Below are 288,358 nucleotides of genomic sequence, written 5' to 3'. Positions count from 1 at the left end.
TGAACCTGTACTGTTTTTGTAATGAGAACTAAAGATGTTTTAATTTTTAAAAAGTTTACCGTTGCAATAGAGAGTATCCTTGTGGAGCATATCATAAATTAGACACACAACTTAACACTAATCATGTTCGAATAGTGTCTAAAACAAGTAAGAAAATTCTCAAGTGTTTATGCTTCTTTTTCAACTTTAAGTTGAGAATTGGGAGCCCCAGGATGAAGGGGTAGACTGTTGAAGGGCATATAGGTAGGTACATATAAGAAGTAAGAATATCTCTAAGAAAGTGAAAGGATGTCAGCAAAAATAATTAGTTTATAAATCAAGTCGTAAGACATGCAGAAAATACAGTTAAAATTGCATGACAACATTTCTCACTTGCTTGGTTTGGGAACACCTTGTAGAAAGTTGAAGTCAACACTTGTAATCTAACTAACCTTGATCCATTTCGCTTCCACCCTTGTTTTCTCATAGAAGTGAAATTTCCTGCTTCTACCAAAGGGACTGATAGTGGGTCATGCTTGGCTTACCTGGAACTCTGGGACTACTCTTCCCTCTTGTCCAAGGTCTGGAGAGCAGAGACTGTATTCTACTTAATCTTTATATCCAAAGGGCCTAACTTAGTATCTTTACATAGTCAATGCCAAATAAACATTTGATGGATAAATAGGTGGATGGATTAATGGATGGATGGATGGATGGACAGATGGGGGTGATATAATTTGGGGATAAGTAAAAGAGTTAAGGTTACTAAGAGAATGCTTCCTCTATTATTTGAAATAGAGAGTATAGGAAAAGGAAGAAGTTTGCTGTACGATTTTTGGCTCTGTGAAACATCTGTGGGTCTTAGGCAGTTGTAAACTTTTGGCTTCAGTATCCTCATGGATAAAACTGAGGGTTTGGAAGAGCTGATCTCTAGGTTACCTTCAAGTCTTAAGGTAACTAAGTATGATACTAAGTATAATGCTTAAGGATAAAGAAAAGTAGAATTTACCAAGGTTTAACAATGCCTTAAAAAGGTGAGAATGCTCTGTCATCAGCAAGAGGGCAACTGGGTGATGGGTTTTTCTAAAATGTTTCATTTTCTGATACATTCTTCCACTCTTTAAAGTGATACGTACCATTTCTGTTTAAAAGTAAAGTGAATTCAGATTGATTGATTTTTAGCAGATAATTCTTGAGATACGTGTCCAGCATGTTGCAAAAATTAGGCTGGCAGTTATTCTTCTAATGTTTGGAGCTGAATTCTAAGAGAGGTTGGAAATGGCTTCTGAGAAATCATTCAGCTAGGGCAGGGCACAAGGGTGGCTTGATTAATTAGCAACTACCTCTTTTACTGAATTGAACTTGGATCTGCTTACCTGATGCTCAGCAAAGCCAATCTGTTGACATCCAGTTGTGGTGAAGGAAAGTGTAGAATTTATTGCAGGGTGCCAAGCAAGGAGAATGGGCAGCTTCATGCTCAAAAGACATGACCGCTTTCAGGGAAGGGGTTTTAAGGGCAAGTTTAGGGGTGTGGGTTGCAGGGTACCTGATCAGCTTGTGTGCAATTCTTTGATTGGCTGATGGTGAGGTAACAGGGTGATGTGCTGGGAATCTCAATCATCCACCTTCTGGGTCCAACCTGTCTGGGGTCTACATGCCAGTGGTCTGCATGCAGTTAACTTCTTCCACCTGGTGTGGGCTTTAGTATCTGCAAAATAATGCAAGGATATGGCTCAGGATATTATCGATAGCCCTTGAGGAGGAACTAAAAGTCCTTGACCTTGTTTTATAGCTAAACTATTATTATTTTGTCTTGCTTGACTGCTTTCCTTTTTTTCTACATTTTCTCACTTCTCTGATTAAACTTGCTCTTTGGAACTCAGGGAAGACCTAGGTGGTACAGTTTATTTCCATAGCCTCTTTTCCCAATCAACAATAAGCGGGGGACATCAAGGCATCTGTCATTGGGAAAGCTCGGCAGAGTCCTGCTCAGTTTCATTCTAATAAACAAGGCCTCTCAAATCTCGTTCGACACTTGGATTTTTTGGTTTTATGGTCTCCACCTTCTACCACTGAGCCAATGTTTTCATTGTCCAGGCCCACTATTTTGCAAACTCTACAGCTCTTTCTGACAGAACCAAATGCTATCTCTTTTCTTCTCCCAACATGATTAACTCACACAACCTTGGACAAAAACATACATCCACATGCCAGCAGTCAATGTTTTAGCTTCTCTTCTATCAACATTGTCCCTCTGTCCAGGGTCAAAAAAGTCAGAAAGATGAGTGCCAAACAGAAATGTGCTTTTCTTTTTTAAAATTTTTTAATTTTAATTAAAAGAAAATTTTAATTTTCTAAAAAATTTTTATTTATTTATTTTTGGCTGTGTTGGGTCTTTGTTGTTGCACACAGGCTTTCTCTAGTTGCAGCAAGTGGGTGCTATTCTTCCTTGTGGTGCGCAGGCTTCTCATGTGACTTCAGGCTTCTCAGTGACTTCTCTTGTTTCAGAGCACAGGCTCTAGGCATGTGGGCTTCAGTGGTTGTAGCACGCAGGCTCAGTAGTTGTGGCTCACGGGCTCTAGAGCGCAGCCTCAGTAGTTGTGGCACATGGGCTTAGTTGCTTCACAGCATGTGGGATCTTCCTGGACCAGGGCTTGAACCTGTGTTCCCTGTGTTGGCAGGTGGGTTCTTAACTATTGTGCCACCAGGGAAACCCCAAAATGTGCTTTTCATATTGAATCTCCTGCTTAAAATTAATTTCTTTATAGACTTTTGAATATTTTATTTATATTAATTATTTTCTATTTTTTCCTCTTGAGTTCTCTCTCTAGCTGCTTTTTATTTTTTTCAAATACTTTAAAGACAATGGGGTTGGATTTAAAATATGTTCTGCTATGTTCCATTTATTTGTCTAGGCCCTGGTAATTTCTGACTTTCAAAAGGTCAGTGTGTACGTTTACAATACTAATAACCAAAATAGAAATGCCACAGTATTTAATTTTTATTCACTTTCCAAGACAACTCTCTAAACGTAGCCATTTTTAATATCTAAGTCCTCTATGTATATCCACACAAAATCTGCCCCAATTTGCTCCTGGTCCAATACAAGAGACTCCCAATGTACTGTAATTTATCTTTTTCCATAGCTATAATTATAACACCTGTTGTCACAGACTCCTATTCAAAAAGTGCGTAAAAAGTAGACAGAAAGCCGTAAAGTGAAAATAATCAGGCTTTTATTTACTGTATGTATAAATGATGTTTAAATGGACAACCTGAGGCACTGTAAGATCTTGAGCTAAGGTTTGAATCTACAGAGATTCAGATACATCTATGATTCCCAGTCTATGATTATGTTCAGAGCAGTTTCAGATGAAGTATATTTTATTAAAATATTGTAGTTATTAGGGAATGTGTAAGCTGTCTTTGGTACTTATTGTAATATCAGTGAATCAGAATATTCAAATTACAAGAAAATTCAATTTATTAGAGAACAAACATATGGACACCAAGGGGGGAAAGTGGCGGGGGGAGGGTGGTGGTGGTGTGATGAATTGGGAGATTGGGATTGACATGTATACACTAATATGTATAAAATGGATAACTAATAAGAACCTACTGTATAAAAAAATAAATAAAATAAAATTCAAAAAACCACAAAAAACACAAAACAATTTCTAACTCTCCTTGATATAAAGGAGAAAAGGGGAGGAGCAAGGTAGGGTGGGGCTGTCCCCCCAAGAAACCAAACTAGCGAATCTAGCTTCAAACACACTCTCTGGTCTGTTATTCCAGTTTTAGCCATTTGTTTCTGCTAACTCTGTCCTAAACTTAGTTTTTTCTGTGCTGCTGTAAGAGTATGCTCTCATCTTCTAAATACAGCACATTTTAAAATTGCACATTGTTTTCTATTTTTTATTTAAAATGTTGTCCCCTAACTTTAGTTCTCTGGGGCAGAGCCTGGATTTTTAATCCTAGCCACAGGTGTGTCAGGAATTATCTCAAAACAACTCTTAAAATTGTCCCCACTGTTTAGTTTCGATTACTGAAGTTGGTAGAGGTGAAATAATTTGGACAAAGTCAAGACCTACAGATAGCAAGTGAGTAAATTAGAATTTTTACCAAGATTTGCCATGTCCCAAGGGCCATGTTCATTTCCTTAGTAGTACAGAATATAGGTACTCTGTGATTTTCATTATATAGAGAATCTCCATTAACAAGAATCCAAATACCTGTGATCCTCATTTTTTAAATTGAATTTCTTTTTTAAGAGAAAGAGAAAAATTACAAGAAGGGTAACGCCATTAATAGCAATTAAAATATAAGTGTATATATATATATATATATATATATATATATATATATATACATATACACACAATTCCAGAGAGTATTCTATACTTCTCCTAAAACATATGAGGTGTCTAGGGACTTCCCTGGTGGTCCAGTGGGTAAGACTCCATGCTCCCAATGCAGGGGACCTGGGTTCGATCCCTGGTTGGGGAACTAGATCCCGCATGCATGCTGCAACTAAGGGTCTGCATGCTGCAACTAAGAAGTCTGCATGCCGCAACTAAGACGTGTGCATGCTGCAACTAAAAAAAAAAACTCATGCCGCAGCAAAGATCCCACGTGCTGCAGCTAAGACCTGATGCAGCCAAAATAAAAAAAGTATATTAAAAAACAAAACAAAAAAACATATGAGGTCTAATATTCTACTCTTTAATATTATAAATATTATAGAATGATTAATGTTTTCAGAGATAACTCCAAGGCTTTTAAATAACTCAAATCAATGCCAAAATATTAATTGCTAATTAAACAATACTAACACAGGGAAGTAGACTTATACATTTTATTCCATTTAAAGAAAGTTCAAATCTTATACTTTAATTTCTTGATTTACAGCAGCTTAACTGTTCTCTTAGATATGTTTTTTTGGGGATTGACATATACACACTGCTATATTTAAAATAGATAACAAGGACCTACTGTATATTGAATGCTGCTGTTCTGTAATAACCTAAATGGGAAAAGAACTTGAAAATGAATAGATACATGTGTATGTGTAACTGAATCACTTTGCTGTACACCTGAAACTAACACAACATTGTAAATCAACTATACTCCAATATAAAATAAAAATTGTTTAAAAGTGACACATATTTCTAAGTGCTTATTGTAGAATATTTAGAAAACACAGAAAAACATAAAGAAGTTCAACATATGCATTCTTTATTCTGCTGTGAGCATTTTACCATGTCATTTGTAATCTTTACTTGCATAAATATACATAACCTAAAATATTCTCCTGAGTATATCCTATATTACTTTATAGTTTCTCTGTTGAATATTTGAATTGTTATTTATGATGAGGTAATTAATATATTTGTGTTAGATTCCTAGAAATACAATTATTGGGTCAAAGGGTAGAAACATGTTTGAAGCTCTTGAGAAGTATTGTTAGATTACTCTACAGTAACTTCACACCATTTTTCACTCCAGGATCCACCTATCACACCAGTACCGGCAGTGGGTACTACTGTAGCCCGTAAAGATTCATAATATGGCTTCATTCTAATTATTTGCTTTATCAGGTTTGAAAAATGACCCTCTTTTGATTCATGGAACACATTTCCCTAAAGGTTCTGTTGTCTATATAATAACAGTAAAAATGTAGCAGGTATTGTGCTAAGAGATAAAATTATCTCTTAATTCTAATCACACTTCATATAATAATATATATTTATATTAAATATAAATTATATATAAATATAGACTATATAATGTAATATATAATATATAATGACTATCTATTTATACATAAATACATTATATATATAACTATAATGATTTTCTAGATGAAGAAATTGTCTTAGAAAAGTTTAGCCCCTTGGGACTTCCCTGGCCGTCTAGGGGTTAAGACTCTGCGCTTCCACTGCAGGGGGCGTGGGTTCGATCCCTGGTTGGGGAACTAAGATCCCACATGCCAAGTGGGCAGCCAGGAGGAAAAGAAAAGAAAAGAAAAGTTTAGCCCTTGCCTAAGATAACCCGGCTAGAAGTAGTTGGTACAGCTTCAATCAGGTCTGACTCTGAAGTGTATATAAAATTTTCTTTATTTATTTTTCATCACACACTTTAAGATCAGGCACCCAAGATCCAGCCCACCAACATTTCTCTACATTATTAAAATGTTCTGATCGCTTCCTTTCCATTTATTTTTCAGATGAACTATATACAATCATTTTATCAGTTCCCTCATAATTGGCAGTTTGATGTTGCATTAAGGGTATACAGTAAATTCAAGAAAAATAGCATCTTAAGAATACTGGATCTACCAGCAGCATCATGTCCTTAGGTGTCTTATTTAATTTTGTGGTTCCCTCCAATGTAGCTTCTTCACCTCTCTTGTTAAGGTGTTTTTATTTGCTTTTTTTTTTCCAAAATGAACAGGAGCTTTTCTTTGCTATATTTTAATTGAGTGTAGTTAGCATTGATTTGTGTACATTTATTTGTGTTCCTTTTTAGTTATAATAGTTTTCTATTTGATTTTCTAAGGTTTTCCAAATAAACAATTGTGTATCTGCAATATTTTCCTCTCTTAATTTCTTAATTTCTATTTCTTATCTCTATCTTTTCCTTGTTTCAATGAATTAGGCAAAACTTCTAGAACAGTGCTAAATATTGATGACATGATAATTATAAGGAACATCACTTTTGTCCTTTACGATACTGAAATTATTTCTAGTATTTTGCCTTTAAGTTAATGTAGATGTGTGTGTGAGGGTGTGTGTGTATGTTTTAAACGATAGTAAAATATAGGAATAATGCAGTTAGTAGAAATCCTACCTTGACTTTGGCATTTTGTCAATTTTTAGTTTTCAGTATTTTCATGGGCTCTTTAATGGGGACTTGGAAACAGGTACATGGACTCCAAAACTTGCTGCTACTTTAACTCTGAAATTAAACACATACTTTTTAGGAGGATTTTCAACAAATGATGCAATATATTAATGCCTAATTAACTTATTTTTTAAAATAAATTTATTTATTTATATTTTTGGCTGCGTTGGGTCTTCATTGCTGAGCGTGGGCTTTCTCTAATTGCGGCAAGCGGGGGCTACTCTTCGTTGTGGTACTCAGGCTTCTCATTGTGGTGGCTTCTCTTGTTGCAGAGCACGGGCTCTAGGCACGTGGGCTTCAGTAGTTGTGGTACACAGGCTCAGTAGTTGTGGCTTGCGGGCTCTAGAGTGCAGGCTCAGTAGTTGTGGCACATGGGCTTAGTTGCTCTGCAGCATGTGGAATCTTCCCGGACCACCAGGGCTTGAACCCGCGTCCTCTGTATTGGCAAGTGGATTCTTAACAACTGCGCCACTACGGAAGCCCCCCTAATTAACTTTAAAATTCGATTCATTTCCTTAAGCATCTCAGTCTTCTGAGGTAAGATTATAATCAGCTTTTCCTAATAAGATTTATCTCACACGCCATTATTTTCCATTACACATGTTCTTTTCACCTCCCACTAGAATGTATAGTTTTCCAGACTAGGACTAGAGAAAGTCAAACTTGGAGCCAATAAGGAAAAATCCCTTGAGATGAAAGTCTACCATCCATCCCACTTCAGTGCCCTAGAACCCAGTGATTTCTGCTGAGGACCAAAAGCACTTGGTTCTGGCTGTTCTTATATCCTGAACTCAGAATCAGGTAGGAAGAACTCAGCTTTCAGAAGTACAGGACCATCTGGCGTACACTGTGGATAATAACTTCACCCCCCTTTTTTCCTAATTTTTCTACTTTGTATTCTGTTTTCCCTTATTTCCTAGTCAATTTTGTGGTACAATTTTCCAAGGTATAGAAAGGAGAGAAAAATACTTTTAATGACAGTTCAGTTCTCAGTATGAGTGTTTCTGGCTTTGCAAATTTTTGTTGGCCGGTTTAATCACATAACTGCCTTCTCTCTGCCATTTGGTACACACTTGAATCACGTAAGCTCACGGAATGCAGCATCAATGTGAATGTTAGCTTAATTCAAACATAATAAGCAATCAGAATTTTCAGAAAAGCACCTCATGCAATGAATTCCCAAAGTAAGTGAAAATGACTTTAGTATTTACTGTATTGCTATTACTAACACTGCTTTTATCTGTGCTATTTTTTTCTTTTTTTGGCAGGTACACTGTACCTATTTAAAAAAAAAAATTAACCAAAATTTGGTTTGGAAGAAAACTTTCCCCTTCATAACACAATACACGAATCAGTCAGAATTGTTGCTACATTACTCTCTTTTTATTGTTCTTGTTGTAATGTGACCATGGAAACATGGACAGTAGCTAATAAACCCTTGATGATACTCAGGCTGCTTTTGATTTTACTGTCCTCCTGAATCTATCCTTAATGTTGGGTTAATTGCAGCACGTAATTTACCAGATGGTAGCAGTAGGTTTGTGCCATATAATTTTTTTATTCAGAGCCGTAACGGTGTCCTGTATATAAAAGATGCTTCGTGTTTGCTGAATGAATGACAGTGAGAATAAAGGAATGAACGAATGGTGAATAAAACCAATCAGGCTAAAGCTTAAACATGAGCCCTGGCAAGGCTGTTGAATGGAAAGGAATTCCACTGTGGGCAACTGAGAATCCTTGTTAGAAAACACCTGTTCAAAAGAGAACTCAATTTTCCCTTAATAGTGAAGGTGCCAGGACACAACTGTAGGCTTCTGGAATTCCTGGGAACAGACATTCTTTAAACTGAATCCCTGATGAGGGTCTCTGATGAGATGGCCTAAAGGATTCCAGGCACCTAAATTTTATCCCATGTGCCAAATGTTTTTCCTCAGTCTTAAAGATTATAGGAGAGGAGGTTGAAAAAAACCTGTTACAAGGGAAGGGAAACCAAGAACTCAACATCCAAGCGCCATCTCTTATGTGCAGGACTGGCTATATATTTTGAGAGGAGTCCAGTGCCTAAATGTGAAGTCCCTCGGTCAAAGTTATTAAAATTATTAATTTCAAGATTGTGAGAACAGAGCATTAAGCCATACATGGGGTCCTCCTTAAGTGCAAGGCCGTTTATGACGACACAGTTTGCACACCCATAAACTAGCTTTGCATATGTTTTAAGTCTCTTGTTTCTGAGCAAAGAAAATTGAATAGATCTGATGCAAGCAATTTTTATTCTAATGTAGTGCTGTTGAATAGAAATGTCTGTGATGATTGAAATGCTCTATATCTATGCTAATACACAGCCACTAACTACCTAAGGCTATGAGCACTTAAAATGTGGCTAGTGGGACTTGAAATACTAGCAATACCACTGAAGAATTATATTTCCATTTTATTGAATATTTAATTGTATCTAACATAAATTTAAATAGCTACATGTGAATGTGGCTAGTGGCTGCCATTTTGGACATACAAGTTTAATGAATCAACCAACCTACAGACAATAAAGAAAATAGTTCCATATAGAATTTATAGCAATGTTTGCAGCAATGAAATTGGTAACAATGAAAAGCAAACAATGCCTTTTAAGTTAACTGCTCTGAGCAACTGACAATAGATAAGTTTGCCTTTTATCCTAATGGAAAGTTGCAGAATATCTTCTAAACTCATAAATAGAACGAGAAATTTCTCTAAGATACAGAACTGTGAAATTTGGAGGAGATCCCTGCCTCTCAAATTTCCTAAGCATAGAGAGTTTCCATGGCAACAAAAGATCCATCCAAATGTAATTAAAAGTGAATGACTAGGGTATCTGTATCATTCAGTTCTAGTACATGTTACCTTTAATTATATTTTTCTAAGCTACTGATGTGCTAATATGTCAGACGATATTTGTTCAGAACTGAGGTTGACAAAGCTTTGTAGGAAGAAAAAAAGAAGACGCAGTCATACTGCAGGAACTCCGCAGATAGAATAAAACAAAAAGAAAAGATGTGTTCCTTTGCTCCTCTTTGGAATTCCTTCAAGTAAGAATGAGAGGGCCAGCCATTATTTTAGGGTTTTCCACTTCTTACTATCATATTTCTCCCTCTCGGACTCCCGCCAGGACTTACCCTTGAAAAGACTCTCCCTTGAGTCCCAAGAAGCATCTGTCCTTGTTCCCCAGCTGGTTCCAGTATCCCAGCCAATCCTGCCCCTGGCCCTGGGGCTTCTTTCCTGTCCTTCCCACCTGGCCCCAAGCCATGGCCATAGGTGGCTTTGGGAGGTCCTAGAGGTCACAATCACTATTGTCCTGCTTTCAAGTAAACGCTGAGAAATCAGTTATGTATGATTGAGGGGGAAAAAAAGTTTGTAATTAAAAAAAATTATACAATGAATACGAGAGGTATGAGTGAATGAGAAGAGTTTCTTGTATCTTTGTTTTGTTTTAGTTACAAAGCACAGCTCCCTGATTGGGGAATGAAAACACCGGAAATTGCTGAAGTGAGATAATTTATTGCTAGAAAAAAACAACAAGAGCCACCACCAGACCAAAATCATTCTCAAAAGGAAATAATGTGAATGCTTTAAATAGCAACTGTGCTTAGGATGTGGAGAAAATCCAGCCACACAGGGCATGGAAGGTATGGTGACAAATGAGGCCAAAGGGAAGAATGACGGAAGGAAGGAAGCATGTGATGAAGCTCTGAGCTGGTGTAAAGGGGACAACTGACGTCTATCCTAAATCCTCCACTCAGGTTGCACAGGTAAACTCCAAGATTACTTACATGCTCTCGTTTGGCCACAGGGCAATAGTACCCTGGGTTTTCTTTAGTTTGTACTGTTCAGCCATAAAGGTGGGGAAAAAAACCCCCCAAATCCCCAGAAGTCCAGCTCTTTGGGCAACAAGTATTAAGAGTATCACTTATGTTAATGGAAAAGCCTTAGCTAATTCACTGATTCTCAGCAGGAAAGGAGTGGAGTACAGTCCCCAGTGGAAGGAGGTTCCTGAATTTCCAGATCAGGGGAAAGACTGGCTTTTTCTACAGAGCCCCAAACATCGATTTTGATGGACTCCCTTAGGGGTGGGACCTCATTTTCCTTCTTTGGAGGCGTTCCATATGCGATACAATATTGTCTGTGGAACCACATTGCACATGGGAAAGACGAGGAGGCTTTCCTACATGCAAAGAGTGGAAAAAATGTTTCCACTCTTAAAAATGTCTCTTTCGTTTCCTTAAATCTAGAAAACCCCCCTCTCCCCATTTCTGTCTTTTGAGACAAACCTTTTTGCAGCATCCAAAGTTATTTTTGTGGAATGCCTGTGATGTGGATTTGTCTGATTTCTTTCCCATGATTAGAGGCAGGGGAGATGTTTTTGGCAAGGATACCGCACAGGTGAAGCACATGGGGTGCTTCTCATGTGTCACAGCAGAGACCCATTATGGACTTGAGTCTCATTGTGGGTGCTACTAAGTTTGATCACCTGGTTCAGTTGGTGTCAGCCAGATCTTTCCACTGAAAAGCTACAGCTGTCACTTTGCAATTAAGAAGTAATTTGTGGGGGCCTCCTTGGTGGCGCAGTGGTTGGGGGTCCGCCTGCCGGTGCAGGGGACGCGGGTTCGAGCCCCGGTCCGGAAAGATCCCACATGCCGCGGAGGGGCTGGGCCCGTGAGCTGTGGCCGCTGAGCCTGCGCGTCCGGAGCCTGTGCTCTGCGGCGGGAGAGGCCGCGGCAGTGAGGGACCCGCGTACTGCAAAAAAAAAAAAAAAAAGTAATTTGTGGAATGCTGTATTGAGACCATGAGAATGTTTCATTTCCCCATAACCTTTTTACCCAATGGTCTTAGCATTTATTGATGATCTTTGCCTGAATCTACTTTTACACGGGGGATTGCAAAATGATGATTTCCTGATTCTATGTCTTTCTACATTCATTAACTAGTATCCTTCTATTAAAAATGCCTAGTCCCTTCCCCCATGATTTTTAGAGGTATTTTTAAAAAATATCACTATGGACTCCTGGATTCAGATTTTTCTGACTTCTTTTTTGTTGGACATCATACCTTTTGTCCTGAGAGATATTTACTAAACCAGTCACCTATGGAACACCATTCCTATGAAATGCTCTAGGGATAAAGCATTCTATGGTCAAATAATGTGGGGATAGAAAGTATCCGCCATGTCTCTTGAAGTTATCTAATGGATATTAGGATACTGAAAACCACAGGAGTTCTGCAGTAAAGAACCTGCTTAACTTTAACCAGGAGTTTCTCAAACTTATTTGATCACGGAATCCGTTTTTATTTCTTCAACACAGACCTAGTGCTTGGTGACATACATTTAGGGAAACACTGGCCAAGAGCCTCACTTGTCAATTAAATGTTTCAGTAATAATGTGAAACAAAGACTAACTAATAGCTGTAGCTGTATTTCGCTTGGCTCAACCATTCCTGTATGCTTAAAGTAACTATTCTATGTTAAGGTCAAATCAGCATACCATTGAGGGCCTGGTGGTCAAGAACAACCCTGAAGTAAGGAAAGATTCCTTTAAAAGAATACAAAAAAAACTAATCATAAAAGAGAAGATTGGTACATTGACTTCATTAAAATTAGAGCCTTCTGTTTATCGAAAGACTCCAAAGAGTGTGAAAAGGCCAACTTTGTACTGGGATAGTATATTTACAAATACACATCCAGAAAATATAAAGCACTAATATTTATATACAAGAGAAAGACAAACAACCCATTTAAACAATGGGCAAAAGACATGAACAGGTACATCACAGAAGAGGATAACCAATGGCCAATAAGCATATGAATGTTATTGACCTTAGAGAAATGCAAAGTAAAATCCACAATGGCATACCACTACACACCCACCAGAATGACTAAAATGAAAAACACTGACAGCACTAGGTATGCATGTGGGTGTGTGGAGTAGGTAGACGCTGTGAGGCGCTGCCTAGATCTCCTTTCAATGAGATGATTCCTGCCCCGGATGCTTAAGAGTGCTGACAGCCTCCATCTCCAATCCTGCGATTGCCTCAACTGCCTCTCATTCAAAGTCACTGTGACTGATGGAGGGCACAAAGGGCTAGCCCACTTGCCCAACTCAGGATAATTCTGAGGGGCCATTTCTAACACCCCCGACCCCAGGTTGTTACTGGCCCTGCACTGCAGCTCGATTTCACTCTCCCTTTGTCCAATCTTACTTCCTACCGCTCCTTCCACAGGAGTTGATCCCAAGGGCACCCTGTAATAAACATCCTGCACACTAAGCTCTGTTGCAGAGTCTGCTGACCAAGTAGCCCGTTCCGCGACCTGTGCAACTTGCTTGTCCTGGTGTGAACTGGTACAACCACTTGAGAAAACTGTCTGCTGTGACCTCGCAATCCTACTTCTAGATATTTACCTGGGAGAAATGAGCCTTGTGTCTGTCCACCACAAAAAGCCATCGACGGGAATGTCCATAGCAGCTTTTTTTCATAATAGATTCGAAGTGGGAACCATGCAAATGTCCATCAACTGTAGATTGTATAAATAATTGAAGTATGTTCATACACAGGAATGCTGTATAGTGATAAGAAAGAACAAGCTACTGTTATACGTAACAGCATGGCTGAATCTCACAGACATAACGTTGAGACACAAAAGAGCGCACACTGTATGATTTAATTTATGTGAAGCTCAGGAACTGACCAAACTAACCCCTGGCGACCGATGTGAGAACGGTGGTTCCTTGTGGGGTTCCTTGTGGGGTGTGGGTGTTGAGAAGGAGTATGAAGCAGCCTCTGGAGCGACAGAAAAGGTCTGTATCTTGATGTGGTTGGTGGCTACATATGTAAAAGTTCCCTGAGGTATAAAACACTTAGTTTTGGGCATTTTACTATATGTGTGTTATAGGTCAGTTAAAAAAAAAAAAGTCACCTCAAACTAATAAATTCCTTATTAATCCAATGTAGGTTAACTGGTTTGTAGACTAAATCTGGTTAAGGTGTTACAGTCACCTGTGATATTGTCACTTTCTAGGGAAGGTTGGCTGCAGTGGGTTTAGTAATAAGGTCGTCCTGATTAGTGCATTGACTCTTCTGCAGCAGGAAGAAGCAAGCTTTAGGGCTTGGTGATCTGATGGGGGAGGAGAGGAATGCTCCAGGTTTCATGCTCCTGATTTAATCAAGACAGCTCCTCCCACTGAGATATCTACCACCAGATCTTATCAGCTGTCTCTCAATCACTGAGGCTCTCTGGGAGAAAATCTCTCTAGGGAGGAAAATAATCTTTTCATGCGCTGTTAGGATAGTCTGCAAACCAAACCAGTTAACCTGCAGCCAGGTAAATCCAGTAATTGAGAAAAAATCAACCATCACTGGGCATTTAAACTGCTTTGTTATTGAACCAATTTTACAAAGAAGAAAAAATCAGATATTTGCTATTTTAAATTAATTTCATTAATATGTCTTCATTAGCCTTGACCAAGAGAAGTTAAATAGGTAACTTAAAGGACTTCCCTGGTGGTGCCGTGGTTAACAGTCCGCCTGCCAATGCAGGGGACACAGGTTCGAGCCCTGGTCCAGGAAGATCCCACATGCGTGACGCAACTAAGAGTTCGTGTGCCGCAACTAAGGAGCCCATGAGTCGCAACTAGGGAGCCCGCTGGCTGCAACTAAGGAGCACACATACCGCAACTAAGGAGGCAGCAAGCTGCAACAAAGGAGAATGCTGGCTGCAACTAAGGAGCACATGTGCCACAACTAAGGAGCCAGCGAGCCACAACAAAGGGGTGCATGAGCCGCAACTAAGGAGCCCACCTGCCGCAACTAAGACCCAGTGCCACCAAATTAATTAATTAATTAAAAAAAAAAAAGAAAGAAAGGTCCTGTGGACTCTGGTGGAGGAAAGGCTGTCCTCCCACCTGTATTTGTCCTCACTTCCATCTCCATTCCTCTCCCAGGACGAGGCCAGCTGCTGGAGGATGGGCGGATTAAGCTCACTTTGGCCACAATAGCCGGCTTCCCAGATGGCCCCCTGCAGGAGAAAGGCCAGGGTCTCCCTGCCCTTGTGAAATGAGATGAGACTGGAGGCAGCTCCCCCAGGAGGGTCCTCTGCCTGTGAGCCTTCTCCCATTCTGCTATCAGGACTGGGGAGATGGCCTAGGGGAGCACCTGGCCAGACTCCAGATCAAACTTGCTTCTTCTCTTTTGGTTCCTCACACCAGCTGAGGTGCTCTGGCCTTTCTTGGTGTTGTAGAGGCGAGACTCAGGATCTGGATTCAGGCTCCGAGACAGAAGTAGACAGAGGTCTTTGGATTGCTTCCCATGCTAGGCTCCTCTGGCAGCCTGAGTCTGGGGGGGGCCAGTCGGTACACTAGTGTGTTGCACTGCAGCTTTAAAATGAAAGCTCCAGGAGGCGATTGCCATTCTCTCACTCTGGTATTTTAGGGTGTGTGTGTGTGTGTGTGTGTGAGAGACCGTGTGAGGGTGGGTACACACGAGCTTATACCTCCCACAGGGATGATGGATTCAGGGATTCCTGGATGTTTGGGCCAATGCTTTCTTAATGGTACCCCAACTCATCATTTTCTGATATGGACCCAAGTCAAGGAGACTGTGCATCACAATGCAATGGGGTGGGTACTGTGATGTGGGGAGCAGGGTCCAGCCTGCTGTGAGTCAGCCTAGGAATAGACATATACACCGGCCAGCAGAGGCTTTAAGGAGAAAACTGTCACTAGACTTTTTTCTTTGGTTTTATCTTTCTGCCTTCTTCTTAGCTCTCTCAAAAAGGTAAGCTTTGAGAGCCAAGGTTAACTATGGGTCTAAGCAAAATACACAGAGACCACAGTGCCTCTTCTCTCTCTCAAGACTAGACTTGCCAGCTTCACAACTGATCCAGGCCCCTCACCTGGACGGAGTCCCCACAGCAGGATTTGTAAGGCACATATCTAATAGTATTTTCCAAATTTCGCTCCAGATATTATATGAAGAAAGTATCCTGCAGTCAGGTTAGATTTAGAAACACCAGCAGAATTTTTCTGAGCCTTTTCCAAGAAGTGAGATCGATTATGCAGAGTTTTCCAAACTTACTTGATTCTAGAATCATTTCCTACAAAATATCTCATGGTATAAGACTGCCTCAGAACTCTTGGGTAAAAAGTACCTGAAGAAATAAGTGATGCCCACTGTGCCATAACATCTCGTTGGCAGATCTCCCCCTGGAACCTGGACTCAGAGTCTAGGCTATGACTTTCTCACTTTCTCACCACACAGACGTGACGAAGGACTAAATAAATGAAGCCCCTGGTTGCTTTCACACTTTTTTATTTTCTAACTCAGATTTTGTGACTATCTTCACAGAAACGCTATTGCCTTTTCACTAATAGTACAGCGTTTCTTGGTGTTAGTAGTTTCCCACTGAACAATGATTTCTTTCAATCGCTCTAAGTATAAGTGAATCACTCATTTTGCTGAAGCGTCTTAGAAAATAACTTTCTAATCCTGACGTTTTTAATCATAAATGTCACTAAAACCTAAAAATGTCTAATATTTAACTGTAGCCATAGACCTAGCATTGACTCTTCTGTGTAGTGTCTGATCTATACATCCCTCTGCCCCCCTTAGTTTTGCAATGGCCCTCAATTAGCTCAGTGCCCCACTTCCCACCCTCCAGGGGCATGGCTCTTGCAGACCCTGTAGTCAGCCTGAACGCTTCCTTGGGAAGTAGACACTTGCTCTAATAGCAGAGTCCCAGAGCCCTGCTGTACTGCCATCCATCCCCACCCACCACAGAGACTCCTCAAATTCCCAGGATGAAACAGCTAAGGTCTGTTGCACTGGCTTTAGAAAAAAAGAATGGCGCCAACTGCGGTCTCTATGGGCTGTGTGCCCAGGACTTTGACTCCTCTTGGCTTACTGAGCATGGGCATGTAAGAGTAGGAAAGGTACAGATTACTTAATTCTTGCCAGTAGGCTAATTCTTATCTGCCTTGAGGTAAATGGAAAGGCAAGGAAGGAGAGGACTATTGCTAGAGGCTGAATGTTCGTGTCCCCTCAAAGTTCATTATGTTGAAACCTAATCCTCAACGTGATGGAATTAGGTGGGGAGGCCTTTGGGAGGTGATTAGGCCATGAGCGTGGGCTGCTCATGAACAGGGCTAGTGCCCTGATGAACGAGACCTCAGAGGGCTGCCTTCTCCCTTCTGCCACGTGAGTACACAGGGAGAAGTCAGCCGTCTGCAACCCGAAAGAGGGCCTGCTCCAGACACGAAATCTGCCAGAGCCTTGGTCTTGGACTCTGAGGTCTCCAGAAGTGTGAGAAATAGTTGTTTGTTGTATAAACCACCCAGTCGATGGTATTTTGTCATAGCAGCTTGAAGGAAGCAAGACAATTAAATTGTCTTTTTTATCAGGGATTATGTGTATGTGCCTATCTGTATGGCTGCACCATGCCAGATGTGAGTAATCCTCAAGGAGTAACAGGTGAATGAGCCTGGAACGAGTGGATACCATATATAAAAAGACATAACAGTGGGGAAAAGGTGATTTAAAGTTAGAAGAGTCTGCATCTCAACTCTGCCACTTTTATTAGTTGAGTGACCATGGGTGATTCATTTTTAGTACTTAGAGCCAGTTTTCTTATAAGCAACATAGAATTATTTATCTTTCTCACTACGTGTGTATGTGTACCTGTATATGCAGAGAAATATGTTTAGAATGGTTTACATCAAATGTTAACATGGTTGTTTAGGGAATTTGGGAATTGGGTGGCTTTTCCCTTTATATTTTGTGCTTTTCACTAATATTTGATCTTTTTTAAGGTAAAAGTGTAAACCATACCCCAAATACTGTCAATGTAAAATTGTAATCATATGATAAAATGAAATCTTTCATATTTTTAAGTTTTTGAAATGGGAGAGTCTTATAAAAATTCCCATAAATCCAACCAAGTATCATTCCTTCAGTTTCTTTTTTCCTAACTTGTGTCTATAAATAGGTCTTCATATTTAATCTTTCCAGCAGACAGTTTTCTACCTTTTTCTCCATTAATCTTGGAAGAATCTTTAGAAGGTAATATGAAGACTACTGTTTTAAGAAAATATTGAAAGAAATAACAAACCACCTTACCTGGAAGAGCAGCAGATCTTTTAAAGCCTAATACTTCAAAGGGAAAAACAAAAACAAAAAGCAGGGGAAAAAAGTTAATATGGAAAAATGTAAAACCAGTTTATATGATCTGTTTAACAAATGAAGTGACACTATGTTTCATTCGTAGTTACGTGGAAACATAGATATTTTGAATTAAAAAACAAATAAGAGGTTAGCAGCTTTTTTAGGGAGTTTGTGACAATTTTCTCTGCTTCACGGGTCCCAGAGGTCAGATGGGGTCCCAACTGGTGGCAGTTTATTCCTTCAGCTTTTTATATTTTTATTCATGAACCTCTAACAATCAATAAATGGTACAACTTGTGAGAATTTCAAAATACTATTTTCCAGCTGCAAAGAAATTCTCCCAACTGAAATTAGAATTTGATAGGCTTAAATACTTTACAGATGCTTCAAATGCGATTATGAAGCCAACCAGTAGATATTTATTTATTTTACTAAAATATAGGCATGTTTTCCTTTAAATATTTGAGATTCTGTCTACAGTGCCTCTGTTATATTCATTCAAATTATTCTTATATTCCAAAACAATGAGCCTTCTAAACTGGTGGAATGTTGCCAGGAAATTTCAACAGAGTTTGAAGGCAACATGACCAAAAGGCACAGTTTAAATTGGCTTAGGGGATGAATGGGCTCCTTATCAGAGCAGCTGAAGGCTGTATATAATTAACAGCATCTGTCAACATTAAAAGGGCTGTATATAGAACAAGCAGGCCCTACAGCCCCACTGAACAGCAACCTCCAGCTTCTGGTACCTTAAAATCCACAAGACCTAAACAAAAAGACAGCCCCAAGCCATGACTAGAAGGACACGGATACATTTTAGTGATACTAGCAGGGCTACAAAGCAACAGCTAATTAATGTTAATTATCTAGAGCAATTCTGTGAACAAGAGCATTGAGATTTCAATTTAGCCAGCTATCATCAAAAATATAAAATACCATTTATGAAGATAACTTTATATTTGAAATTACTGATTTAAAAATCTTTCTCATGTCATTTTAATTTTTAAATGGTGTGAAAATGATCTACTAACCTCCCTTTTTACATGATGAATTTAATTCAATTTAATTCAGCTTGACTATTTCTGTAAGAAGAGTATTAAATTCACTCTAGGGCAATTTTTAGGTTTTTTTTGAAAAAATACATTAAATACGTTTCACCCATGAACAGGTACAAAACAACTAGAACCAAAAGAGACCCAAACCCAGAGGAAATTTCATTAAATAAATTTATTTGTTAAAATAATTTAACTCCAAATACAACTGTTGAATTTGCATTGAGTTATAACTACAATTCATGTTTTAATTGAAATGTCAAGGTTTAACAACTGACATTGTTACAAAACAATAAACTGTTGTTCAATTTTAAATGGTCAGTTGTATTAGAGCTCAACAATTAACTGTGAACTATATTTATCTCTGGGAAATCCCAAATCAATAAGGATAAGTCTGTTTCCAAAACCCACTGCAGTCATTCTTGAAACCCTGATCAAGATTTAAGAGATGCACAATGACACGTTAAAAAAAAAAAAAAAAAAAGACCCCCATAGTCTTTAACATTTGATTGGCTAAGGAGACAATTAAAGCTTACCCAAGTGCTAACACAAGACTACTGAGAAGAACAAGAAACTACAAAACAAACAAAAAACCAATGGCAACAAGCAAAATAAGCACTTTCATATTCATACATATAGACAATACCCCCAGTGGGCAACTTCTGAAAACAAACAGCAGACACCCTTAGGCAACATTTCTTTATACAGAAGAGCAAATATCAGTAGTTTTACCACAGAAAAGTGATGGCAACTGTAGCGATCAGAGTCAAAATTTCAGTCCTAATTCTACAAACCAAAGGAGAAAATCATCAAAGCACCTTTCAATAGTTTAAGGAAGATTTTATGTAATACTTTTGATCAGATGCTGGCTTGTTTTGTATAAGTTGAACAAAATGAAAGGCATCAGTTACCATCACTATCACAGCTTAAAAGAACGAAAAAAAAAAAGTTGCAATATAGAACGAAAAAAACTTAAAAAATGCTGCCTTTGTATAAAAGTAAAACGAGATGAAACAGAAAAAAAAGAAAACCTTATCATAGTAGCTAAAGAAAAAGTGGGTCTTTGGATCAAACCATAACATTTTTAAGGCATGTTAGAAAAACTTTCACTTATCTAGTTGCTAGTCTGATCAGGGCATAAAATAAATAGTGACCCAAGGTCACCAACTTTTAGCCACTATTATTTCATGTGCCAACAAATTTCATCTTCCTGTTCTTAAGCTTTGTATTAACGTCTCAACAAACACATTCATTCAAGCTGAGTTATATCCATACCAGATGAAATACCAACAGTAAGAGCACACAAGCAGTTTCCACATTTCTGCGTATCTTTGATGCTTTGTCACTAAATATTCAGGGCTGCGTGGAAACACTGATCAGGCAGCCAAATCAGTTATTAACATCTTTACAGTAAAAAACCACCTTATTGTCTGACAAACACGTCTAACTAAAACCCAAATTTTTAGATAACCTTTTCCACCTTATATCTTGCCATACCTTTCATATTATTTAACTTTTCTTGTCTGCATAGCAATCCACAATGTAAAACTGTAGAATCTTTATAGATGTTTTTAATATGTAATCTGTTGCCATAAATTGCTACCAAATATGGAATTCTAAAAAACAGAATCATTCTTAGAAGTTACAGGATTCAAAAGTCAAACAGTGCACTAACAAGTATTTCTAATTCAGTTGATAAAATCATACTTCTTGAATCTTTGATTTCTCCACGTGATCGAGTCAAATCACCTTTTACGTGATGAAATTTATTTCAATAAAACTGGTCAGAACTTTCTGTCCTATAAACAAGGTGCTTCATAATTGGGGATCATAAAAAAAAAAACGATACTGAAGAATGCAAATATTCACGGTTCAAAGACTTCTGACAACCACGGCCTGGTTTTACCCACAGATCTCTGTTTTCTCATCTATGAAAAGGACTATCCACCTTTTTTCTCTCCTCTAACCTTAATGTCAGGTTACTAAACACTTGGGGGGCTACCAATGATTTCAGTAATGTATAAAAACAAATAATTTGAAAGAAAAAAATGGTTTTGATACACTATATTCTGCAGTACAGATTCTCATTATAGGCAATTATCTCTGACTTGTGCCAAATTCGTAGGAACAATGAACACACATGCACACGCAAACATACACTCTTCGCTCAGTTACACACATAAGACCCGAGCTTACTTGCACAAGCGCGTGAAACCAACAACATGTGGGGCGGTATGTAGATCACAGGCTCAGTGATACTGCAGTTCTGAAGGCCAAATTTATCTCCAGAGGATCAGCTCAAGATACGCTCTTCAGCATTTGTAACTCTGAAGTTAGTTGAAAACCCTTCTGCACTTGATTGTAAAACTTATGAATAGGTTTTTCGTGTGCCTTTAGTCATGCAAATGATAAATACTTTACGGCTATGAAAACCAAAAATGTCAGAACTTGAGCACCTTTTCAAAACAAAATATTCACTCTAGCTTTATTTGCCACTTCAGTAATCAGGGCAAAATTGTTGTAAGAAAATCTTTATATAATTCTCCAGGAAAATTAAAGGGTTTTTTTTTTTTGTCTTTTAACTTTCACTCTATAATTTATGTTCTACTTTTAAGCCCAAATTATTTCTCATGGTTATTCAATTTTTTAAATGCCTGCGATAAAGCTCTGCTATAGAAAACTTGATTTCGAAAGCAGGTTAGCCGAGAATCACACCACAACCATAGCCCTTAAAGGCAAGAAGGAATTTGCTGCTTTAACGAACGTAAAAATGCAAGATATCTGTACTGTCTTGTGAGGTTTCTGCAAACGGGAACATGTGGATGCAACATGGCTTCGTTTTCCTTACATGATGGTACTAGTTAATCTACTAGAACACTTCTCGTTAGTAAGGCTACACAATCTCTTTCCGTCACAGTTGCTTCCTTCTTGTTCAGTAAAGTAATAAAGACCATCCCTGCTTAGTTAACAGAGGGTGGGTTTGGGGTTTTAATTCGGCTCAAACCCTTGTAAGAGTCTCCACTTTCTGGGCAAAGCAGGTGATGACACATTCTAACACTAGGCTGTATTTTTACACAACCTGTTGTGACTTTTGCTCTATCAAGGACTGATGTGTGAGTTAGTTCCGTGTCACAAATTAGGATAACATCTACAATTAAGCATCGATTTTGAAAAACAAATATGTCAGCTGAGCAAAGAATCTCTCCCTGTAATGCTGTTGGCAGGTCAGCTGTTGTTATCTTACTTGACGTGATACATTGGTTAGAAGCACTATCTCAGTTCCTGAAATTCAGTACTCTTGTAGGAAAATATTTCTCCTTAATTTTTTTTTTTAACAGAAGACAAAATATTTTAATTGTAAGTGGTCACAGGAATTCTTCTGGTTTCTTGCCCGTGATTATTTTTAACATATACCATAGTTGCTTCTGTCAACTCAGTGACAATGCAATGATAGCTTTCAAAGGAAAACACTCTGTAGATCGACTTGGCTATGCCTGAAGCTGCAGGTGCCTAGAGAAGACTGAGGACCACGGTGAAGACTGGAGTTACTGAACCCATATGTTACTCAGAGACATCAACTGACCATCACTGCTCCACTCTGAACAAGGACGGCTATTTCACTGGAGATTCGCACCACACATCCTGCAAGCTCCACTGTTGAGCAGACGAGGTTGGTATCGCCTGCGATTCAGGGCAGCTCCTGACCAGGACAGCCACGTGTGAATGCTACTGGATGTTACATGCAGAACAGCACGGGTCATCCTTGTCGGGCTGCGCGGCATAGTTCATTTGCCTCACAATTTCTGCAAAGAGTTCGTCCACCATTGTTTTACTCTTGGCAGACGTCTCCATGAAGGGGCAGCCCCACTCTTCTGCAAGGGCTCTGCCTTCACTGGAGGACACTTCTCTCTCACTTTCCAGATCTACTTTGTTCCCGACCAAGATGACTGGCACCTTCTCATACCTACGAGAGAATAAACAAAACACACAGATGTTGGAGAAGTTAGCATGAAGTTAAACAGGTAAAGTGTATTTTCTCTTTTTTCTCTATATTCTACTACAAATATACTTTTTAGGTACATGAAAAATTATTTGCTCCAGTTGGTTTGACGTTTGCCAGAAGGCATTTAGAAGCAGCTCTCATAGTAGGTCATAAATGGGTTTTTCAAAATGATGTTTTAAATTAATCAGTTATACATCTTTTAAAATCAATTTACCTTTCCAGATATACTTGGAAAATTATTCTCAGAATCTCAGAATAAATCCCTTTTTATGGATTAATTTAAACTTTTTTCATTATAAGAGATGCTTACAAAAATTCAGATGATGAGGTACTAGCTCTTGTGACTAAATGAATAATTTATAATTTTATATAATTTCAGCATTTTACTATGTTCTAGAAGTATACAAAACTGATCTTGTTCTGATAGTTCCTAAATAAGAGAAAAGCTAGTAGAACTCATTAGGATGAAACCCACCAAACACAACTACACTCTATCCCTTTACACAAACTGATATAGATTAGCCTGTTGAAAGACAATCACGGTTCTTTTCAGCCTGACAAGGACTTAAACATTGCAATCATTAGCTTTATTTGATGTTACCACTTCTTTTCCTTCCTAACTAGAATCAGTGTGCTACAGACTTAAATGTGTGTCCAACCAAAATTCATATGTTGAACCCTAACCCCCAACGTGATGGCGATGGTATTCAGGTTGGGCCTTTGGGAAGTGATGAGATCAGGAATGGCATCTGTGCCCTTATAAAAGAGACCCCCGAGAGCTCCTTTGCCCCTACAGCCAAGTAAAGACATAGTGAAACGATGACAGTGTATGAACTAGGGAAGTGGGCCCACAGCCCACACTGAATCTTCCAGAGCCTCGACCTTGGACTCCCCAGCCTCTAGAACTGGGAGGAATAAATTTCTGTTGTTTAAGTCATGCAGTCTATTGTATTTTTGTTATAGGAGTCAGATGGACTCAGGTAAGGTTTCTATAAGTAAAGATGTTTGGAAAAAACTAATCTAATAGACAAAAGATAATATGAAAAGAACAAAGAGGTCCTGAGTCATTTTGGTACTAAAGATGATTCTCTCTGCAATGATTACTCATGGTGTAAAACTACATGGTGCTACTGTGTCTCTTTATTTACTATTTGTGTTTATGTTTGTTCTAAGCAATGTTGCTAATACATTTGTACTTTATACATCATTTTAAAAGCTTTTTGTGATTTTAGGATAAATCAATACCTGTGTCTGTACTTACCCTAAGCAGAATGCATCTCTAATTTATAAAGGAAGCAAACTGCAAACCTGCACACAAGTGATAACAAATGTGACTAGATACAGCTAATCCGTTAGAAGAGAAAGCTACCCATAGTCAGGATTTACTAAGGCAGGATTTGTAGGGCGTTTTTATCATTCAGGAAACTGAGTAACAGGCTGGCAGCTAATGCTAGTGACAGTACTTCCACAACTTCATCATCCTCGCAAGATGGTTCATCTCTACTCACCCTAATTTATAAAGCAAACTATATTCCCAACAGAGTCTCTCTGTTTTCCTTTGGCACAAGATCAAACTGAGAATGGTCTCAACAACAGGGCGCACTCCAGGCAGTGTGCCCCTTAGAAATCTGAAATACACAAGCAACTTAAAAATGAGTGGGGACAGTGGGGATAACAATATCAAAGGTAAATCTAAGATTTGGATATTATCATTTTGCTAGAAATGGATCTGGACAATTCCAATTTTTATCAAAGGACTTTCCATGCATTTACTGTATTTCAGTGGTGCCTAGGCTTTCTGATCTCAGATCATACTGAGAGCTCTGAACATATGACACAGGAGTTTTTCACAGCTTCTAGGACCCTCACATACAAACAATTACGTGTACTCCTTGGCCTCTGGGAGGACAACGGCAGTGAGAATGAAGCTGCATTACGAACACTATAAATCAGTGCTTTGCATACAAGCCCTCTTGGCCTGCTGTACAGAGAAGCTTGGCAAGGAGCTGACACGGCCAGTCCTGTCGGGACAAGGTCAGTTCCTAATCTGTTTCACTTGCAAAGGTATAACTGCATTTTGTTTTCCTTATAAGAGGCGTGTTTAAAACACTTTGTCTAGAAGTAAAGTAACATAACGTTAATAAAATTAAGTAAAATTTATCGATTAAATTTAAGTTAAAATTAATTTCAATCTCTGTTTACAATACTTAACAAAAGGAAAGTGATAAGGCATCCCTTTCTATTACTAATCAAGTGATAACTGTTTTAAGGAATACTTTTTAGTTTAAATATACAGTATAATATGCTTTATACATAAAGAAATATTTCTTACTTTTAATTAAAAACTACAAATATGTGGATTTTCAAAACGTGTAAAAAAACCAAATCATTAACCATTGTATGATACACTGAATCAAGAATCTGAATAAATCTAACAGATTCTCAAAAGGGTAATAACTAGAACACTGCAAACATAGGTCCACTTGCAACAGTATTTAATGATTGTTAAACCGAAATGTCCACTTAGTCGTATCAGAGACCTTGTCCATTATATCACACACTGAATTCAGTGGTCTTTCCTAAAACCAAGATGCTAAAGATGCTAGAGAAATCCAGATTAATATTCTCAGAAGGCTTTAAAAGACTGAATAAGATGTTTAAGAAAAGACTGAATAAGATGTACATTTCAGAACACCCGACGGTGATCAATTTCGTGGCTCCTTCGGTTAACATAAATATATGCGACAGGATCTGGAGGCTCAGCTTCCAGTCGGGCCACTGAGAGGCTGCAAGCCTGGGCAAATCAGTTACTCTACTCGCCCGTATTTCATTTCCTCAGCAGTAAAGCAGGAGTAAGAACATCTGTTCCCACTTAACACACAAGGTTGCTCTAACGGTCACGTGAGAGAACCTAGGAAAAACCAAGTGCCGGATAAACGAAGGGTGGCGTTCTTTCCCCTCCTGCCCGCTGATATGAGACCACGGCCTCAGGAAGTGTGAAGCAGGAGGGGGAACTGGTGGGCGGGGGTGAGGAGTGCGACGGAGGGCGCACCAACCTGGGCGGTGAGGACGAGGGCCAGAGGCAGGCCTGGAGTCACAGGGATAAAGCAGCGCCCTGACAACAGCCTCTTCTACTCTACCCCGCCCAGGCTGAGCATCGTAACCACAGGGAACAGGAAAAGCGGAAGAGCCTTCTCCTAATGTGGGTACCTGTGGGGAAGGGGATCGGAAAAGGCGCTGGCTTGGGATGACAGAATTGGTCCTCCGTGTGGAGGAAAGATCTGGAGAAACCTGGATCCTCCTTCGGGAAGATGAGTGAGAAAGAAATGGGACAGCAGCAAAGGATGAGCTTGACAGAGTAGAGCGAGGCTGTGAGGAAACTGGCTCTGCTCTGCACTGTGGTTATACGGTATGTTAAGAAACAAACAAACCGATAACGCCCAGACCAGGACTCCAGTTCCAGAACTGCCTCTCGCCAGTGCTGTGAATTTAGAAAATTAACGTAATCTCTACGTTCCGTGGTTTCTTGGACCATAAAATGAGCTGGACTAGCTAATTTCGAAGGGGTTCTTAAGCCCTGAAGTTGAAAGTCAGCACAGACACAGCAGGTCACTCCCAAGACAACACGTATCACTTACTGAGTGACTGCTGAGAGCCCAGCACTGCTCTAAGAACAGCACCCAACGGGCTGAGCTTCACAAGAGATGCGGATGGACGCCTCAGGAGTAAGCCCAACATGCAGGGGTAACCGCGTCAGATTCAGTGGGGCGAAGTCCCCAGGCAGCAGAGCTTTGCGACTTGGCGAGTGGAGCGGGTGCTCAGTGCATTCCGCCTCCCAGGAAGGTGGAGATGCACTTGGGGCCCCGGCAGCTCCATCGCACTGACACCACTGTTCAAACACAGAAACGTGGGATGCTTTTAGCTGTGCGAGCACTGAAGGCTCTACGGAAAACTGCCTGCCGCTGCGTAAGTAACTAGTGATAAACAGTCAATGTGTTGTATATTTATTCATCCATTTAACACGTTTATTTAAGGGCCTACTATGTGCTAGATACTATTCTAGGCACTTACGATACATCAGTGAGTAAAACAAAGAGCTCTGCCCTAGAGTCTAGCAGAGGAGACGGTCATCGATAATACACCCAAGTAAATACGTAAATTATTGGCTTACTAAATGGTGTTAGGTGCAATGGAAAAAACCTGCAGACCAGGGAGGGGGCTGGGAGCACAGGTGCTACTTTAAACCAGATGAGCAGAGTAGGCCTTGTTGGGATGGTGGCATGTGAGCAAAGGTGTGAGGGAGTTTGCCAAGCAGGTATCTGGGGAAGAACATGCCAGGTAGGACTCAGGCCAGGCAGTGTGAAAGCTGGTGGGAGTGTGTGTGATGGCTGGGGGCCCATCTGTATAGCCTCCTGCCACTCCTGCAGCCAGAAACCCTGCAGCACAGGAAACCTGTTCACTTCAGGCTAAACAGAACTTTGGAACCTGGGTGGCAAAAGTGGCCTCAGAAGACAAACGTGACGCCTGTGACAGGGCCAACCAGATTATCTAGGAAGACTAGGTACTTGGTTGGCAGGTGACGGCAGCACTTTCATTTCATGCTCTATATTTATAATAGTTTCGTGAGTTGTCTTCATTTTTTCTCTTTTCTAAACACATCACTTGGGAACAAAGGTGAAGCTGCAAAATTCCGAAAATATTTAATTTATGTATTATTGTTAACGTTATTAAGAGCAGAGTAGCACGCTGTCCACATCTTAAACATCAGCTGGTTTCTCATCAACTTCAGCATAACTTCCTTGCTTTGAGAGTGGGATCATGCAGTGGCTTCTGCATCTCACTTTTATTTTTGTTTATATTCTGAGAACTCTTGTTTTATTAACATGAATGTTCGTGTTGTTTACCGTATCATGAGCATGACATATTAATATATATTAATATATAATATATTATATATTAATTATTAATAATTATTAATATATTAATAAATAAAATTAGTTCTTTTGAGCAGCTCTGCTTAATGCATTGAATGAAACATCAGAAATACTGGCGTGAGTATCACTTAGCTGTAGAATGTTGATGGCTTCTCAGTGAAGGCAGCTTCGTAAATATGAATAGCTCAAAGCATTTGATGTTTGTCAACAGTCTTTATGTAACTGTCTTGATATGGGTATATGTGTACGTATATTTTATTCTGGTTGTGTCAAACTCAGCTGATCACCAAAATAGCTTAAGAACTAAAAATACTGATTCCCAGGCCCGACTCCAGAGCTACTGAATCTGAATTTGTGGGATCAGGACTCAAGACCGTATTAAAAAATACCTATCTAGGGCTTCCCTGGTGGCGCAGTCGTTGAGAGTCCGCCTGCTGATGCAGGGGACACGGGTTCGTGTCCCGGTCTGGGAAGATCCCACATGCCGCGGAGCGGCTGGGCCTCTGAGCCATGGCCGCTGAGCCTGCGTGTCCGGAGCCTGTGCTCCGCAACGGGAGAGGCCACAACAGTGAGAGGCCCGCGTACGCAAAAACAAAATTAAAAAAACCTATCTGGATCTATAAGTTCTGAAGACTAATTGTGAGGTTCAGCAGGGCTTAGGAATCACTGACCTGATCTACTACGTTGTGACCCCAAACAATACTGTATGTGTATAGTTATGGTTTTGTACTGTGGCAAGTCCAGGATCAGTTCCTTCTTCCCTGCATTTATTCACCAATGGTAAGTTGTAGACAGATAGCACTATACTCAGTTCCTTTAACTTCCTTTTGAGGGTGTCGCATTGTAGCATATTAAAAGAAGGCTATGCTTCACATGAATTTTACCAGGCTGCTGTCTTCTCAGTCACTTTTTCAAGAGCAGGTTGAAATATAATTCTCTTTAAATTCAGAAATGAGAATCGGAAAGATTTTTACTTACAAGGTCCCCTTGTTCAACCTTCCACCCGTTGTTAAAAATCTCACCTACCAAGAGGGTCTCAAGGCAAAATGTCAGAACACCTGATGCTTTAATCATTTCCATGACAACCTTACCAAATGGTTATATTTCAACATCTTTAGTGATGTGGAAATCATATCTCAGGCAACCCATTTTGTCCTTCCTGTCAGTTCTGTTAAATGTTAGTGTAAAAAAGTCAGTGCTAAAAAGTTTATCCCTATCTAATGAGCTGTGATCTGTAACACCTTGTCCCTCCTTTTACGCTTGAGAACATAGAAATCTTTTCTCCAAAATGAAAATAGCGTTTCTTCTCCATCTCCCTGGTCAAATAAGTAACACGTAATGATTTTAAAAAACCCATGGCAATATTTAAATAGGTAAAGAGGAAACTGAAAAACATTCTTAATCTCACCTCTATGAGAATAATTGCTATAACTATTTTCATGAATATCATTTCACTATTTTCCTATACATATCTATATAAATGTAAATTTTTATGAAAGATTATATCAGCTTCGATTTTCACTTATCATGGACTTTGTATATCAATAAGTGATATACATCATATTAATGGCTAAACAGTATTCCATTTTATAGAGTCTCTACGATAAACATACCGTAATTTAATGACTCCTTCTCCATTAGTGCATGGAGAGTTCCCCTCTACTCATTTTTTTCACTAACAAACAGCAATCTGATGAACTACACCTAGAGGTATAACTTCTTTCTCAAAGGTGTGCATAATGTGTGCGTGTGTGTGTGTATGGCATACCATTTAAACCAGAAAAATCACATTTCTAGATTAGATAACCAGGTTGCCATGCACACATACATGCAGTCTCAACTGACATCCAGAAATTTATACCACAACCAACAGTGCTTAAGAGTGCCTGTTTCCCCACCCTTGGGATTGATATTTTTAATCTTTCAATAAAGTATTATGGCAGTTCTGGAGAAAGAGGACGGTTTTTGGCTAGGAGTTGAAGGCTCCTACCACAGCCTGCCAGCATAGAACATCAATACTTCTCGTAAGGATGGAAAACATAAGCTAAATAAGGCTTCCGTCTTCCTCTAAACTGATTTGTTTTGAGGTGACTAAATATTTCATCTTAAAAGAGCACTTCTGGTAATTTAGCTTGAGTAATGGAAGGAAACCACAATTCTGTGCTGCAACTTTCTCTTGGTTTCAGACTGCATACTGAAGAACAGAGAGAAATCTGTAAATGTAATGTAAAAATTAAGTTAGGAGCATAATAACACTAAAAAGATACTCAAAGCTATCACGGATACTCCAAATCGATGTAGATAAAAATAATTTGTTTTAATAGAAATTAAGAGCTGACACTGTATCAGAAGAACAGTTTGATGGTGAGGGACCAAACTGATCATGACAATCAACTCAGGCATTTTTTTTTTTTTTGGCGGTACGCGGGCCTCTCACTGTTGTGGCCTCTCCCGTTGCGGAGCACAGGCTCCGGACGCGCAGGCTCAGCGGCCATGGCTCACGGGCCCAGCCACTCCGTGGCATGTGGGATCTTCCCTGACGGGGGCATGAACCCGTGTCCCCTGCATTGGCAGGCGGATTCTCAACCACTGCACCACCAGGGAAGCCCCTCAACTCAGGCATTTTGAATGTTGTATTAAAAAACCATTTGAGGGAGAAAATATTTGCAGAAGACATCTGATAAAGGATTGTTATCCAAAATATACAAAGAAGTCTTAAAACTCAACAAGAAACAACCCAATTAAAAAACCGAGCGAGGGCTTCCCTGGTGGCGCAGTGGTTGAGAGTCCACCTGCCAATGCAGGGGACGTGAGTTCGTGCCCTGGTCCGGGAAGATCCCACATGCCATGGAGCGGCTGGGCCCGTGAGCCATGGCCGCTGAGCCTGCGCGTCCGGAGCCTGTGCTCTGCAACGGGAGAGGCCACAACAGTGAGAGGCCTGTGTACTGCAAAAAAAAAAAAAAAACGCCGAAAGACCTTAATAGACATCTCAATGAAGAAGATATACAGATGGCAAGTAAGCATGTGAAAAGATGCTGCACATCATATTTTGTCAGAGAAATTCAAATTAAAACAGAGACACCACTATACACCTACTAGAATGGACAAAATCTAGAACAGTGACAACACCAAATGATAGATAGGAGCAACAGGAACTCTCATTCATTCCTGGTGGGAATGCAAAATGGTACAGCCACTTGGAGGACAGTTCAGTGGTTTCGTAGAAAACTACACATACTCTTATCATACAATCCAGCAATCCTTGGTATTTACCCCCAAAAGTGAATAATTATGAATATATAAAACCTGCATATGGATGTACATAGCAGCTTTATTCATAATTGCCAAAACTTGGAAGCAACCAAGATATCCTTCAGTAGGTGAATGGATAAACTGTGGTACATCCAGACAATGAAATATCATTCAGTGTTAACAAGAAATGACCTATCAAGCCATGAAAAGACAGGTAGGAAACTTAAAGGCGCATTAAGTAAAGGAAACCAGTCTGAAATGGCTACATACTGTACGGTTTGAATTATATGACATTTTGGAAAAGGCAAAACATGGAGACAGTTAAAAGATCAGTGGTTGCCAGGAGTTGGTGGGGGTGGGCAGGAAGGGGTGAAGAGGTGGAGCACAGAGGATCTTCAGGGCAGTGAAAATACTCTTTATGATACCACCACGATGAATACATGCTATTAAACATTTGCCCAAATCCACATAACGTACAGCACCAAGAGTGTACTAAGGTAAACTGCTGACTTTGGGCGATTATGATGTGTCAATGTAGGTTCATCAGTTTAACCAACGTACCAGTCTGGTGGGGGATATTGCTTATGGGAAAGGCTATGCATGGGTAGGCTCAGGAGCTATACAGGAAATCTCCACATCACCTCGAATTTGCTGTGAACCTTAAACTACTCTGAAGAAATAGTTTTTTTTTTTTTAATTCTGTTATTTTATTTTATTTTTATTTATTTTTTTGGCTGCGTTGGGTCTTCGTTGTGGCGTGTGGGCTTTTCTCTGGTTGCGGTGCGTGGGCTTCTTATTGCGGTGGCTTCTCTTGTTGCGGAGCGTGGGCTCTAGGCTTGCGGGCTTCAGTAGTTGCAGCACGCGGGCTCAGTAGTTGCGGCATGCGGGCTCTAGAGCGTAGGCTCAGTAGTTGCAGTGCACAGGCTTAGTTGCTCCACGGCATGTGGGAATCTTCCCGGAGCAGGGATCGAACCCGTGTCGCCTGCATTGGCAGGCGGATTCTTAACCACTGCGTTACCAGGAAAGTCCAAGAAATAAAGTCTTTTAAAAAGAGCTACTTGAGGACTAGGGTAGCCAAGTTGGCTTAAGTCCACTAAAGTCTTTATATCCCACTAATCACAGGTAAAAACTCAGGACAAAATACAAACAGCAACTACCAAACAACTCTGAAAAGTAAAGAAAAGCAGGCAGATTGGGGAGGAGAGCCAATTCTTAGAGAGAAGACCCATACGGAGGTTGAATTTCCTAGTTTTTCCTCTTTTCTCTTGTGGCCTTGAGCTGAGGGTGGGCACTCAGTGGTATGCACACAGCCAGAACTCTGGGGGAAATTCTGTCTTTCTACCCAGAAGATCAGGGTAAAGGGATCTCTGTGAGCTGGAGTATGTGTGTGGGTGGGGAAACCTCCCTTTTTTCTTTTCTTTTTATGTTTTAAGGGTTTTTTTAAAAAAATAAATTTATTTTATTTTTGGCTGCGTTGGGTCTTCATTGTTGCATGCGGGCTTTCTCTAGCTGCGGCGAGTGGGGGCTACTCTTCATTGCAGTGTGCATGCTTCTCATTGCGGTGGCTTCTCTTTGTTGCGGAGCACGGGCTCTAGGTGTGTGTGCTTCAGTCGTTGTGGCACATGGGCTCAGTAGTTGTGGCTCACAGGCTCAGTAGTTGTGGCTTGCGGGCTCTAGAGCGCAGGCTCAGTAGTGGTGCTCAGGCTTAGTTGCTCTGTGGCATGTGGGATCTTCCTGGACCAGGGCTCAAACCCGTGTCCCCTGCATTGGCAGGCGGATTCTTAACCACTGAGCCACCACGGAAGCCAAAACCTCCCTGTTTTCTTGTTTTTCCTTTCACAACTCACCTACAGTGGGCCCCTAGCAGAGCTGGGGTAGTGGGCAATGCCAACAGCTAAGACTTCATGAGAAATTTCTGGTTAGAGGACCTGAAAAAAGGGCTCCTTAAGGTCCAAAGAGAATGAGAGAAATCTTTAGTTTTTTTCCTTATTTTTTCTCTGCCCACTATGCTAGGAAGATGACCTGAACTGTGAGAACTGTGTAGCAATGCAGAAGGATATCAACCAACTTTATCTAATTAATATTTATAGAACACTCTACACCATAAAAGCAGAATACATATTCTTGTCAAGTGCCCCTGTAATATTCACTAAGACACACCATATTTTTGGCTATAAAAACTGTAACAAATGTAAAAGAGCTGAAATGATACGAAATATATTCTCGGACCATCGTGGAATTAAACTAGAAATCAGTAACAAAAAGATATCAAGAAAAATCTCCAGATATTTAGAAACTGAACCATATACTTCAAAATAATCCATGGGTCAAAGAAGGCATCATTAAAAAATAAGAAAACACTTATTTGAATGAAAATGAAAATATCAAAATCTGTGGGATGTAGTTAAAGCACTGCACAGAGAGAAATTATAGCATTAAATGTTTATATTTGAAAAGAAGAAAGGTCTTAAATCAATGATCTGTGCTACTACCTTAAGAAACGAGCAAAAGCACAAAATAAATCCAAATTAAGCAGAAGGATGAAATAATAAAGAACAAAAATAAAAGAAATTGAAAACAGAAAAACAATATAGAAAATCAACAAAATTAAAAATCTGGTTCTCTGAAAAGACCAATAAAACTGATAAACTTTTAGCCAGATTGATCAAGAAAAAAAGATGACACAAATTAACAATACCAGAAAGAGGAAACTTAACTACACACCCTACAGACATGAAAGAGAATATGCTCCTGAAATAAACTTAGATGAAATGCATCAATTCCTTGAAAAAATTTACTTATATGATGTCATTCATGCTGCTCTTCTCAGGGGGTGACAGCAGCTCTCCACTACTGATCATATTATACCTAAACCCCTCTGTTTAGCTTCTTCAGGTTTCCAAACTCTAGTCCTTCATATCTAATTCAACTTTATCCCCTACAACTTTCCAAAGAGAATCTTCTGTTCTAAATTCTGTTTTCTTGTTCATGATGGTCCTCTAACGACAGAAGTCCCTACCAATCAAAATTCTAACTACCATTCGAAATTGAGGTCAAATTTCATCTCTTTTTAAAATCTTCCTTTTATAAATAGCTCATTTGGCTGAACTCTTATTTACATTTTATATCATTAAGAATTTGGGGTTCATAGGTTTTCATTAATTTATTTCTTGAGTATCTACTAGGCATTGTGTGAAGGACTGGAGATATAAGACAAATAAAATCCTTGGAGTTTACACTCAAGTTGAAGGTAACACTATGAACAAACAACCAATGTAACTAAAGACTGTGACAGCTGTTTCAAAGAAAAACAATATTGATTAATGTACAGTAACTTGGGCAGGCCAATATTACATGAGGTGATCAAAGGCGGCATCTCTGGGAGATGAATTCTAAGCAGAAACTTGAAGACTTGAGAGTTGAGTCAGCCATGGGAGTAAACCAGGAATCAAACATTTTAGCCAGAAGAAAATATAAAGGATAGGTTGTAGAAGAGTGCTAGGCTTATTCAGGGAACAAAAAGGAGATTGGAACGATTACAGCGTAAAGAGCAAGGGGGAAGAAAAGCATGAGGGATGATTGAAGAAGGACCTATGGCCACTATTGTAAGAATAGGAGAAAGTCACTGAAGGTCTTTTAACAAAAAAAAATTAGGTGGTTCTATGTGTTAAGAGATCAGTGTGGTTAATGTACAGATAATGTTCTTTAGGGGCACAATAGTAGCAGGAAGACAGGAGATGATTGTACTGTTCCAGGCAAAAGTCAATGATGACTTGGGATGATGGCAATGACAGTATTAAGAAATAAAATATATTTCGGAGGCAGCACCAACGAAGACATGATGATGGACTGGTTGAAGAAGACAGCAGGTAGTGGCCTGACAAAAAAGAGAAATCTAATCTAATTTTTTCTTATTTTTTCAAAAAAGAAAAAAGATTCATAGGTAAACTATTGCTTTTACAAGTATAATTTTTTTTCTTCTTCTTCGGTATGCGGGCCTCTCACTGTTGTGGCCTCTCCCGTTGTGGAGCACAGGCTCCGGACGCGCAGGCTCAGCGGCCATGGCTCACGGGCCCAGCCGCTCCGCGGCCTGTGGGATTTTCCCGGACCGGGGCACGAACCCGTGTCCCCTGCCTTGGCAGGCGGACTCTCAACCACTGCGCCACCAGGGAAGCCCTACAAGTATAGTTTTTATCTCATGACTAAGAACCTAAGACCCCAAGGGGAACTACCATATGCCTCCTATTACCCTGTTTCTAATACACTTGTACTGTGATCATGTTTAAAATTGTCTTGGTTATCAAATCACTACTTCTTACAAAGAAACTTTTAGTATACCATGGAGTTCTTAATAAACATTAAAAACAATCCCCTCTTAGCTTAAAATTCGATGATTTTCCTGTAGAAGTGGCTACTTCCTTTTCCTATATACGTTTAATTTTCTAAATATCCTACTCATTTCATGTTTACCTTAATATTATTCCTGGATTTCTACCTATCCTTTACTGATTACCTGGGAGTCTTGTGAAAGATGTATGCTGTTTCTAGATACGAACTTTTCTTTTACTATGTAAGATAAAAATCATTTGCCACTCAAATTTCACCTTGTTGAAGGTCTTTCTACATACTCTCAAATTCCTACCAATAGACAAAGAGTAATGTTTCTGCCTTCTGCTTCTACCATACACTTGGATATTCTGATTATTTCTAAAAGTTTGTGAATGATAATTACCCAACACTATAGATGTATTTTTAGCTCTTTCCGAATTATTACTTTAATTAAGTCTTTAAAAATCTTAGGAAAATATTACATCAATCAACAAGAAGCTTCAAATACTTTTTTGATTGGAGGGACAGTATAAATAAATAAAAACTCCAACACTGTCCCCTCTTCTTAGGCCCTCCTAAGAAAGAAAAAGTTATACTTCTCCATATGGCCTTTTCAGCATTATGCTCTCCTCAGACCATTAAAAAAATTGTCTGGCAAATTCTACTGTTTCACGGGGTGAGGCAAAAGCGAAGAGGAGGGCGAACTGGTAAAAGCAGTCATTGCTCTGGCCTCAACTAGGGAAAAGGTGAATGGTACCCAATTTGTCCAAAGGCAATTGAAGGTGACTCAGCCAATTCCTTGAAAAGTACAAACTATCACAACTCATCTCATATGAAATAGATCATTTAAATATCAATTTATCAATTATTATCCTATGCAATATGGTTTTAGTGTCAAGTGAAGAACTCTGTTTAGCCCTAGATCATGAAGATTTTCTCTAAAAGTTTTATAGTTTTGCATTTTACGTTTAAGTCAGATCAGTTTTAAGTTAGTTTGTGTTAAGATGTGAGGTTTAGGTTATACATGCCTAACTGCTCCAGCTTTTTGTTGAAAAATTATCAAATACCAGAAATAAATCTAATCAAAGATTTAAAAGGCTTTTACAATGAAAATTACAAAACAGTGCTTAGAGAAATTAAAGAAGACCTAAATAAATGGAGGAATGTACTATTCACTGATTGGAAGACCCAACATTGACACGTCAATTCTCCACAAATTGATTTATGGATTCCACGTAATCCCAATCAAAATGACACAGATTTTTGATAATTCTGTGCGTATGGGGTAACTGACAGATGATTTTTGGAAATGCAAAGAATTCTATGGAAAAGCAAAATAACTAGAATAGCCAAAGCAAATCTGAAGAATTAAAACAAAGCTTGAGTATTAGATACCAGATATCAAGACTTATAAAGCTATAATAATTAAGATGGTGTGGTTTACACATAAGAAGAAATAGAAAAATGGAACAGAATAGAGGGTCTAGAAACAGACCTACACATACAGATTTGCCTGATTTATGACAAAGGTGCATCTACAATTCATTGGGGAAACGGTCTTTTAAATAAATAGCACTAGGTCAGCTGGATAGCCATGTGGTAAAAACCAAAAACCAAAACCCAAAGAAACCTTGAACCCCCCCCATCTTACACCACTAACACAAATTACAGATGAATCACAGAACGAAAGTCAATATACCTTCTAGAAAGAAATATGGAGGATGAATCTTCATAACCTTAGAGTGGACAAAGATATATTAATTAGGACACAGAAAAGAACCATAAAAGATTAATAAAGTAGACTTCATTAAAATTAAGAATTTATGCTCATTAAAAGAAACTATTAAGCAAGTCAAAAGGTAAGGCAAGATTGGGAAAAGGTATCTGCAATACATATATCTGACAAAGGACTTCTATCCAAAATGTACAAAGAATTTCTACAAAATGTAAGAAGACAATACAATTTTTAAGTGGACAAAACACTTGAGCAGGTATTTTTTAAAAGATATGCAAATAGTCATTAAGCATACAAAAAGGTATTCATCATTATACACCAGGGAAATAAAAACTAAAATCAAAATGAGGTACCGCTAAAATCTTATCAGCTAAGCTAAAATTTTAAAAGACTGACTATATCAAATGTTGACCAGGATGTGGAACAACTGAAACTCTTATTGGGGGAAGAGCAAATCGGTACAACTACTTTGGAAAATCATTTGGCAGTACAGTTGACCCTTTAACTTGGGGGTTAATCTGCTTATAGCTTATAGTTGGCCCTCCGTATCCATGGTTCCTCCACAACTAACTAGGGCTTCAACAAACCATGGACTGTGTAGCACTGCAGTATTTACTTTTGAAAAATATCTGCATATAAGTGAACCTGCACAGTTCAAATCCATGTTGTTCAAGGGTCAACTGTATTTACTAATGCTGAGCCTATGCATTTATGACCCAATAATTCTACTCCGAGGTATACACCAAGGGACAGTGTACATATATGCACCAGAAGATATGTACTAGAATGTTCATAGTAGTGTTAATAATGATAGCCGTGATCTAGAAACTACCCAAATACTTATCAACAGAATAAATAATGAAATCATACAAGAGGACTACATACAAGGGGACTACTGTACCTCAGTGAAGAATCACCTACTGCTACAAGCAACATGGATGAATCTGACAAAGAGGATGTTGAATGATAAAGGCCAGAAGCTTAATAACAGACCAAACTGATCTGTGCTGGTCTTTGAGCATGGAAGTGACAGGGATGAAACATGAGGGAACCTGCTGTGCTGCTTGAAATGTTTGTCCCACATCTTCATCCAGGACTTGGCTACCTGGAGTACGCATCTAGCTGTCTAATCTTAATTTGTGTACTTCACTACATAAAAGTTATACATCAATAAAAAAAAAATTGAAACAGAAAAAAATCAATAAATGAGATAATTATCTAAATGATTTCCTCATTGAAATAGGAATGGTAAAATAAACTTCAAGACAAACGGAGTGAGCATGCATGTTGGTTATGGGGTGCAAGTCACACAAAGTGCATGATAAAGTCGATCAGTTAGTATATTATTCAGCTGAATACTGCTAATCCATTTTAAATTTCTGTCCACGTCCTACGCTGTTTATTTTATATTCAAGACTGGCTAAAGACTGAAAGCATAAGGAGTACTATACTAAAGTATATGTTTTTGGAAATAAAAACGATAATAACTCTGAACATTTTCTTCACCATCAGTTCTATAAATTGCATCCATCTGACCACAATTCTTTTCAGGCATATCAAGATGCCACAGTATGGCAGGGAACTTCGAATATCCATGTTAGAAACAGAAAATATAATCATGACCACATTCAATCTGGCTTTTTATTTATTAGAAATGAAGCTAATCTGCCCCAGTAATGTGTCATAGGTGAGGAAGTGTTTGCAACTGGAAGCCTTAAACCTTGTTATTTAGAAACTAATTGCAAAAATATCTGAATAAACCAGTTGATTCCCTTTTTTTTTTTTTAAAAGAAGCACAATATCCAAGATAACCAAAATAAGGCAGAGGAAAGCAGTTGTTGGTCCACATTTGATACTTTAACGTGTAGTTAAATTTCAATCTGCATTTTAATGTATATTCAATCATCAAATAATTTGTCAACAAAGTATGCATCTTCTTACATAATTTAAATAGCAGGGAAAATTCAAGTTTGGACACCTATTCGAAAAACACACAGCTGTCATCCATCTAAGGAACAAAGGTCTTCAGACATAAAACATGCTTTTTATCTTCAGTGAGAGTCGAAATCTAAAAACCTCTGCATTAAAAAACAGGTCCAACTATTGTACTTGAAAAGACTAAATTGAGTCAGTTGCTCGGGAAAACGCAAGTTATTTGAACTGTTATCTAAATTTATATCAAATTATAGGATATACCTTCTCAGCATCCCCTCATTTCAAATTCTTGGCAAAAATGCTGATGAATGAAAATTCATATATATCTGATACACAGTTAAAGTTCAGTTACAAGTACTTCTTAAAAGTTACCTCTGACTGAAAAAGATTTAAAGATGCGTCAAAGCTAGAAAGAGCTAAGACTTTTTAGAAACTTTTAAATTATGACCAGAAGAGTATTTTTCCTGGGGTATTTTCCTACTGTTGTAGTAAGATCTTAAAATATTTATTTCCAAATCACTAAATACAAACGGCACCAAACAAAACTAAAAACACGCTGAATCTCTAGAAAATGCAGGTTATCAGACCAGCAGAATTAGCTCTCCTTCTCTCCAGCAATAAGCAGCTCAGGGGATGAGCGTATCAATTATGCATGACAGGTTGTAACTGGTTGGTTCAACTGGCATAAGTTTGACTGGGGATGTCTATTAAAAAGTTGTTTTTTCATTTGAAGCGGGAGAAGTAACAGGTGACAGATGGCAAAGGCAAAACAAAACAAATGCACAATGAAGAAAGGAGCTGGAAACTACCATTATTGGCAGAGATTACGGTGCCCAACAGCAGCCAGTGGAGAATGATGAGCTAACGACATTTTGACAGGATTCAAGTCAACAGCGAATTAAAAGAAGTTAGAAACAGTTATAAGAAGTCACTGTGAGAGTGAGGGAGAAAGGGTGGTAAGCAAAAGTCTTCACTAGTCTCTAAAGTAATCAGGTTTGGGATGAGAGACTGTAACAATAGGTCTGGAACAGTAGTGATTACAGGGGACAGGCAGGGTGAGAATTATTGGATGTGAGAAAATCTGTCCCTTCATTTTCATTCCCGCTACAAAACCCCTTTCATTTCCAAAACAAGTCATACCTGAGCTATGCAATAGTCTCCTAACTGGTCCCACCTCCAATTTCTCACCCCTCTCTTCTATCCTATATGCCACTTCCACAGTAGTTATTTTAAAGCCCTGCACACGGTTCTCTCCCCATCCCCTCAAACCACGACCTAAGAAAAATATGTGATGGCTCTACAAGCACTTGATAAAGGCTATCTCTACGTTAACAGTCAAGGTCAACCACCATGTGGTCACTGGCTAAAATCATGATGGACTGCACCGCAAAGGGGGGAGAACTGGATGTCGATTTAGTGGACCTAGAAAGTCTGGCTGTGCTCCCTCAGATATGTCATGTGACCTCTCTGAGCCTCATGTTCCTTATCTGTGAAACAAACATCACTGATCCTTAGGTATTATGTTATGGAAGATGACGGTGATGACTTTACTAATAATAGCTAGCATCTGTAGAGGGCTTAGGAGGTACCAGACACTGCATTAAGCAGTTTACATGAATTATCCATTGAAGTATTATGGATACTGTAAAATACTATTGTTACATGGTAACAAAAACTGTTACATAGTTATCTTATTTCCTATCTCCAGCTTCCATTCCCTGGCAGGATGGCCAAACCTAACTTTCTACTCTAAAGACCATTAGTTCTTATGGGAACAATGTAAGAAAAACAGGATAGATACTATTGCCTCTGATATCAGAAGCTGACAATTTACCATCTTCTCTGAACAGAAGTATCTTTCCTTACTCTGTTCGTCTTCTTGCTCCAAGCACTGCTAAGTCAAGTTACTAGATATGCACCATGGCTCTGACGTCCTATAAAACAATGTGGGATAATAAAAAAGAAAATGGAAACCAAACAAAACTGAAGAGAATTAGGTGTTCTGAGATAAGGTCTTGCTTCTGCTTTACAACAGCTGTGTCACCTTTAAAGTTAGATCTGGGACCTCAGGAAGGCAAGGGCATGAATGTTTTTTTTTTTTTTTTCTTGCGGTACGCGGGCCTCTCACTACTGTGGCCTCTCCTATTGCAGAGCACAGGCTCCGGACGTGCAGGCTCAGCGGCCATGGCTCACGGGCCCAGCCGCTCCGCGGCACGTGGGATCTTCCTGGACCAGGGCACGAACCCGTGTCCCCTGCATCGGCAGGCGGACTCTCAACCACTGCGCCACCAGGGAAGCCCCATGAATGCTTTTTTATGTAGCTGTATCTCCGGTGCTGGAATCAATTCTTGACGCTTATAGCCATACAAAATAGAATGAGTCAATGAAGTGATTATCTTCAAATATGGCAGTTTTTGTATGTAGCCCACAGTGAAAATGTCACAGAAACAATGCAAACATATCCATGGTCACCAGGCTAAAAAAGCATTTTGGATGTACACCATCTAGAATGCTTTATTTTTTATTCTTTATCATGCTTTTCATTAGATGCTGAAATGCTTAAATTGATTTGCAATATAAGGGTTCTCCAGATATTCGGAAAGAAAATGGTCAAAATCCATAAGGTAATGAACTGAAGGGACCTTTATTCCTAATTCAATAATTTACTGGATGCTTTCTTTGTGCCAGGAGCTGGATATCAAAACTGAAGCAGACTACCACCAAATACATACATGAAAGAAGCTTTCTTTGTTAACATAAATTAGATGGTATATGTCAACTACTTTTAGAAAGAATATACACTGTGGGTAGAGTGAATGGGGATGGGCAGTACAGACTATTACAAGCAGTTCCAAAGTGTATACATATACGCAGATTTTTCTGCTGAAACTAGACTTTAATATGTTATATTCTAATAAAATTAAATATGATCTTCAAAGTGCAGTTAATCACATGTGGGTGTGAACGGTAAAATGACACGGGATAGATACAGTGTGAAGTCAGTTGGTAGATGCCTGCGTCAATCTGCCACCTTTTAAGAGCTAAAATACATCCTTTCACTCACTTGTCACTCATCCTCATTACACATTCCTTAAAGATCTTAACAGAGAAATCCGAAGGATCAATAGTACTCTTATCAAAATAATTTCTAAAATATCAACATGTTCACATAAAAATGTTGATAACTATTACTGCACAAAAAACTAGCCCCAAACTAATGGCTTAACGTAACCATTTCATTCTGTTTTGTGGTGGTGTGAGTCAGGAACTTGGGCAGAGCTCAGGTGGCCGATTCTTCTGCTCCACGTGGCACTGGCTGGGCTCACTCAGTGGTGTTCAGCTAGGGCTGGCCTGGGAGGAGTCTCAAAGCTGGCTTCACCTCAGGCCTGGCCCACTGGTGGCCACAGCTAGAAGGGTACCTCCGTCTCTCTCTCCACACAGTCTCAGGGCTTTTTCATGTGTTTTCCAGGAGGGTAGCTGGACTTCTCACATGGCAGCTCAGGGCTCTAAAAGACCACGGTGGAAGATGCTTTGTCCTCTTAGAGACTAGGCCCCAAACTTGCTTAGCATCACTTCCACCATACTTTCTTGGTCAAAGCAGTTACAGGTCGGCCCAGATTCAAGGGAAGGGGAAACAGATCCCACCTCTCTCTGGGAGTCATGTCAAACAATCCACAGCCACCTTTAGTCTAGCATACTTAGTAAAAAAGATGTCACCTTTTTAAAAAAAATTAATTAATTTTTGGCTGCGTTGGGTCTTCCTTGCGGTGTGCAGGCTTTCTCAAGTTGCAGTGCGTGGGCTTCTCATTGTGGTCGCTTCTCTTGTTGTGGAGCACGGGCTCTAGGCACGTGGGCTTCAGTAGCTGTGGCGCAAATGCTTAGTTGCTTCGAGGCATGTGGGATCTTCCTGGACCACGGCTCGAACCCATGTCCCCTGCAATGGCAGGCAGATTCTTAACCAATGTGCCACCAGGGAAGTCCAAAAGATGTCATCTTTTAAACTGAATAAAATTTCCAGTTCATGAGGATCTGCTGCCCCAAATCCAGAAATGTAATACAGGAGGATGTTGGCCAAGTCAAAGGAAGAGACTGTTTATACAGACTGGATATCACAAAAATACAAGTAAAAATGGGATTGAAATTGACATAATTCTAAAACCAGGGAACTTAAGGTAAGCGCCTAGAGGGACCATATAATTTTTGCCAAGAGACACTTTTGAGATGGAAAGGGGCACTGTAAATAAATGTACCAAGGCAACAGGTGTAAACCTGAACTGTCCCAGGTAAAGAGACATACGGCCACCTTTGGAGAAAAGGGAACAGATCAAAGCAGTGGTACTTATTCAAAGGAAATATTTATGGGATTGTTAGAAGCTAGTCAGTACGATCTAGAAAAGCTTCAGCACTTACGATTTTAACAGGATGCGCTGATAAGAGCAACACAACAAATCTTCTTCCCCCAAATAGTCCCTTCCTCCATAAGTGTCCAAGTATTTCTTTCAGTAAAACCAGATGATGTACTCAGGGTAGCCTGAGGAATGAACAACGTCATCAAGAGTGGCCTTTTCAGGGTTTCCCTGGTGGCGCAGTGGTTGAGAGTCCGCCTGCCAATGCAGGGGACACGGGTTCGTGCCCCGGTCTGGGAAGATCCCACATGGCGCGGAGCGGCTGGGCCCGTGAGCCATGGCCGCTGAGCCTGCGCGTCCGGAGCCTGTGCTCCACAACGGGAGAGGCCACAACAGTGAGAGGCCCGCGTACCGCAAAAAAAAAAAAGAGTGGCCTTTTCAAATGGCTGTACCTCTGGGAGGCCTCCAACCACCCAACACTCTGTTTATATCCTTCCTCCCTGAAGGGGGCAGTATGCCGACACTGGTTGATGGCCATTTGAGAGCAAGAACAAGTAGAGTTTATGCAAACATTAAGCTCTTTAATGCAAGACCACTGAGAAAAGTTTCATGCCATCAGTATTATGTGTAAACTGATTAATCATTGAAAAGTTATGTTCTCATCTCCAGCTCTTCTAAAATAAACTTAAAAATTGTCCTGTCTAGTTAGTGTTCATATATGTACGCACTTGTCTTACAACGAGCACCCAGCTCCTCACTATGCCAACGTGACTATGACTGACGGACAAAGTTTGTTTGGAGTGTTGGTTCACGAAGCAGAAAACAGTCCAAGTGTATGTGGGCCATCTGGGTGGGTGGGTGGAGGATTATATTTTCGATGGCATAGTTTTTGTTTTTTTTAATTAATTCATTTTTGGCTGCGTTGGGTCGAACCCATTTCCCCTGCATTGGCAGGCAGATTCTTAACCACTGCGCCACCAGGGAAGTCCTGGATAGTATAGTTTTATATGTACCATATTTGGATATTTCAGCTTCACTAAGTGCAAAGACAAAAAAACTGATATTAAGATAAAGCTTATTCTTTGTTTCTTAATCTATATTAAACTATCCCTGATAACGAACTTTTATCTTTAGATAATCTCCCAGCTATCTTCCCTGGGTACTAGCTAATCTATGCTGTTTTCTCTCAATTATCCATAAATCAGTTTATTTTTTTAATGCTTTCTAAGATAACAATTCTGCTCAAACCATTCAACAACCAAATACAAAGTAAGATTTCATTTCCAGGGAGGATCAAAATGTACTAAATATAACGAAGCAATATATGATTGTTGGCATTAGTCTTACAGACAAATTTTGACCTTCTATAATGAGTTAGAATGCATCAAAAAACCTTTAGAAAAGGTAAGAGAAACAGGTGAGGGGGATTAAGATGTACAAACTGGAAGTACTGGAAGTTACAAAATAAATGATTCAGAGGTATGAAATATACAGTATACATTTGTACAGGGGAATATAGGCAATAATAATGCAATATCTTTGTATGATGACAGATGGTAACTAGACTTATCATGGTGATCATTCTGTAACGTATTGGGTTGGCCAAAAGTTTCGTTCAGATTTTTCCGTAAGGTGGGTCCAGTAGCATTTAGTTGTCTTTAACTTCATTCGAAACAACTTTGTTAGACTGTATGTGACAGCTATCGTATCAACGTGCATTTTAAAAAAGACATCAAAATTGGTGAATTTTTGTGTAGCCATTTCAACGTTGAAGATGGAGGAAGAAAAGCAACATTTTCGGCATATTATGCTTTATTATTTTAAGAAAGGTAAAGACGCAACCGAAACGCAAAAAAAGATTTGTGCAGTATGTGGAGAAGGTGCTGTGACTGATCAAACGTGTCAAAAGTGGTTTGCGAAGTTTCGTGCTGGAGATTTCTCGATGGACGATGCTCCACGATTGGGCAGACCAGTTGAAGTTGACAGCGATCAAATTGAGACATTAATTGAGAACAATCAGGATATTTTGAGTATGTCAGCAGGAGATAGCTGACATACTCAAAATATCCAAATCAAGCACTGAAAATCATTTGCACCGGCTTGGTTATGTTCATCGCTTTGATGTTTGGGTTCCACAGAAGTTAAGTGAAAAGAACCTTCTTGACCACATTTTCACATGCGATTCTCTACTTAAATGTAATGAAAACGTTGTTTTTAAAACAAATTGTGATGGGCGATGAAAAATGGATACTGTACAGTAATGTGGAAAGGAAGAGATTGTGGGGCAAGTGACGTGCACCACCACCAACCACACCAAAGGCCAGTCTTCATCCAAAGAAGGTGATGCTGTGTATATGGTGGGATTGGAAGGGAGGCCTCTATCATGAGCTCCTTCTGGAAAACCAAATGACTAATTCCAACAAGTACTGCTCCCAATTAGACCAACTGAAAGCAGCACTCGATGAAAAGGGTCCAGAATTAGTCAACAGAAAACGCATAATCTTCCGTCAGGATAACACAAGACCGCATGTCTCTTTGATGACCAGGCAAAAACTGTTACAGCTCGGCTGGGAAGTTCTGATTCATCCACCGTACTCACCAGACATTGCACCTTCAGATTTCCATTTATTTCGGTCTTTACAAAATTCTCTTAATGGAAAAAATTTCAATTCCCTGGAAGACAGTAAAAGGCACCTGGAACAGTTCTTTGCTCGAGAAGACAAAAGGTTTTGGGAAGATGGAATTATGGAGTTGCCTGAGAAATGGCAGAAGGTAGTGGCACAAAAGGGTGAATACGTTGTTCAATAAAGTTCTTGGTGAAAATGAAAAATGTGTCTTTTATTTTTACTTAAAAACTGAAGGCACTCTTTGGCCAACCTAATACAGAAATACCGAATCACTATGTCGTGCACCAGGAACTCACATAGTGTCGTAGGCCAATTATGCTTCAAAAACAAAGTAACTCATAGCAAAACAGAACGATTTGTGGCTACCAAAGGCAGGGGTGTCTGGGGGTTGGGGGAGGAATTGGATGAAGGTAGTCAAAATGTACAAACTTCCAGTTATAAGTACATGATAAATACAATGAACACTGCTGTATGTTATACAAGAAAGTTAAGAGAGTAAATCCTAAGAGTCCTATTGCAAGGAAAAAAAATTATTTTTCCTATTCTTTAATGTTCTATCTGTATGAGATGATGGATGGTCACTAAACTTCCTGTGGTCATCATTTCATGATGTATGTAAGTCAAATCATTATGCTGTATACCTTAAACTTACGTAGTGCTGTATGTGAATTATATCTGAATAAAATAGGAAGAGAAAAAAAAAGTTGTGCCCAAAAAAAAAATTCCTTAAAAAAAGTGGCCTAGCAAAAGCAATGTTTTTGGTGGAATAATACTTTAAAACTTAGAAATCAAACTGTTTCAAAAAATGTATTCTGTCTCTCTCTCCATATATAATAAACTCAACACTGTCAAATATATATTCATTTGTAGTACATTTTGGCATGCCAGATGGACAAAGATAGTATCTTGTACTTATTCTGCATAATGCTCAGGGCAGTGTTATGCAAATAAACTGGTTTAAACCATAGTATTTGATGTTGACAGTGATGACTTTTATACAAAGACAAAACTTCTAGAATCAATTTATCAAAAGCTCTGTCAACACATTTCCCTCCATTGCCCCCCATATACATATATACACATATATATGTAATTAGCCATAAACACTATTAAAATTTTCTTCACCCCATGTATAGTTTTGGTATTCATAAAAGGTCTATTATCATTATGAACTGTTTAAAAAAGAAAAGTGTTACTTAACAAATACTTCTTATATGCCTGATCACTTTCTATATTTTTTATATTTTAAATACGTGTACTAAAAAAAAAATCACAATTCTTTGTGAGTCACAAAATCATATTGTCACCATTTATAGGCAAGAGAGCCTCAAGACACAAAGTGCTCAGGGTCTGTGCTGTAAGTTCTGTAATACACACACTGTACGAGCACTTCAGACACGGGCAAGAAAGCAATGGAAAAATGGAAATGCAATACTAGATTAGCTAATATATAATTTTTCTAGATATGGGAAGGCAAGCGAGTCTAATTCCTAAGAAATCATGTGGCAGTATACTGATTATAAAGTCAGAAAATGCTTGGGTCTCATTTCTATTTCTGTGATTTTTGGTGAAACTTTATTGTTGATATTTTAGAGTTACTATGTAAAGAAACTTCACATTCATTACCTCATTAGTTATTATATTATACCCATATTCCAGATGAGGAAGGTGAGATGCAGAGAATGCTAACTTGCTCCTAAATCATATGACTAGTAAGTACTGAAGCTCAGCTTTAACCAGATTAACAATTAATGGTCTTCATAGATAAGATCAGTATGCCCAATAAAATTAAATACTGACTGAGAGCAATTATAATATATACAGTATTTGTTATGTTCATTGTAAACCTCAGGATGCATGTAGTTAGAATTAAGAACAAAACAAAATTTTCCATCCAAAACCAGAGAAAAACCCTCTAAGATTTCATTTGCAGAAAGATGTAAAGACATCTGGTAAGATGAAAACATTAAGATGTACTGAATTATCTATATGGTGTAGGACTTCCACATTCGAATTACTAGTTTTTAAGGGCTGCTCCTAGAAAAGCATGAAACACAACACTCCTAAATGTTTTAAGTAAAGGTTTATAATGTTTCTCTGGGGTAATTTTACTAAGTAATTTTAAGATAGCTGTAATTATGGTCGTCTTCATCTATTTTTACTGTCTTAAAGGCAGAGCTGAATCAACATCATCCTAGACAGATGCAGCAAACCTCTCATAAAGATCAGTCTCCCAAGTCCCCACAGCAACCTGCTATAGTAATGAACACATTCTGGTTGGGATCCTACTGCAACATCCCTTTCTTGTTCTAAATTTCACAAGGCAGGAGCTATCCTGCCTTACCAGAACAAACAAAATTACAAGAGAAATATGTCCTCATATTTGTAATTTGCCCAACAAACAGTAATAAATGCTTCCTCAAAAGATACACTTTATGTATCTCTTTGTTCCTTGACTAAATGTTATCTTTCTCGGTGACAGAGGTAACATTTTACTAACTCATGTTGGGAAATTCATTTCACTTTCTGAGCATTTACATAGCATTGTTGGAAAATGGAAAAGCAGGAAGAGAAGATAAAAATTGTTTCAAACTATGAAAGAGATAGGTCCATTTAGTTTTCTTAGAGTAAAATGTTCCAGGATAGCAGTTTTCAGATTGTGTGTGATGAGATCAATTTAGTGGATCAAGAGGAACACTTAAAAACAATGAAATAAAACAGAATAGAATAAAACAGAAAATATAATACCAGCAACATACCAAGTGTAACTGTTGTTTCACGAAATTTTGGTTTCAGTTATACATATTTATGCCTGTATGTACACTGCAAAATGTATTCCTGAGAGCCAGATTAAGAAAATGTAAAAGCCACTGCTAAGTGAATACAAAGTAGTAGAGTTATTGTTTTTAATATTTTGTTTTTTGACAGATAATAACAATTTTAAAAAATGATAAGACAGGGCTTCCCTGGTGGCGCAGTGGTTGAGAGTCTGCCTGCCGATGCAGGGGACACAGGTTCGTGCCTCGGTCTGGGAAGATCCCACATGCCACGGAGTGGCTAGGCCCATGAGCCATGGCCACTGAGCCTGCGCTCTGCAACGGGAGAGGCCACAACAGTGAGAGACCGGCGTACCAAAAAAAAAAAAAAAAAAGATAAGACATTGATGAAAGAAACTGAAGAAGACACAAATTAATCTAAGGCTCTTCCGTACTCATGGGCTAGAAGAATATTGTTAAAATGTCCATACTACCCATAGCAATCTACAGATTCAATGCAATCCCCATCAAAATTCCAATGGCATTTTTCACATAAATGTAACAAACAATCCTAATATTGTATGGAATCACAAAAGACCTAATAGGCAAAGGGATCTTAAGAAAGAAGAACCAAGCTGGAGGCATCACACTTCCTGATTTCAAACTATATTACAAATCTATACCAATCAAAACAGTATGGTATTAACATAAAAACAGACACATAGATCAATGGAACAGACTAGAGAACCCAGAAATAAGCCCATACATATATGGTCAACTAATTTACAACAAAGGAGCCAAGCATATGCAATGGGGAAAGGATAGTTTCTTCACTAACTGGTGCTGGGAAAACTGAATAGCCATATGTAGAAGAATGGAACTGGAATATTACCTTATACCACACAGAAAAATCAACTCAGAATGGATCTAAAGCTTTGAACATAAGACCTGAAACCATAAAACTCCTAGAAGAAAACATAGGGAGTAAGCTCCTTGACACTGGTCTTGGTAATAAGTTTTTGGATTTGACACAAAGAGCAAAGGCAACAAAAGCAAATAAAAACAAATGGGACTACATCAAACTAAAAAGCTCCTGTACAACAAAGGAAACCATCAACCAAATGAAAAGGCAATCTACAGAATGGAAGAAAATATTTGCAAGTCATATATCTTATAAGGGATTAATACCTGAAATATAAAAAGGACTCATACAACTCAATAGAAAAAAAATCCAGTTAAAAAATGGGCAGAGGATCTGAACAGACATTTTTCCAAAGGAGACATACAGGTGGCCAAAAGGTACATTATCAGCGCTCAACACTGATAATCAGAGAAATGCATATCAAAATCACAATGAGATATCACCTGTTAGAATGACTATCACCAAAAAGACAAAAAATAAACAAGGGTTGGTGAGAAGGTGGAGAAAAGAAAACCCCTGTGCACAGTGGGTAGGGATGTAAATTGGTGCAGCCACCATGGAAAACAGTATGGAGGTTCCTCAAAATATTAAAAATAGAACATCTAGCAATGTCACTTCTGTATTTACCCAAAGAAAACAAAATGACTATCTCGAAGAGATATCTGCACCCTCAAGTTCACTGCGGCTTTATTTGCAATAGTCAGGACATGGAAACAACCTAAATGTCCGCTGATGGATGAACTGATAAAGAAAATATATATATATATATTTATATATATTTATATATATAAATATATATATAAAAATATATATTTATATATATTTATATATATAAAATATATATATATATATATATAGAGAGAGAGATATCAAAATATTATTAAACCATTAAAAAAAAAAGAAATTCTGTCATTTGAGACAATTTGGATGGACCTTAAGGGCATTATGCTAAGTGAAATAAGTCTGACAGAAAAAAGACAAATACTGTATAATTTCACTTATATACAGAATCTTAAAACAAACAAACCACAAAACTGAACTCACAGATACAGAGAACAGATGGGGTGGGGGGTGAAATGGGTGAAGGCAGTACAAAGGTACAAACTGCAAGTTATAAAATAAATGATAAGTAAGTCCTGGGGCTGGTGTACAGCACAGCGCCTACAGGTAATACGGTATTGGATGCCTGAAACCTGCCAAGGGAGTAAATCAAAAAAGCTGACATCACACACACACACAACTGTAACTGTGTGTGGTGACAGACGTTAACTAAACTTACTGTGGTGACCATTTTGCAATATATGCATATATCAAATCATTATGTTTTATGGGAAATAACTCCTAAATGTTTTAGGTAAAGGTTTACAATGTTTGTCTTGTGTAATTTTACTGAGTGAAAAAACCGTAAAACTATTACAATGTTATATGTCAATTATATCTCAATAAAAATGAACTTTAAAAACCCACAAAATAATTAATCACATTTCTCCATAAAATATCAATTTGGTTTGTTTTCAAAACAAAAGAAAACCAACAATCTATCCAATTCCACCAGTGAATATATTTCAGGAGTTTGATTTGAAAGAATGTATAATTTACAAGTATACTTTATTCACATGCTGTAATCTATTTTAAATAGCTTATTCAGATAGAGCTTTTAGCAATGTGTGATAAGTACATTTCCAACATTAAGTAATAAAATGCATCAAACTCCAAAGAATTCCAATGCTGCTTTATTATTGGATTTCCCAAACCATGCCTTCGATATAATATGCTGCTGACATTTGATTCGGATACCCAATAACCTTATTCTGACTCACATGCTGGAAAAAAAATCTTATTTCATAGCAGTGACCTTTAATTTAAACTGAAATTTATTAAAAATCAGGCTAATGTGATGTGTTTTTTAGTAGAATTTTCCTACAAGAATAAAAGGTGAATAGTTCAAATATTAGGTCCGACATTTCCAAAGAGGTTCCAATCTTTTAGAAGTACATAAACAGTATTTAGTATATACCATGTCAAAATCCTAGCAACTAGAAATATGCTCTTTTAATATATTTTGATAAACTTTAACTTTATCAATATACTTATATTTTACTTATATACTTTACTGAAATGCAGATGTCTAAAATCACAGATTGTGTATGGTATACATAGTTTTATGTAAAGATCACTGCTTAGAAATGTGTAAATATATAATCTATGCATTTTAATATGCCATATATAATTTCTGAAAAGATAGCATACAGAATTAAATCACTCAAGTGTACTGTTACTGGAAAATTTTAACAAATAAAAAGATTCCAACTTCGTTGGCTCTTCCTGTTGGTTGTGTCATCCAGAGATATTTTAGTGTTTATCTGTTAATTATCTTAGTGTTTATCTGTTAATTATCTGACTTTTTTCTACCTAAAGGAGAGTTAGAAAGTCAATGTCATCCACCTGCCTGGGGCCTGAATACTTCTCATTCAGTGGCCAGTCAAATCACCTTTCAAATCATCCATCTGTTCCATTTGTCAGAGGATTTATCAATATTCAGGGATAGCTGATATCTTTTGTCTGTGTGCAGTGGAGTTGTTGGCTGGCTATTTAAATCCTTTCTGCCCCTCCACCTTTTTTAAAAAAAAACATTGTAATGATTCCTCTGATTAGAGATTTTATTGATACAATTATCACAAACCCCTAAATAGATAAGATTTGCAGGTCACAGGCTGCTGATTCCTTAAGATTCATACTAAAATACTTTTTCCCTTATTGTGCCAATGAGATAGAAGTATTCTCAGAATGTAGGGCTGGTGGGAGATCATCTACTCCATCTACAAAGTGAACTTAAAAAATTCTAATCCTGGGATGGTAAAAAGGAAATGACTCTACTGTAATATTCTAATTTTACAATGCAGCAAAACCAAGTTTCCTTTTCAGGAAAAAACTCTGGGCTATAAAAAGTGACTCACAGCTATTAGGCTCTGTACCTTGGAGGAGCTTTCAATTACAATTATGGTCTCTGGAGGTATCAAACTGGGGAAGGAGGTGTTTGGGGAAGAAGGAATTGGTGGCAGACTCCAGAAATCACTTATTGGGACAAACATCATTGGATGTATTTCCTGGTTTCAGCTCCACAGTACCAATCTGTTGTGGGTCATGATCTATGTGTTAGCAACTGGCAATCTACCTCTACCTTAGATTGGGCTTTTAGGGCAACTTACTGTGAGGAGAAAATGTGCAAACGATCAGCTGGGTCTCTTAAAAGTGATCACTTAAATGATACAGAAATATGAAATAATAATAGTAAAAAAAAATAGTAACTTATTCGCTTTGGGTAGTACAAATAACCACACTTCCCCATTTTTCTTCTCAGTCTTAAAATGCACCACGCCACATAAAAATACGTAATGAAATGGCTATCCCGAAATGAAAAGGCCATCTAGTGCAATATTTCTGTACATTGAGGGGAAAGAAATGCCTGATCAGAAAGGACCCAAAGGTAGGCTAATGAGGTAGATATGGTGCAGGTTCTGTGAAGCCAAAATATTTGTTGTTGTATAACTCTTAAAACGTCCAATAAAGGACTATTCAGGAGTCTGTTGTCCATTAAAGGACACTGGCTCCTAAAGCCTGGATAATGAAGGTGCTTTTAAATGATTAAGGTACTAAAGTTTTCAATGCTTTATCTGATGTAGAACTTCTTCATAGATAATTAGTAAGTCAAAAGTGTTTAAGAGTATTTTAGAAGTAGTTTTGTAAATAGTTTTTTCTGCTGTTGCTGCTTGTTTGCCTTTTATTGCTCTGTGATTAATAATAAAAGGTGGCTTTGAAATAATGAAAAAATTAAAAAAAAATAAAATGCACCATGCCTTCTAGCCTAATGCAATGTATAAAGTCTCCTCTAGGTACCTTACAAATGTCAAGTTCTATCCTTGGCCATATTCATTTCTAATTTCTATTCCTGGCCATTCACTTCTACCTCTCTATACACTACCCAGCAGGGTTCATCTACTCTCCAAATGTGAATTATATAGATGATTTCGAGTCTTTACACTCATACATAAACTGAACTTTCAGGCTTTAGTCCAGTATTCGAATTGCTTATTAGGTGCATCTATCTGGATGATTACCATCTCCAAAGCCAAAATAATCTCCCCCAGCTATTCCTCTCTAATTCTATTCGCTCATGTTCAAAATGTCAAGGTTACTTTTGACCTTTTCCTCTCCTTCTTCCACGAAGTTTGATTGATTCATTCTTTACAACATTATTTGCATCCATTCTTTCCATGCTAATTCAGAATCTTTATACTTCATGTAGAAATGAGATTATGACAATACAACTCTTTCTTCTGACTCTGGTCTATTACCACTAAGCCATCTATCATATCACCACCATATTTCTATTTTTGTAACAATTCTGATCATGGTCCTTGACTGCAAGAGCAAGTCCAAAGTCTTTAACCTTCAGTGATTTAGCTTTATGTATTTTACCTCTTCTCACACTTCTATATAAATTCCTGGTTTGGCCAACCTGGTCTATTCAACAGCCAATGAACCTACCCTATGCATTTCCCATGCCATGTCCTCCATCTGGAAGACACCATGCTTCTGATTCTTAAAGTTTGTTATTAAATTTTACATCTTCCCTGGTCGCCCCTAGTAGATAGAAGTGCTCTCACAGAATGTTACAGTGGAAGGGAGATCGTCTACTCCAGTTGCAAAATGGGCTTTAAAGAGTCACCTCCTCCATCTATAAAATTCAAGTGCTTGGGGAAACTGAGGCCACTAAAAGAATTTTCTCTTTGAACACTAATTTTTTTCAACACATCTTTCTTGATTGGTTGCTATGTGCCAGGAGCCATTCTAGCCACGTGGGATTACAGTTTAATAAGAAAGACGGACTGTACTTAAACTCTGATGAGCACTACCAGAGGAGGGGAAGCACAGGGTGCCACTGATGTCTGAAACATGAGTGGTTGAGGGAAGGGGTGAGGCAAGAGGTTAATACACTGTGGGAAGACAGGATGGAATAAAGTCAGTTTGGGAAGATGAGGAAGGCTTCCCTGAGGAGGAAATCTTCTAAGCAGGGGCCAAAAAGTAGGAATTAACTCTGCAAAAGGTGGGTGATTTCTGCATGTAGAAGGAAAGCCCAGAGACAGGCACTTTCATGGAACTAAAAGAAGGTCGGGGTGCTGGAATCCAAGGGGCGAGGAAGGTTGCCAGAGGTGAAGGTGGAAAGGCAGGGAGGGATAAGAGCATTGCTGGGCCTGAAGGTCATGTTGAAGATTTCTGGGCTTTATCCTAAGAATAGGCATTGGGTTGCATGTTCCAAGGTACTTCAAGTCAGGACCACGGCTTACCCTGGGAGGAATGGGAGAAGCAACTATGAAATTAGAAAGAACTTGAGTTTTATTTCAATTGAAACATTTTCTGTATCCTTGTCACTCTTCCCTATGTGTCCGATCTCATCCAAAGTCAATTTAAAAAAAGAAGGCATGTGAATTTATAAAAACCACCATTTTAGCTAGCCTGCTTGGCTTGGACAAGAGCTTGTGTATGTACAGCTATTCTGTGCTTTTCAAAAGTTGCTTCGTGACACTTCAATTTTAGGAAAGACCTACGTTAGTACCTGTTTTTGATAACCAAAAGAAATAAGATGATTTTTGCTTTTATGAAAAAAGGCAAAAAGTGAAAATAGGGTCCAGCACTTGGTGTGCTGTGAGCAGTTGAGAGGTAGCACGTACCCCATCAGGGAGAGAGGCACCTCCAAGTTCCTTCCCCAGGAACCACACTCAGCACCTCAGCATCAATCTGCCATAGCTTTGAACTGTGTCTGTGAGCGCTTTACCTAGATTTTTTTTTTTTGCGCATCTGTAAGCAAGATGTGTCCTAAGGTAATTGCTTCTTCACTTTATGCCATTTTGGCTTAGGAAAGGTTTCATAGGAACTCTCTACTTTCAGATAGCAGGGGGGAACCTGTATATGGATGTCCGTGAACCTACAGACACTTAAGGGAGTAGGGACCTGTTTTATACTTTTTATAAGCAAAACATTCCGTACAAGAACAATCCGGGGAAAAGCTCCATTTCACTCTCAGCTGTGCATTGGTGCTACAGTTAAAGTGAAATGTTCATTCTCTTGCCCTTTCCCGTAAGATCTTTAATAAGAGAAAATATTTTAAGAGAATACCAACAAAATTTTTCCAAGGATTGTTTTAGTCACCACTGCTTTTTTAGTATCATCTTGTCTATACTAGGTAATGACTTTCAAAATGCAATCAAATTTATTTCCTCTCAAATTACATTTATATCAAGGATAAAATTTTAAGCAGACAGGGTGACAAAGTTAAAGAACAGCTGGAATTTTGAAGGAAGTTTTGTGTTCAAGGTATTGTGTTGGACACCTTAAAATATATTATCTCATTTTATCCTAACAAAGACTCTTGAGAGGTGCATGCTATACTCTAATTCACAGACAAGGAAGATGGAGCTCAGAGAAGCAAGCATTTCCCCAAAATATATACCCCTTAGACCTACACTGTCCAATATGGTAGCCTGGAGCCACATGTGGCTGTTGAGCAACTGAAATACAGCTAGTCTGAACTGGGATGTGCAGTAAATGTAAACTGAACACCAGATTTTGAAAATTTAGTATGAAAACTATTAAAGTATCTCAATTTTTGAATACTGATTACACGTTGAAATGACAATATTTTAGATAGAGTAGGTTAAATAAAATATATTATTAAAATTAATTTTACCTGCTTCCCACTTTTTACAAAAAATCAGCTAGTAGACATTTCAAAATTACACACATGGCCCACAACTATATTTGAATTGAAGAGCGTGACCCTAGACCAAAGCCTGGATTGCTGAATTTGCCAATAAACATCAAGGTCAAAGGCAGCGTGGTATAGAAGAATACGTGGATTCATGCAGATCTTGGTTTAAATCTTCTCTCCACCAATGACTAGTTTTGGGCGAAATATCAACTCTCTCTGCACTTCACTTATGTCATCTGCATTATGGTGATATTAAATATCCCCAAACAACTGTTGTATAGAATATGTAAAGCAGTAACTGGCAGAGGGGAGGGAACAACTACGAATACCTCCTACAGCAACTGATTAATTTAAAAACTGATTCCCAAAAAGAGAAGAAAATTCATTTATTTGAAAATCCCATTTTATTCTCTTTAAGTGGGAAAAGTTAAAGAACCAACACATTGAATGCCTGCTTTACCATAATATGTGCATGATATATACTGTATTGTAAAATACATAGTATACACAGATTCCTTCTTTCTTTCAACGTTGTTTATAATATGCTATAGGCCGGGAGGCCAGATGATGAGATTAGGGTGAAGTAAAAAATACCAGGACACAGAAGGGCCCAAGCGGTTCTTAAGGACACAATGGATGAATTCCAGTGAAAGAGTTTATGAGCTACATACACTTCAGCTGGTCTTTTCAACTTTTACATCAGGAACTGAGACTAGTGAGTAAATGACATCTGGGCAAATAGAATTTTACTCTTTTTTTTTCTTCCTGGGTCACAGTGCAAACAAATAAATTGTTCCAATACACTACGTTTAGACTAACTCATTATTAGTAATCTCTACTAAATCATAAGAAACTACAAAATCACATGGACTACACTATCCAATGACATTTTACCATATTCTGTCCGCTAGGCTTGTGTCAAGAAGTTCGCCCTGGGCATGTGACTTTTATCAATGCACGTATTATCTGTATATGTTTAAATATAAAGGGTGGAGGAGTTGGGGCATTTACTTTGTTATTTGATGTATGTATATGGCCTAAGATTGACATGCGACAATGTGGTTTTTTTTTTATGTTTTTTTTTTAAGTAGTATGAAAGGGGAATTAAAGATTTGAGCCACTTGAATGTAGCCTCTTAAATATCAGATACATAGTAAATTTAACACCGAAAGTGTTCCTATGTTAACTATAACAATTAACTTTCAAGAAAATGAGACTGAAGAAGTAAGAAGCTATCAGATTCACAGATCTCAGAACACCATGAGAGGCTATAAAAATATCCACTTTATTCTAGTTTGAAATTTAATGGAAGAAGTAACATACCAAATTTTAGGTTAGCTATTAGAGTGCATATTCAGTGAATTAAGTGGGGAGAGCTTCAGGAGAGGGCCTCCCCTTTGATCTCATACGTGGCATTAAAAATCTGCTTCTTCTAGTGAATTTTTGAGCAACCCCTGAATATATGTGACTTGGTATTTGCTCTTTCAAAGTGAGTAGACTCAAACTGACTAAAAATGAGACTACGTCTACAGTACACTTACAACTAGTTTTCAGCAAATGTCTACAAATTTAGGGTTATAGGTAGAATTGGGTAAGAAAAACAAAATTACACTAAATCAAAATTATTAGCAATTATTAACTAATAATAAGAATCAGACAAAGCAGTAACATGTAAACAGTAATTAGAAAAATTTGCTAAAACTTTGAACTGAGATATTACACTTCTGATGCTTGAAATTATAGGAAAAAATATACTCAATCAACTTAAGAGAAAACAAATATCATAAGCCATTTATGCTACCAGCCATATTTCCAAAATGCACACTTTAGAAAAAAGAGTTCATATCAGGAAAGAGCTTATTTGCATTAACTTTAAATTAGCTAATATCTGAGTCACACCTTTGAAGAAACTTGCATTATTTCCAGGAATGCCTTTTTCCCTCCCTTTTCTTTCTTTCTTTTTTTGTTTTTGAGGGGAATAAGGCAGCTAGACTAAAAAGAAAAAAAAAGTTAAGTCGCATTCTTTAATGTGAATGGTGTACTTGTGCTTCTATATACTATCTCAATCCAACTGAGCCATGTCTTCAAATAATTTGATAATCTGTCTTTAAAGTTTCATCTTAATTGGAGAGTTCATTTTTGTAAAACGCCTTGGCACCATTCAATCTTTTATGAAACGAGAAAGGTCTCTTTCCTTTGGACTTGACATTTTTAACCACGTACGTGTGAGCAATTTTTGCTGTCAAATACTGCAAAGGTAGGTTTTCTGTTGTTGTTCAATCTGAAAATGTCTCCACTATACTTGCACAGCTGCCCTCTTCCCAGCAGAAACCTACCCGCCCCCTCCCCCCTGCAAGTTTTAAACTTTGTTTCCTTTGGGGTTCTGCACAAGCGCTACTAGTAATATCCAAGAGACAAAGAGCTGTGCTGTGGGTTCACGGGATGCCAAATTTGAGTTGTGAAACAAAGCACTCAAATTTGAGATTCAAGATGAGGAGGAAGATGCTGGTAAAAAAAAAAAAAAAAATTATCATAAAGCGTAAGATCGCAGAGCCATCTCCCTAGACATCTCCTCCTGCCCACGGCCACCCCAGAGCGCGCGGGAGGGAGTTCTGGCCCCGGGACAGGGGCTGCCGGCCGCACCGCGAAGCCCCCTGCCGCGCCCCCGGCCCTCTCACCGCTTCACTCGGATGATCTGGTCCCGCATGGGCTTGATGTCCTGGAAGCTCTGCTGGTTGACGAGGCTGTAGACGAGGATGAAGCCCTGGCCGTTCTTGATGTACAGGTCCCGCATGGACGCGAACTGCTCGGTGCCCGCCGTGTCCAGGATCTCCAGCACCGACGGCGACGAGTCCACCTCGATCTCCTTGCGGTAGAAGTCCTCGATGGTGGGGTCGTATTTCTCGATGAAAGTGCCGGTCACGAACTGCACAGTCAGGGCGGATTTGCCGACCCCGCCCGAGCCCAGCACCACCACTTTGTACTCGCGCATCGTCCCTCCGCGGCCGCCGCCGCCGCCGCTGCCCGCGACATAGACCTACGCCCGCCGCGCTGCGCGCCCGGACCCTGCGCCGGCGGCCGGCTCCGCCGCCTCCCGCGGCCGCCCCCACCTCACGGCCGCCGCGGCCCCCCGGGCGCCGGCGGAGGGAGCAGCAGCCCTGGGCATGGGCCGAGCCGGGCGGCAATGCGGCACCGCGGGCGCCGGCAGGCACTAAGGGCGAGCAGGGAGTGTGAGTCAAGGAGCCGACGGAGCCGCCCGAACCGCGGGCCCGCAGTGCCGGCGGCCCCGCCCCTCGCACCTCCACGCCCAGCTCCCCGCCCGCCGCCGCCGCCGCTCTTCCCGGCGCCGAAGCGCGCGCCCGAGCCCGAGCCGCAGCGCTGCTGGGGGCGGGGCCCGGCGGCCCGGGGCGGAGCCCGGCGGCGCAGCCCCGCCCCTGCTCCCCCCGTCGCCTAGGCGACCGGCCGCGCGCGCGCTCCCAGGAAGCTCGGCGCGGCGCGGAAGCCTCCGCCCGCGTTTAGATAAACAGCCACCTGGGTTACCGAACAACACCCCACCCCGTCTGCCCCGTTGAACCCCGGGGCCTGCGTGCTGAGCATGCGCAGTTCTTCCTCCTGCGACGGGAGCCGCTTCTACTTGAGAACGCCACGGTCAGAATTTGGCGGAGACAAGATGTTGGAGGGGCCAGAGCAATCTCCGGGCTTTAACATGAGGCGGGGAGAAGATACTGGCAAGGTCCAGACGGAGGCCTTCGCATGAGGGCCTTGCTGGGCACCACCCAGTCTGTCAGCATTCCTGAGAGCTTTGGTTTTATCTTGTATAAACATAAGAAGCTTTAAGGGAGGAGCATAAGTACAACGAAATGCAGCTTTGTTTTAAGCGTCAGGACACTGAGGGAGAAGTGACAGACCCCCATCCAGCCCACTGCCCGAGGCGGCGAAGGCCAGAAACCGCGGAAGCCGGGCCCACGCTCTCTGACGTCGCCGGGGGTCCCTCCCACCTTCCCCAGCCCCGCCCTTCTTCAGCCTGATAAAAGTCGAGCTCTTCCCACGCCCTGTCAGCTACGGGCGCTTGGAAAACCGGGAGAGCGGATCCCCCAGCAGCAGCCAGAAGGCCCGGGGACACCTCATAGCAACAGCCAGCCGGGGCATCTAGTAGGAAGCTGGGATTCATTTCAGCCAACCAGCCCGCGTTTTTGGACCCCGTGGTATCATTCTCGACCAATAGAGAGCCGCTTCATGCCACGTGACACTGACCCATCAGCCAATGGAGGAAAAGTCTAGTCGCAGGCTCAGCCATCCCATCTGCCACTGTTGGCCAGGCTGGGCGTTTGCCCCTGCGCACACTCTGCCAACCAATCATAGGTGAGCTGAAGAAAGACGGAGACTTGCGCTGAGCCAACCAGAATTCGCGGTTTCCTTGCCACTAAGGGCCGATAGTATGGAGAAGGGGAAGAGCTGGTGGGGTCTGGGAGGGGTCAGTGATTGAGGGGTGGGTCGCGGTACCCTATTCGGGCAAAGAAATAGGATGTGTTCCGGGCGAGAGTGATGGATTTCACTTTTAACGTCGTCTCCGTGGCATTCTGCCTAAATGATAGACACGGAAATAGTGCTGAGGGATGTGGGCTGAAAAGTGGGGTGAACTGACAAAACAGGGACTCTTTAGGGTGAGAAAATGTCGGGTCCTTAGACATACAGCAGCAGTTGCGTGGGTCCTCCATGCGTGCCTCCTAAAACGTTTTTAACAACTCAGTTTTGAAACTTACTGTTCTCTCTGTGGCATTAGATCTTAATTACACACTCTCTCCGACCCATAACGTCAAACTTAGGAGAAGTTATGTCCCTAAATATTCCTGGATTATATTTTGCAATAACTGGTAATTGGATTTACCTTCCATAAACTATGTCCTTCTCGAACTAGTCTACACCCATCCATTACCGTCTCACATTTCTTGGGAATAATGTTTCTATAGTTCTAACTAAGGTTTGATCATGGCATACCTCTTCAGCCTTCCTCTTCCGCACAAGGTCATCATGTAGAGAGAATTTTGGTCTGAGTTCATCAATAAAACAGATGTTCTTTTGGTCAATTATCGAACTACTACACAGATGTACTCAGCTTTAGCAGTGTCCTACAGCCCTATCACTCCATTATCTTAAAATGAATAACTTACCCTTGCATTATCTTGCTATAGTGTAACACACCAAGTTTTTGCTTAAAATAATTGCGGGCAAGTGTCCTGTCAAAATATGTGGTAAAATATAAGTCAATCATTATTTCTTGATTACTTATCAAAATATGAGTGTTATATTTGAGCCACCAGAATCAACAGTGAAGGCAGATTGCAAAAGAACTAAGAATCAAGAGGAAAGTTTTAGGAGAATTGAAACCAAAGAGCATCTGATACCTCATTTTAAACTAGTAATGTGAGTAAGTGAATTAAAATTAAGAGCTCACATGGATTTGAAGTGAAGCTTCATATCTGAGCTTTTTTGGCAGGCATGTTTCAAGAGGATTTTGTTGGTGAATACAGTGTTGAACTAGCATTTTAGAAGTCTCATATACTGTGTAAAACTTACATGCTTTTTGTGGTTTCTTTAGTAACAGCTACACTTCTTTCACGGAAAAGACATACTGTCTCTTTTAAGATCCAACTTTTGTATTGTAGTCGTAAGAAATCCCTAGGTTTGTCAGGGGTTGAATAGAGCCAAGAAGCATCAAACTTCCTCTCTTTGTATGGATCATTACAACCTGTGTATTACCTTGTATTACAGTGGAACTGAAAAACCATTCACTTTGCAAGAAGTAAAGGCCCAGTGACTTTTTTTTTTTTTTTAAGAAATTTGCATTGGGATTGTGGGTCCAGAATGTATCTTTAAACAACTGCTTTCATTTCTTAGGTCCCCAAAAGTTGAGAAGCTCTGGACTGGAGTGCATCTGATAGAAGTTGTCACAAAAAAATAGTGAGTCGGTGCCCAGTTACTCCACTTAGCATAATAGAGAGAGGACAGGTTTTTTAAGACATTTCTCAGTTTATTTCCCCTGACCTTTCATCAGTGCCAACTTTCTTGATAAGGAGAAGTGTAGAGACTGCAGCTCTTGGAGTAGTGTAGCTCGTTTATGTTTCTCCTAATGACAGGCCTCAATTTTCATTCTCAGTGCTACCATAAAGGTAGATTTTTAATCAATAAGACTCAAAAAAAAACATGTTAAGTAGGAGCGTATTTTCCTACCTATTCTGTCTTGGTAGTGACCTGATTTGAGGCTCTATGTGAAAGAGAAGAATTAGCTGCTAAAAGAAAGGATGTTGGGATGTGCAGAGAATTTTGAAGATTTGGGTGGGAATTGGGTGTGTATCTCCTGAACTCTTAATTGTGTTCATTGCTATGCTAGCATGAACTATCTATTCTGAGAGTGATTTTAGAAATAAAATGTCTCCATTCATTTGTTTGTGGGAAAGACAAAATAAAAATGAGATAAAATAAAATTGAATTTTCCCCAAGAGCTGTAAATCTGTATGATAGTGAAAGCTTAACAGTGTACACTGACACTTCAGGGTCTCTTTAGCTTCAGAAGTACATTGCTGGGAGAAAAAAAAAAAAAAGAAAAGAGAAAGACTACATTTCTCCTCTCCCCTCTGAATCTGAGAATTATCTCACCTATGCCCATATATCCTCAACTGTCACACTTGTGTTACCATGGAAACCCAGCTCCTTTCTTTGATTCAGTGAAAGATGTTGGAAAAGGTGGGATGAAGTGGGAAATACACTGAATTCTGGGACTTTCTGACAATAGCAAGAAGCAAGTATGCAAGGAATTTAATGTAAACAAGTTAGTAGAGGGCATTCGTAGTATGACCAGTGCTTTTCTTGGCTATAAGACCCTGATTCCTTTTGCTTCCTGTAAAAGCCTACATATCTCTGATTAACCATAAAGGGGAAGGACAAGTCAAATACATTTAGCACCTATGAAATGCTACTGGTAATTACAAAGAGAGCATAAAATATTTTCTTGGCCTCTCAGGCTCCTAATACAGTTGAGAAACAGAAGTATATGTGAAGAGTGGAAAGGAAGGGGCAAAATAATTGTGTGTCTCTTTTGAAAATGTGATATGTCTCAGCACTTTAGAAAAGAAAAAGAATTAGAATGCAGAAATTGAGTATGTAAACAAATCAATGAAAGAAACCTTTTGATAGAGAAAAGAAATTTTTCTTTTTTTAAAAAATTAATTTATTTTTGGCTGCATTGGGTCTTTGTTGCTGCGTATGGGCTTTCTCTAGTTGTGGCGAGTGGGGGCTACACTTCATTCTGGTGTGTGGGCTTCTCATGGTGGTGGCTTCTCTTGTTGCTGAGCATGGGCTCTAGGAGCATGGACTTCAGTAGTTGCAGCACATGGGCTCAGTAGTTGTGGCTCATGGGCTCTAGAGTGCAGGCTCAGTAGTTGTGGCGCATGGGCTTAATTGCTCTGTGGCATGTGGGATCTTCCTGGACCGGGGCTTGAACCCGTGTCCCCTGCATTGGCAGGTGGATTCTTAACCACTGTGCCACTAGGGAACTCCCAAGAACAGAAATTTTTCAATAGGCAATTTTCAGCAGAAAAAAAAAATCCATGAAGGAAAGGCTTAATGATTAAAATATAGGGGAGGAAAAAAAAAAAAAAAGAAAAACCCTGAAGAATCTTAAGAGCTTAAAGGTCCTGAGGAAAATAGCTCTAGTGTAATTTTTTGAATATAGAAGACCAGTCACAATGTTGGTTGCATACCCTGCAGTTTCCCTTTACTTTTGGGAAAAAAAAAAGAAAGGGATGAATCAGGATTGATCATTGATGGTAGCGCTTTCCGTTCTGTACATAGTTCAGAAGTAGGCACGTGACTCAGTTCTTGCCATTGGTCTGGGAAGAAGGCTGCTAGGCTGGGGGATTTCTGGGATTCTGACAAGAATGAGTTAATATCCCCACTTTTGACATCATTTGCTTCCTGCTTTGCTCATTGAAATATGAGTATGTGGCCACCACCTTTGGGCTGTGATGCCTTATGGGTGAGTTTGAAAACCAACAAGCTTTGGATGGTTAAGAAGGAAGGGAAGAACCTAGTCCTGGATGACAACATTGAATGTCAAACCTATGTTGGAAATGCCCACCTTTGGACCATGGTTAAGTAAACAGCTAGTGTCCTTTGTTTTATGTTTGTTAGTTTAAGTCTGCTAGGTTTTCTGCATCTTGCAGGCAAATACATCTCAACTGTTACACAGAGTGTTAGGGATTTGAGACAAAATGGTGTTTTAAAAGATCAGCAATCATTTATGAGCACTTTCATTCTACTAATGAACTGCATGGTATTTCCAAGACATTATAATATTTATTGAGCACTTACTATGTTTATTATTCTAGGCCCCGAGGATACAACAATAGACAGATAGCCAAAAGAGCTTGAATTCTAGGAGGAGGTACAGACGTTATAAACAGAAGAGGCAGGCATTAAGCAACTGATTACACATTTACATTATGTAATAACAGCTATAACTAATGCTAATAAGGAGGGAAAAAATCAGGGATTACAAGGGTGTGTAATAAAATAAAATATAAATAATAGAATATTACAAAATATATAACTAAATAACTGAATAACATTACAGAAACACTTTTCCAAGTACATGGTAATAGTACGTATCATTTATACATGAATTCCTAGAGGTCAAGAGAAACATAATAACCTGGAGTGGGTCTGGTCAGGGAAAGCTGTCTGAGAAAATTAATATGGAGCCATGTTTTGAAGGAAGTGGCCAAAGAATAGACTAGGTGGGGCAGAAGATGAGAGAGCAAAAGAAGAAAGCAGGAATGAGGCAGAGTGAAATAAGGGGAATACAGAATCACTTGATTCCTTAATTCCCTATAGCAACGCCATTCTAGGGACAACTATCAGGGAAAAAATCAGAAGCCAGAAGTCTCAAAGCAAGATTATAAAAAGTATGAAAATAATATAGGAAAAAACAATACAGAAGAAGAAGTAGAAGAGTACAAAGGTACATTTGAACTTAAGGCATTATTCAAAATAATGAATAATTTATAATGTGGGTGTCATGAAAAAATTGTCATAAGGGGTAATTATGGACTTGAGGACATCATGAAAGAGGGATTCACACTTTCACAAATAGAAGCAGGAAGAAAAATGAAGAGTAGCAAAAAATGAAAATAAACAGGAAAACAATTTTTGCTTGTAGTTATTTTTTTCATGGTAGCTGTTATTGACATGCATTATGTAAAAATGAATGGGATTTGATTGAAAAGAAAAATTTCAACAGACCAGTAATATATAAAGATAGTCTTTTGGTAAATAATGTAACTTAAAATGTTTTTTGTAGAGTGCCTTTTTGTACCTTGCCATAGAAAAATCTTTTCAATAAAGTAGCTGCAAGGAATAATAAATTATAGCTTAGTGATGCATTTTGGAAGTAAAGAAACACATAGATGTACCAAATGTAATAGTATAGCAGCAATAAATAACCTGTAATAAAAATAAGAAGTTTGTCAAACATTACGTGGTTTTTGGTCAAATATAATTGTAGTAATTTTTCTAATGCTATTTTCTGTACAAATATAAGAACATTTTAAAATTAAGCCACAGTAGGCATATGAATATCTTGATAGTCATAATAATGTAACTAATTTTTTACATTAGTTACATTATTATGAATAATAAAAATGTTTTGCCATTTCCAAATCTCTTTCCCACATATCCAAGAAACTTTTTGTTTTTAATAAAAAATTTAAAAATAATTAGGAGCAACTCTACTAATATGTGATATGAAGATGCTGAACTAGCCTTACTGCTCCTTCCTCCTAGATGGCTGGAGTAATATGGAGGGTGAAACACCCTGCAATGAAGAAGACTATGGGAAAACCCAGGAATGAGGGTTTTTTGTTGTTTTGAAATTGTCTGGGACTAGAATAGGGTAGTGGGGATGTGGGCCTGGGGCAATAAGCAGCCAGCCACGCTGTGGGAGAATAAAACAGGGAAAGAACTGTTGAAAATCTGCTAGTACTTCTCCTTTCCGCTGCCTTGGGAAAATCAGTGCCTGCCCCTGCATGCATTGTGACTCTGAGCTCTGGGCCATGTAGACTCCATAAAGAAATCAGGGCCGCACAGAAGCCCTGTGCTTGTGAGGAGCCAGGAAACTCCTTGGCTCCCAACCAACTTAGGGCAGTTGCCCACCAACACCTCCTTCTCTAACTTCCCTGGCAGCTGGCGAATCACAACCTAAGGACTGCTCCTCCTGAGGTTGCTTCTCTCTGGGGAAACAGAAGGTGAATTCTTGATCTAAGAAGTGATTGGCTGTGATTTTCTTGGGTTTAGGGTTCTTCACTGCAGAGCTCATTTACTCTCACCCCTGAGCAACTTGGCGTGTCTCAGACTGGGGTCTAGTAAAATGATGAACCATCCTTGTTTACCTAGGACTGCCCTGGGTTTAGTCTAGCATCCCAGAAAACCCCTAAGTGCCAGTGGGTCATCCTCGACCTATCCTCAACACATTTCCAGAGGAAAATGAATGCATGTGCAAATTAGATTATTTTGAGAAGTACAGTTATTTTAAAAGACACACACACACAAATAGTAGATTATGGTTTCCATCAGAAGCATAAACATTAGAATGGACCACAATTTATAAATTAGCCTGATAAACATACTAAAAAAAGATAAGGGATAATGTTAGCTGTATGAAAACAAACAAACAAAAAGGAACCAAATGGCCATATTACAAATGAAATATATCGTAGCTGAAATAAAGAACAAGAGAGATAGGATAAGATAGCAGAAGAGACACAGTAAGGAGCACGTGAGAACATTGGAAGACCAGAGTTCATCTCCCAAAAGGAAGAAGGGAAGTGCAGAGAAGTAGAAAAGGGATAATGGAGAGCAGACGTAGAAGTGGCAGTATACAGATAATCCCGAAAAGAAAGAGAAGGAAAAATAAATGGATGACTTTTTAGAGAAATGAAAGTGTTAAATTTCCAATAAATGAATGGATGGATGAATGAACAAATAAAAGACTTCAGATGGAAGGGCCCATGCAGTATCAAAGGAGAATGATATGGAAAACCCACACTAACAGGTTATAGGGAAATTTGGGAGATCCAAGACAGAAAATTCTAAAAGTTTACAGTATGAAAAATTAATATCAAATTAACATTGAACGTTTCAATAATAGCATAAGAAGCAAGAAGAACAATAACATAAGATTTTCAAAATATTGAAGGGAAAGGACTTAGAAACTGAAGTTTTATATTCAGCCAAAGTGCCATTCAGGTATGAGAATAAGAGATAATCTCAGGTGTAGAAAACCTCAGAAATGTCGCAGCACAGAGATCCACACTGAAAACAGTGCATGAGTTCTTGAGGAAAAGGTGGTAAAAATCTAGATGATATTACACTAGAAAAGATGAGCAAATATTTTAGTAAAATCAGTTGTCTTTAAAAATATCTAAGATGAAAGAAATGTCTAAGAGAAAATACATCCATAAATTTTCAGAATTAAAAGTCTAGATAATATCAGCCTGATGGGGGTACACCAAGAAGTTTGAGAACATGACAAAGGTGTTCTTGTCTTATTAAGGGGGATGTGTTATATATACATATATATATATAAATGTAATTATACATATATAATGTGTAATATGTATATGTGTATGTATTCACAAGAAGAAAAAAGGCAGAATAATATTAAAAAGTATTAAAAATAATAGAATTTTTAAATATTGAAAAAATAAGATATTCAAAATAGATCCTGAGATATCAATAATTATTAAAAAGCCAAACTCACCAGTTAAAAGGGAAAAAAAGGTCCATTTACATGCGGTTTACAGAAGGTACACCTAAAGGATAAGGACATACAAAAATTGAAGGAAAAGTATGCTAGAAGTCCTATCAGGCAAATTATTAAAACAGGCAAAGGAAAGCCAGTATAGTGATATTAGTATCAGATTTAAACTCATTTTAAGTCAAAAGTATTCTTAGGCATGGGAAGAATTACTATATGATGATAATAGATTCAATACACCAAGAATTTTTACCATTATTTTACTAATAAAATAGCATCAGATTATATAAAGCAAAAACTAATATAACCGTAGGGAAAAGTGGAAAACTCCACTGTCATATTCCCTATAACCTAGCAATTCTAACTCGAGTCATATATCCAAATTAACTCTTGCGTGTGTTTAACCATAGCCATGTTCAAGAATTTTTAGCAGTTTTGTTCATAATAACAAAAACAAAAAACAAAATAAAATCCTGGAAACAACTTAGATGCCAATCAATTGGAGAGTAAATTGATGTATCATGGTATGTTCACAGTAGAGAATTTTATATGATGGTCAAAACATGAATGATAGTAATATGCAACAATATAGATGACATTGTTCTTTTTTTTTTTTTTTTTTTTTTTTTTTGCTGTACGCGGGCCTCTCACTGCTGTGGCCTCTCCTGTTGCGGAGCACAGGCTCCGGACGCGCATGCTCAGCGGCCATGGCTCACTGGCCCAGCCGCTCCGCGGCATGTGGGATCTTCCTGGACTGGGGCACGAACCCGCGTCCCCTGCATCGGCAGGCGGACTGCCAACCACTGCGCCACCAGGGAAGCCCGACATTGTACTATTTACTAAAAATAAAGTAAGCCCCAAAGGTTGCCCATAGCATGATGCCCTTTTAACAATGTTAAACGACTAAAATTTTTAAAAATATACTTTTTAGAAATGCAGTTAGACTATGTAAAAAAAGGAAAAAGGGAAATGATGAACACATGGAAAATGATGAATGTATTGAGTAGAGGGAGGCAAGGGGTTGAGATAATGGGGAAAATCTGGTAGTTTTTCCAACATTTAGGGCTTTTATTTTGGGGGGTAAGTTCACAGGTACTTAATTCATTATTTAAAATGACTAAAGAAATAATAAAAGTAGATCATGCATGAGTCAATAATAAGAATGTGTCATGGATCAAAGATTATTAATCCATATTATATGCCAGAGTTAAAAACAAACTGTATATAATGACTCAAATTCTAGAGATTCTAATACTTTAAGGTTGGAGTGTTGGGAGCAGAACAATAAAAGACGTAGAACAATATCCTTGCCTTTAAAGAGGTGAGGTACACTTTTCTGTCTCTCACTGTGATTATTAAACCTGCCACTCCCCAAACTTGGCATTCTCAAAGCGTCTGTTCCAATGTGAATGAAAGTGGAGGGAGTGGGCAAAGGAAGAGGCGCTGGGAGGAGGAGATGAGGAGATGATATATAATTTATCCAAATATCTCTAGTAACTTTTCTAAAAACAAAGTATTATATGTCCCGCTCTCTCCAGTGAATTCCTTTCTTATCTTCTCGGAGCTTCTGACTCTGACTCTTGACCTATCTCATGCCATCTTACCTTCTAGCACATACACATTCATTTCATTTCATACTCTTATACTTTGGAATGCAACTTAGAGGAATGCAAAAAAAACCCTGGCCTTTGACTTCATACAGACCTGGTTTCACATGCTGAGCTCCTCCACTTCACAGGGTGGGTTACTCAACCTCTGCGAGACTCAACTTATCTGTAAACTATAAGAATTGTGTTTATTAGTTGGTGTGGCATGTGATGTAGTAATCCCTAGGCATAAAAAAAGTGAAGTTTTTGTCAAATCTATACATGCCTAAATGAGGAACCATATGATTTCCATTCCAAAGTGTCATAATTAGTGATTTCTAGGCAATAGTGTCAGGAGACTTTCCATAATATCACATGTAAAGAGGAACATTAAACAGGGCCCTAAAAATGAGCTTTAGAACTGACATCTTCAGCACCACACTCAAGCGCCAGGGTGAAGAAGTTCCATAAGGCAGTATTCATTCAACAGATCTCTATCAAGTGCAAACTATAAAATAGGCACTGTTCTAAATGCTGGAGATACAGCAGTGAATAAAGTTGATTCAATGTCTTTCTCCCATGGAGTGCAACAGTCCAATGGGGGAAGACAATGAAGAAGTAGAAGAGTCAAAATAACGAGGTAAAATTAATGTTTACAATGTATTTTACTTAACCCAATCTATTTAAAATATTATAATTTAAATATATAATTAAGATAAAAATTATTAATAAGGTGTTTTGCTTTTTTTTCATACAAAGCCTTTGAAATCCAGTGTGTATTTTACACTTACAGCATTCAGACTAGACACATTTCAAATGATCAATAGCCATATGTGGCTAGCGGCTACCATATTGGACAGAACAGTTCCAGGTGATAGACGATGGTTCAGGGGAGCAATGGAGAGATTTGAGACATTGTTTTGTGGGTGATGCTGACAAGCCTAGATGATGGTTTGGATGATGGCGTGATAGAAGAAATCAAGGAGAACTTTTAGATTCTTGGCCTGAACATACTGGTCTGTGTGGTTGGGTCCGATTTTCAGAATGACTTTGCTTTGGATCCTTCAGATTTTTACTTGGCTGATTCCTTCTCATTTCCCAGGTTTCTTCTCATATGTCACTTCTTTAGAAAGATCTTTCTTAACCACACAACCTGGAGTTATCTCCAACCCTACAACATGCTTTTAGATTACTGATTTCTTTTTTTTTGCGGTACACGGGCCTCTCACTGTTGTGGCCTCTCCCGTTGTGGAGCACAGGCTTCGGACGCACAGGCTCAGCGGCCATGGCTCATGGGCCCAGCTGCTTCGCGGCATGCGGGATCCTCCCGGACCGGGGCACGAACCCGTGTCCCCTGCATCGGCAGGCGGACTCTCAACCACTGCGCCACTAGGGAAGCCCTACTGTTTTCATTTTTGTACACTCATCATTACTACCTGAAACTGCCATTTTGATTATTTGTTTATTGTCTGTTTACTCCACCAGACTCTAAGCTCTTCTCTCTTGTTCATTGTAATCCTCGGTACCTAGATCAGTGCCTAGTACAAAGCTTAATACATGTCTCTTGAATAACTGAAAGGAATTTAGATAAACAAATTTTACTTTTTTACCACAAACTTATAAAGATCAAAATAGAATTTAAAAAATTCCAGAAGTCAAAAGAGAGTTAAGAAGATACCTGTGTTATAGAAAAAGCAAATTCTTATGACTTGACTTGCATTATGCTGTCTGGTTTCCAAGATTAGCATTCAAGACCACCTACTGTGTGCAAGGTGCTGTGCTGGGAATTAAAGGTGACTTCTTCCTTGTCATATGTATATATAAACTAGCCATAATGTTAAAGATTAGGCTTTGCTTTGAAAAGGGACTTATAAAAATGTAGGTACAGGATTATTTAGAATACATTTCCATGTATGCTCTGTTCTCTGACATCTTTTTTTTTTTTCTGATTTATGTTTAGTTTGTGAGTTTCACAGTTCTCGTCACACATGTGACAGATGTGTGGTTAACCTGATGGCTTTGAGTTAGGACATAATTTTCCAAAATAACTTTCTCCATTTGAAGTAAGGGCAACTGCTAGTTTCTTTCTGGGGGTTACAATATTCTATCTTTTTACACAGTAGGTGAAATATTCTTTTGTCGGAGATTAGTCAGTTCATATAGACATGGATACTGGAGATAGAATTTCCCACTCACCGCTTGTGACCCCGAGTGTAACCCTGAGCAGACTTCTGTCTTAACATCAATAGTACATTATTGCAGTGTCTCCTCTGCTGACTGAGACAGGGACAGTGTTTTGTTCATTTGAATGTTAGTAGCATTCAGCACATTGCATAAAACATCTCGGGAACTCATACAACATTTGCAAATACCTGTAACTGCACAACTGAACTCTAATTTTGCTTCTGAAAATCCTGTATTTAACATACAGAGAAGATGAAAACAGGGGAAAAAAATGGAGAAAAAAATGGAAAAAAATATCAAGGAGAGGGAGATATAAATATTTCTCTAAAGCTCACCTTATCCCCCAAAGAAACTTCCAGCTTAAAAAGAGAAAGTCCACAACAGGCGAGGTAGGCATCGATCTGTGGGTTTGAATGTAGAAGTGCCAGGAAGAATTTGAAAAATCACCTCTTGTATCAGCTGACTGCTGCCTGAAATTCTGCGCTTAGGGTTTTGGTCTTTTGATGTAAAAGCTTTTTTTTTTTTTTTCCAATTATAATGTAAGTGGCAGATACGCAGTTAAATTGCACCATTATCCTATAAACTTTAGGATATTCAGCTATGCTTATCTGGCAGGAAGAGAAAACAGGGAGAATAAAGTAGAAGAAAATAAGTTAAGTCAGTGCATAAGTCATGGCATGAATGTGTGCCCAGAGTGAGCATGAGGAGGCCACGGGAATCCACTGTATTGATATTTTGCATCATATGCTATTTTTTTTTTTAATGAGAAGATTAATCTCTTCACATGGTATGACATGAACAGTGCCAGGCTTAACAATTACTAGATTCTTAAATTTGATTCAAATGCTCTCTTTTTTTCAAGCGGATGTGAGAATTTTCCAAACTTTGGAGCTGTATCTTTCATCTGATTCCATCAATTTCTCTTCTGCTTCTCACTCTATTGTGTTAAACAATGGTTTGGGGCACCTTGGGGAAGACAGATCAGAGCCACAGTGGAAGGTCCATCCAATTGTTCCTCTCAGCAGCCAGCCAGTTATCTTGTCAAGGAGAGTTATTCATCCTGCTTTCCAGGGTTATCGCCTCAAAACTCAGCTTCCTGCTTTTGCAGAACAATATATCCTCTTTTTATTATTACCCTAATTAATGCTTCTCACACAGCTTCACAAAATATTAGCACTCAGTGAAAATTAACCACATCAACTGGCTGCACTAGTTGAGGAAGAAATATTGCTGCCTCTGTGCAATGGCACTGCTGGCAAAATTGACTCCAGTCTACATTTGAGTGAGAGAATCTCAGGAAGACATTTCAGGGGTATTAAACCTTTTCATTTTCCTTGGCATACTGGGTAGTTGAACAAAGTTAAGCCATCCTATAATGCAGGTTGCTTTGATTCTATTCTGTTGGGGACCGGTCTCTGGCATTTATAGGGTTTTTTTTTTTTTTAAATAAAAAATTTGACTATTTCTCATACAAACTAATGTTGTTTCCAGTGAAAATATTTATATATGTAAATTATCTAAGAAATATTAATCTGTTGGCATACTTAGATTATATGAACAACAATTAGCTCCAGGAATGAAACTAAGTCAGTTCTGCACTACATACTGACAAACTGAAAGGAGCTACAGTGGGCAATTTATGGTGTTGTCAGGTTATGATTATGGTACTCCAAAGAAAGAAATCCATGTAAAATAATTGCGAAAGGAGACCTAGCAATAGCATGTGTTACTAAGGTTTTTATGCTAAAGGCGCAAAGTTTCAAAGGGCTCAATGCTGTCTGGATATCAGGAAGCCTGGGGATTTTCTATCTGGATCTGTGACTTATGGGCTAGGGGTGGGGCTGAAGCTCAGTAAGACATTTAACCATGACTTGGTGAGTCACGTGTGTATGGGAGCTGGTCTTTATATAGTAATACTCCTCAAACCCTGGCTCTCCAAAAGTAGAAATAGAGAACACTAAGCCATTCGGGTCATCTACCTATTTCGTTTTTCCACTTCACTTGGTTTCAGAAAGCACTGAAGTACATTTCATAAATTCGTATAAGATAACCTTAAACAAAAATTAACTATAGTGATACATCTTCTAATTCCAAGAGTCAATGAGATCTTTCCGAGAAACCTTAACCTTATTTGTCCAAAAAAGTATTTATAGAAACCGTATTTCACATTGGAATACATCTATGTAATAACTTTCATCATGGCAGTCATACTTTGTCTTGCTTCCCGTGTGAGTGTCTGTGGGCGAGGTGTGCCCGGGTCCCACCCAGGTCTCCCCAACTAAGAATCTGGGGGACAGAGGGGCAGGCATGTGCTTACTGGAAATACTATATATGTTGAACAAAATCCTCTAGATGATTCTGTCATGCCCTCATGGTGAAAATCAATGTAACAATATTAGTTCTGCATTTTTGAAAGGAAAAATCACACTTTTAAGAGGTGATCCTGCAAATTGCTACTGAGGATATCAAATAAGAAGATTACCTACCCCAAATCCAGAGCCTAGTTCAAATTCCACGTCCCCATGTGTCCCTCAAACTAGAATTAATCTCTCTTTCTGTATTCCCCAAACACTCCATACTTTTCTTTTGATACGTACTGTAATTTTTCTTGTATTATATTTATTTTATCTCCATCTGTTCTCTCAGCTAGTACGTGGACTGATGCATGTTTGCAGCAGGGGAGATAAAGGTGGAGAAGCTATAATTTTTTTCCTTATCTTTCTAATCTTTATATTGCTTTGGCTGGTCAATAGTATATATTCAATAAATGTGATTGGATTGGATTAAATATGAAATATTAAGTGGTATTAAAATTATGATCAAATTCAAAATTATTGAATTGTTATATTATCCTCTCTATTAAAAGGTGTCATAGCACTTAAGATCAATGGTGTTTTAAAATTTTGAACTTAAACTCTGAACCAGCTAAAATCATAACAGGAAGGATTTTTAAACAATATAATTCTTCAAAAAGCAGTAAAATAGGCTTAATTCACAAGACTCATCATAACTGAGTCACATCCTTTAGGTAATCATTTGCTAATTTTCTAACCAAATCCTAGTACTGAAACACTAACAAACTCTGGATCTGACAGAATAGTGGAAAATACAGAAAAGCTCCCATTTTTTATCTCATTGCATGTAAAGTCATTCTTAAAAGGAATCACATCAAATTCTGTTTTAATTAAAAATAGCCAATAAGAAAATTCTAATTAGGTAAAAAAATAAACAAGCAATTATAAAACAAATCAGCAAGGCAAATGAGTTTTAAAGATGTGAGTCATCAAGGTTAAAATAATATTAGGACAATTTATAAAAACTTGAACAGCCTTTGATATAGTTTTGTCTGTGTCCCTTAAAGTTTCAGGATCTTTTATTGTTGTTTAGAGATCAAGGACGTCTGAATAGTAGGACTTGGACAAGCTGCCTAAGGAAATATTTATTATGATTTTAATTCCTTTATTAAAGACCCCCTCTTTCCTTCCAGCCTGAGGTCTGGCGTAGACAGGATACGAAAGCTTAGCGGTGGTGGTGGGCACAGAAACTCCACGGGGACTCAGACTAGAATAGCCAGATGGAGAGTTCCCTGGCAGTCCATCGTTGGGACTCCACGCTTTCACTGCCGAGGGCGAGGGTTCAGTCCCTGGTCGGGGAAGTGAGATCCCCCCAAAATAGAATAGCCAGATGACAGCAGACAGGGTAGAGAAAAATGAATGCCAGTTTCCTCTTGTGAGTGCACAGTGGGTGCCTTGGTTGGGGCCCTTGGCCCCATAACTCTCATGAATTACACAATCTGATCTTCTGCACAGAAGTTTTCAGAGGCACAGTTGAGTGTGCTAAAATGGCATCCCAGGATGTTTCTGTGCACCCACAAGCCCAGCTTATTTCCAGATGTATTTGGGAAAAATCAAAAACAGGCTTCCTTGGTACTAGAGAGATATAGTAAAAATGCAAATGACCATTTTGTATCCATTTATATATTTCTTTGGGAATATTCATTCAAGTCAGGCTCCTGAGGACCCATGTTTACAGCGTATGAGTTCTCTACTCATAGCTCGTGGGCACCCCATGTCTAGCTCAGAGGCAGTCAGATTTGTTTCCTCCTGGGACTTTAGAATTGGAGTCTGCAGCTGGGCACTTGAACTAAGAAGTGATGGAAAGCTACACTGAGGAGGCCTTTTTTTGGGGCTCTATATACAAATAAATCAGAGAATGCCAGTCTACAGAGAAAAGCCAAAGAATGAAGCAGATTCATAAAAAGAGGTAGAGAAAAAGCAGTGATGACCTGCTTAGTTCCAGAGGTGACAGCTCACTCAGTTTCTGAGAGGTGTCCTGCTTATGAGGAAATCCAGTCACATTTCCTGCCATTGCCATGTGAGATGCCTCTCCCACTCCAACGTTATACTAAATTTTCCTTTTCCTTAAGTTAATATCAGTGGGTTTCTATTGCTTATAACCCGAAGACTCCTGACAAAGACAAGATTATTCCATTAGGATGTGTTCCCTTAAGCCTCAATTAGGTTTACATTGGAAATGAACAGCATTCTGCTGTCAATTTGTCAGCATTAATTATACGTTATGGCCCAAGCACTGTTCAGAGCCTAATTGCATATAGCTTGTGACAGCGACTCTTGGAGCTGCTGCATGTTGGTTAGTTAGAAGTTCCAGCTATATTCCCTGGAGAATATAGCGTGTCCTTTCTGTAATGGAAATATTGTCTCTCATGCATGTCATTTTTTGCATTAATAACAAAATGCAACACAAAAGCTCCAGGCAATAGCCAGGTCATGCAACTTGAGGCCTGGGATGCAGCTTATCTCACAGACCCAGGCATAGAGGCGGGGTGCCAGCTCTCCAAACATGGATAGGCGATGCAGATTTGAGTATTTCCTGCAGCTATTCATATAGAGGAGGTGTTTTGCTTCAACTTACCATTTGTTCATTTACTTGTCTTCTGGAGAAACTAAAAAATAATATGAAATTATCTAGTTCCGCTGTAAGACAGCATCTGGCTTACCCAGAAAACAGTTGTAGTTTCTCTTGTGAATACAGGGAATTCCTCATTGTCCAACCTGAGGTGAAGGGCATGTAGGGTTATAGCCTAAGTCATATTTGTAAACTTACCATCATCTCTAAAATAGCTTCATATTTAACTTTTAAATCAATTTGTAGGTGAAACTCTCAGACTATACCATTCATCATCTAAATTTGAATACTTTTGAGAGTAAAATGGGATGCTGTTAATAATAAAGCTAGGACACCAAGCATAAATTGGGGCTGCCACAGGCAAACTGTATGATACAGTCACCCTACACTTGGCCTTCGTATTCAAGTTTCTGAGTGACTTAATTTTAACATAGTCATGTTGGTAGCAATGATAAAAATCATCTAGCTAACATTATTACATTAGACATAGTGCTGTTTGTTTTATTTATCTTTATTTTCACAGTGGTATGTTTGTTTTTGTTTTGTTTTGTTTTGTGGCATGGGTTTTGAACACATCGAATTTTAGCTGCCATTTTGGAGACTTGCCCGCACTCCCACCACTGGTCACTATCTGTATAAACGGAGGCATCTCTGGGGCATCCGTCGCTTCACCTTTAAGATTAAGTGGATTATATTCCAGAAACCTAAAGTTCCTTTCAGCTCTTAACAGTCTATAATACACTTTTTTTCTTTGTTTTTAAATTTTTGGCCGCACCATGCAACTTGTGGAATCTTAGTTCCCCGACCAGGGATCGAACCTGGGCCCTCGGCAATGAAATCGCGGAGCCCTGACCACTGGACTGCCAGGGAATTCACACTTAACAGTCTATAATCAGTGATATATACATCTAAGAATTCTACTTTTTTTGGAGACATTTTGATTATTTTGATTCAGGTCACTCCTTAATACAAAATAGAAACTATGTATGTCCATGGATAATATTATAAATATGTTTTATACACATATAGTTAATATGAAAGTAATTTTTTTTTTTTTTGGCTGCATCGGGTCCTAGTTGTGGGATCTCTGTTGAGGCATGTGGGATCTTCCGTTGCAGCGTGTGGGCTCTTCGTTGCGGCGTGCCAGCTCCAGGGTGCATGGGCTCTGTAGTTGGGGCCCCCGGGCTTAGTTGCCCTGAGGCATGTGGGATCTGAGTTCCCCGACCAGGAATCAACCCCGTGGCCCCTGCATTGGAAGGTGGATTCTTTACCACTGGAGCACCAGGGAAGTCCCTGAAAGTAACCTTAATGATGCATTTATGAAGTTGCACTGACAGCATGGTGTAGCATCAAGCCCCTGGGCTAGAATCTAACCACTTATTTCCTCTGTGAAAGGTACTTAGCCATCTGGATCCTGAATACCTTCAACTATAAAATGGGAAGAAGAATAGCTACTCTTTAGTGATACTATGAGGATCAAATGATGTGTAGTACGTTAAAGTATCCTCTGTATACCAGGTAAATAGATGTATACAATCCGTAAATGCAGTCCTTGTTCCTATTAGAATGTTAGTGTTATTATTGAATATCTGTATCATTAATGTGGACTGCTAATGGACCTTTCTACTCTCAATATTGGCTTTTACTGTTAGAGGCATATTTACATTAGGTAAAAGTACATCCATAATTATATACTTTATTAGAGTCAAACATTCCTGGGCCAAAATACCTTCTCTCACCTTCTGAATATATGACCTTGGAAAGGTTACTTAGGCTCACAGAGTCTCTATATTCTATCTGCAAATGATGAATGAGTAATGTATATAAGTCACATGGCACAAGGCCTAGTTTATGTGAACTATCATTACTATTATTATAGTTAAGATAGTATTGGAGAATAGAAGTCAAGGTCTCCATTTAAGGTGGGGAACAGAGATGTTTCCATAAGAGGAACTTTATATAGTGCGTGTAGACTACGGAAGTGTTTAAAAGTGAAGAATGGCAGTTGAGACAACAAACCCACAGACACTTCGTCAGCACTGTTGTTCCCACTAGGCAGATCTCATTCATGGTCATCGTTGAGCCATCTATCATGGACTGGCCACAATGCTGTGACTCCTAAGAATTCAGATTTACAGTAGGGTTGCAGATATGTTTTCCTATACAGGGCTTCTGCCAGTGAAATCAAAGGCTTGGATTGATGAACTCTGCAAACAGTGTTAAGTTGCTCTTAATCATTTTATTGATGAGGCAGAACAGTCTGATGAGTAATAAACCAATTTTGCCTGAGCCCTACCTGCTCCTCTTGTAAACACTATTTGGAGGAACCCACTCCTATAATTTGTTGATAAGAAATCAAGTATGGAGTGTTGACGATCGCATTTAGAGAATTATATCTGTGATATTAATGAGGACAGGCAACATGGATGATGATGATGATTTACCTAACATGCATCAGAAACAGACTTGACAACTTGATTTTACCCTCATTGTCTCAATTAATTCTAATTAAATAAATGCATGACTTAGACAAGGGTCAAAAGTTATCATTGCTTAGTAAAGATTCTGAATTTTCTGGTGCCAAGAAACATTTGCCTCAGGTTATTTTCAGCTGAGTCTAAAGCTTGCTGTACAATTATTTTTGAGGAGAAGGATCTAGATTTAGGAGATTTTTGGCCAACTTCTGGTTCTCGATTTATGGATTTGGACGTTTCTTAAGGTCCTTGGGTCTATCCCAGCTCTCCTCCTGCCTGAGGTGGAAACTATGGGAACCACGTGGATGTGAAAACCCCAACCTGCCTTCATTCCCCAGGACCTGGAGCTCTGTCAGGATCTGATTGCCCTGTGGACAGCCCAAACCTCAATTCCTACTCTCCACTCTGGGTTTCAATTTCTTTTCTGTTCCTGTATACAGTGATTTCCAATTCCATCTTCCAATTTTAGCTTTGGTGTAATTATATTTGATATATTTTATCCAACATTTATAAGTGTTTGGAATAAGACCAAGGACCCATCTGCTTAGTTTCCAGATTTTGGTATAAAGAGGATTTGACTTCTCCTGATTTTCAGATCTCCCAGAATGCCATGTCTAATGTTTGTCATGAACAGAATTGGCGTGAGGAAACTAGAGCCAGGATCTAAAATCTCAGAGTCCATCACAGTATGGCAGGTTATTTGAGAAAACAAAAGAAAACAGTCTCCTAAAATATCTAATATCTGGAATAAAAGGCACAAACCTTAAACTCTGATGGCAGTGAGACTGCAAATTTTAAACTTTGAGGAGTAACTGGGATTATTTGTTTTACCAGGAATAAGCACAATAGGTCAGGTAGTATTTGAGGAAAGTTCAAGGCGAAACTTGTAGAGTGTTGACTTTTGAGTAGGACTGTGGTCACCCCAAGAAGTCATACCGACATCAGCGCAACCTTCCTGGACCCTGGAGCACAGTCAAGGTGGAGATGTATGTTCCCCCTTGCCATGTCAGGTTTCCTATCAGTAAGTCACACTGTTCTTAACTTCTTAGGTTCTACAGACTTTAAGCAAGCTTTTTATCTGATTACCTTAATTATAGTGCTTGGTACCTTAATTGTGTCTTCCAACAAAACATAAATTGGTGTAAAAGCATTTTGTGTCCTTAAACACAAACACTCACATTCGTACAGGGTTTTCCCATTCCCGTTTTCCTGCAGGTTCCGGTTGGCTGGTTCTCTGAGGCTTGGTGACAGTGCTGGGCAGTCTGAGTAGGGCTGTGCTCTGGCAGGGACTGATGGGGTCCTGGAGCAGCAAGATACACACAGAGTAGCAATATTCTTTTCTTTTTGGTGTTCAAAAAGCGTCAGATTGCATTGTGAATAAACACATATTGGAAGGTTATTAAAGGAGGTGAGCACCGCTTTGCCCCAACCACGTAAGTTCACAGGCTCCCCAGAGGAAAGCTGGCTGAAGATTGTTTCCGGATGCTGAGACTTCCGGCCTCATAGTCAGGCCTTTCTCTGTCCTGCTGCCTCTAACAGCACTGAGAGAAGGGACTGGGGTAGACCAAGGTGAGATTTTCATACACTTCCACTGTCCCCTACCCACTAGTTCTCAGCACTACCTTATCAAAAAGGCAAGTTAGGAGACAACCCAAGTGTTCATTGACAGATGAATGGTTAAACAGAATACGGTAAATCCATGCAATGGAATATAACTCAGTCACGAAAAAGAATAAATTGTGACACATGCTAAAAAAGGGATGAACCTTAAAACATTATGTTACGTGAAATAAGCCAGACACAAAAGGACAAATATTGTACAGTTTCACTAACATGAAATTCCTAGAGTAGGCAAATACATAGACATGGAAAGTAGACTAGAGGTTACCAGGGTTTAGGGGAAGAAGAGAATAAGGAGTTGTTGTTCAGCGGGTACAGAGGTTCTGTTTGGAGTATGAAGAACTTTTGGAGATGGCTGGTGGTGATAATCGCACAATATCATGCAAGTAATTAGTGTCCCTGATCTGTACACATAAAAATGGTTAACACAGGGGCTTCCCTGGTGGCACAGTGGTTGAGAGTCCGCCTGCCGATGCAGGGGACACGGGTTCGTGCCCTGGTCCGGGAAGATCCCACATGCCGCGGAGCGGCTAGGCCCGTGAGCCATGGCCGCTGAGCCTGCGCTTCCGGAGCCTGTGCTCCACAACGGGAGAGGCCACAACAGTGAGAGGCCCGCGTACCGCAAAAAAAAAAAACCAACAAAACAAGGTTAACACAGCAAATGTTATATACATTTTAACACATATACAGACAGAGGTAAGTTAAGGGGACCATCACTTCGGGGAAGATGTAGAAGGCATATTTTTCTCCATTTCTCTAAGTACAGCTGTATGTAGTTATATAAGCTATAAGGACAAGATATATAAACCATAAGCCTCTGAATGGTAGAGAGAAAAAGGCAACCTCCTAGGGGTCTTGAGATCCAAGGAATGATACTGTTGTGAGTTCTGTGGGTTTTCTTTTTGCCTCATGTATCCCAGACTGGGTGCGGGAGAACTCAGCAGCTTGGGAACACCAACAGTTGCTGCCAAAAAAAAAAAAAAAAAAAAATCCCAAAGAAAAGCCAACTTGTTATTGAAGATGCTAGTGCCAAATTTAACGTGGGGGTAGGGTGGGGTTGGAGCTGACAAAGGGGTGACTCTGCGCCTGCACCTAAAGATACCGTACGCTTACACATATAGATGGAATCTAAAGCAAAGGTCATGAAGAACCTAGGGGCAGGATGGGGATAAAGACGCAGACGTACTAGAGAATGGACTTGGGGACACGGGGAGGGGGAAGGGTAAGCTGGGACGAAGTGAGAGAGTGGCATGGACGTATATACACTACCAAATGCAAAATAGATAGCTAGTGGGAAGCAGCCACGTAGCACAGGGAGGTCAGCTCCGTGCTTTGTGACCACCTAGAGGGGTGGCATAGGGAGGGTGGGAGGGAGACGCAAGAGGGAGGGGATATGGGGATGTATGTATACGTATAGCTGATTCACTTTGCTATAAAGCAGAAACTAACACACCATTGTAAAGCCATTATACTCCAATAAAGATGTTAAAATAATAATAATAATAAAAGAATAGTGCCTGGGATTGTTATGGCTACAAAACCTGCTGGAAGTTTGTCAAAGACAACATCAACTCCCCTAAACTCCTCCCTCGCTGAGACGGTACAAAGCCTCTGCTTTAATCTGAATGTATTCAAAATGTTACCTCTTCACTCACTTCTAATTTTCCCAGAAAATTTTCAAAGACTGGTTTGTTACCATATGCAGTGAGGGACTCCTTGATTATTGCAGCTCAATTCAATGCCTGTAGAGACCTAGCAACCCATGTAATTATATCCAAAGTAAAAATGGTTACTGGGGAGAATTTATACCCAGAACTATCAGTAGGCCAGTACTTTTAAACAAAGCCTCAGGAATTTCTAAAATTCAAACTATCATCCTTGATGAAGTTTTGCCAACTTTGGATCCTGTGAGAACAAAGTTCAACACAAAAGGGGACTCCAGATCCCACCTCTGCTTCTCTGTGAACAGTAGGGTACAGAGTGAGCTCAAGTTGAACCTCATTTGTCTCCCTCATTGTCTTTGTTGCACTGGACAGATCACTGAACTCTGTGCTTTCGTTTTCTCATCTGTAAAATGGGAATGTTAATAAAGATTCTTTTAAAGAGTAAAAGTCAAGTTAGTTGCTTATAGCTCCCATTATAAAAAAAAAAACCTTGTAAACTCTTAGAAAGCAGGAACTGTCTTCATCTTTAGAATATTCCAGAAAAACCTTCTCTGCTGCCTTGTAGACACTCAAGGAAGACTTCACGGACCAAAGCAGTGTTCTGTATGAACACTTAAGCACCAGCACTAAGTACTCTCTGAGCTATTGAGTACCTGGAACTCCTCATCTTCTCATCCCTGGGAGCTGGAGATCCACACTGCCTAGTCACAGGTCCTATTTTTGACAGCAGTCTAGCCACTCTCTCATCCTAGGCTGGAATATCCCAGTGGCAGGGCCAGTGGGCACAGTTCTTCATTAAAGGCTCTGAAAAGCAATTACATCATTCCTTATTTTTATATCTCCCTGGGAGGATATGAGGATTATCTTGGCTTCCTCAAATCTAATTAAACCATGAAACCACCTTATAGAATGGACTGTTTATCCTTACCTTGCAAATTATGAAACCTTAGGGGTTAAGTGATTATGTTAAGCTTACTAATTTAAGCATGGGGAAGTATAAACAGAATTCAACACTTACTCCACGTTTTATCCACTGGGTTCTACTCTCCTGGTGCTGAAGAAGAAGAATCTAGCGCTCACATCCTTTATGCTTGTTTTTTCCTTCCCATAGTTATCTGAGGGACTTTAATTCCCTAAATCACAAGGTGGTAGGTAGAATTTAGAGTAGTGTAAGAAACCTGTAAGCTAAGAGATCACTTTTTGAGGGGGGTCTAGATATTTAATTAAGGAAGTCTCTAGATAAGGACAGATAACAGAATTTCCTTAATCTATACACCAGTTTCAATTAGGCAGTGGTTAGTTAAAATGCATTTATAGGACAACCTAAGTCAAGAGTTAATGAAATTTGTCATTTATTTTGCCTGCTATAAAAGGAGAACCATACAACTTCATTCTTGGGTATCTTCTCTTGGTTATTTACATGAATTATTTATCTTATGTCTGGAAATTTAATACATGTCATAGTGCTGCAAATTACACAATCCATCTCAGGTTTTGTAGTTTGCTGTCTAAATGGGTAATCAGTCTGAGCTATTAGTTTTATTTATTCAACCCGGTTCAGGAAGTAGAAATTTGACCCCATTTTACACTGTGCTGAAAACATAGATATGGTTAGTCCAAGATGTTAGATGTGGTGAAGGTAAAAAGAAAACCAGTTGAAGTGAAAGGTGAATTGATAAATGCTGTGCTGATTCTGCATGGCAGGATCGTGGGAGGAGATTAATCTACTGCCCCTGCTAAGGCAGAGACCAGAACACACTGGCTAGTAGGTAAAGCACTGAATTAAAATACGGCTTCATTCGTCATTCTGAATCAGTGAAACAAACTTTGGCAATTTTAAGAAACGAACTCTCAGAGGTACAAAACCGATCCGCTTCCTCTTATCTGATAATTAAAAAAAAATAATGTTGGTTTCTATCCCAGGATCCTTGAACAAAGTGTATTGGAATGTTATACTAGCTTAGTTACTACATCCAGTGACAGACTGCCATGAAAAACAGATAGTGAAATCCTTTCTGAGTTGGTTTTTGTATGACTGCCTTTCATTTGAAGGGAAAAATGCAGAATAAAGGATGGGAAGGTTTAGACCCCGTGACTATGCATCCGAGCTCAGGGAGGAAGAGGAAGGAGAATGGGTCACACACACAAAAAAACAATTTAAAAACTTCAGGACACACTCAGGTGTTCACATCTCCCCGCAGCCCCTCACCCCTGCCACTGCCTCATATGAGGACATGCTTTTTACTCAACTTTTGAAAACAGTCTGCAATTTTAAGCTTTCCAAACTGCTAAATAATTAACTTTTATTAAACAGAACATTATGTAGAATCCCATGAACTTGACCACAAGGTAGTATTGCAGACAGAGAGAGGATGGAGGACCACGTTAGCTTTAAGGCTGTTTTGTTTTTTTTTTTTTGGGCCCAGCCACTCCGGGGCATGTGGGATCCTCCCGGACCGGGGCGCGAACCCGTGTCCCCTGCATCGGCAGGCGGACTCTCAACCACTGTGCCACCAGGGAAGCCCTTAAGGCTGTTTTTATCTCAGTGTTCATAAATGTCCTTTGTCAGGCAACAAGGCCTTTGTGTGCTCTGCTTCACTCTGCCTAGAACATTCTCTTTCCTCGTCCTCCCTGCGCTCTTCCTAGTTAACTCATATTCAACCTTCAAATTTCAGTGTACAATCCTTTTCTAGGGAAGCTCTGTAATTCTCCAGACTATCTCAGATTCCTTTGTCTCATACACTTTTCACAAGACCTTCTTTCACAGCAGTAAAATTTATATTTATCATGAAATTATTTTATTGATATCTGTCTCCTCTAAGGCAAAGTAAGCTCTATGAGGTCAGGGGCCATGCTTGCTATTTCTCATCATTTTGCCTCTAGGTTTTAGCACAGTGCTTAGAGCATAGCAAGAACTTGATTAATGTTTTGAATAAATGACCGAAAAGCAAGAGCAATTTTGCTTTTGGATTAAGTAAGAAAAGGAACTCAAAACACAACTTCTGTGCCTTTCAAAACCACTATGGGTTTTGAAGTTCTTGTGACCAGTATGAAGGGACAAGTTCTCCATAGAATGCTGGCTCAGGGATGACTGTGAACTTCACAATAAAAGTGTCTGGCTAATTTGGAAATAACTATGAAGGATGTTTGGATGGTTGATTCATTATCATGTGACAAATAAATAACTGGCTTTAAAATTAACAATGATTTTTTTTATCATTTGGTTGGAAGAAGTAAAGAAGAGAAAATTGAGATGGACCTACTGGGCATCTTGGCTAATTATAGTCACATCATTGCTGCTTTTTTCCACCACTGTAACATCTGCTGACCTTCCGTGACATATTGTATTGCTCTAGTACAACAAGAGAAATCAGCAAGTCTACCATCTTAGGGAGATTAGAAAATAGGACTTCCTTTTGTTCCATGACCCCAACCCCCCCTTGTGGCCTTTAGTTCCTCTTTCCTTTGTCAGGGAAGGTATTACCTTTGGGTTTCCTCTTCAAAACTGCGAAGGAAATTCAAGATTTAGTTCGTTTTCAGCTTGCTGCTTGGCTTAGTGACAAAACTCAGCTATTGTTTTATTTATGTTTTTATTATTTTTTTTCAGCTATTGTTTTAAAGATCAATATAAAGTTGAGAGTAAAAATTGAGATCTGAGTGAGAAGCTCTTTGTGTTTCCTTTTCATCTCATCTTCAGTTAATTTAATACATGTTTGTTGCAAAGCTATGATACAGAATGCACTATGATTTGTGTTAGCTGACTAAAAAAAAAGATTCACAGTCCAATGGGAGAAGCAGAGTTGTAGCTAGCAATATAAGACAGATAGTGATAAGTATTAGAATAAGAGTACAAAGAAAGTTCTATGGGAATATAAGGGAGGACAGATTAATTTCAATTTAGGGATTTTTGGAAGACTTTGTGAAGAATTTGGACCTTGAAGATGGATCTTTAATGATGGGGAAGATTTCATTGATCTTAAAGAGAAAAAAGAGGGTCTTTTAGGCAGAAGGACACAAGGGGAACCTAGACAAGAAGGTAGGAGAGCACAGGGAATGCTTTAGAAATATATGATAATACTGTGGGGCTAGAGTTCCCAATGTTTGGTGATATAATGAGTAGTAAGATTGTAAATGCAGAGTGAATCTATAGAGTAGGCTTTGAATGTTATACAAGACAGTTGCAACTTTATAGATAGTGTCTGTTCTGGAAAGGTTACCTTTATCAGAGTTTTAGTTTAGAATGGTTTAAGATAGCTGGAATTCTGTTCTGATGAGGTAGTGAGAAATAAGGAGGCAGGTCAGCCCAATTTCTTTTGTCTTGTGTTAGTCTCTAGGGGATTTTGGCTCTAATTTATCTGAGATGGGTACATGGGCTTTGTTGGGGGGAAGGGGGCATGGGTAAATGATACTCAGGTTGCATCCAAATGTATTATCTGCAAAAGAGGCTGGCTGCCCTGTGTCCTGGTTGGTAATGACTCTGGATCCTCCAGCCTCAAGGAGGGCGATGGAGGAGGAACAATGCCTCTTTCCACTGTCTTGCTGGCCTGCATGGCTTCTTTTTCAAGACTCAAAGCATGACTCAGCGTCGTCCATTGATTTTGAAGTTCATTTCAGCTTTGTAGATTTTGTTATTGGCATTTCCTCCCATAGTCCGACAATAGGATGTGTGACAGTTTTTGTTTTCATTTCATTTTTTTCCCCCCCAGTGTCCTATATATATTAAAGTTGAGAAAGGCTAAAGCCTTAGACTGCTATCCAGAAGTCATGTCAGACTGGAAATGAGCGCATGATATTTTGAAGTTCTTTTTGGTGATTTCATGGTTCAACAATAAGAGAAATAATAAGAAAATCTTGATATATTTCTTGTCTGTGATTATTTTCAGAAATCTGACAAGACCAAAGTGGAGTTGGAAGATCATGTGGGCCACTATTGTAGTATCCAGGGGGGAGGGATCAGGGAGCGAACTCAGGTCATTGTAGTAGAAATGGAGAAGAGAGGATGGACATGAGATTTGTCAAAGGGGTAGAATATGTAGAGGTTATTGTTGATTGGATGTAAGAGCTGAGAAAAAGGGGAAATTTGCAATATTACCCAGGTTTCTGGCTTCAGTGACTGAGCAGATAGGTGAAAGTGCCACTCAAAAGAATGGGGAATGTGAGAGAAAATAAAGACTTTTATGAGACCAGTCATGAGCTCATTGTGGATATGCTGAGGTTGACATGCCTGTGAAGTTTTTCAGTGCGTATACAAGCAGTGGGACGAAAACACATGGGATTAGAGCTTAGAAGATATATCTGGCCTAGATTTGATGGTCAGTAGTCTATTGCAGTTTATACCAAGGAACTGAATGGATTTCCCAAGGGTTATGAAAATAAGAAAGCCAAGGGCAGAAGCTTTAAGACCATAGAAGGAAAGACCAGGACAGCTCCCGTTTAGGAAAATTTAAAATGTTCAAAAGGCTAAAAGAAGGAACAGGGTTCCTACCTCAAGAACTGGACATTTCTGGGGAGAAAGAGCATCCAGATTTGAAAAAAGAAACATGCAGACATTTTAAGCAATGAAAGATATTGTCATTAAAATAAAAATCAACAGATAGATTAAAGAATAGACCAGATGCAGATGAAGAGAAAATTAGTGAATTGTCAAATATGCCTGATGAAACCACACAGAATGCAGAACTGAGAAATAAAGAGATGGGAAATACAGAAAAAGAAATGAAGAGACATAGAAAACGAAATGAGAAGCTTCAAGAAAATGAAATGAGAAGCTTCAATTAAGAGCTAATAGAAGTTCTGGAAGGAGGAGTTTAAGAGCATTATGGAGAAGCACTATTAAGAAGAATTATTAAAGGTGTTTTAAAGTTAAACAAAAAAGAAGCCTGAGTTTGAAAAGGCACACAAGCTCAGTTAAGATCAATGCAACAAATCTGCATCTAGAAACATTATATTAAAATTACAGGACATCAAAGGTAAAGAGGAAAAAATATAAAGCTACAAGAGGCAAGACAGATTATGTGTAAAGGAACAAATCAAATCGACAGTTGTAGGATCACTGTGATCGTAGATAACAGAAGACAATGAGATATTTTCAAAATGCTTGGGGCAATTACATTGTATAACCACTTAAATGTCATTCAAGAAAAGGCACATACTTTTATTCATTTCTAAGGAACATTACCACCTACCAACTCTTCTAGCAGGAACTTCTAAGGGATGATACACTTTAACTGAAAAGAGCTGAACCCAGAAGGAAGGAGTAGGAAACTCACATGCAGAAAATTGACCTATGTCTGAGTTGGCATTGCAGACCCATGGGTAAAAGATACTTGACTCAATAAATGGGGCTGAGGCATTCCATTCTCCTCAAGGGAAAAACAAAATAAAATTGGGTCCCTGCTTCACTCTGTATACAAAAATCAGTTCTCAGTGGAGTAATTTGGAAGGCAAAATTATTATAGAAAAAATATAGGAAAATATCTTTATGGCCTCAGGGTAAGGAAAAATGATTAAACCACAGAGAAAAGGCGTTCATAAATTTGACTATGTTAAAAATTAAAAACAAATCTGCCCCCACCCCAGTAAGATTGGTATGTAGAACAATTTTCAGAAAATTCAAGTGGCTAGAAACTTATAAGAAAGAGGCTTAACTGTACTAGTAATTGGAGAAATGCAGATTAAATCCCAGTGGGATTAGCAGACTGTCAAAAATGTAAATTGACAATATTAAAAGTTGTAGAAGATTTGGCATATAGAAATGTAGACAACTAATGTCCATTTGCATTAATAAATGAATATTGACAGTATTCACTAAATCAGGACAAAAATTGTGGTGTATTTATACAGTGGAACATCATATAGGAGTGAAAATGAGTGAACATAAACTGTGTATGTGCACAGATAATTCTCACATATAATGCTGAATGAATAAAGCAAGTTGCAGAAGAATACATGCTCTATGGCACCGTTTACACGAAGCTAAAAAACTCAAAACCATATTGCATGTGGTTAAGGAGACACACATGATAAAATTATGGAGATGCATGGGAATGGTATAGTTCAAATTCAGGAGGGAGAGTTATGTGGTTAAGGAGACACACATGATAAAATTATGGAGATGCATGGGAATGGTATAGTTCAAATTCAGGAGGGAGAGTTATGTGTTCACAGGGGTTTCACCTGTGTTGTAAATACGTTATTTATCAGGTTGTGAGGTAGGTACCTGGTCATTTGTTGTTTTGTTCTGTTTGGCTTTTTATGCCTTAAATTTTGCATAATGCTTTTCTAAAATGAAGCGTAAATCAGAGGTGAGGAATTGGAGATGGCAAGTGAAGACCATTCTTTCTACTTTTTTTTTTTTTTTACTGGGAAGGAAAGAAGAAAAGAGATTGTATTCTATTTCTTGACACCAAGTGATTTGGAAGAATTCAAAAGTTTATGCTATTTTGTAGATAAACTGACATGTGAAACTGCAGAATTCTGAGCTCAAATTCAATATATTCAAATTTGTGAGGTAATTTTTATTATTTGGACCACACCATGGTCTAATCATGCAAAACTTGGAATTATGTTGAATTAAATCATTAGAAAGCAAAAAGCTCAAAATGATTTTTTTCATTGTATTATTATTCTCTAATTAATGTAACTTTTTGAGAAGAACCAATAGTATACATATAGAAAAATGATCAAAATTGAAAATACTAAATCATTAAAAATATGTATAAAGATCATTCTTTCAAAGAAGCTGAAATTTGATATGAAGTTCTCTTAAAACCTGTGCTCTAAGTGTAGATGGTTTGTGGTCAAATTTCTTTGTTTATGGTTTCAATTCCAGACACTAAACTAGGTATCTTTACATATTTTGTTTCATTTATTCATCGTAAAACTTTCAAAAATGAAAGAACTCACCAACAACATCCATATCTCTTTAATGAGATGGGATAGGTATTTTTAAATGTGTGTTAAAAATTATGTGCTTTAGTTGTCTCCTCTTTAGAACTAAATCAGACATTTTCTGAGTAGGGTACAGCATGTTCAGTACTAAAGGAAAACCCCTGCTTGGAACAAAGGTGTTACTGAATAGCTCTGCCAGAGACCTTTATTTCAAAGGCAGAATTTTATTTCACAGGAAATGTGAATATGACATGTGAATATTACTAGTAATTAGCTTTTAAAATAGCAGGAACTTCATTTTCTTCATTTATGCTTGGAAGCTAGACGTGGAATTTGTGGGGTGTTTTTGTGGCTTGTGTGAAATTGTTAGAAACATGCCATATTGTAGCTAAGAAACATACCAAACTTGGTCTTCACCTGAGACAGCCCCTGCAGCATGGTCTTGAGGAGGCAATAAACCTGGAAGATGAGCAACCGCTGTTCTCAGCAGGTGCTGTCCCAGTCTGGGCCCCCAGCCCCACCCCCTTACACATTCATTCTTGTCTCCAGTGGAAAATTTAAAAGAATTAGTAATCATAACAGCATTCACTAACTGTTCAATCTTGCTGTCCCCATTTAGAGATGGTAAAACTGAGGCACAGAGAGGTTAAGGGTCATAACAAAGGCTACAATGATTGAGTGGCCAGAGTCAAGCTTTAAACTGAGGCAATCTGATTTCAAAGCTACTCACTTAACTGCCATGCTACATGTCTTACCGTATTTGAAGACATTAAACTTGGCCATTAATGTGAGTTACTATCTCACACTAGGAAAATTCTATCATAGTTTCTGTTATTGCCCCTGGTAGCTGTTATCACTGGTAAGTTGGGGCTTAGATCTTTACCCTCAAGCGCTGTGCTGATGCACATATTCTGCTAGGTAATACCAAATAGTGTTCTAAAATGATGATACCAATTTAAGTTCTCAACACTGCATGAGAGTACGTCTTGTTCTACATTTAAAGTTTTTGCTGACCTGCTAGGTGTTTTTAAATTGCATTTCCCCAAATTATTGATACAGTGGAGAATTTTTCACATCTTTGGGCCATTTGTATTTCCTCTTCTGTGAAATGTCTGTTCATGTCTTTTGCTCATTTTCATATTGTCTTTTTTTTTCTCATATTGATTTATAGGAGTCCTTCACCTATTCCAGATACTAATCTTTTATCTCATATGTGTATCAATGTCTTAGTTTGTGTCTTCTTACTGATCCCCTTGATAAATAGAAATTCTTAATTTTAAAGGAGTTAAATTGATCAATCTTTTTCCTTTATCATTTTTGAGCTTTTAAAAAACATTTAATGTATCTTGCCCTACCCCCAAGATGGTAAAGGTATTCTTATGCATTTTCTTCTTAAAAACTTATAGATTTGCCCTTTACATTTAAGTCTTTAATTGGCATTGGTAACTTTCATGATGGTGGGAGGTAGGGATCCAATTAAAAAATTTTTTTTATCCATTGGATAACCAAATCTCCAAGTACCATTTATTGGACAGTTTCCCTACTCACATTGATTTTCCAAGTCCCTCTGTCTCTCTGTCTTGAGTCAAGCTTTCTTATAAGTGTGGACTCTTTCTGGCCTTTCTGTTTTGTTTCATGGGTCTACCTTGTATGATACTTTATCATTTCCACCTTGTCTTAGTTGATACAGTTTTATAACTAGTTCTGATGTGGATTGGGAAAGTCCTTTACCTTATTCTCCTTTGGGAGTGTTTTGGTACTTTTAGTCCTTTGCTTTTCCATATACATTTTAGAATCAGTTTGTCAGTTACTGTAAACGATGTTAGTATTTTGATTGGATTGCATTAAAGCTATAGACTAATATGGAGAGAAGTGATATCTTAATGATATTGTTTCCCATTTGTGTACATGGGATATCCCTGTTTATTAAAGTCTTTCAAAAAAGTTGAAAAATTTTCTCAAAAAGTCTTTGTACATCTTTTGTTAGATTAATTCCTAGGTACTTTATGCTTTCATTGCTATTGACACTGGTATCTTGCTTAAAAACTTATTTTCAAACTGCTGTTGGGTACAGTTATACAATTTTTGTTTATTGTGTGGCAGAGACAACTTTGCTTATCATTAGAGGTGTTTCCCTTTCTTTCTCGACACACATCTTTCTTCTTGGCCTTCCTTCCAATTAGGTGCGGCCATGTGACTGACTTCTGACAAATGGAACAGGGGGCAGCTATGATATACCCCACATTGAGGTCTGGCCCATAGAAACTTCCTCTCTGGCCCCCCATCCCTTCCCTCTAAGCTGCTGGATGTTGGTGCCAGAAAGACTTTGGAAGCCACATATTGAAGAGGGTGGCATCTCTATCCATTGGGTCCCCATGTGACTGGGTAGCATGGAGGCTCATCTCTCATCTGCTCCAATTAAATTAGCTTTACATGATGAGAAACAATTTTTATTTTGTTAAGCCACAGAGATGTATCCATTACATCAAATACGATTATCTTAATTAATGCATATTAATTCTAATGCCAGCAAGTCAATAAGCACATTTATTAATCTAAATATTTACCTGTTGATTCCTTAGTATTTTCCACATAAATATTACATCATTTGTAAATAACGAACTTTGCTTGTTTTCTTTCCTATTTTTTACAGATTTTATTCTCTTTCTTGTATTACAGTACTAGCTAAGACCTCCTGTACAATGATGAATCAAAGCAACAATGGTTTGCAAGTTGCCTTGCTCCTTATATTCAAGGGAGTTCTTTTAACATTTTGCCATTAATTGTATGCCTGGTAAAATTTTGTATACATCCTTTATCAGGATATGGAAATTCCTTCTTATTACTAACATATCAATGGATTTTTTTGTCATAAATGGATGTTACTTCATTTAATGATATATTTGCATCTTTGGGAATATCATATGTTTTTCTTCATTAAACTGATAATGTGCTGTTATATCTCTTTTCATGAGTGACATTCACCATAATTTTAGCTAAGACTCAAAATTAATAAATCAACATCCATTTTAAGAAGAAGATTCTCTACATTATCTATTGGTTTCTATTTTAGGGAAAATTTCTGTTACATTTATTATTCTCTTCTTCATACTTTTTTGGGACTTATGCTGCTTTTTTTAAAATTTAATTTATTTTTTTATACAGCAGGTTCTTATTAGTCATCAATTTTATACAGATCAGTGTATACATGTCAATCCCAATCGCCCAGTTCATCCCACCCACCCCTACCACCCCGCTGCTTTCCCCCTTGGTGTCCATACATTTTTTCTCTACTTCTGTGTCTCAATTTCTGCTCTGAAAACTGGTTCATCTGTACCATTTTCTAGGTTCCACATATATGCATTAATATATGCTATTTGTTTTTCTCTTTCTGACTTACTTCACTCCGTATGACAGTTTCTAGATCCATCCACGTCTCTACAAATAACCCAATTTCGTTCCTTTTTATGGCTGAGTAATATTCCATTGTATATATGTACCACATCTTCTTTATCCATTTGTCTGTCGATGGACATTTAGGTTGCTTCCATGACTTTGCTATTGTAAATAGTGCTGCAGTGAACATTGTGGTACATTACTCTTTTGAATTATGGTTTTCTCTGGGTATATGCCCAGTAGTGGGATTGCTGGGTCATATGGTAATTCTATTCTTAGTTTTTTAAGGAACCTCCATACTCTTCTCCATAGTGGCTGTATCAATTGACATTCCCACCAACAGTGCAAGAGGGTTCCCTTTTCTCCACACCCTCTCCAGCATTTGTTGTTTGTAGATTTTCTGATGATACCCATTCTAACTGGTGTGAGGTGATACCTCATTGTAGTTTTGATTTGCATTTCTCTAATAATTAGTGATGTTGAGCAGCTTTTCATGTGCTTCTTGGCCATCTGTATGTCTTCTTTGGAAAAATGTCTATTTAGGTCTTTGCCCATTTTTGGATTGGGTTGTTTGTTTTTTTAATATTGAGCTGCATGAGCTGTTTATATATTTTGGAGATTAATCCTTTGTCTATTGATTTGTTTGCAAATATTTTCTCCCATACTGAGGGTTGTCTTTTCGTCTTGCTTATGGTTTCCTTTGCTGTGCAAAAGCTTTTAAGTTTCATTAGGTACCATTTGTTTTTATTTCCATTACACTAGGAGATGGATCAAAAAATATCTTGCTGTGATTTATGTCAAAGAGTGTTCTTCCTATGTTTTCCTCTAAGAGTTTTATAGTGCCTGGTCTTACATTTAGGTCTCTAATCCATTTTGAGTTTATTTTTGTGTGTGGTGTTAGGGAGTGTTCTAGTTTCATTCTTTTCCATGTAGCTGTCCAGTTTTCCCAGCACCACTTATTGAAGAGACTGTCTTTTCTCCATTGTGTATCCTTGCCTTATTTGTCATAGATTAGTTGACCATAGGTGTGTGGGTTTATCTCTGGGCTTTCTATCCTGTTCCATTGATCTATATTTCTGTTTTTGTGCCAGTACCATATTGTCTTGATTACTGTAGCTTTGTAGTATAGTCTGAAGTCAGGGAGTATGATTCCTCCAGCTCTGTTGTTTTCCCTCAAGACTGCTTTGGCTATTCGGGGTCTTTTGTGTCTCCATACAAATTTTAAGATTTTTTTGTTCTAGTTCTGTAAAAAATGCCATTGGTAATTTGTTAGGGATTGCATTGAATCTGTAGATTGCTTTAGGTAGTGTAGTCATTTTCACAATATTGATTCTTCCACTCCAAGAACATGGTATATCTCTCCATCTGTTGGTATCTTTAATTTCTTTCATCAGTGTCTTATAGTTTTCTGCATACAGGTCTTTGGTCTCCCTAGGTAGGTTTATTCCTAGGTATTTTATTCTTTTGTTGCAATGGTAAATGGGAGTGTTCCCTTAATTTTTCTTTCATATTTTTCATCATTAGTGTATAAGAATGCAAGAGATCTCTGTGCATTAATTTTGTATCCTGCTACTTTACCAAATTCATTGATTAGCTCTAGTAGTTTTCTGGTGGCATCTTTAGGATTCTCTATGTATAGTATCGTGTCATCTGCAAACAGTGACAGTTTTACTTCTTCTTTTCCAATTTGTATTCCTTTTCTTTCTTTTTCTTCTCTGATTGCCATGGCTAGGACTTCCAAAACTATGTTGAATAATAGTGGTGAGAGTGGACATCCTTGTCTTGTTCCTGATCTTAGAGGAAATGGTTTCAGTTTTTCACCATTGAGAATGATGTTTGCTGTGGGTTTGTCATATATGGCCTTTATTATCTTGAGGTAGGTTCCCTCTATGCCCACTTTCTGGAGAGTTTTTATTATAAATGGGTGTTGAATTTTGTCAAAAGCTTTTTTTTTTTTTTTTTTTTTTACTACTTAATGTGGATGTTGACTTATTTTGAGGCTTTCTTTACTAATATAAACATTTAAGGCTATACATTTTCCTTTATCATATTATTTACATCTTTAAATTTATATATATTTCATTATTGTTCAGTTCAATATTTTCTAATTTCCATTATGCTGTCATTCAGAGGACTGTTTCAAAATTACTAAACAAGTGGAGTTTCTAGTTATTTTATCATTAATTTCTAACAATTGCATTTTTTATCAGAAAAGTGTGATTGGATATGTATATTTGTAATTTATTATTGAGGCTTGCATTAATGGCCTGGCACAGAGTGAATTTTTAAAAATGTTTCTTATGTGCAAGAAAATAATGAATATTACTTAATTTTTTGAGTTCTCTTTTTATTAGGTCAAGCATGTTGATATGATCTTTAAGTATTTCAAGTATTTCCTTATGTCAGTCAATTACTAAGCAGATGTATACCTTTTCTTTGATGAGGATTTCTCATAGTTCTATCAATTTTGCTTATATTCAATTTTTGCTTATGTGTTTTGCATTTATGTTATTATGTGCATACCAGTACAGAATTGATTTTCTGATGAACTGATCATTTGACAAGGCCTTTTAAAATATCTAGTATTGCTCTTGGCTTTAAAATTTATTTTGTCTGGTATTAATGTGGTTATACCAGCTTTCTTTTGGTTAGTTTTTCCTAGTTTCTCCTCTTTCATGCTCTGACTTTCCAACTTTCTGTGTATTTATGTTTTAGAAATGCTTATAGTAAACATCACATACCTAGGCTTTTAAAAAAAATCCAGGCTGGCAATAATATAACAGAGAGTTCAGTCTATTTATATTTATTGTCATTAATGATATTTGCATTTATTTCTACTCTCCCATTTTGTGATTTTTATGTATTCAATATTTTGGGTTTTTTTCCATTTCTTTCTTTGTATTTCCCTTTTTCCACCTTCTTCTGGATGGGTTGAGTTTTTCTGTTTGCTTGTTAATTTTTTTTTTCCATTTGGTAGTTGTACTCGCCATGGTTACCTTTAGTTGTTAACCTAAAACAGTGTCTTTGAAACTGTGAGTTGTGAATATAATTCTGTGGTTATTGACCAGGACTTTAAAAAAGTACATAGAAGAGAATGGTAAATGGAATAGTAAATGTCTAATTAGGGAAAATGTTTTCATGACAATGTTGTTTCATATATATGTATATTTCATATATATGTATATTGCATATATATGTATATTGCCCTTAGAACAGGGCTTATTGTTACCGCCTCTGTTAGCCACACTGGTCCACTGGTTTTATTTTCAATCATTCTCACACGGCTGGACAGTAGGGCCCTGTAGAACCATATTAGAGTCTGAAGCAAAAGAAAAAATGTGTGCGCTTTTCAGGATTTGTTCTCATATACAAAATATATATACTTTTCAAAATAGCCTCTCCTATTGTGGACCAAGTGACAAAAGCTAATGAAAGGTCAACAGTTTAAAAACAAGACTCTATAGAAAGCCCCACGTGGCCCAGTCTGACGTCAGGCCACTATCTCCCTTCTAACCCCACCCGGCAAGGACATGTGGGCTGATTGGAAAGGCCAGTTCCCACTGCAGAGTGACGTGGGGCGACATGTCAAACAAACAGCGACAGACAGTCTTGTTCACAATTTTGATATTTTGTTCATTATGAACTTTTCCCCATTAGTTTTGATTTTTAAAATATCACACTAACAATATTCTTTATCTGGATTACTGGGTCTTTTACTGGCCACCTGAGGTGGGCGAGTAAACACGAATCCAGCCGTGCTGACGGTGTAGGCGCTGGGGCTCCAGCTGCAGGCCCACTCTGCCTGGGAAAGGTCCAGTCTAGTGTTTGGTCTCCTGTGCCATGTGGAGACTCCAGTTTTCTGTAGTTGGGCACATGCCACCAGGCAAAGGGTAGATTTGGTGCTAGCTCACGTTAAAATTTTCCCATTTAAAAAAAAAAAATCTCTGAGCATTTCTTACTTTCTTGATAGCTCCACAGTGCATTTAAAAGGATTTTCTTTACTATTTTATCCAGTTGTCTTGTTATTTTCCTCCAGAGGCTCATTCATTGTATTTATTCTATTGTACACCCTCCCCCCCCCAGTCTAGAAGGTTCATTACGAAAAGATATAAAAAGATGAGCTGTCTGCTGAGTTCAACCAGTGTCTGCTGACTAGCTGCTGGTTTACCTAATTCCACTGTGAGGCAACCAGACTATCCCAGTTAACCTTGCCAGGAGCATGGCTGACAGGCTGTCCTCCTAGAAAAATGATACATATAGAGGAATTCCTTTTAAATGGCCAACTTTTCAAAGTCTGATTTTTTTTTTCAAAGGTGGTTAATGCTTTTATGTTCCAGGCACAGTTCTAAGAGTTCGGTGTATGTTAACTCACTTTATTCTCACAACTACCTTATGTGGTAGATACTATTACTGATCAGCTCCTTTTTACAGAGAAGGAAAACAGGACTAGAGGTTCACTCACTTGCCTGTGATCACACAGAAAGTGGAAAGTCAGGATTTGAACACAGCCAGCTTGGCTACCAGTGCCATGCTCTTAACCTCTATGCTATAGGGCCTTCACTTGTCACAGGACGTGGTGCAGTTAGCCCAGACCAAGGATCAGCAAAGGGCTCCCTGACTGCCCCAATTTCCTGTCTCCTACAGTGGCTCATGTGGGTAGAATATATGAAAGTGGTAGTCCCTGTGTCCTCAGGTAGTCATCAACTCATGCACTAAATATGCTAATTGATTTCTGTAAAGATTTTTACCAGAGCAGAGTCACCAAACATGTGGCTTTTATTCAGAACACAAGGATGACTTTTGGAGGAGTTGAGATAATCTCAGTATTATGTGTATGTGTTTCTTAATTACTCCTTGCTGTCTTAATGGGTGCTTTGGTCAATAGTGCATGTGAACTGCACTAGTTTCCAAGTGCGACCCACTTCAACTTGTAAACGCCGCGACTGATAGGGAGGAATCACTTCAATTATTTTGAAATGGCTCTGATGGGTGGAGCGGAGTTTTATACTCCTGTGCTTTATTTAGAGCCAAAACTGGCTCCAGGATCGTATTTACCAAATGCACACTGAATACTCTTTGTTTTAACCTTATATGAAGATACTTGGCTTCCGTAAGAACCAATTTGATCATTTTTCTTGATCAAACCTTTGAAAAGGTTTCTTTTCAAAGAAATGCTGACAAAGAGCTCAGTAATATAAAAGACTAAGAGTGAAACTTTGGACCAAGTGAAACATGACTTTTCATGCCTTTTAAAGGCATGCTTTAAAATAAAAAATAAAAGCTATGTTTCCTCTGAAAGTATGTGAAAATTTGCCATTTTTGGAATCCACAATAAAAAAATACTTCAGTTTTGATTTCTTTCTTCCTTTTTTTTCTTCTATGATTAACTGAGTACTCTCTCAGGTGAGACACTTTTACAGGCAATTAATTTTCTTTATCAAAAGGAATCACATTGCGAGATTGAATATATTTCTTGCATCAGTTTGAAAGGAACTCAAAGCTTGGGCAGTGGAATTAATAAATGGTAGAGTTGCCTTTCTGTCTCAGTTTGGATTTTCTGGGAGGCAGACTCTGCGGTGGAGAGTCCAATCCATGGAGAAGGGAAGGAAGCACGATTGGGCCAAGGGAGAGGTTGGGCCTTGATGCAGTCTCAACAAAAGCCTCAGCCCACGCCCTGGGGAGCTGGGGAGCCCGGTGCAGTATTTGCCCTGAGTTGGGCCAAGCTGGGGGCCTTTATACTCCTGTGTCAATCACCTGGACAAGGGCTGTGCTGGGGGAGGGAGCGAGACTTTGGACAAGGCAGTTCTCTTTAGTCAGTGCGATTCCAGAGGGAGGCTGGCCGCTGCACCTGACTGCTGTCGCTCCCCGACACTGGGGAGTGAGGGCCTCAGCCGGAACGGGGAGCTGACTGCAGGCTGCGGCAGCCACTTACCCTTCTTTGAGTTGTGGCTGTCTCGTAGAAGCCAATGCCCTCTTCCGTTTTGTGTGCCTCTCATTCCTCAAGTGTAGAATCCCTTTACGTGTAGAATCTGCATTCATTCTAATCACAGGCCACTGTGTTTCCATTCCTGTTGCTTCTCATGCTTCTTGCTTTGCCAAATACTATATTTACAGCTCCTCAGCTTCCATCTCAAGAAACCCCTCCTTCGGGGAGCCTTCTGTGACATCTCCAGCTCTCAGTAATCTCCCATGACAGTCACTGGTATTTAATAATTTGGAATTTATCATGAAATACCTCAATACATGTATTTTGTTTTCAGCCATATGTATCTCTAGCTAGATGGTAACTAGATTATGATGATTTCAGATTATTTATAATCCAATAAGAATATATGCTCTTTTTTTTTAATGTTTTCTAGCATTTTTTAATACAAAAATGTTTGTTAAATGAGTGGATCTGCAGTTTGTTTAGTTCCTTAGCCAAGAATGTGGATCGGGTATAGGCAAAGTTTATGAGAAACTATTTGAATTTCATAATTTTATACTTTCACTTATGTCTGTCTCTTCTGACACCATGGTTTTATTAGTCATTCATTCAAACAAATACATATTGAGTTATGTTCTTAGACACTGTTCTAAGCAGAGGGGATATGGTGGTGAATAAGACAAGGGCCAGACATCACAGAGCTTAAATTCCAATGAGATAACCAATAATACAACTGAAACAGATGAGCAAAATAATTACACAGTGTGATGGGTGTTATGATGGCAGTAAACATAGTGGTGAGATGGAATCAGCCACTTTAGATCAGGGCTGAGGTGATATTGTTTTCAGAAGGAAATGATTCTGCCATGGCCAGAGAGAGAAGACAAGCACCTAAGGCATAAGGAGTAGGAATTCAGTAGGCAGAAAGGACTCCATGTATTTAAGAAACAAAAAAGAGGTCTGAGGGATTGGACGGTAGTTGGCACAGCAGAAAACACTGGATGAGATTGGAGATGTTGGCTAGGGTAAAAGGTTTCAGATTTTATCATAAGAGCAGCGGAAAACTAGTGACTACTGTTGTTTGTCTTGTTTTGTGTGTGTGTGTTTAACTAGGAGGTAGAGGTGTTTGTAGGGCACACATCTGTAAGAGTATAATAAGCAGTATGTGTATGTATATGTGTGTGAGTGTGTGAATTGCACGTAAATTATCAATACAAAAACAGATGCTAAAAAATATTTTGCCAACCATGCTAGAGGTGAGATTGAATTACCTTTCTGTTCTCTATATAGGAAATGACGTCACAAAAGTGTTATCATAAGACAATGGGGATACAGTCAAAAATGTAAACAAAACATAAGGCATGTCAAATGGTTAATTCATAAAATGGCATGTTTTTCATATTCTTTTTCTATGTATTTATTCTCATATTTAATTCTATATTCATTTTTTGGATTCTTTTTCTTTAAGACCCCTCTTCCCCAAGTTTTATAACCTTCAGACCCCACAAAACCTGGAGCGGATCCACCTTTGATTGGGATGATGCTGTGATCTGACTTTTATTTTATGAACGTACTGGCTGCCGTATGGAGAATGGATCAAGAAAGGACAGGGATAAAATCAGAGAGACTCCAATTTGTATCCAAACAATCACAATTCTTTGGAGTTTGGGTATTGAAGACGGCCATCAAAATGGTCAAGGGTTGGCAGTGGTTTTCCTTCATTGTTTTCTAGAGTCAACAGAGCCTTTAAGGGGGTGGCGCTGGTTAGCACCGTGTCACTTCTCATACTCTAATGTGTGTATGAATCACCTGAGTGTCTGGTTAGAATGCAGGGTCTCCTTCAGTTGGTCTGGGGTGGGGCCTGGGATTCTGCATTTCCAACAAATCCCCAGTTGCTCCTGTGGAAGTTCAAGGACCACATCTGGCGTAGTGAGGTAGTAAAGCACTGTGGATCCAGAGTCAGGCAGCCTGGGTTTCAATGCCCATTTTTCTACAAACTTTGTGACTTTGGTTAAGTTAGCTAATCTTTCCAGTCCTCAGTGTTCTTATCTATTAATGGGTGTGCTAATAATAGAATCAACCAGAGAGGGTTATTGTAAAGATTAAATGAGATGATCCAGACTAAGAGGCTATCACAGTATAAGGGCACAAAAATATTTGATACGATTATTCTTGATGTAGTTATAACACTTGATCTTCTTAACCAAGCTTGGCTAAGACTTCTATGAATGATTACCGAAATTTCTCATGCATATAGAAAGAAAGGAAAAGGCTTTCTCTGCAGTATGGATTAAGTAAAATTAATCCAATCAATAAAAACTTATAAACAATGAAATATATTTGCAAATCAAAATTACCAAGTAATGGACTTCCCTAGTGGCGCAGTGGTTAAGTATCCGCCTGCCAACATAGGGAACACGGGTTCAAGCCCTGGTCTGGGAAGATCCAACATGCTGCAGAGCAACTAAGCCTGTGCGCCACAACTACTGAGCCTGCGCTCTAGAGCCCGCAAGCCACAACTACTGAGCCCACGTGCCACAACTACTGAAGCCCGTGCGCCTAGAGCCCGTGCTCCACAACAAGAGAAGCCACCGCAATGAGAAGCCCACACACCGCAACAAAGAGTAGCCCCCACTCGCCGCAAATAGAGAAAGCCCGCACACAGCAACGAAGACCCAACAAAACCAAAAAAAAAAAAAAAAAAAAAATTACCAAGTAAAATAAATATTGAGACCAGTGAAGAGCGGGCTAAGCTGCTGATTAAATCACAGAATGTTGCATCTAGAATAGAAGTTAGAGATCTTATAGTCCAACTGGTTCATTCTACAGACAAAACCAAAACAAAGCAAATGGAAGAGGCCTAAGGGGTCATGACTCTGGTCATCATATATCATGTAGGTGGGATCTTCTTATTGAAAAGACAACAGAAACCCTTTCATTGATATTTTGATATCTATAGAAACCTATCTTTATTTAGGTTGTCATTGTTGTGACAGGTCGAACTGTGTCCCTCAAAAGGACATGTTGACATCCCAACCCCTGGTCCCTGTGAACATGACCTTATTTGGAAATAGGGTCTTTGCAGATGTCATCAGGTTAAGATGAGGTCATTAGGGTGGGTCCTAATCCAAGATGACTGGTGGCCTTATAAGAAGATAATGTGAAGACAGACGCACGGGGCGAGACCCTGTGATGATGGAGACAGAGACTGGAGGGACGCAGCTGTGAGCTAAGGAACGCCAAGGATTGATGGCCTGCACCGGAAGCTAGGAAGAGGCAGGGAAGGATTCTCTCCATAGCTGCAAAGGGATCTCGGCCCTGCCAACTCCATGATTTCAGACGTTAGTCTACAGAACTGGAGAGAATTCATTTCTGTTGCTGTAAGCTACCCTCTGTGCGGGGCTTGGTTCCAGCAGCCTTGGGAAACTATAGTACTCTTTATCCTTTCTCCATTTTTTCACAGGTTTACTTTTCTTCTTCTGCTCCACAGAAAGCTTCTAGAGAGTAGGAACTGGACTTTGCCCATGTTCGTGTTCCTTGAACAGCTTAGCAGTGCTTAGTTGGGGCTCAGTGAGCATTTGTTGAATTGAAGTAATTGTAGGCTTCCCCAGAAATAATGCAGCTCATTATTTGTTATTATAAAACACCTATAATTTGCTTGTCAGCTTTTGACATTGTCATCGAGGACATAGAAGAGGTGCCTCTTAGTTGCCAAGAGATGTTTGGATAGAATGAGGAAATAAATACTGATAGGGAAACCCAGGAGTGTACTTTAATATTATTTTAAGAAGAGTTACTAATATTCACTGAGAGTTTCCTATATGTCAGACTCTGTTCTCCGTGGTCAGTGCACATTCTTTCATTGAATCATTATAATGTCTAGGTGAGAGAGATCCTGTTAGACCCAGCTTACCGATGAAAAACACCGAAGCTCAGAAGCTGTAAAAAGCAGAGTTGAGAGTCAAACTTGAGCCATAAGACTGTAAAATTTGCTCTTAACCACTAGACTATTGGGAAATGCAGACGCTGATCATTCCTTTCTGCAGAACTGAGAGATCCTCAGCTTTGTGTTTATGGACGATAATGTGTTTAGATTGCTCTCCATATAAACGTGTGTGTGAGAGTGTTGCATGTATATTTATTCTGTGGTATGTTTGTTACCTCCATATATATAGGCCATCAGGTTCCTCAGACATATTTAGAACTTATGAGACAGGTTTCCTAAGCTGCCACGCTACCTTTTTTTTTTAAGATTTTTTTGATGTGGACCATTTTTAAAGTCTTTATTGAATTTGTTACAATATTGCTTCTGTTTTGTGTTTTGGTTTTTTGGCCTTGAGGCCTATGGGATCTTAGCTCCCCGACCAGGGATCAAACCCACACCCCCTGCATTGGAAGTCAAAGTCTTAACCACTGGAGCGCCAGGGAAGTCCCTGCCATGCTACTTTGAGTATACTCTTCTCCCTCTGTAAAGCCACAGGTTTTATATTTCAGTGAGCGGGTTTCCACCTTTGTGTGCATTGCAGCACTTAGTAGAGGAACAGAGAGCCTCAGCAAGGAGAGCACTTTCCTGTTGTTTTGCTTTTGTACTGTTGTGGGGTGACCCCTTCGTTTGAAAGAAAGTTCCTCTAACGAAAGAAAAATTAGATTCCCCTAATTTAGATCATTTTAGTTTACACAGGAGGATTGATAAATAAACTTCTCCCTTTGTTTATATAAGCCCAAGTCCTGAAAAGACCCAAGAGCAAAGTTATCAGAGAAAGGAATGACTGTCTGGACACAGTTGGATTTTAGGTGTGTGTGATCCATGTGTGACCTTTATCTAGGAAATCATTCTCTCTGGCTTATGTGACATGTTCATCTTTTTAGGGGCTGCTTCATCATGACTTAATGACATACGCTTATTGGGAAAAATTCAGTGACTTTCAATATTTTTATTTCAAGAGAATCATATTTGAAGTTTGATTTAAAAAACTGGATGACACTGGAGAGATGGTGCAATGTCACATTCCCTCCAGCTGCCTCTGGTCCTAATAAAGAATTAGGCTCTGTCCTAAACCTAGAATAGTACTTTGCAGCCCAGAGCTACAAAATATTTCATAAATTGTATTCTTGCTATAGGGAAGAAAACCTGTTTATATATCCTATGAAAGGATTCTTATCATGGCTTCATCTTAAACTTGGATGAATGGTCTACTCTGAATTCTTTTCTGAAATTTGGGCCTGAAAGTTTGCCACAAATAAAGCTCACGTCAACATGACCGTAGAGTTAGGACAAGCCAGGGCTTGAGAGTTCTGCTGCTCTATGTGATCTTAAACGAGTTACTTAATTTTTATGTGTTTTGATATCTCGTGTACATTCCAGGTATAATAACTCCTTCATAATGCTAAGGATTATGTCAAGTATATATGAACAAAACAAAGTTACTTTCTGATTATACCCTATTTCATGAAAATAGCTATATGTTTTCACCAACTTTTCTGAAATGGTTTTATTAAAATATAGGCCACATAGCACATATGACATTTACATGGGGGACCTAAAAGGACACCTCAAATGGGTGGGCCGTCGTTCTTCAGAGTCGCTGAAGCAGAGGGAGAAAGTCACATGACTGTTGGTCATGCATTTGAAATCCCCTGGACAGCTATGGATCTAGTCACCCTGAGGGCAGACTCGGGAAGGTAGTGTTGATCTAGAATCAAGCTGCTTGTCACAGCAGAGCCTCTTGTATCTCTGCAGCCGTTAGAACTTACTTATTAGTTATTAGTAATTCTCCTCAACAACCAGGGTGAGTTTCTATATAGAAACCTATATGGACTATTTCACATAGTGCTTGACACATAAGCTAGTCCCTGGGGAATATTCTCAATCCCAGTCCTTCCCCATCCCTGCCACCCCCACCCCCACCAAAAGCATGGAGGGAAGTCACTACTGTGTTCATTTTGTATGATTCGTTCTGATTCATAGTGACTCAGTCATTTCTATGGACATAGCCCAGTCCAACAGCAATGGTAGCCTAATATTTCGGAGACCCTAGGATACTTGGCGGGGAAGAAGAACTCATTCTTCAGCGAGCCAGTATTTCCTTGTCACGGACGTCAGAATGTTGAACTAGATTTTGGTTTGCCTGGCTGCCCCTAAAAGCTTTGAAGTATTGCAGAAGAACTGTGGTTAATAATAAAGAGAGTATGTTTCTGAGTCTGAAACATTATTTTTAGTTTGGGCTGCCCCAAATTAAAATAACACCTTCCTATTGGCAGATAATTATAGAATAATTGATATTTAAGTATTTTCTGTGCTGAAGAGATAAATTAGTTTTATCCTCTAAGGTTTAAATTTCTCTTTTGATTTTGATGTAGTAAGTACCATAAAAAGTCAGTCTACTGATGAAAATTACACTTCATAAACCAGGTGTGAAAATTTTTGAGTACAGTTTGTCTTAGATTTTTCACTTAAAATAACAACTTGTTCTCGAAACTTGACACCTTGAACTAACTTAACAGAGAATGTTTTCTTGTCAGGAGTGACTGACGGAGTAGCAACTTTTCTTCTGCTTTTACAGTAAAAGAAATTGCTCACCCAAACATATAGCCAATTTTTCAAACATCCACAAAGGTGTGAAAGTATTTTTACCCTTGGAATTCCTGATGGCACTGTTTAAAAATACAAGTGCCTTTATTTGTATATGCCTGATCTGTTGAATGTTTGTGTTGTCTGCCCTTATAAGGGGTCTCATAATCACTCAGAAGGCCTGAAGCTTTAAACCTGCCATGGAGAAAATCTTCTTCTCTCCCTGTTCCTGCCTTGGCCCATAGAGGAGGTGACTTCCACCAACCTCTGCATGACAAGGACTGTTCCCACCTTCCCTGAGAAATATCATGGGCCCCAAAGGACAGAGAAAGAAGACTGAGAAGGTGCCCCGCACCTCTCAGGAGGCCTCACTTTGTTGAGCACCTGCCCTCAGGTGTGATGCTCAGCTCTTGTGCTCTCCTCAGTCCACCCAGCCAGGATGTCCACGTAGAACAGGTTTCATCATTCTGCCTCTATCTGCAGCCTAAGGTCTAAGACACGTTGCTCAATCAGGCTCTTACCTGAAAGCCTGTCTTATGGATTAATGGGCATTTTCTTGTCTGTTAATTAACTGACGTTTTGCTCCCCATTTGGTTACTGATCTCTTCACATATCTTCATATTCAGGCAGAATTCTGAAGATGAGGGCTGAGTGGTGGGATTTATTTTTATTTCTAATTTCAAAGGATAATAGAAGTAGTTCCAAAATGATCCTTGTAAATTGTTTTTCTTACTGTTAAAAAGCCCAAAAATCCAAAGCCTGCTCTTCTTTGAAGCTACGAAATGTCATCTGTATGAATGTAAAAACCATTTGTTTTGGCTAATTATCAATCTGTCTCAACAACAAAAAAGGAGGATGACTAGAAATCCTTTTAAATGCTTCTTTTATTTCATTGGTTGTACATTGGGTGAGTGAACTGAATATTACAACCAAAACATAGAATTGATACAAATTAGACTTCTGTTTACACTGTAAGGTAATGAATGAGGGAATTCTTTAAGTGTTACAGAAAGATTTAGTAGAAATGTTACCAGTGATATGGCTCAAAGAATATTTAGGTGAAGTGCTGTTATATCCTGAAAACCAAGAGTGAAATGTAGTTCCCATACAAGTGGCGAGTTCATCTTTTAACTACAGTATTTGTTGAATTGCTATCATCATGTCTTGGATATTGGTGATTTTGTTCTGTAATTAAACAAAGCATTTAAGATTTATTCATCATAGTCAGACTTCTGAATATAAACAAACTTTTGGCAAATAATATTTATACAGAAAAATAGTTTTAGATCCTCTCAAATCCCAGAATTATTCTATAAAATTACATTATAAATAAATAAAAAGCAAAATCTGTTGTACATATATTTGTACATCTATGCATTTGCCTTGCCTCCTCCTTACTGTAAATGGCATATTTATGACTCTTTGCATATTACAATCACAATTCTGGAAAATGGATATCATAGTAAAAATACAGTCTCCTATATTCGCTTGGGGGTATAGGTGATGTTTCTGATGCTCCATTATTAAAGGGCTGAAAATAGTTGTGTGCTAAAAACTTTAAAAATCAAAATCATGAAACAAAAGAAAAAAAAGACAATGTTACAATAATTAGTCTACAAAAATATTTCAGTGATTCCCATAATTTACCTTTTAGTAATGTATACTATGTTTTCAATGAGTTTAAGTGAATTAACAAAGAAAAAAGAAAATAAGTTTGAATGTTTTAGGCAAGTTGTAGCATAACTACATTGTTATAGCTGAGAAAATTACAAATATCAATAATACATAAAGATGAAACTACCAAAGAAATACAAGTTAGATACAATACTTTCCCACAAATTAAAACAAATGCAACAATACAAGCACTATGTAAGATTACACTTAGAATGTGATTTTTTTTGATAGGGTTATCAAATCTACGATATAAGATAAATAGTCATTAGACTTTGACCAACATTAATTAAAATGGCAGATTTCTTTTTCCTCAAACAAAAATGATATGGTTGGTGCATCTAGTTTTCAGAACAGGCGGTGGTGCCAAAATTTAAAATATTTTACATTCAATCTCAAAAGTCAAAATACTTCAATCACTAATACGTTCACAAAGAAAATGGATGTTTTAAACAATTACACATAATAGTAATTCATAACAGCTGTTTCGTTTTTTAAACAATAATTTAAAAACTATGTAGGTACTGTATAGGCTATGTGCAACATATAAAATGTGAAATATGAAATATTTGGTACGATAGTGCTTAAAATAAACTTTAAAACAAACTTTCTGAACAAAATTTAATTGTATCGCTATTACCTTGAAGATCAACCAAGTATTTAAAAAAGTAAACAACATTAAAATATGTTTCATCCATATATAGTATATATATATGTATGTGTATATATATGTATGTACTTGTATTAAAGTTTTTTATACTTTTGAGACATAAAATATGCTTTAAGGTGAAAGAATTAAAAGAACTATTTTTTTCCATGCTGTAGTCAGTTACAACCTTTTAATCCAACTTTTGAAATGCAAAACAGTAATGGATTTTTTAAAAAGTGAAACTATCTACTTTTTGTTTACATAGTAATTTAGATTAAAGTCACAGTCAAATTTTCAGTGACTAAACTCAAACTTACTTAAATTAGAATATTATACAGATCTCCTCACCTACAGCTTCCTTGTTTGTCTAGGTTTTTAGTTCAGAAGAGTTATTCTGTAACAGGCAACCGGATGGTGAGTTTGAAAGACTAATCCTTTTGATTAGACTGTTGGCATGGGCCTCTCATTCTTGTCAAGCTGGATGAAGTCTGGCAAAATCTAGGCACTTCTACAAAGTCTCTCTTATAAAACAATTTTAAAAATATACTTGTAAAATAATACCTTCAAGACTTTGTTTGGTGGGGTATGAAGATCATACCGTGCAAAGTTTCTTTTTCAATCTAGTTAATGTTATTCTAGAATCACATGATTCAATGCGGCATCTCCAGGCAAACCAAATACCACACTTTGATGTGTCCCCAGTACTTGTGCTTGAATTTCCGTTCAAATTTTAGACCTGCAGGACAGGTAACGGTTTTACTTCACTTCTCATCTTTGCTGCAGCATTCGTGTTGTCAAGAAGTGAAACATAGCTTTGATCCAGTAGGTAAATGAAATGACAGTAATTGAAGTTAGAATCGAACCTGCCCTTGGAATAGGTTTTTTTTTTTTTTTTTTAACTAATGCTAATTGTTTATTGCTAACTTTGAAATATTCTGAGTCAAAATGAGTAAATTGGTTGGACTTTCTGCATCAGCTATAGTTATGGAGATAAGACAATATTCCTAGGACAGAAACTATGTTTAGAAACCCTTTAAAAGTAAACTTTATCCTTTATGTCTTTAAACATCACAGCTGGTCTCAGGTAGTTAACTATCTTAGGTTGGAATATACTAAGCATACCATATTTAATACTCATATATGATATAGCAGCACTAGCTTCTTAGAGTTGTGGTCTGTCCAGAAGAACTAAATCTTTATTTAGCATGCAGTTTGTGGCAATTCTATTGAGGAGGAAACAGGATAGTATGTACAGTAACAATGTTTAGTTATTCTCAATGCAGATTCTTGGCATTCCATTCCATTTCTGCTGATTATTTCAGAATTATCTGTTAAAGAAAAAGACAAGTGTGATTTAGACATCCTTCTTGAGGGAAGATAGCTAGTTTAAGTTTTACTCCTTGAAGATAGACATTTAAAAATAGGAATTTTCTGCAATTTCTCATAGTTTTGATGCAATTATAATTTTGCACAATCCCCACCCTTCATGCTGAAAATGTTTACACTTAAGCACTTCTGCTATGTGGCCACTGTAAAGAATGATGATTCAAATGCACACTATTTTCTGTAAAACTGTGACTGCATATATATGGGCATGCAGTGTGTTTAGACCTTAATCTCTTTTCTTAGTTTTGGCTTCATATCTCTTTATTATACGTTCAATTCTCATTCAATTAATATTTGCTAATGTGATCAGGAAGTCTAATCAAAGAATTAGTTTGTACGTGAAAGGTTCTTTGTAAAGATTAAATACAAATATTTAAAAATGTGTAACAAATTAAGTAATACTTATCTATTAACTTGCATTTATAATTCAAAGATATGTTCCCATCAAAAGTAATTTTGTTCCCAAGATACAATAACAATTAATTTCAAATTCAGGAACCGTTTAAATGTCCCATATTAAAGAAAAAAGAAATAACATTCTAATAAAGCTGTTAAAAACAGTCTTGATAATTCAAAAAGCCCAGATAAAACTAAACTATCAAATGCAAGTTTGATATAAGTTCATTTCCAACTCCATAACTTTGCAAAGGACAGGGAGTTTGCCCTGTGTGACCCAGTCAACTAAATGTCAAGCTTAAAAGCCAAGCTTTTGACACATTCTAACAAAAATATTTATTCTTTGTGCAATGCTTTGACAAAACTTTGTGCAATTAATAAACAAAATGTTTATTTATTAAATAGCCAAGAGTCTTTGTTTTCGAAATAACCGGTAAATATTCTTTATGGTCAAGGTCAGCCAATATTCCTACACACTGGGATCCAGTTCCCAATAAAAGCCTCATTTCTCCAAGTATGATTTCTCATCCCATTATGTCAGAATTTATATATGTGGATATTTTTTACATTAAGTGGGTATATCTGCAGTTAATATAAAACAGTTTTAGTACATACACTTAATTTCTCCTCTGAAATAAATATGAGTATCCTTTATTTTATTGGAATATACAGATATGTATGGAATTGATAAAAATAGAGGAAGAATTCATGTGTGTTAAATATTTATACTAAATGGAAACTCAAAACTTTGGATAAGATCAGATCATTTTTTTGTTTTTCAAAAAGTTCTAGGAATTTAAAATTAATTGGGAAAAAATATCTCATGTACTGATATACAAATAAAAATAATGGGATATAATGGTTTATATGTAAATATTATCATACTGTCTTTGAACAGTCATTGCAAATAGCTAACATTCAAATTCTTCAGATGGCTATATTATAGCTTCATTTTTAGATTTAGATATTTGATTATTAAATAGGAATTATTCTGTTTCATCCCTTAGCTTCAATCTTGTCTGTAAGTTTTCCAAATAAGAATGTGCCCTAGGACATCAGATCATGTTTTTCTTTTGTCTTTCTTTTCACTTTAGCAGAAGCCTCTCTAAAATATTTATGGAAAACAAACTTGCAGTTTCTTAAATTGATATATATAATAATATATGCTTTAGAACATATTCACATTCTTGCTTATTAACTGAAATGAAAATGCCATATAGGATGAAAATTCCCAACCACCTGGAAAGAAAAAGTATCCTACAGAGAGCCCAGCAACGGGCAAATCTGTATTATAGAAATTAGTTAACAATGCTTTGGACTTGAATTTGACAAACAGACGTGTCCGACCACCCAGATGTAATTGAACTGTAAATCAGCCCTGAAGTTAACTAAAAGCATTAACTGGGCTCACCCAGACTGCTTTGCCCCTCTGCCTCAGCCTACACACCATCCGTTGTATGGATAAAGACGTAAATAAAAATGACCTCTGGTACTACTGAACTCTCAGCCGCACTGCTTCCTGGCATCTAGGCCAGAAAACTCTGGCCATACCCTGGTCTATGTGTTGGGCTGTCTTGAGGACTGTATGTGTGATGTTAAAAAATGAATTACACCCCCGCCAGCTGTGAGCTTCAAGAGGTTTAAGAGATTTGATCTTAGATGGTAGGAAAGCTATGGGTGTTTTTTGGTGGTAACATTTTTCTCAAAAATACCATTTGATTATTAAATTTTTTCCTGAGAAATACAGCTTTGTTGGTACAGCCTGAATTAGGTGTACTCTGGGGTGAAATACATTTTGGAAATATAGACAGATGAGGAATGCAGATGAGGACCGGTTCCCCACTGAGAGCCTCTTGTTGCACTCCTGCCCCTTTGATCACTGCTTCTGATGTTAGAAGGCACATGACATTACAGGTCGTAGGGCCCACGGGGAGGGGAGGACAGTTTCCAGCAGGAAGGAACCTCTGGAGGGAAGAGGAGGGCCAAGTGGGCGTGTGTCAAGCGGGAAGGGTGTGGAGAAGCTGTTTTGAGGGAAGGAGGGCTCTTCTGTCTAGTTTTTGCTATGGCTTTTCTTTAGTCAGATTATATTTTTAATTCACATCAAAACACCATAATTTAAAACAAGATGAATAGGTAATCTTGTGTTTCCCTATTGCCTCTCTTTGGAGATTCTCTTCCACACCAATTCAATATGAACATATAAAATAGGTTCTATATATGAAAACTTCTTCAGCCTCCATTGTAATTTCAATGGCCAGGAGGATCAAAAGCTTCAGAAGGGGGCTTCCCTGGTGGCGCAGTGGTTGAGAGTCTGCCTGCCGATGCAGGGGACGCGGGTTCGTGCCCCGGTCCGGGAGGATCCCATATGCCGCGGAGCGGCTGGGCCCGTGAGCCATGGCCACTGAGCCTGCACGTCCGGAGCCTGTGCTCCGCAACGGAAGAGGCCACAACAGTGAGAGGCCCGCATACCACAAAAAAAAAAAAAAAAAAGCTTCAGGAGGTACCTGAATATTTCAATATAGATACAAAATTCCTAAAAGAACAGGCTTATATGTGGTCCCAGAACATGGGCTCCAAGTCTGATATTGACAAGTCCTAATCCTGAGCTGGTCTATTTTAAAACAATGGTTAATTAAACCACAGTTCACCAAAGTGACCTCTATAGACTAGCTGTCAGTGGCATCCTTCCTGCCCTGAACTCATCAAAACTGAGGCTGATATCCAAAATTCCTTCCTCAGCCTCCAGGCACTGCAGCCCATGCTTTTTTGGAAAGGTCAGTCGAAAACTCCCCTGGGGACTGCCAGCATATGTAGAGGTCAGAGAAATAGCTACTACACTAGGTCCCCTAAAAGTCCCCTCCCTGAAGCATCGTTATTGTCTCTGTTTTAATTTTAATAGATACTCCCCTGATTTTCCAGGAGGTACTAAGAAATTTTTATCAAAGCCTTAAGAGCTATGTCAGTATTGCCGGTCATATTTCACAGACATGGAGAAGGCAGCATGAACAGTGTCAGCTGGCTTGCACAATATACCAAGTACTTGTGCAAACCAGCATGAGCTTAGAGGTGTTAGCTCACTCTGCTCCCTGGCATGGGAATCCCCTCCAGGGTGTAGTGACAGTCTGCGATGGGACCAGGAGACAGTAATTCCAAAGAGCAGGTCTGTGCCTCTCAGGGTGCCAGTGGAAGTCAGTGCTCAGAACCCCTCTGGGAGCTTGGGAATCAGGGAAAGGTGAGGCCATGGGGTAGGGCCTAAAGCAAACAGAGCCTGGAGCACTGGATGAGAGGCAGCAATGACTGTGTGCAAGAACCAGGTGCATAGCAACTGCTGATGGACCTGTGGGCTGCTAGGCTCCCTGCTAGGTCATCCCTGCCTGGGTGGTCAACCACATCCTAGCCTAGGCCTCCTCCAGACGGATGCTGCAAATGTCTGCTTATGACAGCAGAAGCCCCTACCCAATCAGAGTTCCACCGCTTCAGCTTCTAAGGAGCCCTGGCAAGCTGTATCATAGGAAAGAAATCGAATAGATTGAACAAGTTGTATTTCTGTTTATCTCTCTGATAGACTAGTCCCTCAAATAAGTATTATTTTCTATAACAGAATCATGATGAAGATGGGGATTAAATTATTAAAATAAGATTCTAGCTAACCTTTTATGGTAAATCAAAATCTTGAACTGAAAGCATTATTTTCAATTTCTTTTTCCACTAAAAGGAGAACACACAAAAATGAGAATAGCTGATGCCCACCAAATCAGTGATTCTGTTTTTAAGACAAAGACACACTTGATCTCAAAAAATGACTGCGTTCATAAATCTTCAGTGGACCCTCTGGTTTTTTTTTTTTTTGCGGTACAGAGGCCTCTCACTGTTGTGGCCTCTCCCGTTGCGGAGCACAGGCTCCGGACACGCAGGCTCAGCGGCCATGGCTCACGGGCCCAGCTGCTCCGTGGCATGTGGGATCCTCCCAGACCGGGGCGCGAACCCGTGTCCCCTGCATCGGCAGGTGGACTCTCAACCACTGCGCCACCAGGGAAGCCCGGACCCTCTAGTTTTAACAAGAGTGTCTGCAGGCAAAAATATCAGTTGGCTGCAACAGAGTCTACCAAGCAATGAACATCTCCTTCAGGTGGTTGGATTTAAGAATGTAAAGATTCTGCTTAATCCACATCCGTGAATTATTCCCATATGAGCCCAGGACACAATGAGTCTCATTTTTATTTACTGAAGACAAAATATGAATGGCCTCAAAGAACATCAAATGGGTTGTTTCCCCACCAAATGTGTTATGAGCAACCATTTACTAACCCCTGCATCCCCAGTGAAATGCCTACCGTTGACTCACAGTGCAATGGCAGTCAAGCTCATCGCAGAGAGGACCGGGTTAGGCACTGCCTGAATACTAAGCCTACTGGGGCCAGGCAGGAAGTGTGCATAAGTAGGTGGATCAGCCCGGAAGTGTGGCAGATGGAAGGGCCCGTGCCTAGAAGGAATGGAGCAGCAGGTACTCACCTCCAGCCACCTGTCACCTGCAGAAGCCTGGGCTCTATAGTGCCTGACCTTTCCATCTGCCAAAAGAAGCTGGAAATTCAGCTGCTGATTCACATTATGGAAAACAACTCTGTATGGGTCAGATATCTTTGGGCTGAATTCAGCTATGAGTTGCTAGTTTGTGTTCTCCGTGAGCCTTACTTTCTTGAAGGAGATATCTACTAAGCCTGGATTGCTAGCTTCCTGAGCCGGGCAGTAGCCAAGGCTGAAGGCATCATCCAGGGAGGCAGCGCTGGTAATGGTGGGCGGGATCAAGAGAGCACGGCTAATGGGGAGTTCATCCTGCAACTTTCAGACATTTGGCTTTCACCCAAAGGAACAGGGTACTTGACCCACCGGTACCTTCTACCTAAGAAGAAATTACTGACCTCCCTTGACTGAGTCACCAGATATGAAATACACATGTTGCCTTGTCTTTTCCAAGCTGATGATGGATTCAGAATGAGCCATCATGTGCCCTTACCTTTGGTGTGCACTTGAAAAAGAGCTGACCAGAGTGAGAAATGCACTCGGTTGAAAGCAAAATAGTCTGTGCAGAGGCTGAAACACTGAACTGGAAAGCATGAATACCACGAACTCAACAGCAGAACTAACTAGCACTCATGCAAGAGGGTTCAAAGAAGACAAATCAACATACAATTTCCTCAGTGCTTCACGGTATCAAGTATTAATACTTTCTGAGTTTTCTACCTTGTGGCTGATCTCCAGGAAATGTACATGTAAATAATTTTGGAAATTGTGAGCTTCTAGATGACTTCTAGACATGTTCGCACTTCTTATGTAAATGTGTTCATTGCAGACATTCAGAGATGTCAGATGAGTTATCCTTTAAGATGTTAGTTCAGTAGTAAATTCAGTAAGAACTCTTACTGCTTGGCTTAAATGATAGAAAAAAACATTTCAGTGAAAAGACCAACTGTTTCTAGGGATCCAAACCACGAGAAACAGTTAGAAAAGAGGGCTAATGAATGTTTTAGTTAAACATTCAATACTAACTCTCTTTGTAACGTTGAGTTTGGAGAGGTAGATATAATATACCTTATCAAATATCTGTGTGGCCTTGCTGAAATCTGAAGGAATCTCAGTGGCTCCGCATACCACTAGCATAAGAGCTCAAGCAGACATTTCCAAGCAGGGCTGTTGCATTAACTGGGTCCACAGCACAACCGAATTTCGTAAGGACAGGGGCACTGTCTCATTCCTCTTTAGATCCCTAGTAAAAAGGATGGGACTGGCTATATAGGAGACACTTCTTAATTACTGGTTGCATGGATGGCTGAATAAGTAAGAACTTACCGAGGCATAATGCCACAATGTTGGCATCTACAGAAGACCAACAGGCCTCTCACAAGCAAGAGGTTGCAGTGGAGGCAGGAAAAGAACCCCTTGGAGAGTTTACATCTCTTACGCTTTCAGAGCAGCTAAGGCTTCAGGAATATCCAAGAAAAAGAAACATTCATCCCCATCCCCCCACCCCATGTTCTATACAGATAAAAGGAAAAATATTCCAGGCTGGGGGCAGAATCACTCAGAGGATGGAAACATGGCAGATAAACAAAAATGGCACCTGAAGAAAACTTCTAGACTTAGAATATTTCTTAGAAATCTCTTCTCATGGTTACAGGGCCCTGTTTCCTCAGAAGGTAATTAAAGAAAGGGATGTTTCACTGTCTCCTTAAACAAAACTTATTATTAATCTAAAAATAGACAACTGGATGGAATTTCCTAAAAATATGGCCAAGCTAAGGAGGCCAGCCTGTTGCTCGCCATCCCAGTATCTTTGTCTTTATTCACGGTATTCTTCTTGTTCTCTCACTCATGTCGCTCTTCGCTACTTTCCACCGGCGTTCCTCCGTCCTCCAGGCCCTGCGTTATTTAATATTCTCTGCATCTTCTCCCTAGCACTCCACACGTCTTCTCCATGGAAGCCTCTACTGTCTGAAATTCCCTGGTTTTGTCTGAGAGGTGAAACTTGTATTTTGGTTGAAGCAAACTATACAAAAGCAGAAAGACATTTGTATATCTTTGGCTGCCAGAGAATTCTGTACTTAATTCTAGGGTAGATTACTATAGATTAGCATACTATGAATTATTAACATCAAAAGCAAATGCCTTTGGTTTCTTGGTGGACATATGTTATCAGAGTAATTCTCGTGATATGTGTTGATCAATGAACACTTTCAAGAACTTTGACTTATTTCATGACTATTTGTAAATTTTGTTTTTGAAGATTTTTTTTGATGTGGACCTTTTTTAAAGTCTTTATTGAATTTGTTACAGTATTGCTTCTGTTTTCTGTTTTTGTTTTTTTGGCCATGAGGCCTGTGGGATCTTAGCTCCCCGACCAGGGATTGAACCCGCACCCCCTGCATTGCAAGGCGAAGTCTTAGCTGGGGGACCACCAAGGAAGTCCCAGTATTTGTAAATTTTAATTGTATAAAAAGTTCAAAGATAATTAGAGGTGCATGAAAAGACACTTTGAAAACCAGTCACATTCATTATTTGAGCGGTACGTTTTTCCAGGGCAGGGCAGGGTCTTCTGCTGTATTTGATTTGTTTTCCAAGTGGAGTTTTATTTATACAGAAAAGGCATATACTGGGTTGTGGGAGAAAATTCTCAAGTGTGACAACCAGTTTCACTCTTGGGAAGAGCAACCTGAGGTTGGTGGGAAGGCCCACAATATTTAGCAGAACTTAAAGAGTACTTCAGTGCAGATTATTGTTTTGCCTTCTGTCATTAATATAAAGTTTACACTTAAAACTCTAATTCTTCTGTTTCCAATGACATATCACTTTGCTGATGACTCACGACTGTCTATTATTTTCCACTCTACGATATTTGAACAAAAAGACTTTTCAGATCTACTTTCTAAGAATTATCATTTAAAATACTACTAACTGAGTATTTGTATGAAAGGCAGTAACACTGGCCTCACTGAAAATTACTGACGAGGGTCCACACTGGCGATTTATATCATCTGGATAAAATACATACATGGAGCTTCTTGATTTGAGCAAGATTCCACTCCTTGCATGAGTCCAAGTCACCTGGAAAAATCCAGCCTCTTGTGAGGATTGCAGCGATGCTCTGGTCATGATTCCCAGCTCCACCCCTGAGGGAATGCTGAGGTTTACTTCTGTTGCTTTCATGGTGAGATGGGAGTCTACACCTCAGATCATCTAAAAATCCATACATCATTCATGGGTGACTTTTTCTCCAAAATGATATTTATGAGGAAGAAAGGAAAGGCATTTGAGAGGAGATTTTGTATTCCTCATGCCTCCCCCTGTTGCTATAGCAGTGTTGAAAAGAAAATTGCATTTGGGAGTGTTATGTGCTCATTTAGGAAGAGAGGGGCTATGAGACCATGTTTGCTCTGCAGGTGCCAGAGCAGGTCGAAGTAAAACAAAATGCTAGATTGGAAGGGCCACTCGACAGCCAGGAAAAAAGAAATTGGCAAATCAATTATAGCATCCAAGGCAAATGAGAAAGAGGGTGGTGTGAATGCATCTGGTGGCCACCCAGGACCAGGTTCCAGCTTTTACCTTCCTATCCATCTTCTGGCATTCTTGGTTCCACGCCGTACATCCCATTCCTACTCCACACACCTTCCCCAACAAACATTCCAATCACGCAATGAACCATAGCCTGTGGTTCCTCTACCCTCAGCTGGTGGAGAAGGTGAAGGACTTTCCTATCACACGCTGTCTGGGGCTTTGGGTTAAGCATATGCTTTTGGCATCTTTCTTGAATCCTAAAGATGTAGAAACATCCATGCACATGGTATTTAGCCTCTTTCATGCTGTGAGCCCAATATTATCCTTGAGCAATGTCACCAGTTAAGTAAACTATTATAGGCCAGCCTGGAGACCTAACCATCAAATCCACCACTGTCTCCATAGGAAAATTACTTGAGTTCCAAACCAAGTAGCAAAGGGAATTTTGAACAAACATTTTTAAAATTAGGAACTGTATGTATATTAAGGAAGGCTAAATTCCTCTACTACATCAAGAAATAATATATAATAATTGGGCCACACTATTTAAAAATACTGTAAAATATTATAGAAAAGGTAATAAGATATTTTTCTAAAAATATTAAGTTTAGAATATGTGCAGTGAGATACGGAGCAAGCAAGGCTGTCTGGGATTAGACAGGCTGCCCACATCTGAGGCTACTTCAGGGAAGGTGACCTCTGGACATGAAGGAAGAATCTAAGAAAACATTTTTTCTACCTTTAAAAACCAGTTTATGCAGCGACTGAAAAGAAATTCCAAAAGCATTCCTTTAAACCTGTTTTTTTCAATATGGGGTTTTGCTCCCAGTAATAAATTGAAGAATCAGGCCAAGAAAAATCACAGAAGCAGGATCCTGCTGGATTCAACATTAAGTCCCCAATCGTGCTCAGCGCCCTGCTTTTGTATCCTCTACCATTATGTTAGACTTAGGATCCTGGGCACATCTTGGCCGTAGTAAAACAGTGGAGCAGAATGTATAATTCAGTCTGCTAAGAACTGGTTTTTAAGACACCAAAGGCAGAAAATTAACCAAATGCTGGGATTCAGTGAAAAGAAGGGTAAGTTAATGTCATGCGCAGGATGTGAAGTGTGCCTTTGTGTATTGTAGTCATCGTCCACATTTCTCAAATTGATAGGATGACACTGCCATTTAAAAATTTCCAGCAAAAGTAGTTTTGTTTTGTTTTCTTCCTTTTTCGTTCTTTGCCTGGGTGTTTGTGTATGTGTGTCAGAGAGCGAGAGAAAGATGAACAAAACCACTCAATGTGTGTAAAATAATGGTGCAAAGGAAAAATCAAAGAGAGTCCTGGAGTGGCATTTCGGGAGGCTTGTTTGTGCCACCAACGAGCTTTGTGTCCCTTCTGGGCCTCAGTGTCTCACTCTGCTTGTACCACATTGGCACCTCTGCAGTGTGGTGGGTAGTTAACCAGGTTGCCATCTGTCCTCCCTAATAACTCCTCAGAAAGTGCCCTAAATATCCTGGTATAATAGATGGCAAAATAGAAACCAAAGGAAGAAAGCAAGCTCCTACGTTCTCTCTTATTTCTCTGTTACTAACTGTCCTCCCTCACAGCTCAGTGCTTAGGCCCATTCTTTCAGCTTCTCTACTTTTTGAGATGATCCTTATTATATAATAATTACTTTGACTGTAATTACTTACATGTTGGTTTATTGCCTGTCCCCTTGACAGTGTAAGAGCCACAAGAACAGGAACTGTTTTGTTCATTGCTGTATTCCCAGAATTTTGAATTTCACATGACACATAGTGGGCTCTTTATAAACATTTGTTGAGAAAAAGTATGAAGATGCATTGCACTGGGTTAACAGTGGACTTTTGTTACGGCCTCAGAATAGACTCAGCTTCTGGCCTGCATGGTTCACTGAGGAAGAATTTGCATTTGCACTCAGTTACCTGTTTCATGAAAAGAGAACTCTTAAAGGAAAACACAGTAACAATAAATAATTTTTAATGTGAAAAGAATAATTTTATACTATGGATTAAAAAAAACAAAAACCTACGTATAATTAGGCATCTTTCTTTCCAATCCTAATTCTTTCTTCTTTGGAGAAATGTCTATTCAGATCCTTCACCCAATTAAAATATTGTGGTAAAGTAAGCAGAGCATAAAACTGACCATTTTAACCATTTTTAAGTGTATGGTTCAGTGGCATTAAGTACACTCACACTATTGTGCAATTGTCGCCACCATCCATCTCCAGAACTTTTCATCATTCCAAACTGAAACTCTGTGCCCATTAAACAATAACTCCCTCTTCTCCTTTCTTGCCAATACTTAACGCCTCCTTCCTTCTTTCCCTCCCGTCCTTCTTTTTATCCTCCCCATTTTGGGCTTCAAAATGGAATTTTTCTGTTTGCGTACCTGAATCGTCATCGATTCCTTGGGATACTATGGAATTGAGCTCTATGGTTTTACCTACAACTGAATTAACCTCTAGTCACTCCTTTCACAGTTGCCTCCTCCAGGCTGCCCAAAACATTCCTTCTCAAGTAGAACGAATCAAGTAGTGATGTTCGTTTAACCTGAGATTTATATGAAGGTAAGGTTCTGTGAAAACAGTGGAGAAAAACAGTATCTCTCTTTTAAAATTATTGTTTAGAAAAAAAAATAAGAGTCCTGGATGAAAGGACTCCTCCTGGTAGACTCTTTTTTTACAGAAGTTTCCTGCCAGTTTGCCACCCTTGGAAGGGTGAAATGGTGCCCTCATTCATCCACTTTCTAGCTCTTGTTTACTGGACTGAAATTTGAATTTCCTTGTTGGTCTCATCAACTAACCATATTTTCAGACATTTCTGATATCGAACTTGGATTTTAAAAAGGTTTGCTTCTACTGGAACTTTCTTCTTAAATGGTTAAAACTTTGTAAACCAATAGGTAAATTCAGTAGTTAGCAGTTTTTAAGGGAACCATATAAAGAACTTCACCCCAGTCCTACATTGACCATAAGCTCCAATCTAATTCAAATATGGTGGAGACACAAGAGAACAGGATTTGGAGATCAGTGAACCTGAGTTCTAAAACTGTCCAGCCACTTCCAACCTGCTTGAATCTTAAGCACATTATTCTTTAAAATTTGCTCTCCTCTGGAAAATAGATGAGACACTTCACAGAGTTCTACTGAATATTAAATTAAATAATGTATATAAAGTGTCTGATATGTAGTAGTGTTTTTTGATAAATGTTGCTTCCCTTCCCTTGGTCTATTTATTTGAAAATTCATAATCCTAAATAAAATTTGGTTTCAGCTTCTACTTAAATAGGCATTCAAATAATAATTTTGTGCATTTAAATATTATATGATCTGTATGACACTCCATATGTGTTGATAATAAATTTGATTTTGATGAGATTAGGATTTTCTAAGATGTCAAATGCACTTCCCTTTCTGTGTATGTATATCTTGACCTGTCACTGACAACTAAATAAATATAGGCTGAACTTCTTTATTGTTTGTGAAAGTCTTGACTGTCATTCATATTAATCATTTTCCAAACTAAAATCTTTTATTATAAAAGCATCAACATCCAGTACCATACAGTGATCAAAGTCTACTGCAATAAAAAATTACATCCCTGGTGGTCCAGTGGTTAAGACTCCATGCTTCCACTGCAGGGGGCACGAGTTCAATCCCTGGTCCGGGAAATTCCGCATGCCACAGGGTGTGGCCAAATAGATAAATTAATTAATTAAATTAAATAATAAATAAAAAATCAAGTTAAAAAAAAAGTTACATCCCATGGGAGGCAGCATCTCCTACTCTTTAAATTTAGATCCAGTTCAAACCCAGCTTCTAGACCTAATAACTGTGTTACCATGGGTAAGTGATTCAACATCTTTTATTCTTAGTATTTCTCTTCTCTGTAATGGGAATCAAACGTTGTCCCTAATGCATAAGTAGTTGTGAGCCTTAGATAATGTAATTAACAAGTGCTTGGTGGTAGTAAGCAGATGCTACTGTTATCCTGCAGTAATAGTTCACCTATTTTAATTTCTTAGGCTATGCCACAAAACATGAATATGAATAGTTTGACAAGGTATAGCATTTACTAATAATTCTTAGATCACTGGGCTTAGAGCAAACCACTATTTATGGACGCTTCTGCACACCCAGTCTTGTCTAATAAACACCCATACTTCAATTTTCAAACCTTCACCTCTTCTCAGATAGGTTCACATAACCAGCAGGAAAAATGAGGGGACTTAGGTTATGAGCTTATGTTAAAAAAAAAAAAAAAAGAAAGCAATTCTTAAACACAGTTTTCCAAGGCAAAGGAATATGGTAGGGTTTTCTTCTCATTCTTCACACACACCTTAGATCTCCCTATTTTAACTTCTTTCCTTGTTCAAGGCCATCCTTAGTGTTACAGGGGTCAGAGAAGACCAAAGAAAAGAAGATGAACAATAGGAATTGATTCAAGCAATTCCTTTTCTCCTGGATCTTCATAACTAAAGTGGTTCTCTGGCCCTTTCAAATATCTCGGGATAACAATGACAAGAATTGAAAGAATGACTAATGGAAGAGTTATGAGCAATATTTTGAGAAAAAGAAGGAATTGAGTTTAACATCCTTGGGTATCTTTTTGATTCCTCCAAAACCTTTCTAAATTTTAAGGAGGAAGAAAATCTATTGACTCTTCAAAAAAATGTATAGCTAGCATATTCATGCTGGATTGTGGTTTGAGGGAGGGAAAGAGGACTAAGCATGGTGTTAGGAGATTAGTTTCTAATCCCTTACGTAACCTTGACTGAGTCACTTAACCATTGTAGGTCCTTTTCCTCATTATAAAATGGAAGGTTAGGAGCTTGGGGGAGGTTGTATATCTGGTTTTGCCACTTAATAGATGACCTTGCACAAGTTTTTCAGCTTCTCAAAGCTGCAGTCTCCGTATCTGTATATTAGGGAGAAGAATATTTCCTTACTGGGCCATTTTGGGTTTTAATGAGATAGTTTGTATAAAAGCTTAGCATGATGTCTGGCAGTTGGTAAGAGCTTACTCATGGAGAGACGCTTGTGTTATCTTTGTGCTGTCTGTATGCTCTGTAGTACTTTGGGGTCCCTTTAATGATCATTTAAAGCACTTTCTCAGGAAGGCAGTGTGGTGAAAGGGAAAAAACACTACCCTAGGCAGGACACAGACAATTGGGTTCTAGTCCTGGCTCTCTTATTATTTATGTGACTTGGGTAAGCCACCTTACTGATCTGGGGTCTTGTTCCAATTTATAATGTAACTTGCATCATCATTTCCCTTTTCTGTTACTATAGAAGTATGGCATGGTTGTAGTCAGTTTGCTCTTTTGACTTATCGCCTTTCATAACTTTGATGTAGTTAATGCAGGTCTTGGGTCAGACCTGCAGTGCCTGAGGCAACAGTGACTATGGGAAAATGGGTGACGTTTTACAGCATTCAGCTCAATGATGCTGCTTCCAGAAATGCATTGTGGTAAATACCGAAAAGTGTCTGTATTTGATTAGAGGAAGCTCATCGACATAAACTTTGAGATCTTTGGAAACTCCAGAGCAAGGAGAGTGACGATAATACTATAATTTGATCACTGAGAGTTAAAACAGACAGACCAAAAGTTTCAGCATATTATATGTGATGCCGAGGCATGATGGAGTCTAAGTGCTAGACTAGCTGTAGTTTTTCATAAACCAGTGTCAGAAAATCCCAGGCAACAAATTTCTCCTTTATAGTACAAATAAAGTGAAGAAGTGTCAACAGGAGCCATTGTATCTATGTAAGTCGTCGGGAGAAATGTCTTGTAGAAGGTTGATGTGGCGGGGAGCTGAGAGCTGGTGAATCCAGAGATGCTATAGAAACTGGCAAGGGCCGCTGGGAGACTAAAGGATCAAAATGCCTCCCTGAATTTTCTTGATTTTCTTAGTTACAGTCTGTCCTCCTTCATAGCTTCAGGTTCTGAATTCATGGATTCAACCAACCATGGATAGAAAATATTTGAAAAAATAAAATTCCAGAAAGTTCCAAAAAAAAACCACTTGAATCTGTCATGCGCTGGCAACTATTCACCATAGCATTTACATTGTCTTAGGTAACATAGAGATGATTTAAGGTAGAAGAGAGGATGTGCATAGGTTATATGCAAATGTGCCATTTTATATAAGGGACTTGGGCATCCATGGATTTTGGTATTACTCGGGGTCCTGGAACCAATGCCCCACAGATACTGAGGGACGAGTGTATTCATCCTCCCCTCCCCACATTTTCCCTTTTCTCTCTATCCCAATTTTATCACTTCATCAACAAAGTAGCTTCCTTACCAGTTAACCTGCGCTCAGCCCATCCCGGCTCACACCTACCCACTCACTTCCTGTAGATGAGTGTTGCAAGTCTCTCGTTTCGCATTTTGCTGCCCTGCCCTCAGCCTGCCTTTTGACCTCCTCAGTAACCTAACCTCTCCTCACCTGCTCAAGGAGATTTGCTAGTCCTGCCCACGTGTGTCTTCCCTTCACTCCCTCACTCACCGCGGTGTGGCCTTTAGTGCGTGTGAGCTACACTGTCCCCCCCTTTAGATCTGATGTAGTAATAGCTGCTCTGTCTGCATCTTTTGTGGGATAAAGTCCAAAACTGATTCTGAAACTCCTATCTGAGCCGCGAAGGCTACTGGGGAAGAAGGTGGGATAAGGGGGAAGCATTGACCTCAGGGTCAGAGTTTTGAGGTCAAATGCAGGCCCTTCTACTGATTAGAGCCACGGCCACATCTGAGCCTTGATGTCTTCACATGTTAAAGAGCGAGAATAGGGCCCATCTGATAGGGTTAAATGTGAGAACACATGTAAAGCATGATGCTGGTACATTTATAATGCCAGTCTCCTTGCCCCTTACCCCACCCCCAGCTCTACCCCTTACATTTCACTCTGGTCAGGAACAACCTCACCAGTTCCTTATCTAATTCCTACACATCCTTCAAGGCCTGCCTCTGCACTTCTATACACAGTAGTGTGTATATGTTAGTCCCAAACTCCTAATTTACTCCCCCTCCCACTTAGGGCCAAGGCTCTGCCGTGGAGCTTACTTCCCATGCACTAATGTTTGAATCCTTGACTGTTTCACTTTGTGACCTTGTCTGATTGCGTCACATCTCTTTGACTAGGCAGTAAACTCCTGGGTACCCTTAGCACCTCCCCACACTGGTGACCTCTAGAATGTTCAGCAGACTCAGCCAGGTCTGACCTTGGAAGCCATTGACTCCTGAGATGTGGCCCAGAGAGAATGCTGGAAGAGGCTGAGAGGCCGGACCTCATGCCAGTTTGTCTTTGACTCATCATGGCGTCATATCCAGTAAGTGAAGTGACAGGCCAGCTTTGTGTCAGGAGACGGCAAGGATCTCTCCTCTCCATCCACCCACACAGCAAGGCTGGCAACTTCCCCAAACATGCAGGTAGAAGTGTGGGAAGGCAGGCAGCAGTGGCAAAACTTGGGGAGATAGATGCCTATAAGTCAAAGATTTTCTCCGTTCATAGCAATTTTTATTAAAAACAAGACCCCATTCATCTTTCAACCCTTGACAATGGATCCAAATTCCTGCACTGTGCCTAGTCTCTCCTTCCTTACAAATGTAGAGCTGGAAATAAACACACATATAGGATGAGCTCTATGTTTATTCCTCTCAAAGAGGAAACCTACGATTAGAAAAATTAGCATGATTTTATTATGGTCAACAAAAGCCAAAGTACTGCTGGGAATATAACTTGTCAATCTAAAAAGATTCCCCCAAATTCCATCAAAATGCAAAAGAGGATGGGATTTGAAGTAAAGTAAGTAGGACGATCCACCAGGCAGTCCATTTCCACGTAAGGACCCTTGACATTTTCTCTTCAACTGCACAAAATTGGAGCTGATATTATGTCTTTAGGAGCTGTATACAAAAGAATTCTACTCAAGTTTCTCACCATGAGGTGTAAATTATTCATGAAAGATGAAAATGTACTAGATTACAACACTTAATATAACTTAGCCTTTCCTTGGAGAATCTGCAAATACATATATTAATTAAACCTCATGGTAGCTCTGCAAAGCAGCTGCTCCTGAGGCAGGAAAATAAGAGGCCTTTTTTCTTCTTATTTTCTGCTTTCTTGAAGAGAAAAAATAATCTGCCTCTCTATGGTTCTCACAGATCCAGCTCCACCTAAGACATACGGAGCGGCCCTCCCACCTCTCCTCTCCACCTTAAACATCTTTTTTTTTTTTCACCAGACTAGCAAGACTGGATTCCAGTGCCCCAGCCACGTTGCACCATGGAATTGAGACTCAAATTGCCAAGCAGCTTTAACCAATGGTGTTAACTGAACGCAAACGCCGCCATTTTTATTGTTTTGATTTTTTTATTTGAAGAGATATACAGCAGGCTCCAGTTAATCTCCCTCTCTCTCCTCCTCTGTCCCTCCACCCCTCTTTCTCTCCACACACACACACACACACACACACACACACACACACACACAGTCCCTCTCTCCACAAAATATTTGATATGGCGATTCTACCTCATTTGAGGCAACCAGATCCATTACTGAAATGGAACCTTCCTCTATAGTTAGAAGATCAGCACAGAGTTAGAGAAGGCCGAACAACGTTAGCAGTATGATGATGCTGAGATGGGTGTCTCAGCCCGAGCACTATTAACAGGCCCTGGATTTGGACAGTTGCTGTCCAGGCCCTTTCAGAGCACAACATACTTGGGGCCCAGCTGCTTTCTGTTGACTGTTCTCAGGACCCAGCAAACTGCGGGAAAGGAGTGGTTCACAGTTCGATCATCCATGCAGGGAGGCCAGTCGCTCTCCTGTATATTTCAGGGGAGGGAACTAACAGGGGTCTCCTCCTCCCACGCTGGGGCTTTGCAGAACCCAGATTTTTCTTGTGAAAAAACACAGGCTCCAAATGGGTCAAGTGGTGAATAGTGGGGAACATTTAATGCCTCCTACATTTGTCTGAATATAGTCCTAACAGATGACTTTGAATAATAGATGTTTTAGAAAACTCTTTGAGATGAGAGATTAAGTAAAACATGACCTTACCTTTCTAGACTTCTTGGTTAGGATGGGGTGATTTACTGTAACTTTGTATATAGAAGTCCAAGAATCTACATACAAATAGCTTTGAAGTTGTGTTCATGTTTATGTGTGAGAAATGAGTAAAATCTGATGCTCTAAACTTTTCTCATCTCCCTTTAGTAATTTGTAGCAGGCCTGATGAAGCATAATATAGGTATCTGGTTGCATGTAATTATTTTGTCTGGTAAGATACCGTTGAAATTGTTATTATATATATACTAATCAGGCATGTCTGGAAAATGGGGATTTTCTGACTTACCAAATATCCCAATAAATGGAGGGCTAGGAATGTATAATATGTTATTAACTAATTTTCAATAAACTCTTCCTAAGGCCAGCTTTCTGTTGAATGGATTTAATCTTTGGAAGAGGATTCAGAAGATGTGATAAAACCTTGAGGTCATAATTAAACACCAATCAGCACTTTTTGGAGATGTAATTAGTGTTGTTAACATATTGCCAGAAATATAATTGATTTCACCAGCTTTAAAGGCACTGCGTGGGATACTCCATTAAAATATTCCTAATATCCAGTATGTAAGAATTTGCCTTCCTAGCATGGACTCATGACCCAGAATGAATTAGATGAATAACTGCCCTCCGCGTCCACATAGCTCTAGCTGTGGACACGTGGACAACACGTATTCACTCCAAACCTGAAGGGACCCTTTCTTCCAGGCAAAGGCCTGGGAGGTGTCTGAACTTTTGTGGCTCTGATGTCTCATTCGGGTAGAGAGTGGGGAGCCGCATATTCGGCGCAAGTACCCTGGAGGCATTTGCCCAGGGAGTCCACCCAAAGGCTCTCCTTAAATTCAGGTCCTACAGAGGCAACTTCCTGTGGTTAACCTTTCATGTCAGCCCACATCTCTTCTTCTGCTACATGACATTTATTTGGACAGGTTTTGCCATAGTATGAAACCATTTTTATGTTTCTCTTTGGCTAAACGCGCCTCTCCCTATGTAACAGGCAAAGGCAAGGCAAAGTCGGCCACTCGCCGGCTGCCACTGTCCCACTTCCGGCTCTTGTGGAAGCCTCTCCACGGTCTCCGCAGACTCTCCTGCCTTGTCTCCATCTGCCTGCTCTTCTCAGAGTTGTGTTCCGTCACTTTCCTGCTTGAAAACCTTCAGTGGCCAAATAAAGGCCAGCGAACCCTTTACCCTGTCATTTAAGGTCCTACACACTCGGAATCAAACCTGTGTTGTAGCCGCTCACGAAAACTGGTGCTCTGGCCAACGGGATTGTTAGTTTTTCTCTGCTAAGCTTTACACTTCCCCACCTTTGTTGTATATCAGCACTGTCATTCCATCCATCTAATGACGATGCTTTAAGGAACACGCAGATAGAGTCCTTGTGGAATTCAGAGGATAGAAAAAAGAAATTCTAGCTGCAGGGGTTCAGGGAAAGACTCAGAATACAAATTGTATTTCAATTGGGCCTTCAAGGATGTTATCAGATAAGGTGAATAATCTCTGTATATAAATGAAGAAACTAAGATTTAAAATATATTTACTAGGAAATTATTTTCTCCCCTTTTGAAATAGAATGTATTTTTGAAGTAAAAAAATAATAAAGCAATAACAGGATAGAGTACCATAATAATTTAAGTTAGAGGGATTTCAATCTGCACTCTCATTTTATTAAATAAAATTTCTTATAATGTGAAAAAAACTAGATCCATATACTAAGCTGCTGACCTCTCCTCTTTCACTGTATACTCTAAGATTAAATTGGCTTCAATATAGGCATCTATAGATGTATATATACATCCTGACCTTCTATTAGCGGACTGAAATTGACTGACTTATATAGTACCTGGGTTTTCATTTCTGATTTCCCTTGTCACGATGCTACTTGTGAGATGAGTGGCAGAGGCTGGGAGTAAAGTCCAGGGCCATGATTCACACAAAAGAAGCCCATAAATCTGCTTCACCAGGACTAATGACTAATTCCTTTTCACTTCTCGTCTTAGTTCTCATCTTACTTGTACAGAAATTATTCATACTTTTCGGTCTACTCACTGGGTATAATATAACATAGACTATTAATAAATAGTTCTGTATCATAATTAATATATATCAACTATGTATATGGTTTCCAAATGTGACCTGGGTATTACATAACTAGCCTGAAGCTCTGCTCAGATGCAGTTCATCTCCCCACCTTAGAACTCACCTCAGTCTGAGCTGCATCAGCAGAACGCCTTCATTTTCCCTAGAGCAACAGAGCTTGCTGCTATTGAATTGCACTTTAAAGACAGTTTTACCTGTGGAAGAAGTGACTTCCATTCATTTATAATTATAGAGAGAGGCAGTGTAGCATGGTGGTTAAGAGCAAGGCCTCTGGGATCAAACTGCCTGGGTTTAAATTCCAGCAAGACCATTTATTAGATGTCTAACTTTGGCTAAGTTGGTTAACCTTGGTTTCAGTTTTACTGTCTATAAAGTGGGGGTGACAGTAATATTTATAACACTGTAGTAAGGATTGAGTATATCCTATACATATGTATTCTTTCTCATATGATATATATAATATGATATATTAAAATATGTAATGTATTGTATAAGAGAGAAACCATTTAAAATAGTATCTTATATCTATAAGTAATTTGTTAATAATATTATTATTAGGTGTAACTTGTATATTAAGGCCCAAAGACCTTAATTGAAACAGGAGATAGCTGTTGGTAAATTTGTTTATTGTATTTTGGTTTATATATCTACTCCCAGAGCTAAATAACCAAAAAATAATTTTCTATTTCCCAGAAGTATTTGGATCTTGTCGTCATTTAATTTCAAACTGCAAGTCTAAGTTCAGTTAAAACTTTCATTGCTGTCACCTTGATTAAGCCCTGAGGGTAGAATTTATAGATTTATTGCCAGTTCAACTTGACTCATCATGGGGTAACATGTGAAGGAAACCTGGGCCGGAGGAGCTGTCATGGGATGTTTTGGTGTATGTTCTTTCTTCTCTGAATGACTTGTATCTTATTACAAATCTTATGAGATTTGAACTATTTGAACTGACAGTCTAAATTAATCAAATGAACTAAAAAGCTGTCAAAACCCTACCACATTTTGTGTTAAAGACAGATGGCTCAATGAAGGGAAAGAAGGGAGGATGCGTATCATGCACTGAACTCTGAAATCATTAGCACCACTTTCTACTCTGTGTTTACCTTTATAATCTCATGCGTTGGGCTTAGCACAGCAGCTAAGGAACCATAGGTTTGTTGAATCTTAGAGCTGAAAGGGACCTCGGAGGCCATCTAGTTCTAATCTTCCTTTTACAAGTGAGGAAACAGATTCATTTTGTTTAAATGACATGTAATTCACATGGACATGATTCAGTGTGAGTTTAAAGGGCGAAATCTTAATAAGATGAAAACTTGTCATTTCACAGCCATCAGAAATCTCTCTGAATTCTGAACTCTTGGGCACTAAAAGAATTTCCAAGTTCTTTTGTAGCTGCTTTGCTCTTTGAAACTTGTTGAAAATACATTAAGAATATCATATCTGAAAATTTATGTTTACTACTATTTCTTTTTCTGTTGTCTTCATGTGCAAGCAGACTTTCATTAAGAGTCATCACTGAAGTGCAGTCCAGCAACAATTACATCTGATAAACTGCAAAATGGAGAATCTAGGATTCTTGAAGCTACTGTCAGGTACTTCTATAATTATACTTCTTTGGATTTAATTGACGTTAACTTGTTAGTTCCTTTACCAATCACACTCTGCTGAAAAGTGATATATTTTAGCTTCTGAATAGTTATGCTTCCCCTACACACATACATAAACCTACGCATACGTATGCAATCTCAATTTTTTCTACCAAATTGAGCCAAAGAATCATTAGGCTGGAAAAATATTTATGATACATGATCAAGAATTTATCATAATAAAGGGACTTATCCTAAAACTCCAAGATAGTTCTTTATCTTGACTTCCTTTCCATTCCCAGGAAAGAGCTCTCTGTATTAGAAGTGCTTAACTTGCCGTAAAGTATAACGTTACATTCCATTGTAACGAACACTCTATTATGCTTGAAACTTGCTTTCTGATGAAGGGACTTTATATAAAACTTCTGCTCCAGATCGCAAAAACATGGTTCAGGAAGACAGGACTTAGACATAAAAGAAACCTTTCCAGTTTCCCTACTAAGAATGACCATGTGAAAAGAGGTGCTTTGAACCTAATGATGGAAGGACGTACACTGTCTCTCCCTTCTGCCATCCCATCATTTAAAAAAATCTTCGCAGCTAAGAAAGTGATTTGCTGTTCTTTGTTCTATCTGTTTGGAAGCTGAGCTAGCTTTCCTTAGAGGGAAGCTGGCATGTTGAGGTGGCGAGTGAAGAGCCAAAGCGTTGTCAGCAGTTGGTATTGCCTCTGAGGGCCTGCTTGGCCTCTCCTCCCTCCCTCCTCGATCTTTTCTGCTTTATCAAAACTCAGAGGGCACAGGAGGAGCTCACAGGATTTTACTTTTATTCCTTCATATAAGTGCACTCACGCCTATCTATTCAGCAATGAAACCTATAGCTCTGGAATCACTCATTCACTAGAACTGGGAAAGAAGCGTGACTCAGCCCTTCCCGCCTGCAGAATGTAGTTTGGAATCTGCTATTTATGCCCAGACATGATTTTTTCCAGTTTATCCCGTTAGCTGGGACCTTCCCTCCACCTCCTCCTATATGTCTTGTCATCTTTTATCAGTACAGTTGATTTTATTAAAACAAAAATCAAAACAAAACAAAACGAGAAAAAACCCACTACACTCACAGCAAAACCAGAATGGCTCTTCTGTGAAGGGAGAGCATGCGCAGTCAAGTGTTTTTCCGGGCATGTGAGAGTTTATGCTTTTACGCCTCTCCTGGGACCAGAAGCACATGTTTGCAAGTTGGTTGGCTGGGGTTAGGGTTACAGTCAGCCTGTGACGACAGGAAACAGCCAGCTGGCCCTCCCTGAGAAAGAGTCCATCCGAGGTCTCACTGGCACATGCGTTAAACCAAAAGAATTACACGCCCCTAATCAGATATATCCAGCCTTGGTGAACTCGGTGGCCCCGTACTCTTCTTCCAGGACCGTTTGTCTCTCACTTGGGAACCAAGCGAGTTTGGGAGCACATAGGATCCAGGTGAAATGTTAACAAGAATCATTCAGACCTCAAATTTGACACTAAGGGAAAAGGGGAGACTTTTCTAAGAGGAGAATTTTCTTTTCCTCCACAATAGATAATAGGGTCTCTGAATGAACTGAATCCAAATACAGCCAGCTCTGAAGCACTCCCAAGTGAGCTTTTCTGATTTTTCTGTGACAATTCACAAAGCCCTGGATGCGTAATGCTGCCCTGAAAGGAATGTAAGCCTGTCAGGTTAATCACACAATATTAGGTACGGAAACGAACAGCGCAACACGAAACACAGCTACATCATTATTTGCAGTAAATGTTAACTCTAAATAAGTGCAACCTGTCCACAAATGCTGGCCATAAACTAATCAAAAAAATAAAATAAAATAAAATCTGATGGATAAACATGAAAAAAAAAAATTCTCCCTGAGAATTTTTTTTTTTTTTTTTAACTATCAGCACTCATTTAGAGTTTGGGATTTGTGAAAGAAAAGCTTTAAAAGGAGCAAACCTGATTGGCTGTGGCTGCTGCTGCGAAGGGGGCACTTGTTGCAGGAGCTGTTGCCGCAGAGACAGTGGCTGACGTAGCGCTGTGCATCATGGGTACTTTCAGGAGGGGGACCATGGGAGCAATGAACAGGAGGGTGTAGCGTTACGGTAACAGAAGTGGCATTTTGGCATATGGTGAATATCAGAGCAGCAAGCCATCATGGGTTAAACCAGCAGATGGCATGCAATCACAATGCAAAGCAAGGAAGCATATGGGAGAGAAATAAAAAAAAGGGAAAATAGCTTATTACAAGTACAATTAAAGGAAGTTTTAAAATATCATCAGTGATTCCCAGAAAGGCCAAAGCAGATTACTTTGGTTGATGTATTTATAAACCCTTTTACCTCCAGCACTAGATCGTTCCCAAGTCAGAGTCTACAGTGCCTGTAATAAACAGTGCTCCCCAAAACGTGAAATTGTAATGTCCAAATGAAGTAAGACTATGCAATATTCACTTTTAATCATCATTCTAAAACATCAAAGCCTCGATAATGTAGGCCTAATTTGGGTTAGAATTTTCTTGGAATTAATTGCAGTTAAATTGAATGTTTTGGGTCGATTTGGGCCTGCCTGCTTGAACTGGAATTACTGGGGATTGTGGTTTATTTGGGTCAATAAACAGTAGAGCAGAAATCATGGCCTTGATGTAAAATTGTAACACAGTCACTGTGAAACAGCCAGACAAATTTTGCCAATGTTTATTTTTCTTTACTCTAAGTGGAGCTAATCCATATGTCCTTAAGACAGACTTTTGTACCAAGGCATTGGAATGTGTGGGGATAGCTTATGTATGTATTATTAAAAGTTAACATCTAAGGGAATGGTAAGGTACAAATACTCATCACAAATAAATCAACACAAAATTAAAAAGGATAATAAAGCAAGGCAGTTGAGACATTTGTTTTCAAAATACATCCATTTATAATTTTTTTTAAATAAATACTTCTGGGAAACTCTGATAACTCTAACACACAGCAAAGAGGAGATAAAGGCACACCACATGAAACTTTAAAACATTGATGAAATTAGCCTGCCTCTCTGATAAAGTAAGCTTTTTCTTTTTTCTTATGCTAAACCATATAAACTATAAAGAGAAACAAAATACAGATCATTAAAAAGCAGACTCGTACTTGTGGTTTTATGTCTTGCAGTGGTTGTTCTAGTCACATTAAGATGGTCATTGTCTTCAGTATACAAGTACATTTTGAAACCTATACATTAACTCTAAAGCCAAATAAGCCTTCAGATCTACCAGTTCCTACAGCATTTCTACGATCTTTGAGATAAATCTCAATCAAGTGAAGGTATTGTACATAATATAAAAGACAAATAAAAAAAGGTTGGAACCTACCAATACTGGTAGCGGGTGTCATGCACAAAACTGACCCTGCATGTCATGCAATGGTAGGTGGAAAAAAGTGAATAAAGGGAAAGAAACAGGTTAGCGGTTTAGAGTTAACATTCAAAGTGAGATTGAAGCACAACCAGAAATAAGTAGGGTTAGTTAACACAGTCTTTTAGAGTCATTCACATGTTCAGTGTGGACACAAATATATCTGACTTATTTTAAGCCAATATTATTCATTACTTTTCACACTTTTGATTCATCTCCATTGACATGATTCTAGTAAGAATGACATGTGATAATGCAGCAGTCACCTTCCTCTAAGACCTCACAGTATCTTACAGACATTCTCAAGTTCATCCTCCAAGGTAGGAAGTGGGTATTTTACAGATGAAAAATCTGAGGCATAGTAACTACTCCAAGGTCATGCATCGTGGGAGTCAAGGCTAAGGCTAGAAATAGAATTCTGTTCCTAAATCCAGGTCAGGTTTTGTATTCACTATATCACACTGACCTTATTGAATTAAAAGTTTGCTTGTCTGATTGTAAAATGTTTTGTGTCAATAACAATATGAAAATAAAAACAGTAATTAAGATTCCGTATCCTCTAAATCAAAGGGTTGCAGGTCAGGTGAATTTTAGAGTACTGCTTGAAAGCCCTCAACGTAGGAAGACTGAGGTTCCCGTGACGGGATGACCGGATGTGTGTGTGACCTATTTTCTGTTATGAGATTCATTATGACAAAGGAGCGGTGGCTAGCAATAAAATCTAAACACTGCAGAGGCAAAACAGCACTGAACTGAGGCTGGGATAGGACCAGGGCTAGGGGTTTTTGGTGTCTAGGTGGGTAAGTGGGAGGGTGGGAAGGAGAGAGGGAGGGAGGGGGGTTTACAGCCCTTCCTTGGGAATAGCTGCCTTACCTGTGGGTGGTCATATTAATGTACTTGAATCAGAAAACGGACCATGAATATAACATATGTTGTGGAATACTGAAAAAAGAATTGTATTGAAAGGAATTATCTACTTCTGGTTCAGCTCCTTAGAGTGAAAATCAAGGTAATGTAAGGATTTAGGTAACTGAAGATTGGGTGTCATATGGGTACCAGAGAAGTAGTCTTTAATGAAGGTAGGTGTACCCACTTAGGGTTTTAGAACTGCCTTCTGAGATACTGGGTGAAGAATCTGAGATGTGTACGTCTTTATTCTCTCTGCTGAACTGTTCACACCTGAGGGAGACTTTTTGCCTGATCTGCGTTTTGATCAGGCCAACATTAACTAGTCAGGAAAAGAGGCTATTTAACTGGGCCACTCCTGGATTCTTCAGCAAACATGTGCTAATATATCCAACTGAAAACACACACACAAACACCTCATGACACCCTATCTTTCTCCAGCCCTATGTTTCTAAACTTCTTCACAATCAAACTTCTGGAAAGTTACCTACACATAAATTTGCACTTCCTTGACCCCGTTTATTCTTCAATCCTCTCCAATTTGGCTTTCATTTTCACCTCTCCACTCAAACTGCATGTCATCAAAGAACTCCGTATTTCTGCAATCAGTAAGAACCCTTCCATCCTGAGTCATGGTAACATTTAGCACTTGTCTACTCTCTCCGTAATAAACTACTCTTTTCCCTTGGACTTTCTGATAACACAGACACAGACACAGACACATATGCAAACACAGACACACACATACTCTATCTCTATATACTAGAGTTTTTCAGGGCTCAGTCTGGTTCCTTTTCATCTACTCTATACTTTTCTTCTGGTATGTCATTCACTCCATGGTATTAATTCAATTTAGGATTTAAATACCATCTACAAGCTCAAGGCTTCCAAATTTATGTATCCCGCCCAGATAGCTCCTCTGAGCTCCAGGTTTTTCTATCTAACTGTTTATCTGGCCTTCCTACTTGGATTTCTCACAAGCATCTCAAATCGAACATGTCCAAGCGTTGACCTTTTCCACAGCATCTGTTTCTCCACCTCAGGAAATGCTAGATGGACGTCATCATTGATGTCGTAGCTCTAGCCCAAACTGAAAGTTCTCCCTGACACCACTTTCCCTCGTGAAATTCCCTGGTCCAACTCACCAATAAGACAAAGCAGTTCTGCTTCTAAAGTGCGTCTTGTGTTTGTCTATTGGTCCATCTTCACTGCCACTCCTCATGGCCTGATCACCATTTTATGATCTGGGATCGGCTATGCAGTAACATCCTAAGTGGTCTTCCTGCCTCCATTCTCGTCCCCCCCTTTAGTCCATTCTCCATTCTGCTGGCAGAGTAAACCTTCCCCAATACAGGTCTGTTCACTTCTCTGCTGGAAATGATTCATTGCCTTCTCATTGCTTTTAGGATAAAGGTTCCCATGGTCTAGTCTCTGACTATCTCCCCAGCTCACACTATACTCCTCCCCTGGCCCCCATGCACCAAGCTTCAGACAGATTAGCCTTTCATTTCTTTGAAATGAACTCATCACACTTTTGTCCTACTTTTGGGCTTCTCACAGCTCTCCGCCCCTGCCTAAAATCATCATTACCCCATTCTTCATTTTCCAGGTCTCGAGGTATATGTTGCTTCTTTAAAAAACTCTTCAATTGTTCTGTTACCTATATTCACATGCCACTTAAATCAGTTTCCTATTTTAAACCTTACTGAACTCTCTACTTTTTCATTCATTATACTCATAAAAACTTTTAATTATATACTTCTCTGGCTATTTATTGAAATCCACCTCTCCTCTTCCACTGTAAACTCTGGAGGGCAGGGTTCATGTCTGTCTACGTCTATGGGGCGCATGGTAAACAGTCAATTGAGTGAATGTTCTCAGCCACCAGTGAGAGTGTGTTGGGAGCAACTTGTTCCTAAAATGTATTAAAGTACCCAGTTCGTGAATGATTTCAAAGTCAACCATGGCTGGATTCAAAATCATCCCTATAAAAATTCCATGTTATTCTCTCGCATTCCAATGCGGATGGGCTTTCTTGGAGCACTTTCCTTTCTTGGACACACCTGAATGTCACTGAGCTGCAGATCATCAACAGCAGCTCCTACAGCCACACTGGGCTAGGACTGGAACCGTCCTTTGGCTTCAGTTCAGGATGCGCCTGAAACGCTCAACCAAATCAATGTGATGAGCATCTCTCTCTATGTGGCCTAAAAGTGATATGCATATCGGAAACACAGAAGTTTTGCAATGTGTGGCTGTCTTACTCAATGGCAGATTCTGGTCCTGATCTTCTTTCTAAGCTCCATCTCTGCCTTTTCACCCCACTCTCTCCCACCCCCCACCCCTGCAAACACAGCCCCTTCAGTACTTTACACTGAGCTACAACGGGCAACTTGTTATTCCTCAAGTACGCTGTTCCCAATCCATGCTCTTCCCCCTGCCTGGGATGCTCTTCCCACACTGGTAAATTTTCCTTTCAAAGTCCTAATCAAATTTCTCCTCCTTTGGAAAGTCCTTCTTTCTCCATATCCTTCGTCGCCACCACCTACTGCATGTCCCATGGCGAATACATTGTCTCTTGCTTCCTCATTCTCAAATCGCTTTGCCCACTCCCTAAGGTAGCCCTTCACGCTTTGCATTATATTTGGTTTTTGCCGTGTTCTGAACTCCGTTGTATGCCCCTACTGGCTTTGGAACCCAGAACAGACTATGTGTTCAACAGTGGCTTGCTGAATTCAATAGGATAAACACATTTTGCTATGGTTATACAGATAGGGTTTCCACTAAACACTGACAAATCTTTCACCAAGGTGTGTGATACACTTATGTAATAGTATGGTTTCTGATCATTAGGCAGTATTTGTGCTAGCACTTCCCTGTTCTACTTACTCTGTATTTCCAATATAATGAAATAAATCAAGGAGAGAGTCAGTAGGTCGTCTTTGCTCTGACTGGCAGAAGCATTTCACTAAGGCACTAATTCTATTAACAAACACTTCTCAAATGTTTTCTGCTTCAGTTGCACAAACATTTCAGCTCTAGAATCTGCGAGTAGAATTATCTGGACAATTCCATGAATCATATATTCCACTTTACGGCAAAGGCACAGCCTCAGTTTTCCCATCTGCAAAATGCAAATAATTACGCCTGCCACTTGGCGGAACTATCTTGAAGGATAATGAGATAAGAACACTTAGAGGAACTCAGAATAAACCTGTCAGAGAAATGCCAAGAATTATTATGCTGCTATTTCTGTGTGTGTGGTTTTTGTCACTTTCCTAACATAGCAAAGAAAAAGTATAACCACTAGGTTAAAATAATGCCTATCAAAAAAGGAAAAATCCCACCCACTGCAAATGTGCTAGGGCATCAACCAGGGTGATAATTATATTAGCATGGGTTTGGAGAAGAATCCCATATTTTGCGTAATATTTTAAATTAATATCTCCACAGCCTGGAGGCAGAATTCCTGAAATTCAAAGTCACATTGTATCAATGGGAGAATTTTAGCAGCATATCAAAAACTTCACTGTGAATGACCTTTCAGTAAAGGGTAACTTCCAGGAGAACATAAAATGTTTTTTTGTTTCACATTTATGATAATTGTTAATGTAAAGTATTTAGAGAAAAATCAAAATCTGTCAGTTTAAAAGTAATGAGCTCCTCATTTACTAACTTAAAAAATTTTTTTTGAACATCATCACTTAATTTTCAGAGTTTAAAACAACAGTGATTAACAAAGAATGATTATTATCATTATCATTTTAAATTAGGTTGAAAATGTGGCTTATGAGAAAGAGTGCCTGAAATAAAAACTAGAGCCAAAATAAACACTGAATTTTCTGTTACGGATTTAACTGGGGGAAGGACTATGCTAATTTCCTTTTAATAAAATTATCCTTTCATCATTTAAGAGAAACGTGAAAACTTCATAGAAGTTGAAATACCATTTCAGAGCATGAGATCCACGTGTTTGTTCATTATGATATTTATGTCATGTTACAGATGGAAATACTTCTAATGCACAGAATTAAGCGGGCTAGGGCCCACTTTTCTGCTCCCAAAGCCCACTCTATGGAGAGTTGCTGGACACACTTGAACAGTTCTTAAAGAGTCCAGCAGGGGGCGGAAGTGCACAACCACAGCACCCAGAACAGCCTTTGGGTCCTCAATACAAGCATTTCATCAACTATAATCAGGCCATTGCAAATGGGACGTTATTCGTTCTTGCTTTGGAAGTCTTTAAATGGTTTCCAGGTGAAATATTTTTAAATGAGAATTCTTCCAGTGATTTAACAAGTCAGTCATTATTGAATTGAAGTGTTAATATGAGTTAGAGGCCTTCAGCCTTTTGCATGGCTTAGCTCCAGGGTTTCAGAGGCATTCCCAGGAAATGGTAGTGGCATTACTACCCAGTCTTCAGAAACAGACTTGTCCTTTTCTGTTTTTCCACTCAGTATATTCTTCCACAATTTTTTTCTCTTAAAATATCTAGTGACAAGGTCTATCAAATATGACACTTGTAGAAATCACACAGGGCCTTCAGATGTTTACCTTCTAGTAATTATTTTATAAACATGCTATATCAAGTGGATTACAAGTACAATCACTGCTGTGCTATAACTGTACTGAAATGTCACTAATTAAGGTTGTAATAGGACAAGATTGAAGCCCCAATAATTACTGATTTGGAGACACATTCTACAGGTCTATGAGTCTATTTATTTTAAGAGAAGAGCAGAACTAAAATAAGAAAACTATATACTAAGAACCACTTTACTAATGTAATTTATATTTTTTACTACAATATAAATATTGTTAGGTTAATAATTCATTTCAAAGTGTAGATTTTATATAAAGAATAGGATAGAAATATTTATTCAGCTCCCTCCTATGTTAATTCCTGATATGCTACAGGATTTAAGAAAATAGATAACAAACGTGAAAAGTCCACCCGTGTGGATTGGGATCAATATGCTTTTTTTTTTTTGATAAAATTGTTATTCACCTATATTGACCTTCAAGTCACTGTCATAGGCTGAAAATTTTGACTTCAAACTAAGAACTCAATGGACAGCCTTCTCACTAAAGCCTAAGTCACTCCGTGGTTCTTTTTTTATTTTTGACATTCCAGCAAATTTTATTTTGCAAATGTTATCCCTTCCTTTAGCTCAGACTAAAAGGTCAAAACCCCAGTCATTTATGGTGACTCTTTGTGTTTGTGTATGGTGTATGTAGGTCTGTGGTCAGGAAGGTGGGTAAAAAAACAGAGGGTTGGCATGCATTGTGGGTAAAAAAACAGAGGAGGGTTGGCGTGCATTGTACTCTTGTTTCTTCACTTTTATCTGATGTTTTATGCCAGGCTCTAAAGGAGGACTCTGGCCTCTGCCTATGGAGGCTGGCTGGTGTCATGTCATGTACATCGAGCTGGTCACAGGGAAACTGGGTTCTAGGTCTTTTTCTCTTTAGTAGTGCCACCTTGGGAAGTCACTGCACATTTAGGGGGCCTCAGCTTTCTCATCTGTAAAACAATCAATTGGATGAGGAGATCACTAAGAATCCTTTAAACTTCAAGGTTCTGTGATTAACAGAATTCATTTCTTAGTAGGATGACAGAGTTAAAGCACCTTAGCACCTAATATTATCAGGCATTGGCTTAGAAACTGAGGATAAGAGTTCTCTATATTTGTGAACTTGGTGGAAGTTGAGAAGGATGGCAAAAGAGATAGAATGGATGTAAAAATAGGAGTAGATGTTTGCTTTAATTTGAATAGCCTCTCTTTTTGTTTGTTTGTTTTGTTTTGTTTTGTTTAGTGCTCTGAATAGGAATAGGAAAAAAAAAAGGTTAGTATTTACTGGAATTGCTATTTTTAGGTCATTCAGGGTTAATGACAAATTTCAATTGTCACACATAAGAGGTCTTACTTACATAAACAATTTTTACACAGCTTGTGTAAACACAAGAAACCAAAAGCCCTAACTGCTGTTTGCTTCTCACGGGTTCAAACTGTCACTTAACTCTATAAAATATTTGGCTTTAGAATCCTAACAGTCTTTAGCTATTGTCCCAAGCAAGGTAAATTATCTAGATAGCTAGGACAATGATGAGTTTCAGGCTGTATTTATCGTACCTTTAAAAGCAAACTAGATGCCACCAAACAGCTTAAAGGAATGAGAAGAAAGCACATGACCGGAGGGCACACGGACACAGGACTTGGAACTGTCAGGGCACGTACCTGTCGGAATGAATGCCGTGTGTTGCTGCAGCTGTGCACTGGTGAGAGCCTGCTGGTAGTGCAAGACGCTGGGATTAAAGACGGTGCTGGCACCGTTGCTTTTTTCAAGTGCTTGTCTCTTTGGTAAAGGATGAAGAGCACCAGGAGGAAAGGCCTGTAAGGGAGGAAGTGGATAAGATACGTGTAACTCAAAGTGAGCACACCTTCAGCGTCCACAGAGATCATCAACTGCAGCATACTTTTAAAAAATGACAGCTAAGGAGATGCGTCTGCCATGCACCTTAATTTAAACAGCGGCAAAGTCGAATGAGTGAGAGTTTGTTACCCAGAGCAAAGCATGATTTCTGTAATCCAAAACGGTAGCATCTTAACTAAGGAAAAGAAAAGCTATCAAGCAACAACAACGAAAAATGACTTCAGCTTTTAAAATGAGTTAAACTAGTCTAAGGGGGGAAGGAAGCATTTGTGTTATTATTAATACCTATTCTTTTCCTTAACAAAGTGGCAATTTCTTGAATTTAAAGGTTAATTAGAATTATAATGAGCATTTTTCCAAGCCAAGTAATTTAAATTTGCTTCACTCTTTTGGAAAAGGTATTAAAATTTGTTAGGATTAATTTATTCCACATATTACATATGAAAATGAGATGGCTAAACACCTTATTGAATTTTTTTCATTAATTAATAATAATGATTGTTTGCAACCAATATTTTACAAGTAATACAAATCTCAGATGGTTCTCTGAAAAGCTACATGCAAAGCGAAAGGTGAAAGGTCAAAGTACCAGGTCTACAGATGCTTCGAGAGGTCGCTTCATTGCTTTGGCAGTCGACTGAGTCTTTTAATAACAGGCAGCGAGCACATGATGGCAGTGGGCCAATGGGATTCAAGCGAATTAACATACAGGTAAACAGCAAGCAGAGGTGCATCATGGGAACGGCATTGCATTGTGGATAGGTGAGAAGGAAAAAAATATTCTGAATGCAATATACAACGTACAAAACACTAGGCATGCACAACAACAAAAATGTTCTCTAAAGAAATGAATATTACACCTTAAATTAGTATTGAAGCAAAAATGCATCTACTATACCTTAGTTAAAAGCATATAAGAGAGTAAAATATAGATGTTTGAAATTCAGGAAAGTTAATTAAAACAGCAGCTTGCATACACACCATAAGCATTTTTTACATTGCTTCAGAAAAAAATGCAAAACTTTTAAGGGCCACAGGATTGAAGAACTTCTGATAAGTTAGTTTTCAAATATAAAACAATGAATGCACTACGTATAACATCCAAGTTATAAGATCCAAGTTGAAAAAAAAGATAATATCTTTAACTTTTATAAAAATAATTTTTAATGAAGATCTAGCCTAACAAAATGAAGCGGCAAACTGAGACAAACAATTCAGGCAAAAAAATATTCAAACACAAGATTATTTAGGCAAAACTGTTTGGGTTTGGATCTTAATTTTTTTGTCTGAATTATGTGGATAATTGTCTCAGTTTTTCTCTTCACTTTGCTAGTGTGGATCTGGTAACGTGGAATAAGGTTCCAAGCTTAACAGGTTTTGAATTTGCATGGTACGTTTCTCAAATGTCCTGCTTTTATTCCATCATATGGTTTCTAATGACTAACTTATCATCCATTCTGTTTTCCACCACATTTGAAATTTTAATTCAATTTATCGCGAACAACTTACCAGATTACACTAAGAAAATACCCTTTAACGGGTATTTAGTGTCCTCAGGTATCAAAATAATTTATACTTAATAATTCTAGTCGTACTTTTAAGTATAATCAGTGACCAACCCAGTTAATGAGATGTGGGAAACTCTTGGCTAGAACAAGTACAATAGCTAAAAATAGCAAACAGCTAAAAGAGCAAAGAACTGCTTGGACTATTAGAAGTCAAATAATATCTTTAACTTATAACCATACTTGTGGGCAGATAGTTTCATTTAAACAGCTGAAATAATAATAAATATTGATTTAGACCATGATGAAAAAATTTTCCTGTTCCTTGATAACTGTTGTAAAAAAAAATCTAAAAATTTTATGATGGAATTCTATGAAAATAAAGAAATTCAAAGGAATAGCTCCAATGCAAACAAAAGAAATGAAATACCCATTTTCTATGTTTAGCACAATAGGTAAATCCCTAAGGTTTGCACAATAAATACAAAATGTTTTATTCTAAAGTTCCGAGTTACAGCTATGGCATTTGAAAGAAAATGGGATAGTATTTAACCCTCAAAATGGGAAACAATGAATGGTATCTTCCTTGGCCAATAAAGAGCGGTTCATCATCATTTGAAGACTCAGGATTAAAAGTATGGAGGTGATAGGAGGTAAAGGAAAGAGCTAAGGGTGGAGCGGGGTGGAGACTAGCAGTAAAGCGGAAAGGACTATAGATAGAGGAGAGGCTTAGAATGGCCAGTGGAGAAGCTGCTTTGGAAGGCAGTCTGGATAGAGGCCATCACATAATATGAAATCATCGTTCTTCAGGCAGAATTGTGAACATTTTCAAAACCCAACAAGCTTCACAATGAGAAAGCTTCTTTGAATATTCTTTCCTCAAATGTCAGTTTGCCATGATGTAACTTTCATGACACCAGTTTTGTTTAAAATCTTTCATTCCTGTATAGTTTTACACTGCTAGATAATGCAATTTTTAAAAATTAAAAAAATTTTTGCTTGTATTAGTCTGTACTAACTACATAAAGCTGCATAGCCTGTTCTCATAGAGTACACTAACAACATTAACTGGATGGTTAAACCCAAAATCATTTTGGCCTCAACTTTCTGGTTTCAATTCTTTCCTTCACTTTTCCAGTCTGTGAGTTATAGAACAAATCTGCTATTGGGTTGATCTTTTCTGATTTGCTAACTAGAAGAGTGATTATGTCTCCACAGGCTGGTATTTATGAGCAAAATTTTGATTTAACAGAGCATCATTTAATGAAGTCTCCAAGTAGAAAAAAGAAATATTAAATAGTTCTCCTTAGGATCGACACCTGAAAGGTTAATGTTCTCTTTTTTTCCAATCTTAGTTTGATGAAATGCAATTTTGACAGAAATTATAATAAACTAGGAATTTAAAGAAGCTGAGAGCCCTAAACTGAGCTGGACAGTGACTGCATTTCCCTTTCTACCACTCCTTATTTGGGGTTTTCTTTACTAAATGCAAATATCTTGTCTCTTCAAGGAAACACTAAGGTCTTGGAGGGTCGAGTGTACATATTAATATCTTGCCCACCTCACACTTTGAAGCACATGGGTAGAATGTTTTTAAAAAACTGTATGGATGAATAATCATGTTCTAATGTGGCTTTGTAGTACACAGATGTTCCGTTTTAGAGGGTATTATGTGGCTGCAGGCATATGTTTACCTATATTGAAAGATCTTCAGGCTTAAAATAGACCTGAGCGATCCCCAAGCCCGGTGCATCTTGGGAGCTTCCTTAGGCACCTATGCAGAGAACGAGGTTCTCTTTAATTGAGCCCCTACTGTGTGCCAGGCACTGGGCACCCATTCTTGCTGGCTTCACCAACATTTCTGATCCTTTGCCCCCTCTGGGCTTTCTCCAGCCTTATATACCTACAGCCAGGCTTTTCATTTTCTGGATCAAGGAGCAAGCCAACTTCAAGCCAAGGCAAGCCAACCAAGGGCCCGGCATTAGAGGCAAAGACCAAACCTGAGGAGCCAGGAAATGCTGACGACAGTAATCAGAGCTGCCACTCGAATGTGGAAGAAAAGGATGTGGACAAGTAGGATGGGATTCAAAGTTCCCGTACATGTTTTCTTGAACAACTGAAACTTATCTAGCTGATGGCAGCTGGTCCTGTTTCCTTTTACAAAATAAGTATCTCCTGGTGTAGCCCCATTTTGGTGTGTGTGTGAAGAAGGACTGCTGACCTGAAGATCAGATACCTTTGTGTTAAAATTACCAAAGAGAAGCTCTGTCTGGCTTATTTTTACATTTGAAAAATTCTGATGAGGATGATGCTCATGTTTTAAGAGGCAGTGCAAAAGAATAAGGCTCTAAAGGAAAGAGATGTCTCTTTTTCTGGAATCAAAGCTTTAGATTCCTTTTCAGGGTCCAGTTAATCCAGAGAAGGGGAAATCCCGGACAATAATAAAAATTGCACTACAGAAATTCTTGGTGTTCAGATATGGAACCCAGGTGAATGGAATACTAATATCTTCTGACTGCAATCATCACTCCCATTTGTTCTTTTAAATAAGGAAATAATAGTTTTTCTTCAGTGTACCGAGTAATCTTGCTATGAGAATAAGAATACTTTGACTTCATCCAACTGCAACTAGACTGGTTTCAAATGAGCCTCTCACTTCAACTAAAAAGACATGACAGATTCAGTAATTTTCATGTCATTGTCAGAAAGAAGCTGACGCTTTTGTTCTGAAACTACATTCCTTTGGGTTGTCTTTGACGGTGTTGCAAGATCACCTGAAGTATCAGAACTCCAAATCTGGGCACAGGGTAACAATCTAGGAAACTATGGTAACTAAATATACTGACATCCACTGCAACAAGGTCTGTGCATCTTGATGAAAATGATGTGAAAATGCACAGAAAGGCACATAGAGGAGTCGAATCTTGCTTTAAAGATACCGGGCTGTTTGTGTAAATGGCCATTTCTTCTCATGTCCATCAACCCAGGTCATCTACCATTGACATATTCTAGGTGCACTGTTCCTTCAGTGATTGAAGAACATACTGACTGCAGATGTTAGAACTGGTACTTCTAGGTAACAGCCGGATAAATCAAGGCTCAGATAAATTCAGGGCTCAGCTGTAAAGGTCACTATTAGTACCAGTGTTTTCTTGTATTTAACAGGTATTTGAGGTATAGGGACTAAGTTTTTCATAGTCCCAGAACCTCATCTCATATCCCAGTGGCCAGAGATGGCCATCGTGATCCGGGCTGAGCCAATCACGGCATGCTATTACTCTCACCACAGGACAACCACCAAAATGACCCTGGTGGCTCATTTTTTTGTTCCTAATTAGCGATGGTATAGATACTATTTTTGTCTCTTGTCAGGAAATGTAAGAATGTGTCCCTACAGGTGTCCAAAGCCATGGCCAGTGTTGTTTGGAGAAGCTGATCTTAGAGAATGGAGCTGATATACCAAGAGAAGCAGAAAAAAAGAAAAGAGAGAGACCTACTGGTTTTCAAGTTTCCGGATCCATCTACCCCTGAGCCCTATTTTACCTCTGCTCCCTTGGAGGGCACTAAATGATCTAGTGAAGTTTTTGTCTCTTGCAGCCAGAGTTCTAACTAGCCTTGGGGGTATCCTTGATACCTAGTTATGATTTATAACATTCGCTTAAGGTAAAAACGTGTTCTTTGTGCCCAACGATCAACACACCAGTTAGAATAAATTTGGGCTGGCCTGAAAGAATGATTACAATGAAAAACATTTTACTTCTCGGTAGGATGAGATCTTCACTAAGTGGATGAAGATGGATTCCACACTGCAGAAGTGTATAGAAGACCTCATTTGCTCTCTAAAAGAATTCCTTTTTCATCAGCATTAAGTGACCAATTTATTCTCATCTCCCCTACAGGTCCCTCACCCCCTGCACCTAATTATAATCAGTTTTGAAAACCACTCTTTTATGAGAACAAAAAGGGGAGAATTTATCTATATTGTCCTGACTCTCTCATGTGGATGCATACATTCCCACATATATAGAAACTCACAGAAAAATCACTGTTATGTCCAGTGATGAAAAAACACTAAAGGGACAAGGACTCTGAGAAGAAACAGTGAGAGAGATGAAGGACTCAGTGCTCAAGATACTTGGGAATAAGCTGAGATTGGAAAGGTGTGAATAAGCACACAGGCCACACTAAGCGGTGATGACGTTAAGGGCAGGCTCTGTGCCTTCCTCTCTGCATCCCTGTTGCTTGTCACTGGGCCAGGCCTTATAAACGTTTGTGGAGGGAATTCCCTGGCGGTCTGGTGTTTGGGACTCTGTGCTTTCATGCCGAGGGCCCAGGTTCAATCCCTGGTCAGGGAACTAAGGTCCTGAAAGCTGCGTGGTGTGGCCAAAAATAATAAAAAATAAAACGAATCATTCTCTAAAAATATAAAATAAAATAAAATGAATCGTTCTCTAAACAAAAAAAATTGTGGAAAGAATGTTGAGTAATATGAACTTGGTGTATAACAGCTACCCTTGCATTCTGATCAGGCATTAGTGTATGAAGTGGTGGTCGCTAGTTAGAACAATGTGTTTTAAACTATACCTTTCGTATCTGAAGCCATATCTATCTTTCTCGAGGGATGACTGGCCACTGAGTCTTTCCTGCCCCCCTCCACCCTGGACCCCATTATGCATTTCCATTGTGTCATGGAGGAGCAGTATCACTGCCACTAAACTCCAAGCTCCCCGAGGGCAAGGAAAGCTGCCTAATTTATTTTTTCCAGCCGGCAAGTGCCTGATGCACGGCAGGTCTCATATGTTTTGAATGAATGGATGCCCAGTGCCTATCATATATTAAAACAGACTTCTGTCAAGCCAGAGATCTCACATGAAAACAAATTAATTCTACAGGCCAGTGCAGTGGTTCTCAAACTTTGCTGCACACTGGGATCAACTGGGAGCTTCTAAAGAAAGAAAGAAAGAAAGAATAAAGAAAGCAAGCCCCTGCCCAGGCCACATCCAAACTAATTAAATAAGAAACTTGGGGGAAGGGACTGATGTTAGAACCTTTCAAGATCCCTCAGGTAATCCCAGAATACAGCTAAATTTAAGTGTTCTAGGTAGGGGCTTCTCAAATGTTACTGTGTATACAAAACACCTGGGGATATTTTAAAATTTGTATTCAGAGCCCAAAGGTCTGGGGTGGGGCCTGAGACAGGACAGTGACTCAGGGACCTGAGGCTGGGTTCCAGGACTTCTTTTTTTTTTTCCAAGCACCAGCCCTACAGCTCCATCTTCAGCTGTTTCATGACTTGATGTTCTGCATAAAATTTCGTTTAGGGAGAGAGAGTTCGCAGCGTAGCCTTTGTGATAAGTGACAGAAGAGGGACAAAAGATGGGGGTAGGGAAAAGCCGGGCAGCGGGGGCCGCCGGCCGAGGGCTCCTGGCTCCGGACTGCCATCTCGGGAGCGCTGCGGCTGATGCGCAGCAGCCGCCGCAGGCCTCCCGCCCTGTTTCCCTCTCTCTCTGTCTCTGTCTGTCTGTCTCTCTCTGTTTCTGGGCCGCCTCCCTGGTCCTTCCCGCTCTGCGAGGAGCCCGGGCCGGTCCCGCCCGTGTCAGGTCTCCGAGCAGAACTGGGCGTGGGGAAGGGCGCTCGCACCCGCCCCGCGTTCCCTGCGCCCGCCTGAGAGATTTACTTATTGTGCTGCAGAAGGGAAGGAGGGAGGGACAGAACAGAACAAAACAAAACAAAACGGGGGCAACCGAGACAGGACGTAGGCAGCGGAGCAGCGGGAACAGCAGCCGTCCCCCGCTCCCAGCGGTCTGGGGAGCGTGCGCGTCCCCGCGCGGAAGGCGCGGCTCCGGGCTCGCGGGCCGGGGAAGGTGCGCGGCGCGCGCGCCCCACTTACCATGACTGTGGCCGCGGCCGCGGCTGCCTGGGCGGCCACCGCGGCCTGGTTGGCTTGGTGCTGCGCAGCTTTGATTTTGGCCTGCAAGTGTGCAGGAGGGTGAAAATATTTGCATTTCTCCCTCATGCAACGCCCCTTTATGTAATCCATACAAACGGTTACGGTGTTGTCGTTTGTGTCGATCATGGTGCTGTCAGCGGGGTGTGCAAAGCGGCAGTCAGTCTCTCCCCGGGCACAGTTTCCTCGCTGGAACTCCCTGCAGACCTAGGACATGGGGAGAAGAGCACACGATGCAGAAGGAGGCCCCAGGGCCGCCGGGAACTACCTCTGCGAGCGCAGGCACGATGTAAAAAAAAAAAGAAAAAAGAAAAGGAATAAATGCCTTTCCTTTCTTTTAATGGTGGCTTTTGTGCCATTTACAACATAAACATTCGATTATCCAGGACTCAAGTAACTGGAATCCCGGGCAAAATAATTTGAGTTTTACTTCCCCCTCTTTTCTGGGGTGAGAATCTATATTAAGAAAGTCAAAATCTGCAGTTAAATCAACAAGGCCCCCATTGTTCTTGGGATTTATTTATTTATTTAGAGAAGGAAAGGAGGGAGGGAGGGAGGGAAGGAAGGACGGAAAGAAAGAATATTTTATATATATATATAGTAATTTGGAGATTTTATATACATGTGTGTGTATATATATATACACACACATGTATATAAAATTTGGACGTCTATATATAGCCACATCTACTATGACAACTCTGGGATTTTACAGGGTTTTTACATGGAGGGATTATTTCACCAAAGATCAAGCCACAAGGTCATTGCTGCACAACTGCTAAAAGAACAAGGCGACGTGACGAACTTGTTTCTCCTCTCTGAGGATGGGGAGTGGGGCTGGAGTGAACGTGAATACTCCCGTTTTCCCATAGGTCTGTCCTGCTCCATAAAGCTGATGTATGCTTATACTCATAAATTAGAAGAACTACGATATCTAAGACACCAAAACTTTCATTTAAGTCACAATATTATTATTTCTGACAGCACAGAAAGAAGGTAAAAATACAAAATAAAACGGAGAGAAATATGGGAAGAGATAAAGGGAAAGAAGTAAAAGGAGGGAAGTAGAATAGAGTTTGAAGTGTTGATGTATTGTTTCTTTTTTTATTCCTTAATCCTTAATTATCCTGAAATCTCAAGTAACTGCAATGCTCCATCCTCTGAGAATTCTCGTGGATCAGGAGTTTACTGTTTAAAGAAAATTTTCTTTGGAATTTAAAGAGTATTCTTAACCTTGCCCTAAATACCGATAACGTCAAGTAACACAAATAACATATATACATAATACTTATATTTATAAATATCATTATCAGGGAAGAATTACTAGTAAAATTGTAAGTTATTTTCTTCTCAGGCTCCACATCCAAAGTTGATGTGCTCAAGTGGTGGTTCACATCTTTATCATTAGTGACATTACAGGAAGGGTCACTGACATGACATTTGAGCCTTGTGAGAGTCAAAAGTACTTGGGAAATACAGTTTCACTGACCAGTGACCAAGCGAGTTTAAAGGGTAAACAGATAAATCACAAAATTTTTAATTGTTTCATTCTACTTTGGATATTATCCAACATTCCATCTTTAGCTCATAAAATGTACAAAATAAAAATTACTAAACTGTTCCCACAGATTCTGAGTATGCCTCCCTCTGTAAGTGGAATGACTCCAGGCTAAGACTGCATTGGGGTGTAGAGTAGCCATCAGGCATTTACCAAGGGGCTCTGTGTGCAGCTGACTTCATTCCTGGTTTGAAATGAATTGCAAGCTGCTTTGCTAAAGTCCTCGTGAATCAGTTTTACATATGTCTTTGTCTACCAATCCTGTTGGGAAGGACAACTTGTTCCCAACTCAGCTGATTTAATTTGTTTTCTAAACCACACGGTCACGTACTGAACACGAAACCTTCATGGGTCCACCAGGTGGAGCCCCAAACACTTTTCCAGTCCCATGAAAGGTCTGTTCAGTATTCACAGGGTTAGTCTTGATCAAAACAGTAGCGATGGAGTTTATTGTCTTTTCATTTGGGGATCTATATACTCCAGATGGAAGCTGATATTAGGCAGCATTTTATCATTTTCAATATTTATTGGATAAATATTTAAACAAATGCTCATTGAAAGAACATTCTCAAATGATCCAAGATAAAGCACAGTGTACATCCTAACCATACATATATATCACCTAACAACTAACTGATGGTTGGATTAAAGGAACTCTTTGAAAAATCTGTCAGACTCTTTACACACCCATATAAAATGCTCTATTAAATGTCATAGGATACAGTAGTTAAGATAAATGGATGAATGCCCTAACTGATTAAAGAGAAATTTTACCTAGTAAAGTACAGGTGAGCTGGTTTGACTCATGACTTAAGAATTATGTTTTATAAATATATGAATTTTTAAACTTTTTATTTTATATTGGAGTATAATTGATTGACAATGTTGTGATAGTTTCAGGTGTACGGCAAAGTGATTCAGTTATACATACACATGTATCTATTCTTTTTCAAATTCTTTCCCCATTTAGGTTGTTATATAATATTGAGCAGAGTTCCCTGTGCTATACAGTAGGTCCTTGTTGGTTATCCATTTTAAATATAGCAGTGCGTACATGTCAACCCCAAACTCCCTAACTATCCCTTCCCCCCACCCTTCCCCCACTGGTAACTATAAGTTTGTTCTCTAAGTCTGTGTTTTCTTGACTTTTGTAGATCACTTGAATTTAAGTTAAAGAAAATATCCCAAATCAGTAATTAGATTTTCCCAGGCTCCAGTTCCCCGTTTACCTATACATAACTGGGGCTGATATCCTGGAACATGCTAGAGCAGCCATACTAGTTCTTCAAATACTGAAATATGATCATACCGCTTGGTCAGTAGTCACAGTCCTACGTCCTCCCACCCCTGTCCCTGAGTGTCCCCCTTGTCCTGGCTGCTGGCCTCCTAACCTGCCCGTTACCAGACCTTTCCAGGATCCAGCAAAGGTTCACGCCTGGAACAGCTGGAGCCCTTGGGAGCCATCTTCGTGGCCTGCATAGTGATTGATTCAATGTTCCACTGGTCATTACATATTTTGCCCCTGAACACACATTCCACACAACAGATTTTTGTTTGTATTAAACTTATTCTTTTCCCACAGACTAATTTCCTTTATACTTGACCTTAAATTCAAACAATAGAATTATGAATGCATGCCTTTTAGGTGAATGTGTGTGCATGGTGGTTTTGCAAGACTGAATTAATATCTTACAAGCATTCACTTACACAGAGGTATAGTTCTACCACAAATGCATCTCAAACCACAAATATAATTGAAGTACCTCCAGTTTGTCAGTCCTGAGAAGTTTCTGAGTTGCAGTTGAGCCCGGAACAGTGACAGGTGGACTTCCGGGAACAATAACAGGTGTGGTGGGTAGAATTTCCGTTGGGACTAACCCAACTCCAGGGGTTACCGGTGCTAAGTAAGGAGCAAAGCTAATCGCCGTATTTGTCCCTATTGCGGGACCTACAGGAAAAGTGGGCTGTTAAGGGAAGATAACACAAGACAAAGATTCCTTTAGAATAAAACTTTTAAAAATCACCAGCAAGTGTCATTTGAGCAAAATTCATTCATTGCATACAAGACTCTTTATGTTAATTGCATAGATCCATGCTGAACTGTGAAAATTCATTAAGCTTCTCTGTTTTTTGCTTAATAAAAATGAAGTCCATACAGATCCTCTCTTCCCCAAACCATACAAACACATGGGAGAACATCATAGAAACCTAACTACAGGGACCAGGTGAAACTTTTATTCCCATGAAAGTGTTCTCAAGAAAAGAATAAGTTCACCCTAATTGCTCATCATTCCAAACTATTGAATGTTACAACAAGAAGGCAGTAAAACTTAGGGAATGCTGACTCATAATCTTTGATTTCTCCTACGTGTCTCTCAAAGGGAGAGGAAGAAAGAAAAACACTTGACTATAGACTGATTTTCAGATTGACCAAGTTTATACACTCTCAAAAAGTGGGGATTATTTGGTATTTTATTTTGCTCGGATTTACCAGTATGTTTCCGTATTCTATCACTAGCATATATAACCCCAAAATTCTTAGGCAGCTTACATCTAGACCTGCTATTTCTTGCTCTAGCTCAACTATGTCTAGATCCAATCTTCCTTTCCTGAAAGGTTGGACAGAAGGGCTTGAACTTTTCCATTGGCCATTAAAAGTTGCTTTGGTTTCCTAGGTCACAAAATCAACGCAGCAGTGATGAAGGTATAGAGTTCCTCACTAAACTTCTCGATCACTATACTCTGTGTCCAAAAGAAGTACATTAGAGGGTTGACGGGATGATTGTTTTCAAAAGCTTCACCTGAAAATATGCCTTTCAGAAAGGAAATAATGCACTTTTAAGAGAACAACAAACTTGGCTTCACTTTTTTTTTTTTTTTTTTGTGGTACGCGGGCCTCTCACTGTTGTGGTCTCTCCCGTTGCGGAGCACAGGCTCCGGACACGCAGGCTCAGCGGCCATGGCTCACGGGCCCAGCCGCTCCGAGGCACGCGGGATCCTCCCGGACCGGGGCACGAACCCGCGTCCCCTGCATCGGCAGGCGGACTCTCAACCACTGCGCCACCAGGGAATTGGCTTCACTTTTAAAGAGCCAATGTTAAAAATGTACATTTAAGAGAACAACAAACTTTTGCTTCACTTTCAAAGAGCTGATGTTAAAAATTTAAGATGCTAAAGATTTTTCTTAGAATAAACTTTGCACTGAATTGGATCTGAATAGTTTTTGTTTGTTTTGTTTGTTTTTAGTTATTGGATGACTTTTACCCTATTTATTTTTAGGATATTTTAGGTATTTGCAATCACATGTTAATGCAATTTTCTCATATTGAACTATGTGGTTGGCCATGTCATGCTACTTCTCTATTTGTACATTGTGGGTAACATTCTTGTTGTCTATTTATAGCTCTGAGTTGTTGAACATATGGGAAAAATAATAATCTGTGTGTATTACGTTTTTTGTTGACAGCAATAATGGAAAAATATCTTTTACAAACGATGATGTTAGAAAGCAGTGAATTATTGATAGTTTGTGCGGGGAGTTCTTGGAGAGGCTGAAAGGCTTCACTGAAGTGGCTGGTCGCGGGAGGGATGGAAGAGGTGATTCTAATGGTCTTAGAGGGCTGCTGCTGCACTCTCATGAGGGGCCCTTAGATCTTTATGGCTCCGACATAAAATTCACTTTGGGGGAAAGTTGCTTCATGAGGTCTTAACATGGGAAATTGATGGCAGTTAGGAGTTTTTTTCTTCCTTGACTTTCTACAGAGTTTTATACATGAATGTTTTCCATTTTCAACCCATTTGAGTCATAATTATAGAACGTTGTGGTTTTCAGTAACTGTAGCTTTTATAATTTAGTACTGTTGAAAAGAAGCCAAGTGATTTAAATGGTATAAGGGCTCTATAATGTTAGGATTTAAGAAAATCAATTCTGAAAGGTCATAAATCACAACAGATCAGTGATTCAAAGAACCAGCTATATCAGAAATGCCTGAGGGGAATTTCATAAATAGAGATATCACAAATTCTGACTCAATATGTCTGGGCAGGGTCCTTGAGATTTGCATTTAAAAAAACTTACTACATGATCTGATGTGCACCCCAGTTTGGGGACAACTGTCATAGATGAGGAGTGAAAATAAATATTAGGAAAAACCAGTACTAGTAGTATAATTTAATCTAGAGGCTAATGATTGAAGTAAACATTTAGAAATTAGAGCCCTCCCCACATCTCCATTTTTGACTTTCTGTTGGAGCAAATTCCCAACCTCCCTCCCTTTTAGATAATTTGAAGCCCGGGTCAGTGTAGGGACACACATTCAGGTTGTACCTTGACTGTCAGTGGGCTGTCAGAACCTCAAAACCCATTTCCCAAAACCTTTTTGCATATCAACAAATCTCTCGCCATTAGCCAAATTTTGTTCCTTGTTCATCTAATTTAATGGTCGAAAAGGAACGTTGCAGTTCGTTTTATTGATGTTAGCTGTAATATAGGTCACAGAGAGTATTATTTAAAAGTAAAAACACAATTACTAGACAAAGGGAGACAGGAATTCAAAATCCTGAGCTCGGCCAGTTATTAATCTTTACCCTGGGCAGGAGATCAACCTCTCTGAACTTTAGTTTTCTCATCTGCAGAAGGGAAGTAAAACTACTTAGCTTCAAGACTTGGGCTGAGCAAGGTGTTAGTTCTGTCTTATAATACTTCGCATGGTTGGAACGCAAGAAATAGCAGCTATCATTAGTAGTGTAAAAATCAGTATTAATAAAGGTTTTTTCCCCCAAATTGTCCATTGATTCTATAACAGGAATGTAGTCAGGATAGCAATATAATAATAGAGGTATAAAATCTTACTAAATGATAGCAAATATCTTCTTTATTTTGAAATATAGGTTGGGAAAGTATGTATTTTCTTTCATGTGAAAGTTAAAAGTTCATAGGCTTTATGAAGATAGATTCAATTAGATATTTTCTCTTTTTTTGTCTAGAGTGTTTTCTGTTGAAGTTGAATAGTAAAAAAATACAGTTATGGTAATTTTCAGAGATGGGCACTATATTATTATTATTATCATCATTGACAGTAATACCTTACATCTGTGAAAGGTTCGGCTGTTTTCAAAGCATTCTCACACACTGTCTTCTTTAATCTCCTCAATACCCGCGAGAAGCAAGCGTGGCAGCGAGAACTGCACAGTGTTCAGGTGAAAGCAATTTAGAGTAGAGACCACGTGGATTCCCCAAGGTCAGCGCTGCGGAGGCAGAGTCAAGGCAAACTACCCAGGACCCCTGGCTCCCAGTCTGGGGCTGTTTTTACTCCTCTGCACTTATAGATTTCATTGGTAATTTCTTAAAACAGAAGAGGGAACAAAAACACGAGCTGCCCTTACAGACATAAGCGTACAGAGTGAGCATCGGCGGGGAGCCTTGTCCCACCGTCAGCCAGGGCCTCCCTCAGGCAGGAGGTTAGGGCTGCTCTGAACAGCTGCCTGGAAAAGTGGGTCTCAGATCCTGCATTCAAATTAAAGTCTCCAGGTGGAGTTGAGGCTGATGTCTGAACTTGAGTCTGAGTTGGTAGCTAAGAGAAGGGCAGGTGACTCTGCTCCTGGAAGGCCACGAGCTAGGGCTTGGGAGAAGCGGCCCTGCGGTTCCCGCAGGAGGGCTGTTGCCAGGTGGTCTGAGACGAGATCCATTTGGTCCTCCTCGTCTCTCAGCACTAACTGCACTGAGAGAGGCCAGAGGACAAGAGCTGCAGAGAGTCTTCTGGAAGAAAATCATGTCCGAAATGCCGGTCTTGGCGTCTTCGCTCTGGACTTCACCCCACCTGCCTGTGTCTCTCTCTCTCCACTCTTCCTTCTCAGTACCTTACAGCAGTAGCTCTGGGTTCAGAGATCACACACTCACATGTGCACACATGCTCTTTGATATTTTGTAGTGGCGAGGAAGGATCAGGGCTGGGGAGGAATGACTAAGTGGCCTGAGGTATTTTATGGCTCTAAAATGTAGTCAATTGACTTTTTAAAACAAGAGCGTGAGAGCTCATACATTTAGAAAGCTCTGACTTCAAAGGGTAGGTATTTGGCACTCAAACTGAAAGGCCTAAAACATGACATCTCTTAAGCCTTCTCCCTTTACTCCCGGAAGCATCTCTGGAGCACAGAATACTCAACACTAGACCTTGCCCCCAAGGACCGGATTGCATAGGCTCTTGAATCCCTGTCCTACTAGAGGCTACCCACCTGCTGCTTTATCTTGAGTGTACGTGGGAAGGTTGTGTGGGAGGTGAGGGGTTGGGGGCAGTGTGCTGGGAAGGGAAGGGAAGGGAAGGAAGAATTGCTGTTACACTCTGTTAGGAATTGGAGAAAGAAAAACTGGTAGGAGGAATAAGGTGAATGAGACTTTTGAAATGTAATGAATTTGAGACAGAAGAGGAAAGAACAGTTTGCATTTTCATTCATTCAGTAAATATTCATTGGTGGTACAGACATGGTGCCAGAACACTGTGTCTACATTTATTGAACTTAAACCCTAATGGGGAAGGACAAAGAAATAAAATGACAATTCATTTTTATGGATAAGCAGAAATGAGGAGGCCTCACTGGTAATGACAGAGATTGGTGGTGGGTCGCAGGGGATAGAGTTGGAGTCCTTATGAATAAGATGAAGTTAAAACGTGAAGAGTAGTAGGAAACTTCCAGCAAAAGCAAAGGCCTGGAGGCAAACAAGAGCTCTGTGTGTTCACAGAACGGAAAGTTTGGTTTGGTCTCAGTGGACAAAGGAAGAGTGGCCCAGAATGAGTTGGTGAGCTGGGAAGGGACATGATCACAGATGACACTATAGATAAAGTCAAGGTTACATGTTTAGGCTTTGTCTCCAGTGAAATGGGAAGGTGAAGGGTTGTAAGAAAGGGAGTGATGTGATGCCTTTATGTGTTTAAAGGCAACTGTATGCCGGTTGCTGTGTGCAGGATACATTGGAAGAAAGCAAGAGTGGAACTTGAGAGATTAGGAGGGAACAGCTTATAAAGTATTTTGAAATACTTGGCGGCTCAGACGAGGGTGCTGGGAGAGGAAGTAGATGGACTTGAAGGCACATATGACAGGATTTGCTGATGAACTGGATGTGAGAGAATCTGCTTGGTTTTGGTTTGAAACTGCTGGTTGCACATACTGAGATGGAAGTGTAGTAGAATAAAAAAATGGGTCTTGAACATGTCAAGTTCCTGTGAGAAATTTGAAGGTGAGTCCAGTAGGAAGCTGGATACCTGAACCTGGGACTCAGAGGAGAGGTTTGGACTGGGAACGTGCATTTGGGAGTTCTCAGCCTGTAGATGATTCAGAGCCTCAGAAATGGATGAGACCATGAAGGAGAGGGTAAATGAGAGAGCGGTCCAGCACTGGGAACATCAGTGTATAGCAGCCTCAACATATAACATAGGAAAAGAATGGGCAATGGAGTCAGAAGAGGAAGGAACGATCAGAGAGCGAGGGGTGCTCCTCGAAGGAGAGATTGATTGCATGTTACTAAGAGGTGGAAAGAGTACAATAAAAGCAGAAGTGCCCATTGGTTTAGCAACATGGAGGTCACTGGTGAGAGATTTCAGCGGATGGGTTCAGGGGAGATGGGAGATAAAGGGAGTGGAAAAATATGCATAGCTCTTTAGAGAAGTTTACCTAAGAAGGAAACCTAAAAATGGAGGGATACTGGCTACTTTATGTTTATCAATTTCTTTGTCTTAAGCAATTTCTGCATGTATTAATTTCCCGTGTCTGGTCTAACAAATTCGCACAAACCTGGTGGCTTGAACAACATGCATTTATTCTTTCATAGTTCTGGAGGCTGTAAGTCTGAAATCAGTTTCACTGGGCCAAAGTCAAGGCTTTGGCAAGATCATATTCCCTCTGGAAGCTCTAGGGATGAATCCATTCTTCGTCTCTTCCATTTTCTGGTGGCTGCTGGCATCCCTTGGTTAGTGGCCACATCACTCCAGTCTCTGCCTGTACGGGCACATTGCCTTTCTCCTCTTCCGTATGTGTGTCAACTCTCCCTCTGCCTCTCTTATAAGAATGCTTGTGATTGCATTTAATCCAGGAGACTTTCCCCATCTCAAGATGCCTAGCTTAATCACATCTGCAAAGACCCTATTTCCTTGTAAGGTGACATTTACATTTCCAGGTACCTTTGAGGGCCATTATTTGGCCTACGACCTTGTATTAGGTCACTAATTCGTTCCTGAGACTCCGAAGTTATTTGTTTGTAGAGTTAATGATTTTTAAGTTTATTACATTTTTCATTCTCATTTTTCTTGCAATTTAAAAACCTCTATTAAAATACTTAAGTGTAATATTCCTTCTTCATAGAGTAATTGTGATTATTGTCTTCTAATTAATATATGAGACAATACATAAACATAACTTTCAAAGAAAATTCAACTAATAGTTTATAACAGGAATGGAATTTTCTTATTAACATTGCCATTATTGGGTACCAGGGTCAATCCTTACAAATTCTAAGTAAATAAGTAGTGAATGATTAAAATGATATAATGCACTGTTGCTATGTTGACCTAGGTGGTTCTAAGTTTATTCCCATAGATGTCATTTAATATGTATAATTAAATTATTTTAGCATTTAGGTAATTTAATAAAATAATTTATACGTGTGTATCAATAAAGAGAACCGTAAATTATACATGTGAATGGTTTTAAGTAGATCCACTTAAACGCCTGTATTTGGTGTTAATGTGTTCAGAACTCTACCTGTGTTGTCCTTACATCTAGGATAGCTCCTACTCATCCTTTAGGATGTACTTATTTGGGACTTCCTTCAGGCAGCCTTTCCTGCCTCATCCAAAATCATAATGCTCTGGGCCTGAATCTTATGTTGTCTTTTCCTTGAGTCTGTCTACACCCACAAGACTGTAGCTGATTTATCTTGGAGTCCCCTGCACCTGCACTTTTTTTTTTTTTACTCTGGGCAGAGTTGGTTCCTGGCTACTTTGTGCTGCTATTCTTGGGCAGAAACCCGGAGACAAGCAGAATTGCCAACAATCTGCCCAGATTCTCTCCCCTCTTCCTGGACCAAACCCCACCTTCCCCATCTCATCTCATGGATGCACAACAAGAAAATGTAACTCCCTGGTAGCTATCCCTTTTCATTTAGCATCTTTCAATGACATAGAGTTTTCATACAATAAAGACTGATTTTTAAACAATCATCTCTTGTTTATGTACCTTTTTTTAAAAAAAATTTCACTCACTTCACTGGCTTTGTTTTTTAAAAAATTAGCTTGTTTTTGACAAAAAATTTACAAGTGTAAACGAAATTCACTAAAGCCCAGAAATGCACTCCTTTTTCTCAGGGCCTCATTCCTAGAGCAATTTCCAGACCTTTAAGGAAGTACTTTCAAACACTGTGAAATCAGGGAGAAAATATGACAGAGTACTGAACTCCCTGGGCGTTTAATCCTGTGGGCCTTGCCTCAGCTCCTGCACCCTTTGCAGGCCTCTGAGATGGGAGGCGTGGGTGGCTCAGGCAGCCTTCCTTCATGCCTCTGCCAGGCTCCAGGAGGAGCAGACTGCAGAAAGCGCCCTGGTCAAGATGTCTGAGGTCCAGGCTCAGCTCCACAACTGATTAGCTGCAGGACATTGGGTAAATCCACTAACTTCTGTGGTTTCATTTTCCCCTTCCTTAAAATGATACCATTGAACTAAATAATCTATCTGTTGCATTGCTAATAATGTTTTAGGCATCAGAATCTCTTCTTTGCATAGATCATCAATTCATACTCTAAATGAGAACGTAGAACTATTGCCCTTCTAAGATGGTTCAAATATGGAGGTTACTGGTGAGAAATATGGAGGTTACTGTCACTAGTTGGAGTGACACAGATTTCCCAGATATTGATTAGAAATTGTCTTTGCCTACAGTTTCTACATGCGTTTTTCCATTTAAATAATCTTAAAAACCCTATTTTCAGCATCTAGTTAGCTTCAAAGCTATTTGCTTTAATGGTAGCCAAAGAGACAAAGTAGGGGGACACCATTTTAGGTCAACGTGGCCTTGCCTGTACCAACACTTTAATCATCAAGCCCATCATGAGATGCAATGTACTCACCACTGGATGAAGTGGGGTTCCTGGAAACATAAATTGCATCTGCTGGGCAAGCATTGCTGCTGCAGTTTTTTGCTGGATCAAATTGTTCCTCCCGTTAATTTCGAGTTGAGTTTTTAAATGTGTCGGAGGGTGAAGATACTTGCAGTTCTCTCTTGAACAACGGCCCTGGAAGAAAGAGTTTTGGTCTTAGGACTGTCATAAGTAGCTTTCAACTCTGTGGTCAACCATTTCACAATCATTCCTTATATACGAAGGTGTGTATCTGTGTGTGTGCACATGCGTGCGCACGTATGTTGGAACATACAAGGGGTGAATCAGGCATTCGATGATTATCAGCCTCGCTCAGACCTGTTGAACAGAGAAGCGTCCTGAAATGTTGTTGTTTTTAGTGGATTCTAACTCTGACAAAAGACCCTAAGGAAACGTGACTGCTGAGAGTAACGTGGGACCCTTCTAGGCAGTGTGGGAGGCCATCAGAGGAGCATATTTATTGTGACTTATCAAAAGGAAGCTTTGAACTTGCTAAACGTTGGTTTGTGCTGGAGTGATAACAAAATGCGAATAATTATGCGCCACATTTGTGCAGCAGGGAAGGTAATCAGAAGGTCTTGAAATGTGTGCTCCAGGGTGGCTGAAGACACCCCGAAATCAAATGATTGAAGAAGAGGCGGTGGTAGAATAGGGCGGACATTTCTTAGTAACTGATGCACAGGTGAAATTTCCAGGCATGAACTCAGATGATCACCTGCAACAGAGCAGTTTGCTCTAATACACGAAAGCTGCAGCCCATGTCCCTGCCCCAGTCCCGTGACAGTTGTATAAAATTAAATGTCACAATATGAGGTAGTGAAGAGTGTTTACAGCTAAAGTAGCATCGGGATGTTAAAGTTGGCAAAGTGAAAAAAAAATTAATTAGGTGACAGGTGTGCCTAAAACCAGTCTTGAAGAGTAATCACAAATGGTAGTGTTTATACTGACTTCCCAAGTTTTCAAAACTACCAATTGAGAGAATCACGTTGATATGTGAAGTATGCAATTTCTGGAGAAAGAATAACGAACTGTGTTAACCAGTACGGGGATTGTCAGTCTCTAAAGAATTAGTCTTATTTGCAACCAAGAAAAGAGAATATGGGTTTGTTTACCAAATATAAAAGTAATTTTAAAAAGCAAGCTGGGTGGATCTGGGCAAACAAATTTGTTTATAGTCATCCTAATTCTAAACATCTGGAGTTCGCACGCTGCCCCCTGCTCATTTCAGCTGTACTTGTGGTGGCGCAGGCTCCCTCCCAAATGTCAGCCTCCTACACTGCCGTGGAGAAGGGCAGACAGGAGTCCTGGGCTCAGCCTGGTGCTCTGCACTCATCAACCCGTGTTAGCAGCATGAGAGGCTGTGCCGCCCTCTGTAGGGAGGACACAGAGGCGGGCACCGGGGACCCCAGAAGGAATTGGTCACGTTTCCGCTAAAGTTATTCTGTAACAATGGGCAAGGGCAGCATGTCTCCTTAGGCTCAAGTTCATATTGTCGATGTTTCATTCAGCATCCTAAGGGAGAAAACAGACATCTTGGGTCAAGTACTGGAAGGTCCACTGTTAAAATACTGGCAAACTGGACCCACAATTTAAAACAATCCACTTTGTTGTACACCTGAAACTAACACAACATTGTTAATCAACTGTACTCCAATACGAAATAAAAAGTTAAAAAAAAATAATCCAAGTCAAAGCAGTCTAGAAATCTCTTTCTCTCTCCATCTACTTCTGTCTGCAGATTTTTAAGGTAAAGTTTTAATCCTAACTTTACTTTGCTCATTGTTTTGTGATGTCCTAGGGTCCCTCCAGCCCTACCAACCTGCTTCAGGCATGTCTTATTTTACTTCTCTTTCTGTCCTCCCTTGACAATTGCCCAAGTCTCTGGATTTTCTAAAATAAAATCTCCAAGAAAGCATTCAGGTTGGGCCAGCTCCTAGAGCACAGGAGTATGACCAGCCTATGGACTGGCTGCCTTATGTCAGGTGTCCAAATACATTCTTATCATCTATTGTGGGAGGTGGTCACGGGACGTGGCTACTGCCCATCATCAGGGGTGGAGGAGAATTGAACAGAGTGACATTTCTTGTATAGAGGATAAGTCTCCCCAGGCTTCTCTCTGACAAGCTCAATTCAAACTCTCTTCAAACACAGTCAGTTCACTTGGAAGATGACACCCAGAGAGGCTCATGTATACAGGGTACACGTATGGGCCTCTGTGTACAAATGTACAAAGGGCCTCATGTGGGGGTTTGGGAAAACAAAGTTCCATAGAATGGAGTTGGAATTTGGGAAACATCCACACTTCTACCAGTTTGGCTATTCTATTTTGCTCGTTCATATAATTGTCAATTTGATCATTAGTCTTCTAATGTAATGCTTCAGGTAAAAATTTCGATGAGGCTAGAAAAATATGTTTTTTTTGTGAATGCTGTCATCTCTTGATACAACTGGGACTCTTAAGGAACTACATAAACTATTTTCAGCCAATGGAACATGATTTACAACATCGAATTAGTAATTTATTGATGGAACCTTCTTTTCCATGAGAATTAATACAATTTCCTACTGTTCTTACTTACACCCTTGGAGTGAGGTATATTACTGATTACCCATGTGCCAGACAATTTATACATGGTTATCTCATTTTCTCCTTATAACAGCTGTAATGATCCCTATTTTACAAAACAGCAAATGTACTCAGAAAGATCAAGAAACTTTCCAAAGGTTATATAATTGGTAAGTGGTAGGGCTGGATTTTAAATCTAGGTTTATCTGACTCAATTACCTCACTGTACTAACCTATTTATTAGCAACAGTTAAAAATCCAGGGAGGATAAAAATCTAGCATTCTCCTTCATAGAATAATAGGCTACTTAACACAATTTAAAATATAATAGAGGGCTTCCCTGGTGGCGCAGTGGTTGAGAGTCCGTCTGCCGATGCAGGGGACGCGGGTTCGTGCCCAGGTCCGGGAGGATCCCACATGCCGCGGAGCGGCTGGGCCCCTGAGCCATGGACGCTGAGCCTGCGCGTCTGGAGCCTGTGCTCCGGAACGGGAGAGGCCACAGCGGTGAGAGGCCCGCGTACCGCAAAAAAATAAAATAAAATAAATAAATAAAAAAAAATATATATATATATATAATAGAATATATATGAGGATTTGGGAGTGGAGAAAGATCACTTGCCTGGGTCTGTCTGTCGGAAGGGGGTCAGAGGAGTGGTTAGGCTTACAGGCTCTGGAGGCAGATGCCTGGGCACATAAGTTGGCTCTGCTTTTTCCTACCTTTGTAACTTCGAGCAGGTTACTTGAATTTCTTGTATATTGGTGTTTTCATCTATACAATGAAAATAATTATTGTGTTTTCCTCTAAAGGCTGTTGTAGGATTAGATGAGCTAATACAGGCACAAGGTGTAGAGAATGCCTGGCACGTAGTAAGCACTGGGGAAGCGTTGTCAGCATTACCAAAGAAAGAAAAGATATTTGTATGTCATTTTCTTTACAGTAAATGCAGGATTACAGATTTAGTTATGTTTTGATTGGCTTTTTGTTTCTTCTCTAGAGTAGCTTTTCATTTCAAAACATGATAAAAACAATCAGTACTTAATTATACTTATTCAAATATCTTATGTTTAAAATTATTTTCAAGTCTTCAGGATATTTCTGCAAGTATCCATATTTGAGGAGAGAGCCCTGGAACATAGTTCAGTCTAGCATCAATATTTTGAAGGGTGTTGCAGCACAGATGTATGAGGCATACAATTCAAAGCCTGGGAAACTCCAGGCAGCAGAATCTTAGTAAGGGATACTATAGGACTCTAAAATCCTAAAGGAAAACTTACTGTCAAAATATAACTATTTGACACAGTAAACAATTGGTAAGGAAGTTTCTGTTAGGGCGTAAGATCTGTCAGGATACACATCATCGCACAAAAACTGTTGATTATCAAAGCAAGTTGTCATAACCCTACGGGAGAGGGCAGTGAGCAGAAATGTGAAGCATCTTTGTATATCATTGTGAAACAAAACAGAAGTGTCAAAAATAGCGTCTCCCAATTTTAGTCCAAGAAATGAAGATGAAAATGTCTTGGGAAAGTCTTCCTGTGGCTGCTAGGATTGTTTTTTTTTTGTTTTATTTTAACTCTTCCTCCCTTGGTTAAACACTGTTTCCGAGAGATAAGAGAGGTGAGGGTCCAGCCCCTGGAGAAGGGGGCTGGCACAGCTTCTGTGGGATGGAGTGGGAGGGCACCATTCCAGAGTCTTTGTGAAGAATCTTCTAGAACTGGAAAATGGGAGCCCTGGAGGAGTCTAGGCAGATGGTCCCACACCAGCGTCTAATGTGGAGATTGCAGCGCTCAGGGGCTCCGCCCACCCCGGGTGGGATGCAGCAGGTTTAGAAATGACAGGTGGTCTGGATCACACTCACCATTGTTCTTGGTCTATTTCCGGGCTAGGGTCTCATTCCTTCCTTCATTCAACAAATATTGATTGAGACCTTGCTGTGTACCAGGTCTTGTGCTAAGTGCTAGTTAACTAAAGGTGAGTAAACACAGGATCTGCTGCCTCCCTGCCTGAAGCCTGCAATCAGGTGGTGAAGACGGATATTAGCCAAACAGTGACACAGATAAATGTATAATTACAAACTGTGGTCCCTGTTCTGGAGGAGAAGGCTGAGAGACAATGGTGGGAGAGGGTCAGAATTGAGACTGGTGGCAAAGGAGGGCTCTGAAGAAGTGACATATTTAAACTGAGACCTGAAGGATGAGAAGGAACTTGGCAAGGGAGTGAGTGAGGGCTAAAGTGTGTGTGTGTGTACGTGTGTGTGTGTGTGTGTGTGTGTGTGTGTATTTGTGTGTTGAGGGGGAGAATACAAAATGAGGACAAAAGGAAGAGGACGTGCTAGGAGAATGTACCATCTGGGGGCCTTCTTGAAGTTTCTCAAGGCTGGAATACAGAAGGGGGTGTGGGTTGCAGTGGGGGGATGATAAGAGATAAAACGGGAAGAAGTAGACTAGAGCCAGATAACAAAGAACTTTGGGAGTCAAGTTACGGGCTATGAACTTCATTGCCACTGAAAGTTTTGAAGCAGGAGAAGCGCAAGATCAGATTTATGTTTCACGCTACGTATAAAATCTTACCCTGATTATTAGATTTTGTATCTCTAATGTTGTTATGGTTTGCATTGTTTGGAATCCGCTTATTTAAAAACAATAACAGAATTCTGACGTAGTTTACATAGGATTTTTGCACTTCATTCTGCTTCCCAAAATAATCTCTACTCCAGGAAAATTTAGTTTAGGGAGGATGGTTAGAAGCAAGTGAGAATTTCAAGCTGAATTAAGTTTATTAAAATAAGCGACCATGAAAGATTCTAATGCAGAATACCCATGTTGATTCTTAACAGGATGAGGAAAGATGCTGAATAACTAATATGTACTTGTCAGAACACCAGATCGTAGCTATCGGAATTACATGGTCATTACATTGCATGACGTGGGAGAAAATAAATGCAGCTTTGGCTAAGAAAAAATTTCAGAATCAGGTTGGTGTGAGAAAGGAAAAGCGTAATTGGAAAATGAGGTTTTCCAATTGCTTATTTTAAAACCAGGAATATTTAGAGTCTTTTCCTAGTATGCTCCTAATTGAAAAAGTCAATTAAAATATGGAAGCAAAAAAGAAAACAGATTAATTAGGAGATTATTAAAGGGATTAACAATAGGAGTTTGGCCCATAGGAATAGCTAACAGACAACTATATCCCATTAGTTTTCCATGGGAAAAGCAATGGATTTTATATGATCTGCAATTCAAACTGACAATAGGCCCCTGCTGTACGACTCGGGGATAATTTAAATTGTTTCTTAGTGTGGGCCACGCCATTGATCAGCAGTCTCTACAAAGGCCCTTTTGGGAAATAATTCCAGTTGAGGCCCAGGGTCACAGCCTGATCCACTGAATTCCTCCTCTTCCCGTTGGGTCCTGGCTGCTCACTGCTTTCAGCATGTGATGATATTTTCAAGGGAGCAGGCCTGGCTGTGGAATGGAGAATCTGACTCTAAGACTGGGGGCAAATGGTATGCGTTCCCAAAGTGGCCTGCTGGGATGCTCTGAGTCCAGGAGCCTGCTTGGGAGGTCCATGGAAGCCACTGAAGAACCCCTCAGATTCCCTCGCGTTCCGCACGCGTGAAACCAACTTAGCGAAATCCTGATGTCCTGGAGTCACATTCCTGAAGCCTGTTCTATCTTGGAACCTTTCCTTGAGAAGCAGTTGAAACCAGTGGTAAAGGGAACAGTCTCTGGAACTGGACCACTTGGGCTCAAAATCCAGCTCTGCTGTTCTTGCCATGGGACCTTGTGGCCTCCAGTTGCCACATCTGTAAAATGGGGATAACAATAGTTCCCCCCTCATAGACTTGCGTAAGGATTAAGATTTAATGCATATACAGTGTTTGAGCAGTTCCTGGCACATAGTAAGCCCTCTGTAAGTTTTTATTATCCTCCTTCCCTGGTGGCACAGTGGTTAAAAATCCACCTGGCAATGCAGGGGACACAGGTTCGATCCCTGTTCTGGGAAGATCCCACATGCCGTGGAGCAGCTAAGCCCGTGCGCCACAACTACTGAGCCTGCGCTCTAGAGCCTGTGCGCTGCAACTACTGAAGCCCGCGTGCCGCAACTACTGAAGCCCGTGTGCCGCAACTACTGAAGCCTGCGCGCCTAGAGCCCACGCTCCGCAACAAGAGAAGCCACCGCAACGAGAAGCCCACACACTGCAACAAAGAGTAGACCCCGCTCACCACAGCTAGCGAAAGCCCACGCGCAGCAACGAAGACCCAATGCAGCCAAAAACCAAGCAAATAAATAAATAAATAAAATAAAAATAAAAACAACCTTGCTGATAACTAGTTCAGTTTCTGTATCACGGTGCTTCTCTCTGGCCTGTCTACCAAGCTCTTTAACACTATTCTTGTTCTCACAGTTAGCACCAGCCTTGGCCATTTCTCTCTTTGGAAGAACCTCAGATCTGTTTTTCTTTGATATCTGTCCTGCTGAAACTTGCCAGGCCTGATTAACATGGCATGACTAATGCAGAGTTTAAAGCAGCTATGCATTATAGTGGGGAAATCCTGGAATTCTGGTTGTGGCTTCATCCCTAAACGGTTAGATTAACTTTTGCAGATAATGTATAATATTCTGTGCCTCAGTTTTCTTATCTGTCAAATGGGGGTGATGATGTTCCCATATCTCAACTCTTTCCGATGTCTGTGAGAGCTCGAGAGACGGCCACAGTTGCTCTGAAAAAAGTCATAATTTGCTATACATTGTCAATTCTACATCTATTTCCCCCTTGAATGTTCCTAATCTAGTAAAAGGAGAAAGCCACATAAAGCGACAGTTACAGTGAAGGGTGACACCTGGGAGGTATGTTGGCAACAGTCCCAATATGTTATGAGAATTGTGAGCGGTCTGTGTGACAGGCGGGGCATGAAGTGCATCAGCAGACGTGGCAAATTAAGTCAAAATCGATTAAGTCTAGGAGGATCTATTAAGTACCTACAGTGGAAAATTCAGTCAAATAGACCACTGCTTTGGTCCCTGTGACATGTAAAGTGTTTAGCAGATGTTTTCTAAGTGACTAAACTGGCTGGGGGGGAATCAGATGCTCACAGCCTCAGTTTCCCTAGTTTCAAAATGTCTCAAGGTTTTTGAAAGTGGGAGAAAAAACCCAGAGGCCTTGGTTTGAGCAGGCGAGGTCCAGCCCTCTTCCCAAAGCTGGCGCTTTTCCCTTCCTTACAGGGAGCTGCGAATGCTTCTGAGTCTGCCCTCTCTAGGTTTGCATTTAGGGCAGCCTGTAATCCCCGGAGAGGCTGGAAGACCTTGGGGCCATCACCAGTGCTCTAGGAGCAGATCTGTGACTCATTATAGTCATGCCAATGTAACTGCCCTATTCCTTCAAGCACTATTGTGCTGTTAAGACCTAATTTGTGACCGTTTAAACAGATGAAACATAAAAATTAATAAATGGGGAGGAGAGGCAAAGAGGGTGAATTGTTTGCAGTTTGCCATTTCAGAGCACGTGTCAATTTTATTTTTTAATGGATTTGGCTGCCTGAGAAGTTTAATTAGTCAATCAATTAATTTGTTAACATTAAGACTCAAGTTTGTTTATTTATTTAGTTAGTTAGTTAGTTTTTGCGGTACGCGGGCCTCTCACTGTTGTGGCCTCTCCCGTTGTGGAGCACAGGCTCCGGACGCGCAGGCTCAGCGGCCATGGCTCACGGGCCCAGCTGCTCCGTGGCATGTGGGATCCTCCCAGACCGGGGCGCGAACCCGTGTCCCCTGCATCGGCAGGCGGACTCTCAACCACTGCGCCACCAGGGAAGCCCTCAAGTTTATTTTTTTATATATGTTTCAAAATGTACTGAGCGTGTCTCCTTCCCTTGCTTCTCCAATTATGTGAAGAATTCTTTTTCACTGTTTTTCTCTTCGACTTCTTTTCTCTGTCCTTGAGCCTGGGCAGTTTAAGTGTCTCAGACTACTGTGTCTTATGACTGGAAAGAGCTGTTTGTCAGTTTGATTGAGGCGCCAAGCCCTGTCTTTACTGGTAAGGATTATCCATCTTGTTAACTTTATATGTTAACTGAAAATGTGCCAGTTAAGAGAAATCAGTGAGACCAAAAATAGTCCCTCCATTTTCCAGAGATTTAAGGAAACTGATTTCCAAGCATCAGATGCTTCATTTCAAAATTATTTTATTTAGCTAAAAGATTAATATCTTCTGAGTCACAGAGGAACACTGGGCAGTGTGGATTGTGATAATGTACCGACATAACACAAAACCGGTCTAGCTGCTGTCTGACTTCAGAGTGTCCAGTTTCCTGACATCACGTTCATCCGTGTATGCGTGGCTATGGCCGTGGGTGAAACAGAAGCTCTATGCAATATTAATCTCACAGCATTAGGATGTTTCCTGTGTGGGGAGGGCAGGCCTTTCTGGTCTATGTCTTATACTTCTCAGTACAGAGACCCTCACACGGTGGGCACTCAGTGCACGTTATCGAATGACTGTCCTCCTCTCTCTCCTCCAGCAAATCACGTGCCGAGCCCTGTGATAGTAAATGGGCAGTCAAAACACAGAGTGAGCAATGCCACAATATGGGGGAATTCAAGGCGCTTTGTGAACACGTTGTAGGGAACTCTGCCTAGCTTAGGGGCCAGGGATGACTCTAGTGGAAGGCACATATCACGTCAGACTAAGATCTTTATCGGATTATGTAGTTGCGTATATGCGGAGGGAGGTGGGTAGGTAGGGAGTAAGGGTTGGCGATTTGGACAATTAAAACGAGCCAGACTACTTCATGACCACTCTGCGGGGGCGGTCAAGTTCCCGAAGCCTTATAAAGGCCTTCACACGGCACCTGAAACAAAGCAAATGCTTAGGAAATATTGGCTGCTGTTGTTTTTATCATCAGCTGATCAGTATGTTCAGAAGCTGGTCATTTTCCAAATAAGTGAAATCTAGCCCAAGACACAAACTTTGTTTTACACTTTCTGTTATTGTACAGTCTCTTTCAGTCTGAGTTGAAAACCACGTGGTCAATCACCTACCCCCCCCCCCCCCCACCATAGGGAACTTCCTGGAATTCGGACACTGGCAGACAATCAGCCTTAAAGGCTGACATTTACTGGTATAAATACCTCGGTTCCACTTAGAAGATAGCCACAGTCCCAAGCCTGTGGCCTGTCAGGTGTTTTCCCCACTTCTCTGGTCACTCTGGCCCCTTCCCCCAGATCCTACCACCTCCCCCTCCTGGCACAGCAAGGGGGGGCCTCCCTGACCCAGGTCACTGCCCTGGGAGGTATTTATATTACAAGATTTTGCATATCGCACCTCATTATAAATATACTTGTGACAAGGCCAGAGTGCCCTGGTTGTTGGTGTCAAGCTGGGTAAGGCTTCCAGGAGGAGGTGGGAGAAGGGGTGGGTGAGGTATGGATGGGGCATTGGGAAGGGGGGGTGGGCAGGAAGGGGAGGAAGATGGGGAAAAAGACCAAGAAAACAGGGCCAATCAGGTGAAGAAGCGCTGGAAGGAGATGGAAGGGTAGAGTGTCCTTTTCAGGGTGCATTCAGTTTTAGTAACAAAGAAAAGCACATTCCTCTTGGGCTGGTGTGTATTACTCGCTGCCTTGAGACTGACCTGCAAACTGAGCAGCTGCAGGAGGAAGCTGCACTTGATTCAAGAAACCCAGCCTGGGGAGGTATGGGCGGGCGTGGCCCCTGCGTCACTGCAGGGCCAGTTCTGCACCGCTTCGGGGAGGATCAGAGCAGAGGTGAGGGCTTTAGCGTCTGTCTCCTGAGGGCAGGAGCTGTGGACCTCCATTCCTTTATTCATTCAGCAAACATTGTGGAGCATCTGCTCGAGGCCAGAAACTGGGGTGGAATTGCGCACAGGGTACTGAGATGTGATCTTACCCTCAATAAAAATAGCAAAGACTTACATAATAGTGCACATATCACGTACCAGGAGTTTCTAAGTGCTTTTGGTACATCACACTCTCATCTTCAATACAAGTGCTTAACAGAGGAACCGTTAATATTCTCATTTTATGGGATAAAAGGGAGGCACAGAGAGGGGAAGTGACTTCCCAGAGTCACACAAGTAGTCAGTGGCAGAGCTGGGCATCTGACCCAGGCCGGATGGCAGCCTGTGCTGTTGACCCTCTGAAGAGCCATTTTTCAGAAACTGAAAATCCCATGCAACGTTCCTGTTACACCTTAGAAAGCATTCTTCACACATGATATCTTATTACAGCTTCACAACATTCTTGTCATATATTACTGCAATTTAAAGGGAAGGAAAGTGAAGCTCCGAGAGATCTGAAGATACTTTCCAAGGCCAAGTTGCCAAAGTCTACCAGGCTGAATTCTGGGCCCCATTACTAAAAAGCGTGCCCTCCCCTGCCCCTTGCTGTCAGGGGGGGGAAGCTGCAGGGTAACATACAAAAGATTTGTTCAGAGCAGAGTGGACCCCTTGCATAATAATGAACTAAATTAGGGAGGTGACACGGGACGATTGTGTCGTGGGTTGAATTGTGTCTTCCTGGAGAGATGGGTTGATGTCTTAAGCCCCACTTCCTTGGAATGTGACCTTATTTGGAGATAGGGTCTTTTATAGAGGTAATTAGGTTAAGATAAGGTCATCTAGGTGGGCTTTAATCCAACATGACTGGTGTCCTTATAAAAAGGGAAAATTTAGACACAGGGACAGACAATGTGAAGAGACACAGGAAAAAGATGGCTATCTCTAACCCACAGAACGTCTGCGGCTGCCAGAAGCTGGGAGAGGGGCCTGGCACAGTTCCTTCCCTAGACCTTTAGAGGAAGCATGGCCCTGCTGACACCTTGGTTTCAGACTCTGAGCTTCCAAAACTGTGAGAGAATAAACTTCTGTTGTTCTAACCCACCTGATTTGTGGTACTTGTTACAGCAGCCTTGGAAACAAGTACAATCACTTATAAGAAATGCTAGATGATGGTTTTTTTCATGAGATTGAGGCTACAACCAGCAAAACACTATGCTATCTTCTGACACAAAGATTTGGTTCTGCGAATGGGTATTCTAATTCTTTTCGCGAACTCAAGTAACAAGATCCCCTTGTCTTATCAAAAACAAACTACAACAACTCCCAAATCCTTAACAAGTACAATGATTTTCTGCAAATGAAATTTTGTCAGCTTAAACACTATTAGATTTTTCACATGGCAGATTTAATAGGAGAGATTTATTTTAGTAAAAGACAAAATGTTTCACTAAAGAACTTATTAGTAATGCATAAAGGCCTACTGAGTCTCTGAAGATCCCATTTTCAAAGAGAAACGTTGGGATAATTTTTATGTCCTGATTACAGAGAAAGGCTCGATGAAGATTGTCCTCGATATTAAATTTGTATGGAGGAGGCAGATGGGGGAAGGGAGAGGAATCAGTCAAGCAGGAGGGAAGTCAAAGAAAGTGTGTAAGTTTGGCCAGCATTTTGAAGTTGCTTTTAAAAAGGTTGATATGCGTTTCTGGGAAGTGAGGCCACCTTCACAGGTACTTGGATGTACCAAGCAACGATGTTAGAGGACGGGGTGCAAGGACGAAGCCCGCCGACTCCAGCCCAGGTCTGTCCTACTCCCTCCCTGCTGACCGCCTCACCTATTCATTCTCTCCCAGGCTCCCAGGACAAATCCTAAACTGAGGCTGGCTGTTTGCCCCTGGCGGATACCAAGTCAGGACCCCTGTTTTGATGGCTAGACGACTGCTCTGTGCTACGTCCCAACTTTCTGCTTTCCTCTTCACCTTGTCTGCCTAGTGGGTGTCCCAGTGGGTACCACAGGGTTTCTCTCTTCACTTCCAAGTTCAAGAGCTGAGAAACTGCCTCACTCCAGGCTCCCTCCTCAGGCTGGGTCTGTGACCCACTGGGGGACAGCTGCTACCCCCCTGCAAACCCACCAAGGATCATCTACCTGGATTTGTCCTCTCTGTCACCCACCCTCAGCTGACACCCTGCTTATTTTTCTCAGACTTCCTGCTGCTGAATATTTCTCTGGGATGCACCTAGAAGGGTGGACACACAGTCAGTGGCTCAGCCAGCATCTCTTTGGTCCAGGGGGCAGAACTGGCTCCAGATTCTGGAGCCCCTCTGGTCAGATTCAGCCAAACACTGAGGTATGACATTATTCCCTTTCCCTCTTAGGACTGTTTGTGGAGGAAGTGTTGTCCCTCAGCAAATCCCAGTGTTCCCCATTAGTGGCTACAGGTTGGATACTTAAGCTCCTCATAGCCCAGCAACTGCGGGTCAAATTTATTTATAAACTGAATCAATCCATTATTAGAGGGTCCAGTGTTTTGTGTTGCTGTTGTTTTTTAAGAGAATTACATATATGGTAATAATACTTGGTAACATTAGTTGAGTACAAATAAATACTGATATTATTATTATTATTGACTACTACTACTACTACTACTACTTATTATTATTATTATTTTGCGGTACACGGGGCTTTCACTGTTGTGGCCTCTCCCGTTGCGGAGCACAGGCTCCGGAGGCGCAGGCTCAGCGGCCATGGCTCACGGGCCCAGCCGCTCCGCGGCATGTGGGATCTTCCCGGACCGGGGCACGAACCCGTGTCCCCTGCATCGGCAGGCAGACTCTCAACCACTGCGCCACCAGGGAAGCCCTGACTACTTATTATTAAATACATACTAGGCACTGTGCTAAGTGTTTCACCTACATTGTCTCAGGCAAGCCTATCAGAAGGGGAGGTGCTATTAATATCTCCATTTGATACATGAGAGAACCGAGACCTGGCTAGATTAACCACCTTGTCCCAGGTCATACAAGGAGCAAAAGACAGAACCAGGGTTTCCACAAGGTTACTCCTGAGCCACTGCTCTTGGTCCCTCTGCTTCTTTCACATGTTCATATACTTCAGTGACATTTACTGAATGCTTACGATGTGCCAGGTAGGGTGCTAAGAGCTTTACAGGAATGACCTTGTTAGTGTTCATTATAAGCCTCTAGGGTAACTCTTATTTTAATCCCCATTTTGCAAAAGTGGAAACCAAGGCTCAGAGAGGTTAAGTAACCTTCCCAAGGCCACACAGCAAATAAGGGGAAGATCCAAGATTTGAACCGATCCAACCTGGCTCAGCCAAAACTGCCATGCTCCGAGAATATAAATTATTAATTCCAACGATATGCCTGGTACTGTGCTAGGCCTAAGTGGATACAAAGATGAAAAATAAATTGTTCCTAACTTTAAGACACTCTAGATACATAGATCTACAATGCATATACACATGAATGGAAGAAAGGGAAGAAACCATAGTAACGAGTAATATTTGAGTTTAATATTAGCTGAAAGGATCCATGTAGTGTCTCATAAATCAGGCATTCTTACAAATCCAATTAAAGTGATTGAGGACATTTAATAAATATGGTTGAATTTTAACACATCGAACTAATAACTGAGGGGAACAACCGAAGTAGACCCCTGCCAGCACATCTGCAGGTCTCAGGGCAGAAGGAGGCACCGCTAGCAGCCCTAGGGACTACCCCGTTTGGGGAGAGCACAAGGTTTCAGAATCTGCATGTGACGCACCTGGATATCAGGGAGATAAATGGATTATGCATATATCAAACCATAGTTCAAGACTAACGCGCGTACGTTTTAGGCACGCGTCTGTGCTTTGCTTATTGAAAAGGCCTAAAGCCCCGGATGAGGGCAGTTCCCCAGGAATAGTCGGTGGAGGTTGGGGCACTCTGCACCTCCCTGGGTGACCCCAGCGTGGAACGTCTGCCTGGCCTGGCATGGCAGAGTTGAGCAGGGCAGAGTTGACACTTTGTGGGATCCACTGGGAGTACATGCAGTTGTGAGCTGTTTTTATAGGACTGGTATTTTGTTCATTTTTATCTACTCAGTTTCACCTGGTCACTTCTGTGATCCTAAGGACAGGGGAGCAGGGCAAGGCACACAGCCCAGGGACTCTCACAGGACCACCCGGGATTGAACCTGTGTCTGGTGCCTCATCTCTTCCCAAAGCCCCACGTCTCCCATGTGGAGTCATCTGGCCCTGGATACACATCCACTCCATCTCCTGCATTGTCCCTCCCTTTCCATCCCACTGCCTCCGTCAGGCCAGTGAAGCATCGGATGTGGCCCGATGCTGATGCGAGACCACTCACCGACTTCCCTTCCTGCAGCGCCCTGCCCTTCGCTCACTTGCCAAACGCTTGTCTACTGTGTGCCAGGAAGCGCTCTAGGAACAGAGGCTGTATCAGTAACACAACTCACAGATACCCTGTCCTCATGGAGCTCAGCTTCTACTTAGGGCAGACAGGCAATGAGCCGTACGTAGCATAAAAATGAGGAAATCACAGGGTTGAATGTGTCGAGTTCTATGGGGGAAGAAAGGGTGAGATAAGTTGGATGAGGGGGACTGAAGTGGGGTGCATTGCCCTGTTAAATTCAGTAGGCAGGGTCAGCCTTCCTGAGAAGGTAATTTTGGAGCAAAGACTTGAAGGAGGTAGACAGTTGGGCCTGGCCTGACTGAGGAAGCTCACTTCAGGTGCAGAGAACAACCAGTGCAAATGCCCCAAGAAGGAAGTGTGCCTGGAGTGTCTGAAGCTAATGCACCTGGAGGGGTTCCAGGAGGCCAGAGGCCCTGGGCACCCAGAGGCAGGGCAGAGTTGTAAAGGAGGTCAGAGATGCAACAGGGTCATGCTGGGCCCTGTAGGCCACTTTAAGGCCTTTGTTTACTTTGAAGGAGATGGGGGTTTTGAGCAGAGGAGTGACATGATCTGACGGCTATTTTAGAAGGGTTGCCCTGGCTGCTGTGTTGAGGATAGACAGTGGGGGCCAGAGGCACAGTGAAACCAGTTATGCTGCACAGTCGTCCGGGGGAGGGACTGTGATGGTTTAGGCCAGGCTGGTGGCAAAGGAGGTGGTGAGAAGTGATGGCTTCTGGTGATATTTTGAAAGTAGATCCAACAGGATTTCCTGACATGCTGGATATAGAGTATGAAAGAGATCAGGGTAGGGTTTGGGGATGACCTACCGGAAAGGTGGAATTGATGTCATCTGAGATGCAGAAAGGCATGGATCAAGCCAGTATTGGGGAAATCACAGGAGCTGTTTTTGGACATACTGAGTTTGAGATGTTTATAGCATATCGAAGTAGGCATGTCAAGGAGGCAACTGGATATAGGACTCTCAAGTTCAAGAGAGAGGTGTGGGGTGGAGATGTACATTTGGAAGGGCTGGGCATCTGAAAGGTATTGACAGCCATGAATGCCCCTCCTCAGTTATGGCCCTGGCTGCACCATTCTCCCTCTGAGAACCTCATGGAACACCATTCCTTCCTGAATCACATCCCGATGTCCTTATCTGTGAGCAAGGCCTCCCATGTTGTCAGAGAGCGAGCTTCCTTTCCAGTCTCACCCCTGCTGCTCTCCTTTCTTGCAGCCTAGAGCCACATGCAGCGGGAGCTGGGACACCTGAGTCCCCATTGCCTCCCTTGTTCCTCTGTGACTTTGCTGAAGCTGTGTCCCCTCCTTTCTTTTCTTTCCTTTTTCAAATTGTTCAAATTCCACTTCCCCTCCAAGGCCCAGTTTAACTGACCTTCCTCCATGTGCATCATTCTCCAGCCTCTTTACTTTTGTGTTGCCTGCCCTGGGCTGTTTTAGCAGCCTGCACCGCTCGGGGGTACATCACACCTTATGCCTGTTCTTATCATCAGGATTCTCAGGACCAATCTCAGGTCTTATTGTAAGTTTCTCCTGAGCAGAAGTGCTCTCATTTGCCTCAGAATAGCCAAAATGTAGAGCCCAGTGCCCGGCAGAGGCAGAGCTTGTACACCATCAACGTTTGCTTAACAAATGAACCTTGGGGAGACATGGATTTTTGCAAGACAAGACCCTGTATACCTTGCGGGATGAGACCTAGGGGACAAACAAGTATAACTTGAAGACGATTTTCACTGATTTAGAGGCCGCTTTGTCCCACTTAAGGATTCTTAAATAGTACAAATACATAATGGAATCTAATAAAAGCGTATAGAGTAGGCTTCTTTTTTTTCCACAAGGACAAAAATACTATTGCAAGTTAGTTTTAAAATGACTGAATGTGTTCCCTAAAATGAAAATACCAACAAGTATGTGAATTCTTACTTTTACCAATAACACAAACAACTACATATTAATAGAAATGATTTACATATATAAAAATTTCACAAAGGTTTGCTATATGTCAGACATTTTACATACCTTGACCCTGATTCTCACCACAACCCTGGAATTTTGTATCCTTATCTTCCTGTTACCTATTGAGTGAATTGAGAGAAGTAACTCATCTACGTTATATAGCTTGTCGGTGGTCACAGAGCTAGCAGGTGGTAGAGTCAGGATTCTAACTTAACTGTCTTGAAAGCCAAGGGCAAAATTCCTTGCATCCTGTCATCTGACCTCCTCCCTTCCACCTAGAAGCCCTCAGACCTACAGTTTCTGAGCTCAGTGTCCAAGCTGCTGATTGTCTTAGTAGAGGAAAAATATCATGGCATGATGCTTCCAATAATCACGTTCTTAGACAGAGTTCACTACCATTTCCAGACATTCATTCACTCAATGCATATTTCATGAGCACCTCCCTCCTCTGTGTCAGCCACTGTTCTCAGCAAGGGAGAGGGAATAATGAGAAAAACAGGCAAAAGTTCCTACCCTCAATGGAGCTTACATTTAATGAGGGAAGACAGACACTAAACAAGATCAATAAGTAAAATCTATAGTGAGTGTGATGGGGATAAGGGCTATGCAGAAAAAGAAACCTAAGTGAGATAGGAAGTGTGTGGCTGGGGGACTTGGTGGTTTTTGTTAGCATGACTGCAGGAGGTCTCAGTGAGAAGCTGCCAGTTGAGACCAGGGGAACAAGCCAGGGGAACAAGCCTGGTAGATTCTGGTAAGAGGAGGCAGGAAGTTCAATGGTCCGGAGGCAGGAGTGTGCCTAGAGTATTCTAGAATAGCAACCAAGGCAATGTGGCTGGAGCAGAGTTTGCAATAGCAGTAACTAAGATGGGAGACGTGAGGAGGGTGAAGTGACCAGAGCATGGTGACCAGGCTCATCAGGACTTTGGCTTTTACTCTGATTGAGGTGCAAAATCAATGGCGGGTTAATGCACTGGGCGATACTACCAGAGGTTTCCACGCTCTTCACGTATTTTTAGAATGTATTAGCAACTTTAATAAATTATGAGGAAGTGCATTTTGTCAGCCTTCCAATCACTAAATATTGCTGATCTCACGCAGAGCTCCATATAGCACTGCCCTTGTGACCGGGAGCAAAGCAGGGAGAGCACAGAAGGCTTAAATGCAAGAGGCCCAGATATGGGGCGGGTGGGGAGGGGGGACCTATCTCCAGCCCCCAGACCTTTCCCACTGTCTTCCTTGAAAGGAAATGGGTGGCGATCCCCACAGTCTCCGTCTCAGTCTTAACAGCTAAACTGCTGGGAACAGATCAGGCCGTCTTCACTCCCGGCTCTTGGAGCTGAGCTGCGGGATAAAGCCATCCATCAACAGCCCGCAGATGCACCTCTAAGAAGAACAGCAGTGACACGTGCACCTATGCTTCTCTTCTATGAATCAATTTTTCAAGTTACTGCCTAGGATGGCTCATTTCTAGATTGTCCTCACGTGCCATAGGGATTTGAAAATTAAAAACTTTTCAATGTTTCAACTCAACACTAAGAGCTAGTTCTTGGTCATAATTAGTTGGTTCCATTCGAATTAGTACTGGGTAGCAGCTCTTATCCTCTCTTCAGAGAAATAACAAGATCAAGATCGGCACAGAGAAGAATGACCTGTAATGACCGATGGGGCAGGTTATGCAGAAGGACTATTGGTGCCTGGGAGCTCACGGGAAGGGGCTTCACCAAGATGTGCGGGCCTAGGAAGGCACTATGGGCGGAGGATGGACGGACCCCAACCCGTCACTACCCGCCTAATAGCATCTCAGCACTGGCTTAATTCCGCCAGCTTTTCAGGAACCTCAGAAGCAAACAAGGAGAGCTTCTGAGTGACCACCAACATGCACACGGTTAAAAAAGAGTCATTTCTAGGACACAAAAGCCATTTCAAGAAATTGATCAACAGCTTTTTCCAAGTAGTGCAATCACAGCTTGCTATTTTTGCATTTCTGAAAACTTTTCCTTTCCTTTGAACTAAAAAATAAAATCCCATAAAGAATAGCTAGAAAGCAAAGCTTCAGTATGTGAGCTGACTTGTTCTCTTAAAGTTAATTGTAAAACGTTATTAAAAATTTGGGAAGTATGGGGCTTCCCTGGTGGCGCAGTGGTTAAGAGTCCGCCTGCCGATGCAGGGGACGCGGGTTCGTGTCCCGGTCCAGGAGGATCCCACATGCCACGGAGCGGCTGGGCCCGTGAGCCATGGCCGCTGAGCCTGCGCGTCCGGAGCCTGTGCTCCACAACGGGAGAGGCCACAGCGGTGAGAGGCCCGCGTACCGCAAAAAAAAAAAAAGAAAAATTTGGGAAGTATGGGGGATGGGAATCACTCTTAAGAGCACCATGCTCTCATAATTATTACTGTCTGAGGGCTCCCTTTTGATGTTTTCCCTATTTTCATATAGTTATAATCTTGCTGACCAAATCATTTCATATCCTGATGGTGCTCACTGAGCCTATCATTAGTGTGTTTGTTCCTCTCTGCTGATGGGGAGTTTCATTTATGATGCCTGCTTTATATTACCCTGAAAGGAGGTAGCACAATTAACTTAACTATTTCTCTCCTTTTTTAAAAAATTTTTTTAATTTATTTTTTATTTCTCTCCTTTTGATACAGTTTTGCACTTTCATAAATAATTTTGTGACAAGCATTTTCACATGCATAGTCATCCTCCCTGCCCTGTTTTTCTTTCTTCAGATTAAGTGGAATTATTGGATTAAAGAGGATGGATTTTTGCATGGCTTAATATATCTTGAATCAGCGTATTTTTAAGTGAAATCTTATCTGAGCACTCAGCATATCTAGATGTTTTTCTCAAGAACTAATCATATTACACTGATTTTTATCAGACAATGAGCATATGTTTTTCTTTTTGCCTCAACTGGCAGGAAACTCAGAGCTAAAGTTCAAATCCAATAATGAGTTCATCTCAGGTGACCTGTAATAGTTTCTTTTGGATTGATATTCTACTTTGTTGTCCCTTTGAAAAACAGTGATGCTGAATTCTTAAAGTTCCCTCAGGTTCCTTTTAGAAACAGGGTGGTTATAAAGCTCACTCACGTACGCACGCAAACACACATACAAATGTGCCTTTATTGTACCTTAACACACAACTTCTTTATGTAATCAGCATTATAAAATCCAAATTCTTGGAACTGGAATCTGTGAGATGATCTAGTGCAATCCCCTCCTTTTACAGTAGAGACACTGGACTAGAGAGAGAACATGACCCGTCTGGGATCCCAGAACTCCCTGCAGCTAGAGCCAGGGTTAATGAGAACCCAGGCCTTTTCATGCCCGATCTGAGCCCTGAGCAAAGCGCGAGGAACTGCCTGTTGATTGGCTGTACCTTACACCTTGACACTCTTGCCAGGGGCTCAGTCGTAAGCGCCTCTTTCCATCTCTCTCTCTCTTCCTTTTGCCACCATTTCTCATTGCCACCATCCTCTGTGAGGCACGTGTTATTTCATTCCTAGAGCCCCGATTCTGCCCACTCTGGTCCATCTCACACACTGTCACCGTATTAGTTTGCTAGGGCTGCCTTAACAAAGTGCAGATGGGGAGGCTCACACCACAGAGATTCATTGTCTCCAGTTCCAGAGGCTAGAAGTCCGAAGCCAAGGTGTTGGCAGGGCCACGCTCCCTCTGAGGGCTCCAGGGGAGGATCTGTTCCAGGCCTCTCTCCTTGGTTCGTAGATGCCTGTCTTCTCCCTGTGTCTCTGTGCATTGTCTTCCCTGTATGCATATCTCTGTGTCCAAGTTTCCCCTTTTAATAAGAACACTAGTCACATTGAATTAGGGCCCACCCTAATGACCTTGCTTTCTCTTGATCACCACCGTGAGGACCTTCTCTCCAAACAAGGCCACATTCTGAGACACGGAGGGCTTGGACTTCAACATAGGACTTGGGCAGGGGTAGCGGTGGGGTGGAGTGAACGGGTGGAGGCGGGATGCAATCCAACCTGGAACAGTCGCAAAGGTCTTTTTTCCCCAAGTTTTCATCTCCCTGCTCAAAATCCTTCATGGTCCTGACTTGCCAAATTAATTCTAAATTCCTCACTTTGGCGTTCCAGTTGTCCCTTGACCCAGTTTTGACATATCGTTGTTATTTCATCTCCCCACATGCCCCATATTCCTCTACACTGCAGTCCAACTGCATTACTCTCAGATTGCAAACACCCCACACTCTCCTGCCCCCAAGCTCACTCTCACGCAGCTCTTTCTGCCTCAAATGCCCTGTTCCCCCACCTCCCAGGCCCGTCTCAGGCGCCCTCCTGTCCGCTGAGCCTTCCTTGTCCCCCACAGACATGTCTCTTCCTCCTTCAGGGCTTTGCTTCATGTATCTTGTTGGCAGTTAAGGATTATGACTATTGTATTACAGTCACTTGTGTGTTCCCTCCTGCTAAACTGTATCCCTCTTAAGCGTAGGAACTTATCCATCCTTGCATCTTCCCAGTGTCTTTTCTTTTCCAACTTCCCCCAAAGTGGTTGCTGGTACCTCTGATGAAAACATAGCTGGCAAAAGATATATGTACTCTTCTGCAGAGAGCAATAGTAACATGTCAGGTCATCTAAGACAGCTCCTCTGTAACAGTGTGCAGACTCAGCATGATGGATATAATAGACAGCGGAATAAATAAAATAACGGTTGGATGTAAAATCTAAGATTGTTGGTATGTGGGCATGGCTGGTGTTGAATGGGAGATTATTTTTACTAGGAAATTCCCTTTGTCCTCATCATTTTCCCCTCCCAATAGAAAATTCCATGAAGTTTATTTCTGAAGAAAAGTAAATATCCAGATGGCCAGAGCAATGACCTTTCTCTAACGGAGGGGATGGATTTGTCATCCGGCCAAATGTTTGAGATTCTTCCACCGGCACGCATAATTGCGAGAGATGTGTTAATTACCCTTACGTGACAGCTGGTGGGACTTCCTAGACAAACTCTGAGAGGAGTATTGATCTGGAGTCGTTGTCAGTGACTGTGCTGTGGTGATATAAAGGTAAGGTCCTAACAACAGTTTCTGAATGGGCAGGTCAATGTTCAGGTTCTCTATGAAGTGGAGCCTGCAGGCATTAGGGCAGCTGGCCAGTGCTCGTCAGGAAACAAAAGCACCAGTGTAGCTCTTCAAATGACATCTGAATGAGTGGCACAGGCAAACTCTCAAAGATGTAATCCCTATTATTATAATAGCTCTATGGCTCAGAATGGGCTGTTATCAAAGAGAAAGACGAATCCAGAAAGTGAAGATGAGATTTTCTTTTTACCCCCTGCAGCTGTGAATCAGCAGCGCCCACATCATCGACTATTACTTAAGGGAACTGAGCGCACAGCGCTTGACTCAGCACTGTGGACATGTTGACGAGGAAGCAGAAAATATGATCCTTGCCCTAGAGGAGTCACTGTCTTGGCATTGTGTGCAAAATAATTTAATTCTCCAAAGTCTTTTACAGATCCAAGATTTTGTGAGTCTATGATCAAGAAAGAGAACCATTTTATCTTTAAAAAGCAAAAATGTCATGAATATTCTTTTGTCTAAAAGGCAATTCATATTCCCTAATATAACTTGCTGTGTTGCTTCTACATCAAATTGCTTAGTTTTTGTACCACAGATCTGCACAAGAGAGCTTTTGGATTTATTTTCCCCTTTCCTATTGCCAACTAAGTATTTTTTTCTTTTACCTGGAGTCATGTGAAATATGGGATTACTTGACTTCTCTGAAATCAGATATAATGGCATGTCTGCTTCCAAAGTAACCACTTTGTTGTTCATTCATACGTTCCTGGAAAAACTATCTGATTTTGGTTTAGTCTAGGGAAAATACATTCAAGTTTTTTTTTTTCCCTTAAAATGTGTAGAAGAAAAATATGCATCTCTTTTGAGCAACTGGAATCAATTTAAGGTTTTGGCACACACCATGGAAAAATCAATGGAAGTTAAAAGTTGACAGGCAAAGTTTGCCTCTGCAAGTGTCAATAAACTTGTGCCCACTAAGAAAAATAAAAAAAAAAGGATCTTTGACAACCAACTAGGATGGTAGGTCAAGTAATCAATCAATATAGTTTTATAGAAGATAATTATACACTGGATGTTGGGAGGTGGGACCCATAAAATTTAGGCTTCCTTTCTATCTCTCAAAAGTGTTTTCAATTTAACTAGGGAGATAAACAAGAGCATGCACAGAACAGTAAATAAATAAGACGTTATGTTGATAACAAGAATCAAACACCTAGGCATGCTGGAGGAACTCATGAACACTGAGGATCTAACCAAGGTTGAGTCTCCCTACGAAGTCCAGACATCCTGTTGAGAACCCATCCAAATCTGCTTCCCACCTAGACAGGAACTCATAGTCCTTGAGATTTGTTCTTGTTGCTTGACAACTGACATCAGGCTCTCCTGAGCCCCAGGAGACCAATGTCCAAGACTCTCTACTTCCCATGCATGTTTTTTTTTTCCCACATGGAAGGTGAGCTAATAAGTAGGACACCTATTTTTCTCCTTTCCTTTCTGGTGCCGGGAATTCCTTCAGGTCTTTCTAGAAGCATTTGCTGCTTTGTTCCTTGCTCAGAGGGAGCAAGTTAAATGAGGATCACCAAAGGCTGAGCTTCCCATTTCTGTCCCAGGCATTCACACTGGTGGCCCAGGGCCAGCCTCTCAATAGTATCAACAAATCATGGCAATGTAATGTAATATGTGTCATGTAAGTTACAGTGGTGGCAAGAGGCCATCATCCGTCTGGTCTCAGATGGTAATTAAAGGCTCCATAAATATGGGTCTTGGGGAAAGGAAAGAAAGGAGTGGTATTGGGGGAGAGAGTGAGAGTGCCCGGCAGTGTCAGGTACTGCGGAGAGGTCAGGTAAAATCCAGAGTTGCAAAAGTGATCTTTGAATATCGCAATTACATAGTTATTGGTGATCTCATCAAGGGCAGTTTTGGTGGGGCTTCGAGAAAAAAGTCAGATTGCAGTGCAGTGAACAAGGCCTGGAAAATGGTGAGAAGTAAGGTTGGACAATTCTTTCACTGAAATATCCTAGTAGATTAGGTCCTTCTGGTCAGAGATGTCTGAGGAAGAGGAGACAAAATGATGTTTAGTGTTATGGAAAATGTCTCTATTTTCCCACCCTCCTCTGTGTGAGTAGACAGAAGGGACCGTGTGCAGACTAGCAGTGGAAGGTGCCCAGCCAGGGCACTAACAATGCCCTTCATGCTTGGGGCAGAGAAAGCCCCACTGGAATCCTGTTTTGGTTTTGGTTTGTGTTGTTTTCCCTTAATCTGTGTGTGTGTGTGTGTGTGTGTGTGTGTATGTATGTGAATGCATTTGTTCTATTCCTTTTCTGTCCCTTCTTCTCCCCCCACCCTTGCTCGGTTCCTCTTAGAAATGTTAATTACTTTTGGGTAACTTTCTGTCAAATGTCTTGAACTTTTCATGAGAAATCCACCATAAGAATCTGACAAAAATATATAGAAAGCCTGCAAATACATGATTTGGGATTTTTGAGGTAATGATTTAGGCTTTTAAGCGGTTAACCTAAAATTATATCCACTTAATATTACCTGAGCACTGGAGACTGATCAGTTTTCTGATTTGCTCACTTTGCCTGGTACATGGGTAAGTCTCAGAGTTCACTTTTATTTCCAAGTAGTAGATTGTAATTAGCTAAGAAGGAGTTTTCCTATTATAGTAATTTCCTAATTATGCATAGGGACAGTAGAAAGAAAAGTTGGGAATAATAGTAGTTCATCTAAAAACCTATTTTAACCATTAGCTTTAAACTCAACTGAAGAATTTAACCAAAACTCCTGATAAGAAGTAAAGGAAGGAAAGTAACAGGAATTTTACCTTTTAAAAATGTCTGTGAAGGTGATAATGATCAGTTACTTGCTTAAGGGTGGGCTTGCAATTTAAGAGGCCAGAATGTGGGCAGAAAGCCCAATAGACCACAGAACAGTGATTTTCAACCCCCCTTTTTTAAGCAGCAGATTTCCAGTGAAGCCTTATGTAGAAAACTAATATATAAATCAGACATGAGGCAGAAAAATCAAATAGAGTTTCTCTAAATTGGCAGAGCTGGAATCTCTCCCACTTTTCCTCTCCTTGGGGACTGTCCTGGAGGTGACTACATAGGGCTCTTCATTTTAATTCTATATGGTAATGCATCGCATTTGTAAGCATTTAATAGTTTGCAAAGCACTGCCATTTTCATCACATCACTTCATTTTTATGAAAAGTCCATGAGCTAGGCAGACTAGACACTGGCATTATTATTGCCATTTTGCAAATAAGTTGCTTAAGGTCATCTAGCTTCTCAATGGTAGATCTTCAATCCAAAACCAGGTCTTCAGAGCTCTTCTACTTTGGTACACTGTGAAATCCTTCACTTGTCAGCTCATGACACTCCTGTTCCAGGTCAAGGTATATTTAAGAATTTGGATAACATACTAAAGGACAATAGCAAATATTATTAAATTAAAAATTAATAAGTAAATACACCTGTTTTCATACGTTGGCCCTATGTAAATGGTACATACATTTTTTAATATAAATTTTAAAATCATAGTTGGTATAGGCAATGAGCAAATAAACTCCTCCCTACTTAGCCCCACTAGGTCAATCCCTACAGAGGTTAGGTGAATAAAATATGTGACAAAGCTTTCCTCCCTGGATAACAGAACAGCATTTCCTAAATATGACTTTCCAACAGAACTAATCTGAGAACTTTTGAATTTTTATTTATTTATTTATTAAAAAATTTTTTTTGGCCGTGCAGCATGGCACGTGGGATCTTAGTTCCCCGACCAGGACTCGAACCCGTGCCCCCTGCGGTGGAAGTGCAGAGTCTCAACCACTGGACCTCCAGGGAAGTCCCAGAGAACTTTTTTAAAATGCAAATTCCTGCCCCCTTGATTGAAAATATAAGTCAGTAGGTCCGGATTAGAGCCATTCTTCAGATGTGGGGTTCGGTTTGTAAAACACAGATAAAATCATACAGTGGATTCAGCTTCCCCAGTTACTTCCAGAGAGTGGGCTAGAAGTTTTGGGAGAGGGCTTTTCAGGTCACAACAGTATCATTTATTCAATTATAGCATTAAATTCTATTCCAGTGACCTGAAAGAATCAGTGCATATCCAATTATGTCTAATTTATACCCTGGGACGTGCTGGCTCTGGCTCAATGTAAAATCCTGGCAGAATCGCAATTTAACAAGCTTGACAGGACATCAAAATTGCTATGTCGTTTCCAAACCCCATTAAGTGGGAGCCTACATGTTCCTATAATGTTCTGAGGCAGTATACACTATTATTATTTTTCTCTCTGTTTATGTAAGGCAAATGCTCAGCAAATACTTTACCAGAAAACAAGAACCGGTTAGAGGGAGCTACTGTGCAAACAGGGCGCTTTGCCACCCAAAGCAGTGGCGCTGAGACAGTAGACACCGCGTCATCCTTTGTGGTTCCAGCATTTAATGGAATTTAATATATTCTTAACAAATTTGACATGATTGAAAATATCACAGCAGCGGCCTGGGCAGGTTAGAGTGGACCAACGGCAGGCAGGCTGCGGTGCGCTTGGGCTGGAACTTTCTCTGCACGTCCTCCACGCTGAGTCTCTGATCATGGCATCCTCTGGTGCCAACTGTCCCTTTTCCACCTCTTTTGGTGGCACCTAGGGCCTCTCCTGGCCCCTGTTTGTGGGGACGCCCCTCTTCTCACAGCAGAGCAGAGAGCTGCCGGACTGGGATCCCGCAGGGTCCAGTTTGAATCCCTGTTCTGCCACTCAGGGGCCGTCCTTTCAAATCCCGGAACCCATCTCTTCAACCACAAAATGGACGAAATAAGATCTCCTTCATAAAGTGATTGTGGAGCTGGCTGAAATAACCACGCGCATTTGCGGGGCACGCAGGGTGTTCACTCAGCGTCCTCTCCCTCTGGCCTTTGTTCCCCGTTTTACTCTCAGCCTGCCAGTCTTTCCTGCGGATGCCCGCTCCCTTCCTTTCCAGTCTGTTCCTGCAGCCGACAGAGTCCTGACCCTGAGAAATCCAGGACTCACGCCAGCTTCCTGGGAATGCCCCTGTCTTCACTCTGGTGACATTTTTGCACCTGTTGTATTTGGACTGAAGTTCTCAGCATCAGACTCGGCTCTGCCACGGACCAGCCGTGGGACAAACGAAGCTCTCGAAGCTTCAGTGGCCACATCCACAAAATGGGCACAAGCTCACAGGGCTGGTTGTGAGGATTAAGTGAAATAATGCTTTTAAAGAGCTCAGCATGGTGCTGGGCATATAGCAATTCTCTGTCCTCATAGTGAGCCACAGTCTCTTTTTCACTTGAAATTGGTCTTATGCGCGATTACCAGATCATATGTCGTAAACTTCAACTTCATCCTATCCAACTGTCTCCTGCTCAAGGAACTCCAAGTCCTTCCTCACCTGATCCCAGCCCACAACCAAAATATCTTTAGGAAAAAGTATGAACCACTCCGTTTGACATTCAGACCCTCCATAGTACAGGACACCCCGCCGTATCCGAGCGATTTGAGATTCTTTTCCTCTCATTTCCCTGATCAGAATAACGAGGTACTTCTGGAGGAAAGCTCTTCGTACAGCATTTGGGAATTGTCTATGGCTTGGGTCAGAGAATGCAAGAAGGGGGAATGGCCTAAAAGGAGGACTTTTGCTTAGGCTTTCCAGTTGAGAGGGGCTTCGTGAGGAAGAAGCCAGTGGAGATGGCTGCGGTGCCAGGGAGACAGCTGAGGATGGGCTGGGGAACTGCTGCAGGAATCTGGTGGTGTCTCTAAGGCGCCGCCTCGGAGAATACACTGTGTTACAGTCACCTCAGGAAGAGCTGGAAAAGGTCCAACAGAAGAAATCTGAGAGGAGCAGGTACAGCTTAGTGTTCTCCAGCCTCTGAAGAGATAGGAGGACCCTGCCTGCCCTCGTCTCTAGGGGACCACAAGTAACCTGGAGCAGCGCAGGGCTCATCACCATTTGCTGTTGATGAACTAGCACAGGCTGGGGGTGTTTTCTGCGAACTAAGCCCCTTTTCTAAACCGGTTACGTTGTTAAATTGGCCAGTGGAGCTGGGCTGACTCGTAGAGCTTCCTTCCCCCAGGCCTGGGGGAGAACTCAGTGCCAAGTGAAGCATGATACAGCGCTTCCTATAAGTAACTCAATCCTCTCGCACCGGACACAGCGCTCAGACACCAGGGTGACCTCAACCCCAAGGCATCTGAACTGACATCCTGCCACTCAGGCAGCACCCCTCTCATACCTCAAGAGACCACACTCAGCCCCATTCCATTCCATCACTTCTGCTTTTCCTCCTGAAATGCCTGAAGTGCTCACACAGTGAGGTAATTGGAAGCCAGAGAGACCTAAATCTATCCAGAAAACAGAGGAATCTAGACCCAGATCCCACCTCTTCCACTTACTAGCTCCGGGGTCCTGAATCGTTTTTAGAAGCTCTCTTTGCCTCACTTACCTTACCTGTAAAATTAGGGTGTCTATCTTAATGATACGTTATAAGGATAAGTGCAATAATGAATGCACAATGCCTGCACCGTACACAGCACGTTGCAGGTGTCAAGAAAGTTTCACTCTCTCCACCCAATATACATGTGAATGTTTTTATGTCTAGACAAATATCACATGTGCCCGTGGGCCCGATTCCAGTCTCATCTCATTGAGGAATTGTCACTTAAACTTCCTTTCCCAGTCATCATTCTGAAGTCCTTCTTACTTTAATGGCTTCACCACTCACTTGGCCATATCAGCTGCCGCTGTTACTCATCTGCTCAGACACTGATGTCTTGTTTGGCCAGTTAGACAGACTTTCCTGAAGGGGAAGGCTAGTGTCAATGAAAATTCTGTCTCATCACTCCAACTTTCTACTTTGTCTAGCGTTGTTATAAATGCTCAGGATATTTGTGTGAGTTGCAGAGTGAAGGAGAAAATCCCAGGGGAGGGATAAAGGCCAGTGGCGAACTGTCTTTTTAATAAATTACAATCCAGTAGGCGCTGAGCATCCACACTTTGGAAGCATTTCAGTGGTGGTTAGTGTGGAGGGTTAGTGGGTAAAGATATCGGAGGTGAAGAATAAGATGGAGAGAAAGGCAATTTTGCCAGAGTTATAACAGGTCAGCTGGGAGGTCAAGTGAGCTGCACGGAGCCCTCCCCCACTCAGGATTAGACAGCAGATTAGCCAACTGACCTCGTTACTGGCTCCCAGGCAGTCATAATCTCTCCTACTCACATTAAACGATTCAAAGAAATGCTGACGCAAAGATTTCCTTTGAGATGCTGCCCCGTCCTCACTTTAGAGCAAAACTTCACATTCCCCTTTGTTTTCTATTTGTGTTCATGTTCTCTATATGATGGAGGAGACAACTATCTGCCCACCAAAATCTACTCCCTTCTTCTTCCACTGTAATAATCTGTGGTTGGGTGTTTGGTCATCCAGCCAGGGCTGCACATCCAGCCTCCTTTGCTCTAAGGGGTGGAGGTTTGGCCGAGTTTTCACCAATAGAGTAGAAGCGACGCGTGCTGTCTCCAAGTTGGGACCCTTGAGATAGTAAGTGGGCTTCTTCCATATTTTCTCCTTTCCCTTAAGGCTTGTCGGAACTTGGATGTAGCAGTGATCCAGCCTTGCTAATGCAGATGCTAAGACTCTAAGGCCTAAAAACTGCAGAGCCATGATATGGAAGGAACCACAGCCCTGAATGACTGTGGAACACCCATCACATCCTTTATGAGAGAGAAATGTTTCTCGTTCACTGATCTATGCCATGTGTTTAAAAGCTATATTATTGCTGGGTCACTTATTACAGCTTAGCTGCAGCAACCCAATTGCAGCATATATATATATTATACATTATAATATATATTGTATATAAATATAATCTGTAGATACTATATAACATGATATATTAATATGATGTGTGATGTACTATATAATATTATATATAATAGGTACATTATATATGTACTTATAGAAATATATCTCTTGGAATGTATTTTAAATACAAATAGATAACAGTGTATAAAATATTGCAACTAGCCTTTTTTCCTACTAAATAATCTGTTTTGGAGATTTTTCCAATTCAGATGTGTGTGTGTTTGATATAGATGATAGACAGACACACTTCTGAAGTGTCAGATGTATTTCTTAGTATCAGTGACCCATAGTTTATTTAACCAATGTCTTTCCTGGATCACCCTATGGACTAGTTTTGTGATCGCTTTTATTTTTCACTATTATTACTACTGACATGAACACCCTTGAATATGCTTCTCTGTTCACATACATAAATATTTCTCTAGTGTAAATATCTAGAAATGGGATTATTGAGTTGAATACTATGAACATTTAAGAATATAATTTATTATTGTCCTCTTAAAAGTCTAAGCTAATTTATACTTCCATAGCATATGAGAGTGCGTAACTCTTTATAACACTGTCAACGTTAGCAATCTTTAATTTTGCTCAGCTAATGGGGAAAAATAGGGAGAAAAGATTATTACAGAAAGAATAAAAAGATATCTAGAACAAGAAAGATGAAAGTAGCTGGAATCTAGTACGATAAGCTACCAAAAAACCCCATCAATGATCACACTTTGTGAAATTCTGAGCCACTTGTACTGTTCCAACGATCACAGCAATTGTCAGTCCTAATCCTGTAACTCCTAACATCCCACTGCTTTCCTGCTGTCTTTCTCCCAAACCAGCCAGGTTCACGACGAGTTATACACTTCACTCTGCTCTTATACTACACGCTAGGTTATCATGACCGTAGGTAATTATGAGGCTGAGCTGCAATGCATCAGTGTGTTTGTCCTAACATTTTAACAATATAAATAAATGCTGAGGAGGACACTAAACTGCGTCATCGCAATAGCTGAAGCCCCACTGCAGCTGTCAGGAACACGCAAGCCATTCTGTCTGTGTATTCCTCTAATGCTTTTCCAGCCCAAGCAGGAGGAATAAAACTTTCCCATTTCTCTTCCCCAACCCCCAACTTTTTTTAAGAAAAGTTGATTATTGCCACTATAATAGGTATTTGCTAAATATTTACCAATATATGCTATTGTGCTAAGTCCTTTAAACAAGACCTTATTGGTGAAATATAGACAGAAAACTATCTCTGGAATATAAGCAGGCCTGAGATAATTAGAGAATAATTATGCAGAAGGAAAAGCCAGATTGGTGTGACGTGGAGGGAAGAAAAGCATGGGTTGACCTGAGAGCAAGTCCCAAATCGTCCCAGTTTATGTGATGATTTTATCTTATGTGATTTTGCGTAAGATACTGAATCGTGCTAAATCTCAGTTTCATCGTGTTTTATTTTCTGTTTTTTTAAATTAATTAATTTATTTTTGGCTGTGTTGGGTCTTCATTGCTGCTCACGGGTTTTCTTTAGTTGTGGCGAGTGGGGGCTGCTCTTCGTTGTGGTGAGCGGGCTGCTCATTGCGGTGGCTTCTCTTTTGCGGAGCACAGGCTCTAGGCGCACGGGCTTCAGTAGTTGTGGCACATGGGCTCAGTAGTTGTGGCTCGCGGGTTCTAGAGCACAGGCTCAGTAGTTGTGGTGCACGGGCTTAGTTGCTCCGCGGCATGTGGGATCTTCCCAGACCGGGTTTCGAACCCATGTCCCCTGCATTGGCAGGCAGATCCTTAACCACTGTGCCACCAGGGAATTCCCTCCTCGTGTTTTAGAAGAGGCACATTTATTGAGTGCCTGCCATGTGCCAGCCTCCATTCTAGGTGCTTGGGATAAAGAAGAAGGCAAAACGAGGTTCCTGCCCTCAAAAAATTTACATTCTGGGGATGGGGGAGGGGAGAGAGACAGACGCCAAGCAAAGAGAAATATTGATCTATTCATTTATTTAAGAAATAGTTACTAAGCCCATACTTTGGCAAAAGACTGTTCCAGGACTTGCTTTAAGAATCTGCCTTCCAGGGACTTCCCTGGTGGCGCAGTGGTTAAGAATCCGCCTACCAATGCAGGGGACACAGGTTTGATCCTGTGTCTGATGAGAAGTTTCCCTGATCTCCCCAGCCCCCAGTCTGAGTTGGCTACCCTACAGTGCGCTTCCAGAGTGCATGCCCTAGAGCTTACCATGCTCTAGAGCACACAGACACCCTTCCTGGTACTTAACATCCTGTATGGAAGTTGCCTGATACTCATCTCTGACTCCTGCCCACACCCACTAAACTCTCAGCAGCTTGAAGGCAGGGTAGCATCTTCACTGCTGGATCCTCTATGCCAAAGACAGAGCCTGGGACACATCAGGCTTTAATAAATACATTTGTTAAATGAATGAAGGCAGAGAGAGAAAGAGAAGGTAGAAAAGTTAACAGGGCAAAGGTCTAGAGGTGAGGCACAGGTACAAAATGAATCTCTAGAAGGCGTGAAAAGCAACTTTGACCTTCAAATAGTAACACCCATTCAACAGTGCTAGATAGAAAGGCCAAACAGAAGCTCAAGGAAAGCAGGTCTACAGAGAAGATCCCCAGAGTGAGATGCCCTTTCCTACCAGAGAAAATGAAATTGGACTCTTGGCCTCTGAGATCCAGTTATTCGTCTCTTCATCTAGTTTATGTTTAACTGTTTCAATGGACCTACTGTTTAAATGGCAATGAGTCAGGTTCACACCACGCCTTATCCAAAAGCCTATGTGGCTCCGTGCAGTCAGACTTGATGTTTGGGGCAAAAGACCTGGAAACCTTCTGTAGGTCTAGCCTTCCTCATTTTCTAGTATATATATTGAAATGCTCAAATAGGCCATCTCAACTAATAATAGTCTTTTTTCCTCTTTTCAGCACCTTTTGCAATCCAAATTTAAATGATAGAGAAAAACTGATGGCATCATCTCTACTATCTTATTAAACCAGGCTTCTATTAATGATGATTCACTGAAGTGTCAAGAATAGATACACTGAAAACTTCTCGAGCATATTAATGTGTTAAGCATCATACCACACGTAGCTGCTGATATAATTTTGAGTTTCCTCTGGAGGAAAAAACAGTTCTTTTGGATTCTTTTCATAAACAGCACCTTGAAAAAAGCTTTCAGATGCTCAAAGACATGAATCTTGCTCCGTTCCCTTGTGTATATCTGATTTAAAGGTTAATAAGTAATTAGGGAGCACAGTCATCCAAAAATTACCAATTAATGTGCCATAATTTTCATTAAAAATGCTATTAATTATATTTTTGTACAAATGTCCTGGACTGGCTAATAAAAAGTTACCTAAGGCAATTCTGAACCTTTCAGGGAGAAAGAGAAATTAATCCGTATCAATCACTTTTTAAAGTTATGTTTTGGGCTTGAGAGATCAAACAAAGGAGTGTCTTAGTTATTTAGTGTGGATAGAATCTGACAGGGTTCCATTGTTTATTTTGTACTGAGTCATTATTGCTCAGAAAACCTAATAAGGTATCTCGGCAGATGTTTAACGTGGAAGTTTGACAAATAACCGTTCTTGGGTTCTTATAACGTAAAGCAACCCTTTATAAATGAGATCAAACTTTTAAACTATCCAGATATATTTTGTCGAGTTCCTAGGAGACTGTGAATGGAAAGTTATGATTAACTGATTAAAGCATGTTATATATTTAAAATTTATTCTATACCTTAAATGATGGTATCAATCACTTATGAAAAATCCACGGAATTCCAAAGTTGAAGAGCTCATGACAAAACTTCTACCATCACTCTAAGGACGCTACTAGATTTAACTTTTAACAGTTTTACAGATCCCCAAATTCTTCTGTTCTCACCATCTTATCGCGTCACCTCCTGTCTGAATGCAACATCTATTTCCATCGTGTGCATTGTGGCTGGCTAGTGTTTGATAAACATTAGAACTGGGCAGGTTGCAGCTCTACACCATTTTGGTACATAACAAATTGTAGTGGGAATATTTATCATCAATGAAATGAACCAAGTGTGGTTAGGAACTATACAATCAACTCAGACACAAACTATTGATATTCCATTGCATCATAGATATTTACTGGTTGTTAGGCAACCAAATGTTCCAACACTGACACCGGGGAAAATTTCTCTTGCTGGGCTTGGCCATTTTAGTAATTAGTTCAGCATGGGACTGTCTCATAGTATCTCTGGCATATAAAAGAACTTTATAAAGGACATTTAATACAAATCCCAGGCTTGCATTTTTTGAGCAGTTCCTGAGATGGGAACTTTTATCCTACCAGGCACGTTTATTAATTTTTTCCTCATACTAAACAAATACCTGTCTCTCTACAGACCTTATACATTGGCTCCACTCTTTACCTAGAGCAAGTTTACTTCCTCTTCAACATGCCAGCTCTAATATTTGGAGAAGGCTATCATGTCTTCTCTGAATCTTTCTTTCTGCAGAGTAAATATATCCGATTCATTCCCTTATTCAGAATTCCCCATTATCTCACATGCTGGCTGTTCTCCCCTCTCAATGGCACCATAATATTTTAAACTGGGACTAACTAGGATTGGTTGCTGTTTTGTAGTTTACAGTTATGACTAGTGATTTATAGGCTGTTGTGTGGTTGAACATTGCAATTAAAATTGGCACAGGAATAAGACGTCAAGGGTATAGAACAGGTGCCTGTTTTTATCTTTTTATTTTTTTTAAAATCCTGACTTGGAAAATGCTACCAGTGAGAAATCACAGCATTTGTGCCTTATTGGAACCTTGGAAGACAAATGGAAACTTTAAGCAAGCCCTTCAGGGATGCCTAATAGATTTATGCAGCATAAGAACAGTTTCAGCATGTGGGATGCGATCATTTAAAGTAATATTTGCTAAATTTGGCCGTGCATATGAATCATTGGAGAGCTTCTAAAAATACGGATTCTTGGCATCTGTACCCAGACCTACCAAAGAGGTGCCTCTAGAAGTTCCCAAGGGAAAAGCATTTGGGAGCCATGGATGTAGGGTACGCAACATGAAGATCAGTCCTTCCTTTGAGCTAATTCTACCTACCCTATAAAGCTGTCTTCTGTGACACGTTTTCACTGCCTATTACAGCCAATTACTCCTCTCTTTTCTAAAAAAGCCTCTTCTTCTAATAATTGGTACCAAATAGTTTGGTATTTAATCGTTAATTTTGCATGGCTTTTTGTCTCCGTTATTTTATAAAATCCCTCAGGGCAAGAACTCCCAAGGGATACGGCACAATATTGAACGGAGTCATTGATTGATTGGTGAGGATTTTTGGAGGTAGCAGAAGAAGTTAGAGACAAAAGGGAGATAGATACTGCAGGAGTCTAGCTGGAAAAGTTTAAGATCAGGGAGATTAAAGTCTTTCTCTTTTGAAAGAAGTATCTTCTGCTCTGTGCTGTGGCCTGCTCCCAGGTGTAAGTGATAGAGTACACAGACGTTGCTTGATGTCTCCACCTCCATCAAACCTGATCCTTGGAGATGTCAGACAGTAACCCACAGACTACATTATATAAATATGGCCAGAAGGCCTATTATTTACAGTGTTCCTAGTCCATCTGGAACACCAGACATAAATGAGTTCTAGCTCTTTTGGTGCAATTCTATCATGTGACAAAGTCAATAGTGAGGGTGCTGTAGGTCCTGATAAAAGTTTCAAAATAAAGATGAAGGGGTTCCTTAGATAGTTACATAGTTACATAGGCTTTTTTTTTTCTTTTTTAAATATCAAAGACATGTAAGACTTCAAAATTCATTCAAATTAAAAATCAAATTGGAAGCAATGATGCTTACATGAGATAAATACATAATACAATTAAAAATAAAAGAATGACAAGCTATATTTGGAAAGCATGAAGAAAAAAAGCAGGGATGGTACATTTGTATTAAAGAATAAATTTGACAGAAGGTCAACTACATATTGATACAAGTAAAACCATAAAAAAGCCACGAGTCATGAAACACTAGGCACAGAATAGCATAGTGTCAGGCCACGAAAAGCAAAAGTTGCTAGAAATATAAGGAAACACATGAGTTGTATTAAAATTTCAAAATTACATAACTCTCTGGTAGGTCAAGGAGACAAAAATAAGCAATTAAGGACATAAAACACATGAATTATTTAATGTTTGTATAAATATCGATACACTGATATAACTTTGCACCTAAGAACAGCAAATGAACCTTACAAACACTGATCATGATCTGGACCATAAGATATTTCAGTGCATTTTTAAAGTAAAAATTGCACAACTCCATTATCTTAATAATAAAATATTACTAGAAATTAATATCAGAACTTTAAAAGAAAAAAATCTCAAATTACTTGGACATTTTAGAAATAGTCACATAAATAATAAACGAGTTAATAAGCAAACTAGCAAATAACAAATGTGAGAACGTTGTTGAACAAAAACCCATGAGATGGAGGCAAAGCTATTTTTTGTAGTGATTCACAGCTCTAAATGCTTTTTGAAGAAAAGAATTATGAGAAGACACCTAAAGAGTCTACATGGGAATTTAGAAAAAAAAAAAAAAGATAAAAGAAATTAAGGAAAGCTAGTGAGAAAGAAAATAATAAAGTAGAAATTAAAAAATAAATGAAACATAATAATGAGAAAAAAATAAGCCTATCTTTTGCAGGATTGATAGCTAAAACCAAGAACATGTTCTTCAAATAAAACAGACAAATCTCTGGCAAATCGGGCAAATTTAATCGAAGAAAAAACTAGAAAGTATATAATAACATTTATAAATAAATTTATTTAAACTTTAATAATAGAGAGAAGATTAAGGCTTATAACAGAGTAAAATAAATTAGTGATTAAATTGAAAACTTGAGTAAAATAAATAATTGAGAAAAATGTAAATTAAGATGAACTTAATGAGAAGAAAATCTATAAAGAAAGAAGAAATTGAACCACTTATCAAAAAGTTACTTTTACTTCAATTAGAGATTTTAGAAATTTGGGGGACATAGGGCTCTCTGAGAAAGGAACACTTTCTGCAATGTAGTTAAAGAACTGGGTTTAAACGCCATGTAAAAATAACCTAAGTTTTTAAATTTAGGATTGAAATTGGTAATAAAAAATAATTCTGAAAAACAAATGATCCAATAGAACTTTCTGTGTAAAACGTCTAAGAAAAAGTTCATGCGATTCAAGCCAATCTCAAGACTTGACCAAAAGAAAACCAGAAGTAATAGGAACTTCAATCATACAAGGCACATTTAGAAGGGTTTTCTAGATAAGCAGCCTGATTTTGCATAGCAGCACCACTACTCAGATAATAAACTAACTTCTCCCGGGAGCTCTGGTTCCCACCCAGCTCCTGAGTGACCACGTAGAGAATATCCTTAGAGAACATTAAGAATAAAATAGCCAGCAGGGCAAACAGGACCAGGAGAAATGAACTCTCCAGAGGGGACGGTAACTTCCCTCTCCAAACCTTCAGTTCCACGTGCCATAAAGGAACAAACGAGGCTACGATGCATATTCATTGGCCCTTTTAATACTCCATCAGGATGCATCTTTCCTAATAATATCTACCTCCAAAATTTATTTTAAGTTTACTCTTCTCTATCACTGCCGCCACCCCCACCCCCCGGGTGGCATTGGCAGTGACCGGAACAATGCAGAGCTTCGCGCACTGAGCTCCCGGCCCAGCCTCCTCCTGCAATTCCTTGTCCAGGCAGAGGACCTTCTCACAAGGCAAAACATACTCTCGCTCAAATCTTAGTACGGAGCATAAAATCCAAACTCCTACACAGCCTCTCTCTTATTCCTTGTCTCAGGTGGGTCTCCCCCTGACCGATGGGTCATGCTCTAGTCACCCTCACCTCTTGTTTCCAGAAGTTGGCTAAGTGCTTTTCTCTCCAGGCTTTAGGGCTCTCTTTGCCCTGTGCCGGGGGAAGCTCTTCTCTCCTCACATGGCTGCTTCCTTCTCACCCTTCAGGTCTCTGCTCAGAAAGCACCTCCTTGGGGAAAGCATCCCAGGCCATCCTTTCTGTTGAAAGTCTTCCTCAATCGCATTGTTTTCTATCCACATACCTTGTATTTCCTTTTTAGCGCTTCTCACAACTTAAAAATAATTACTTTTTGCAGGGGCAGTGTTTCTACCCATTTGTTTTCTGTCACTCCCATTAGACTGAAAACCCCACGGGGTCAGGAACGCTGTGGGCTTTTACATGGTGCTGTATTGCAAGTGCCTGGCCGAATGCCTGCACTCTGTGGGCGCTCAGCATTTCGTGAAGGAATAAGAGTCTGGATAAATTGTGATGATTTGATTAGTTTGTTTACTTTTCTCTTGTTGTTGTTTCCTGCACTTGACTGTGAGTTCCATGGGAACAAGGTTCCCGTGTCTTTTTTAGGCACCAAATGTCGTGCTTGGCACTTAGGGGTAGCTCAGTGGCTATTTGTAGAATAAGTAAATGAATAAAGATATCGAAGTTCTCTAGGATATGAAATTTCTTTCGCCTCAGCTTTATACAACACTCAGAACGTCTGGATCTACTAGAACCCTTCATTAAGAATTCTGCTATCCCAATATTTTCCAGTATCACTGTTTCTGTTAACAACTCAGGCACCCAACGGGAATGGAAGTGAAGCAATGTGAATTAAATCACTCAAATGAGGCTGCTGCCGGTTAATTTTAGATCCTGAGCATCTGGGTCAGCGCTTAGTTTCATAGCAGGTGTGGAAATGATATCTTCAGTGTCATTATTAATGATTTTACTAAGGGCTGGGAGCACTTGAAATATTCTTCCGAATGAGATTTGAGAAGTGGACCAGATGGGCATTTTTAAGAAGGCTATATTAACTGTATTCTACTTTTCAGCAAATAAGTCTTCATATTAAGATTGATTACAAATGTACCTTAGTGTCCATATCATATTCAATCAAAAATTATAAGCAATGATTTTTAGAAGAATATGAAATACTCCAGTAAGATGATAGTAATCTAAATGAAATAGATAAACATGCCTGAAGTTGACTCTAGTCATTTTGTTTTGCTTTCTTTTCCTCTTTCTCCCGGCAGTATCTCGTCTTCTACGGGGCTTAATGTTCATTATGGGTACATGACTTCAGTCATAAGAAAACGGTCTTATTAGTCACATCCCCAAAATGCTGGTTGGTCAGGCAGGATGGCTAGGTAAGGTTGACCACAAATAAACATGTCAGCATCCACCTACTCCCTGAATCCCAAGGGTGGGTGCTCAGGGCAGTATTTGTCCTCTATCAGTTTTATCCTTCTTGGTCAAAACAGAGCTGAGAAAGAGTAATACATACTAGACTGTAATCTTTGAGCCAGAGGAAATTGAACCAAACCAAGTGGAAAGAATGTTCTATTTACCAGTAGCAGGTCAGTTCACGGGGAAATTGTAAAACAGGTGAAGTTCATTATTGGTGAAGCTCCCCTAGAACAACCCTGGTCTCCCCAGCCCCAGGGGTGAGCCCCTGCCATGGTTTAGACCTTGACACTGAATGCCAGCTGTCTTTGGCTTCCTAGAGACTTGCTCTTGTGCAATGAAGCAAGTATGTTCTAGGTCTCATAGTCTCCGGTCAGGCTCTTTTCCCCACCAAAAATGAAAATTAGCTTATTTGATAGATCAAGCTGTCCTCATTTGCTAACAGAAAAAAGTTCGAGAGGCCTCTCAGGTAATGCGGACTCAACAGTGACTTTCTAATGACGAAGACTTTCCTGTGTGACTCAAAGAAGTGAGTCTGATGGTGGGAATGTCAGACCAAATGATATAGATTTTTATGAATTTTATGGAGCAGTAATATTTCATAAGAAGAGAGGGGAACTGACATAGAGTTGCCCACTTGTTTTTTGCTGAGTAAGGACATTAAGGAAAAAAGAACAACAAAACACATCCATCGACAATCATTTTAGAAAAGAAAGGAATATTATGATAATCAGAAAAAAACAAGAAGCAAACAATCTCAATAAAAAAGCAACCTTTTAAGAATTTACCTTTATGAAAAAATGTACTTCATACAGTTTCAGTTATGCTAGATGCTGTACAACGTCATGCCTGTAGACAGCAATACTGTATTGTGCACTTAAAAATGTGTTGAGAGGGTAGATCTCCTGTTGTGTTCTCATCACAATAAAAACAAAACCAAACCAGAAAAAGATACACAAATGTATTTCAATGTCCTAATTTTGTAGAAGACTAGTGAAAATGTTGTCCAATACCAGTATCAGTCTATGGCCAGGCTTTGGGGAGGGCTGAGGTGGGTGCCCACAGTGGCCCAACAAGCTAGTCCAGGAATTTTAATAGCTGACACTTGTGGGCAAGTCTCCATATGACCTGCCTATCAGTGCAGTCAAAACCATGAACGTGATCCAGAAACACCTTCTGGGTTGTAAATCAAAGAACTTGTTTGTACAAAGCCTTTAACTTTGAGGGCTTTTCTGTCTGTAGATTAACAGAGAAAATGAATAATAGGTAGCCAAAAAAGTGATCTGAATTTTGTTGGAACAGTGATACTTTAAAGTGTAGGATTTAAGGATATACTTATTCACTGGTAAATATGATGGCACACCCAGCAGCTGCCATGTACAAGGAAAGAGCAATGAGACCCCTGCCTTACAGCCTTAATTCCTAGCAGCGGACACGGGCAAGCAGGAGATACGTAGGCAGATAACATCCCTTAAGGACAAGTTCTGAGGTTGCTTTTGTGGATGGGTGTGTGATATTTAAGCGAAGTCCAGACTAAAGTGAAGAACTGAGGCTTATGGTAACCTGCGGAAAGAGCATTCCAGGTAGAGGGAACATCCGGTGCAAAGGCCTGAGGAGCAAAGAGGCCAAGTTGACGGGAGCACAGTGGGACCAGGAATGCAGCGGGGTGCAGACCACGTGGAGCCTTAGGGACTTCAGGTTCCATAAATGAAATGGGCAGCTATTGGAAGGTTTTGAGCAAGAGAGTGACATGACTTATGGGTCACTAGAGTAGGAAGTGGCAAAAGTGAAAGCTACAGTAGACTATTATGACAGTCCATTTGAGACACGATGGTAGTGTGGGCCAAGGCAGTCATCATAGGAGTGCTGAAAAACGCTCAGATTTAGGATATCTTTTGAAGGCAGAGAGAATAGGACTTACTGATAGAATAGACTGAGAGACTGGATATGGTGGTAATGGTAAGAGAAGATTCAGTCTGGGTTTCAAGATGTTTTATTTGATCAACTGAATAAATGGTACCATGGGAACAGCAGGTTGAAGGGGGAATCAAGAACTTATTAGTGGATATATTAAATTTGAGATGTCACTTGAATATCCAGGTAGAGATGTCAGGTTGGCAATTGGATACATGAGTCTAGAGTTCAGGGGAGAAATCAAGCCTAGAGCTAGAAATTTTTTAAAACTTCAGTATATAGAAAATGTTTACAGCCGTTGGGTTGGATAAGGTCATCTAGGGAAGTCCAGTTTTCTGGGCAGAGAGTACAGAGCTCCTGAGGCAAGAACATGCTTGGTGAGTTACCAGAAGAGTCAGGTAACTGTCCACTGTGGATGTGAGCAAATGCAGAGAAGATGCTCAGGGATCAAGCCTGGAGAAACGCCAGCATTTAGAGGTCAGGAGGAGGCAGAAGATTCAGGAAGGGAGACAGAGACGGAGTGGCCAAGGAGGTAAGGGGAAAACCAGAGAGTGAATCACCAAAGCAGTGTGAATCAAGTCTTTCAAGAATGATTAAGAGCAGTTTATAAATTTACTCTGCCCTCAGTTAGCTCTGTTGATGGAAGAAGTTGTATATGCTGTTCTATTCCCAGTGTTTAGTGGCACCTGTCACAGGATCAGTGTTTGTTTGTTTATTTCAGACGATACATGTGGCAGTCTTCAGGCTGAATGCATCCTGTAGGTGTGTTTTATTTGAACTTTGGGGTTTAAAGATATTTTAATTGGTTGCCAAGATTTAGAAATTGGGAAACTTCACATCAAAACTTGTATCTCTGGTTCTTTTTTAAAAAATCTCCAGGATTCTCACAAGGCAGGCCACAGCTGTTTGTGGCTGGGTGGCAGCTGCCGTCTTTAGAGGGGGGTTATGTGCTCTTCAGCTAAATTCCTGCCGTCTCCAGTGAGCCCTGGGTCTCCCCAGCCGTGAGTGCTGAGTCGCTCATTCATATTACTTGCTGGTTCCTGCAGATTTTGAGTTTGTACCTCTTGTTTAGTTAAAGAGGGAATGAATGAATAAACAAACGAATGAATGAATGTTTACTGACGAGTAACCTGGAGCTGGGAGAGGTGAAATGATGTAAGCTTACATGCAGAAATGCCAGGGCTCAGCTATAGATTCTCAGGCCAGGGCTTTTACCTAAAATCTTTGCTTCCAATGTCATTGTATTAAAAACATCCTAAAATAGGGCTTCCCTGGTGGCGCAGTGGTTGGGAGTCCGCCTGCCGATGCAGGGGACATGGCTTCGTGCCCCGGTCCGGGAGGATCCCGCATGCCGCGGAGCGGCTGGGCCCGTGAGCCATGGCCGCTGAGCCTGCGCGTCCGGAGCCTGTGCTCCACAACGGGAGAGGCCACAGCAGTGGGAGGCCCGTGTACTGCAGAAAAAAAAAAAAAAAAAAAAAAAATCCTAAAATAAAAACAAGAGTTTGAATGAAAGAAGTGTACTGACAAAATGCTATTTCCATGTTTGGAAAAAATAGAATATTAAATCGTTTATTATGATAAATGTAAAGAAATGGTTTCCTAAGAACTGCTACACAGACTAGCAGAAGTTAACATCACTGCCCAAGGCCAAGTGAATAACAAACAAATGTAATTATTAAACAATATAATTAAGGTTAAAATTAGTATTTTACTCCATTAGTTTTTTTTTGGAGAAGTAAGTTATGCCATTTTTCTCTGTGAATTATTTTTATCTATTCTTACATGTTTTAAACACAGACTATTATAATCATAGAATGACAGTTTATCATCATCCCTTCTTTTACTCACTATCAAAAACTGGAGTTTTTTAAGCCTCCTCTCTTTTGCCAGCTCCGGTGATGGCTAGTGGCTATTCAGGGCAGTGTGTGGAGGTGGACTCTGAAACGCAGTTTGGGATCATTGAATGAGACCACAGTGCTTCATTTCTGATGTTCGGACATTATTGTTATGCATTGAATTGTGTTGTCCCCCTCCACGCCTCCACCCCCGCCAAAAGATATATTGAAATCTTAAATAGAATTATCCCTGTCCCTCAGAATGTGACTTGATTTGAAAATAGGGTCATTGTGGATGTCATTAGCTAAGATGAGGTCATATTGGAGAAGCGGGGGGCCCTAACCTAATATAACTGTTGTCCTTGTAAGAAGGGGAAATTTGGACACAGACTCAGAGGGAAGATGAGGCAAAAAGAGACACACAGAAAGACAGACACCTGCAGCTGGAGGCAGAGATCAGAGTAATGCTACCATAAGTCAAGGAAAGCATGCACAACAAGAAACCAGAAGAGGCAAGGAAGGATCCTCCTGTAGGAGCTGCAGAGGGAGCGTGACCCTGAGGACACTTGGATCAAACTTCCAGCCCCATAACTGGGAGATAATAAATTCCTGTTGCTTTAAGCCACCCAGTCTGTGGTGATTTGTTACTACGGCCCTAGGAAACTAACATAGAGATTACCTTGTCTGACTCTTCACTTTATTTATTTTTTAATGTTTTAAAATATTTTTTAAAAATTTATTTATTTTATCTATTTATGTTTGGCTGCATTGGGTCTTCATTGCTGCGCGCAGGCTTTCTCTAGTTGCGGCGAGCAGGGGCTACTCTTCACTGCAGTGCGCGGGCTTCTCATTGCAGTGGCTTCTCTTGTTGCGGAGCATGGGCTCTAGCCATGCAGGCTTCAGTAGTTGTGGCACGTGGGCTCAGTAGTTGTGGCTCGTGGGCTCTAGAGCGAAGGCTCAGTAGTTGTGGTGCACTGGCTTAGTTTTCCCGCAGCATGTGGGATCTTCCTGGCCCAGGACTTGAACCCGTGTCCTCTGCATTGGCAGGCAGATTCTTAACCACTGTGCCACCAAGGAAGTCCCTGACTCTTCATTTTAAACTGTGTTAGAATGTGAGTATCTCACTGGCGGAAGCTGTGTCCCTAGGAAAGTGGCATCAGCCATAAATGCCACAGATGTGCTATCCCTAAGGAAGACATTTAGGCAGATGCTGCATTGCTTGAGAAACCTCATTCCTTTGCTTACTGAAGGCACTGAAGCTGATTCCACCTTTTCTTAGACAGGGAGTAATGGCCCTCCTTTTGTCCTGGAAGCTAAAGGTATATCATTCCTTAGCAGAGAATATCTTGAGCATTAGGAAGAATTTGGCTCTAATCTTGGCCCTAGGAAAACTTGGAAAATAATCAAAAAGTATCTTTAATGACCCTCTGGTCTTCTTGTGCCCACCTTAATGTGTCAGACTTCTCCTTGAATGAGAGTTCCGTAACTCACAGTCCAGAGACAGCTCTTAGAAGCCAACATGAAACCTTGGAGATCTTGAGATTGTTTGCAGTAGTCTGAGGGTATGACCACTTTTCTGGGTAAAGATTCCATAGTTTTGATTAATTCTTAAAGATGTATACTTCCCTACAACCAGAACATCAAGAAAAAAAAACAAAAAAAAACTAAGGGTGCTTGGCATGATGGTCAGGATCCACCTAAGATTTTGTGCCTGGGGAACAAGGCATAGGGATGGAGTGGGATGATGGCTCAGGGTGGAGACAGGATGAAGAATGTGGATTTAGATATGTTGACCTGCAGGGGACAGTGGACCATTCACATGGGGCGTTCAGTAGGCATTGGGAGCCACAAAGTTGGCAAGGAAAGGGCACACACGCAGCATTGGGATTGAGCATCACGGAGGTGGGGACTGAATATTTGAGTGCAGGTCCGCTTTCAGAACTGATCACTGAACCTGGCCTAGGAAGGACCAACACTGAGTCTCGGACAGCATCTACGTTAGGGAGCAAGGGGAGGAAGAGGTGGCGTTAGAGGTAAAATAGGCAGGCAGTTTAGAGTGGTAAAAGAATGAGGAGCATGCCCTGGGGGAAAAGAGCAGGAGAGACTTCAAAGGAGAGGCTGGCCAGGCTTGTAAAATGAAATATTTAAAGAAAATGGTGAACACTCATGCGGAGAAGTTCTGTGTCTGAAGTTCACCAATGATCATCAATAATCCCTTTTGAAAAACTATGGGGATTCTTTCTTCATTTATGCATACTTTGAATGGTTATGATTGCATTTCTGCTATGTGCCAGTTACCACGTTAGGTGCTGGGGCACAAAGATGAATAAGACACAATCCTGCCTTTGGGAAACTTACTTGCTTGTGCAAGGACACATACTTAGAGGAATCAACTGTATATGGAGGTCTGAATAGTGTCAAGGGAGGCCACAAAGGGGAAGCATTGATTTACAAGGGAGAGTAGAAGTCATGATGGGGAAATGGATCTCTTCTGCAGGAAGTATAATTGGTGGGTCCAAGAATTCTTAAAGTGTGAAGCTGTCCTGTACATTATCACATCATAATATCTGAAATCGTGCATTTCAGAATCATGTGGGCATACACACACTCCAACACCTTGAACCAAAACCACTTTTTTAAAAAAATTTATTATTTATTTATTTTTGGCTGTGTTGGTCTTTGTTGCGCGCGGGCTTTCTCTAGTTGTGGTGAGCGGGGGCTACTCTTCGTTGCGGTGCGTGCGCTTCTCACTGCGGTGGCTTCTCTTGTTGCCGAGCTTGGGCTCTAGGCGTGCAGGCTTCAGTAGTTGTGGCATGAGGCTTTAGTAATTGTGGCACATGGGCTCAGTAGCTGAGGTTTTTGGGCTCTAGAGCGAAGGCTCAGTAGTTGTGGCACACAGGCTTAGTTGCTCTGAGGCATGTGGGATCTTCCTGGACCCCCAGGGCTCAAACCCATGTCCCCTGCATTGGCAGGCGGATTCTTAACCACTGCACCACCAGGGATGTCCAAGAATTAAAAGTTTTAAGAAACTTGCTAAAATATCAGTTTAATAGTAAATATCTAACCAGAGAAGGGTTGGATTAATAAAACGAAGAGATTGGGGATGACCTGGAAAATGAATTTCTCATCTCTGACCTGATTCCATATCTTAAAGTTCTTATGTTCTAGTTTTCAATCTACACTGCTTTTTATAGTGAATGCTTCCATTGGTGATAATCATAGAAGCAAATACTTTGTTTACTTTTTTGACTACAAGCAAAATAAATACTAGTATAAAAATGTGCTTATGCTGTTATAGTTTATATGAATTGTGATTTATCCATCTATTCATTTCTGTGTAGACAAAATGATTTATAATTTTAAAGTCTAATAAACTTAGACAAAAAAGATAAAAAAGAAAGAAAATGGAGTAGCTGTTGAGGTAAATCACATATTTATAATTTTTCAAATTTTAATCCTTAAAATAATTCTACTGAGCTATAAATGCATTCTTCTGCTTTTAGTATATAGACACATTTTCCCTTTAATATATGATTTGAAGTCTTGTATTTCAATTTTCACTTAAAAGTCTTTTTACTTTAAGATGAATTTTTTCCAAAAAACATACCCAGTCCCTTCATACTCAAGAAAAGACTAAGGTCACTATTTTGTAAACTCACAGCACTATGATTTCCCAAATCTTTTTTTTTTTTTTAAGCTATATATCTTACCTATATCCATTGATGTTAGAACTGTCCTAGACAGTCAGAGATTGATAGAATCCATAATCTTAGGGCAAAATCAACCTCAAAGCATTATGGGCTAAGGCATCCCCGTTTCCTTCAATTAGATCTTTCATTATAATTCTCCCATTTCTTCAAGCCCAGGCTCCACCAAACTCAGTATACAACTCAGGTGCCACAGCCTCCAAAAACATTTCTTGAAACAATCAGCTGGAAGCCAGCTCTCCCATCTATGGGTCCCCATAGAAGTCTGCCCTCTATCCTTCTCTTAGGGCCCATGTCCCTTTCTGTCTTGCACTGTAGCCATTTGCTGTGTTTTCCCTACCAGACAGTGAGATCACCAAGGATACCATCTTGAATCACATTCATTTCTTCTCTGATGTGCTATGTGTTAACTTACAGAAGTACTTAACTTAAGAAGTACTGCGTGTGTACTTAATAATTTCTGTAGCCATGACAAATTGTCAAAGAGAGTGAAAAACCTATTAAGTAAAATATTTTAGGAAACCCTTGGTCAAGAAAGAAAGCCACAAGAGTAGAAAATTCTTCAAGAGGTGAATCAGAATAACTGGCTCATAAAAGTGACACATTCAATTTCTTCACCTTTGTATAACCTCCAGAAGATCAAACGTTAATAAAATATTTATCCTCAGTTGTCACAAGCCAGACTTTGATTTAAAACTCTTGGGTTCATGAATGTCACGCCAGACCAAAAATACAGCACCATGTATTTTTAATTTAAACATGGATCCGTAAAATCTTTATATATACCTGATATGAAAAAATTTGAGTGCAAATCTCCCAACAGTCACCACAAATAAGAAAACAGGATCTAAAATCGATTGTTAAACGTCTGTAAAAGTACAACGAAAAATATTCCATTTGAAAGTCCAATGTGGCATTGATGTGACACGTAAAATACATTCTCTTACCTTTAGGGAATCAAAGCAGGCGATTACTCTTCCATTTTCGACCTGGCAACTTTTGGGGGGGTGAGCAAATTTGCATTCCTCATCAGAACGGGAGCACGTTCCTCTCTGGAACTGTCTGCAGACTTCCAAGGTCAGCCATTTTGTATCTCTGACCGGGGCAACATTCAAAGCCATGATGAGAAAATAATTTGGATCCTGTTCGTTTCTGTTAAATGATGAAATCAAATCAAGTTCCAATGATTCCAAAACTATTGCTGTGAAAAATCCCACATGTAAGTCTGAAGGTAAGTGACAAATTGCTTAAAGAAGCCCAATCCGGGAAACAGAGTGAGGAGAGAATTTATCGGCAGGCGGTCACTCATCAATCAATATGCCCCACTCGAAGACTGCGGGCCGCAATGAAAGCATGCTCAGTGTCATCTCTGGCTGCAAACGTCCGAGTCGCCTGATCGTTTTGCAGACACAGTTGTTTTTAATAAAGTGACTTCAATATCATGGCACTCCTTGGGAGAATATTTAGTTCTGATGCTCGCAGCTATTGACGATGCTGGAAACTAAGCCACTTAGATGTTCGGATCTTAGCAGGATTTCTCTTTCCTTTCACCTTTTAAAATTCCGAAATCAAGCAATTGGCAAAGCCAGACAATTGAGGTATCTTCATCCACTCGTAAGGTCAGGGTAATGTGTATTGGATAGCAAAACACGATAACACAAAAGCTCCCGGGCTGTGTTTTCCAGCAAAAGTGACTTCACACAGGCACTTTTAAATCTTGAACCTGCAAAACACAAATAAAATATCAACTTACACCCAAACTCAATGGAATCAACACTTTAACAAACTATTTGGCTCTTATCTAGAATTTGCGAAAGTGCGGTTTAGAGCTTTGAGCTTTGAATATAGTGAGGAAAGTTATGCATTAAAAAAGAGAGAAAAGAATGCGAAACTGCAACTGTACTGCAGAACTGATCCAGGCAGCAGTCCAAAAGTTAGGAATGACTCAAACAGATGAGTGTGGCAGACACAATAATTAGGCATTCTGAAACAATTCAATCTAATGTGCCTAATCGCCAAAACAGTGTATTAGAACTGTGACTTCCAATTAATTTCACATTTAGGCCATTGATTTTACTGTTGGAAATGCTGTAACCAATCATTTGGGATGTGACTCTCCTAAATAATAAGGATATTGTCATTCTGGATGAAGTGTGGGCTCCTTACCCTTTCCATCCTTTTCTAGTTTACAGAGATTTGAACTTAGAGAGGGAAAGGTAGATCTGATATTTACTCTCAGATCTCTTATACTTGCTCTCTACATTTTTTTTTTTTTTTTTTTTTTTTTTTTTTTGTGGTACGCGGGCCTCTCACTGTTGTGGCCTCTCCCGTTGTGGAGCACAGGCTCCGGACGCGCAGGCTCAGCGGCCATGGCTCACGGGCCCAGCCGCTCCGCGGCACGTGGGATCTTCCCAGACCGGGGCACGAACCCGTGTCCCTTGCATCGGCAGGCGGACTCCCAACCACTGCGCCACCACGGAAGCCCCTCTCTACCTTTAATACTTGCGTGACGTTAGTGTTCCTTTCTAGGCTGTAAGCACTCAGAGGGTAAGGGCAGTTTGCATATTCCATTTCTGTTTCCCTAGGGCCTTAGTTCAAGGCTATTTGGTCCTCAAAAAATATTTCTTGACTGATTTAACTGATGACTGACTCACTGACTAAGTGAATGAATGCAAGTTCATTTTAGCTGAGTCCGGTTTAGATTTTAACGGAGTCACAATCTGAGAATGTTCTGTTCTGTGGAATGCTGGAGCTGAATCACATATCTAACACAACAAAAATATAACAAGTCAATTCAGATTTCTAAGATCAGCACGATTAGTTTCTTTTAATATCTCCAAGGATTATGAAATTATTAAAACGTTAAAAATTTAACATTACTGAGTCAAGCATGAATGGAGGACTAAATATCAGAAGTTGGTCATTTTTATATATTGGATATGCCATGGGCTACCTTAGATACTTGCTTAGCCTTGACGGCCTTCTAAAATATTTATAACTAAAACCTTAATGGAGGCTGGAAGTAGGTTATTTAAAATCGTCATGTACCATAGAAGTTCAGAGAGCAATAATTCTTGAGCGATTCACAAGTGTTCCCTGAAAAAGTGAGTCTCACAATCAATTAAGTTTTGTTAACTCCAGGCAAACCAAGCTGAACAGGCTTCCTTGCAAGAGGGCTTTTTTCGTCCTTGGATGAGTCTCTGATAGGGGAAGAGAAGCAGTGGCGTCTCTCAAGCTTATCTGATTGTGGATCATTTATTTAGCGGGACATCTCCCGGGACTAGTGGGAAATGCTTCTTCATCCCAATACTTCTCTGACTTGTTAGTAGAAGTGTTTGAATGAGTTATCATTGTATGTGCATTTAAGGAAGTTGGCAACCTGGAAAGCTATGACACATTCCTAGCTTCCCATTTTGAAATATTTGAGGGGCCAGACAGGCTCCTGCTTGTCTTTTTGGCAGGATTGCATTCCCAGCAGCTAACATCAACTATCTTAACTTCAAGAGTTTAAGAAGATGACTTTAATAACCAAATTGCCTCTGGGTCAGCTTTCACCGACCAGCCTGGACCTGCACCCTCATTACCTCAACCCTTACCTCTAAACCCCGTGAGAACAAAGCAAGGGAAGCAAGGGACAAGGAAACATTTCTGCTTGTGTGTTCAGTGGAGCTGAGGCGCCAATAATGTGGAGACAAAATGAGGGGCTGGACACACGTAGTTCATATTTGCCAAATATTTTGCAGCGTCCCCGAGTCCCAAGGACCTGGGTCCAATGGGGTCACAGAACAGCAAAGATGCAGGAGATGCTCTTCCTCAAAGCAGCACAGTCTTGGCCGATGCGTCACGTGTAGGAAAAGAAAGAGGCAAACACAGATTCATGCACAGATGGCAAATGAATCATTACTCAAGTCTTCCTAAAAACCACACAGGAACAATGCTCTTAACTCAATCCAGTGAATGGGGTACACTTTTGCTTATACTTTTAGATAAGAAGACATTTCCTGCCCCCCCTGGGAGAAACGGAGTGCCATTTCTACTCCTATGAAAATCCAACCAGAATTTAGATGGTCACACTCTATCAAGATGGACTTGCTTTTGGAAACAGAAGAACCAAGTTTCTGATGGCCAGAGTCCTGTGTAAGTCAAAGATGTTCCACAAGGCTCGTCAGGTTGCACCTAAATATATCGCTGTCCTAACCGTTCATGAATCCAGTCTTTCTCCCAGCTTCTTCTCTGTTTCTATCCTAAAAGTTACCGAGCTACTGTTACAAAGATATCACCTCTCTTGGGCCATGACAACCTCCATCTTCCGGAGTGGGCACAGCAAGCAGCTGTGGAAATGAGGAAGTGAGAATAGATTTAATTGAGGTCACGGGAGGCCACCGAAGGAGATGGGCAATGATGGGCAAGGATGGAGAAGACCAACCTTTAACATGGTTATCAAGGGACAAGACTAAATTAACCAACACATAGAGCAAATTACATATCGGGTCTCCCAGACTGGAGGCTCCTGGGAGGCCCACTAGCCACCTGTGGTTATTGAGCACTTGAAATATGGCTAGCGTCACTGAGAGACTAAATTTAAATTTTTATTTACTCTTAATTAACGTAAATTTAACTTAAAAACGGATCCTCAGTTTACTTATCGGAAAACTTTTAAGTATGCTTGGGCCAACTTGACTATATGAATCTACTTTTCAGTTGTAAATTTTATGAAATCTAAATACAGATCAAGTATTTCTAATAAAAATCCAGCATCCTAATTGAGATGTGTTCTAAGTATAAAATACACACTGATTTCAAAGACTTAGTATGAAAAAAAACCCCATGAAAACACCTCATTAATATTGCTTCATATTTACTACATGGTGAATTGATAATATTTTTAACAAACTGGATTAAATATTGTTATTTAAATTAAACTCACTTGCTTCTTTTTAGCTCCCCTCCAAAAAATTCAGAATTATATATGTAGCTTACATTGTATTTCTGCTGATGGCGCTGTTGTAGAGGCTTTTGCATTTCTTCTATTAGCCACAGCACTTTCTGGAATGGTGGAAAGTACCCTGTCCTAAGAGCCAGGTTCCAGCCCTTGTTTTCCCAAGCCTCCTTCACATGACCTTAATAAGTCAATTTCTCTGAGATCCAGTTTCTTCATCTGTAAAATGTTAATGATAGTTCCTACCTACTTTACATGGTTACTGCCACGAAGGACTGATTACAGAAGAAACATAAAAACACTCTGTGAACAGTCAAGAGCTGTCCCAAAGCAAGGTGATGAAAGGATGAGCCGCTCTATAAATATTTATTGAATAAATCCACTTCCAGGCTTCCTCTCTGCAGTCGTTCCCTATCAATGACTGGGGTCATGCCTGGGGTGGATCTGCTCCAGCCACAGATTCTGGAAGCAGGACGGTACCTTGCAGATCAAAGAGCTGACTGCACGGGGCTCTCGCTCGGGGCCTCTTATCCAGAGCGCACCTCATTTCTCAGACCATCTTATTCTGCAGCCGAAGGGAACCCACAGAGAAGTTTCCCCAAGTACACATCCCACGGTGTCACTACAAAGGCCTGAGCCTGCTGTCTTCCTCCAGCTGCTACCAACCCAGAAGTAGATGAAACACTTTTAGGGCCCAGTGGTCACCCTGGGTGTGATGCCGAGTCCCAGTATGCTGGTCGCAGTGGTGGGGAGTCCATCTGGCTCGAGGCCTTGGTGGGAGCACAGCTGCTGAGTGAGCTCCCAGCGTCCTGGGCGAGGGGGGAGCAGGGGGCAGCACTTTCTAGTTCACCTGCCCAGAGGGCTCCCCGTTAAAATGTGTCTGTGTGGAGAGGGCACGTCTTTCTATTCTCAAAAAGCTGCCATGGGTGTCAGCTTTGGACCCATTCGATGCCGGGCACCCTTTACCTTTCCTGGAAGTTTCTGCGCTGCTCTGGGAAGCAAGGTCTCTTGCTCCCATTACTTTCCAGTGTTTTCTGTCTAAGTTTCTCCCAGTGCTTTGCTTTGGCTTCTGTTTGCTTCGCTGCTTTTCAAGTGTGCTTCAGCTTTATTTCCAGCTTCACATCAATCCCCTCCCATTAGCTCCTTCCCAGGCAGAACCTGGGCCGAATTCTGAAGCACTTGTCCCAGTTATTTCTCTGGCCGTTGTAGGTATTCCGTTGCCCTGTCCTCTCCAGGCATTCAGGCACCCCACGTTCTCTCCCCCTCCTGCCTTTCTAAGCCCCTCACAGAGGAGGGTATGATCTTGCCCTTGCGGCTCTGCTGAGTCACAGGCTGGTAGCCCTCACCGGCCCTGCCCCCTGAAGCGGGGCTCCAGCCTGACCTCCTTCATTCCCCTTTTTAAAATTAATTGTATTTATTTATTTTTTTAATTTTTTGGCCACACCACGCGGCATGTGGGATCCTACTTCCCCCGACCAAGGATGGAACCCGTGCCCCCTGCATTGGAAGCGCAGAGTCTTAACCACTGGGCCGCCAGGGAAGTCCCCTTCATTCCCCTTTTGATGGCCTCTCTGTAGTCCGTCTTTTAACACTGCCTGGTAATTATTTTTAAGTAGACATAATTATTCCTTAATTCATGAGAACTGTGAATACTGATTTATCCAACTGTCTCCCCCCAGTATAAGCTCCTGTGTATCTAATAGACTGTTATTATTTTCAAATCCTCAGGGTTCAGTTCAGTGCTTGGTATCTAGAATATGCTCAACGAATATTTGTCCAATAAACTCCTGATCCTCCTCCAAAGAGCATTTGCATTTTAACATGGACCAAAGTCTAACCTAAGGGAATAAGGCTCTGAATAGAGACTTTCAGTATTATCCTGTAGGAAAATTCCAGCGAGTGCCAGCGGCTTACCCTGTTGTTGCCAAGGAAGCTGGGGGTGTGGGTGAGGAGCTGCCCCACAGATAAATTATTTGAGCTTCAAAACCCTGAATCTTTAGGCCAGAGGTTTTCAAAGTGTAGTATACGTGGGCCAGCAGGCCCAGCAGCCCCTGGGAGCTCATTAAAAATGCAGGTTCTCAGGCCCCGGCCCAGAGGTCTTGGGTCCGAAGTCTTGGGGGTAGGGCCCAGCAATCTGTGTTTTGACAAGCCCTCCAGGGCTGACTCTGAAGCACTCTCAAGTTTGACAAGCACTGTGGTAAGCATTTCTTGCTGCCCTCCTGTGTGCCAGGCATCCTTTGGGTTGCTAAGGGAACCAAGATGTCTGTCCTGAGTCGATCACAGGGTCTTGGGGTCACCGATTCCCACACAAACAGTTGCAGGAGGGCTGGCTGAGGGCTTCTCCCAGTGGCTGTGTTTCCAATCAGTCAAAACAAAATAAAACTAGATGACACAGGAAACACCTGAGAGATCTGTCCCCGCTAAGACTTGATTCTGAGAATTTGAAAAATAGATTGTCTCATAGCTTGCAGATTTTGTTCAGGATGAAGCAGGCCTTTGATGGGGGTAAATAGGGCTTTGTTTCTAGGGCCCTTGTCTGAGAGAGGACCGTCTTAGGGGGCTGGCGGTCCTTGGTGGCCAGCAGCTTGGTCCGCAGCCGCGTGACGCCAGAACTCTCCACAGAGGGGCTGCTGTGTAAAGCCCCGGCGCCAGATATGACCAGTGTGGAGGTTCACTGCTGGACTCATCTTCAAAGGAAAGGCAAGATTGAAGTTCAAGGATAAGGAAGGAGGTTCTGTAGTATTTCCTGAAATGCCAAAGGACTTGCTGTTCAACAGTACAAAGTAATCCCACGCTTTTTTTAGGGTCTTCACTTACATGACGCTTCATCTTTCAAAACATATTGAAAACTCTTCTAGGTGTTAGATTTTCAGAAAGCTGTGACTTTTGACTGCAGGAAAGAATTCGCTGTGCACGTTCCTTCCTTACAGTAACTCTGTGATGTCGCAGGGTGAGTTTGGAAAGCACGGTCCTCCACTCTACCACCCTGGCGACCTGCCCCAGGCCACGCCCCTCAGACAAGCCCGGGCTGTGGACCCCAGGTGTCCTCACCTTGCCAACGCTTTGTAGCCAGTTTGTACATTTCTGAAGGGAAACACATCAATCATGTCCAATCTTGAGACGGAGACTGATTAAAACGTTAAGACCGCCTTAAGGAAAATAGTTGCGCAGCACACAGCTTCTCCAGCCAACTCTTGGTCATCTAAGGTATTTTAGCTGTCTGCCAGACAGCGGCCTCCTAGAGAGCTGATTAAAGGATCCTTGCAAAACAAACCGATTTCTGAGTCAGACAGTCAAGGACTTATTTTCCATTAAGTAATTTATGGGATGCCTTTAATTTTATTTTGCATAAATCTAATTACATGAAGAAACTATGTCTCCTTGAGTTTCCTAACTTCTAATTTGGAGAATCTTGGATTTCCTATTTTTAATCCTTTATTTATTTAATTTTGGTAATTTTCATGAATTTTTCCCTTTTTATGTATATATATATATTTAACATCTTTATTGGAGTATAATTGCTTTACAATGGTAGGTTAGTTTCTGCTTTATAACAAAGTGAATCAGCTATACATATACATTTATCCCCATATCTCTTCCCTCTTGCGTCTCCCACCCTCCCACCCTCCCTATCCCACCCCTCTAGGTGGTCACAAAGCACCGAGCTGATCTCCCTGTGCTATGCTGCTGCTTCCCACTAGCTATTTTACATTTGGTCATGTATATATGTCCATGCCACTCTCTCACTTCGTCCCAGCTTACCCATGTGAATTGGTGCAGCCACTATGGAGAACAGTATGGAGGTTCCTTAAAAAACTCAAAATAGAACTACCATATGACCCAGCAATCCCACTACTGGGCATATACCCTGAGAAAACCATAATTCAAGAAGAGTCATGTACCACAGTGTTCATTGCAGCACTATTTACAATAGCCAGGACATGGAAGCAACCTAAGTGTCCATCAACAGATGAGTGGATAAAGAAGCCGTGGCACACATATACAATGGAATATTAGCCATAGAAAGAAGCGAAATTGAGTTATTTGTAGTGAAGTGGATGGACCTAGAGTCTGTCATACAGAGTGAAGTAAGTCAGAAAGAGAAAAACAAGTACTGTATTTTTAATCTTTCAATTCTTAAAACACATTGTTGAAAAATGATTCTTCCTTCCTGTGAGTGGCTTGACGTCTCCAGCTCTATTTCTGGAGCTTAATTTAAAATATCTCTCCACATGCTCTCTCCTTCGGTCCTTGACTCCCTGTATCCTGTGTGTCAGATGCAAACGCCCGGGCTGGAGAGGAACCCAGAGCAGCGCAGGCTGGAGAACTGGGCTAAAAGCCACTTGACCTCCGGGAGTGGGTGTAACCCTGCTCCGTAATCACAGCCACTGAGAAGAGGTCCCCGACTGGGACCTTCCCATGGGAGCCCCGGAGGACCAATAAAAATACAGAAATGAAAGCAGTTCCAACTGCCAAAGGCAATACAGAACCTCATTGACTTTTCCAAGCAAAAAAGTGAAGGGAGCAGCAAAAGTGATTGTGCTTAAAAAGATTTTTCTTTCTAGACACCTTAAGATTTTTAAAAAATTTATTGGAAATATAAATGAAATAGTGCTTTGAAACTTTAGCATGGGTTAGGGGTAAGAACAAAGTTTTCTACCCTGGATTCCAGTCAGTCATTCCTCTGTCCCAAATAGCTGTGAAATGTCACCTAAGCTCTCTGAGTCTCAGTTTCCTTGTTTGGAATCGTGGAGACTGGAAATACCTAAACCATAAATGGATGTATTGCTACCAAAATATAATTAGTAGTATATTATAAGGACTCTCTGTTTGGTGTCTAACCCTTACCAGCATTAGATAAGGCATCAACTTTCCTTAAATTTGTGTTCATGTACACACACACACACACACATATACACGCACAGGTGGAAAGGACTCCTATTCACTAAGAGTTAGACATTTCTGTAAAGCAAATGAAGTGTAACTTAAAGCAAGTAGAAAGTCTCTTTCTTTGATGGTGGTACAAAGTATGAAGTCCTTCAGAGAATGTTAGACAAAACTTTGATAGATGCTCTTCAAAAACTAATTCCAAACGCTCATTCATTCTAAGCAGGGAAGGAACCACGGCTACCAAGCATGTCTTCATTTCACATGGTACTTGTTCTTTTGAATATACTTTCAAATACATTTCTATAGAGGAAATTAAACACCGGGGCACCCAAGCCACACGGTAAGTCAGATAAGCCAATGTTTCATAATAACAGAAATAAAAGGAGAAATTCCCCCACTAAAAATTTTCCTCTTGGACCTTGTCTCTTAAAGTACAAGTGAAAACTTCATAAAATCCAGAAATCATTTTAATGCATGAAAATTTCCAGCCCATTTTCATTGTAGTTTCCAGGAACGGGCAGAAAAAGAAATCCCTTCTTCAATTAGAAGAGGAGAGATTTCTAAACATACTCCTGAAACTACAGCCAGATATAATATATTCAACACACATTTGTATTCAAATTATGTTTTTTTCACTGCGCCTGTGTTTTCTATCTAAACATTTATCATTCAGTTAGGAGCTGCTCTTATTAGAATAAAAGCAATTGTATTAGATACCATTTAAGACTGACAGCACTTACCGGTTTCCTGGATATCCAGGACCCAGTGGCTGCAGTGAGAACAATTATCGAGCTGCAGGCTGCAGCCTAGGCCTGAATGCCAGAGAATTCTTCCCAGAACTTCCATTTCCTTCCCAGCCACAGCTGCTGGTGGCCAGGACTGCTCTTCAGCTGACCTTTTCCCTTTTCTCTCTCTATTATCACCAGCCAAATGCCTAGTTCATCTGCCTGTACACGTACAAAGACCAATGCCCCCTTCTTTGACAAAATTTTTGTAACATAACTTTTATTACCACCAGATGAAAACATAACTTTTATTACCACCAGATGAAAATCGTAAATAATCTAGCCAACATGTACACATTGAAGAAGACTCAATATATTGTCATAACTGAAATATAACTAAGATATCAAAGGAAGTCGTTATTTATAAGATAAATAATATGTGTTTTAAAATGTCCACACTTAGGCACAAATATGTTAGAAGACAGAATGAAGTGGTCGGATGTTCACACCTTATTTTGTGTGACGGGCACAATGCAGACCGACATGGGTGAGACAGGTGACGTGGCTTTTAAAGATGCCAAGTCAGTTCCTGTTCAAGTTCCCAACAAGTTAAAGAACAGTCTTGACCCAATTTACACAGTTGTTGTTGTATTCTTGAAAAATTCAGTTATATTGACTGTCCAAAAATAAAAAATACATCAGAAAAAACACTCCATGCAAATACGTGAAACAGTTAAGATCTTGACCCAGATCCCCCAGAACAGGATTTTTATCCATGTGAATGTCCAGGAGGACACTCAGAACTCATGAGATACAGACTAGTTCTTTATTCCCAGGGAGTCGTATTCATTGCAAGATGTCAAAATCCTTTACTTCAGCCCATTACATTCCAGAGAGGTTGCCTGGTCATTAGGACAATGGGGGAAAAATGCTCCTTTAAATTTCCAAAGTTCTCTATAAGGAGTGGTGTCGTCCCCATTGAGGATAGTGCTGTAGGGTCTTAGGCTGAGTTAGTCTGAGGAAGTAGGCTCAGTTATAAACTATCAGGATCTTTACTCTGGTAGATATTGGGGAGCACTTGAGCTCTAGACAGGACCCCAACTGGAAGATCACTTAGGATGCACTAGAATTAGAAGAGCTCGCAGGTGGTGAAATTGGTTGGCGATTCCAGCAATGGTCCAGGAGCAAAGGAGTAATCCAGGCCCAAAGTTATACTGCAGGGGTGGGAAGGAAAAGGATGAGGGTGATTCCATATCATGGCTGGGGTAAAATCATCAGAAAAAGATAGATTGGGGGGGACTTGGAGTGAGGAGTGCAGGAAAGAGATTTGTCAAAGAGGACCTCAAAATGTGGGTCCTGTGTGGGCAGAAGAACACTGATGCTTTGCCCAGGAGGAAGGATGTTGGGGAGTGGAGGCAAGTTGGAAACGGGACATAAGGGTCGTGGTCATGGATACATAGTTGGAATTAATATTCATAGAAATGATAGCTAAAACCACAGACTGGCTAAAATGGGAGAGAGAGAAAAAAGAGAGAGAGAGAAACATATCAATATTTACATCTGTGTGTATATCTAGGAGAGAAAAAAAGAAAGAGTTGGACAGGGTCATGGACACTTTTTTCAGTTATTTAGAGGTGACAGAAAGAGGAGCAGGTGACGCCACAGGAAAAGAATAATGAGAGACAAAAGAGCCTCTGAATAGCGCTGCATCCAGGGTGCTGGGAGAGAGATTCAGAGTTTCAAGGAGGACCAAGCAGCCGAAAGTGTTCAGTGCCACAAGATCAAGGGCATGTGGACAACTGGTGGTGGCTAGATGCCATAACAAGGAGGTCACTGCTGACTTTCCAGGTGCCAGTTTCTGTGGCACTTGCACAGGGGGAGGAGGGTGCCCAGCGCCTGGAGCTCCCTGGAGTATCTGAGGTCGCAAGAACACCGTGGAGCAGCCAGGAGAGTTGTTTTTTTTTTTTTTCTTATTATTTATTTTTCTGTGTTGGGTTTTCGTTTCTGTGCAAGGGCTTTCTCTAGTTGTGGCAAGCGGGGGCCACTCTTCATTGCGGTGCGCGGGCCTCTCACTATCGCGGCCTCTCTTGTTGCGAAGCATAGGCTCCAGACGCGCAGGCTCAGTAGTTGTTGCTCACGGGCCTTGTCGCTCCGCGGCATGTGGGATCCTCCCAGACCAGGGCTCGAACCCGTGTCCCCTGCATTAGCAGGCAGATTCTCAACCACTGCACCACCAGGGAAGCCCGCCAGGAGAGTTTTGAACCCCCTGTGCTCTGCAGGCAGATGGCCCCTGATCACCTGTGCGCTCCTGGGGAAGTGACCTTTGTGAACCCGAGGTTTGTGCACAGAATTGTAAGAGACCCAGGAGAGTGGCGAGAACCTGCTTCTCCGTCACTCTCCGTCCTTTCCTTTCTCTTCTGAGTGGAAGGAGAGAAACACAACAGGAATGTGGGAAAATGCCAGGATGGGGGTGTGGGCCAGAGGAGGCACCAAAGGTAGGGGAGGGACGAGGGCATTAGCTCCAGGGGAGGCTCTGAGACCTGGGCCGACAGAAGGAGGGGAGCGACGGCAACCACCTGCTTTCCTGTTGGAGGGCAGGCAGGAAGAATGGGGCAGCTCTTGTGGCCCCTCCATCTCAGCCGGGGAGGAGGTGTTCCACCTGCTGAGACAGGCTGAGGTGGGACCTGCGATGTTGCCCACAGGAAGAGAGAGAAACCGAGGAGTGTCGAGCTGCCCAGGGGGCGCCACCTGAGCGGGACAGCGTGAACCTGCTCTGAAATGAATGATTTCTCCATCTATCCTTGGCAACCTGAGAGCAGGGGCAGAGAAAGGATGCTACCGAATTCAAAGGTCCAGGCCTCGGAGGTGGGACAATTTAAAGCAACACAAAGGGTGGAATTCTAACAAGAGGATGTGCAGAGGTGGCTGAAGCCGAGGAGGTGTGTGAAAGGGCTATACTTCTCTCCTTGCGGAAGTTGTATCTGTTATCCTGTGACTGGGTCTGAGTGCATCATGAAGTATCTGTGTGTGTGTGTGTGTGTGTGTGTGTGTGTGTGTGCGCGCGCGCGCGCGCGCACGCGCGCGCACGCAGGCGTGAGTGATGTCAGAAGTGCGCACGGCTGGACTCCCCAACCAAGAGGTTCTAGATCAGTCGTGGGTTCAGCACATAATAATCACATGTGATCTGCGAGTGAGTGAAGGCCAGTGGCTTCCCTCGGGTGCCAGTGAATAGCTGCGGAAGGTGCCGTGGGAGGTGCGCACGTGTCGAGAAGGAAGAGGCAGGTGTTGGAAGAGGCTGGTGGGCAGAGGCAGCTGATAGCTTCCCTGGTTGACAGCACTGGCCTGGGGGTGAACAGCGAGATAAGACCCAGGGACTAACTTAAAACAAATATTTATGGAGAAGCATTTGAGATAATGGTTTTCAGGTGAAAGGTAATAACGATGAGAGCATTCAAAGAGTTTATGCCTCGTGGCCAGTGTTACTTGGAGGAGGCTGGCATATCTGTGGATGGTGAATGGTGGCGCTGAGGAAAGGGCTAGAACACAGGCAGTTTGGCTGCAAAATCCACCAGGCCTCTGCTCCACCATTCTCTCCTCCAGTTTAGAGCTTCAAGACCGCTGGATAGTGACGACTCCCAAATGTGTGTCCCTTCTCTCCCCCCTCCTCCCTCCCTCCTCCCTCCCCCCTCCCTCCCTCCCTCCCTCCCTCCCCCCTCCTCCCTCCCTCTCTCCCTCCCCCCTCCTCCCTCCCTCCCTCCTCCCTCCCTCCCCCCTCCTCCTCCCTCCCTCCCCCCCTCCTCCTCCCTCCCTCCCTCCCTCCCTCCCTCCCTCTGCTAGCCCACCTCCCATCCATTAGGAAGTTCCACTGGCCCTGCCTTTCTAATAGATCCAGAACCTAGGCCCTTCTCTCCACCTCCCCTGCGGGCACCTTCAACGACACCATTACCTCTCCTGTAAGTTAATGCAGTAACCTCCTAACGCTTGCCTCCTGCAGGCCCATCTCATATTATTCTGACAAATCCCTTGCAAACATAATCAGATCACATCACTTCTCTGCCAGACGCCTCCAGTGGCTCCCCACCTCCCGCGCGAGAAAGCCAAAAGCCTTGCGATAGCCCGTACTGACCTCCCGGATCTGCCCACACCTTCGCTGACCTCCTCTCCCCTTGTCCACTCCCCCTCAGCCACCCTTGCCTTTGGCTGGGCTTTGAGTGGCCAAACATGGGCCTGCCTGGGGCTTTGACCTGCTCTTCCCCTGCTGAGAATGTGCCTCTCCCAGATGTTCAGATATTAGCCTGGGGTAGGCCGTTCCTGATGTGATATGGTTTAAGTCCTACCTCCTCACTCCAGCTCACCCTGCTTTATTTCCCTCCAGAGTCCTGATCATTATTTTACACTCACATATTTACCTACTTATCTGTTCGTGTTCTCCCCCAACCACAGTGTGATGTCCGTGAGGGCAGGGTCTGTCTGGATCTAGTGCAACACCAGAACTTTAGGACGTGGTAAGCACGCAATAAATATCTGCTGAATGAGTGAGTGGCTGAATGCGCAAATAAGTGAAAGAATGTACGACACAGCTCACAGTTTGTACTGCCTTTATGGTTTGCTTTGTTCCATCTTCACGATGCGATTTGTAATATTCCTCAACCATTGTTCTTGCGGTTAGCCCTCTGGGACTCTGATTTCTTAGGTTTAAAAATGGAGAGGGTGCAACAATTTCGAAGGCCACTTCTGTCCTTCAAGTTCTGTGATTGTGCAGTGATTGGCAAGGCTGGTTTAAGGAGAAATGTATTTTTAGGAACTCTTCTGGAAATCTTATCAGCTCGGCTGGGTTTGGCCTAGATTTGTTAGCCGGCTGTTCGAGCCGGGGGATCTAACAGGAACATCAGTGCGGGGGTTTGGGGGGAGCCTCTGGGGAGCTCGTTGTGTTCCTGCTCCAGAGTTCAGATCCAAGGGGGCGTCCAGGCGGGGTGGAGAGGTGGCGGCTCTGTACTCAACACCCGGCAAGGAGCAGCTGTTGAAATACTTCAGCCCCAGGCTGCAAAAAGGACACAGATCTAGGTCTTGGGGCCCCAGAGATTTAATTGTTCTTCTTTACATTTTCTCTTCTGAGAAAAGAACAGCACACAGAATGCTACTGTGCCCCCAGAACTCAGCCACACCCCAGCCCTGTCTTCACGGTGTGGTGGTGGGAGCTGCTCTGCTCTCAGACCTCCAGGAGGCTCTCGAATATTCTGAATGGAAGCAATACTGGCTTCTGAAGGCTGTCCGCCGAAAAAGGTCGCTAAAAGTGGACGTGAATTTGTTTCTCGATAAGACTGGGGTCCAAGAGGCCCTGCGCCAGCCGCGGTATTCTCCAGCAAGTTAAGGCACAATTTGTGAGCCACACGGACCCTCAACACAGGGTACCCTGGGGGGTTAACGTATCTCTGAAGGCAAACCAGAGAGAGCGGGTTTTCCTCCGTCCTGGTCCCCTGAGCCAACGGCCATTGCTAGGTCCCATTCTTCTCGAGCTTTGTAAGCTGATGTCGAATACGTCACAGAGAGGTTCTGCTGGGAAGAACCTTCCAGCTTTCCATTTTCTTTTCACATCCAACCCCACCCCACTAACTATGGGGAACACAATCATTCTGTCACAGAACCAGATATGGGGTATGTGGATTGGATGCTCCCAGGGTTCAGAAGATCCCAGAAGGAGGCAGAGTGCTACTTGTTTGTTTGAACACTGTGGGAAAGATACCAGCAGGGTCAGGCATGCAGGTGATGGTATTTCATTAATATTTAACCAAATAAAAATTTCCCTACAGAGCACCATTTGACTTCAGCAGAAAAACAGAGCCCAGGAATTCAGGATCAGGGAGAGGTCAATCTATTAAAATAGGATTTTAGTTTTGTTGTCATTCCACTGACCCTAGAAGTTAAAAAAAAAAAAAATCAACTTCCTGCCACACTTTTAAATATCGCCATTGACAAGGCACGACTCACGTCGCAAGTACAAAGCAGGCTACAAAGATGGTGTGTCAACAGTTCCTCTTATCTTTCAGGAGATGGAGCTAGAATCGAGATCAACAACAAATATTTACTGCACTTAAACCGGGAGCTCTGAGTAATAAAGAAGGACAAACCTGGCAACCAAAGGGATATTCTGTAAAAATGTACGGCACTCTGATACGGGGCGTTATCAGGTCCCGTGATTCCTAATTGCTGGAGGCAGGTAGCATCCGCTCACGATTTGTTAAATCAAGCTCGCCCTCCCGTTCCTTCCTTCTTTTGTTGCCTCTCCGCCCAGACAGGGCGCTCCTCCGAGGCTAATCACCACTCTGGCTCTGCTTCCCCGCTGTCGCCAGTTGTCATTATTTCTAAGCGACGTCACCCTGTGCTGTGTCACCATGGCAACAGCGGGCCACCACTTTGAGGCGTGCAACAGGGAAATGAGAAAAGGAAAAATAGTCACGGGCTGAACCGCTCCCGGTCACGAGCAACTTCTGAGGTGGCAAACGTGTTTCTTCCCATTTTATGGAAGGGGAGACTGAGGAAGGGCTCAGGCTCTCCCGCATTCCTGTGAACGGAGGAGCAAAATGTAAAACCTGATGGCCACACCCATGGAGGTCACTCAGCCATTTCCACAAACAAAAAACAACAGAGAGGGTGGGTGCTTTGGTATTTTGTAGACGAACCAAAAGATCCCTAGACATCTATTTTAATGTACAAAACACTGCTCTCTTGACTACATCTTTTGCACATTTTTTTCAAACACACAATGCTTATTTCAATGTACGTAGTATTGCTTTCCCGGGTCTACCGACCTGTGGACTCACTCAGCTCCTTAGCTCTCCTCTGCCAACTGCATTTCTTTCAAAAACATCCATTTTCCTTTAAGAGATTTTTAAGAGACGTACTGCTGAGTCAGAAAACTAATAACCTGGTATAACCTGTCATACCACCCTCAGGACAAGCTCTCAAGTTACCTGTTCATTATTTTTCAAAATGATTTTATCACCTGCGTTCCCATGTGCATACTTCAGCTGCTCTTCTAATGCTGCTTATTCCTGAAACTGGTCTGTCCTCCTTCTCTAAGAGAACCAATAGCTTTGAATCAAACCAAATCTGACAAGATAAAATGCGAGAGAGGAAAAAAGAGTCTGAAAAACACCTTCTCTGGTATGCAGATCATCCCATGGTTACCCACTTATGCTCTTTGCCTATTCCAGTACCTGAAATCTTTTTTTTTTTTTTTGGTCATTAACACTATGTATGAAAAAGCAACTTGTCCATGAAGTGGTGCTTTTACATTTAAAGTATGATTTTCCTAATGCAGTCTCTTTGTAGCAGGGATGAACTTGGAAATAATTTTTATGATGCCAATAAAACTTTATTGTGTAGATGTAAATGATGTTTTGCTTATTGGAATGGGTCTTCTTGGCAGCAATCAGAATGACTTTCTTAGAATTTAACAGAAGTGTGCATCTTAATGAGACATGGATGGTTGACTTAAATCCAGGCTTCTTTTTTTTTTTATGATTTTGCAAATCCAGGCTTCTGAGAGTCAAGAGATGCAGCTTACAAAACCACGTGCCCTTGAGACAGCCTTTAAACTTGAGAGTTCCTTTGCCCCATCAATAGTAGGTTGTTTCTAAGACTCTACTGATCAACTGTCTGTGAAAACATTGGAAGACTTAACACAGAACACTAGTGTGAAGATTTCATCCCTGGGGTCCTTCCGGAGCCATGGCAGGAAGATGGCAACTGACGGTGGAAACCTTGGTGAAGGCCAGTGATAACCCTGCAGCGCTTGGCAGAGATGATCTTGTTTGCATCGCTTTTCCCAGGAAGAATGACTCAGCAGCAAACATTTATTAGGCCTGGCTCCGTGCTCTTCACTGGGCCCGACACTATAACCAACTCCCCATCACCTCTGCTAACAGGTGTTCCCAGGTCTCATCCAGCTTCGCAAATGCTAGTTCTGATATGTTCAAAGAAAACTGATAATAAAGGTCCCTGTCCCCAAGCCAGCAGTTTTAAGGGTTCACTCATATTTGTCTGAAGGTGATGCTTTAGGCTACTCAAAGGTGGCCTTCAGGAAAAGCACCACTCTGCTCACAAGAGCAGAAAGAAGATGGAGTGTTTGAACGCACAAGGCCATGGGTAGATTACGGACAAGTTGTGGATAGCTGGCTCAGCTCTCCTCAGTCCCCACCAAAAACATAGTTAGCTCCTCAGGTTCCAGGCAGTTTCCAGAAGGAAAGGGCAACCAGTATTTCTTTTTCCAAAGTGGAAAAGTATAAAAGGTAAAGACCCTCTGAAATGTACTTGACTGCCCTTGGGGGGGTAGCCTAATTGCCTAATTGTCAGAAAATGCATAGGGCTGGGAGTCAGAAGAGATGTTAGTTTTTGCACAGTGACACGCTTGCCAGGAGATTTGGGGTGAGTCACAATCCCTCTGCAGGCCTCAGTTTATTCAGTTATTAAAAAAAAGGACCAAGCAGTGGTTTTCCAACTCGCGTGTGAGCAGCTACAGGGCCAAAGGTAAACATATAGCATAGTTTATGGAAGCATCAGTTTTACTTAAAAAGTTTTAGGGTAAAAGGGGTATGTAATTTAAAATTTTTTATACTAGAGCAGACATATATAGCAGATAGAAGGCGAGATTTAGAAGACTTTAGATAAGTAAGGGGACCTGGTCCATCAGTCCTTCTAAGCTTCAGGAGACCAACTCCTCTCTCCTTTGCTATCAGGATGCCTCAGTGGAAAAACTTGAGAAATTCTGAACAACGGGGTCTCCAGGGCCGCTTCTACCTTTTACATCTAGCGATTGTGTTTCTCGCCTAGTAGTGAGAGGGATCTCTAGGGAGATACCTGTCATCTAGTGGGGTTTAGTTTGTTACCTGCAGCAGAAACACAAAGTTCATTATAGCTAAAGATTTCATCTGAATCACTAACCCTCCTCAAAGAAAATAATGCTTCTTCTGGCCATTTGCTTGCCTAAAATGAGCATGGGGGTATACTCTGGACTTAGTGTTACCTTTGGGGCTGGGAAATCTAATATACCAATTAATTTACTACAGCATCAGGGTCAGCCAGAAGCACCTGGGCTGTTCACGTCGCTGAAAAGTGGTGTCCATTGCATTTCAGTTGTATTTGCTCACATTGGACAAGAGTCAATCTTGTTTTAAGAAATCCGTCAAATTAATTATTTACTTAATGATTTGCACTATGACCAAGGATAATTCGGTAATTAAAAAGCAGATCTGGAATTGCGGATCATTTTATATGCCTACATGTATAAGAATCAAATATTAGACGAAGGAGGACTAGGTTTAAAGTCAAAAGAAGTCAAAATGCAAGTTCAAATCAAATGTTTAGACTGAAAAAAATATTTTCAAAATAGAGGCCAGGGGCTTCCCTGGTGGCGCAGTGGTTGAGAGTCCGCCTGCCGATGCAGGGGACGCGGGTTCGTGCCCCGGTCCGGGAAGATCCCACATGCCGTGGAGCGGCGGAGCCCGTGAGCCATGGCCGCTGAGCCTGCGCGTCCGGAGCCTGTGCTCCGCAACAGGAGAGGCCACAACGGTGAGAGGCCCGCGTACCGCAAAAAAAAAAAAAAAAAAAAAAAAAATAGAGGCCAATGTTTTTCAGAGGGTATTGTGGAAATAAGTTAGAGAGTTAGTTAATAATATTAGTTTTTCTTTTCCGGTTTTTTTTTTTTTTTTTTTTTTTTTTTTTGCGGTACGCAGGCCTCTCACTGCTGTGGTCTCTCTCGTTGCGGAGCACAGGCTCCGGACGCGCAGGCTCAGCGGCCATGGCTCACGGGCTCCGCCGCTCCACGGCATGTGGGATCTTCCCGGACCGGGGCACGAACCCACGTCCCCTGCATCGGCAGGCGGACTCTCAACCACTGCGCCACCAGGGAAGCCCACAGTTTTTTTTTAATTTGAACTTTTACAACCAAAATTTTCACGAGCTACTTACTCCTTGGTAACTGTTAAGCGTCTTCCTTTTCAATCATAATGTAACAAACTCCTCCATCATGCTTCACAAATTGGAATTAATTTTTTTAGATTTCTAAGTGTGAATTGTGGTTTATTTTTCAAAGGGAAATCATAAATATTAACAAATTTGGAAATGATTCCGTGTGGTAATATTTTAATCTAAATATCTAAATGCTTCTTACTCAGCAACATTTATCAGCCAAAATTCTATATGCTTGAAAACATTGTATTGGAAAACTCCTAAGAAAATATGTAGCACATTTTCTAGAATGTAAACTTCCAAAGAACACTATATGATAATGTCTGTAATAAGTATAATAAGTATGATGTTAGTATAAAAAAAATTTTTGTGTATCATTATTTCTTAAAGGGAGGATTAGCTAAAGGATTTTTTTTTAAATGAGTGTGAGAATTGGTAGACTTGGAGCGCATTTAATTTTCTTGCATTTACTCATATAGCGCCAGTCTTTTCCCGACTGACAGACCTTGATGAGGATATAAGAAAATGGAGAGGGAGAAAGAGGCCTCTGCTAACGAATGAACAAGATCCACAAGTGATGTTTGCTTTTACTCACGTGTCACAGGTGTTTCTATCTCAAAGGATGAAGTTTTAACTCATAAGCATATCATTAGAATGTAATAAGAACTTAATAACTATATACATTTCCACTTGACATCATTTAATCAAGTCATGTAATTTTGGGGGTACACTTATGTGAACAGAACTATACATTCCTAATAATTCTAGGCTGAGACTCTCTAGGGTTGGGATGAGATTTTCATTTCTTTGCTTTAAGCACAGGGTTCAGTGAACAGTTGTTGAGTAGATAAATGGATGGATGGGTGGACGGATGAATGAATGGGACAAAACAAAACAAAAATTTTTGGTTCTCCTTATTTTAAATGTATATATCAGTTATATTTTCTATAAAGCAGGAAACTTTGTGCAATCAGTCTAAATGTACTAGCCTGAATTTTGTTTTTAATATCATAAAACTAATATTTATGAGATGTGTAAGGGTCTTAGATTTCAGTTAGCAAGATGACATATCTACTGCTGGTTGTATTATTAGTTGAAATTTCTCTGGGGAAGCTTGCATTCATAGCAGGATATAAAATAAAGAGAAACCTCTGTCACTAACTATTTGTTTCTGAGAATTTTCAGAAGATGAGCTGTTCGTAATTTTCAGAAAGTCAAGAAATGGTGCAGCCGATACATTAATATGTAACAGGAATATATGGCATAACTATTGGAAAAGAGGAGAAAATGTTATCATCTTCAGATGATATGACTATATACCCAGAAAATTCAAGAGAATTAAATTTACTTCTCACAAGGAAAAAGTGAGTTCTGTTAAACTGCCAGAAATGAGACAACGAAATAGAGTTAAATGGAACCAATAGTTTTCTTGTTCTCTAGCATAGCGATAATCAGGTAGAATATATAATAGAAAAATATATCATTTATAATAGCTACATAAAACATAAAACACCTGGAAATAATGCTAACTGAAAATGTTTTAGACAGACATAAAAATTAACAAACTTTACCTGGAGATGTAAAGTAATATTTGAATAAAATTCAGAGATATTTCTAGATTAGTATTCTTATCATTTAAAAATATTAGTTCTTACAAAATTATAGATTCAACACAATTTTAATAAAATATTGAAAGGATTTTTTGTTGCTGGAAGAGGTCGTTGTGAGTATGAGAAAGAACTTAAAAATGATTTTGAAATTTGATGAAGAAATAGATGAGGGCAGAACAGAAATTTCTGACTAAGAATCATAATATATAGAATTGGTCTTAGCAGATGGATACATACACTCTTAATCTAAAACAATCAAAAGAGTTTGTTACTGATGAAGAAATAGATAGATAAATCAATGAAATTGACTAAAAGTATCTTGAAAAAGATCCCAGTATACACTTAGGATCCAAGATAATAAGTATACAGATGGGAAAAGATGCCTTATTCATATTGAATAAGACTCGTTTAGAAAAATGGAAAAAACAAGAAAAAAATTAATTTGTAAACTCAACTTGTACTGTCCATCAAAATAAATTCCATGTTGATTTGATTAAAAAAGATAATCTACAAAAAGGCAAAAGAAAATATAGCTGAATCTTTAATCAAGAACAGGCATGCATGTCTTTCTAAGAATAAAAAAAAAACCCAACAATGTATACAAAGAAAACAAGGAAGAACAACAAAAAGGTCGATCTTTTACAGCTTTAACAGGCCTTCACTCGAACCTTCTGAATTCTTAGTTCAGTGTCAGCTTGTATCTAACTTCCCCCGCAAAATCCCCAGTGAAATGACTAAAGGTTGGTTTAAAAAATATGGAAAAAAAAAAAAAAAACTTTAAGCAGAGTTAGAAATAAGGAAAGTGTGTCAGCCACATGTTTTGAAGCCTGTGCTACTACTAGTTATACTGAAAAACCCCAAATTATGCCCAGGAGCTATATTAAACCAAAAAACAAGAGTTCACTGATTTGTCTCCTTTGTGTAGTAGAAATAGCAACAGCAGTGGGGCTTGGTTGAGTTGGCTACTTGGCATACAGGCTGAGCAATGGAAAAGTTGGGTAGAGAGAGTAACCCCTATGACAAGAAACTGAGCAGAGGTGGCGTATCCCTGGTGGGCACCCCTGGCCACAGCTCTCTCTAACCTATACTGAAGCTGTACCACCACTGAACTCTACCAAACTGACATCAAGGCATTTTCTACTTAATATTTGACAAGGGAGTCTATCTACAGTCAGGTGGCAAGCAAGGAACTATACAAAGACTCCTCTGCCCTGTTTGAATAAAAAGAACCAAGCCTGGACAGACTTCTTTTCATTCAAGATGAATAAATGAATTTAAAAAAAAGCAAAAATCTAGATATGCAACATAGATCCAATATGAGACCAAAGGAAAGATTCTGCAAACTAAAAAGAGGATCAAGGTTGAGCACTCAAGATTTATCATAAAAAAGTGGGAAATATTAAAACAGCATCTTGCTTTGTGTTTTCAGTAAAGTTCAGTAAAGCTCATCCTCTCTTCATGGACTTATGACATAGGAAAGGAAAGATGAGAAGCAAAGACAACAGACTGAATTGGAAAGGGACTGAGAGATATCCAGAAATAAAAATGGTAGTTGATTGACATAAGAAAGGAATCTGAGTAAACCAACATTTCAATAGCAGATTACAAATCTTAATTTTATGCAGTAAAGAGCATTGTCGGTGTACAAAATGTAATCAATGAGGTGGAGAATACACGAGACACATTTACACAACGTAGAGAAAAAGGAAAAAGATTAAAATGATCAGAGAGCTAGTGACGGATATGGAGGTCAGAAAACAAAGGTGCAGCTTAAGAATTATTAATGCCCCTGGTTGGGGGTGGGGGGTGGGAGAGAGAGACGGAGGGAGGGAAACAAAATAGAAGCAATAATTAAAAGATAGAGGGGCTTCCCTGGTGGCGCAGTGGTTGAGAGTCCGCCTGCCGATGCAGGGGACGTGGGTTCGTGCCCCGGTCCGGGAGGATCCCACATGCCGCGGAGCGGCTGGGCCCGTGAGCCATGGCCGCTGAGCCTGCGCGTCCGGAGCCTGTGCTCCGCAACGAGAGAGGCCACAGCAGTGAGAGGCCCGCGTACCGCAAAAAAAAAAAAAAAAAAAAAAGATATAGGTAAGAAAGTCTTGGGAGGTTCAAAAAGGAGCTGAGAAAGAAGATCCAAAGAGAATTCAGTGTCGTAGGCAAAGCAATGAAAAGTCTGTGAACATCCTGGCAATTGTGAAGATAAAGGAAGATTTCTAAAATTATTACCCTTTCTGCTCAGAAAAGAGTTACCTACAAATAAATTGATTGGCTTCTGACTTCTCCTTTGCAGTACAAAACACTAAAAGTCAGTAGAAACATCTCTGTTGAATTTTGAGGGGAAAATTTATTATTCCAAATAATATACTCAATCATATTATATTTCTTGCATGAAAGTGAAAAATATTCTCAAATATGCAAGGGATCGAAAACTACAGCAGTTCCCAGGAATACTGGGATATATCCTAAAGGAACAAAATCAGGCACTGGGATTAAATATTTATGTATCAGGATGTTAATCACAGCATGATTTATGAAAACAAACAAATAGAACCAATGTAAATGTTAAGTGATGGGAAATGCTAAATAAATTATGGTACCTTCATATTATTGGACATTAAGCAGCTCTTAAAAAAAACATGTTTTCTAACAATGTAGAATGTTAGGTCCAAACACTTAATCGTGTGATATAAATATTTTATATTTTCTTCTTTAGGAAGCAAATATTTTATTATCAGAAAACAAAACAAAAAACATTCTGAGTCAAAAATTCTAAAAATGCCCCCTGGGCTTTTATGCTTGCAAACGTGTCACTTCCTCATTTAAAACTGAACAATAGGTCAAATGTTACGAAGATCTAGGGACAATCATTTAGAAAGTGTGGATACACTTTCCAGCCTGAATAGCCTCACATGCAAGATAGTAGCAAGATAGGGAAATCACATTATTTTGCTAAGTCTAGACATATTTTCATGATTGTGAACTTTGCCCAGTTAGATGAGATAATAAGCATATCATATGTCATAGTCGGTCGTCCAAGTTGCTCAGCAGAAATTATAATAAGTGTTACTGAAAACTAAGTCACAAAGTAAAATACGGTTTAATATTTAAACAACTTGAGGTTAATTTGAATAATTCAAACTCACAGTGAGTGGGTCATGGTGGAGGAGGCTGGCCAACTTTTAAGAAAAGAGATTAGATGAAAGAATGAACAGAGTGACAATGGCTTGCAAATTGTAGCTTTCTAATAATAGTAAAATTTGCATAACCCTTTTCACAGAACTTGGAATAAAAATGTTAAATTATAACTGCTTGTTATTACTTCTAATAATAAGACATAACTAATGCAAAATTAACCGCTAAGGCACCAGATGAGACTTTTTTTTTTTTTTTAGAAGATGTTGGGGGTAGGAGTTTTTTATTAATTAATTTATTTTTGCTGTGTTGGGTCTTCGTTTCCATGCGAGGGCTTTCTCTAGTTGTGGCAAGTGGGGTCCACTCTTCATCGTGGTGCGCGGGCCTCTCACTATCGTGGCCTCTCTTGTTGCGGAGCACAGGCTCCAGATGCGCAAGCTCAGTAGTTGTGGCTCACGGGCCTAGTTGTTCCGCGGCATGTGGGATCCTCCCAGATCAGGGCTCGAACCCGTGTCCCCTGCGTTAGCAGGCAGATTCTCAACCACTGCGCCACCAGGGAAGCCCGAGACAGTTTTAACATTACATTTAGGCTATGGCTCCACCTTCTCATTACCTCCTTTGATTTTATAAGATTTTAGAAAAACAGAGAGGGGATTCTAAGAAAAAAAGAAAGGTATCTGAATTTTATTATTCTTAACGGCAATAATGAACATAGGGTTTCCTTTTGTGTTTTAAATGGTTAAAGATATTAGGCTATGGTTTGATCTCTTTGGGAACTCATAGCACATATTTTTAGAAGGGTTGGCTAAGGTTTGGAATGAAGCATGAGTCTGTGGTACGGGGGACCCATAATCACTGTTCATGCTTTAATCAACTAAGCTATTCAACCACGTACAAGAACCTCAAACATGACGATGAAATATTATGAAGAGCAAATTGTTCTGTAAAGAGTAAATAATTACACGTTAAATCCAGCAGTAATAAATATAGGAAGGAATATTTGCCGAGAAACATCGTTTCTAGTTCCACATAAAAACATTAAACTAGAATGTGACTGCCTGAAGATAAAATATTTTAAGTTGAGAAAGTGTGATGCAAGATTTGCCATATATGCTTTGATTCAAACTAAATGTGTCCTAGATATGGGTACACCTAGAGTTTAGGGTAAAAGTTACAAATAGAGCAATTGGTCAGCAGATCCAAATATTAATTGCTTATAAACTATTTAAAATAAAAATAATGCAACTGAATCAAAATGTGATTAAAATATAGGGTGAGTGACATTGGCTTTTTTAAAGCTTTCTGACTAATGAATGAACTAAAGAAATCATCTAGAGTTCTAAACAGTTTTCATATAAGCAACACCACTGCCTCAAAAACCACGACATTTTACATCTGAATCCACAGATGAGTATCCCAGATTGATTAACTTCAACCGATCAACAAGAGGAATAGATATGAGAGAGATGACGCCTTCCCCGAGAGCTCTGAAAAGAACCATAGTCACGTTTTCCTAGAATGAAAAGCTAGTGGTTTTCTGTCCTAGACCTTAGAACGTATCTCTTTTCTAGTCCCTCTTTCAAAAGACAATTCAATCAAAAGACAATCTCGAACTTTTTTTTTTTTTTTTTTTTTTTTGCTGTGCGCTGGCCTCTCGCTGTTGCGGCCTCTTTCGTTGCGGAGCACAGGCTCCGGACGCGCAGGCTCAGCGGCCATGGCTCACGGGCCCAGCCACTCCGCGGCATGTGGGGTCTTCCCGGACCGGGGCACGAACCCGCGTCCCCTACATCAGCAGGCGGACTCTCAACCCCTGCGCCACCAGGGAAGCCCAACAATTTCGAATTTTAAAAATCAAGGCAGCATACCATTTTAAAGAGAAAAAAATCTCCGCCTGTCTTCTGAGGGCTTTTGTATTATTAACATCTAGCCAGGATTCAGGTGCCTGTCCCTCCTAATACTGTCGAACATAAAGAAACGAGTAAAGCAGACTGCAGTCTTTAATGAATCCTCTTTTTGAAGAAACATGGTGGGCAATCTTAGAGCTCTCTTCATGTCTTAGTTAAAAGCTTCAATATAATTATTGTCATTAGTATCATCAGCTGTCATTCACACAGAATTTTATACAGTGAATGAGGAGCCTCCAGCATGCACTATCTCATTAAACTTCAGACGTGGACAATACGTACTCAAAGGGTTGGTCTGGAGATTGTCAGCCTGCACAATAAGGAAGATTTCCAATTACTAGTTTCATTATTTAGGCTACTCAACACTTTCTTCCCCAGATTACCGGTAGCAATCTCATTGTGACCCCATAAGTGATTCAGATTCATGATTGCTCCTGTGCTATTTACAGAACAGCAATAAGTATATTAAGAAAATCTACTGGCTTTGCGATAAAGCTGACGGTAACCAGCTCATAAAGTTGATATCTATGTCCTTCAGCAGGAAGGAAAAATCCCATCTGGGGGAGCCTGTCCTGTGGTGTGGTTCGGTACAATAGCTCTCTTTTTCTTTACAGGGTCAAAAATTCAGCAAAAGAAATTAATAAAAAGCCTTCTCAGAGGAAAAAAAAAAAAAGCCTCTCTCCCTACCACCAAAGCCGCTGCCCCCTCCCACCAAAAGACAGAGACAGTGAATTTTAGAAACAGGAGTTTATTCACAGTGCTTAACTAACAGCAGACTTCTTCTGGATTAGAACTGCAATTTGCCTACTGTATAAAATGTCAGGATGATATTCTAGTTCCTTACACACGCTGCTGATTTTATTGTATTCCTTACAGTCTCTATCCTCCTATAAAAATTTCCCCTTTCTAGGTTTAGATAATTTTCTAACACAAAGAGTAGGCATTCACATTTTCTTTTTGAAATAAAAAGGCAAAGTGGTTTGCAATAAACATTTGAAGTTCAGTAGGGCATTAGTCCACAAATATAGATGTATATATATGAATATGTGCATGTATACGGAGAGAGAAATAATAGTAACCAACATTTACTGAGGGCTCTCAAAATGCTAAAGTTATAAAACTCTTAGTAGTCAATACATTAAAACATCACTGCTAAAGTCCTGTTTAAAAGTTAGGATGAGTGGTTATGTTTAGATTCTGAACTCCAAACAGAAATTTCGACCAGTTTTAGAGTCTGGCTCCGTTGAACTAACAGTCTACATGTTCTAAACCTCACTTTTCTTATCTATAAAATGAGGCAGTATTATGAATCTCTCAGGGCAGTGAGGAACATTACATTAGAAGAAAAATTTAACATTTTGAAAGTAATTGTCAAAGTGCCTAGAACATAGCAGGAGCTTTAAAAGAGTTAGTTCCTTGCCTCTGTTCTGTTCATTATGTTACTTAACCTAGAAATGAAAGAAAATTGTGCTGCGCTGCGGACCTGGCCCTGAGTTTCCGATTTGTTTTAGTGGAGGGAAATAAGCACTTGTTCACTTTCTTTCAAAAACTGCAAGAGTAATGACTACAGATTAAACTATAACAAAATATCAGAATATCATTTCAAAGGGCTCATGTCTGTGTTAACTGCTCCCCACCCTACCCCTAATATCACATTCAGGAGAAAGGAGTGAAAGAAGAGTTGCAGGATAATTCTGTTTCCTCAAACTTAGTAAAAATAAAAATGCATTTTACAGAGCTACATTTAGTAAATGCAACTTAATTTTCTTAGAGTTTCAGTGAGTTAGGATAGTTCAATGGCTACCACCCTTGCAGAAAGAACCTTTGATGGCGGGATTTTGGAGACACAGAAACTGTGTCACCTGCAGCATGGAAGTTACTACCGTTTTGCGGTCTATTCCGGAGCTGACTGTTGTGAGAATTCCAACTTTCTAACACTTCAGAAAGGCCTACGCCAGGCTAACAAATGGACGTCACTCAGGTTCCTTCTGGCCACCTTTCCCATCCACAGCAGGCATGACCAATTGATCCCAGTGCTCTTCCCCTGTGGATCTGCACTTGGCACTCAAAAATTTCTCAAAACAAGTTTCTAGGCAGGCAGCCACCACCAACTGATTAGAGTTCCCTTGTGAGTTGGAACCACCCCGAGGCTAGGCTAAAGGTTACCTTTGAACTACTTATGAAAAATGGGGGCAGAGGGTGCGTACTTGCTGAATAAATTAACTGTCTTAACGTAATTCTAATGGGAATATTTACCCTACTTAGGAGACCAAACTTCTCAGGCATTTCATTACCATTCATTTAGATATAAATACCTGTAATACTACTTATAAACCATTCTTATCTCTTCATTAATAAGAGCTTCTTAAGAGCCATTATGAGATAAAATAGTCTTGGCCAGCTCACATCGCTGTATGTCGCTGTAATTAATAAAAGGGTACATCTTTATGAATAGTCTATAATTCAGGCTCTTCCATAATTAGACTGAAATGAAGTTTTATTATATTTCAATTTCAGTTTCTATAATAGTGGATAAATGTAAGCCTACCCCAGCGCAGACCTGGGGTGTCTTTCCCCCAGATAAGCCTCTGTTTTTATGAGCAGTGTAAAGATGTACCGAGAGCTGATTTCTTCAAAACAAGCACTGTGAAACAAATGTCTGATTCTTTGGCCAGCGTGCATTAGTGGCAAAACAAACAGGCCATTCTATCTGTGGCAAAGAATGAGATTGCAAAGTCAATGAGGAACAAGGCGCATTGTCAGCTGGTCTACATTGTAAAACCAAAGGCACAAAAGCGCTGTTAACACATGAAAAAGCCAAAGTTTCACGGTTCTCAGTGAACTTCAATGGTTGGTGGGATCATCCTGAATTTAAGTTGACTTGTCTCTATTTAGTTTCCATATTTTCCTTACCAGAGGACACGTTTCCCTTTCTGATCATGATCTACTCAGCAGTATTATTGGGTACTGGCCTCTTTTTCTCTCTGTATCTCTCAATTTGTTGCTCTTAAAATTATAGCCTGTGTGTATTCAGGACAGCTAAAAAAAAGTCAACATGTTTGAAACGTAAGCGAACAAATTCACTGCAAATATTTTCATGAGTGCGGGTTTTTCTTTGGGCATGTGGTAATATTTGAAATATATTAAACACAACTAAAGAATCGCATTGGAATTTTGCAAGCATTTCCATGACCTAACCCTGTAATGCTAATGCCTTTAAACTATGAGGAATTTTGAAACCACCGTTATCCAATGTCATGTGAGACGAATTTTTTTTTTTTTTATTTCGTCATTTTTAGCCAGCGGGGAGGGCAGGAGACGGTCCACGCTGTGGCCAAAAAAAGGGTGCGGTTCCTTTTCTTGCCTTTTTGATGGTGTGGGAGATGATGGTGTAGGGAGAACAAGCAGGAATCTGCGGAGAAGTTTTACTTCGACCCTTTTCCCCTGCTGTTTCTGATGAATGATAACAAAACAAGATCTAGGCTGGAGGACAAAAATCTCCTTAAATATCTAGCCCTATCCATGCTGAATAAAATAGTCTTGTTTCTGTGCATCTGCATCATGCTATCTGCTGCCATATTAACTCTTAATTCATGTGTTTTTCCCTTGAAGGGTAGGAGGAAAGAGGCAAAAAAAAAAAAAAAAAAAAAAAAATCGAACTGCCTAGTAGTTGTAGCTTATAGACAAGACTTGATAAGCCCCAGAAGCCACTAATTAGAAGGTGCGTGCTAATTAGGAGACTGTGACAGCCTTCTCCCCTTTCCTTGCTGGCTGTCATTGGGTGCATCCTACAAGGTCCCCAATCAAATGTCCCTTCTTGGAAAGTCATTCCCTACCCTGTCCCCCATCCCCACTACCCCAGAGAGCCACTCTCACTCTCCCTGACCACTGTGACCCCCTCTCATGTCCTTGAAGTTGACCTTGTTGTTGTTGAGTCTGGCTTGAACGTGAGCCAGCTGAGCCCAGGTGCCAGGCTAACCCCTGTTTCTAGCTCAGCACCCAGAACGGCGTCTGGGTACTCGCCTAGGGTCTGTTGACGGATTGACCAAATAAATAAATGATCCAAGAGCAGTTCCTAAGAAAATTTAAGGGCCTTAATTTTCCATCCTCCAGAGTGAACTGAAAATCAATTTACCTAAGCTGCAGTGAAACTTGATGTGTTCGAGGAGCACTGTCTTGTGATCAACTTTCTCTCCTCCATCCACTGTCCACGCCTGCTACTGGCCACTGCTGCAGACAGTCACGTGGGGGAGGATGGAGGACAGAAGGATTGGGGTGGTGACACTCTGAGCTTGCGCCTAAGCTCTGGGGATCGAGGTGGAAACGGTTGGAGACTCCACCACAGGAGCACATCCACTCAGGCAGGGGGAGGGGGCCAGGCCGTGTGTTGGGTGTGGAGCCCTTAGTGTTAGACTAAGGAGACTCAGTCTTCTCTCATTTCTCCTTCCACCAGCACCCTTTCAGAAGATGACGTCAGTGGAAAATGACTCCATAATACATGCCACTTATAGTAGCATCCCCACAGACCCAAGCTTAACTGTACTCGAGCTGTCAATCAAATAACACAAAGGTGAAAAAAAAAACAAGTTCTGCTATTCTGTGCTTTTTTAACAACACTTAGGTGCCCCACCCCAGGGGCTCCAGGGACCAGGGAAATTCCTATTTCTTATTATGTTTACTGGAATGAATGATCCTCTTCTAGACCTTAAAGTCCTTGGGAACTGGGAATGTCATATACATTTCTATGTTCCGGCACAAGCACCAGGCCAGGCACCAGGCTGTATCCTGCAAAATCAAAAGCTCACGGTCAGGATTGTGTTTTTGGGTAGAAGACGGCAGGAAGCAAGCCTGTTGATGTTACTATTGTCTAACTGAGGGGCGTGGATGCAATATCCCCCTGAGCTGATCAAGGGGCCTCATCCTGGTTGGCCTGACCCGCCCCAGGGAGCCAACAAGGGCCCTGTAGAGAGGTGGCCCCGCAGGGCACAGGCTATGTCTCAGTTGGCTGATGGACCCTGAAGAATGAAGGAACTTTACCTACGTGCCTGCTCCCCGCTCTTTCCTATCTCCAAACACCCCAAAGCACAAGGAGGACCATAAGAAAATGCCTTTTAGGTTTCCAAGGATACTTTTCGTAATCGAAGTCTCTGGAGGTCCAGGAAAGTGGGTGGTTTTGCTAAAGTCCTACCCATTTCACTGCAGCCAACCCTGGGTAGAGAAAGACACACCTTCTCCAGGTTGTGGGAACGCAGGCCTTTCCTGGTAGCTCCAGCAGGCATCGGAAGTGTCCTGAATCAGGCAGTTTCCTTTCTGTGGAGCCCTGTGTGTGTGCACAATAAGAGCTCATTTCCTCCTATTGGCTTTTGTTTAAATGGTTGCCTTTGATATGGGATGTGTTCCATTCTCCTTCGAAATTATCTAAATCCAGGCATCCTTCTCGACTCAGGAGCCACTCCAGTTGGAGTCAGGCCTAACTGGTTTAACTCTAATGGGCTTTCCCTCCCTCCTGCCTTAGATTAAGCAGTTAAGTGCCTGGGGCCCTTAATCCAAACAGAGTTACAGTTAGGGTTCTCCATTGTGCGCGCGCGCGTGCGCAGGCGCGCGCGCGCGCGCATGTATTTTCAAGATAGGCATGCGCGTGTATGTCTTAACACCTCAGTGCAATTGCTAGCTACCAATCCTCCTCGTTTTGCTTGCTTTCTATAGCATCTGCGGACAGGCACACAGTTGGGTTTTAATCAGTACATTCTGAATGGAGGGAATGAGTCTTTTGAAAATGATTCACAATGAATTTGAAGATTTGCAGATATACCGAGCTGAAGCTAAGCCTTTTCTATCCCAGAGTATCATAAAATTCTCTTTGCACTCCAGTTCCTGTTTTTGAATTTCTTTTTCACTTTTCTGTTATTTCTCCCTGTGTGTCGATCAAATGGACTCTGTACCATACTTCTTTCCTCCTGTTTGTGTGTGACCCAGATCTCATGACCTAGAGCACCAGCAAGCATCTAACTTGTGAAAATACTTCTGCTGTTGATGGCTTCTAAGTGGGAAAAAAAAAGGACACGTGACATTGAGCCTTGCAACACAGGCAACTGGGTTACTACATCCAGGAAGGAAGGAGCACATGGTTGCAGGAAACACCTTGGAGCAGTCCTTGCTTATTTATTCCCTAAGCAACAAAGAGTCAACCTTTCCTCAGGGACCAAAGGGCCAGAATGGACTGGCAGATGTCAGGAGTGTAACCGGGCCTCAGAGGAAATTCATTCATTCATTCATTCATTTCCAAAAGTTTAAGTTCAGGAATTTAGTCTCCACGTGAGCCAGTTACCATCTGCTTCAATGACCTAAAAGCAGCCTGAGTGGAGACAGAATCAACTTTATCTTTGCCAAAACAGCTCAAGGCACGGGCAACCACAGAGCTGGGCTAAGGGCTCCACTTTCACACACACGCTGCATGAAACTTCTTGAAAGTGGCTCAGTACTCCTGTTTTCAAAAGCAACAGCATTCCTTCAGTCTAGGGTAACATGCTCCAGTGTCTCACCATCCTTACCAAATATAAGCCTTCCCCAAAGTCCGGTATAGCATTATTTTGTAAACTATAAAGACTTCTTGAATTTTGCTGAGAAAACAGTGCAGTCTGTGAGGGATAACAAGACTTTAAGAAATTGCAGAAATAGTGCTGGTGAAGCCCCTGCCCTTTCTGGAATTGTCTAGAGGTTATGTAGCATTAATTGGAGATTAGTCCTCAGTAGCTTCACGTTCACCCAGAGAAAGATACCCAAATATTCTGTATTGAGTGTTTATTCTGTGCCGTAGGGAAAGTTCTTTATATGGGTAATCTCATGCAATCCTAACCACCACCTCAAGAAGTATTACTACCCTCATTTTAAAGACGAGAAAGCTGAGATTCAAATACATTTTGTAATTTGCTTGAAGTTGCGCATCTAGTCTGTGGCCCCGCCGTAATCTGAATGCAGGGTTTGAATTGTCTCTTAACCTCCGTGCCAGGAGGTCTGTCAGTCATTTGTGTTCAGATCACTCTGTGGTTTTACAATAAATGCAGATTCCTGGGCCCTGCCCCAGACGTCCCAGGTCAGAATCTCAGAGGCCGAGGCCTAGGAATCTGTCATCTGTTTTAGTTTTTTAACAAGCTTCCCAAGAGTTTGTGCAGCCAATGAAACCAGGGTTTGGAGCAACTGGTAAGGGCTTTTGAAATGGGTTCAGAAAGAAAACACAACTTCTTTCTTCTCCTGAGGTTAGAGTTGGGTGGGGCAGCGAATGTAGTGCAGACATACGACCTTGTCCCAGTGGCTACAAGAGCTCATTGTGGCCCGGACTGTGGGCATGTTTCTTTTTTACTTAGTTTTCAAGTGGCCCCCAAGCGCGAATAAATAGGCCAGTCCATTTTGTGAGATGTGCTGTACGTTTTGTGCAGCTAAGCATAACCAGAAGTATCTGTCCTACAGCAGCTGAGCAACTAAAACCTATTTGCAAAGTCAGGGCACTCCGGATAACTCCCCAGTTGATACATTTCACCCTTCGTCTCTCGCTGCCCGTTTTCTTCATCAGCAAAACTTCTTCTGTGAAGTTTCAGTGAAAAAAGAGCCCTAGCTGAAGGGGTCAAGGTTTAGCTGGCCCCTCTCCAGTACTAAACGACAACTTCATACAAACGTGCACAATCTCTGGGGGGAAATGCCTTCTCTCTGTGTCTGTGATAGAAACTGCTGGGTGTATTTGGGTGGATGATGGACTATGTATTTCTGTAACTATGACTCGTGGCTAATAATCATCTCTAGAAAGGCCTGCCTCGATTATAAAATATTTTAATCATTCAATCGTGTCCCATAAACATTTATCGAACACCTACTTCTTACCAGACATTGGTTCAAGTTTAAATTGCACAAGGATTACTAAAATAAGGGGCTTTAAAGATATTCCACATGTGATATCTCTATTGACAGATTGTTACTTCAGGAAAGAGTGCTAGGCCCACGGATCGTCTTTTTGCTGAACCCAGTGAGATGAAGGAAAAAGCTAAGGAGAATGAGTAAATAACAAAGCAACAACTGAATAACACTGGTGCAGCACTTCAGAAAGAAGTGGCAGTCACTGCATTTTAGTTAAGCCTGCAGTAACGCAAAGCTCATCTTTAATTAATAATTGCGGATCAATGCCGTATATTGGCCTCACCCCACGATGGTTATTTTGAATAGAGCAGGATTCATTTCATGACAAAGGCCTCTCGGAGTCTCCCTGGAGAAGCATTTAGACCTCAACTTACACCTTCCTTCAAATATGTCTGACGTTTTCCCCCCTTCCTTTTACAGCAGAATCAGACCTGTTCCCTACAGATTTTCACAAATGATTTCTCCCTGGTGGTCTCAGCCCATCTATCCCCCTGCAGCCTCCTCGGGCTTCAAGCAGCACCAGGTGCCAACAGCCAGCCCAGCCCACCTTCCGACAAACCTACACAGTCTTATCTTAACCCTGCTTCTCCTCCACTTACTTCCTCTCCTTTGATTGCCCTAAATACTCCACACCCCCTCCCTGAAGATTTCGGCTTTCCACTCTCCCGGTACCTGGCTGTTCAGCTGCCCAGTCACCACTCTCTGGCATTATTTTCCATTATCACTCGGTTTTAGGAAACCGTAATTCAAAACACATTCATACTGTACCATTGATCGGTGTTATTTCTAGGACGTAGTAAGTCCCCTACACACGAACCTTCAAGTTGCGAACTTTCAAAGATGTGAACGTGTGCGCCGTCAGCGTCAGGCGTGAGCGACATCGCAGCTCGCCCTCCATCTCCTGTTGCTGAGGATCCTTCAGCTCTACCGTCTCCCCCCTCCTCTCCCTCCTCCAGTCAGTAACTCTTCTTGCCTGTTCCCTCGATGCCAGCCCTTGTACCCCAATTGTTGTACCGTACTACTGCACTTTTCAAGGTGCTGTACTGTAAGATTTTAAATGTTTTATTTTTTTGTGTTTGTTTGTTCTTTATGTATTATTTGTGTGAAAAGTATTATAAACCTGTTACAGTACAGTACTATATAGCCAATCGTGTTAGTTGGGTACCCAGGCTAACTTTGTTGGACTTAACGAATGTGCTCTCAGAGCGGAGCTCGTTCGTATGTAGGGGACTTACTGGAGTGAATAGACTGATCTCTTCTCACAGACTCAAAGGCAAAGGGAGACACCCTGAGGCCCACACACCTGTTCCAAGGAGCACCTGCCCTCTGAAATGCTGTTGACGTTGGATTTCTTTGCCAGCGGGAGTGTGCCTAGGAAATCCCGTTAAATGTAAACCTTCCCCAAGCCTGTGCCATCGACCATCTTCTAGATGACACTTGCTTCCTTAGGGATCTCAACGCCTTTTATGAGTGCAGATACCGCTCCTCTGTGGATGCATCCCAAATGTACATTGAGCTCTGCACTCCACGGAAGCCACGACCCACACTTCCACGAGGACATTCCAACTTCACTTCAAGCTTCTGATGACCGGAACCAATCTGATTCCCTCCCCCACGCCTTCTGGGGAGCTTCTGTCATTGGCATCATGAATGTTCCTGCAACCTCACTTCATGGACTCCCCCCTTTTCCCTCGGCTTCCACAAGTCCTGCCCACGATCTTAGGACGCTGCCGCTGTACCGGTGCATCGCCTCCTGCGACGTTGCGTCGCCACTATTCCAGCTCACGCCTCCGTGACTCCTGGGTGCCTGTGGTTCTCGGCTCTAAACTGCGCTCACAGAATTACCTCCCTCAGGTAGTGTCTGACGCCATCACTCATCTGCTCACAAACATTTGGTGGCTCTCTGCTGCACTCTGAATAGAGTTCAAAACCTATAGCTTGGCATTCAGGGTCCTCCAAGCATTTTAGCTCTGCCCCTGAGAGTACTCCCTAGACTCTGCCCCCTGCTCTGTGGACACCTGCACGGGTGCCCCCAAGTGCATGCACCGTGGTCCTGCCTGGCCTTCACACGCTGGGTCAGAGGCTGTATCTTCCAGGAAGCCCTCCTTGCCTCACCTGGACAGCAGTTAACCTTCTGCAAAGACACCTTACACCCCCCTTGTGGCACGGATTACCTTCACCAGGGCGATTTATTTGTACATTTTATCTGTTATTCTAGAGCATAAATTCCATGAGAAAAAGGAAATGAGGAAAACTGAAGACCGTGACCTTTCACACAGCATTCTTTTTCTCCGCAAACTTTTCTGTAGCCAAGAAAACTTCACTAAGTAGAACACATTTGCTCTGGCCAAGCAGGTGAAGATAAAATTAACAATGATTCTGTCTCTCCCACGGACACTGGGGCTTTCACAGTGTGCAGGGCACTTCCGATACCTTGTTTCACCAAATCATCACAAAAATCCCGAGACGTGTCACGATGATCTTGCTTTTTGCCAGCCAGGAGATCAAAGTCCCAAGTGTCTTGGTAACTTTCGTTCATCCTAAGCGGGGGAGGCCAGGATTCAATCCATGTCAACAACGCGCAAGCTGTGGCTTCTGGCCATCCTCAGCCACCCTTATTTATCTTTTGAGACCTGCAGTCCCCCGAAAGGGCAAAGGGCACTCTCATCTGTGGTCTCCAGGGTGTCCCTTCCTCCCACTAGTCTTGACTGCCAAATAGGATAAAAAAGAACCCCAAAACCTTTTAAGCAAAACTTTCATGTGTTTGTAAAACATAACAACAGGGAGAGAAAAGTAGATGGTTTGTACACCATGACCAAGTGGCCTTATTATTACTATCATGATTACCATCATCATTATTATTTAACACCGATGACTTCCTTTCAAGTTTGCATTTGAAGCGTTAACTTCCACTGGCCCGGGGGCAGGACATTATAGGGCTTCATGGTTCCTGTTATTAGTGGGAATGGAGCCCCACTTCGGAAGCCCGGAAGTTTAGGAGAGAAACAGATAAGGTGGGGAGACGTGAGTGGAAATAAAAGACGGAAACAGGGGTACCTTCTGACTCGTTCTTCGTTTATCTGATAACAGGCAGTACCCGGCGGCCAGCTACATTTAAACATTTTTTCTTACAGGCAGGAAAGACTAAAAGACCTAGCCCCTTATCCTAAGCGTCCAGCTCGCTGGATTCCACCAAGCGAACACAGTGGGTAACCCACACCCAGACGGAGAGGTCACGTCTTAGCAGGACCCTGGCTGCCCCTCCGGCGTCTCTCTGGGTCATAACCTCCCTTTCCGCAAAGGGTGAGCCCTCTCCTTAGCTAGCCACTACGTCTAACCAGCTGGCTCCAGTTGAAGTTAACCCTTTGTTCTGGCCAGGACAGTGTGTGTGTTTTGAGAAGACTTTTCTGGCAGCAACTGCTATTTCAAAGCGGAAAAAAAAAAAAAGTGTGTGTGAGGGAGTAGTTTTGTGTGTAGGAGAAAAGTGTTTCTAATTTTCCATCCTGAAGATGTGAGGGGAAGAAGGGAGATGTGAAGGAGGGAAATAAGTCAGTAAACGCAGCCTCGCTCTGCTTTCCCCATTAGAAGCTGGAAGCATTCCAGCGACATGCCATTTTGAGAAAGGAAGCAAAGGGAATCGCCCTTCCCTACCTGCCTCAGCTTGGCTGGAGCAGGCCGGCTCCTTCTTCCCAAGCCTCCGGATATGGGGCTAGGTCTCTGATTATTATTTCATAGCACAGTGTTCAGTAGAACCCTGATACCGTACTGAACATATGGTTTTGATTTCTTTTTTCTTTTTTTCGGTTTTGAACCAGAGAGCAAGATGGAGAGTGTCACAACCCTAACTCCAGGATTTGCTGGTCTTGCCAAACTGTAAGGTGAAACTAACTCCAGACCGATGCCCATCCTGCTGTAGCAGCTGAGGTGGGTCGGGGCGGGGGGGGCACCCACTGAGGACCAGGGGCTAAAACGCGGCGGCACTGACCCCGGACTGCTGACCTGACAAAACACGCAGGCCCTGTCCGAGCTTCTCTGTTACTTTCCGCACTCATTCTCAAGCTGGAAGGAAGGGATCAGAACGTCAAATAAAAACCCACAGCCGTGGGCTTCCCCGGTGGCGCAGTGGTTGAGAGTCCGCCTGCCGATGCAGGGGCCACGGGTTCGTGCCCCGGTCCGGGAAGATCCCACATGCCGCGGAGCGGCTGGGCGCGTGAGCCATGGCCGCTAAGCCTGCGTGTCCGGAGCCTGTGCTCCGCAACGGGAGAGGCCACAACAGTGAGAGGCCCGCGTACCGCAAAAAAAAAAAAAAAAAAAAAAATCCACAGCCGCAGAACAATTAACTCAGGACGCAGCATGTATCTGGCTAAGGGGACGATTATTAACTCGGGGATCCACAATGTTTGAACCGCAACCATCTCCAACTTCACCTCTTGGGTTGTCAGCCTGGCATTGTTTCCCCAAATCATCACTCCTCTCAATTATTTTTTCTGGTCAATTATTTAGTGTGGTCTGGGTTATATGACATCAATTTTACCCTGAGGGGGAAAAAGTTTCTTGCTCCCTAGTGGTCAGCTGGAAAATTTGTAGGTTTAATTAAAAAGGCAAATTTTCAACAAGGCGAAGAGTGCTGGCTGGGTTTAGAGGACATTAGTGAAACTAGCAGTAAGGGAAAAAAAAAAGGCAGTGTTGTGATAGAGTAGGGGGGCCTGGGGACCTTCAGGTTAATTATTAACCTGGGAATTTTCCTAAGAAAAACTGGAGGGCTTATCTCAAGTTTTAAAGCCTTAGAACAGGCTTTCTCTAGATGAAACCTGGCCAGTTAGTCGGGAAATGGTTTACCAGCCTTCCCTGCCTCCCTTTGTTTGTTCAGGGAGGCCCTGAGTAGGCCCGGGCAGAGCTGAGGGAGAAAATCCTTCCTGGTTTCTTTCTCCCACTCAGAGGAAGGAGGGCAGGTTAGTGCAGCCTGCTGTAGACTGGAGCTGGGATTAATTAGTTCCTTCGGTGACCTTGGCATCTCCTGATGGCAGAGTGTGTCTCTAAGCTGCTGAGGACTGTGCTGAGAGCCGCAGAGAAACTCTGGAAGACTCAGAGCTACTGCTAAAACGATTGCCCTTCTGTGTGCCAGAAGAAAATGCAACAAAACAAAAGGAAACCCAAAGCACGTACTTCATCTCTGAAAGTGCCTTAGCGGGGTATTCAAGTTGTGTGAACATTATCATTGATCTGTCTTTCTATCATCTATCAATCAATCTACATCTGTGTCTATATACTAATCTATATAGCTATCTCTTTGTGTATACATTTATCTATATCTTTACCTATCTCTATCTGTATCTATAAATATTAATCTGTATCTATAACCATCTATTTATACAGTAATCTAAATCTAAATCTATCTATAGGTGTATCTTTATTAATCTCTATCTGAGTGTATTATATAGATACATATATATTAATCTGTATCTATATAGTTATCTATTTCTTATCTATCTCCCATCTATCTATCCATCTATCTATCTATCTGTCTATCTATGGGTGGTTTTGCAAGTCAATGCCCAGGAACTTGCCAGGCACTTCCAGAGGTGCCTAGAGCCTACTGTTGGAACGGAAGACAATTTTCAACCCTTCCGTGCAGTTGGGGAAGCTGTCTGTCCCTCCCCCGCTTCACCTCCATCCATCACCTTTTCCCCACTGTGCTCAGGCCTGAACAGAGCTGAGGGAAAATGGAGAGCCCCACCCCCTTCTCTACCACAGCTGGTTCAAGGTTCAAGTACAATACCAATATGGGTCAGCAATGCAACAAAGCTGCCAGAAAAACTGTGTATCTTCGGTTGCATAAATAAAGTACTCTTTCCCGAAAACACCAGGCAATGCCCGCTGCTCCTATCAGAGGAAGCTTGTTTGCTGTCTTTAAATATGTGAAGGGGCTCGTCTGCCGAAGGGGCAGTTGACTTGCTTAGGGTCAATCCAAAGGCCTGAACGAGGGCTGAGCACTGAAGGTCATGGGGAGTCACATGTCGTTTCAGCACAGGGAAGAATTTCATAACAAAGCGCTATGGTTTGCTTGCATCGTGGGGACGTGACTGGCCGGCGCATAGAGACGGATGAACCCCTGTTAGAGTCTGCTTGGCAGGACCGTGGCAGAGGGTAGACGCGAATTGTGCCAGCTAGTCCCGCCAATTCCTTCCATCTTGGGATTCCCTTCTGCTTTTCATCGCACACTTGTGGGTTTCGTCAGTTGGGTGGCTCTCGGAGGGGCGATCAGAATCTGGTGGGGTGGGCAAAGCTCCTCTGCCGACCCCGATGTCTCCCCACAGCTCACCCTCCTGATACCTGAGCACCCAGAGGAGCAGAGACGCGCAGCAGGTCACAGGAAGCAAAGAGTTAAAAAGGCCAAAGCTCTGCTGGGTCCCGGCAGCCCCAGAGGCAGCTGAGTCCCTTTGAGCCTGCCTCTTAATTGCAGCTTAGCTGCAATAGGGAACTTTGAAGAAAAGAAACAGGGAAACTCTGGAGATAGGGTTTGTTTTGTTTCCTGAGGGGACGGTCTTTGTCGTGGATGCCAGGAAGCTGATACTTCAGGGTTCAAGTGATGGGCTTCCTCAGGGGCAAATAAAGAGTCCTTTCTACCAGCTAAGAGTCGGGTGTGACTAGAACCCCAGAGACATGGGGCATCTGTGTGCCATTTAGGAGGGGTGCCAGGTACAGCCTTGGCAGAGAGAAGAGAACCCGGGGAGAGAGGTCATGGGTCAGCTCAGGAGCCAGCAGAGTAAGGGAGAAGGAGAGCCTGCAGTGCCACGATGGCCAGGAGATGCAGCCCGAGAGGTGGAACACGTGCCCCCACCAGAGAACGGGTGACACGCGTGAGTGTAAACAGCCCTGCACGAGAACAGGGAAGTCGATGGCAAGGAAAGGGGATTTCTAAGTCCTCCTAGAGGGTAGCAAACCACAGCCACACAGAGCATCTCACTTTCACACAGGCCTCACAGCTGATAATGAACGTGTTATCAATTGAAAGTATCTAGAAGGCACCTCGGACGAGATCTTTCTTTAAGCATCTTCCTGCGCACCTGGACACACACACACACAGACACACGCGCACAGACACAGAGGAGATTCAAGAGTAAGGAAAAGGCCCACTAATCACAACAAATGATGAAGATGATGCTCTAGCTGTCCCTGGAGATTTCCCAGGTCCCTTTGTGAGGAGGAACTCACGGCTAAAACTGAACTCATGCCTGCCCAGGCTGCCAGGAATTGCTTGTTTGTGTTCTATTTAACTGTTTAGTGAATTCTGCTAACAGTACGTGCAAATGAGAGAGAAGTTTTCCCGAAGCAAACCCCTTTTTTTGCTACCCCCAAGTAAGCACCGTTGGAAAAGGTCTGGGTGTTCGGAGACCTGCTAACTGGAGTTTCACCCCCTGCTCTGTGTCACTTGTTCATGTGTGACCTTGGCAAGGAACTCAGACTCCTGGGACTTTATTTTCTTTGTAGAAAGGTTTAACTGAGTTGATGTACATAAAGCTCTCAGCAGAGGGCTTGGCATATAGTAGACACTCAATAAATACTTGTTTCCTTTCAGTCCTAAAAGGTTATTGGTAAATTAAAAATGCATCAAAATACCGGTCGTCTTGTGTGTGGGCTAAAAGGGCATCTGGGCAGGGAAGACTTTCTCTAAATCCGGTTAGCGGGACCCCTGGTTCTAGGAGAGAGGGGGCCACATGCTGGACATACAGAAAAATGAAGTTCTCGAGGGCAGGGAAGGCAGACGGACATGAAACAAGATCTAAGACTGTCCACAGTTTCACTGAAGCCACCACCTGCGACAGCTGTCGTTTCTCTTAACGTCTTCACTCATAGCATGAGACTTTAAAACTAGCATGTTTAAACAAATGTGATTTTAATTGCACATAACACTTCCTCTACACTCTTCCTATTCTTTGGAGGGAATGAGGGGAGAATGAGAGCATCCTAAGGGAAATGCTGGGTTTGTCAGAGTTCCCCGAAGTAACCCGCTGAGGCTGTCAGACTCACAGGCTCCAGCTCCGACCACTGTCTAGAGGGAAAAGTCTGTGGCCGATTTTGAACACATATATTTGGTAGGAAAAGATATCTCTGGAGCAGACGTGGAAACAGACACACTAGCCTTCCCTGGAGGCAGTGAGCAAATCTTTTTGGGAATTGGTGAGAGTCTGTGTCCGCAGAGAAAACGGCCATCGCGGGCACGGGGCGCCATCCACAGACCTGCTGCTGTGGCCACGGAGCTGCTGGAAACTGCTGGAAGGCTCACCTTCGTGGCCTCCACCACAGCAGCTTCGGTGCAAGGCTTGCAGGATAAGTCGGCTTGACCTCTGCTCCACTCTTGGGCCCGGGAAGCCTGGAAAGGCCTCCTGGATGGAGGAAGCCGGTCCTGGCCCTCAGCCCCACAGAGCCTCCTTTAGAATCATCTCAGACCCGGAGGCCCACCGCCGTCTACGTTCACGCCAGCAAAGCCTCCAGGGCAAGCAACAAGCATCATCTTCATCCCGGAGGAATGCAGAATCTCGGACCCCGCTCCTCATCTACCGAGTCAAGACCCTACAGTTTGAATTCGATCCCCAGTGGTCTGCTGTGCACACAAAAGTGTGAGGAGTGCTGTTCTGGCTTGCTCACTGTAGGCATGAGGGTACTTTCTCATTTCCTTCAGAGTAGTCCTTACAGCTGGGTTCAGCTGACGCCTGCTAGAGCCAGCAATGAACGAACCCTAGGTCTTTGACAACAGGTCAAAGGCCTGTTCCTAGGTCTCTGACAACAGCAAGATCTCCAATCACTCTGGAATGACTGTCCTAACCACTTATACCCTCAAAATGTATATTTTGAGATACAGATGCATACATCTTGATCAACAATTATTGTTGGTTTTAAATGCTTTCTTTTGGTTATTAGTGAAGAGTTACTTTTTAAATAGTCAAATATCTATATCTGTATCTACATGAAAGATCCAGGTAGGAAGTTCTCCTTATCCACCGATACTCTGTGGCTCTCACCATGGCATTGAGTTGATATTGGCCTCCACGAGGACCACGGGCTGAGCACTCATGTCAGAGAGGGTAAGCCCCGGCAGAACAATGCAGCACAGGAGCCATGGAGGCCGTGGTATGGTGCGCAACAGTCTTGGTTACGTATTTTTTGATTGACAGTTTTGCTCCTTTGTGGGTTTTCGTTTTCCTGATTCCTTGCTAGCTCTTATTCTCTCTGGGCCCGGGCAGTCTTCCCTAAGGCTCATCCTTGGTCATCTCCCCATCTCCATTTATGTTCCCTTCTTCTTGGAGGCAGTAAGCACTCCTGGCCTTAACAATGGCTTCAACACAGGTGTGTCTCAGTTTACATTTGCAGCCTGGTGCCTAAGCTGTTCTCCATTTCATGTTGTCAGATGTCTACGGATGACCCACTTCGATGACCCATCGTTAGCTAAAACACCATTACCAGGACTCAAAACTCAAAACTCATCCTCCCTCCCTCCCCTGACCCCATTCCCATGATGGGCCCCTTTTTCCATCTACCCCTATTTTCTGTTAGGGTCCCACAGATATTTCTCCTGCTAGAAACTCCAGTGTCACTTTGGCTCTTCTGAGCTCTCACTAGCCTCTATTATTTTTCCTTCAAGACATCTTTTAGATTTGCCCTTATCTCCTCCATCCTCACTCAGCCATTCTAAGCCAACTCCTTCCCACACGGTGCCTGAAATATTGCAAAAGTTTTCCGGCCAGTGGCATCACTTGTTACAAATTTTCTAACCTCTAACCTGATCTCACAAGTTCAATTCAATCCTTATAAAGCATTAGACGTGATGCTGTAGGTAACAAGTTAAACTCTTCCACATGGCTCTTTAGTTCTCCCATATTCACACTCCCCCACTCTGTCTAAACTTATTTCCACACTGAAAAAATGCTTCTTTTCCAGCATTTAATCCCTATTCTTCAAAGTTCCACACTGGCCTCTACATTACATCATGCTGTTCCTCCCTTCTAGAGATAATCTTCCTTCCTCTATTTTTGACTATTGTCCTCTCCAAACTTTTTAGATCATATATCCCCATCAGAAAAATACTTTCATGCAGGAACAACCATTATAAGATTAGTTACTTATTTATAAATGTTATACTTGCATAACAATATGCTACATACATTATCACACATGTGAAACGTGACATTTTTAAAGGACGGGTTAAATAACATATAAGATGTAATTTCAACTATTTCCTTTCCTCACGGAGATGATGGCCTTGCCCTAGGCTTGGGGTGTAAACATCCCATTGTAGAAACACTGATCTAGAGACAGTACATCCATAGAGAGCTAGAGGAAGTATCTCTTCCTCTTCGAAGCCTTATCTAGTACTCCAACCCAAAAGGAGTTCCACTTTCCTGAACTCCCAGAGCACTGAAAACTACAAGCAGTAAATCACTGACATAATATATACTTCACCAATACTTTTAAGTTGATTAGGTGAGGCTCGTATCTAGGATGCCCGAAATAGATAGATTTTTAAAAAGTAATTCAATATCTTAATCAAAAACATACTGTCTTCCCAAAATTGCTTGGGTTGAGCTCTAGTCCAGTATGCAACATCCATTGCAAGAAAACCCCAAGTCAGGCTGCAGTGTCATTTCATTTAAAGACTGTTTGATCTCATTGAATATCATATGCACAGATTCCCACAGTTTTGAGGACCAGCTTTTCCGCTGTTTGGCTACTGAGATTTTTAACCCATTGCTTAACCTCACTCAAATTGGGTTTTTATTTAATTTATCAGATGGGGACACACAGGGGGCTTTGTGGCCATTAAAAGAAATGATAAGCATAAAAACAGAAATGATATATGAAGTAAGATGCTAGTGTTATTACATTCAGCATTTATGTATCATAATGTAAACTCTATAAAGCACATCTGAGATTTCTAAAATAATCGGCCTCCTACCTTCACCTTGAGCTTTCTTTCTGCAAATAAATTATTTTTATTTCCTCTATTTTATTTGCTCAGCTGAAAACATGGTGCTGCCTCCCTATAGGAGTTGGAGGTATGATCGGGCCTGAGTTTAAATCCTGGCTCTGCCAGATACCAGCTGTGGGATCACGGGTGTGTTCCGGAAACTTTCAGAACTTCTATTGGCCAGCGTTAACTTTGCGGGGAAAACATTAACTTCATGAAGTCCTTTTAAGTTTCGAAATACACAAGATATGTGTGTTAAGCACCTAGCTTATAACACATGCCACTAAAATATTAATTTCTGCCCTAACCCCTTTAACAGGCTTAAGAGAACTCAGTGAGGTGCTCTCATGGGCAAATGGACTACTTTGAATTTTGGGTTCATTGTTGACTATGGTTTTTCCCTGACCTGTGAGCCTTTTACAACCATTTATGAATGTTATGTTCTAGAAGCACCTCCTTGCCAGTCATAGCCAGACTCACGTTGCCACTGTGTGCCTGGGTTGGGGCATGAAACTAGTGTAGGTTTTGTCTCCTAATGACTTCTGAGCAGTCAGAGCTGGGAAAGCGAAGCCAACCAACCTCTCCTGCTCTGCTGCCACATCCGGACTGCCTACTGTACTAGTTTTGAAGTGTAGTTGTCCAAGAAAGCATCTGGGGACAGGAGAAGGTGACACGCATACTTGTAACCTGGAGCACTTGTGTCTCCTGGTTTTCTAAATTCAAATCCAACACTGAAAAAAATCAATGAATAAAAGTTTTTAAAATCCGGTTTACAACTCATCTCCGCTAGAAGCTTTACCTAGTACATCCTCACAGGCATGCTCTAATCTTAGGCTCCCAGTTTTTAACCCACTGTTTGAACTGTTAATTGAGATAAAGTCTGTGAAAGCCCTCTGTAGAGGGTACAGAACTATACATATGCTAATTATCCTTCTGATGGCATTTGTGTGCTGAGCTGCTCTTATCTTGTTTGTGAGTGTCTTGTGCCCCAGCTAGTGTGGATTGCAAACTGCTCAGGCCCAGGGACCTGCAGCGTCTTCCATGCCTCCTGCCTCCTTCTGCTGTCTTCTGAGATGGCTCACTCCCCCAGAGCTCTTCTCTGGCAACCAGCTCGCCTCGATGCTCCTAGACCTTAGAACCTGCCCATCTGCCTGCCAGGACCCATCGCTGAAAAGAATTCTTGAGGCTCCCTTACACCCTCAGTCTCCTCTCCCAGCTCTTCCCAAACTTGTGGCTTGTCTGTGCCCAGAGAACACACATTAATTTTGATGTCAGGGTGAAAAACAAAGCAAAACAAAAACGTTGTGTTTAAAAAGGGAAATAGATTTTTTTTTAAGTAACTGTGCTTTTAAAAAAGAGTTGTGTGTGTGGGGGTGGTGGAGCTTAACCCTCCAGGGTCAGGAATCAGGTTTCCTTGCTGGGATGGGGACGGTGAGATCTCAGCCACCCCGAGGCTCAGAAGTGTGGGAGAGGGTCTAGGATTTCCTTTTGCTGATTGATGGCTAAGATCCTTTTGGACGATGCACCCATATTCCCCAGTCATTTCGGGGCTGTCTCTCAGCTTGCTGAGATGGGGGGATGCTCTCCACAGCCTCATAGTTTGGATTTGTGGAGGCAGCATTCTCACACGTCTGTTGCGATCGTACATCATTATATGTTATTTAAACAGTATTATGCTGAGAAATACAGTAGAGGTGAAGAAATTACAGAGTTAAAACTCAAAATTCCTTCTCTTATACCTCCCCCAAACACCAAAACTGTCTCAAACCTACAATTAATGTTTGATGGTTAACAATGTTAAATTATGTTAGCCAATAAAGTTATTACTAAAGTCTTTGAAACTTACAATTCCGCATTGTTTCTTTCTGTCCTACATTTTGCACATACTCAGAGTTAGCTATTAGGTAATTGACTTGTTCTAACCAAATGGCAAAAGCCAGGGGAGCCAAGAGGTGTTTAATAAACACTTGTTGACTGATTGATGGAATATACCGGCCTAGGATCTCGGAGACAATGCAGTCTTTGTCAGAGCACTAATGTAAATCAGTGGGTCCACTTTTATGACCAAGCGTTTCTGCCATATTGAGGGGAGCAGGCCAGCCGAAGACTTATCCATCAGCACTGTGGCTCCGGATCACAGAAGAAACCCTATGGCCTCGCCTTTCACACCTATGTTCACTCTCAGCGACAGAGCGGGGACCAGCTTCAGCTCAACGAGGCCGAGCAATTGGAGGCATGGCCTGATGTAGACCAGCCATGACGCCACCTTGAGCCCCTTACTATGAATATGATCACAGCTGCAACTAACAGTTTGTGCACGTTAAACAAAACAAAACAAAACAACAAAAAACAACTGAGCTGAGTAAAAATCTGGAGGTCAAAAACAGTACTGCAACTAATTTACAAAGCCCAGCTAAGTCTTCCTGCATCGTTCTTCTGAAATAAAGCAAAGCATGAAGTACCAAGTTCCTTGCTCCACCCGGCAGGGGACATATGTGCCCATCTGGTTCCTTCCAGAAAGTATGCCTGGGCACAGGATATCTTTACTTCTCTTCACAGCCACTTCCTCTCTTTCTTTGCTGGGCCTTCAGGTTGGGCCTCAGGCAGGTTTTATGAGAGGAGCTAAGTGTCCTGCCCCTGTGCTGCTCTACCCCCGCGGTTCCGTGCTCACCTGGCCTGCCTTTGGACCTACAGCTTTCTCGTGACTTTGCTCCAGGCTGACATTGATGCCTCACACCTCCCTATCTTTCCATAACGCCCCTCGCCCCCCTGCCCACCTGCTCCCCAGAGATGCCAGCTTTCTCTGCCTGACACGGCAGTCACAACTGTTTCTGACCTACCAGCTCTCCTGTGCAGCTGTACCTGGAGCTACTCAAGACCCCAAACTATGTTTTCACAACCAACAGGTCCTGCAGGTGTCCCACCTCTTCGTTAATCAGAATCCTTTGCCACTTGCCACGTGGCCAGCCTCCTTCTATGTTGATAATATGTTTTGTCATCTTGGAAAATGTAAACAAATCAGTAGGCCTTCCCATTTTTTTTTTTTTTTCTTATTGACGTCTCGTTGACATACAATACCCAGCTTTTATCGTTACCGGTAGGAAAGTGCAGGAAGAAAGGAAGAGAAAACGCATGCAAGCCTGAACCTTATCGGTCTCCCGTAAGGAAATCCCTCAAACTCAACCTCTGAATCCGCTTCTCCCAATTCTTGCTTGGAAGCGTGGGTACCTGATCTTGAATCTCTGTGGCACTCCCCGAGCGGGACTGGCCATGTGATATTGATTTGTGTTTACCATAGCAACAGCAAATTAAAACAACTAGCAGGGAGAAGGCAGGCTGGTAACCAGTAACGCTGCACAACCAGTAGATTTCACAAGCGTATTTGTCTCCTTTCCTCTCATTCTCTCTCTCATTCACTCCACTTGCACACATGTAATACCAAAGTCAAAGAAAAAAGCACTAAATGCTTTGGGCACTGCAAGGCCTGTGTCTGAAGGGTCTGGTTTGCACAGTTTCTAGTATATTGCACAAGCTCAACGGAGAAAATGCACACAGCAATGCTCTGATTTCCTTGGAAATTGTATGCGTTGGTCTAAGGATAAATAGCCCTAGAAAATGTACATGAACATGAAGTAGATTGGAGGGTTCTGTATATATGACGATATATCTTAACACCCTAAGGCATTTACCAGTTTCGTTAATAGGGAGGTTTTATCCCTTTGTACTTTAACTAGTTCACTGTGTCAACAGACAAACTTTTTTTTGTTTTTTGGATGCAAGGTCAAGACCTCTCAAAATGCTAGACGTATGAAGGAAAGTGTAGCAAGTATTCAATTCTATTAAGAGAGAGAAAAATTGAGATGGGTGCTTGCTCGAGGCTACACAACACAAGCAGTCCTGAAGAGGATGCAGACAAGGACTGGGAACTCCCGAGAACTCCAAGCTGTTCTAACGGAAATTCTTTCTGAAAAGCCTCCTTATTAAAAACTAACCATCCCCTGATCGCAACGACCAAGGTTGCCACTTGTGACACGGGATGAACAGCCTGCAGTACTGGACTGCCCTTCCTTGGGTCCATCTGCACGAGGACACGGTGCTCTTTCTATCAGAGCGGCTGTTCCCAACATCACGACCAGCCGTGAACTCGGTGGCATAACCTGGGTCCTAAAAAGTGGCTCTGGGGGAGCTAGGAATGGGGCCACGGGGACTGTTTGCCCAGGGGGCAGTGCTGGGCTGCACTGAGGGGAAGTGGGACCAGAAGCAGAGCCGTGCTCCACTCCCTGCCGCTTCCAGTCAGCACAGCCAGGGTCCTGCAGAAAAACCGCCCTGACCTGCCCGACATGAGGAAGCAGGTAGGAGAAGATGCCCTATTTCTGCTGGAGGTCGGTTTAGGGTTTAGAAAGGACGGGAATATGAAGACGTAACTCAAGACCTGCCAAGTGACAGTTAGAACGTTCCTAGCCAGGACATAAAAAAATATTCCTCTCCACGAGCTTGAATAAAAAACACACAGCAGAAATAGTTGGGAGATGACGTCAGAAGTTCTGGGCTAGTGTCCTGCACTTCTCCTTGAAAGTAAAAACAGTGGGTCTGGAAGAATCTACGTGGCATTGCCCTTATTTAAATGAGTACTTCTACGGCTTCTTCCAAAACAGGCAAGCTAGCTGAAGAAACTTCATCTTATGTACAGGTTATAGAACCTCTTTATCTTTTTACTTTATTATCCTCAAAATGCACATGTTACTCAATTAACAAATATCTTTGCACTTAACCTTTGTCTTTTCAAAGGCCAGTGATGTTTCTTGAACAACATTCACGGTGGTGATGGTTACGCAAGTCAGATTTTTTTCTTTGCTTCAGTGCTTGCTAACTATTCTAAAAATGTTACACGTTTATTGTAAACATATGCTTCTGAGGCCTAACAAAAAAGCACAGTTTCCTCATGCCTGGCAGAAATTTAAAACGGAAAAGGGCAGAAAGAATTCTTTAACAAATATATCCTTTCCTTCTCTTGGGCCAAGTGTGTTAAAAATAAATCTTCTCCATCATTTCTCACTGCTGCTTCTCGGCTAGAAAGTTGATATGGTTCGGCACAGTGAAAACACAGCTTTAAAAGCTAGCCTGCCCTCATTAAATTATTCTGCTGGCTGTGTGTTCTCATTAAAAATGCATAAAGATCAGATAATTGCAGTAAGCATTATTAACCCAGCTTTACTTTTGAATATAATGGTTCCACGTTTAAGCTGGAAACAAAGGCTCAGACATGCCAGAAAAAGAAATGTAAACATCGAACTACAGTACCAAAAACTTGTCAGAAAGCTACCTCTTGCTGGCGTGTTAAAAATGTGCTTTTGAAACTCAGTTAAAGCCGTGGCATTGTAGAGCTAGGTAGGTCCCTAATTTCCGATAAGTAGACGTATTTTTTGGGCTAAACGTCCAACTGATAATTATTTACCGTGAAGTTTTTTTTTTTCTTTTTCTTAATTACGAGTCTGTTTTCAAATCACAGGATCGACGTAAACTTTATTTATTCGGGAGCTAACTACGACAGTATGAAAATTTTCTAGAACAAGAAAATAACAATGCTCCCAAGAATTCGAATGGTTTTTGTTGAGTAATCAATGGATCTATTCTTTGAATAAAAACTCGTTTTATGCCTCACCCCAAACAGGCAGCAGAGATTCACGCTTTGCCATTTCTCTTTCTCGAATCAAAATGTTACGTAAAACTCCAGGGTCCCCCCTGCAAGTATTACATTTGAACTAGTGGAATCCGGTTTCCCTGGCTTCCCTAAGCAACATACACGGAATGCAGCATACTGCAGCAAACTCTTTAAACATTCAGGAAAAAAAAAAAAAAGAAGAAGGGGGGGATGATTTCCCTACCTTGTTTAGCTCTGCCTCTCCTTTCCTTTTACAGTAACCCCAGGAACATCTGGCAAAATCAAGCGGCCGAGGCTTCTCCGCTGCATCATGAGGAAGAAATTTCCATGTAAATAGTTCTCATTCCCTGTTTATTGTACTCTGAGAGCCGTCTGCCGTATCTGGAAAATTTTGCCTTCAGATGATGAAGCAAAGACAGTCTAAACTCTGTTGCTGTAAGCTGCAGCCCTTCCTTCCGACAAATCCCTCCCAGCTGTGAGCAGCCAATCCCCAGCAAGTTCGTCAGCCCTACTCGTCTGAAACTGGCCCTAATAGGATGACTGACACAGCAACACAGCACTTGCAGTGTGTGAAAACAGTGCATCCATACTGATGAAAGAGGAATTTCCCTCTCAGAAGAAAGCAATCAGAGCACCAAGACAAAGTGGCACATAATTGGCAGAGCAGAGAGAGGGGTAGCTCCGGAAAACACCCTTTAAGACAGCCAGCCCAAAGCTTGTGGCTGCATTGTCGATACTTTGGAAAACAGAAAACTCTGCTGATTTAGGAAAAATCCAGGTTGTACATGAAACTGAAGTCGTTACCCCATTGGACAAAGCATTATATTTTTTTAAAAGGAAAACAATTCGATGTCTGCCATGGAAATTAATATACCTTACAAAACGTTTGCATATGATTTCCATTAGTGAGGAAGGATGTGTTAGCCCAAGTGCATAGTCAAAGTCAAAACACGCTTATATCCCTCGCACAGTTTTCCTGTATAACATCTGTTACTGCAGTGGTTAGTTACTGCAGCCCATATATCTTTCCTCTTAAGTTTTCAGACTCCCCGGGACTTCAATTAAGGAATTCTGAACAATAAAATTGATATCTGTACTTTACCCTTTGTGCTCTTGGCAAGATCCCCTGAGAGGATTAGGTGTGCCTTAACCTAACCTTAGCTTCCTTGGTTACCACTTGATAAATACTGTGCATTGGTCCATATTGTCATTAATGAAGCAAACAGCACAGGAGGATGTTTACTGCTGAACACACGTGGCACGTGACCCAAGGGGCACCATCAGGTGCGACTCCACAAAGGATGGTCTGGAGGTGCTGAAGTTCCCTGAGATAAAGCAGAAGAGGAATGGAAAGCTTAGTAAGGGTTATTTACTTCTTTCCCAGTCAACGGTACTCCGTTTTGAAAAAGTATAAATGGCATTTAGAAAACACAAAAAAGCATACATTTTCCTTCCACTAAACACAATATTTTGAATTAAAAAAAAACTGCGTTATGATTACATGGCTAGACCAAGGTGGGAACCAAGGCCCATTCGTCTGAAAGGTTGAACCCAACGCACTGTTGTTTATAAGCGACGGCTTGAGGCATCTGTAATGAAGTAACAGTTGGGGTGGAATGTAATGGTTTCTTTTGACTTTGGCAATTGCATTTAAAAATCACAATGTTTCATATGATTTGTAGGTTCTTTCTTTAATAGAATACCATACTTTATTCCCCTTGAATCTTATACTTACAATTTTTTTTCATCCCAGGGTAAATCCAAGATATACCTAACTTAGAGTCTTTCATCTACTATGATTTTTCTGGAAATTTAAATGATCTCTGTGGTCAAACAGGTAAACAATTATTTTTAAATATTCTTAATATTATACTGCATGTAAATGGGATATCACAGGTTTATGAATATCCTCTCCCTGATCCCCCTCTGATTATGACTTTAAAACTACCTTTCCCTTAATTTCAATCCTGAAATTTTAGTCTTCTTTGACTCATTCTTCTGTTTTCTTTTGTTTTAAAGGCTTTTTTTAAAAAAAGTTTGTTTATTTTATTTATTTTTGGCTGCATTGGGTCTTCGTTGCTGTGCGCAGGCTTTCTCTAGTTGTGGCGAACGGGGGCTACTGTTCGTTGCAGTGCACGGTCTTCTCATTGCGGTGGCTTCTCTTGTTGTGGAGCACGGGCTCTAGGCGCGCAAGCTTCAGTAGTGGCGGCGCACAGGCTCCGTAGTTGTGGTGCACGGGCTTAGTTGCTCTGCGGCATTTGGGATCTTCCAGGATCAGGGCTTGAACCTGTGTCCCCTGTGTTGGCAGGCGGATTCTTAACCACTGTGTCACCAGGGAAGCCCATTCTTCTATTTTCATTCAATGAAACTAAATCTGGTTGATTTTTTTCCTTCTAGCTAGTTCACAAATCTGACCTATTACCTGGCTAATGCAAATGCCAATAAGCTGGCTTCTGGGACTCAAGCCTCCCATGTTCAAGCTCCCCTGTTGCCAGACAGGTTTTCCTAAGTCATGTACTGTCATGTTCCTTTCATATTCAATTCTTCTCTCTTAAAATCCAAACTACCGACTTTCAAGGCCCTTCATAATCTGGGCCCTCCCTTTCCACTCAACTTTTTCTACTGTTTTTCTAAGTGAACTTTGTGAGGGAGCCATGCCTGAGTCTCCAGGACCTGGCTCCTACAGCCAATCTTCAGACCTGACTCCCAAGAGCTTCACTGAAGAAAGTCTTATCCAGCCTTTAAACCTCAGCTTGCATCCTCTTTCTTCTGCGATGGCTTCCCTGTTCACATTGTCTTCTCTGATCTCCTTTAAAGCATTCTGCACTGTTCATTTTAGCAGACCATTAAACCCTTAGCAATGAGTTGATCTTCCCATCTCAGAAGGCTAGGCTCGCATAGTATATTAAAGAAGGTAATGTATGTAAAGTGTCTACACAGTGGCTGGCACGTGATAAATGCTCACTAAATGATGGCTATTCTTATCTTAATTTCTATATTGTTCATTGCATTCAGCAAGATGCCATGCACAAACTTGCTAATTTCATGACTCCTATCTCAAGAGTTGATATCATATCCATCCAATTGCACCAGCCAAGAATCTGGCAGTCATTCTTGACCCTCCTCTCCCCAACCACCATATGAAATCTATCATCAAAGCCTGTCAAGTTTAGCACCTAAATATTTTGAAATGTTTCACTCTGCTCCATCTCCACCAGCGCAACTTTGTCTAAGCTCTCAGTGTCATTCACCATGACTATTGAAATAGCCTCCTGGCTGGTGTCCTACATATATTCTTGATCCTTCCAATCCCTTTTCTGCACATCAGCCAGAATAATAGTTCAAAAACAGAATTTTGAATACTCCACCTACTTTTGCTATGGACTGAGTTGTGTCCCACCAAATTCATATGTTGAAGCCCTAAGCCCCCATGTGACGGCAGTTGCTGATGAGGCCTTTGGGAGGTAATTAGGTCATGAGGGTGGGGCCCACATGATGGGATTAGTGTCCTTATAAGAAAAGACACCAGGGAGAGAGATCTTTTTGCTCCCTTTCAGCCAAGTGAGGACACAGCAAGAAGGCAGCCAGGAAGAGGGCGCTCACCAGAACCCAACCATGCTGGCGTGGTGATTTCAGACTTCCAGCCTCTAGAACCATGAGAAAATAAATTTCTGTTGTTTAGGCCACCCAATCTATGCAGTATTTTGTTATGGCTGCTTGAGCTGATGAACCTAACCTTTAAACATCTTTGAGTTGCTATTAGGAAGAGATGACAGTTTTCAAAATAGCCTACAAGGTCTTGTGCTACCCAGCCCCTGCCTACCTCTCTAGCCAACCAGAGGCCATTTCTTCAGGGAACCCTTCCCTAACCCCCAAGAGGAGTTCCGGTCCACCTGTTGTTTTCTCTCACAGCCCCGTACTCTCTAGAGCACTGCTTCTCAAATTTAATATGCATGTAAATCCCCCCCCAGGGATCTTGTTAACATGCACATTCTAGGGCTTCCCTGGTGGCGCAGTGGTTAGGAGTCCGCCTGCCGATGCAGGGGACACGGGTTTGTGCCCCGGTCCGGGAGGATCCCACATGCCGTGGAGCGGCTGGGCCCATGAGCCATGGCCGCTGAGCCTGTGCGTCCAGAGCCTGTTCTCCGGAGCCTGTTCTCCACAACAGGAGAGGCCACAACAGTGAGAGGCCCGCATACTGCAAAAAAAAAAAAAAAAAAGCACATTCTATCTCAGTAGTTCTTAGGTAGATACTGAGCTTTACTAACAAGCTCCCAGGTGATGCTGATGCTGCTGGTCCATTGACTATTCTTTGAGTAGCAAGATTTTATAGATGTTGCTCATTTTATAGCACTTTTTAACAGGATATAGTGATACGTTCCTTTGGTTAATTACTTAAGATCTACCTTCTCAACCAGCTTGTCAGTGTCAGAGTCATCACTGCCTCTTCAGCATCTAATCTAGGATGTGCCTGGCACATAAAAAAAGATTCTCAATAATAAATGTGTGTTGAATTAGTGAATTGATCAACACAATGTACTGCAGATCCAAGCTGGACTTTTTTCTTTTTCTCCTCTTCCCCTTTTGCTTTGTCGCTAATTCAAACATCCATCATCTTTTGTCTATTCTTCACCTCTCTGCCTCCAATCTTGCCCCTCACTTCTCACTCTATTCACAACACCACAGCCAAACTCATCTTTTAAAAACACAAATCTTATGGTGCCATTACCTGCACAAAGTCACTCAGTGACTCCCTATTACCTTCAGAATAAATCTTTTGCCTAAGACTTGAGTATATTCTCTCACCACTCCTCTTGAACTCACTTCCCTCCTACTTCACATCTAATATTACTAAACTAATTTTAATTTTATTTCCTAGAATGTATTATGCCCTTTCTAATTTAGAGCCTGGATTCCTTCTGCATGAAACATCTTTTATTCCTTTTATATCCATCTAACATATTTCCATCCAGCAACATTTAATGTACACATCACCTCTCCCAGGAAGCCTTCCTTGACCACCAAAGCTTCCCTGGCAATTTGACATTTTACTCTTTATAGCAGTTATCACATATCAATTAGCAATTAAATATGTCTTACTTGTTTATGTACCTCACTAGTCTCTATAACAAAAGTGACCATGTCTTTCTTGCCCATCAGTTTATTCCAATACCTAGAACATGCAGTGATATAATAGACATTTGTTAAACAGTTGTTGAATGGTTAATGGATAACTTGAAAATAGCACTAGTAATAAAGTGGCAAAGACAAATTCAGGGTTCAAGAAAAATAACTGATAATGAAGTCAAAGAGACAATGGATTTGGTCTATATATTAAAAAACGTTTCTCTGGAGAAGGGAAAGGAGAAATACTACAAAAGCCAAAAAGCACATGCAGTTATGATCGTCTCCTTTGTTGGATATACCAAAGTTAGCAAGCTTACGGGCAAGAGGAAAATTAATCTTTGATGATGTTTAAAATGGAGGTGATTTCCATAGAAACAAAGCCTTCCTTCAAGTGGAAATGGATAGGTGTCCTAGAACAGATGGAAGTGTTGACTTTCCAGAAGAGATGGCTAGAAAGGAGAAGTTTGTTTACAGCAAAAAGAGAAATGAGACAGGAAGGCAAGGTGCAGATGGGCCAGGTTTGTGACAATTCAGTCTCTGGGTGCATTCCTCTCTCAATAGAATATCTCTACCCTACACTTCCCCATCTAGTTCTTTAGTAGATACTATTTTTTATTTTCCTCTAGTTATTTTATGTATAAATCCTATTGGAAGTCCTTTGAGGGCACAGATCATGCATTTAAGTCCTTTTGCATCCTCTACACTGCCTAGCATGGAGCAATGCTGAATTAATTTTGGTTGGTGGATTTTTATTTATGAATCTGAAGAAAATTTACATACTTAGAAGGGACTGGTAGGTTTTTTTTTTAATACATGGATTGTCGAAAATGCAGTAGGAAATAGAAAATTTGTTTTATAATCATTAGAAAAAAAGTTATAGCGTTTTCAATCAAATTTATTACAAAAAGTTCAACTGGTTCCTAAATTTTCTCTGTAGGTCCAGGGGCAGCAGGCCTGGGGAAAAATTAAGACTAACATTTCTGGGTTAAAACAAAATAAATTGCATAAAGCATATAAATAAAATACTGTCTGAGAAATCCTTTGCATAGACATGGCACATAATAAATGCTCAATATATGTTAACTACGACTGTTATTACTGCTGCTGTTATCATCATCGGCATCATCATTTTTAGTTTCTAGAATTCTAGCAATATTTCACTGAGGAGTCTATGTGGTAATGGACTAAAGTAGAGATTTCCAGACTTTCTTGGTTTCTTGTATTTTTTTCACCATGCTCCTAGGCCAAAAGAAACACCTAATTGTTCTATTTATTAACTAGATCCTAACAACTTAGTAAGAGTTTATGTTTTCACAAGTTTGTAGATGATTGAAAAGTTAATATAAAAAGTTTAAAAGAAAAAACAGTATTTTTATTTCATTCTTAAATAACCTTAATTAGTTATTAATGAATTGTGAATGCCTATTGGGCACTGCCTGCAATTCTCAAAGCTTGAAATAAGAGTGAAGCACTGCTCTCGTTTCCTGCTCCACATTGATTTTTGTGTTGCACTTGCTTTTCTTCTTAGCAATTGCTGCAAGTCCAACTTTGCAAAGATATATATACCATTGAAAGGAATGTAGTGTGTTTCTAATATTGGAATTGCATTACTTTGAATTAGTAGTTTGCACAGTTTCTGACAAATGCTAAATATTTCTGTGTTTCCCCTGGAAATATAAAATATTCCATGGAACCCATGTGTGTTCACCGCAGTCTGCCAGGGTGACTCATGGTTCAATTTGGGAACCATGGCACTAAGGCAAGGGTCGCAACAGGTTGGCCAACATCATCTGTTCCAGTGTTTTTTTCTGGTGTGATGGCTGCATCAGGCTTCCTGTCCTGAGGCCCAAAGGCATTTGGAGTTGCAAAGACAAGGTCAGGACATGTCCAGCCCTGAAACCGAGGTCATTTAAAAACAAGCTGCTGAGTAGTGGATGAACCTTATGGTCCTCAGAATTTCAGATGCTTGTGGGTCAAATAGAGAAGAACGTGATGGGACAAAGAGGATGCTGATGCTGCCAGCTGTTCACGGGGACAACTTGCCAGTGACCATTTGCCTTTCAAAATGGTGAATTCTGAAAATAAGTGCAAAGAGGAAGAGACAATGAGTCTTTTTCCTATAATTCCTCTTCATTAAGACCACACACATCTTTTGCAGCTCATCTCCATTGTTCTTCTAGGCTAGCTGGTGGATCACCATGCTTCCCTCATATTTCCTGTTGTGGCCACCATAACTTGACCCTTCACCTATAAGAAAGGGTGACTGTTCTTAGACCCTGTCTCCACCTCCTTATAGTAAAGTGGTGTGTATGACAGAGAATCCTCCAAACCTGAAATGCTAGAGGGGGCTGGCATGCTCCCCTTGTTGGATTACCTGAAAGACTTGCCCATCCATTGCCTCCTGACCATCTCCTGACTGAAGGGTCAAACTGGACTGGGGTCTAATAGCAACTGGATGGAAGGAGATTCCATAGCACCTGTCACCTTTCATCATAATATATAATGTACTTGATATTTATTCTTTGTTGTCCATTTCCTCCACTAGGATGTAGGCACCCATGGGCAGGGGGCTTTCCCTGTTTTGTTCATTAGTATAGTCCAAGCGCCTACCACATACTTGACATATGGGACTGATGATAAATATTCATTAAGTAAATGAATAAAATATGAGAGGACTGAAATGTGGCACAGGGTAAGTAGGAAATTGTGCTTGAGACACAGGAAACCATCAAAGCTGGAGTGGCACTTCCTAAGGGCCTTCCAAGGGTCATTAGAGCCACATGTGTGCAAACCAGGGATGAGTCAGGACCGGCTATTGAGGGTGCAACTTTGTGCCACCTGACAGCATGAGCTCTGGCAGAGTTGGGATGTCATGTTTCTTATGTTCAATGAGCAGCCCAGATCACTAGAAAGGGTCTTGAATGGAATGGGAATAACCTCTTTTCCAAAAGGCTGAGAAGTGGGTGGTGAGTTTGAGAAAAAGATCTTGGTGAATTCTTGGGTGAACCTCTGTGGCAGCAGGAGAACATGAGCTTGTTGACTAGAGAAGACAACTGTTGTCCTGGAGTGCCAGTATGAGCTAGTTGTGGGAAATGAAGGGTGGCATGTGTGTAAGTGCAGCTTTGATTGCAAGCTTGATTTTAAAAATAAATACAACCAGTTTTGATATAGTACAATATGACGTTCCTTGATGGGACGCTTTTCAAGGCTCTCATTCCCATCTCCATCTCTTCCAGTTTCTCCCAGGACAGCCACTCTACCTAGATTTGCTTTTTCACTCATCTGATTAGGATTTATGAAATACTTGCTATGCGTTGGTTCCAACTGAGATATGGACGATATAAAGATGAGTAGGACCTGACCCCAAGGAGCTTGAAGAATTACACAGAGGTTCCCCAAAGCAAGATCTACGGATCTCAAAATGTTCCTGAAGAAAAGGGTCACAGACAAGTAAGTTCAAGAAATGTTGGAATAACCAGTTAAGCATGTGCTTTCATCAAAGGACTTCTCAGAGGTTTAATTCTAGGAATATGCTTTGTGAATCTCCAAGTAGTTTGTAGTTTGCCATGTTTGAAAATTTATTTTACCACAGACCCTTTTAATTAAAAAACATCTAACTAGTATGGTGTAACATCTAACTATATGGGTGATGCATTTTGGGGAACATTGGCCCAGATAAATCTTTTTTTATTTTTCTTGTCCCGTTCTTTGGGCCATGCCCATATCTGCTTACCTCACTCACCTCAACATCTTTTATCTGGTGCCAGATCTTCCTACTCTATAGAGGTCCTCAACTGTGCTGACAACTTGTGAGGCATCTACCATGTCTCCAGTGCTACTTTCTACTCATTTCTTGGGACCACAGTTACCTGGAAGCCCCTGTGGCTCCAGGACGTCTTGGCTGGACCAGACCTTCACAACCATCCTTCTTGGTCAAATCTTGGAGACCATTTGCCCAGGCTTTTCTGGCCAGCAGAGGGCCCCTGGTGGTTGTCCAGTGACCTACAGGCAGAACTACCCTTCCAAATCGTAATCCCACCTAAATTCTATGCTTCAACGAAAATACCAGTTTCTGGAAAATGTGTTATTCATCTCTCTCTTCCATCAAATGTCACTCATGACAAGTGCTTCTCAGGATTTCCCATAGTCTTGGGGGCTTGGAGGGGGTAGATACAATTTATTTACATAGTAAATATTAATATAATATTTAATATGGTTAACTAACAATACTAATATTGTAATATTGTTAAATATTTACATAGCAATTACTATGTTGAGCACAACACTATGAAATACATGCTACTATTATCCCAGCCTTACCTTACAGAGGAGAAAAGTCACCTGCGCGGTTAAGGAACCTTTCCGGGGCCACACAGCGAGTCAGCGGTGGAGCCCATTTGTCCCAAGCAGGCTGGCTTCAGAGTGCATTTTCTTTGCCACTACAGTATGCTGCTCTAAAAGTAACAGAAAGAAAAATCATACAGTAAATTAGAAGGTGTCAAGTGTTGTTACAAAAATAAAAGAAAAAGGAAAAGTAGGACACGGTGCAGGGGACCAGACCATCTTACAATAAGTAGGCAGGACAGGCCTCCTTGAGAAAGTGTCCCTTGAGCCGAGATTTGCAGGGTTGGGGGAGTCTGTCATGGATCCCTGGAGAAACTTGCTCCAGCGGAAGATGCAAACTCCAGGGAGAACTCTGGAAGACCTTCATGTAGGAGGGACTTCTGTATTCAACTGCTCTGGCCTCCAACTTGTCGCTGAATCCCACCCCTTGTTTCTTCATAGGTTTTCTCGGCTCTGCCCTGTTCTCTCCGTACTAATGGCATAATCCATTATTCAGTTTCGCTCAGTCCATAACCTTAAAACGGTGTCTTCTCTCTCTCTGTCTTCCAACCCAGGACTCCCCTCACTACCTTCCCTCTGTCAACAATCTGAAGGTGACAGATCTTTCTTTTCCCTTCTAGATGTTTCCCTATTTCTTTTCACTAAATTTAGGGTGATTCATCAAATCATCATCTCATTCAGATAATCCATTTAGATCTCAGTATATATTCTTGATCATCAAAATTTCAAACTTACATAAAGTGTTCCGAATTTTCTTTGAAGAACAGGTGGTATGTTTTGTAATAAAAATTTTGTCTTTAAGAAATAATTTGTGCAAAGAGAAAGCATCTGGCTTTGTTTCATCTGCTACAGAAAAGGGAAAATGCCATGGATAGATTCTTTACCAGAAATGGGCAATTATTTAGCCTTCCATCTGGATCAGAGAGAAAAATAGGTTCACCTTAGCAACAGCATTCTGGTGCTGATGTCATCACCTTACATCATTCCGGTCTCATGTCACTGTGTTCTTTCTCTAAAATCTCAGACCTTTAAATCTCAATGCTTTGTAGATCTCTGCACCTAAAAGGCTTAATGAGAAAGGAAGAAATAACCACATTTAAATATTCACTGAGTCATAATCCTGAACTCTGTTAGCAGGTCTCTCGTCTACAGCCAAACAAAATAAGAATTGATCCTTTTCGACTCACTCCTTTTCGACTCACTCCAATTATTGCTACAGCTTTGCCTAAGATACCCTTGTATCTCCCGAGTCATGCTGATGCCCACAAGCTCCCTCTCTGTGCCCCCCAGCCCGTTGGATTGCCAGCCTCCCCAACAAGCCTGATCACTTACAAATGGAATTATTTTATTTTGCAAAGGAGCCCAGTCCTGAGGCGATTATGGTGAGATTACAATCATGGATCCTTAGGGCTGGAAGATATCTTACTATTCATCTAGATTCTAGCCCCTTATTTGAAGGCGAGGAAACACAATGCTTGGCTTTTATGAAAGCAGAAGAGATTGTAACCCTCTGGAAGTTTGTACTTCCTCAAAATATCAGTGAGGATGATTACAGGGTGTCATATTATGCACTGGGTGCATACTTGGCCCCCATTCCCTGCATCTCTGCCCCAGGCGCCTCCCCCTGGTCTCCTTCATACACAAAAATTCCATACACCCAACTGGCTGAATTACAGCAGCCAGAAATCCTTCCTGTACCAGAAACTGGTCTGAGACTCCTCCACTTAAGAGTTTAAATACTCACTGTGGTCTCAAAATAAATAACATTAAAAAATTCGCAGTCGTGTAGGATCATTTAAGCTATGTTTATTTACAGTAGTAAATATTTGTATATATCTACAGGAAAAATTTGCTATCAATGAGTAGCAAACTATCCACATACATGCAACACCTTGGCAAAAGCAGGTGCTCAGCTTTCAAAACCACAAGCTCTGCTACAAACAAAGACTTCCTTCATGAGTTCTCATCACGTATTAACCGTCACGTTCCAGAAGTAATTTCAAAAGTTCTCAGTTTGCTGGATCCCTGACTAAGAAGCACAGATGATATTTTTAATCTATTTTAATCTTAAAGCATAAATATTTTTAACATAATTAAGCATTTATAACTTTGCTTTATATATACTTTGAGTTACATAACATTGCTGAGCTAATAATTTGGACCATACTTTAAAAAACTCTCTATTCTCGAGATTTCACATCTAAATATAATGAGGAAACTGCCTTTTGGTTAGAAATCAACATTTTCCTTGTAAAGGACTTTTTAACATTGAAAATAGAGAAACAAAAGATTCCCAAACTTCAAGAAAAATGTAAATTTCACCAAATGGGCAATTAGAGCATATTTTTCATACCGAATCAACTAATAAGTACTTATTGCCCTAATTATCCTGACACCCAAATACGGATTCTATCGTTCTCAGAGGAGAAAAGAGGGCTGCCTAATTTATCTTTATGTCTTCAGTATTGGAAAGATTATTATCAAGCACTCATTGTACACTCTCTTTCGAAAAGCACTTTACAATCATTTTTTCACTTCATACTTGTACTCAATCTGGGAGGTCACTTTCTTTACCTTCATTTTACAAGTGGAGAAACTGAGATGCCGAAGGTTGAAGCCTTCATCCTGGGTCTCTAAAGAACCTAGTGGCTGAGGTGGGTGGTGAACCCAGATTCTGTGTAAAGTTTAGGCCCTTCAGTGGCACAAACACTCAGACACAGTCTAACCCTGAAACTTGAGCAAAGATTCATGCTCACTTGCCATGTTTTAGCGGGGAGTTTGCAAGTGAAATTTTGGTGGGTTCTCTTGCTCATGAAGAGGAAAATAATAAGGAAAGGGATTGTCTTGAAAACATGAAAATATAGAGCACTTCCTGAAATGTTCTAAAGGAAATACCGAGATTTAATTTTTAAACTCATAATTAAATTACTCAGACCATATCTTTATGGTATTTTGAATTCATTTCTTGTGTGTTTCTAGCTGCTTGGGTAGCTGTTTGATTTTACTGCCCCCAACTTTAAGAACTCTGCTTGATGGACAAACCAGATACAGCTTGACAAATCAAATAAATATTTTGTAAGAACACATTTTCCGTTAGTTTACCTAGTCGCTGAGGTTAATGTCCAGGGCCACTGTGTGTGACCAAGGAGGTTATGTGTGGCAGATCTCCAGGGCTTTATTCAGGTTGTAGTCAACATTCTGCATTCACCATTCATAAAATATGTGCTCCCCTGGAGTTATGCGGTACACAACCTGCTCAACTGTACGTGTCTGCCCGGTTAACATCTTCAGATTAAGACTGGGGTGGTAGACACTAATAGGGGCTGGTCACAGATTTACCACTTTTAGATAATCTTTGTGTTTCTCCCCTGACTCTTTTCTAGTCTTCTGTAAATCTTCTGTAAATCATTATTATTATTATTATTATTTTTTTTTTTTGCGTTATGCAGGCCTCTCACTGTTGTGGCCTCTCCTGTTGCGGAGCACAGGCTCCGGACGTGCAGGCTCAGCGGTCATGGCTCACGGGCCTAGCCGCTCCGCGGCACGTGGGATCCTCCTGGATCGGGGCACGAACCTGTGTCCCCTGCATCGGCAGGCAGACTCTCAACCACTGCGCCACCAGGGAAGCCCTCTTGTCATTATTTTTTCAAATCTTTCTTAAGCCCCTGACCCATATACTTCTACAACTGAGACTTCTCTACACTGCTCCTAATAGCCTAAGGACTAATAACTAGGGTTTCTAAGTCCCAAGAGATTGATAAAATAAATCCATGAATCAGCTCTTACTTCTACAGTCCTAGGAACAATCTAGTTCTGTTGTACAATCTGGGCCAGGCTGCAGCTTCCTCAAAAGGTTTGAGTTCCAGCTCTACAAAGGAATCAGCGGTATAGGGTTAGTCTCATTGCTCCACTCCCTAAGTCACAGAAACAATCCTCAGCATTGAGTTCTACATCTATTCGTTGGTGTCACCGAAGCCCAAAACCTTCCCCAGTTTTTTCCTGCTCAGTACTGGTCTTGCAAGATGATCTGGGGAAATAAAAATGGATTCCTTTTTAGATTTGTTTGGGAAACACTGCATACTACATTGTCCACTTGGAGATTCACATAGTGTGTTAGCATACCAAAGGCTTTGAGAAGTCCTGCAAGAAATAAATCTGTTTAATTTTGTTTATCCCCAAGTTTACTTATTTATTTTTGGTAACTCCTATTAATAACAATAATGCACTTCGGGAAATATTAGTCTACAGAAGAACAAGTTCTACAAACATTGCTTCTCAACATGATTTAAGACTCTTCCCTGATCTCACCCTCATTGGCTTAGCTAGGTTGTAGCATCCATAATAATGTGTACAGCACAACCTTGACCGTTTACAGGTTCTCCCAAGCACCTCACAGGATTTCACCGTATAATGAGTTGAGCTTCGCAACAGCCTGCATACAAGAAAGAGAAGGAGGGAGCTGGGGGCCTAGGGAGACAGCAAAGTAGAGGGAAAGGAGCCACAGACAGGTGACCAAGGGAATTCAGGGAAGGTCAGCCTGTTACCTGGCCCTGTTTTATTAAACCCATTTTGCATATGGGGAAATTGAGGCTTAGAGAAGTTATATAGCTTGCATTAGCTCACGCTGTTTATTCGGTGAACAGCTTTCACCTGAACCCACATGGCTGCCTCCAAACCCCTTGCTCTTCCATTTCATTACCTCTGGTATCCTCTTACACTTGCTAATATCGCTACTGTGGAAAAGGCACCATGGTGCAGTGGTGAGTGCAGGCTCCAACCAGTCCTCAAGTCCACATCCCATCCCTCCCACGGATTGGCATGTGACTTTGCCTGGGGTTCCCTGTGCCTCCGATTCAATTCCTCATCTCTGCAGTAGGGAATAGTAATCCACATGGGATTGTTGAGAGGATTAAAGGAATTGGTGTTCAGAAAATACTTTGAATACTTCCCGTCACTATTTGAGTAAACAATAGATGTTGCCGGTTGTTTTTATTATTACTATTCACAGCTTAATTCTCAAATTTTACAAGTTTCATAGCCAAGGCTATGTCAGGAACTGTCAGGAACTGCTGGGATCAAATGTAAAATAGAGTCCCTCTCTCCTTCCTCTCCCCTGAAGCTGAAGGGGGACTAAGAGGTCTTAATATGTGAAAAATCGCATACTTGTCAGGTGGACTCTATGATACCCTCAGTCACTGTGCGGTGAAGAGTGAGAGCATTGAGCATTCAACTAGAAAATAGAAAATATCCAAGTGGCTTGTGCTCCGAGGCTCAGAATTGTTATGGATCACGATTCAGACACAGGGGTGAGTTTTGCTGGGTCAAATGCTTTCTTGCTGACTCATGACTGTGGATACAGCTGAGCGAGACAAGCGGATGCTTACTGAGAGCTAAAGCTCTTCTCTAGCTACTCACTGGCTTTTATATTGATTGATCTAATAGCTTTGATCTATAATCTCGAAAATAACTCAGTTTTTTTTTTCCATACCAATGGAAATGCTATTAATACTTTCCTGACGAGGTAGACTGAGCAATTTATATGGGTTAAAAACAAAGGAAAATACATGTGAACTATTTCCAATATTTCCCCCTTTGTGTTGTCCTCCATCATAAAGGTTGATTACATTTAGAATTAAAATTTAACATTGGCAGTGCCTTTAATACATTAATATATCTTGATGACACTTTACTGCAGCAGAGAGATGAATGTCATATTCTATTCGGGTCAGCTATGGAAATCAGCACATTAATGAGCTTTATTAAATCATCTTAGTAAAAGCTCTACTGTCTTAACTGTTTACTTAAATTCACATCCAACAAAAAACAGCTGTCACCTTCTGGCAGATCTTATTCTGAGTGAGAGTTTTCTTCTTACAAGAGGGAAATTGATATAAGTTGTAATCCAACCTAAATGTCAGATGCAGAGTCTTTTAAGAGGATACTCTGTTATCAGATGCAAGATTCATAGATCCCAACTCACTGTTACAGAAGAACATTGACAAAGGGGAGAGTTCAAGGGGAACGCTGTGCTTCCGTCATTTACTTTATATGCAGAACATTACGGAAACCACTGAATTGCTGTACAGGCAACTGCGTGGACTTGGGGTGTCGACATGTAGCACATGTGCGAGCAGGCTGACGTTGGTGGAGCTGCAGTCCCCTTCCTCCTCCTTCAGAAGAAGAGATTTCCTAAATAAGTCGATACATCATTCAACTGCTACATAATTTTAAAAGTTTTTTCAACATTCTTAAGAAAGTATAGCTTTTTTTCTTCCTTAAACAGTATATTTAAACAGTTTATGCAGATAAATGCTTCCATAATAAATGTACTTTACTTGTTCAAAGAAACAAAGCTAGGAACTCCTCATGTTGGTAATACTTTGTTAACAGTTTGAGTTGCTTCTATGTACTTAGAATAACAAACTTGTATTCTTTTGATTTTTTTTTTTTTTTTTTTTTTTTTGGCTGTGCTGCGTGACTTGTGGGATCTTAGTTCCCCGACCAGGGATTGAACCCACGCCTTTGGCAGTAAAAGCAAGGAGTTCTAACCACTGGACCACCAAGGAATTACCAAAATTGCCTTCTTTTGAATGTATTTTGAAAAATGTTTTAAATGGATGTTTTATTATTTCAGATAAGCCTTTTCCTAAGATATTTAATAACTGGTCAAGGCATTAAATCCAAGCATAGATCTTAAAACTCTCTGCTTAAGTTCTGCGACCCTGTAACTCACTGCAGCCTCTACTCCACATGTGGAAAAGTAGGACTTACTGAAGTCAGATGATTTCATGTTGTGGGCTGTAGGAGGTGGTGACATGGCAGTTCTCTTAGAAAGGGGACATCCGTCACTGCTGTGACTGTCTGGGGTAAATGAGATCCTCAGGCAGGTAGCTGAGACTCAGAAGACAGACGTAGGCAGGCAGAAGAGGGAACTGGTCTTTGCCAGTGAAAAATGAATGAGCAACACCTTGTGATGACAAGTTCTACAGTTTTTTCAGCATTTCTTTCCCTTATTTATTCATTCAATTAAACAATGACTACGTGCCAGGCAGTGTTCGAGGCACTGGCGATCCGTAAAAGAAAGCAGACACAAATATATACACGCCTTCGTAGGGTGGGAGGAGAGCCATCATTTTCTAAATAAGTAAGTAAATTACATAATGTGTTAAAAGATGCTAAATGTTACGTAGAACAGTAAAGCACAGAAAAGGGGTAATGAATGCAGATTCAGGTGGTGGTTTACTGTATTGACAGGTTGTCAGGGGAGGCCACCCCAAGCAGGCTGTATTTGATTAGACACTAAGGAAACAAGCCATAGCGACCCCTAAGAGGTCAGTTTTCAGGGTGGAGGAAAAACAAGCACAAACAGCTTGAAGTAGGGGTGTGCTTACCTGGAGCACATTGGGCTGGCAATGGAAGCTGTCGAGAAGAGATTAGGCTAGTTACAATGTGGGGTTGGGGGGTGACGGCCAGTGGTGCTCCAGTGTAGAGACCCCTATGATATTCTAAAGACTTTGGCTTCTATCATAGAATTACTGAACTGTTTTGCATTGAACAATGTATATGTGAATTAACAAGGACCTCTACCCTTAACAATGAAAACATACCAGGTTTTTGTTTCCACATCCCTGCACTTAGCAGTGTTTCAAATGGGCACTGGCTAAGTCCTGATGATGACCCTGCCACCCCGATCCCCCGCCAAAGTCGTCTGCAAAGCAACAGGTCTTGACCTTTTTATGGAAAGTGGTCTATATTATGAAAAAGGTACAGCTTCCTTGACTCTGGTTAAAGGCATCCTTTCCTAGAGCTTTCCCATCTCCAGAACAGCCCTGGCAGACAAATCCTTCTGGTCTACCCATCACTCTAAGCATGTCACTTCTCCATAAAAAAAAGACAAGAAAATCAGTGGTGGACGAAGTGAGGCAGAAACACAAGCACAGAAGGAGAAGAGAAGCCAAAGGGAGTCTGCACCGAGCAATTCCTCTGGCAATGAATGGAATCTGCCGGCCGCAACAGACCACACATCCAGCCCCAGGCCAAGGCCACCTGTGCTGCCCACTTCTCAGCTGAGTGTAAGATATAAGATTGCTCGGACTTTGGTAAAGATTCATCTTTATAATCAAGAACATTTCTTTTCTTTTCCTTTCTGCAGTCAGCAATTGAACCTTTCGACTTCTCTGCCACTCGTCATCTGAAAACTTCAGTGAGTAACTCTTTCTCTCCGGTGAGTAACTCTCTCTATCTCAGAACCTAGGATAATAGTATTCACATCTTTTATTCATGTCACATTTCTTTTTTAACCATTGCAGTAGGTGTGGAGGAACAGAAAGCCATGGAGATAAGGCAGCTTTTCAAATAACAACAATCACAGCAATAGTATACTAGGTAAAATTTGAGGGATTACAGACGTGCTGGGGTTGTTTTAAGGGTTTTATATGTATTATCTCATTTAATTTTCATAACCCTATGAGGAAGCTACTTGACATGCATTCTATAAATGGAGAGGTAGTAAGTGGCAGATCTGGAATTGAAATCTCCCTCATTTGGCTCCCCTCCAGAGCCTGTGCTCATCACCTCAATGCTCCAGTGACAGTGCTTTTTTTTTCTAAGTTAACTTTTTGTTGTGAAAACATTCAAACATGAACAGAAGTAGAAGGGATAGTATAATGAGCTCCTAGGTATGCATCACCCAGTTTCGATAATTACCAAATAAGGCCAGTCTCGTTTCCTCTATTTTTCCCCCAACACTATTTTGCTTTGAAGCAAGTCCAAGACACCCAGATCATTTCATGAATAAACATCTCATTATGTATTTCTAAAAGAGGACTTTTAAAAACTATAACCACAATACCATTATCACACCTAAAAGTATTAACAATAATTCATTAAAAACAACAAATCCCCAGTCTCAAGCTGTAACTACAAGGCCATAATCTTATAGGTATGACAAGGTTTGGTACAGATGAAGGAATAAATCTGCCAAACCCCTGATGGCATCGTTTGTGCTCCAGCATTGACACTTAAATGTGTTTGAGCAAATGAGGCTACTTCACGTGCAAGTTGCTGAGGCCACGTAGTTCTCCAAGTGGCGTAGCAGAAAGCAACAGGATTTAGAAAATCTACTTCTCAAGTTTGGGCTGCATGTTTAAGTTTACTACTTATACTCTTAGGACCTCAGTTTCTTAGATATGAAAGAGGAATTTGAACTATCAGTGACATAATTTGGAATTCTCAAATTCTAGAACTTTCTGAAGGTTATTTTACATATATATATTCCAAAAGGATTTTATTTCATAAATATGATTTCCTTAGTGGACTGTCTTTCTAAACTTGAAAAGTGGAGTCATTGGTGTTAAAAAGGAATAATAGGTAAATACCTTCAAATAGCCTCTTCTTCTCTGACAGTCAGTATATTTATCTATCTACCCATCCGTTTATGCATCCGTCAATCAATGTGCCTACCTATATATCTAGCAAGACATATGTCTAAAAGTAGTCTTTTAATAATATGTAAAATGAAACTATTATTCTTCACAGAACCCAAAACATAGGCAAGCAGGTTAATTACAACATTATAAGTACGATTGCTTTGTTACGTAATATGGGAAAAAAAGAAATAATTGCAAACTCGGGTGAGACTCAGACAGGAGGGCTTATGTGTTTCTAAAGATAAGATGGTCTTTGAAGTTTCACTTTTCTTCTAATGGGCAGATGACTCTGACCGCCCCCAGCCTTGCTTTACCAAGAAGAAAGCGATAGATCATTAAAAGCTCATCACTCGGGCTTCAAGGAAGAAGAAGCTTTCAAAGAACTTTCTTTTTTTCTCTCTCTCTTTCTAGTCTATTAGCTCAATAAGCAAGAGAGAGGAAATAATTTCAGAGAGAGAAGAGAGTCTGAGGTCAAAAGTAGGGGGAAAGGGCTAGGGTGGATGAAGAATAATGAATTTCCATAAACAAAGGTAGAGTTTAAATGAAACAACTACGGGCATCTAGTACTGCAGGACCTTGGGCGGAAGGCTGGGCAGCCTAGGTTCTGGAAGGAACCCACCTCCCTAACGCATCTGGAACTTGTCTCTAGGAACAGAGGGCAGAGAAAAGTGCTTCTCTAGCATACAGTGATTCAATATGTCTACTTAGTTTAAAACCCTCCACAACTGCTTCATTTATCTTTAAGTGCTGTCTGCAGGTGCTAGAATATTAAACAAGATACTCAAATACAAGTCATGTTTGAGGGATAAGTAACTTGCAAATTTTAAGGAGATCTGACGAAAATTTATTTAAAACTCTTTACAGTCAAAATCATAAAAAAATGCAATCCAAGAGGACTTTTTTGTTGTTGTCCAATGCCTATTAACATTCTATACAGAGAGATAACATACAAAACGCAAATGTTACAACTGTGGTGGGTCAGCTTGGCTCAGCCGGAACTGTGTTTTCCCAGATTCCTTTGCTTGTACGGTTCTGGGTTAGCGCTGGTCACCGGAGACATTTGAAGTGAGAAGGGGAAGTGCAGCTGCAGCCATATTCCCTACCCTCTGAAGGTCGGGGCCAGGCTCCAGGCCCCGCGGTAGACCTTGCACATCACTGCTGACCCGCTAACCGGAGGCGGGGCTGGTGTAGCACAGCATCCAGACTCACTGCACCTCCAGCTCCCGCGAGATCTGCTCCTTCTCCTTTTCCGAGGCATGGAGCAGGTGCACGTGCACCTCTGCGCTGAGACACCCGCTTCTCCTGCCACGGCATCGGGGTCGCAGGGGTTGAGACACAGGTGCAGGCCCCAGCTGGTCTCAAAGGTTACGGTTGACTTCCTAGGGCTCCAGTCCATCAGTATCAGCTCCCTGCTCTCGGCCACATCCAGCTTTCTTCCCCACTTGCCGATCTGGCTGATCCAAAGGCTCCGTGTTTTGGGCTTGACATGGGGTGCAGAGCCAACAGCAGTAAGGGACTGCACCACCAGCTCCCACGCTTGCGGACAGGTCTAACTCCTAGGGACTGCACCACCAGCTCCCACGCTTGCGGACAGGTCTAACTCCTAGGGACTGCACCACCAGCTCCCACGCTTGCAGACAGGTCTAACTCCTATAGCAAATCCCTTATGTCTTACCATGCGTAGCGATTCTGCTTCTTGATCAAACCTCGACTGATCCGCTAACCATATGAGGTAGAAAAACAATTCAGAAACTAAAATTCATTCAGTGCTTGAAAGAAAAAATATCCTCCAGAATTCATGGCAAGTCCCCCAAATTGGCAAAAACCGTATGAATATTGCATATAAAAGTGTAACTCATATTTCTTCATTCACCAAGATAGTTATTAATCAATATTCTGTTCATTAAGACTGAAAGATCAAAACCTAAATAATTTTAAATAATGAATAATTCTAATAATTATTATGTAATAATAATTAGTTAATTTAATAAAATAATAACAAAATAGTTCATTTAATAACTAAATGAATTGTAAATAATAATCCTAGATTACATTATATACTTAATTATATATTCAAACATAAATAATCCTAATAAAAACTTGAACAATTCATTAAATAATTGTTGAATTAAATAATTATTTGCCCATTAGAGAACTTACAGGAAGATAAATTTGTCAGTTGATGAAATCCAACAATGCAGATTTTTGAGCTTCACTGTTTATTTTCACTTTATCAGCTATAAATAAATTCTCAGAATTAAAGAAACAAAATCATGGAGCAGTGTCCAGAAACCACCCATTAAGAGTTCAGCAATTTCATGAACTTGCATTGCTTTAGCAATCTCCACTTTGGGATTATATTCCCCATAATGCCATTCTGAATTCCAAATCCACATCCAATGTCTGCTAGATGTATTCCGACAAATAATCCAGTGGAATGTCAACCCCAAACTCAATTTTTCAGCATCTCCTTTCCCCGAGCAAATACACTCTTTCTCCTGACTTCCTAATTTCTGTTAACAGCAGAAATTGACATTTGTCATGATTTGTGGCCTCCAAGTATCTTTTAAAAACATCTCCTATGTCTGGGGAATTTCACACGTGGTTAGTCTCATCCTAGGAAACTCTCTTTCCCCACCTTCCTTGCAGGTCCAGTAAGGTGTCTGACATAATCTATACCCATCAGTTGTAGCCAGGCAAGACTTCCACTTGAAGGAGACTAATGGGACAGAGTAGGTATCATTTGGAACTTGCTTTCTGGCAAGAGTGGTGGTTGGATGCTTTTGGCTTTCCAGGACAGCAAGGGTAGAGGTTCTGGTTTCTGTTGCCCAGTTCTGAGGCGGGAATTGTGGTGTCTGCTCCCCATGGCAGTGGTAGGGACTTTGTGGTACGCTTTGTGCACTGCTCCTGTTAAAGAGTCTCCAAGCCTGTTTCTCTGTATATTCTGAAGATTTCACAAGCTAGGTAGGCAGGATTAAACACTTAATCCAATTAGAGGAGATTCTCTTACTTGCAATTAAGAACAACTGGCTGATGCAGACACATAAGAGCAAAACATCAGAATCCTCTTCATTTCTAAGCAGTTGCAAGATCTGAGTCCTTTTGCATCGATCCGCAAAATGTCTTTAGAATCTGTCCTCATCTTTCTCTCCCAAAGTCACAACCCAGTAAGGCTCCATAAATAGCTAGCAGGGTGTTTCCCATATATCAGAAGAGTCTAAGCTTTTTATGTGCATCAACTCATTGAAGCTTCGTATCAGCTGTGCGATATATGCACCATTTACTGCCTGCATGAAGGAGGCAAAGAGACTGAGGTCTCAGAGATTAACTTGCTAGAATGTTGCAGAGCGAGGTCTGGGAGCCAGGTTTATCTCGTTCTAAATTCCGTGCTGCGGAGGCAACTCGCACGCAGATACCTCAATCCTTCCTTCACACCGATTAGAATGGGTTTGTTCGGATCATCTCATTCCAGCTGCGCCCCGATGCAATGTCTTCGACGATTCCTTGGTGACATCAGATAAAGTTCACAGGTATGGCTGCCATACAAGATCCTCAAACGTCTGCTACAACCATCCCCTCTTCCTCTTTATCTCCCGTTCCCCGTGCGTGGCCCTCATGTTCAGAAAGATCAGACCATCCTGCTTTTCGCCAGCCACATCCTGTGCTTCGCCACCTCTTATGGCTCCTTTCCAGGTCTCTATACCTAGAATGCTTTCTCCAGTTTTTGCTTCTCTAAGAGTGACCGCGTGTGGAGATGTGCTTTTCGAGCCTGTGAAACATGACCTGTATTCACCCCTTACTCTAGGAAACAGGCCTTATTACTCATTTCCAGTTAAGAAAATGCAGGGTGAGAAAGGTGAAGAGATTTGCCAAAGGTCACCAGAGCTGTAAGCGGCAAGGTCGGAGTTGGGATCCAGGTGTGTCTGATAGGAAGCCTGAGCTGTTAACCGATTTAACCATCCTATCTGAATGGGGATCAGAGCTTCCTCAGGCATGAGCCTTCTTTGGTCTTTCCCATCAGAAGTCACCTCTCATCTCCACATGCACAGCTCTCGTCTCGTGGGTCTTGGATAGCAGTTACACATTCTGCATTCAGCCGTGGTCATCCATGCCCATGCTTATGTGTTCAGCCAACTCCTGTTTCTTAAGTATCTATATGGGGGCAGGCACTGATCTTCATGCTAGGATGCGGCATAATACGCAAACACCTTGCCCCCATGGAGCTTATATTCTAGTGGGGAGACATCAGATTAAAGAGTGGATATATGTGAGGAGGCAGTAGTTGCTACAGAGAAAAATAAGATCAATTAGAATCGTCAAGCAGAGAGGTTGCTCTTTTCAATAGGAAGGGAAGGGAAGGGTTTTCCGACAAGGTGCCACTTGAGTAGAGATGTGGAAGAGGTAAGGAAGCCAGCTGTCAGAGCTCTGGAGGACAAGTATTCTAGGAAGGGAGACCAGTGCGTACAAAGGCCTGAATCAGAAGGAGGCCCGGCATGTTGTTCCGGGAATAGCAGGGAGACCAGTAGGACCAGTACGCATGAGCAAAGGGGAAAGGGGAGGTTGACAAACCCGAGAGGTAGCAAGGGCAAATCATGTTGGATCTTATGCAAGCAATTTGTAAGCTCTTTTGCTTTTACTCTGAGTCAAAAGGGAAGCCACTGGAAGCTTTTTGAGCAGAGGAGTGATGTGACCTGAGTCCTGCATTGAGGGCAGATGACGGGGGCAGTGGTGGGAGCAGTGAGGTTGATTAGGAAGCTATTGCTGATTGCAGTAGGTGAGAGACAGTGATGGCTTGGATCAGGGTGGAGGGTCTGCATACGCTTTGAAGATAAAAGCAATGGATCTTTCTGAAGGATTGTTGTGGAATGTGGTAGAAAAAGAGAAGCCTGGGATGGCTCCAGGGATTTAGGCCCGAGCACCTGGAAGGATGCAGTTGCCTTTTACTGAGGAACAGAAGACTGTGGGAGAAGCAGGTGAGGCAAGGGAAGTGAAGGGTTTGGTTAGAGACACGCTCAATGTGAGATACCCATTAGACATTCGAGAGGAGGCAGATGAACGAGAGTCTGAAGTTCCGTGGACAGGGCTGGGCGGGAGATCCAATCCTGGGAGTCTTGTTTGCATTAAGTTTTCCTGACAGCAGGCTCTGTGTTTGTTTATCATTTGTATCCAGGGTAGAAGTAGAGGCTCAATACATAACCACAGTGGAAAAAGAAAGAGAAAGAAGAATTAAGGATAAAAAGTCAGGCAAATGTTTAAGGGGTTAAAAAAAAAACTTAACTAGTTTAATTGGATCTCAATATAATCCAAAGACCCATTAATATTATTCTCTAGAGAAACATTACATTACTGAAATCAAAATTAGGGGAATTATAAGTACTTCAAATAAAGTAGTAGTGCATTTGTAGATCAAAGAACGCAAACATATCGTTCATGTGATTTTTATCAAGAGAGTTGAGTATGAGAAAGCAGAGAGAATGAGCACAACGGGCTGGAGAAAAAATGGCTAAACAAAACAAAACGAAAAAAATTGCCTGAACATATGAAAAACCATCTCTAGGGCAAAGGAAAAGAAACCACCGTAGCAGCAAACTTTCAAGAGATTATCAAGACTATTTTGGGAAAATGAATAAACATAAAGCTGAGTTTGACACACTAATGGAATAAACGTCGAAACTCAAGAGCTAGGAATACCAGAATTCATGTTTTAACCAGGGATGGGTAATGGATAATTTCACTTATAAAAACATGAATCTATTGCAGAGGTTATGAATTCATTCTTCAGTTTGTTCTGATTTAGTAAAAGTGTAGGGTACAAGGCAGAATGATTGTGCATGCAAAGAACAGTCATTTTTTTAAATAAAAGTAGAAGCATGATATCAAGACAATTTCTCTACATGAGAAATAAAGTATATTTGTTACTCAAGCTAGAGAAAAACCTCTTGCCAAGCTTACAGATGGGAGAGTTAATACGGGAGGTATCTGACCTCCCCAGTCAAGTAGCAGGCTGGATAATCAATGCCTTTTGAGGTTCTGTGACTCTGCTTTTTAATTTGCAGTATCACTGAAAGCAATTTCCTGGCATTCCACAATCTAGCTCTAGGGGCAAAGTAATTGGTGACCCTTGGTCTGTGTAAACAACCTGAATAAAAAAGATCACAAAAGGCACATTAGAGACACATTCAATTTAAATAGCAAGTTTCTAGGCTTCTGGTTTTCAAAGATGGAGCTTCGGAACCATATGGTGGCAAAGAATATCTTGGAAATGGGTAAGGTTCAGGAGAAAGTATGTGGGGAGGGATCATGGTAATTAGAATTGTAGAATTTAGCTACTTCTGCTTTTCTCTCCCCACCATCCTCACCTTTCTGTGCCCTGGAATTAATCCTCTATGGACACCCAGGAGGAGGTATCTTCCTGCCTCGTTTTCAGTTGCATTTCTGGAAGTGACTGTGACCCGCCATGGTACCAGCTGCTGTTGTGGGGCCCTCCTCCGTGGCCCCAGCAACACTGTCCCTCGCTTCTCCCCTTCAGACCTGAAGGTGATAATGGCTTCCTACTGTTGATAATCCCTGGGTGCCTCGACATCTCTTATAGGTTGCTTTTACCCTGCCTTTCTTTACCTTTGTGGACGGTCCCTTCTTTATTAAGTCTTCTGAACCCTTTAGATTGGATTCTGCTCCCCTGCAGAACACAAGAGTGCTAGGTAATTTCTAAGTGGCAACAAAAAATTGAAGGGTAGGGACTGTATGGTCTTATGATTCCCAAAACATCTTCTATGGCTCTTCAAATGCAATGCAATCTGAATATTTCTGTTCAGAAGTTGTTGATGAATTATAGGCTCTACGCAGGCCTGTTCGCATCCTATGTCGATTGGATCCACCTCCCCCTTAAGACAGTCATTTCTCAGTCTTTGAGGTTTCCCGCCATGTCCACAGAGGATGCACAGAGTTTCAACCTTGCAAAGCACAAAAAGGTGGTTTATATTTGTTATTGTTTTACGGGACTGATACAGGACACAGCGAGGGAAAGATTAAGGTCAAAATTATTTGAAAACTAATGTTCTCTAGGCTGAAACAGATGAAGCCACTTGTACACGTTTGTCTTGCTGGGACTGTGGAATTCCTTGGAGATTATTCTCCACGTACCTTTGACTGATGCTGCCCAGTGTAATGAATCTATAAAATAGCATTTGCTGTACCATCAGTGAGAAAAACAACGTGCCGCGGATATGAGGCTCTCACAACTAAAATGGATCGTCACCAAGCTACACGTCAATTGGCAATATCAAAAATGTCCAGGATTGGGCTTCCCTGGTGGCGCAGTGGTTGGGAGTCCGCCTGCCGATGCAGAAGACGCGGGTTCGTGCCCTGGTCCGGGAGGATCCCACGTGCCACGGAGCGGCTGGTCCCGTGAGCCATGGCCGCTGAGCCTGCACGTCCGGAGCCTGTGCTCTGCAACGGGAGAGGCCACAACAGTGGGAGGCCCGCGTACCGCAAAAAAAAAGTCCAGGATTACCAAGAATCAACCATTAGTGAAAATGTACCTAAAACCTTTTAGTCACTTATCACATCTAATTATCTGACACCAGGTATAATTATGCTATAACGTATCATTTTAGTACCACGACCTACATCATGCTAATTCACCCTATATGCCATATTGAATTTCTAGTCTAAAATGATCAACTTCAGTAAGACTAATAAATGAGTGGTCTAATACAGTTCTAAGAACCTTCCAAGAGGGATATTTATTTATTCATTCATTTATTTATTTGACAGTTTTTTTCTGAGCGCCAATTATGTGCTATGTAAGATGCTAGATTCTGAAAATACAGTGACAAATAATATGTCCCTGAGGCACACGCAGTCCAAAGGAGAGCAGGGTTGGTAAGCGACAAATAATTCCAAACAGGGAGCCATGCATAGTGGAAGGTGTGAGCTGACATGTTTGGGGCGGGCTGGGAGGTAGCTGAAATGGTAGAGGAGATAATGCCTGAGTTCTCTAGCAGGACAAGCACAGGGCAAAGTCTTCCAGGTAGAAGAACAATCCTGAGAGAGGCTGCCTCTAGTAATGGAGAGAGACGTCAGGAGAAGGGCGTGGATGGGTGGGCAGGGCCCTCACGTGCCGAGGCCTTTGATCTGTGCTGTGTAATCTCCGGAGATCACTGAAGTTTGTAATCCGTTTAATTCGTCTGGTCATTTAACAAGTATGTAAGGAACCTACCTGTATACGGGGTATGATGCTAGGCATTGAGGATATAGGCACGAGCCAAATGGAAAGGGTCCCTAATCCTCACGGAACTTAGATTCTAAAGGAGGTATGGGAGGGCGGACATTGAAAGGAAAACAATTTTAATGGATAAAATAGGTACAAATTGTTATTAACGCTACCGAGGGAATAAGGGGCATGTTGAGAATTGTGGGCCAGGGGAATGGACTCTGGGCGGGGCGTTCAGAGAAGACCACTCCAAGGAGCTGTTATGGAAGGAAAGGCCTGATAGCTGAGGCAGTCACACACAGAGCCGGGCGAATGTTCCAGGCAGAAGGATATGCCAGGATATTCAGGTAATGTTATGCCCTGAGGTAGGCGAGGAACCGGCACTACTCCGGAAATTAACAGACCAGTAAGGCTGGAGCATAGCGAGAGGGCACAGTGATCCGGGATGATGTGGGAGGGGTTACCAGGCGCCAGACCATGGAAGGCCCGAAGTCCAGGGCTAAAGGGCTGCAGGTTCATGGAAGATGCCCTAGGAAGGCATTTAAAGGCCGTGAGCAGTGAGGTGACGTGACAGAGGCCTGGCTACTAGGTAGAGAGTGGGCTGCAGGCAGACAAGAAGGGAAGCAAGAAAACCAAGCATACGGCAGTTGTTCAGGAAGGAAGTCATGGTGGCTGGGACTTGGGATGGTGGCAGGGGAAACAAGAACTGGGTATACTTTGGAGGTAGCACTGCTCTGTCTTCTGACAACATTGCCGCGCAACATGGTGGCCAGCATTTCATCACAGATGTCTCCTAGCTTTATGGCCTGCACAGCCATGTCACTGATGAAGCCGCTTACTGAAATGTACATGGCTTCGGGCCTTCCGTGGTCTGACGGCTGGTAACCCCTCCGACACCATCTCAGATCACTGTCCTTTCTCGCAATGCTCCAGCCTTACTGGTCTTTTAATTTCTGGAGACTCTGGGTGGAGTGGAACAGGAAACATGACACTTACACTGTAGAAATAAAATCTTACTTGTGGTCTGGTGGATGTACTAAGCTTTGCGGGGTGTGTGGGACTTGGGGGAAGGTAGGGAGACTTCTAGTCACTGGAAGATTTTACGTTCTGAGGTTAAGAAGGCTGCAATAAAACACTGGGGAAATGACTGCAATAGGGACAAAGGCTGCTGAGAAGTGAGGACAGCCAGGGCAAGCAATGGAAGTGTGGTCCCGTGGAGGGAGAGCTTCGGGACATTGAGAAGGTATGACGATAGCTCATGAAATGGAGAGATGGTTGAGCCTGGGAGAATGGCCAGCAAGGAGGGAGGGAGGCCCAAGAAGAAAGCAGTGGGTGAGCGCCAGGGGTGGCCAGGAGCCCTAGACGCAACCTTCTGAGAGGCACCTGCAGATTTGGCCATCATCTCATCAGGGACGCTGGCAAGAGCAGCTGAAGGGGGATGGGTGGAAGCAGAAGTGAACGGTTGGTGAGGAAGTGACAGAGTATAGTTGAATCCTTCAAGCAGCCTCATTTTAAAGCCAGCTTGAGTTGGAGTGTCAAAACGTGGAGCAAATTGCCGCGTTTGTATATGCTAAGAGGAATGAGC

The 288,358-nt window shown here is 40.9% G+C and overlaps 2 protein-coding genes and 1 long non-coding RNA gene across 10 annotated transcripts; all 3 read right to left on the bottom strand.

Annotated features, from left to right (window-relative positions):
• Positions 1–10,400: 10,400 nt before the first annotated feature.
• Positions 10,401–13,755, bottom strand: LOC115853276 (uncharacterized). The gene is made up of 2 exons (XR_004039498.2): positions 13,314–13,755; positions 10,401–11,652 (listed from the first exon to the last, which is right to left on the bottom strand). It is a non-coding gene; the product is annotated as an uncharacterized lncRNA (long non-coding RNA).
• A 6,300-nt stretch (positions 13,756–20,055) lies between these two features.
• On the bottom strand, positions 20,056–60,027 carry RAP2A (RAP2A, member of RAS oncogene family). Its single transcript, XM_030856881.3, has 2 exons — positions 59,405–60,027; positions 20,056–23,082 (listed from the first exon to the last, which is right to left on the bottom strand). Exons 1-2 carry the CDS (start codon positions 59,716–59,718, stop codon positions 22,845–22,847), a joined length of 552 nt encoding a protein of 183 aa, XP_030712741.1. The 5' UTR covers positions 59,719–60,027; the 3' UTR covers positions 20,056–22,844.
• A 47,614-nt stretch (positions 60,028–107,641) lies between these two features.
• Positions 107,642–260,129, bottom strand: MBNL2 (muscleblind like splicing regulator 2). Of its 8 annotated transcripts, XM_030856873.2 has the most exons (10): positions 259,883–260,129; positions 208,905–209,680; positions 161,567–161,731; positions 153,218–153,418; positions 149,840–150,103; positions 143,034–143,087; positions 142,249–142,402; positions 135,065–135,100; positions 133,675–133,769; positions 107,642–110,423 (listed from the first exon to the last, which is right to left on the bottom strand). In XM_030856873.2, the coding sequence occupies exons 2-10, from the start codon at positions 209,076–209,078 to the stop codon at positions 110,409–110,411; spliced, it is 1,158 nt and encodes a 385-aa protein (XP_030712733.1). In that variant the 5' UTR covers positions 209,079–209,680; positions 259,883–260,129; the 3' UTR covers positions 107,642–110,408. The 8 variants fall into 8 exon arrangements, with proteins under 8 accessions (XP_030712733.1, XP_060144219.1, XP_030712735.1 ...); XM_060288236.1 differs by lacking the exon at positions 133,675–133,769; XM_030856875.2 differs by lacking the exon at positions 135,065–135,100.
• Positions 260,130–288,358: the final 28,229 nt, after the last annotated feature.

The sequence above is a fragment of the Globicephala melas genome, chromosome 18, assembly GCF_963455315.2.
Source record: "Globicephala melas chromosome 18, mGloMel1.2, whole genome shotgun sequence".
Lineage (NCBI taxonomy): Eukaryota > Metazoa > Chordata > Mammalia > Artiodactyla > Delphinidae > Globicephala > Globicephala melas.
The sequence above is the reverse complement of the archived record's forward strand: the minus strand, read 5'-3'. Positions and strand labels throughout refer to the sequence as shown.

Coding starts and splice junctions, on each gene's coding strand:
- RAP2A (XM_030856881.3), bottom strand. CDS start 59,718: ATGCGCGAGTACAAAGTGGTGGTGCTGGGCTCGGGCGGGGTCGGCAAA. Junction 23,083..59,404: donor CAGATCATCCGAGTGAAGCG/GTGAGAGGGCCG, acceptor ATTCTCTCGTAG/GTATGAGAAGGTGCCAGTCA.
- MBNL2 (XM_060288236.1), bottom strand. CDS start 209,078: ATGGCTTTGAATGTTGCCCCGGTCAGAGATACAAAATGGCTGACCTTG. Junction 150,104..153,217: donor TCAGGACTGACAAACTGGAG/GTACTTCAATTA, acceptor CCCATGTCCTAG/GTCTGCAGGGAGTTCCAGCG. Junction 135,101..142,248: donor CACGGCATTCATTCCGACAG/GTACGTGCCCTG, acceptor CATGACATGCAG/GGTCAGTTTTGTGCATGACA.